The sequence below is a fragment of the Curcuma longa genome, chromosome 10 (genome assembly GCF_044706935.1).
Source record: "Curcuma longa cultivar G26 ecotype Majalengka, Jawa Barat chromosome 10, ITB_CL_G26_1.1, whole genome shotgun sequence".
NCBI classification, from domain to species: Eukaryota; Viridiplantae; Streptophyta; class Magnoliopsida; order Zingiberales; family Zingiberaceae; genus Curcuma; species Curcuma longa.
The window spans coordinates 8186412-8462005 of NC_133870.1; the positions used below are offsets into that span (position 1 = coordinate 8186412).

A 275594-nucleotide genomic window follows, 5' to 3' on the forward strand; every position below is an offset into this window, starting at 1 on the left:
AAATTAGATTAATTAATCTTAACTTAACAATCTTCTTGCTCCACAAGACTAATAAATTATAAGTTGAACTGATCACGAGCAAATGTTCTTCTACACATTATTTAATTGTGATGCATTGTACTTGCACTAAGCTTGAAAAAATAGTTTAAGATTTTTATATATAATATTATTTAAAAAAAAAAAAAAGCTTAATAAGATATTTGAACTCTCTCGTTGTCAAAGAGAAAGTCTATTCGTCTCTTACCATTGCATCATAGCCCCAAGGGCAACATTCATTCTCTCTTGAGAATAAAAGACCTAGTTTATGAGAAAAATGAAACCTAAGAAAGACTTTAAAAGGGAGAAAAGTAAATAGAATGATGATTTGGCTAGGGCTCCTTCATCAGTACTCAAACCCTAATTGGTGCGCGAGTGAACATTCGATCTTCTTAAAATTTTGTAGTAGGAGATCCTCATGCTTGTTTAATTTGATTAGGAGCTAATTAAAATGAGTTTAAATAGTACTCTTTACAAGGCACAAAGCAATTAAAGGTGGGCATTTGCCACCCTAATTAACTAATTAATTATTTTTCAAAAGCATTAGGTTCTTTTCTTCCTCCATAAGCCACTTTTAGCTTTTGGATATAATCGAAATTAGTTTAATCGACTCTTTGTCCTCACATATTAAATCAGTGGTCTCGAAAGTTCGTTAGTCGGGTCTAGTTAGATCGATGAGTTAACTAGCTAGCTCCTAAATGCCTATTTAGAAAAAAAAGAAGATAATTTCTAAATCTATCTTAAACTTCATGCCTTTATTGTAAGTTTAGCTAATTACCTTGATTTATATATAACTTTATTCTTAAAAATAAAAATAATGACTCTATATTTGTGAATCTCATATAAGTAAGGGTATCACCTAATTAGATCTTTCTTCTCCATACGATCGAAAAGGAAATCTATCGAACCTATATATATATATATTAACTATTCTTCGATCATTAATTTGAAAATTACTTAACAAGTTAAGTGAAATGATTTTGACCTAACTAGTTTTCAATGGCTCGAATCATTTAAGACTACTTTTGAAACCTATTTTAAGGGATGTATGGGAAGTTTAGTCTTAATTACTCTACATGTTGCACAATTTTCACTTCTCTCGATCGAGCTCACTTCTTCGCCATCAATCAAAATAGTAATTAGCCCATCATCGATATAGCAAAGTTTACCCTTCGGTGCAACTCAAATAGTCATATATATCAAATTAGGATTAGTTTGAACTATCGTATAGCTTTATGGTGGACTCTATAAGCTAAAAAGCCTACGATGAAGCGAGAATCTAACCAAACAAAACAATATTGGAAATGTAAAGATTTGTTTGGTGCATCGACTATCAGTTAATACGAATTAAACTAAGGGGGTGTTTGGTTTTAAGTTGTATTTTTTCAACGGAAAGTTGGGGTTGAAAATATGTAAATATTAATGTATAATTGGGGTTGAGAAAAGGTTGAGAAAATGTAAATGTAAATGGAGTGTTTGGTGAATATGAGGTTGAGTTGTATTTTAGATGTCCATTTACTTATTTATCCTTACTAAAAACTTGAAAAAAATCCTTATATATTTTTTACAAGGGTATATGTGTAATTTGAATTTTCAGGTTGGCAAAAAGGACCTCCACAGGTCCTTTTTGCCAACCCCCAATTTTCAGTTACCCCAACCTCATATGTACATTCACCATCTAAACCCAAACACCCATATGATGTCCATTGCACAAATTTCAAGAACTCAACTGAACATTTACATCTGGAGAACCTTAAACCAAACACCCCCTAAAATTAAGGATAAAGGGTAATCTAATGCATGAAGCTCTCGTTGAAATGGGATCCCGAAGAAGAGTTGAACCATACGCATTAGGTCTATTGTACATAATTTTATTCCGCAATACAAAGAGGATATTTTCATAACCATAATTTTATTGGTGAGTTGAGACTCCCCTTCTAATTTAGCTAAAAGGATGTTATAATATTATCGGTAAGATCATATCATACAGAAGAAATGTGCTTTCACCGGAACTCTAGTTTCTATGATTTATAATTTTTTATAATTCAAATATTCAACTCTTTAAATTGATATTAATTCTAAAAGTGACTAGCAAGTTCGATTTCATAAAAATTTTTCATCGATCATCAAAGATAAATCAAACATTGTAAACAGAGCATCACTTCATCGTCAATATTTCAATATTAATTATCTTTTCATTAGAAAAAAAATTAATCTGTAATAAAATTGTTATGGGTGTATATGTCGAGCCCGGTTAGTCGAATCAGACGAAAGGTGTCGGGTGCGAGTCGAGTCCTCCCCTCGAGACTGGATGAAGGGACCGAGCCGAGTCCTATGAAACCACCAGGTCGCGGCCGCCTTAATCGCCTAATCTAGCCCTCACAAAGGATACACTGTCGGGACGCTAGTGTCGAACAGTGACCAGTTCACTCGGCGCGGATACGTCTTATACTAACTCCCGTCTTCTCACAGGACTCGAGCGAGATCGCTTCAGCTCTCATTCCCGAATCAAACATACCACCAGGTGCCTTGAGTGGATCCATGCGGCTCGGCCCTTTACCGCCCACAGCATTTCCTCCTAGCACGAGCGAACCCGCTCAGCTCGGGCGTATACATTCCAGCCGAGCCGAACCGCTCATCCCAAGGTCCCGCACAGCATTAGCTTATTCCCATACGGAAAAAGACCACTCCCCCTATCGTACGGCTATGAATGTTCCTTTGACACCCCTGCGTATCATCATAACAAATCTTCGATAGATAGCGGAACATGCTCTCTTAAATGCTAATCAGCGATGGGACATTAGTGTTGGTCATACCCTGACACATTCATAACGACGATGGGACTTTCATCACATCCCTGATGTGACCCAACAGCATCAAACTATATAAAAGGTCAGTTGGTCACCGGAGAGAGGTATGAAAATCACACACTACGCTTCTCCATATCTCCATTTTCTTCCTCCACAAAACTGACTTAAGCATCGGAGTGGTCGTGGCAGGACACACCTAGCCTTCCCTCTCATCTTCTTCGTGGTGCTTGCAGGTCTTTCTCTCCAGTCTTTTCTTAGCCTCAAGAGATCCTGGTTCTGAAGAAGACGGTCGAAGTGTTTGGGTGCAGATCTCAACAGAAACAAAAATCATAATTAAGAATGGACCCATGCATACTTGATTAACTACATAAACTGTATGCACCGTAGCAGGCAGCCTTGCTTAAATTGATAGAGAAACGATTGAATGGCAAATTAAAGTTAATTAAATTGAGTTTAGTTTCTGCATGCGTTCGTGCAGGTGCAGGTGCAGGTGCAGTCGAAGAGAAGAACAGAAGAGAAGAGGGTGTGGAGTGCACGTGAGCGCGGTCTCCGAGCCTGCAAAGGCGCGGCATGCAGCAGCAGCAGGTGGGCGGCTGCCCCTGCCCCTGCCCCTGTTCCACTGCACACACTGCAGGCGATGTTCGTGCTCCGCGCCCGCATTTCCCGGGCGGCGACCCACACTGCATCCACGGTTGTCTGTTTTAAATCACATACTCAATTTACTTATATATATATATAGAATAAAAAAAATTTAATCATTCCAAATTAAAAATAATATATTTAAAAAAAATCTTTTTAACATATTTATATTCTTAAATCTAAATTTGATCATTTAAATTAAGAATCTTTAAATTTTTTCTCTATTAATTCAAACCTTCATTATTCTTAATCTACACTATTAAATTTAATTCAAAATTATAAATATATTAAAGAAATTTTTAAAGTATATTTATTTTGATTTGAGGGATTCATAATTCTTTAAGTCTATTAGTCAATTTCAAAGGAAAATTGATCTATATATACTAAAATAAAATTTAATTGAATAAAAGGAGTCTTAAGAATTCATTAGCGGTATTAATTAGTTATTAAATATCATTGTAAGTCTTATAATGAATATATGATAAATTTTATTGATTCTTTATAAATTTAAAAATTACTATTCTTAATTAAATCCACTGGTATAAATACATTAAAGAGATTTTTAAAATAATATATTAATTTTAATTTAAAATTTTTTAATTCTATCAATCAGTTTTAAATAAAATTACTTATTGTGATATTTTAGAAATATATTATGTGATTTGGGCATTATATGTATAGAAACTTGATTTGATTATGTAGTTCGGTAAAACGCCAAAACATTAAAAAAAAATTAATAAATTGTATAAACAAATCGAGTTGAATCGAAAAGTCGAGTATTTATTTATTCATTTAATATTCTCCAATTTCAACTGAGTAATGAACACCCCACCACTAATTACCTTTCCTAAATCCTTTGCGTGATTGACTTGAATAGATTCTCAGTATTTATTCATCAACCACCACAATTAGATTTTATTATTATTATTATTATTTTTAATTCAACGTGTCGATAGCTTTTGTAATTATTATTATTTTTTAAAAAAAAAAATCAACTTGTCGTATAATAATATGTGATCATCTTTTTGTCGTTTTATAGAGCAAAAAATAAAATAAAATAAAATTTGTAAACAAAAAAATTGGAATACGTAACTACATGTAAATTAAATGTATAATGAGGACAGCATGCTATATATTTACATGCACGTATAAATTAAGTCAAACGATATAATAAGAGGACTACTTAAGTGTTGGTATTAAATTTTAAATTAAAAATAAATAAATAATTAAATAAGGTACTATAAAGAAATTAATTATTGCAGAGAGCATCAAATATTTTAATTAAAAAATTAATATTTTAATAAAAAATTAAAAAATAAGCATCCCCCCATCAAAAAAAAACCTTTTGTCTCGGGGCGTGGGGTTCACGTGCGCGCACGTGATCTCCAGCTTGAACTAGAAATAAAATAAGTTACTTTTTCCCCCTCGCAATTTATAAAATCAATGAGCATTAATTATAGTTTGACCATCACCGTTTACCCTTGAAACACCCCATCCAGTATTATTATACATTATCCTTTTTAATTTTTTTTATAATTCATATATTTAATTTTTCCAACTGATTAATAAATATTTAATTTACAGTTCGAAATCTACTATAAGTATAATTATTTTTCTTATGAAAATCTGCACAGGACATTAACTTGCAGCAACAGAGAACATTGTTTTTTTTTTTTGCAATTTACAAAATTACACCTTCAATATAAGAAATATTCCAAAAGCATAAGCAAAGTCAGGCAGCAGTATCATTCGTGGAGCAAAGGATGAAAGGTATTGTATGATGTTGGAAAAAAAAGCACTTTTTCTTTGGACATTGACAGTCATTTAAATATTTTATCAATTAAAAATGCAATAAAGTAAAATATCACTGAAGCATTTTAATTGTTTATTCGACCAAATCACTGAAAGCTGTGTAGCAGATGATTTGTTTAATCAGTCGACTTATTTTGTATAAAGAATTCAAATGTGTTTCAGTGCACTTTACCTTATTGTTCATTGTGTCTGCTCCTTGATGCGGCAATGAATCATGTAAGGCTCAGCTTTTCCTTCAACCATTGATAAAATTTTGATTCATTAAGAAAAGACAAGGATTAGTTGAATTCATATGGAAGTGCAGTGTAAGATAGTATTGTGTCAATCATGAGATATATACATGCCTACTCTTGGTGAATCACATAATCCTACTTGTTTCTTTCAATCACCAAGAAGATAAGTACCCTAATGGTTGAGCAAGAGGCCAACACTTTCTTCAGCTTCTTGTTAATAGAGCAGCTCATCATTATACGATTTCAGGTTCACCTAGCCCTAGGTGATGACATATATGCATTGAAAACATTTATCTGAAATTCAAAGAGAGAAACCTCAAACGTCCCTTTATGTTGTTATCAATCTCAAGATAGATAAAAAAAGATAATGTCAGAGAAGATTTGAACCAAATATGATATCTTAAATTATGTGGATTATGTGGAACATTCTGAACATACCAAAAACAAACTCTTTCACATACTCCTCGACTCACAGATGAGCAGGAAAAGATTTTAAAGTGCAGGAGTATGGTCATGATTTCTAACTTGCATCCAGCCATTCTTAATGGTCAGACTTGAGAAAGTATAAATTTGTGCCAGAAATCTTCAGCCTTACCTATTGGTCTGTGAGGCAAAATTACCCATCTACTCTGTGAGGTGATCCATATCATGAGCACTGTCCCAACCAATCCCTGATTCTAGCTTTGCATTCTCTGGTTCATGTATGCCTGAATCAACCTCTACAGCATCTCCCAGAAGTAGGTTGTCTGTCAAGAGTTGTTCCCAGAAAGGATCGCTGATACTTGGAAGCTTCTCATCATCATTCAATATATCCATATCATCCATATCAGCATCAGAACCAAAATTTTCAGTCTCAATTTCATGCAACTCATTCATGAAATCTGGAATAGGATTCATAGGAAAGGTTCCTCCATTCTGTCCTACATAGCTATGATTAAGTTCATTAAGCGTCATGGAAGGGACTTGAGAAATTTCTGAGACACCAAGGTGAGTATCGGATGGAGTGATGATCCCCGATACATTCATTTTAGGCATGTCATTTGGAGCAACATTTGCTACACTAGAAGCTTGGATTTCAGATGGCACAGATAATGAGGGCAGTGCCCAGTACCCAGAGCTAGCAGGTAAGGAGGGATCATTTGAACTTGTAGGCATTTCAGATAGTGTAACTCCTGATGTCCTCTTTAGTGGACTTCTTCCATCAAAAGCTTCAATAGGGGATTGAAAATTGTGGATCAAGTAATTCTGCGAGTTTCCAAAGGAATCCAACCCATGGGAGGTGTCAAATTTTAGAATCTGCATCAACATTGCCTTTGCTGCTTCATTTATCAAGGGTTGGTATTTAACTATTTGGCCATCCTGAATTGTGCTTTCAACCTCCAGCTTGTCTTTCCTATTCCGCTTTTTGTTTACTCCAACAATGCGTCTATTGCAGTCATTTTGCTGCACAAACTGAGCTAGGAATCCAGGGCTCTGCATGGCCTTTGCCAAGAATGACATCATTTGTTGTTGGCGATGATCCATACCTTGGAGACGCTGGCCCATGGTGTTTAGCTGCTGATCAGTACTTTGCTGCTGCTGTCTCAGCCTAACCAGTTCCTGCATGAGCACATTCTTATCTCTCTTAAGCCTCTCGATCTCCTCCTCCAAACCAAATTTTCCCACCTCAATTGTATTCTGTGTTTGTGGCTGCTGCTGCTGGTTATGTGCATGGGTTGATTTTCTTCTGTTGATCAACTTCAACAAATGTTTTTGTCCTCTCAGGAAACCTTCATTGGCAAATTCCCATCGATCGGGATCAACTTTTTTAAAACCCTGCACCAGGTTTTGGGCATGAACTAAGAAATTCTACAAGTTAGTGGTTGAATGCATAAATATTTCAAGCAAACCCAGATAGCAACAACTCTAAACAAGAAGCCTAAGTTCCCAATAAAAACACAATTAACTATTCTACGCCAATGATATCCTAACTGCATATTTGCTAGTCATCCTACTCATAATTAATTTCAACAATTATTCTTATCTATGATTCAGAGAATAGACCTAAATGCAAATTCCAATAGAATTATTGCTCCTGTTAAAACTAACATAGTTATTCTTTCCATCAAAATTAAGTATTAGTTATTGAGACCACTCAGATTTTCTTTTTTTTTAAAGCGTGATAAAAATTTTTAGATAACAGGACATTTCAGTTTTATATAAATGACTCTAATGTCATGATCATTCGCAGTTAGGTAGTCACTAGTCAATTTCTTAAGTCCCCTCTGTCATGATCATTTAGAGGTAGCTTTCAGGATCCTATGATATTTGAAGAATGCTCTAAAGAAAAGTGTTTTACATCAGAATGTTAGGTATAACAATGTGCCAATTAGGCAGAACCTCCCATAGACAGAAGATCCCTATCGAGCTACTATATCATTTTGAAAGGTAATATAATCTCTTCGAAAAGTAAACTACTATAGCCAAGTCAAGGACAAGGGCAAAGTACAGGGCTATTATCCTAGCTATATGCAATTTTATTTGGGTTAAACATGATCGAGTTAGGGCTTGCTCTTAAGAAAAGATGAAGTTGTATTGTGAAAATCAACTTGCATGCATATAGCCTTTAACCTAACATTCTATGGGACAGAAAAACACCTATAGATCATTTGCCACTCCATTAAAGAGAAGATGCAATTCAATGAAGTTGTCACACAATTTGTCGACTCTAACAATCAATGTGTGAATTTGTTAAACCAATCTTTAAGAGGTTATAGGATCTAAGCCAAGTTAAGAAGTGTTAAGGATCTAATTTTAATAATGGCATCCTACTTGTAAATACCAAATAATAGTAAGTGTAATTTTGTGTTGATAAAAAAAAACTTGCGCTGAGAGGACTACCTAACAATTTTTTCCATTAATCTTCACACACAACACCTTCCACTCTATTTTTTAAAATTGGAAACTCAAAGGAATAGTGCTTTCAATTAAACTTTTTTTAATTACATTAAAAAATCAAGTAAATCAATTTTTATTTCACTAACTAGAGTGTTCATTGGTCTCCTTACTACACGTTTCACTCTAATTATTCAACTAAAGTCCAATCATATTGCCCTTCGGTTATTACTCTTTTTATTATAATAACTAGAGTTTTCTTTATTTTGCATCTACCCAATACAAATTCCACTCTACCTGATTCAACTTGATCTACCATAATATCTACTAGTCATCCTTATATATGTACTATTATTGTGACTTTTTTTTAAAAAAAAAAAATCTTTTCTGATAATAGTAATTTTTTCTCTCTCTCTCTCTCTCTCTGTCATTGTATTCCTAAGTGTTCATCTTAAAATTCACATCTCTAGTACATTTTCTTCAAGTGTGTGTGTTATTTACCAACCGCCCCAACACTCACAATCGATAAATTATGGTGAATTGTACCATAGCCTTGTAAGAGTTCCTCTTATTCCAACGAGCAAACGGCTACAAAACACCAGACGCTTCTCTCCTCTAAATTATCCAACATCAAATGACAAAGAGTGAAGTGGTGAAACATAGATACAGAGAATATAAAAACAGAAAAATAAAACTTTAGGGGAACTTATGTTCAACTGTTACACCTGATCAGTTTAAAATGTTGAGTGTCCATTGGCTAGTACGAGACAATTTTCAGAACCAAGCTCAAGGCAACCTTATAATTCTTGTATGTTCTTTAAGAGTTGTCTTTAACTAATCCCACTAGAACACCAAATCCATATATATCCTAGATGCCCATTTGCCCCATTAGTATTGGTCTCACCTAGAATAAACCATGTTGAAGTTCCCGTTTCGCAGTTTAGATGGTGAACCACTCAAGGCCTAAGGCCTATGTTTGTCTAATCTGACTTGAAGATGTTTATAACAGCAGTCATGGATCAGTTGATACTCACTCCGTGCCAAGCTCCAAACAAGATAAATGCGCAAGGGCTTGACCAAAGTTTCCGAGAAAATAGTGATGAGATAACAATTCCAGTCTGACTCATAGACACTTACAATAGCAGTCATGTATCAGTTGATACTCAATCCCTTGGCACAAAGGCTTTATCAAAATTTCGGAGAATATAGGAATAAGGGAACAATTTTATCTAGACATTTAGCTAGCAACCACAAGCTGATACCCCACATATACAAGACTAGAAAGCATAATTTTAGGCAAATTGATTCATAATGATAATAAATGTTTACCTTTGACAAATTCATTAAATCACATATAATAATAACAAAATTCATATAATCAAAAAGTAAATTTGGGTTCAGAAGGTCTCCAGAAATTAGGATGCATGAACTTTTCATATGAAAAGGAAATCAATGGAAGAGGCGTACATAGGTGTTGAGTTGGCGAACGAAGCTAGAGAAGTTGTTGTGCTTGAAGAACTTGGGGAGGAGGTCTCTGGCGAATTCGGTGGTATTCCACACCACAAAGCTGTTGTTGGCCGGCCCCCACGACACGACGGCGTCCGTCGCCGGGTCGTCCACCATCTCATACGTCTTGCTCAGGAACGGGGGTGGGGCGCCGACACTGAGAACCGCGTTAGCCGTCGTATCTGCGGCTTCCTTCGCAGAGGCTCCGCCCCCGTCTCCTCCAGCGCCGTCCATGCCTCCCTCGTCGAACCGCAAATTATCACAAAAGAATCGAGGCGAGATTAGGTTTTAGGCCGAGGGAATGCATCAATTCTCCGCCGACGGGAAAAGGAAGCCCTAGAGGAGAAGGAAGTAGGCGGCGGCGGAGACGGCGGAAGGGAAGTCGGAGATCGCCGCTGTCGGATTTATAAATTGATTTTTTATTAAAAATCAAATAGAAAAAAAAAATGCATTTATATTTAGTGGATCCAATTAGAAGATATTGAAATATGACTCTGATCCTATCCAAGGAACCAGATAGGCTAGATTTAGAAATCCCATCATAACCGTCGGATGGAGCAAATTCCGGTTTATCGCGGAAAAGTAACGGCCCGACCTGATCGAGATTTGTACAGAGACCGTATCAAATCCTGTCCTGGGTTGGTTGGCTACAGATGAATGACGGTGTGGTTGCTAAGCTTTACCTGCCTTTTGATTGATAGAAACAGGTGGGTCCAACAGCGCAATCTAATCTACCGAAAAACAGGTGGGACCCAGCAACACAATCTAATAGTATACTCGATGCGCCTAAATGCTAAATCTGCAGGAAACTATCGATCTAGGTACAAATCTGAAAGACAACAACGTAGGAGATAACCTAACACACTAACACATGTAAACTACAAAAAAAACCACAACCAAATTTCATGATAAAATTCGGTAATCGACATGACAAGCAATTGCATCTGCTCATGAAAAAATAGAGGCACAATGAGGTTTCTAGTTCCCACTCCCATGTAACCTTTCTGTTTTTCTCTGCTCGAATTGCTTCTCAAACAAAGTCCTGTTCGCATCGCCTTTACCCTAAGCTACTCATGCAATTCAAACTACTCCAAATTGTTATGAATGACTTGTAGCATGATAGAAGATCTCTGCGTAATCCTTTCTCGGTTTATTTAGTAGCCATAACCTGCCAGTAGCAGCGTGTAAGGAGCACATACAAAATCAAAGCAAGAGTAGCAAAGATGATGAACAGATTCCTGAACTTGTTTCAGTGTTCCATACCTGAGTTATCCATTGGGTTTCCTGCAGGCACAGGCTCAGGCTCCTTGATGTCGACGACCACTACGTCGGAAGTGAGGAAGGTCTTGGCTACGGAAGCTGCATGCTCCAAGCAACATCTCACCACCTGTTTCAGTTTAAGTACGACAGAGGCCAAGTTAACAACCAAGTCTATGATTTTGGCATAACAAGCTAGCATTTTAAGTTTCGTAGCAAGTGGTTGTGTAAAATGCAAAACAGAAATGAAAAGAGCAAACCTTGGTGGGATCAATTATCCCGGCCGCCATCAAGTCCTCATAGTTACCAGTAGCAGCATTGTAACCAAATTTGAAATTATCATTTGACAATACCTAAAGCAATTGTCCAACAATATGGTCATAGATCATAAGAACCCAGTTCAATTAACCAACCAGAAAAAAAAACACTTAGAATATATATAGACCCCACACCTTTTCAGTGACTACACTTCCATTGACACCGGCATTTTTAGCAATCAACTTTATAGGGTAACTCAAAGACTTCTTAACTATATCTGCTCCAACCTGCAAGTTGCATCATGAGGAAAGATTCAATGTAGAAACCTTAACATTATTTTTAGTAATACACATGAATAAAGCATTTTCATTCAAGTGGAATGCTAACCTTTTGCTCATCATTTTCAAGAGCCTCCTTGATGGCATCAACTTTGGATGAAAGCCTCAACAAGGCACACCCACCACCAACAACAATACCCTCCTCCACAGCAGCCTAAACATAAAAATAGAAGGCGATTGAAATACAATCTTAAACATAGTGCATATCATAGATTACAAATTTATCAGCCATTAGATTTGACCTTTGTAGCATTAAGAGCATCTTCAACTCTCAATTTCTTCTCTTTTAGTTCTGTTTCAGTCTGTGCTCCGACCTGCACAAGTTTGAGATACAAGACAAAGTAAGCCAAAATACCACACAAATATTGAAGCCTGTAGGAACAAAACAAACAAACAAATAATATACTGAAACCTCAAAAAAAAAAAAATTCAGCATACCTGAATGACAGCAACACCACCAGATAGTTTTGCTATTCTCTCGTTGAGCTTTTCCTTCTCATATTCTTGCTCCGCAACCTATGCATATATTCAATACAGCTAGTAACTTGGAATTTTTGATCTAGTAAAAAAGCATATATCCTTTCCCGACAATCCAACCTCAATCAGGTTTCTGATCTGTGCTACTCTTTTATTGACTTCCTCCTGCGTACTCCCATCACCAACTATGGTGGTTGAATCTTTCGTGAGTACAATCTTGGCAACAGTACCCAAGACCTCTTTGTCAGCTTTATCCAGGGAGAGACCAACCTCATCTCTGATCACAGTAGCTGCATGAAACAAATGCCGTAAGAATCTCTGGGAAGGATAGTGTAAATGCAAACAGAATACATCTTAACTAAGATATTATGAAGAAAGTAAATATACCAACCTCCTGTCAATATTGCAATGTCATCAAGATACTGACTTTTGCGCTCCCCGAATCCAGGAGCTTTTAGTGCGGCAATTTTCAATGCCCCTCTTAATTTATTCACAACAAGTGTTGCTAGAGCTTCTTGTTCAATATCTTCTGCAATTATAACTACTGGATACCCTCCTCTTATAGCATCTTCCAACACACTGATAAGATCTCTTGCATTTGAGATCTTCTTGTCAACAAGAAGCAACTGAAGACACAAGAAGATATGACTTAATAACATAATACAAGCTTACAGTAAGTTATACACTAACCTAAAAAGGAGCATCCAAGCCAAAAAAATGTAGTAACTTGTCATAAGATTAAAACCTTGCAATTCTCATACTCAGCAGTCATCTTTTCACTGTCTGTCACAAAGTATGGGGAAATATATCCTCGATCAAATTGCATTCCCTCAACAACATACAGATTGTTTTCAGCACTTTTCCCTTCTTCAAGAGTAACTACACCCTTCCTCCCAACCTTGTTCATTGCCTCAGCTATCATATTTCCTATTTCATTATTGTTACCAGCACTAACAGCGGCAACATCTGCGAGTTCACTGTCTTCAACCTGTATCACAAAGATTGCATAATAAAAACTGTTGATATCATTACTAACTTTAGACAATAGTTGGTTTAATTTCACATTTGGAGGCAACTGGTACAATCTGACAGAAAGACCAACCTACCTCTTTAGACATCTTCTTAAGTTCAGCAACTAGAGCTTTGGCAGTTTTTTCAATGCCACGGGTAATTTGAACAGGATTAGCTCCAGCTGCAACTACCTGCATGAGATGCACATTTCAGTGATCAGCAGGGACAATCAAACCACAAGCCACTACATGGACTATGATCAGGATGGTGTACCTTAACACCTTCAGCAATCATTCCTTGAGCAAGAACAACAGATGTAGTTGTCCCATCCCCGGCCAAATCATTAGTCTTGGCAGCCGCTTGTCTAACTAGTTTGACACCAATGTTCTCGACAGGATCCTCTAGCTCAACCTATTTTCAGTTGAAGTTATAAAGGATTCAATATCAAAATTAAACATGATAAAGATCAAACAAGGTGCAAAGCACCATCAAATTGCTTTTTCCAGATTCGACAAAAAAGGATAATTCTACCTGTGAAGGATAGCAGCTATAAAATTATGAGCAGAATAGACCCTCACAATTATTTTTAATAAGACAGTGAAATTACCTAGAAGGAGACCGAATAAGTAAAAAACAGCTCAAAGGATAGTAATGCAAAGTTAGTTGTTAGCACCTAACATATTTTTCATGTCAGCTACACAGACAATCACACTGCCAATAGACATCAATCAAAAACATTTCCATGGAATCCAAGAAGAACAAAATAAAAGTGCACCAGACGATGCTGCCAATGCAGATGTATCAATCCAATGAAAGACCAACATCCAAAATGAACTTGTATCGGGAGGTACATTATTCACACACAGCAAGCAGTATTGCATAGTATACCATCCAATATTATACCTTTCTCTTGCTGGTGTGAGACTGCATGACTTCACAATATAAAATTTGTAACCTTGTGAAGGACCATACAAGTTTAGCAAGAAAATATAGAACTACTAGAACAAACATTTAAATAGAAGACAATGAAACTTCCACAACAACATCTCCGAATAATGAATATAAACTTGTTGCTAGGCTTGTTTGCCTTCAGAATAAGTTAAAAAGAAGTGAGTAAAGAGAGGTTGTTGTGTTACAAAATACAAAAAGTTCAACTAGTGTAGGCCACTTCACCTTAACTTGCATGATCATGATACTAACACATTATACTTGTTATGAAAAGAAAAAACCAGCCACGGGGCAGTCAATCATTCATAATGTAGGGATGTAATGAGTTAAAAAATAACTATATCAGACAAAATATGGAGAATATCATGATATCATAGGCATCAGATGAAGGATTTGCCCACCTCTTTTGCTACTGTAACACCATCATTGACAATCTTAGGTGATCCATACTTGCTTTCCAAGACAACATTCCTGCCCTTTGGGCCAAGAGTAACCCCAACAAGATCTGCTAGCTTGTTTACGCCAGTCTGATGACACCATTATAATGGAGTATTGGAAACAAAAAAAAAAACATCTAGGAGTCAATGAGAAATGTTTACTATTTACATAACATACCTGTAGCTTTTTAATTGCTGATCCATCTTTATTGAAGTATAACTCCTTGGCCATAGCATTAATCTTAGAGTTGCCACTTCTCATAGAACTGAAGCTGCGCCTCCTGTTGCTGATAAGTAAACTAGGTGATATAGAAGCAAGAGAAGAAAGCTTCTGTCTAGAAGCTAACTTCTTGTCCGTTCCAAAGTTTCCTGGCGAAGCAACAGCACCAAAAGTAGACATTGCATAGAAAGTGGAAGCCATTGCCTGCTGAAGAGAAACATAACATCAAATTATCTCAAAAATAAAATGAAATAAAACAGAAAATCTAAGATTCACATCTAGCGCTTAAACGGTCATCCACAAATATATGAATTCAGGTTTACAACAACATCTAGAGGTACAAGAATGATCTGATTAACAAAGGATATCTGGTAATGTAGTAGCAACCCAACAGCAGCATATTCAAATTTCCCACAACAAACTATCAAAACGGAAGTATGATAAACCATACAACAAATGTATACATCAAAATTTAAGCAGTAGAAACAGCGCAACACTAAATAATAAATAAATAAGGTAAAGTGCAGACATACTTCCTACTGAGCCAAGTTTAAGCTTCTTGCAGGAACTGAAATGGCAAAACAAAATGATTTTTTTTTCTTTTCAACAAAGTTTTAGGTAAAGGATCTCAACCAAAAAACCAGAACATGGCTAACCAGGTCAAGCGTCAATCGGTCAAACTCTACAAGCAAACAAGGCAAAAAGGTCGTGCAAACACTAAGAGCAGACCACAAACGCATAAAAAGGAAGGGAAAATAGAAGGAAAGGGAAATCTCACCTCGAACAGGAGCTTGGAGACGAGGAACTGGTGGGATTTGAGCGGATAGGGCTAGGTCTCTCGGGAGAGTTCCTCTGCAGGCGATTCAGATAGAGATAGGAAGGTGAGGCGGATGGGGTTTTACGAGAGAAGGGCTTTCGTTTCGTTTGAGCTCGAGAAGGTTCGGAACCATCTCAGCCGTTGGATCCGGAATCGACCCCTTTAGACAGTTTGGTGGAACTATCTAGAAAGGGAAGGAAATTGAATTTCTAATATCACTTAGGGTAAAAATGTAAAAACAAATATATTTAGACTTTTTTAAAATTTAACGACGAAATATTTTTAAATAATCAAACCACACGTTTTATAATTGAATGAATATTTTTATTTTATTTTATAATTTAAAAGTTAAATTGTATTCGATTAATTTTGAAAGTAGATCACCCGCTTATATTTAAAAATTTATTAAAGAAATTTATATTATATATATTTTTTATTAAAGACTCTACGATTTTATGTCCCAATTAGAGTTGGCAAACGGATCAACTCATAGTGGAGTGGATCAACTAATCAAAAACTCATCATACGATACGATGAAATGAGATGGAAAAAATTTATATAATATATATATATATAATTAAAGACACCATTATTTTATGCTTAATTAGAAAAAAAATGATAAATCCTAGTCAGTCGACTCAATCCCTAGGGGTGGCCGGTCCGGTTCCACGGAAGTTTCCCACCGACCACCAGGGTAAATCGGAAAGTGCATACGGCGGCCAATCCAAATGCCCAGCATCCTTTGATTGCGTTCTCCATTTGGAAAAAAATTCTTGCAAATACGCCGTAGTTGGAGATCGAACTGCGGGTGCCTGGGTCACAACCCAGATATCCTACCGTTGCACCTAGAGCTGTCAAATGGGTCAACCCATGGCGGGGCGGGCTAACCCATAGCGGGCTCATCATATGATAAATCCGGGGCAGTCAGCCGCATGGCGGGTTGAAAAATCTCCAACCCAACCCAACTCAAGGCGGGCTGCGGGAGCCAACCCGCGAGCCTACTAAAAAATAAAAATATTAAAAAAATATTAAAAATTTTAAGCTTGAAGTATAATTTAAATTGATTAAGTTGAAAATTTTAAGTTTGAATTATAATTTTTAAACTTAAATTGTATTTTAAATAGATGAAACCCACCATTAAGTTTTATACTTTTTAAAATAAATAAATAAACTTTCTCAACCCGCGGATCAACCCAAGCCCACCGCGGGAAGCGCACGCCAGCGGCCAACCCAGATGCCCCAATTTCTAAAGCATCAACTTATACAGTTGCACCATTGCCCCGGGATTTTATGCCCCAACTAGAGCATCAACTTATGGTGGAGCGGATCAATCCATCAGAAATTTATCATATGGTGGAGTGGGCCGGATCGACCCACTAACTTAGCAGCTTAAGAAATTTCTATCCCAAGCCAACTGGATCTGTCAAAAAATAAAAATATATAAAAAAATATTAAAATTTTTAAATTTGAATTGTGATTTAGACATATTAAGCCTATTATTTCACTGAATTTTCTATTTTAATTTTAAATTTTAAAAAAAAAATAAAATTTCTCAACTCACAGGGCAACCCAACCCCACCACGGGTCGACCCATGCGGATCGTGGGCCTAGGCGGGTCGGCCCACTTGAATTCACTTTAAAATAGATTAAAAAAATTTCAACCCAACCTACCTAAAGTATTTGACGGAGCGGACTAATCCGATGGGTCCAATTCAAATTGACGGCTCTAACCCGAGCACTCATTAACTAAAAAAGAAAATATTACAATTTATATTTTATTATAAATATTTAGAGGAAATGTAGTTGGTGAAATATCAATCTAAGTTATAATAAAAGATGATTATGCTCACATCATCCCTCACAACTCTAAATATCAATCTAAATGATTATACAAATGGTTGATCTTAGTAGGTAGGGAAAGAAGTTCATAAAATAGAATATAGATATACTTTAAAACTTGATTGTAGACCAAGTGGGAGTTGAATTTGTGAGCTCCTATATCCTTTAAATAAGTTGTTTTATTCTCATGATATAGAACTAGAAACCATGGAGAAAAACTTTAGAAACTAAAAATATAAGATAATTAGGATCAACATTGAATACATGAAACACTCTTCTTCTTTTTAGTTCTAATAAGTTCCTATATCTTTTTCAGGTTTGCTTGTTTAAATCTTCAATGGATACAGAGAGAAATAGGAATAAACTAAACGACTCATCTTATTTTCATTTTTATAATCCCTACTGAATCAACAAAAAGAGATGGAAATAGATCTCAAAGGTCACAAAGGATGGGATAAATGTAAACAAATTATTATTTGAAGCTTTAGAACAAAGAGAAGTCAGTCTTGCTTCAAAGTATCTCACTTATTATGTTCTTTTTATATAATCATCCATCTCTATCACCTTGAACTTCAATTCCAACCCTTGTTACTTCTTTCAGTTATTCTTTTTCAGCAGCAAGAACACTTTGTTCAGTTCCCATTCGGTGTCCTAAAGCTTGTCAGAAACTTGTTGAATTGGTTTATCTTTTGGACTTCTCTGCAGTCAGTGGATGTCTACAAATACCACGTTTAATGTTTGTTTAATGCTTTTTCTCAGCACAAGCATAATGAAGACTCAGAATTTCTTGCTTTCAGGCCACTTGAGGGAACCCTTACCAGAGAAAGGAAAAGTGGATTTAGGGTTAATGAAAGCTTGAAGATAAAGAGAATGGAGCTCTCCTCTCCATAAAGACTACTTGTACCACCATTGCTGCTTGTATCAAAGACCAAGTCGACTACCTCCATGCTTGTGTTGTGCACATACTGGCAAATCTTTCTGGACTATTTCTCATTACTCTGATGACTATAAATCAACTAACACCTTCTTAAACTTCCAAAATCCATGATACTGACCATAAGAGACTGAGAGAGGTCTTTCTTTGGCAAACAGGCTCTGTGCAAGCTTGCACAGAATAACTAATATCTGTAGGTGACCTACCATCACGACCTGAAACTTGTATCATAGAATGAAATGGCAGTGGCAACGAGATTCCTTTGCTGCATCAAGCAAGAAGTGACAAGGGACTCGAGAAAGAGTGACATGGCCATGTTTTGCCCAGTGGGTGGTCCTCAGAGCTGTCTTGCAGTTGGCATTTAATGCTGGAAGAAGGTCCTTATGAAATCTCAAGGTCAGTATATATATTATGCTCCTCCCTTCCCTTTGGTCTCAGTTCGTTCTCAGGACTCACGTTGCAACCTGTAACGAGAGAAGAAGAAGAGAAAATAATAATGAGAAAAGCCTGCTGTGACAAGGAAGGCCTGAACAGGGGAGCCTGGACGAGCCAAGAAGACAAGCTGCTCTCAGACTACATTGGGGCTCATGGCCTGGGGAGATGGAGAACCTTACCTGCTAATGCTGGTAAGGGTGTTCATTTATCACAAGACGATCCTTAGAGGACATGCATGATGCTTGTGAATATATTTCGGACTCATTTGCAGGACTAAACAGATGTGCCAAGAGTTGCAGATTGAGGTGGCTGAATTATCTGAGACCAGGCATCAAGAGGGGGAACATCACTGAGGAAGAACAAGAGCTCATTGTCAGGCTTCATAACCTACTTGGTAACAGGTACAGTATGGTGTGCATGTTTTGTTTTTTTAATCTTTATGATGGTTTTTAGTTTAGAACAAGGATTTCGATTGGCATGCAGGTGGTCGTTGATAGCAGGAAGATTACCAGGGCGAACAGACAATGAGATAAAGAACTTCTGGAACACCTACATGAGGAAGAAGAAAGGCTTGGCCACCAGCAAGACAATTCCTCCGATGAGAAATAAAGTAGCACAGCCATTCAAAGAAAAAGGCAAGGAACCAGAGATCGTCGTTGCGATCCAAACCAAGAGTAGAACTCATTTTGCCAATGTAATACCTACCGATGAATCGTTTGGCAATATGACACATCCTGTTCTTCCTGATCCAGTGACCCTGTCTGAGTTCATTGTGAATGATTCAACTAGTTGTCGAGGTGCGAGAAGATTAATCTGTTCTACTCAGACTGACAGCTTGAGTGCTACTTCTTCAGCTGACTTCAATTGCACCAGAATCTCCGACAGTGAGTTGGAAGGTGGCCAGGGGTTGGATCCTCTCCTGTGTGAGGATGATGAAGACGCATGGTTTCAGTGCTATTGAATCCAAATATATAGGGCGGTCTAGTTTAGATTCAGATTCACTAAAGCGTCGAAGTATGAACTAGATTCAAAAAATATTAATCTTAAGTTTAAATTTTGCTTTAGACTTGAAGGACTGTTCGAAGTCAAGTTTTAGTATTGCACTGAAGTTTTATAATTTTGGTATTATATTGTGGTTTTATCGAATGTTAGATTGGTCATGATAAAATTTATCCAAGCGAATGAATCAATATTTTATTATTCGAATCTGTAATCAACTGAGTGAAACGGTTGATCATAATGAGTGGTTGGCAGCTAACGTTTTGATCTCAATGTGTACTATCTGAGTGAAACGACCGATCATAATGAATAATTGAGGGCTAGCATTTTGATCTTAACGAGTAAAGATAATAATTGACCATTTATTAGTCATTGATTGCTGCTTTGGGTCTGAGCTCTTATGTAAGAAGATTACTGATCACAAAAGAAAGAGCACATATAATAAGAGCAGAAGAAACAAATCCATTACATTTTGTTCTCTTGCTTTTTTTCTCTGTCGTTTCATCCACTCGATGGAGATCTTACTCATGATAATATTCAGGTATATATAAGCTTCGTTCGCCACGACCACCTAGTGCTTGGTAGTGATAGCGATTCTGCTATTGTATATTAGAAAATCGACGTCCATCATAACCTCGAAGCACAGTCGAAGGAAGACAAATCTGTTTTAAGGAAACTATGTCACGTAAACCTCGACAACTCGACTGACTCGATAACTTAACCTTGGCACTCGGCACAGGACTAACTCGACACCCAACCAAATCAACTCGGCTAAGTCAATTCGGCTCGATCATACAAAATAGCTTGATATTTTAAATAGTATAGTCATTTCAAATAGTTAATCATATCCTTCTCTATTTGACCATTAATTTGAGATTGCCTGCTCAAATCATTTTAACAAATCTACTTGTATAAATTCAAAATTTTGAAGAACACGTGAAAGATATAATTGTCCTAACAAGAGTGTCCACCTAGCTAATCTAGAAAAAACTCTTGAAGAAACGTTTAAATTTAAACATTTGACATTGTCAAACTCCTACCTGCTCTTCTATACCAATTCACAACAGCTTAGCTTAATTATATTAATTAATGTCTGACAAAGTAAAATATATGAAAGAGTCAACGCGCATTAAGTTGATTAATTTGACACTATCAGACTCCTAACTACTACTGCATATCAATTCAAAGCTTAGATTCATATCTAGCTACATTCATGAATGAATCTATATATAGATCTATAGATAGATATACTTGTCGTCTCCATAAGTCAGAAGACATAACTAGATTGGGCAACCAACCAGCCAGCAGCTTGCAGCATGGCATCGCCGTCGTCGATGATTCACAGATTGCTTCTGGCTCTCTCCGTCGTCTCCGCCGCCGTGCTTGTTTCCGGCCACTTGTCTCCTGCGTTCTACTCCGCCACGTGCCCCAACTTGCGGAGTATCGTGCGCTCCGCCATGGCTGAGGCCGTCCGGCAGAACCCGAGGAACGCTGCCTTCGTTCTCCGCCTCTTCTTCCACGACTGCTTTGTTAATGTACCATGAATTCTTCTTCTTCTTCTTCTTCTTCTTCTTCTTCTTTTTCTCGATATTGAAGGAATTGAGGATGTAACAGGGGTGCGATGCGTCGATCCTTTTGGATGGCACGGCGGCATTCGCCAGCGAGAAGTTTGCGAACGCCAACAACAACTCCGCCCATGGCTTTGAACTCATCGACGCCATCAAAGCCAGTGTGGAGGCTGAGTGCCCGGCCACCGTCTCCTGCGCCGACGTCCTCGCGCTGGCTGCACACGACGGCGTCGCCTCGGTGAGGAATTTTAGATTGAATTATGCTTCGTAGGAATTGGTTTAAGACGTAGTGGTGATCTGCATGTGTGCAGCTCGGAGGACCGACATGGACGGTGCAATTGGGTCGCCGGGACTCGCTGGCGGCGTACCAGGACGCCGCCAACGAAGAAATCCCGGCGCCGTTCGACGACCTGTCAAGGCTCATCTCCCTGTTCCGCGACAAGGGCCTCAGCCCGCGCGACATGACCGCCCTCTCCGGGGCCCACACCATCGGCCTAGCGCAGTGCTCCAGCTTCGCCGCCCACATCTACAACGACTGCAACGCCGACCCCAGCTTCGCCGCCAGCCGCAGGCGCATCTGCTCGCCCGACGGCGGCACGAACCTCGCGCCGCTCGACAGCGAGACGCCGTCCCGGTTCGACAACGCCTACTACCGGGGATTGGTGGCGAGGAGGGGGCTGCTGCACTCGGACCAGGAGCTGCTGAACGGCGGGTCGCAGGACGCGCTGGTGAGGCAGTACAGCGATGACGGAGCGGCTTTCGCCGGGGACTTCGCGGCGGCGATGGTCAAGATGGGAGCCCTCAGCCCGCGTCCGGGGACGACGGGAGAAGTCCGGTTGAAGTGCAACAAGCTCAATTAATTACGTTAAATATTTCGTCCATAATTATCATGATATTGATATTTGTTTATTATCCATAATTATACTTCAATTATTGCATATTTCTATTTAGAAATTTAAAAAATATTTAATCATTTCAATATAGTAAAGTTTTGTTAACTTTTCCTGCTCAAAAGTTTTGTGGATGATGAAGAAGTCAAAATTGTTTAAAATGACAATGATAAAGATCTTTATTCAAAATCATTGAAAATAATCTATTTTAACAGATCTAAGAAACCACAGATTTTATTATCTAAATTATGCCTTATATTTAGAATCGTAGATCGTGATTCTCCTGTTCAATATAATTTTTATGTGACTAATTTCTTTTTTCATTAGTATGAAATAAATGAAACATTCCAATTTTTTTTTTAAATCTAAAAAGGTGTCTAGTAGAAATTCCATTCTAAGATATTTTTTATAGTTCTGAAGAATCTACCTATAGGTAAACTAAGAACAAAGAGAGTGATTATTTTAAAACTAATGCATGTTGAGAGATGATCTCCTAATTCTTATAGGATAGAATAGAGATGAGTAAAAATTTAATTAAATCTAATGAATCTGATTGAATTTAAAATTTTAATTTGATTATTTTAAAATTTTAATTTTTTTAAAAAATTAATTAATTAGGTTAATTCGATTCAATTTTAAAATTAAATTAATTAAAATAAAAAATAAAATAAATTACTAAGTAAATAAATTTATAAATCTCTAACTAATTAGTAAAACTCTCATAATATTTTTAAAAAATTAGTTATTCCGATTAATTTAATTTTTTACCAAATTAATCGATATTTTATCGGTTTGATTTGTTTGATTTTTATTTAAAAATTTAATCAGTTTGATTAGTTAAAAAAATTTGATTCGATTTTGATTAATTCAATTTAATTCGATTTTAATCAAATACTTAGCCCTAAGATTAAGTTGGTTTGAGATGTTTGAAAAATCAATATATTTCATCCCAAAAATAATTATCCGTGTCATTAGTTAATTCTAATAATTAAACTCTTTGCAAATTAAGATGTTGACTTTAAATAGAAAAATAATTATTACTATAGCAAAATTTAAGAAAAAAATATAAAAAATCATTAAAAGTAAAAATCTCTAAATTTAATTGAATAAAGTTGATTTAAAATAAAAAAAATAATACTCTAATAATATATAAATAAAAATTTAAATAGTCTCAAACTCTAACTCATAAAAATAACTTTAATACAATATAAAAAATATTCATAACCTTCAAAAAAAAATTAAATGATATATATTTTTTAAAGTCTATACTAGATAAGGGTTTCATCGAGTAATCATTTATACATTTGAGTCGAGTTTTGATTTTATATATTAAAATATTATATGGAAACAACAATATCATCATTGATTTAACGGAGTCATTCATGGCACATGTCAACTTGGTCCACCACCTTCTTAAATCTCAATTGAAGCCCTCTTATTTGAGTTGACCCACCCTCTTCCTTTTCCTCCTCCACTTTGTTGAGTGCTTTTCTTGTTGTTTTTACAATTTTTTTGCTAAGCCCTTTTAGTTCTCCATTTTACAGAACGCTCCTCCTTTACCAAATTGCACATAGCCCCATTATAACTAAGATTTTACAAACTTAACCCTATCCATTTATAGTTAACCATCTTTACCCTCTATGTTATTGTGAATTTTTATTTACTCAAAATTTGATTTCATTTTATGAAAGAGAAATGATAGACTGTATGAAAATGCATGAAAAATAACACACATAAGGCATGGAAATGGGACCCAAACCTTGTGTGTGCTATGTTGAGATTTCATACTGCATTTTTATACAGTCTATCATTTCTCTTCTCGATTTATCTTTTCACGGATGGTCGTGGGACCGATCGTGTGAGACCGTTAAAGTGACAAATTTCATCTTTTGCTGAAGAAGTTAATAATTTACTTTAAACAAAAAACTATAGGTTCTCAAAGATAAAATTATATTTTGACTTACCAAATCCAATATTCATCATCTTGAAGGAGTCTATTTTTATAAAGAGCAATGATAGATTGTATGACAATACAGTATGAAATCTCAGCATAACACACACAATGTGTTATACTAAGATTTCATGCTGCATTTTCATATAGTCTATCATTGCTCAAATCGAGAAGCTGTAGTTAGTCACAGACTCAAATTCACAGATGAAATCATCTTCCATTTTGTTCCGCAACCTATTCTTCACAATTTTCATTGCAGAAAATCCAGTTCAATTTGTCAATAAATCTACTCCGTCATTACCAATTCAATTATGTATTATAAATTTTTAAAATTTATAACACTTTTATGTCATTTTGCTCTTTATTTTTTAAAAATATATTTTAAAATTTATCTCATATTAACACTTTTCTGTTAAAAATATTAAATGCATTTAATAAATTATTATTCAATTTACAGTGTTTTGTTTCTTCATAAAGTGAAATAAAAAATTAAATAAGGGTCTTAAAGTAAATTATTAACAAATATGTAATAGATTGAGGGTATATTGGTAACTTGGAATTTGAGGGGCCATGTGGTATTAAATTGCAAAGTTAAGGATATATGTGAGAAAAATGCGTTCATAATTTTTATATATAAAATGAGCAATAAATAATAAGGGCGGTGTCTGTTTCGTTCCCTTCCTTCCTCTTCTCCCAATCCAAGTCGCATCTCGGAGCATCCCCTTCCTCTCAATCTTAAACCTCTCGCCGCCCGTGCTGCGAGATCGCAAGGAAGGGATCGTGGAGGAAGCTTATTTGTCTTGCCTCTCTTGTTTGGAAGAGGACCGGGCTGGAGATCTGGGTTCGAGATGGCGGCGACGCAGCAGGCGCCGGATCGCATCGGTATGCCATGTTCTTTGACCAGATTCATGCGTTCCCGTTCGTGTTCTTCCATCAAATTAGCGTTTTTTCCCGTTTGAATCATAAAGGTGATTGTTGTAGGATTTGATTGGGTTATTACGGTTGAAGGATGGGGAAAACATGATCTTTTTGCTTTTGCTTTTCTGATCTTATTTCCTGCGTTTTTGTAAAATGAGGGTTGAGAATTCAGGTGATTGATCTTAGGTGTTTTTATTAGATCTCGTTTTGAGATAATTTTTGTCCCCGTAATTTGTATTTACTAGAGTAATTGGAGCAATGGATTTCATTCGAATCTGTTAGGGGTTGATCTACTACCGCAGTTATGGTACGATGAAGCTATGACTTGGTATATGTTTATATAATCTGAGAATCTGGTTTCTACATCTACTCTATTTTATGGCCTTATCTTATTTAGATCAAGTATACTGACAATCTTCATTTTAGATTGCATAGGTTTCAAATGTCAATTTTCGTATTGTCTCAGTACAGGATAGTGTTGGTTGGCATCTATTAAATGATTAAACAAGAGGGTGAGGAAGGAGAAGAGGAGGAGGAAAGAATAGTTATTGAGCTCTTAATCTACCTCGTTTATCTCCCACCATACCAAACGTTCTCTTCATCGCAACCTAGTTTGTCGCCATATGCTATAGCTTTGTTGTCCACGTCTGACATGGAGCCAAAGCTTCATTGCCCACCTCTCCCTCTAGTTCTTCAGATCCTGGAGCTTGTTTTATTTGCTGATGTTTTTATGGGTTCTAATGCCAGTCCCCGTGACCTCACTGAGGGAGACAAACATAATTTAAAACCATGTTACGTTGCAGTTTCACATTGCTGTGAGTAATTTAGCAAGGCAGTTTGCAGTGAGTCCTGTGAATTTTTATTATTGGATATGGGGCTTAAAGGTGAGGGAAGTGATCACATGGAATGTTGTTTAGCCTATAAGAGATGATGGGCACCTACAGCACTTGAGATATTAATAATATATGGGTTGATGGTTGTAGTGAGATAGTAAAAGATGCAGAATACCACGTCATACAGTTAGATATTATAAAAATTATTATGATAATTAGCTAATCAATTTTAAGAATTTTGTGATCCGTACTATATTCTAACAACTGCATCTTTACTTTTTTACTTGGGTATTCTAAAAAGATTTACAACTTATGGATTGTGTTGGTTATCCTGATTTCTCAGATGGAAGTGAAAAATTGCATGGAAATTTAGGAAATATGTATTAAGCAGAAAAGCAATTCTGTGGCAACATGGTCTTCAAGAAAATGATTTATTCTCAAGGATGTTAGTGTACAATATTGAGATTGTTTGGTACTATTTACTTTATCTGGGAGGGTCGATCCCCATTTTAGATAATCTGAGGGAAACAATGATGAGAGCTGTAAACCTGAAGCCTTACTACTTTGCAAAGATAGAGAATCTATATCCTTTTACCTATTGGTTTGCAGTAATTATTTGATTGTAGTCAATATCTTGAACCTTAATCCATCATACCTTTACGCACTCAATTCATTTGCTCAACTAACATTAGCTAAGTCTTAACAATGTTGTTTTTGACCAACTACAGTTATTTTCTTACCTCTATGTGGATTTTAATTTTAATTTGATCGTCAAGCTCTTGACTTCTGATTATCAAGGTTTAATTATTTAACTTATTTTAAGTCCATTTTTTAAACTAATATATTTTACCATGTCTCATTAGTTATGCCACAGTATTTTAGGCTTTTAGTTTTGTCTCTTTTTATGAAAATTTGGGAATTAGGACACTACTTACTGTTTTTTGTAATTTTCTGTATGATGCTCACTAGATAATTTGTCACGGCATTGCCAGAGTTTAATATAATTATTAGGCCTTAAATCTTCGTATTCTTCTAATTTGTCTAAACTTTAATTCTTATTTTCTCCTCTAATATGATCACATACTCTATATCAATTATCTCCATTATCAGTCTATTAACTTGCTACAAGAATTTTGACATGCATCTTCATTTAGTCACGTCTCTGAATCTTTGAATAATGCATATTGATAATTGATGCAATGAGTCACGGTTGTAACTTTGTATCATACAGTTGCATGTATGATTTTGCATTTCTGAGCAATTTATAAATGACATTTAGGCTTATTTATTTCTAACTACTATTCACACGTGTATATCACACAGTCATATAATTGTGGTAACTTTCCTTAACTTGTGGATCATCTACATACATGTACTTGCACTATTTCTTTTTGTTTGAGTTTGTGCCATATCCTGCTATGGTTGAATTAACAAGTTGCCCTGTGTTTCTGTAATAGATTCAGTAGAACCATTGACATCATCATTGACAAACACTGAGCAGAAAACAGTTGATATTGACAATTCAAGCAAGCAGGTATCTTCTCCATTAACACTTTTTTTCTTCTCATTCACAACTTATATTTACTGATATACCCCTTACACTATTAACTACAAACACCAAGCAGAAACCACTCAATGTTGATAATACAAGGAAACAAGTAACTCTTCATCAGCACCTGCTTTATCTGATGTATAATATAATCACAGAGTTTTTTTTCCTTCTATCAGCCACCATCTACTAAAAATGAGAAAGTGGCAGCCTCTGATGCTTCACATGGTCCGAGTGACATGGATCTCACAAGAGATGTCCAAGGGAATTTAAGTTCATCTGATCCAGTTCATGTGGATAATATGGTGTATCCACAACATTCATTTGCACCTCAGGCACAATCCTTTTATGGAGGTCAGATTTACTTTAACATAGCACTCTAAGTATCTTGTTAATATTCATGAAAAATTGATTACAAGCTCTACCTTTTACATGTTCACATTTGTGACATTATGTGAATGATTGTTTTCCTAGACTTCACTGTAGTTGTGCAAATGTTGCTGGTATGAACCTATGTGAGATATCCAAGATGAATACAAATTGGTGTTTGCAGTAAATAAAATTTTAGATTGAAAAACCATGATAGTCCATTTGTGTTTTTGATTTCTTTGCACCTATACTTTCTGCTAGTTAAATTCTTTGTTTACTTCCATTCTGTCAAATTCATCCAACTTCTACCGTTGCTGTTTTTTATAGAATATTTTTTTGCCCCAACTTACTCTAGGGTATTTGACTATGAATTTGAATTTGGATACAAACACAATATTTATCCCAATCTAATTTGAGATGATTTGATTATGACTTTGAAATGAGGCAGAAAGATGTTTGATCATTTTGCTGTTTTTCAGGATACGATAACTCAATTAATGATTGGGAAGGTCAATCTCAGTTTCTAAATCTTGAAAACCTGGAAGTTGGTCAAACTGTGAGTATGAATATTTATATGACAGCTTTGTCTCTGTGTTTTATTTCTGTGATAAAATCTTACGATACTTTTCTTGTAGGGCATCTATGAGAATCCTTCACTGGTCTACACCGGCTATGGTTACAGTCCTCAGATGCCATATGGCCCATATTCACCTGTCACAACACCTCTACCTTCTATTAATGGAGATGGCCATCTTTACTCCACTCAGCAATTCCAGTTCCCAGGCCCATACTACCAGCAGCCGTCTGCTACCAACATTCCATATATCTCTTCTGCGACTCCTATTCCACAAGCTGATTGGAGATTTCCAATTGATCAACAGGGTGCATTTCCTGCTGACAACACAAATTTCAATGCCCAGCTATTCAGTCCAAGGCCTGGGTATCAACTATCATATGGTTCTTTTGGTGGAGGTATATTATTGATACTTGTAATAATACTTACGTTTTTGTTTGCCCCAAAGTCTGATGGTTTGTTTTTTCTTGCGTTTTATTCAGACTGGTTGAGATCCCCGGATGTAACAAGGTCTGCAACTCCATTATTATCACCTGCAGCTTCACCACAACCTATGGGTGCTCACTCTTTTGGGCAAAGCACAGTTCCTTTTGGAATGGTAGTTTCTCATTCCTTATTTGTTATCTTATTTTATGACATGGAAACTATGTATTTACATAGTTTTGTTTGACTGCAGATTTTCAATATATGGTTTCAACATTCTTATATTTCTTATGCTATTGCTGCTTGAACTTTTTTTCAATTTGATCTAATACCTTTTATTTGTTAGGAAAGGAACAAATGAACATTTCATTTGCATGAAAGAAATTAAGCCTAGTTGAAATTTGAAAATAATTTACTATCTACAAATTTCCTTGCTGCAAAAGTTAATATTGGTTGTGGTCACTGCACTTGGTTCTTTATCTTCTTTTAATCATGGTATGATCACTAAATTGCGTGCATTAATATTGTACCACAATATGGAGGTTGCCATACACAGTTAAATTTGATCTTGATCTTAATCTATGATCTCAGCAGCACTTCATTAGGATAATTCTGTGATTTGTTTTCTTGTTTGTGCATATACACTTCACATGTTACTAATCTACCATGATTTTTGTTTTTCTATTGATTTCAGGGCTCACAGCAGCAGCGATCCTCATATGGTTTTGGATCTTCCATAGGTTCTGTTGATAGAGGATATCCTCATGCTGGTGTATATCACGGCAATACATTTGGAACGCCTTTTACGAACTCGGGAATTAAGGATTGGGGAGCAGTTACTACAGAGAAAGGTAGGAGGCAAGGAATTGGAAGTGTTCTGTTATGCAATTGTAATGGCACTCTTGATTTTCTTAATGAACAAAACCGAGGACCACGAGCAAATAGGGCAAAGAATCAGATGAATGAAAAGAATCCTTCCGTGGACAATCCAAATAACAGTTCTGCAAGGGTCGATCATATTCTTTATAATAGTCCCGACTTTATGACAGACTATAAGGATGCCAGATTTTTCATAATTAAATCGTACACTGAGGATAATGTTCATAAGAGCATCAAATATGGTGTTTGGGCAAGCACTTCCAATGGGAATCGCAAGTTAGATTCTGCATACCATGAAGCAAAGAAGAAAGAAGATCCTCACCCAGTTTTCTTATTTTTCTCAGTAACTCCTTGCGCACTCCTCTTTGCTCTATCAAATTTCAATACTAAATTTAGTGAATTTTCTTTTGGCAACTGTTTTTATATGCTTTATTTATACTCGCATATTACTAATTGCTGTTCAAAAAATTGGTAACCATAAACAGGTAAATGCAAGTGCACAATTCTGCGGGGTAGCTGAAATGATCGGACCAGTTGATTTTGAAAAAAGTGTGGATTATTGGCAGCAAGACAAGTGGAATGGCCAATTCCCTGTCAAGTGGCATATAGTGAAAGATGTTCCGAACAATATGTTTCGACATATTATTCTTGAAAATAATGATAATAAGCCTGTCACCAATAGTAGAGACACCCAAGAGGTATGTTTCTCTTTCAATCCTGCAAAATTTGATCCAAAGTATACTTGAAATCATTCAATTTTGAACTGGATTGACTGAATTTTTGTTAGCCCCTCATTTTCCCCCCTGCTATGCATGGAACTTGACCCTGAGGGTATCTGCTTCAAATTGTTCTGTGATTCTTTGAAACACTAGTGTCAAGTAAACACGACGAACGAAGAGAATTTAGTTTTTCTCTTGCACTGTAGTGATTGTTTACATAGGCGGTTCATTTTGCGCAACATTTGCTGGTCTACTAAGATTATTTTGTTACACAGGTGAAATTAGAGCAGGGACTGGAGATGCTTAACATATTTAAGAAACATGAATATGAAGTATCAATCCTTGATGATTTCGAGTTCTATGAGGAGAGGGAGAAGGCCATGCAAGAGAGGAAGGCCCTCCAGCAACAGCTATCCAACTCCGCAGGGCCTATCCCAGCGGCATTTCAGGAAGACCAAAGGAGCCCAGCCGCTGCGTTCTCCGGCAACCTTATTGAACAGATTTCAAAGAACTTTGCCCATACTATGAGATTGGAAGAAATTAGCGACCCTGACCTATCGAACGAGAAAACTAACTCCTCGAGCACTGGTGTTGCCTCCAAGCCTGATGATACGATTAAGCCAGCAACTTTGACTCCGAGTAGCTAGCAAGATATGAAAGAAGTATGAACCTCTTGCCAGCCTTAGTACAGTGTAGTAGCTCCATTGATGGGCTGCCGGATAGCTTGAGTTCTGGTATTGCAGAAGCAGTTGTACATTTTGTTGGCCACCATAACTAAAAAAAAAAGAAGGAAAAATCACATCTCTCCATTTTGTTCCTTTTCCTGTTATTTAATTTCCTCTTTTACTGGCAACTTGAGCAGATGTCAACCAGCTTCCCTAAAGTCATTCTAATGAGAGATGAATAATTTGGCCTTTTGTTTTAGTCCCAATCCCCAAATCTTAGCCTAGCACTATCTGTACCTCATTAATCACTCTGAAGAATATGAGATGTTGGAGTACAGACACTAACATTATTTATTTAAGGGATTCTTGCTGCTTCTTAAATAGTTTGTTTTTCTTTAACACATCTTGATCTTGTTGTGGTAAGCAATACTTAGTTATGTAGCAGTTTGTTTTCATCTACTTTTCATTTTCACAACTTTATTTCAAGACTATTTGGCTTCAAGTTGTCAATCATTCTCTTCCATTATGTTTCTTTTAGCTTCTCTTGTTCTTCTTATCAAGCACAGTGATGCAAATCAGAGTTTAATGAGTAATGGAATCATTGGTCGGCTTAACTATGCGATACGAAATTATTAGAACAAAATGACATTTTGTTTGAGAAGCAGCAGGTTCCAAAGTTCTCAAGGACACATTTGGAAAACTTGACATAACAAGGCAAAAGAAGAGATCAATCCCAAGAACTAGAAAGCACATCCCTTGCTCCCTTGTGATCTATCATCCTCTTGGTGGAAGGTTCCTCCTGCAGCAATGAGTAACATCAGTGAGCAAAATTGATTCCACTTGTTTCACTGCAATTTGCATTTAAAACTTAGCTTCAATGAATACAGAAAACAACAACAAGAAGAGATTTCACCATCAAGCAGAGCATCAAGATAGCAAGACTGTATAGAAATGATAAACAAAAAATATATTCATATATTTTATTTATAACTATTTTAGTTTCAGTTGTATTTATTTAAGTTATTTAACTGAGTTCTAAGGGAACCATTTGACCTAATCTAAAATAATTATAGAATTCCTCTAATTCAAGCAAAGTAGAAATTTACTTGATCTTTTGATTGCTATAAATTTATATTTGAAGGTAAATCAACAAATTAGAGAGGATTATAAACTTAAAATATCTATTTAAGTCATTTCTAGATATTTTGAAGTGTATCATTTGTGGAAATGACAAGAGATTGAAATGGTACCTACTATTTCAGTCGGAAATGAAAGCTTCAGCACCAATCCATAATTTAAAACTTACCACAACCTATCACTCTTTTAATCAGCTTCATAAACTACAAACACTTATCAAGTATAATGAGAGTGCTAGTCTTATTTCATCTTGGATGACAAGATGAGTTTTTTTTTTTTTTTGATAATTCAGGTATTTAGCTCTTGGTGACTAATATTTTTTTCAAACTCCCTCAAGTGTAATATGCTCTAGATGAGATTTGAACCCTTGTGGAGGCTGTCCAATCTCTTACCATTGCACCATAGCCTGGGGGCCTAGGATGAGTGGGTTCAAAAACTATATTTTAGTGACCTTGAGTACTTGATTCGCTTCATCACTATCAATAAAATTGAATGTCATAGAAGAGGAAAAGGTCTGTTCGATTCACTTTATCACTATCAAGAAAATTGAATGTTTTAAAGAAGAGGAAATGGTAATAGAGAGGTTTGTAACACTTCTGAAAGAGGTAAAGCTTACTTACCTGCATGGAGTCTCAAGCCACAGCTGATGCAATTTTGCTACAAGAGGAGGAATGGACATCCTCAGTACTGGATCAGCTGCCACTCTAGTTGCTGCTTCCTGCAATGCAAACAAGAAATCTGTCTGTGCTTTTGTCGACAGAAAAAGTTGCCTCAACCCATTTGCCTTGCTCAATTCAACAACCTACAAAGCAAAGCAAGAAAAAAGGAAGTTATTTTGTAGTAAAAAAGCATTCTGAAGTTATGTATCATCTTATGATAATGGGATCAGCAAATTACTTGTTGCAGCCATGGAATTGCACGTTCCAGAAATCTTTGATCAGCAAAGCTTGCAGCCACGAAAGTGAGTACATCATTGGTTATCTCCAATGACAATCTGTCTAAAACAGGGCCAGTTCTATCCATAAGCTGGACCAAAGTAAGATCATCATTGGAAAGAATGGCTTCCACGTATGCTGACTCGATATTCCCCATATTAAGAAAGCTGTTAACTCTCTTCCAAATTCCAGACATGGCTTCCAAGTTGCTAACACTATCAGCAACATTGTTTCTATCTTTTAATTGACCTTTTACAGATCTAAGGTTTCTTCCAGAGGTATTTGGTTTAAGGGTGTCTACTGGATTCCTTTGCTTGTCAAGTGCTGAATCCTTCAAAAACTGTACTTCTTTGACTGAAATGTTAGATCTACCTATGGGAGAAATGTTTTCCCCCACATCCCCATGCTTTTTGATGATAATGGTGAGTGTAGTTTGCGGTTATCCACTGAAGCCTTAGGTGTGAGTGTGGTAAGCTTAAGGGATGAAGTAATAGTTTGCTCTTGCTCGAGAAGTTTTGAGCATGCCAGGCTTGAAAGATTTTCACATTCAGCAGCAGAACGTGTCGCTCCGTCTACTACATGCTCCAATTTCTTCACCTTAGAGTGTAGTTGTAAGAGGTTATCCATTGAATTTTCAGTGAGCACCTGTAATAAATAGAAAACTTAGAGATATTGGATAAAACATACCACTGTATATCAACATCAGGTTCACAACCAAAAATCAAACAAATCTACTGCATTAAGAAAGTACCTTTAAGAGATCCAGTAAGTTTGATTGCTTAGTTTCAATTTCAAAGAGTTTTTGCTTGATGAAGGACAATTCATTTGCAGCACGTAAACAACATCCATGCATACTGTTTGAACATGAGTCTGTAACAGTGGAATCCACACTCTTCCTATCTGGGTTCCCTGTGCAATCCAGTCCAGTGTCCTCAGCAGTTGAATTGTTGTTTCCTGTAATATGTGTGGAACCATTATCGCCATGACAGTATTGGGATACTATTTCATGCTTCATCCCATGGCTCCTACTAGCTAGATCTGATACGCACGAGAATTCAGGTTTTTCATCCACATCCACAGAGCCACAATCGAAAACGGTATCATGCAACTGAGTGGAACTTACTACCCCTCTTTCAAAGGCATTTCTTGCACGAACCCTTGAAGGTACTCTACAATCATCCGTAACCAGTGACATAACACGAGTCTTAGGGACTGATATCTCAACCTGCCAATCCCTCAACTTCATGCATTGACCATTCGATGTATTACTTTTACACAGTTTCTTGACAGGTGCAGGAGCTGTCTTCTGTGTTGAGGAGGTAGAAATTCCACTTAAAACAGAAACTGGGCCAGTTTTTCTGAAGGATGAGTCTCCCCATCCATTATCACTAGTGACATCATTAATATCACCTCCAAAATTTTCTGTCATGAAAGAGAAAACTACCATTAGTAAAATACCTGAAAATAAAAAACTTTTGTTATGTGTAAGGGATAGTGGATTGTGAATCAAAAACAAAAGAAACAGGAGCAGGTAAATAACTAAGTCACTTGCTCAATGCAAGCTAAGTAAATGCACAAAATAATTACCAAATAACTTTAGCATGTAAAACGAGCAAACAGTGATCATTCTCAAGGGCTCAGAATTCTTAGTTCTAGAGGTGGATTAAGATTGAATTCTTAGTTCGAGAATTTTACATATACTACAACTGAATGAATGAAGGAAAAAGGGAGAAGATATGCTCAACTATGAATGATATAGCAATCATAGTTTAGTTTTTTCCCCTAGTAGCTAAATGCACTCTTCAAACCTTTTATGGATGATCCAACTTCTGATGGTTCAAGAGAACCACTCCCTTGTAGAACTCTCCAACATTGTATTGCATGCAAAACCGAGTCGCGCACAGGTTTGATCTGAAAAATAGCAAAGTTTTGCATCTGGAGATGAAGCTCAAAACATCTGAAATCAGTAAAGAACTAACCTTGTCGAATCTGCAGGATTCAAGGGAACGGATGCAAGAATGTCTCAACGGTGCTAAAGAAGATCCAGGGTTTACAGCAATAGCAGCCAATACTAAGGACGCAGTTTTGCGTGTTGCCCAATCATTGCTTTTGAGAGCCTCAAGAATGCTATTTACTGCTGCAGACAATGTCTGAGTTGCTAAAGCAAATCCTGCCTGGGAGCATAATATGGCAAGTTATTCTTCAGTAAGAAGAACAAAGAAACACCAGGAACCCGTAAAGTGAATGAAATCACTACATTAGTAATCTCTTATGAGAAATTTGTACCAGCAAGGAACTAAAGTTCACTTCAGATGAATCAAACTACTTCATTTGTTAAAAAGATAAAGCAGATTGTAGTCAGCATAAGAAGAAAAAACATACACTGTGATCTTTTTCCAAAAGTGAAATTCATGATATTACCCGTATAGAATTGAAATGCTTAATATCGAATCAGACAAACTACTGATCGGAGGATCCCAGGAAATTAATAGCACAAAGACAAGTACCTAAAGGAAAATGAATTTAAAAATTGCAAATGACTCTTGCTGGAATGAAGCACGATTCTGAACCTGTATGATGCTTCTGATCAACTCGATGATCGCCGGCTTGGCCATGAAATGCTGGTTCTTCAGCAATTTTATAATACGCGCAAGCATATGAGGGAAGATGGATTGAGGAGCATCACTAGCCTCATCGATAACTCTCGCCAAGCACAGGGCGGCACCCACCTGCACGTATCTGTTTTGTTCTCCCAGGGCTTCGAAGAGGGGTTTGGCCAAAGCCACAAACACAGTCTCTCCCTCACCGCCGCCGGTCCCCGCCATACTGGTAGCCAGAACCCCGCAAGTCTCGATGCAAGCGTCCCGCACAGCGGAATCCGTGTCCTTCAGCCGCCTAAGAATCGAAGATATAATTTTTCCGCAATGGGGAACGAGAAGGGTTCCGTAGGACCTAGCGAGGGTGCCCATCACCAGCACGCTCTCCCGGCGTACAGCGCTCTTCTGATCGGAGTCAGTCTCAGCGACGCACGACAGAAATGGAGCGACCATTTCGGGGCTCAAGTTCTCGGCGAGCCGCTCGAGCTCTTCGAGGCCGATCCGGTGGGTATCGCGGTCGGCGAGCTTATTAAGCGACAGCACCACCCGCTGCTTCAGCTCGAACACTGCTTGCTGCATCGGCTTGGCACCAAGCCTAGCCTTGGAGTTGGACCTTGTCGCCATTACTTCGGCTACCAATCTCAGAAGCTACGAGCTTCTAGATTTGGATTAGGATCCTGGAGAGAAACCTCAGCGCCGTGAAGCCAATGGAAGATGCGGCAAACGCAAAGGGTAGAAGAGTAGTGACATCGAAGGCATCAAATTAACTGCTTTTGTCAGAAAACATTGCTGCTAAAGGCAAAAGAGCAAGGAAGAAAAGGAACTGGAACACAAGGAGAGCGAAGCAGCATTGAATCAATGATCCTTACTCTCTCAGAAGAAGACGATGAAGAAGGAGGAGATCGATCAAAGAACAGATCAATAGAGAGTTGAGAATTCAAATTGGTCCATCTTTAGATCAGCACACGAATCCAGAGAAGACGAAAGCTTGACGAAAGGAGAGAGAGAGAGAGAGAGAGGTGGGGCGATCGAGAGAGTAGCTGGAGTTACCCATCAGTATACCTGGACTCATATTCCTGGACAAAGCGGTCCCATCAGTGAAGCCACGATATGGGCCAATTAAAGAGAGGGTCCGAAGTGCGTTAGAAAGTTGAAGTAGGAATGGGCTTTCGCCATGAACATTTTCGCGCTATCGCTTCCCGATTCGAACTCCAATTGGGGAAGCGCAAGAGGACAATCCGTATCCGTGAGGATTATCAATTGTTTACCAACACCGAACAGGCATAGTGCTATAAGTTCTGTGATTTTATTGGAAGAAATAGGTGGTCCCGTCCTCATTGAGTAACGCGTCACCTTTTGATTGAATGGCGCACAGCATTCGGTGTCGGGAGCTCATTCATATCAGCTTTCCCTACGGATCCAGCGTACGTCACGCGTGATATTATTCTCCCCAAGTCCGTACCTTCATTGTGATTTGACTAACTCTGTGGGCCAATGGCAGTCACACTGTTTACAGAGATGGGCATCAATGGGCTGGGCTCTGATCCAGGAGCCAACATGGCTGGAGCGGGTGGGGACGCAGCCCACCAAATTGAGATGCTTGTTTAATAGCTTAATTAAGATATTAGTTTAACAAAACACAACTAAACCTAATTAAGACTGACACGTGGATCTCATTACCCACCACGATAAGGCATGCGATGACGAACGGTGAGCTCTTCCAAGGATTTTGTGGGGGATTTACGGCTTGTTTGGGAGGAGGTGAGGGAAGGGGAAGGAAGGGTAAATAAGGGGAAGGGAATTTGTAACCTTGTTTGTAAAGAAGTGAGGGAAGGGGAGAGAAGGGGAAGGATGAGTAAGCTTTCCCCTTGCATGACCATAAATAAACACAATTCCTTACACTCCGATTTGGGATGTAAGGAAGGGGAAGGAAATGTGAAAACATATTTATTCCAATTTTACCCTTATATTAAAATATTAATTATTAAAATAACTTATCTATTAGATTTTTACACCGTTGCTCCTCGTCACATAACGTAGTCGTCACTCGCACTCCTCGATGTTAACCTTCGTCGTAAATTTTTACATCAATAAATTTTTATAAAAATATATATAAAAAGTAAATTTTTTTTTATAAAAAAAATTTTTATAAAAATATATAAAAAAATATTGATTTATCTTTTATCGTACCAAAATGTATAAATTCTGTATTTCACATATTTTTTATATATCTACTTATTATTTTTTAAATTTTTTATTTATTTAAGTTGTAAATATTAATTTTTGTTAATCTTATGAGCTATATATATTTTTTTACATATAGATTTATTTTAAAAAATAAAGATATTTTTATAATTTTATATATTTAGTTTATAATTTCGATTGACGAACTCATTGAACGAATAGTTATAAAGCATTAGATAAAATAAAATACCTAACAAACAATTATTTCTAAATTATTATAGATCTATTTTAACAAGTAAAGATATTTTTGTAATTTTATATATTTAACCTTCATTTCCTTCCATTTCCTCTCAAACAAGGTAGCACATGTTACGTTAATGAACCTTCCCATCCTCCCAAACAAGAAAAATATAAATACCTTCCTTCCCCTTCCTTTCCCTCCCTTCCCCTTCCGTTAATGAACCTTCCCTCACCTCATCCAAACAGAGTCTTAGGGTTTATCACCTCATCCAAGGGTTTATCCAAACCCTAGAGAGATCGATCATCCGGTAGCCATGGTTGCTTGTTCTCCCCCCTCTTCAATGATAGCAATCCCAAATGCCCACACTTCGCTGGATCGCTTCCGCTCATGGAATCTCGTCTTTGTTCCTTGTCTCCGTTCGAATTCCTCTTCTCGCTTTGTCTACTCGGCTTATGCATCCTCTCGCGGCATCAGCCGGATGCGAGGTGCGCCGGCAAGGTTTTCATTTACCGAAGGCGATAGGGGCTCATCATCGGCTGCTGACTCATCGGCCGCCGGAGAAGCACGGGAGGCCGTGGTGGAGATTCTGCGGGAATGCGGAGCTTCCGAAGAGGAGTCGGTTTACATCGCTTCCAATTCTAGGAGTTACTTGGAGATGCTCATTGGGAACGTCCAAGAACTGGACGAGCACAGCCTATGGAGTTCTTGGAATAGGGAGATTGCGGATGGGGGCGTCGATTTGAATAGTTGCCGTTTTAGGCAGAAGGTATACTATATGGCTAGAAGAAAAGGAGACAGAGGAATTCTTCCATTTCTCGAGAGCATTGGCATTAAGTTTTCATCTGCTTTGCTTATTGCTAGATATCTGTCTATGGAGAAGCTTCCTGAGCTAATCAATAAGGTTAGAGTTTCGAAGTATGATAAATTAATGACGCATGATGCAAAATTATGCTGTTATGGATACAACTCTCTCCTTTGTTCTGATGAATTATGACGATGGATCAAATCAGATCCCTCAGTGCTATAAGTTTGAGATTGTCATTACCTGGCTTTAGTACAATAGACCTGTGCATATGCTATTTTTGACTGCAGAAGTAACCATTTATGCTCGCGTATGATCAAATTATTGAATTCATGTCTCACAGGAAATAATTATGCAATACATATATTTTTCTTTAGTATAAATAGACCTGTTGTGTTGAAGTAACCATTTATGCTGTCAACAATAGATAGACATCCTTATTTTAGCTGCAATCCAGGTTCATAATTAATTCTCTTATTTAACTGAATACAATCACCTTGTTATTTTTGTGTATTTTATTTCAGGTGAATTTTGTGAAAGGAATTCTATTTCGAAGCACTAACAATGAGGCATTTATCGGAAAAAATGCAAGAAGAATGATGATGTATTTGTCAATTACTGCAGATGACGATGTTCAGCGCACTTTGTCTTTTTTTGAAAAGGTAAGTTATGGTATATGCCATCTTTTTCTGAGTTGAAGCTTTTTATTGTTCGCTTAGTTGCTTGGCGATCCTTTTAAAAAGTGCCCTAGGTGGACATCTAGGTGGCTAGGGAGTTTGCATATATTGTCTAGGCAGGTTTAAGGAAAAAAGTCAGTCTGTTTTAGGCGTAGTTTTCCCCACCAGCCCACTCGACATCCCCTGCGTGCCCTAGCCTCCCACCCAGCACAACTTTTATCTACTTTATATTGGTGGTTTGAAAAAATTTTTGGTTTTTCGGATCATCTTTTCTTCCTTCTATTCCTTGGTTGTGATTTCCCTTTGTTCTTGTCTTTTTATTTTCATATCTTGCTAAATTTTTCATCATTTAATCTTAGCACACACAATGTTTCTGTTCTTTGTGGGTTTTTTTTGGTTGCAGTGTGAAATAAGGACTGATTTCTTGTCGTTATGTGATTAGTGCCTAATTATTAATTATGACTTGTCTATTTGTAATTGTAAACTTGATTTGATTGATTCAGGATAGAGTTGTTATGTATACACTGTAATCACTCTTAATTTAATATATTTATTTTATTTTAATGTCGAGCACTTAGGCCCCCTATACCCTGTCCTATTGCCTAAGCATTAAGCAGTGATCGGATCCTGTACCATTTGGAACTGCTTTTTTAATATGTTATTTCTTACTATGATAGTCATTACAAAGATGAATGTATATCCTAAATAATACTTCATGCAGATGGAGGCAAGGCAAGGAGGTCTAAATATGTTGGGTAACAGGGATGCCTCTTTCTCATACTTGATTGAATCCTTTCCAAAGCTTCTTGTCTTTTCAGTGGATGCCCATTTTAAACCATTGCTCAGCTTCCTTGAACTAGTTGGAGTTCCAAAAGAAGGCATTTCAACTATACTGTTAACATTTCCTCCTATCTTATTGTATGACATCGAGAAAGATCTGAAGCCAAAACTTCATGGATTAGCAAAGGTTTCATCTACAAAAAATATTTTGTTTTTATGATTGACAGTTATTGAGTTTTCTATTCACAATATTTATCTTCTTATCAAGGTCAGATTTATAGACATGAGAATATGGTTGCTCTCTCATTACTTTTATTTATTTTTAGTTAGTATTTCCATAAGAGCTGGGAAGATGATTCTATCAAAGTAATAACGTCCCTAGGTGGCTTGCTTTGAACTATTTAACATATGTTTTTCTCTTGAGTAATTAAGTGAAGCTGATAAGCTTGATATAATGAAGATATATTAACATTCTACTTTATCTTATCAAATTATGTTACAAGATTCTTGAAATTTTCCAATGACATTTGTTAAGTATGTGACTGCTTGATTTGCTATAAATTAACTTATGCTGCATAAAACATGGTTGAAAGTCGTTGTTTCACTAGTTGCAACTTTCATGTAGTAGATTTAACCTTTTCAACTTAGGAGTTTACTTCTTCCTTTCTCCCTTTGGTTATTGTTTTGAATCATAATGCTCTAGCATGGAAATGGGGAAACATGGACTATCTTTTCTAATTGCACTCAGATTTTTTATGCTCTAGCATAAACATTACTAATGTTGAAGATTTTAGAATGGAAATTTTGAGATATAGAAACATATATACTAATACAACATAACTGTAAAACTTTGTACTCTTACTCTGATTTATAATGAAAGTCAGCATTTTTTTTCCATTTTCAATAAGATTCTGTCACGGATGTCTGTAAGCATATTTATATCTTTTGTTGCTTTAGGCAGGTGTGGAAGAGAAGGATATTGCAAAGATGATATTGAAATATCCTTGGATTCTTTCAAGCAGCGTTCAGAAAAATTATAAGAGGCTGCTGGCATATTTTAATGAAAAGAAGGTAGAAGTGATTCTATTTTTTTTGCTCCATATTTTAATTGATTATTGTACTCCTTTCTAAAGTAAATTAAATATCCACTCAAAGTGTTGAGCTTTCTGTTAAGGGAAAGATGGAAGGTGCAGAGGGAGGCAAGAAAACTTCAGTTATTCTATAATTGAGTCTGATTTGAATATTACTAGTGATATAATCTTGTATTGAGCTCAATGGAGGGGAAAAATTCATGTAGATGACCACAAATAGTTGGAACAACATGGCTTGATGATGAGGATCATCTAGTTACTTTCTGAATTTTCAATCCATAGCATTGCTACCTTATGCATGTATCATGACTTATTTTGTTAGACATTTTTTGTGGGCATTTGTCCATTTGTGTCGATGCTTTACCAAGGTTTTACCAAAATTCATTTGTTTCAAATGTTTCAGATTATTAACTTTGGGAACATATTGAAGTTTACATTTTTTTAACGGAACATCTTAATTAGCATATTTTTCTTGTACTACATGTTTTATTATGTTTGCTGTAGACCATGCTTTGCTTAGTGCTGATAATCTCATATCATATCAGATTCCAAAAGCCAGCTTTGACACTGCAATTAAAAGTTGGCCTCATGTATTGGGTTGTTCAACTACAAAGATGAAGTTAATGGTGGAGCAATTTGCTGAACTTGGTGTTAATAGGACGATGATGGTTCCAGTTATTACTTCCAGTCCACAGCTTCTTCTAAGGAAGCCTAAGGAATTTCTTGAGGTATACTATAGAATTGCTATTCTATGTGAGATTTAAAATTTAAATTGCTATTGGCATGTCATGTGAGGTATCAGTGAGGACACTAGTGACCAAGAGCCATTCAAGCCACCCAGTCAACTTTGACCTCTCCATCAATGATCACCCCTTAGCCAATCCCAATCCCAATCCCCTCCTGGTCAACTAAGTCTCAGCTACAGACATTTTTATACCTCCCAGTTTATTCCATGCCTTAGTTAGACCTAACTCCACCATCCTCCCCTCAATCCTGTAGGAGAGTTGTTTGAGGTCATTGGGGGCGGAGCATCATTTGGAATGAAGCAGCAAGATGTGGTAGAGAGCAATTTGGCCTTAACCTGCTTCCTGCATTGTATGTGTTATTGACATTAAAACACCATATGTCCATTCCAAACACCCATAGATTCTTAGCTGCATTTTGCAGCTACTTTTTTCAATTAAACCAGTTAATGAACAGTTTGACTGACTCCAAATCTTGATTTCCTCAACCTATTGCCAACTGTACTTATCTGCATGTCTTCTCTTTGTTAAAGTTGCAGATCATTGTCGATGCTTGATCACTGGATAATAGATAGAGACAGCAGAGATTTGTGTGTCGTTGATATTTTTAAAGAATTGTTCCAACCACAGCATCTTTCTAAGTGATTTCATTGGCCTGACTCTTTTAATCGTTTACTTCATTTTGCAGTTATTTCTTTGTACAAATTCTGGTCCATCAATTTTGGATTTTAGATTTTCTGTTGGTTTTTGCTTATTTTCTAAAATCAGGGTTTTAATTTAAAACTGAGGATGACGATCTGCCTATGACCAACAATCTGTTCTAGGTTTGCGCATTTGTAGGATCACATGTCATGATTAAAAAATAATAAATTTATTTATGATTATGCTTTTGTTTTGTTGTTTAATACTTTATACTCTCCTAGGTTGTATCTTTCTTGGAAGAATTTGGTTTTGGTAGTAAAACAATTGGTAGAATCTTATGTCGTTGTCCAGAAATATTTGCTTCCAGTATTGAAAATACACTCAGGAAGAAAGTCCAATTCCTTATGGATTTTGGTATCTCAAAAGACCGCCTTCATCGGGTTATCAGAAAATATCCAGAGATGCTTCTTTTAGACACAGATAATACATTACTTCCCAGGTATAGCGACAAATATAGCTCCATTCAGATGTTGTGTTTATTCATTCTTTTATAATTATATTTGTTCAATTCTTTTTACTCCTATTATTTTTGTTTTTGTCACATTCAAATTGTTTTACTTTGTCTGTCGCCAAGAAAAAACTGGTAGAATTATCCCAGCAGCTTGTTTTTCAAATTCTGTTTCATGAGCATGAATAAATGTCACTTTTTCATCAGTCTATATTCTGCCTGTTCTATTCCATTTTCTTTTTACGCTAGCCCTGATTTATTTAGAACAAGCCAATTGAATTGAACAAAAGTGTAGTTTTGGTTGCCCCCTATTAGCTAGCTTCATGACCTGAGTCATTTTATCAGGTGAATTTTCCTCGCTTGGCTGGAACCTTTTTGTCATTTGGTCTGAACAATTTGTTGCTAGAGCTTCCAAAATATTGATTTATCTATATAATCCTTACCTACTAGGAAGTTTTTTCATCATTGCTACATACAAATAATCCCTGCTATATCAAGTAACAACAAACTTCTTAGTCGACATTTTCTTTTGTGCTTCTCATTTCTGAACCGAACAGTCTTTAATTTTACATGGTGCAAGATTTATACAGTTGCTCATTTTGTTTTCTTGTGCATCAGATTGAGATTTCTGATGAAGGTTGGGCTGTCAAAGAAGGAGGTATGCTCCATGATATGTAGATTTTCTCCAATCTTAGGTTATAGCATTGAAGTTGTTTTAGAACCCAAGCTGGAGTTCCTCTTGTGCACCATGAAAAAGCCACTCAAGGAAATAGTTGAATATCCAAGATACTTCAGCTATTCACTGCACAAGAAGATAAGGCCCAGGTTCTCAGTGCTGAAGAGTAGAAAGCTCGATTATAGTTTGAAAGACATGCTATCTAAGAACGATGAGGACTTTGTACGTGCGTACATGGGTGTCGAAATGCCTCTTGTTGTGCCCTCGCTTCCCTCAAAAGATGCTTCATAGAAGAGGGATGTCAAATGATTTTGGAAAAATCTCCAATGCCATTGAACTATCATATATTCTTCTCAGAACAAGGCTCGTGACCCTGGCTTGACGTGTGGCCGGGCTCGAGAAACATCTTGTGGGCGACGCGAGAGCAGAGGCACGGACATGAGAATCTAGGGCGAGGAAGGAGCGCCGGGCATGAGGTCGGATGGAGGAAGGAAGGCTTGAGTAAAGTGAGAGCTGGCGACAATCATTGTAATCACGCCCGTCAACGATCCCATGTCTGTGTGTGACTCCACGCCGTGCGATGGAACAAACGCTCGATTATGTGAGAATTACCGTTAGCTTGCTCTTGTGATTGGGGGAGGTGATTTTCTTCTTCGTTGCCCTACTCCTCATGTTCGTCGACGTTGAGTTCTACAGCTACATCGCTATTTGATATAAACTTAGTTCCTCTTCTATTCGATCTAAAATTGAACGAATTTCTTGGGTTTATGACATCGATGTTGTTCCATATGCATAAAAATTTACTTCGCGTTGCATATTGTTTCTCTTGTACATGTGTAGTAAAAGTTTGATTTTATGCTCTAGTTTGTGCTAAAATAGATGACATTAATCCATAGTTCATTAGTTTGAATTTTCAGCACTAGCAAATTAACAAAATGAATTATCTATTTCAATAAAAAGATGAAATCTGTTATTGTAGCAGTTTTACATAATTGATCTCACGATCCTATATAAAAAGATAATCGGAAAGTTATATTTAGTCACGATAGAGAAGGGCATTATTTTGATAATAAGATAAATTTTTTATTCTTTTCTTCTACAACTAAAAATGGAATCCGTCGCTTTAGCGATTTTACACGATTGACTTTATAATCATCTATCAATCATGGAAAAATAGAAGGGAAAGATGAAATGGAAATCAATAAATTATTCTTTGAGTTATCAACATGCAAAAGTTTAGCGGAAGGGACACAAATTTATTGGTTTTATTCGCGGGCAATTAAGAAAAAGTCATAAATTACCATTTTTAGGTTTTAGTTATCGAAGGCTTCAATCGACCAATTACTAATTAGGGCATAATTCAGTTGTGGCGGTCGGCGATGTAGCGGGCGAGGTGGCGCAGCGGCCGCGCTCTGTTCCTGTCGAACCCCTGCAGTTCCTCCTCCGCCTTCGCCACCAGCTTCTCCGCCAGCAATCGCGCCTTATCCAGCCCCATCAGCTTCGGGTACGTCGTCTTCCCATTCGCCAAGTCCTTCCCGGCCGTCTTCCCTAGCTCCTCCGACGACCTCGTCACGTCCAGCACGTCGTCCACCACCTGGAACAGCAGCCCCACCGCCCGCCCGTACCTCCTCAGCCTCTCCACCTCTTCATCCTCCGCACCGCCAATGATCCCCCCGCACGCCACCGCGGCCTCCAGCAGACACGCCGTCTTGTGCAGGTGGATGTACTCCAGCACCTCCAGTCCGACCTCCTTGCCCTCGCTTTCGATGTCCACAACCTGCCCCGCCAGCAACCCCTCCGCCCCCGTCGCCTTTCCCAGCTCCGCCAGCGCCCGGAGGACCCGCTTCGGCGGGACCCCCGCCGTGGCATCCGCCGCATGCTCGAAAGCGAAGCAGTGCAGAGCATCGCCCGCCAGCACGGCGACGCCCTCCCCGAAGGCCACGTGGTTGGAGGGGCGCCCGCGCCGGAGGTCGTCGTTGTCGATGCAGGGGAGGTCGTCGTGGATGAGAGACATGACGTGGAGCATCTCCGCGGCGCAGGCGACGGGCATGGCGGCGGACTCGTCGCCGCCGACCAGCTCGCAGGCGGCGAGCGTCAGCACAGGGCGGACGCGCTTTCCGGGGGCCAGGAGGGAGTAGCGCATGGCGTTGTGGAGTAGCTCCGGGTGCCGGAGCGGCAGCGCGCGGTCGAGGGCCTCGTCCACGCGCCGGGCTTTCTCGGTCATGTACAGCTTCAGGTCGAACACGCCAGCCTCAGGAGCAGCGGAGGCGCATCTGACGGCCGGCAGGAGGCGGCGCGGGCGAGCGGCGAGTCCCCACGACGGAGACGAGCAAGCAGCCCTCACCTGAGCATAACCCGGGAAGCAAGCAGAAGCGTAAGCCATGAGACCGCTGCTCGATCACTTCCGATATGTTCGGGTGGAGGCGGCTGCTAACGAATATATATAATATCAAACCAAACCCCTTTCATCTCAATAAATAAAATAAAACTAAACGCCAGTGAGCGTCACGCCTGTAGCAAAAAGATATTTTATTTTTAAAAAAACAATTTCTGAAAATTCGTGGTTCGACACAATTGTAAAAAATTAAAGCACGTAGAAAACGAGATGAATAGAAAAATAAGGCAGTGTGTGTCACGCCTTTCTTGCAATACTACACATCCAAAAAATGGGTCCCAATCTGCGCGCGTTCCCCGCCGCTGTTCTGCACCGTGCATCAAATGATGAATCAAACTGACGGCTCTAGATACGCCAAAAACAAAACAGCGCAAGCACGTGGAACACGAAATGAACATAATAACTGCAATGAACTTCACGCAAGTGAGTGGGGACGCAGGCCTGTTTGGTCAACTTGAGTGGGGATCATCGATGAGCTTTACGTAATGAATTTTCATGATAGGATGAGGTATGGATCTCTATAAGATTCAACAAAGTTAGTGTTCCAGTTAAATATTATAGATGGTTAAGTCATCAGTCAAGAATATGCCACCTCAATTGTTGCTGATTCTGCCGACGAAGGAACCTGAAAAGAAGGAACTGAGCGAAGGGGTCAGTGAGACGTCGAAGATTACCGGCAGGTCATTTCGACGCTTAAGTCAGCAAAAAGCAAGAACAAAGAAGAAGATATAGTATGCGTGTGTAAAGAATTTGAGAGACTTTTTCCATATCTGTGGAGGTTTATATATTAGCAGGGGGAGCACGATCTTCGGGAAGTAATGTGTGTGATGAGCTGTTAATGAGCCATTAATACGCCATTACAGGCACGATCTATGATAATTTTCAATCATCCAACAGCTCAGCAACAAAGATTATCTGTATCTGATAGTTATGAACATAAATGTGCGAGAATTCAGGAAACCAAGTTTGGAGAACTTCATCATCGTTCTTATCTTTTTGGCTAACCATCCTTATCCTCTTGGTGGGAGTTCTAACGACTGAGCCATTGGTATCACTATCCGAGCTGACCTGAATGTTTGGCTGAGCCGACCTAAGTGCCTAGTCGAGTTGACCTGTATGAGTGATCATAGGGTCGGAATGTCGAGTATGAGCTGCCTGAGCTATAGAGGGATGTAGTTGAGATACACAATTGAGTGTCCGAGCCGTGAGAGCATGTGGCCAAGCCAAGTGTTACTGTAATTGAGCCATTCGAGGCGTTGTTGGGCTAGCTGAACTATGGTTTGACCTTTGACCCTAGACATGCTAGGTCAGATGCCACTTCGGTTCGATTATTGACCTCTTTTTGCCATGTCAAACCGGTCAAGATCCGTTATATCAATTAGTATAAAGATCAATACGGACTTTGACTCAATTATTTCAATACTCAAATAAGATCTTTAAGAACAAACAAACAAACAAAAAATAGTCATCGAAAATAGGAAAAAATATGGAATGCTTGTATATATACATAGACTCATGGGAGTATACTTCCTTTTATAACCTCTTCTGGGAGAGAGGCATGAACTCTATGTTCAAATCGTGGACTACCATATTGAGCCCATGTACTTTAATTCATACTCCTGATCGCTCTATGCACTTTGTTTATCTAGATATCTATGTTCCTCGTGATCGAGAGGACCCATGATCATATTTGAAAGTGTTTGAAATGAACTGAGATGAAGGAGACAAACATGATCGAACTGTAAGAGTCGAACGCTGTCAAGTTGAAAAAAATTAAATGTTCATGTTGAGATCGCTCAAACACTAGCACCGTGAGAAAGAAGGTTAGGGGTGTCCTTGACTTGATCACTCTTACGCTTAAGTCAACGACAGGAGGAGGAAGAAGAAAACTCAAGTTGCAGGAAAAAATAAATGCTTTTGGTATTACGTCCCTGTGTATACTTAATCTTTTGTAAAATGTAAATTCGTGCACTATCACAAACAGAAAAGCAGAGGGGAGTTTTAAAAGAATAAAGAGGCATAAGTGCATTTTAAGATGTGATGTAAAAATAGGCATAGGCTAAAGACTTATATGAGTGACGAGGAGACTTATGGACAGTTCAGAATGAGACATGATAATTAATGAATGAGTCGAACGTGTTCGATTAAGTCTAATCAACCGTGACAATCGAGTCTCCTTTTGCTTGCGCCACATATTTGGACAAATTATTTCCTTTGTCTGACGTGTCTCGATTATAATACCCATAACATTAGGTATGTCCGAGTTAAAAAAGTTGGACATGATCGAGTTGCAAGGGTCAGACATAATCAAACTAAAGAAGTCGGATATATTAGGATATGCTTTTTGAGTAAGGTTGACGAGTCAGTTTTGGTGCTGCCTTGGACCAGACTTAATTTGAGTTTGTCTTCAATCCCGTAGATTTGATTGACAGCTCAATTTGACTTTTGATTGATCTTGAAGTGCCACGTGTAGGCTATCTACCCAGCCACATCAATCTTCAATCCAGATAATGTCATATTTCCCTGAAGCCTGTAAAAATTTAATACAAACATAATAGTAAGAATTTCAAATGTGAGGCAATGATAAAATAATTTGAATTTCAAAAGAAACGAATATTTTAATGCTATGAGTTCTGTGATTTTATTGGAAGAAATAGGTGGTCCCGTCCGCATTGAGTAACGCGTCACCTTTTGATTGGATGGCGCTCAGGATTCGGTGTCGGGAGCTTATATTCAAATCAGCTTTCCCTACGGATCCAGCGTACGGCAATCACTACTGTTTACAGAGATGGGCATCAATGGGCTGGGGTCTGATCCAGGATCCAACATGGCTGGAGCGGGTGCGGACGCAGCCCGCCAAATTGAGATACTTGTTTAATAGCTTAATTAAAAAATGATAATGCTAGTAAGTCGCATTGACTCAATCTCTAGGGTGACCGATCCGATTCTACAGAAGTTTTTCATCGGCCACCAAGGTAAAAGCGCATCCCACGGAAGTTTCTGACCGACCACCAGGATAAATCATCCCAGCTAGTCGCATTGACTCAATCTATGAGGGTGACCGACCCGGTCCCACAGAAGTTTTCCCACCGGGCACCAGGGTAAATCGGGAAGCACGTCCCATGGAAGTTTCTGACCGACCACCAGGGTAAATCATCCCAGCTAATCTGACCGGCCACCAGGGTAAATCATCCTAACTAGTCGCATTGACTCAATCCCAGCTAGTCCCACCGGCATAAATCGGGAAGCGACTCAACCAATACCCAACATCCTTTGATTGCGACTTCCATTTGGAAGAAAACCAAATATATTGTAGATGGGGATCGAACCGTAAGTACCGTGGTACCATGACCGCGACACCATGGCTCCGGGGACGTTTAATAGCTTAATTAAGATATTAGTTTAACAAAACAGAACTAAACCTAATTAAGACTGACACGTGGATCACATTACCCACCACGATAAGTAATAACGGCTGGAAGCGGTTCAACGCTTGCGATGACGAACGGTGAGCTCTTCCAAGGATTTTGTGGGGATTTAGGGTTTTTCCAAACCCTAGAGAGATCGATCATCCGGTAGCCATGGTTGCTTGCTCTCTCCCCTCTTCAATGATAGCAATCCCAAATCGCCACACTTCGCTGGATTGCTTCCGCTCATGGAATCTCGTCTTTGTTCCTTGTCTCCGTTCGAATTCCTATTCTCGCTTTGTCTACTCGGCTTATGCATCCTCTCGCGGCACCAGCCGGATGCGAGGTGCGCCGGCAAGGTTTTCATTTACCGAAGGCGATAGGGGCTCATCGTCGGCTGCTGACTCATCGGCCGCCGGAGAAGCACGGGAGGCCGTGGTGGAGATTCTGCGGGAATGCGGAGCTTCCGAAGAGGAGTCGGTTTACATCGCTTCCAATTCTAGGAGTTACTTGGAGATGCTCATTGGGAACGTCCAAGAACTGGACGAGCACAGCTTATGGGGTTCTTGGAATGGGGAGATTGCGGATGGGGGCGTCGATTTGAATAGTTGCAGTTTTAGGCAGAAGGTATACTATATGGCTAGAAGAAAAGGAGACAGAGGAATTCTTCCATTTCTCGAGAGCATTGGCATTAAGTTTTCATCTGCTTTGCTTATTGCTAGATATCTGTCTATGGAGAAGCTTCCTGAGCTAATCAATAAGGTTAGAGTTTCTAAGTATGATAAATTAATGACGCATGATGCAAAATTATGCTGTTATGGATACAACTCTCTCATTTGTTCTGATGAATTATGACGATGGATCAAATCAGATCCCTTAGTGCTATAAGTTTGAGATTGTCACTACCTGGCTTTAGTACAATAGACCTGTGCATATGCTATTTTTGTCACTACCTGGCTCGTGTATGATCAAATTATTGAATTCATGTCTCACAGGAAATAATTATGCAATGCATATATTTTTCTTTAGTATAAACAGACCTGTTGTGTTGAAGTAACCATTTATGCTGTCAACAATAGATAGACATCCTTATTTTAGCTGCAATCCAGGTGCATAATTAATTCTCTTATTTAACTGAATACAATCACCTTGTTATTTTTGTGTATTTTATTTCAGGTGAATTTTGTGAAAGGAATTCTATTTCGAAGCACTAACAATGAGGCATTTATTGGAAAAAATGCAAGAAGAATGATGATGTATTTGTCAATTACTGCAGATGATGATGTTCAGCGTACTTTGTCTTTTTTTGAAAAGGTAAGTAATGGTATATGCTATCTTTTTCTGAGTTGAAGCTTTTTAATCTTCACTTAGTTGCTTGGCGATCCTTTTCAAAAATGCCCTAGGTGGACTTCTAGGTGGCTAGGGAGTTTGCATATATTGTCTAGGCAGGTCTAATGAAAAAAGTCAGTCTGTTTTAGGCGTAGTTTTCCTCATCAGCCCACTCGACACCCCCTGCGTGCCGTAGCCTCCCACCCAACACAACTTTTATCTACTTTTTTTCATTCAATATTGGTGGTTTGCAAAGTTTTTTGTTTTTTGGATCATCTTTTCTTCCTTCTATTCCTTGGTTGTGATTCCTCTTTGTGCTTGTCTTTTTATTCTCATATCTTGCTAAATTTTTCATCATTTAATCTTAGCACACACAATGTTTCTTTTCTTTGTGGGTTTTTTTTGGTTGCAGTGTGAAATAAGGACTGATTTGTTGTCATTATGTGATTAGTGCCTAATTATTAATTTTGACTTGTCTATTTGTAATTGTAAACTTGATTTGATTGATTCAGGATAGAGTTGTTATGTATACACTGTAATCCCTCTTAATTTAATATATATTTTTTATTTTGGTATTATTTTAATGTCAAGCACTTAGGCCCTCTATACCCTGCCCTATTGCCTCGGCATTAAGCAGTGAGCCGATCCTGTACCATTTGGAACTGCCTTTTTAATATGTTATTTCTTACTATGATAGCCATTACAAAGATGAATGTATATCCTAAATAATACTTCATGCAGATGGAGGCAAGGCAAGGAGGCCTGAATATGTTGGGTAACAGGGATGCCTCTTTCTCCTACTTGATTGAATCCTTTCCAAAGCTTCTTGTCTTTTCAGTGGATGCCCATTTTAAACCATTGCTCAGCTTCCTTGAACTAGTTGGAGTTCCTAAAGAAGGCATTTCAACTATACTGTTGACATTTCCTCCTATCTTATTCTATGATATCGAGAAAGATCTGAAGCCAAAACTTCATGGATTAACAAAGGTTTCATCTACAAAAAATATATTTTTTTTATGATTGACAGTTATTGAGTTTTCTATTCACTATATTTATCTTCTTATCAAGATCTGATTTATAGACATGAGAATTTGGTTGCTCTCTCATTACTTTTATTCTTTTTAGCTAGTATTTCCATAAGAGCTGGGAAGATGATTCTATCATAGTAATAATGTCCCTAGGTGGCTTGCTTTGAACTATTTAATATATGTTTTTCTCTTGTGTAATTAAGTGAAGCTGATAAGCCTGATATAATGAAGATGTATTAACATTCTACTTTATCTTATCAAATTATGTTACAAGATTCTTGAAATTTTCCAATGACATTTGTCAAGTATGTGACTGTTTGATTTGCTAAAAATTAACTTATGCTGCATAGAACATGGCTGATAGTCGTTGTTACACTAGTTGCAACTTTCATGTAGTAGATTTAACCTTGTCAATTTAGGAGTTTTCTTCTTCCTTTCTCCCTTTGGTTATTGTTTTGAATCATAATGCTCTAGCATGGAAATGGGGAAACATGGACTATCTTTTCTAATTGCACTCAGATTTTTTATGCTCTAGCATAAACATAACTAATGTTGAAGATTTTAGAATGGAAATTTTGAGATATAGAAATATATATAATAATACAACATAACTGTAAAACTTTGTACTCTTACTCTGATTTATAATGAAAGTCAGCATTTTTTTCCATTTTCAATAAGATTCTTCATGGATATCTGTAAGCATATTTATATCTTTTGTTGCTTTAGGCAGGTGCGGAAGAGAAGGATATTGCAAAGATGATATTGAAATATCCTTGGATTCTTTCAAGCAGCATTCAGAAGAATTATATGAGGCTGCTGGCATATTTTAATGAAAAGAAGGTAGAACTGATTCTATTTTTTTTTGCTCCATATTTTAATTGATTATTGTACTCCTTTCTAAAGGAAATTAAATATCCACTCATAACGTTGAGTGTTCTGTTAAGGGTAAGATGGAAGGTGCAGAGGGAGACAAGAAGACTTCAGTTATTCTCTAATTGAGTCTTATTTGAATATTACTAGTGATATAATCTTGTATAGAGCTCAATGGAGGGGAAAAATTCATGTAGATGACCACAAATAGTTGGAACAACATGGCTTGATGATGAGGATTATCTATTTACTTTCTGAATTTTCAATCCATAGCATTGCTATCTTATCTATCATGACTTATTTTGTAGACATTTTTTGTGGGCATTCGTCCATTTGTGTTGATGCTTTACAAAGGTTTTACCAAAATTCATTTGTTTCAAATGTTTCAGATTATTAACTTTGGGAACATATTGAAGTTTACATTCTTTTAACGAAACATCTTAATTAGCATACTTTTCTTGTACTACATTTTTTATTATGTTTGCTGTAGACCATGATTTTCTTAGTGCTGATAATCTCATATCATATCAGATTCCAAAAGCCAGCTTTGACACTGCAATTAAAAGTTGGCCTCATGTATTGGGTTGTTCAACTACAAAGATGAAGTTAATGGTGGAGCAATTTGCTGAACTTGGTGTTAATAGGACGATGATGGTTCCAGTTATCACTTCCAGTCCACAGCTTCTTCTCAGGAAGCCTAAGGAATTTCTTGAGGTATACTATAGAATTGCTATTCTATGTGAGATTTAAAATTTAAATTGCTATTGGCATGTCATGTGAGGTATCAGTGAGGACACTAGTGACCAAGAGCCATTCAAGCCACCCAGTCAACTTTGACCTCTCCATCAATGATCACCCCTTAGCCAATCCCCATCCCCTCCTGGTCAACTAAGTCTCAGCTACAGACATTTTTATACCTCCCAGTTTATTCCATGCCTTAGTTAGACCTAACTCCACCATCCTTCCCTCAATCCTGTAGGAGAGTTGTTTGAGGTCATTGGGGAAGGAGCATCATTTGGAATGAAGCAGCAAGATGTGGTAGAGAGCAATTTGGCCTTAACCTGCTTCCTGCATTGTATGTGTTATTGACATTAAAACACCATATGTCCATTCCAAACACCCATAGATTCTTAGCTGCATTTTGCAGCTACTTTTTTCAATTAAACCAGTTAATGAACAGTTTGACTGACTCCAAATCTTGATTTCCTCAACCTCTGCCAACTGTACCTATCTGCATGTCTTCTCTTTGTTAAAGTTGCAGATCATTGTCGATGCTTGATCACTGGATACTAGATAGAGACCGCAGAGATTTGTGTGTTATTGATATTTTTAAAGAATTGTTCCAGCCACAGCATCTTTCTAAGTGATTTCATTGGCCTGACTCTTTTAATCGTTTACTTCATTTTGCAGTTATTTCTTTGTACAAATTCTGGTCCATCAATTTTGGATTTTAGATTTTCAGTTGGTTTTGGCTTATTTTCTAAAATCATGGTTTTAATTTAAAACTGAGGATGATGATCTGCCTATAACCAACAATCTGTTGTAGGTTTGAGCATTTGTAGGAACACATGTCATGCTTAAAAAATAATAAATTTATTTATGATTATGCTTTTGTTATGTTGTTTAATACTTTATACTCTCCTAGGTTGTATCTTTCATGGAAGAATTTGGTTTTGGTAGTAAAACAATTGGTAGAATCTTATGTCGTTGTCCAGAAATATTTGCTTCCAGTATTGAAAATACACTCAGGAAGAAAGTCCAATTCCTTATGGATTTTGGTATCTCAAAAGACCGCCTTCATCGGGTTATCAGAAAATATCCAGAGATGCTTCTTTTAGACACAGATAATACATTACTTCCCAGGTATAGCGACAAATATAGCTCCATGCAGATGTTGTGTTTATTCATTCTTTTATAATTATATTTGTTCAATTCTTTTTACTCCTATTATTGTCACATTCAAATTGTTTTACTTTGTCTGTCAAGAAAGGACTGGTAGAATGATCCCAGCAGCTTGTTTTTCAAATTCTGTATCATGAGCATGAATAAATGGCACTTTTTCATCAGTCTATATTCTGCCTGTTCTATTCCATTTTCTTTTTACGCTAGCCCTGATTTATTTAGAACAAGCCAATTGAATTGAACAAAAGTGTAGTTTTGGTTTGCCCCCTATTAGCTAGCTTCATGACCTGAGTCATTTTATCAGGTGAATTTTCCTCGCTTGGCTGGAACCTTTTTTGTCATTTGGTCTGAACAATTTGTTGCTAGAGCTTCCAAAATATTGATTTATCTATATAATCCTTACCTGCTGGGAAGTTTTTTCCTCATTGCTACATACAAATAATCCCTGCTATATCAAGTAACAACAAACTTCTAAGTCGACATTTTCTTTTGTGCTTCTCATTTCTGAACCGAACAGTCTTTAATTTTACATGGTGCAAGATTTATACAGTTGCTCATTTTGTTTTCTTGTGCATCAGATTGAGATTTCTGATGAAGGTTGGGCTGTCAAAGAAGGAGGTATGCTCCATGATATGTAGATTTTCTCCAATCTTAGGTTATAGCATTGAAGTTGTTTTAGAACCCAAGCTGGAGTTCCTCTTGAGCACCATGAAAAAGCCACTCAAGGAAATAGTTGAATATCCAAGATACTTCAGCTATTCACTGCACAAGAAGATAAGGCCCAGGTTCTCAGTGCTGAAGAGTAGAAAGCTCGATTATAGTTTGAAAGACATGCTATCTAAGAACGATGAGGACTTTGTACGTGCGTACATGGGTATCGAAATGCCTCTTGTGGTGCCCTCGCTTCCGTCAAAAGATGCTTCATAGAAGAGGGATGTCAAATCATTTTGGAAAAATCTCCAATGCCATTGAATTATCATATATTCTTCTCAGAACAAGGCTCGTCTGTTCCACCAAATTCCCTGAGGACGGTCACGTTTGTGTTGGATGATACGAAATGGGTGCCACTGATGAAAAGCCACACCCGTCAATGAAATGGAACCTGCTGCCCTATGTGCCGGCTCGAAGATAGAAAAGTTTCAGATGCTTCAGTGTCCTGAGTTTGCAAGGTTATACGAATGTGACCCTGCTGCAATATGAATAATGAGGAATATGTGGCGTGGGATAAAATTTCTCAATAAGTATATACTTCTTTTACTCTTGCAAAGAAGAGAATATTCAAGTGAGAAAAAGCGTGGAGACAAATCAAACAATGATCAAGTATTGTTAGGTTTTGCCACGGGTTGGTGAGAATCTGTTTGTTTTGTAATAGAAATTTTTGTTGTCGATTAATTCTAAGCTTATCTCTTCTTGAGCTTCTTCAAGTTGTTTTTCTCTTCTCATTCCTAGTGATTATGGAATTCTTTTCCGCATTGCTTTGGCCATTAGGGGATTTTTTGTTCATAATTGTATTCATGGAACATGCACTCTATTGCCAGGGTCCTATTTTCCTTCTGCCTCATTATGAAAGGGAATCAATTTTAAAAAACATTCTCTTATTTGTTTAGTTTTGAAATTGTCTTTATAATCTATTGTGGGATAAATTGATCCATCAAAAATCTATCCTATCATGGGGTGAGCCGACCATCCAATCCGTCAAAAAATAAAATATAAAATAAATAAATATATAAATATTAAAAATTTTAAATTTAAATTGTTGATTAAACAAGTCAAGCTGCAGTTCATTATTTTTTATTTTCATTTTAAATTTTAAAAGATTTTTATTAATTTTTTGATCAATTTAAATTACAAATTCATTAAATTTTTTATTTTAAATTTTAAAAGAAAATTTTATTTTTCTGAAAATTTCAATCTTATTCATTTAAATTATTTAAGACGAGACCTTTTTGAATAGATTAATAAACCTTATATATATATATTTATAAATTTAATCTCAATTCATCATCTACTGTTCATCACCGATCGTGCGCTGCATCTATAACCGTTCAAAACTGGGAAGAGTCCTGACCCCCGTCGCTGCCGCAATCCCTTGCCACGCCATCCAGCCACTGCAGGCCGTCGGACCGGGCCCGATCGATGCGCCACTCGTCGGCGCATCGGCCGGCGTCGGATTCCGGTCGGATTATCTGGCCGACGCAATTTGGCCGGAATCACGCTTGGTAGTGGCCGCGCCGGATTTCGACATGCACGACGGTCCTTCCTCGGCTGGTCTCTGACCGCCGGAAACCGATCACGATTTGGCCGGAATTGATCGTGCCGGACCCAATCCGGCCGGTCACAATCCGACCGAAATCCGATGTGTGCGCCATCGAGTGGCGCTTCCAACGAGCCCGGGATGGTGACCGGCGATGGCCGGACGGCGACGGAACGGCGGCGATGAATGCAGGGAGGTCCGGCGGTGCGCACTATATATATATATATATATATTTGGGTTTTAATACTTGTTGATATATCTGAAGTGTATTTCTTTCGTCGGGCTTAGCGGCCTCACACGATCGGTACCCCGACCATTTGTATATATATATATATATATTTGCCTATCTAGTTTTAATACTTGTTGATATATCTGAAGTGCATTTCAAAGGAAGGTGATGAAGTTACACATTAACTTGATCATTAACACTTGTTTTTATCATTCACATTAACTTGATCATTAACTAATATATTATCAACATGCACAAGTTTAGCGAGAGGACGCAAATTTATTGGTTTTATTCGCGGGCAATTAAAACAAAAAAAGGCACAAATTACCATTTTTAGGTTTTACTCATCGAAGGCTTCGATCGACCAATTACTTATTAGGGCATAATTCAGTTGTGGCGGTCGGCGATGTAGCGGGCGAGGTGGCGCAGCGGCCGCGCTCTGTTCCCGTCGAACCCCTGCAGTTCCTCCTCCGCCTTCGCCACCAGCTTCTCCGCCAGCAATCGCGCCTTATCCAGCCCCATCAGCTTCGGGTACGTCGTCTTCCCATTCGCCAAGTCCTTCCCGGCCGTCTTCCCCAGCTCCTCCGACGACCTCGTCACGTCCAGCACGTCGTCCACCACCTGGAACAGCAGCCCCACCGCCCGCCCGTACCTCCTCAGCCTCTCCACCTCTTCATCCGCCGCACCGCCAATGATCCCCCCGCACGCCACCGCGGCCTCCAGCAGACACGCCGTCTTGTGCAGGTGGATGTACTCCAGCACCTCCAGTCCGACCTCCTTGCCCTCGCTTTCGATGTCCACGACCTGGCCCGCCTGCAACCCCTCCGACCCCGTCGCCTTTGCCAGCTCCGCCACCGCCCGGAGGACCCGCTTCGGCGGGACCCCCGCCGTGGCATCCGCGGCGTGCTCGAAAGCGAAGCAGTGCAGAGCATCGCCCGCCAGCACGGCGACGTCCTCCCCGAAGGCCACGTGGTTGGAGGGGCGCCCGCGCCGGAGGTCGTCGTTGTCGATGCAGGGGAGGTCGTCGTGGATGAGAGACATGACGTGGAGCATCTCCGCGGCGCAGGCGACGGGCATGGCGGCGGACTCGTCGCCGCCGACCAGCTCGCAGGCGGCGAGCGTCAGCACAGGGCGGACGCGCTTTCCGGGGGCCAGGAGGGAGTAGCGCATGGCGTTGAGGAGTCGCTCCGGGTGCCGGAGCGGCAGCGCGCGGTCGAGGGCCTCGTCCACGCGCCGGGCTTTCTCGGCCATGTACAGCTTCAGGTCGAACAGGTCAGCCTCAGGAGCAGAGGAGGCGCATCTGACGGCCGGCAGGAGGCGGCGCGGGCGAGCGGCGAGTCCCCATGACGGAGACGAGCAAGCAGCCCTCACCTGAGCATAACCCGGGAAGCAAACAGAAGCGTAAGCCATGAGACCGCTGCTTGATCACTTCCGATATGTTCAGGTGGAGGCGCCTGCTAACGAATATATATAATATCGCCTCCGGAACATAACTAACTTGTTACCATCCAGCAGAGTTGTAGAAGAGGGTAAGAATAAAGAATTAAATCCTAATGAAATCAAGTAATACCTTTTGACCATCTTGATTTTATCTCGTGATTAACTGTAATTTTTTTATTTACTTTTTCACAGATGATCGTGGGCTTGATCATATGGAGCCGATCAACTGTAATTTCTCAATCGCTAAGGTGACGAATTCCAACTTGTACAAAAATATATATATAATATCAAATCAAACCCCTTTCATCTCAATAAATAAAATAAAACAAAACGCCGTACTATATAATTACAAAATTAAAACAAAAAAAATACTTTATTTTTTAAAAAACAATTTCTGAAAATTCCTGATTCGACACAAATGTAAAAAATTAAAGCACGTGGAAAACGAGATGAATAGAAAAATAAGGCAGTGTGTGACACGCCTTTTCGGCAATACTATACGTATAAAAAAATGGGTCTTCCACGCCGCTGTTCTATACAGTACGTCAAATGATTAATCATTCAAACTAACAATTCCAGATACGCCAAAAACGCAAGCACGTGGTGATGAACTTCACGCACGTGAGTGGCGACGCAGGCCTGTTTCGTCAACTTGAGTGGGGATCATCGATGACCTACACGAAATGAAAATATCAACTGCAATGAGCTTCACGCACATGAGTGGGAACGTAGGGCTTCCGGAGGATATTTGGATTGGTTACAAGAGTAAAATTGTTTAAATGAACAAAGTCAAATTTCGACGAATCTAAAGTAATGCCCTTTTCTGTCGTGATCAACTGTAACTTTTCAATTTACCTCCTCATAGATGATCGACCAACCAAGATCCGATGGAGTAACAAATTTTACCTTTTGTTAAAATGAAGGGGATGCAAGTCTGTTTGCCCTCGGAACATAGTTGAATTGATTATAACGGAACAGAATTACTGAAATGGATAAGAATCGAATCTTCGACGAAACCGAAGCAATATCCTCCTCCGTCGTAACTAACTATAACTTTCCGATTTATCTCCTCACAAATGGTCGTAGAACCGACTTTATAAAATCGCTGAAGTGACGAATTTTATTCTGTCTTTTGATGAAGAAGGAATGTAAACCTGTTTGTTCAACTTAAGTGGAGATCATTGATGAGCTATTCGTAATGAATTTTCATGATGTGATGAAGTATGAACTTTACGGATCTCTATAAGATTCAACAAGTTAGAATAAAGATCAATACGAACTTTAACTCAATCATTTCGACGCTCAAATAAAACTTCTAAGAATAAAAAAAGAAAAAGGTTATCAAAAATAGAAAAAAAATATGAAATGCTTGTATGTATACCCCTTTTGGGAGGAAGGCAAGAACTCTAGTGGAGTTCATGGATAGGGGTGTAAACGAGTCAAGCTGCTCATGAGCTATTCGAGTCTCGGTTCGAAAAAAAGTTCGTTTGAGTTCGTTCGATTAAGTTAACGAGCCGAGCTCGAGCCTGATTTCGAGCTCGAAAATATTATCGAGCCGAGTTCGAGCTTAACAGTATTTGGTTCGTGAGCTCGCGAACATGTTCGTTTAAAGGCTCACAAACATATTCGTATAAAGACTCACGAAAGTGTTTGTTAAAGAGACTCACAAATATATATATATATATATATATATATATATATATATATTAACGAGCCAAGTTCGAATTAAACTCATTTTAAATGAACTATTTTCGAATCGAGTTCGAACTAAACTCGTTTAACTTTAAACGAGCCTTTTTTGAACCGAGCTCGAGCCGTTCGCGAACTATTTAATTTCATTACGAGCCGAGTTCGAACTTCAGAATTAAAGCTCGAATCGAACTCGAGCCGAACTCGAGCTTAGGAAAACGAACCGAGCTCGAGCTCGAGCCTCTTACTGTTTGGCTCGGTTCGGTTCGATTACACCCCTACTCATGTACCTTAATTCATACCCTTAGTGGCTCCACGACTGATGTCTATGTTCCCCACGAGTGAGAGGACCCATGAACACATCTGAAAGTGCTTGAAATGAGTTGAGCTGAAGGAGATAGACATGAACGAACTGTAGGAGTCGAATGTGATCAAGTTGAAAGAATTGGATATGACCGAACTAAAAGAGTCGAACAAGTTGCAAGGGTCAGACATGATCGAGCTAAATGAGTCAGATATTTTAGAGATTGATTTCTGAGCGCACATGAATTGTATTCTGAATTTATCCGATGATACATGGAATCAATATATTAAAAAAGAATCGAATTGTCTGTGAGAGGAATGAGCCGTTTGTTCAGTTTTCCATATCCTCTCTTGTAAATCAATTCCTTGGCGTTCAAGACTACAAAAATTTTTTTAATACAAACACTTTAGCGGTTCAAACGTGATGCGGCCCCAAACTGTAATTGATCACGACGAATATTTTAGAGATATTCCCTGACTTCGTCAAGATTCGAACCCTTACCTTCTTCTATAAATCTACTTTGTTCGTTAACCAACTCATATGCTTGTAAATCAATTCCTTGGCGTTCTTGAGATTAGGATGGGTGGAGCAATAACAAACATGAGAAGAATGCAATGTAGAATTCCTAATTGCGTAATGCGAAATCGACATGGATGAGCATAGAAGAAGAGAATGATGCATGCCCATATGTTACATAAGGCTCCACCCACGCCATCGAAGAGATCTTTCGAGTTTTTGGATGCATTGCATTGATACTGCAGGGCAAGCACAGGAAGCATCCATGGCGTCAACAGAAGCTTGGGCTCGGGGCTGACATGGAAGCCGCCCTTCGTCCTCGCCTCCCTCTTCAACTGGACGAGCTCCTTCTCCTGCGAGACGAATTCAGACGACGTCCCCCTTAGGTTAAACAAAAAAAAAAAAAATCAGTTTTTTAGGGTTTCGTACTCCTTGGCGTACTGCTGGGCACGGGCGAAGATTAGTTTCCAGGTCTCGCGAGCGCCCATTGTTCTTCCCGCTTCCGCTTCTTCAGCACCGATTCGGGGATCAACACCTTCGGTTCCACCGTCGCCATCTCGAAACGCCTATGCCAGAACAACAAAAAGGAGAGTCCGATCGCAATGGAGGGCGGGAGTGACTCGGCCGCCGGCTTTGATGACTCTGTTGTGGCTCGTTGAAGGTGGGATTAGGGTGTTGAAGGTGAGAAGGAAGAACCCCGCATCAGACGGTTGGTGTTGTAGCCGGCCCATAGGCAATTGGGCCGAACGTGGCGAAGCATACGTAAACCTAATCGGGGTTTTTAGAAGGCTTTTTTCGGATTTATTTTCTCGATCTGTCACCTGTCCCAATTCAAGTGCGTGAGGTTTCAGAGGAAGCGACCAGTCGGCGGCTGGAGGACCAATTGGGGATCATGATCGAGTAGGCGCATTCTTTTCGCTCTGCTGACCATGTTGCCGCTGCCATCCAATTTGGTCGCTCGACGTCTCGTAGCGTTCGCTCTGCCGTCTTTGCCATCAGCGCCGCTTCCTTCTCCGAGGTTGTCTTCACGACTTTCACTTTTCTAGCCTTCAGTTGAATCAACTGTCGTCAATTTTTATAGTGATTCAGGACAACAATTTTAACTTTGGTCTGTTATTTGAAGGAATTTACTCCGCTAATGCGAAAATCTACCAATTTGCCTAGTTTTTGGATACCTCACTTTCTGAAGGTCTAAGTTTTGATCATATTCTCACATATGGCTTTCCTTTGTGAACTTGTGAATTTGTTAATTTTATCAATAAGACAATGGTTTGAGAAACTTAGATAGGGCTTTACCTGGATTGTGTTGAACAAGATGGATGAATGTCAGTTGTTACGAATACCAAATCAGAATTCATACATTTTGCCTGGTTGGAGAAAAAGATACAGTGGATGAGCTTATTTTCAACGACTTTCTCAACATGCATGCAGGATATTTTGATCTTTTATCACATTTCACTTTTGACTATTTAATCCTTTCCCACGCTATGATTGCTCCCTTCTTTTTATTGATTAGTTCTTGTGATAACGCCAAAAAATGGTGCAAAAGTATGCTGGTATTATTAAAGGTATGTTGTTCATTACTTGCAGGGAGGCACATCTTTGGTGTGTAAAACCTGATGAGCTGAAGGATGCTTCCATATTGCAAGAGTATATGAAAATTCTCTCTCCATGTGAAAAGGAAAATGTTTTATCTATAAAAGGAGAAGTGCTGCAAAAATGTGCTCTACTTTCTCGTGTACTAGTCAGAACTACACTTTCAAGATGTATGCTTGATTTTCTTCATGTTATTTATTTATTTTAAACGTGTGAAAATGTCCATGCACAAGCCTCTTATGGGGAGATTTTAACATAAATGATATGGTAAAAAAAAAACTAGACAACGTGGTATCACTTCTTTATTTTCCAAGATTTCTTGAATAGAAGTCTAGATGATATCTAAGAAGTTGTTACTTGTAAGTTCCTCTGAACAGGTAATAGTAGATGTACTGAAGTAATAGTGGAAACCTGGTGTTGCCCTTCCACAAATTTTGTTTTGGCCTAAAATTTATAGTTGAGAGGAACTCAATTATAGAAGACGAGTTAGATTAATCTTATAAATGCAAGTGCCATGACAAATTGTTAAGCCAAAGCTAACATCATTTTTTTTCCTTTACAAGTAATAACACTAGCAAACAAATCAATATTGCAATACCTGCCTAACATCAAAAGAAATCTCTTTTATCTTTCAATCACTAGTTTTAATGGCAGTTCCATGTGGTCCAGCAGCAAAAGTGTCTCTTCATTTTATTTTGTGAGACAAAATATTGTGGTTTTTAAACTCAAATATGCTTATATGATTTCATAGAATACATGCACTCACTGACTAGTTACTGCTATTTGTAGCTTGCTTGGTTACCTAGAACTTTTCAGTTTTTCTTCTTTTAATTTTCCTCTCTCCCTTCAATGTCAATTATCAATACGTAGCTTTGTTTGTTGAAAATAGGTACAAAGTACATTTAGTTTTACTTTCAACATACAGCTTAGGGATTGTCAACTTTACTCAAGTCTGTTATGGGTCTAATCATGAATGGGGCTTAGTTTCAATCGTTTATCCTAAGCTTAACAGGAAATCACTCAATGGCATAATGCATTATCTATGACCATTTACTAGGTTTTTAATTCCAACATAGCCCCTATTCTAGTTTGGTAATCCTGTGGTTTCTGGATTTATGGATTGAAGGGTTATCTTCAGTATCATTGTAGACATTTATTAGCACAAGTTGTTGCTTGCCAATATTCTAGGCACTGAACTAATTATAACTTACAGACTCACCACTGCAAAACCAAATTGAAATATGTTCTTTTCCAATTTAAATTGTGTATCTTTTATGCGTAGTGCGTCATCATTGCTTCTGTGGTATATGTAGATTTCGAAACATAAATATGAAAGTTTACATTCACTGGAATTCTAAACAGGTTGTCTCTTTCATGTTAGAACGGATATGTTGATTGGCTATAAGTTTGTATTCTCTGTAATACTAAACAGGGATATCTCTTCCATGCTAGACTAGATACTGATTGTAGAATCAATCCAAGATCATTCAAGTTCAAGAAGAATAGATTTGGAAAGCCCGAGGTAATGGATGAGTTGACTCCTGGTCATTATTGCTAAACCTTTTTCATTGAAATTCATGTGTGATTAACTAATTGCAATTGTAAATTTCCAAACAGGTAGAATGGCAACAAAATGATGTCGGTTTTCCACCATCATTGCAATTCAATGTTTCACATACATCCTCCTTGATTGCATGTGGCATTTCAGTAAATGATCCTGTAAAATTCTGATCAAATTCTCCTACTGTGTTTCTTTATCTTGAAGCTTTGGGTATTGTGTTTGCTGGTCTTGTTAAGACAAATTGATGGTTGCTTCTGCATTACAGATTGGAATTGACGTTGAAGAAAAACAACGGAGACCAAATGCCAGTGTTCTCTCTCTAGCTAATCGTTATTTTTCTCCTCCTGAAGTTCAATATTTGAATTCTTTGGAGGGCTCTGACAATCAGAAAATTGAATTTATTAAACTCTGGACCCTTAAAGTAAGACTTCTCTTAGTTGACTTTTCATTTTCCCACTTAAGCTGCTATTTTTCAGTTTGCATGCATTGCTTTTAGAGTCAATTTTAACAACTTGTCTTGGATCCTGAAGAAGTTTTTAAGGCATGATTTCTTTAATATCTGCAAGTTGAATTATGATCCTATAAAATTTTTTAATATCTGCAAGTTGAATTATAGCACCTCCTACTGTTGTACAATATTAAAGATTTGCTGTTCATATCCAAAGCTTGTTCACGCGTGATGGATTGAATTCAACTTGACCTCTACATTTATATTCTTAATGAGGCTTTGCATCCAAAATACAAGGAACAAAATTTATATATATGAGTTTCGGATCATAGGGACCATCACCAATACATAAAATAAAATAAAATGCTAGATCTTGAAAGGCTCCCAATGTTTAAATTTTCGTTCTTTTATAAATGTGAAGCTATAATTTTATTCTAGAGTTTGCATGATAATATTGGCACAAAAACTTAGTTGCTTCTTCCTTAACTATCTTGCTTTCTTTACTGATTCAAATGAATTGCTGTTATGCTCAACTCACAGCTATCGTAGAATCTTATCATATTGACATTAGTGGATAAAGAATCTTCAATCAAGGATGTTAAAGGAGCTAACTTTTGTCAACATGTTCTCTCAGTCAAGGTAGAAAAATGTGGTCTTTGTTCTATTCTAAATGCCAATCAAAAGGAAAAAAGGTAATCTGTTTAAGACAAAGCACAAAATTAATTTGTTCTCAAAAGTTCAGGTCGTTGTACTATTCTGAATGATGTGTTTGTTTAATTAATGCTTGTAACAACTGTCATTTTGTCTTTCGGACCACAGTTTGTATGTTCCATCTATTATTATGAACTATTTGAATGGTTACTGCTCTTGTTTATGTTTGATGTCAAACCTCCAAACTGATAGAAATATCGAAGAGAAGAGCACAGTAGGAAAAAGTGCCGGACATATAACTGATGAAATTGGTTATCTTACCTGCAGGAAGCCTATGTTAAAGCCCTGGGAAGGGGATTTTCTGGTGCACCTTTTCGGAAGTTTACGATTCGGTTTGAAACAAGACGAGACCTTGTTTCCCAGAAGCTGAAAACTGGAGTACGTCCCAATTATTCTATCTGCAATCTGCTTAAAACTATGGGAGAAGCACAACAACAATAACTATCAAATCTATCGTTCTATTTATATTTAAATAAATTTTATCTTATTTTATCATTATTAATTAAGGTCTTATTTTAATGTGCGTATTTGATATAATTTCATATCAAATACGCAACTAGACTACAAAAGTATCAAACACTGAACCATTTGAGATCTCTAATATTGTTTCAGGGATTCAGAATAGTTGTGGAACCAGTTTCTGATCATGAAACCCTGACCGCGAACTGGCAGTTTGCGTTGGCTGAAATAACCGAATCACACTTTGCGGCAATTTGTATGGGAATGGATGAAAACGACACGGGTAAACGAAACACTCGAACAACATAAATTAGATTCTTTTTGTTCTTCCCTTGAAAGCTTTTTTTTTTTTCCTGCAGGTAAAGAGCATGATTTACTCAAACTAAAAGTTTGGAAGACTCTCCCTTACATTGAAGATGAATGTTTATCAGACTCAGGGGCTGTCATAAAAATTAGTGGATTGTCTTGACCGCCGTAGTTGTCGACGACGGCGCCGTCTTTGCCATCACCTCCGTTCCCCTGCCGACCTCAAGAATGTTCTTTTTCCCTCCACATCATCGTCGACACTATGACAGTGAGTCAGTGACAAGCTCCAAAAGTTCTCCAGCCACATTGCCATCCTCCTTGCCACCCTCTTCCAGGTAGTAAGGTGGGATCTCCGGCGTCCGATCGTAAGGTACCTTTGCCCGATTCAGATGAGGTCGGCGGTCGAGGGTCGGGGTCTCCAATGTTAACTCTAGCTCAAATCCTACACAAAGAAAGTATAAAAGAAGCGTCTAAAACGGAGATGATTCGAGTGGATGGACTTGTTGAACTCTATCAACCTCATAATTTGCAAGATTATCGATAACAAGAGGGTATATAGCCATTGAATTTCTCAATTTGTTTCTATCTTGGCATTCACTCGTGCTCTTGATTTAACAACTTGAACTATTAAAAACTTCTAAAATTCTACCAATCCATTCATTCACTGAATCGACGCACTAAGATTCAAGAGTAAAATTTTACATGTATTATAGTAGTTATAAAATCATAATTATTATAGTTCATAATTTATTAAAAAATATTTATGTTATAAAAGTTATAAAATCGTAATTGCTACAATGTAAATTCAATTATGTTAATCTATTATATACGTTATAACAATTATGAAATTATAATTGCTACAATTATTCATAATTTGAAATCATATGTTATAATATGAATCTAATTTTATCTAATATTCATATTGTCGTTGTTACAAATGAAAGATAATATTATTAAATAATATTTTAAAATAATTAAATAATTATACATAGTTAAACAGTGAAATAGGATATTTCTTTGATAAAAAATTAAAATATTTTTTTTATTTTTGTTCATATATATTAATATGATATTATATATATATACATAGGACCACCTCCAATCAAACAGTTGCTTTAGGCATTAAGCTGTCTGTCATGAGTGGGACATCTTCAATTTTTTCACCATATATATATATATATATATATATATATATTAAAATTCTTTTGGCTAGCAAGAAATGGACAGTTGAGGATGGTGCAATTGTACGTGTACATGTCCACCGGCATCTGAATTAATTGACTGTCGAAAGTTCTTGCACAGTTTGTTTATATTATCAGAATGTCTATAGATCTGCTACAAAGTGAAGTTAAATAATTGATTCTAATGTGATCTAAGAAACATTGCTCCAGGAAATTCAGTTTTATTTTTTATTGAATAAAAATTAAAAGGACATCTTTGTTATTAAAATCTTTTAAAAAATTGATGTTTATCTTTCATTTCGTTGTACATTTTATTTTTTAAAATTATTATTATTATTATTATTATTATTATTATTATATAATTATAATATTTTATAATTACTATAACTGCACAATTACAACAATTATGGAAATTTTATTTTTTATAATAAAATATTGATTAAAAATAAAATATCAATTATATATAATTTGTAATTATTATAATATAATATTGATCCATATTAATTATTATTGACTAACATTGATTATTGATAAAAGTGCTCATTATAATAGTTGTGTTGTTATTAATAATGCTATAATATAATATTGATCAATTTTGTTTAGAGATAAAGTGTTTATATTACAACAACTATATATACACTATAACGGTTAAAACATAATGTTATTAATATTAATTAAAATTAAAATATTTATATTGTAATAATTATGAAATCATATATGTATAATTACGTTAGAAATTAGTTGCTAATACATCAAAAGTAAAGACAGTTTAAAAAGTAACATATACGGATGACACATTTTTTTGATAATAAATAAAAAGATTTATTTGTCATTTTAATAAAAAATATGCTATTTTGATTTTTGTTCATTATTTATTATTTAGATACTATTTTTTTATAATTTAAGTATCATTATTATTGTGATCTAACTACTATTCAAAAAGTTTCTTACAAATCTATTCGGTCTTATAAAAATTTTTCATCTGTCATTAGGATAAATCAAGAAACATGATTGGGTTCTAATGGACTGCTCAACGTCATAAATTTTTCAAACTCTCCAAATATAATATATGTCATTCATGAGATTTAAACTCTCATTGCTTATGGAGTTTATTTTATCTCTTACCATCACATCATAATTTCAGAGTCATTATTTGATTGCTAAATAAAAAAAATTAGATTTGCTATCTCCACAGGCGGAGCCATATTATAAGTTACCTGGGCTATAGCCTGGAGGTTCGATGGTGCAAAAGTTTGAATTTACGGATGGGAGAAATTTTTTTTAAGAGAACGAAGAAGATAGCCTCAGGTTATCACGTCAGCATAGTCCACAGTCAAAGATCAGCCCATATAAATCGCTCGGACTAGCTCCGTCATTGTTGCTACTTCAATAGTCCCTTAGAGTTGATTGCATAGGGGTAGAGGAAGATAAATTCAGGCACACATATTTGAATGAATGATAGATTATAAATTCCTATAAAATTTAATTTTTAATTATTATATTAAAAATATCATAAGTGTTCATCGTCTACGATTTGATTTAATTCTGCGGCTATTATTTGATTGGTACATGATCGGATAAGAGAGGGAGGGAGGGCGAGGAGGAGGGACAGAGGGGGCCCGTTGGGATTGGGATATGCGTTGCATGCACATGCATGTTTTTGTTTTGTCCAAAACGCCAAAGGACACATGACACAGATCCTGTCCGGCTCTTTCCCAACAACTTTTAATCATCAACATCTCTGTGCATTGCATATTGGTGTGCATGTATCCATCGACCTCATTAAAGCATTCCATTAATGCATGCATTTGGGCTGGCCATTAATATTATATATAATCAATTCCTTTATCTCTATTATATTATTATAAATTTTCCTGATATATTAATAGGATCATAAAAAATAGAATAATATTAGGTCCGAGGAGAAAAAAAATATAATCATAAAAAATAGAATAATATTAAAAAAAATAAATCAAAGAAGAAAACTAAGACTAGAATTTCATAGTATATAAAATTTGCTTATACCATAATTATTGTCCAATAACCTTAACGAATTATTAGATCTCAAGTTTGTGAGTCGTGTGTGGGTCATGTTTAATTCTGATCTAAAGTAAGATCGTGTGTATTGAATTTGTTGAAATAGAGCCGGGCATGTAAGTTGAGCCTACGGTACTAGAGGGAGATTAGTACTCACTATGATTTCCAACAAACTTAAATTTGTGTACATTATCAAACCATGGATATATCACATTATATTCTTGTTTTTTTTTGCCATTGAAGTAGCTCAATTTAAGCCAATCAAATTTATTTAACATGCTTATATCTCTTACTCTATAAAAGGATCTAATATTTTTAACTATTAGTCTAATCAATCTATTTATCCATTTTAGCCTCCGGGGCAATGATGCGATGGTAAGTGATAGAGTGGTATACCTATGCAACGAGAGTTTGATTTCTACATTGAGCACTTTTAGACACCCCGTGGTGCTTGAACCATTCGTGATACTGGATCATCCACCATGAACCATTTGTGCTTTTCAATTTACTTTGATGGCTGGTGGAAAATTTTTGTGGAATCAGACTGATTCAACAAGTTAGATATCTAAAAAAAAAAAGATACATTGACATCATCTCAATCATATCAAACATCCAATTGCACAAGGAATAATTAATAACTATATCAAACTTCTAAGATTTGAATTAAATACAAGAGTAACTAACTAATTCCAATTAATAAAAAAACAAATACAGTCTTAACACTAGTTAGGAACACAAAAGACAAGCAATGTCAAACTAAAAGTCTGAATAATTAAAAGAATCATCATGATATATGATTAACTGCATGCAATATCTGTGTGATGTGATCAAGCTGAATTGAATATATATATAATTATGAAATTTGAATGAAATTCTGAGAGAAGTGTGATGGCCAGTTTGGACACACAGTTGCATGTTATTATATGAAGTTATCTACCATCCATAAACATTGAAAGCCACTGTCACCATTGCAGTTCCTGCTCTATCTATCTCTATATATACTCTCTCAATATGCACTTCAGTTTTGATCTGAGCTTCCAAAACAGTCTTCATCTCGATCGAGATATAGAGATATACATATATATATATATATCGCTGTAAATGGATAGGTATAGCTTGGAGGGAGGAGGGCAGGAGTGCTTGAACCTGGAGCTCGGGCTGCTGCCTTCGGCCCCCTCGCCGGCGCCGGCGTTCACCTGCACGTACTGCCGCCGGCGGTTCTTCAGCTCGCAGGCGCTGGGCGGCCACCAGAACGCCCACAAGCTGGAGCGGAGCATCGCCCGGCGGAGCCGCGAGCTGGCCGCCGCCTTCGCCGCCGTGAGGCGCGCGCGGACGGAGCCCCCGCTTCCGATGCCGCCGGCGTTCGAGAGGAGGGAGGAGGTGGGTGAGGATAGGAAGAGGCGGCAGCCGGCGGAGCAGGACATCGACTTGTCTCTCAGACTGTGACACTACTGCTAATTAATTAATTACTAATTAGTTACATGCATAATTAAGCTGCGACCATGTTGCTAATTATATTAATTACTAGAGATCAATCGACTTAAATGTATTATGTGCTCTAATAAATTCATCGTGAACTTTTAAAATTATATTATTGTATGCTTAAAATTATTACCATGTAACTTAGAAATCACTAATTCAAGTCTCAAAAAAATCTCTTATAAATTAAAGCACCCTTTCTCAAAATCAAATATTGACGAATTTCATGCATTTTTTAATGAGATTTTAACAATGTGATCAATTTAATGTATTATGTTTTAATAAGTATATATGTAGTCTAGATTACAAATGGATATGCTATACTCGAATTAAATTTTTTTTAATTATTATATTATATAAATTATTGAAAGGTAGAATTAATCATAGATCATGTATAATTAATTTTTATTCTTTCAAAAATCAAAATGTATAAATAAATTTTGACTAGATTTAGTATAAATATTCTTTCTATTAATTAGATTAGTTACCATATATGATGAGATGTTTTACTATTTTGTTAGGAAGCTGGTGCATTTTTAAATATATTTTTCTTAAAAAACTTATACGATGATTTTGTTAATATATTTTTGGACCCCTCAATTAATTCTTTAGCTAGTTATCTCTACTATAATATTGATCTACAAGGTTTTACTAGGCTAAAATTATTTTTAGACCTTTAATATATTTTTTAAATATAAAATTTTTCCTCGTCTTTTTTCATTCAGATACAAGTACTGGCACGGCTATAAAGCTAGCTGTTCAATCATTTAAACAATACAACAACAGCAAAACAACAAAAGAGCTTACAATTAATGGCACAAATTAAAAATAGAAGAAAAAAAATAGTGGATTCATTCATCTATTTATTGCGGCAGATGCTTATTTATCATATAAAATCTATCCTTGAATTCCACTATATTATCTAAAAACAAGGAAAAATATCAACAGCTAGATTTATTGAATTGAGATAGCACCATGGCAAAAGCCAACAGCAGCAGTTATCGGCAGCACAGCTCAATTGATTCAGAAACAAAATTTCCAACATTCATAAGCTGTGCAAGCGTCAATGTTGATAACAAGCCAAGAAAACTGTCGAGCTCGGAGGTCCAATGAAAAGGCAGCTCCTCGCATGTATCGTGAATCGACAGACGATACTTCGATAGGGAATACTTTTCCTTTCAGAGCTTTGAAGCGCTCACAATTTCACCTGACGCCATAAGAAATCGAGTCAATGATAATAAATGCACATTGCTAATCGGGATTAAGAGACAACAAAAGCAACTAGCATGTTCACAGATACAGTTCAAATTAGGCATTCTAACGATGGAGTGGTAATGTAGCTTGCAAACTGTTTGTGAAACTATTATAGGACAAAATACCAGATCAATTTGCCTAACATTGCCATTTATACTATTTATCAGTAAATTTTGGTTTGAACCTTCATACTTGACAATCTGTTTATCAAGGCATTAGCATGAATGTTAACACTGTTTTAGAGAGTGGTCCATGTGGCTATAGATCACGCATGTATCATTTAGCTAATGTTTATTATTGTCATATGCTAATAGAGAGAGAGAAAAATGCTTACAGAGGAAATGACAGAATCATGACATCAAAATCAATAAATAAAGTTAACCTTCGAGTCAAAGATTGAAGATGAAAGTTATATGTAGAGTCCCTCAGGCACTCCTTCCTTCTTCTTGTACATAATTTTTTCTTTGGCCTTTTTAAAGTCTGCATGAGTTACCTGTACGAAGAAAAATGTGTTCAATTATATGCCATTTGAAACAAAGTCACGAGGAAATGCAAAAAAGAGAGAAAAAAAAAACTTGAGATTTTTGAAACAGACTAAAGTTCTCAATCCACTCAAGGTTTCAGAAGTGTTGGGATGAAGAAGATGTAGGACACGAAGAATAAGATTTGATCCCAAGGAGAAGCAAATTCAGTGGAACAAATTTCCACTCTTCTTAGATGGACTCAATGACTAAAGGACACAAATAAAGCACAAATTGGAATCAGCAGACTATCTAGTTACAGCACTGCAGTAATAGGTGTTATGAACAACAGAAGTAATCAACAGAATGGAGTAAATAGAGCTACTGCCCACGAGATAACAAACATTTACATAGATAAGTAACTAACAAAAAAATGGGCTTCCTATAATATTTCCAGCAGTTGAAATGTCACCAGCAATAGATCTTAGCTGTTCAGCATTCAGCAAGTATAGGTCCTTTAATGTGTCACAGTAATCAAAATAAGAATCCGTTGATAACTGAAATCTAATACAAAAAACATGCCATTGAGAAGACTTGGCATCCTTGAGAAGAGTATAATTAACAATTTATTCTATAGCCTTTTCCCTTTTCTTTGGGATGTATAGTGTGTGGATCCATAAGGGAAAGAAAGATACATTTAGCAATTTGACACAAAAAAGTGTTAGTTACCTTCATCCTACGCTCTCTCAAAGCAAGCAGGCCAGCTTCAGTACAGATTGCCTTGATATCAGCTCCAGAAAACTCATCCTTGGTCATGACAAACTCTTCTAGGTTGACATCATCAGCCAGCGTCATTCTGGATGTATGAATCTAACCAGAATATTTAAAGCAAGAGAAAGGATTTAGGCAGAATCTATTGAGGCTAATAAAATTACGATCTACTATATACAGTCCTGCATCTATTCATGAAAAATATCAAACCTGAAAAATCCGTCGTCTTGTCTTAATGTCAGGCAGAGGGAATTCAATCTTTCTGTCAATACGGCCAGGCCGAAGCAAGGCTGGATCAAGGCTTTCAATTTTGTTGGTTGCAAGAATAACTTTAACATTCCCCCTGGAATCGAAACCATCCAATTGATTCAGCAACTCCAACATGGTTCTCTGTATTTCACGTTCACCACCTGAATGAGTATCAAATCTGGAAAGAACCATGATATTTGCTTCAATAGGATTAGTCATCATTTACAACATGGAACAAGGTGAATATCATTTCTCATTGTTTAATACCTTTTGGTGCCAACTGCATCTATCTCATCGATAAATACAATTGAAGGAGAAAGTCCATCTGCCACTCTAAACAATTCTCTCACCAGCTTAGGTCCATCACCCAAGTATTTCTGGATCAATTCACTTCCAACAACACGCAAGAAGGTTGCAGAAGTTGAATTAGCTACAGCCTGATAATAGAAAACTAAGTAATCAGAGGAAAAAGTGTTGTACATACTAGTGCAGCAGTCAGCAATCTAGTGAACAAAATAATCAAGGAAAGAAGGAATAATCCCAAAACTACAAGGAGAAAGATAACTGTAATACTACCAAATGCAGTCAATGATCACTTAGCCAAACTGCGCTCATCTACATCAGTTATAAAAAAGCATGCATTGGTGTAAACACTGAGTAACTTAGTGAGGCAACTTCATTCTAAATTAAATGGCAATTTGTGCAATACTTTGTTGAGCTTGATATCTATCTAAAATAAAAATATTTTTTCTATATGCTTAACAACTTTAGAGATCTAATATGTGAGGTAACATCCTTTATCCTTGTTACTAAGAGATAATTGAGTGTCATATCTATATCACTTGTGACTTTGTTTCATAAAGATGGATGAACATGAAATTCTTGAAAGTGAGACTTGTTTGACCATCTTGTGACCTTGTTTGATATTGATGAAGATGGATGAAAATGAAATTCTTGAAAGTAAGACTTTGTTAAATATCATTGATACATTAAACAAGGAGATATTGATGAAGATATTATTAATAGGATAAAAGGTGAATGATTAAAATGGGCGGAAGCTTCTACTTGTGACCTTTAGGCTAGAAAGAAAATTATATAATATTGTGGTCCAAGCAGCCATTCTTTATAGATCAGCGTGCAGAAGTTTAGAAGGAAAAACACAGAATGCTAACACAAATGTGTTGGATTACTAGAAAAATAAAATAAAAAGTATTACTACCTAGGAGTAGGCTGATAGCTTAAATAAATGATAAAAATGAGAAAATCGATTGAGATACTATGGACATGTTTAAAGGCAATCAACGAGTTGAATCAATTAGAATTGAAGTTGTAAAGGATGGAAGAAATCAAAGATAGCTCTAATAAATATAATGAAAGGTGATTTAATTTATCTAAATATTACTGGTGTAGAATCCTACATGGAGTTCAATGGAAGGATAAGATTCAACCTCAAATAGCTAGGACTGACACAACCTGATTATTTTTGAAACCTTATACGTTAGATGGCATGCACATAGGTATACTTACACACTAATACTATAAAGTGCTCCACTTTTTACTAATTTCACACTTGTAGTTACAAACCTGACTTCTTAAAGCACAGCGCCTAAAACTGATAACCTAACCAATAATCACAAAACTCTGAAAAGTCACAGATATATGCTTATGAACATATGCATGGTAATAATTTTTTTGATTTCCAGATGAATGTTGTTTAAAGAAGTTTATATGACTCAAAATATAATCAAATTGACAAATATCCACAAAAAGAGCAAGAGGCAAAAAAAATGTAGAAAAGTTCATGTTATGAAAATTCATATGCTAACGTCACATTTATCAAAATCAACAATGGTGAAATAAAAATGCTCTCACCTTAGCAAGTAAAGTTTTACCAGTTCCAGGCTCACCGTATAATATTACTCCCTTGGGAGGCCTAATTCCAATATCCTCATATAACTCAGGATGAGTAAGTGGAAGTTCAACAGCTTCTTTAATTTCTTGGATTTGAGCATCTAAGCCACCAATATCAGCAAAAGACTCCAAAGGAGCCTTTTCAACTTTCATAACAGAAACCGTAGGATCCACTTCATCCTGAAGTATTCCAACAACAGATAGAACCTGCAAGGATATAAAACAAGAAGTCCAATGCAAAAATAAGACAAATAAAGAAGGATTAGAAATAATGCAAGCATGAAGATAACAGAAGGAAGGATTAGATACAGAAAAGCAGATGCTAAAACAAGAAAGGGCAGGAACACATTCTAGAATGGAGTCAAATATGTTGCTTGAGAATAGAAGGTAAAAATTCTAAAGCAAAATTTTTTCTTCTTTCAAAAATAGTGAGGCAGATGTGTTCTAACAGCTTTCTTCTGCCACATTCATGGGCAGACTACATTGCATATCGCTTCTGTCAAATAGATAAGTCTAAGATAGACAAATGCTTTGGAAGCTAGGAATAGGAAAAAGATAAGAGAAAAGCAGGCAAACAAGTGCCAACAAGCTACATGAAAGACCTCTATCTCTTGTATCATTTTCTCCAGCAAGCAGACAAATAAATCATTGGTATCCTCAAACAAAATATAGGGTTGAAGGTAACATCAGCAAAACGCATGAATGAAAAATATTTGGAAATGCGGACGACGATACCAGGAGCAAGTAGGAATATATAGAACCATAGATAACTACAACCAAGATTACATTCCGGGGAGCCATAAGGCTTCTCTGTTTCTGGTCGTTCAACGCCCATAGCAATTAGAGCCACACAAAACACATAACAAACAACAGGGGAAAAACTAATTCACCTTGTTGTGCATGAGGATTGAGCAGCCCGGTTCCAACTGATCTTTGTCGACAACCGACAGTATACCAACATAGTGCTCCGGACCTGTCGAGGAAGACACGATGGCATGGTTATCGTCCATGAGCTCCTCAAGGCTCCCGACGCTCATCGGCGAACCACGGAGGTCATCAACCTTGGATCGGTCCTCCTCATTCTTCTCCTCATGGGGGCGCAGGCGCTCCTGGTTAGCGACGAACTCCTCCTCCATGAGGAGGTAGTCCATAATGCGCTCCAGCTTGAGGAGGCGAAGGCGGCACTTGGAAAGCGGGGTGACGGCGGGGAGGCGGCCGGCAGCCTCGGGTCCCTTCATCTTGCGCTGCTTCCGTCCGACCCGTGACGGCGGAGCCGCCGGCTCGAACTTCTTCCCCTTTTTGTCGCCGTCCTGCTTGCGGTCGCCGGGGAGCCCCTGCCTCCCCATGCCGCCGGGAGTACCCTGCCCCATGGATCCTAGGGTTTCGAACCGGCGAAGAGAGCGAGGCCAAGAATGCCGGGGAATTGAGAGTCCCTGCTTCGTGCCTTCGAAGTAGAACGGCACGACGAAGCGGAGCAAGCCTCTTCGATCATACACACACAGGTGACTTGAAGAACACGAAGCTACAACGGCCGCTGTGCCGGGCCCACCACGGGCCCACAAATGCAACGCAGGCACAAGAGAATGCCTTTCTTGATCTTGAACATGACAGTTTAAAACTTCTCCTTTTTATTATTCACAATAATAAAAAAAATATTATAAATGAAATATTACAGATTCACTCACAAATTTTCCATGATTTATCTTTCCTTTGTTAATGCCTAATTTTACCTATTTATAATTCATAGACAACAATTACATTGGCATATTGCCCTGCTGTCTTAGCCTCATGCTACGTGTCAGCCTGCAATTGTGTGCTTTACTCTATCATTTTGTTACATTGGCACCTTGTGCATGACCTCATCATTTTGTGACTTTGACATCACACCAAAGGTTATTCTGCACGCCTTGTGTTTTGCCCCGTCATTCTACTATTTTGGTATCACATCAAATATTAGCCTACACTTTGTGCATGATCCCATGATCCTGTTGCTTTGGCACCATGCTAAATGTTAGTTTGCACTCCTTGTGCATGACCCAAGCCTAACACTGTGAAGTTAGACTAAATAACCCATGGGATGCACCCATCGCATGTCCTTGCTCACATTTTTCTACAAGTCTACTTGGCTAAATGCTTGAACTCAGCATGTTCAATCCTCGATCTGCTTGTCATAATCTAAGTCTATCTTCTACTCGACTTAGGCTTGGATAGCACCTCGTGTGCTACGGCAAATCTTATCATTACTTGGCATGCCTTGCGCACATGCTCAATAGGCTGGATCAAAGGGTTAGTGCAACTCATCCTTATGCCCAACCATGCAGTCAAGTTAGGAGGCTAACAAACCACCCCTAACAGAAAAATTCGACATCCTTATTGAATGCTTCTACATGTATGCCTCTTGCCCCAGCATAGTCCCAATGACCCTGCTAGAAGTGTCTATGGTAACCTCTACGGTTCCTTGAGAATCAACCTCACTAATGAATTCAACAAATTTAAAGAATCAACAAGAGAAACAACATAATTCTCTTTTGGGCAACTAATGTTCTCTTCTATTAAGAAAACATATAATTTCTCTCGCTTCATATAACTCTTTACCAAGTGAGGCCCATTACATAAGAAACAACCTTGATTTTTTCAAGTTGTTTTTCCTTGGGAGACAACATTATCATTCCTATCATTCTGTTGATTGCTACTTGTATCATTCTTTTAATTGTTGGGTTGCAAAGGTGCAAACATAGTCCCACATCTAAAACACATGGGAAAGATCATGGGTTTAAAAGGATGGAAAGTATCTCCATTGGACATGAGGCCTTTTGGGGAGAGCCCAAGAACAAAACCATGAGGGCTTAGGCCCAAAGTGGACAATATCATGCTATTGTGGAGATACAGACATCCTTGGGGACCCAACAATTGGTATCAGAGCGAGGCCGCTCTTCACCGGACTAACCGCCGGATGAGCCATGATCCGGATCTAACCATGTGGGTTGAACCTTAAAAACAAAGGAAGTAGGGGCTCCCGTGTTTGAATCAAGAGGACCAGACACCGGGCAGGAAGTCCTAGTAGGTCGGGTAGACCGAGGGGCATGAAGTCCTGGTTGCAGCTGGGCAGGAAGTCCTAGTAGGTCGGGTAGACCGAGGGGCATGATGTCCTGGTTGCAGCTGGGCAGGAAGTCCTAGTAGGTCGGGTAGACCGAGGGGCATGAAGTCCTGGTTGTGGCTGGGCAGAGAGTCCTAGTAGGTCAGGTAGACCGAGGGGCATGAAGTCCTGGTTGCGGCTGGGCAGGAAGTCCTAGTAGGTCAGGGTGGACCGAGGGGCAGGAAGTCCTGGTGGGTCGAAGATTCAGACATCAAAACGGAGGCTTTCCGTTTGAGGGGGGTCTGTGGTCCTTTGTTTGAGGGGGGGATTGTTGGGTTGCAAAGGTGCAAACATAGTCCCACATCTAAAACACATGGGAAAGATCATGGGTTTAAAAGGATGGAAAGTATCTCCATTGGCATGAGGCCTTTTGGGGAGAGCCCAAGAACAAAACCATGAGGGCTTAGGCCCAAAGTGGACAATATCATGCTATTGTGGAGATACAGACATCCTTGGGGACCCAACAGATATTTTACATTCTGTCTTCAAAGTTCAATCTGTGCTCAAGGCTGCAAACCATACAGAAAGTTATACAACTTATCCTCAAATATATTCTAAATATCCAACATCAACGAACTGAATTCTTTAACATATTCCCTCATAGAACCCTTTTGTTTGAGACGATTCAACCCATCTCGTGCAATCCATGAGGCATTACCTGGAAGAAACTGATCCTTCATTTCCTTTTCAATCGAAACCAAGTGTCAATTTGATCAGCATTGGCATCCTCCACCATGCGTGTTCTCTCCACCATAACTTTGCATCACCAACAAGGTACACGCTAGAAATTATCACTTTTTCAGTTTCAAGCATCTTAACCGCCGAAAAGTACTGTTCCATATCCCACAAGTAGTTTTCAAGTTCTTTGGCATTCCGTGTGCCTCCAAAGGATTTTGATTCTGGAATCTTATCACAGGACGATCAACTTCTCTTTTTGCATTAGAAACCACTGCTCTTAACATAATAACCATTTCAAAACACAAATCATCATTGTCTTTACGAAGCTCAGCAAATTCTTGCATCAGAGATCTTCGAATATGATCAATTGTAGCCTCCAAATTGACAATCTTTGTCATCAGATTGTAATCTGCATTTCCCTCAGGGACAAAATTAATTAAGGCTTCGAGAATTGCAATCCATTCTCTGATTTCGTGGTTGCCTTCAACCATCTAACCTTACTCTGAAATTAGTTGTCACAGGGCTGCCTTTGAAATTTTTCTACGCGGTCACTAAGTCTCACACTTGATTTAACCCACAAAATGCAACAAGTAGAATATATAGGAAACTTCACAACCTTTATTATTCACAACAACAATAAAGGATTACAAGTGGAACATTACAAATTCGCTCACAAATTCCTCATGATTTGGATTCCCTTTGCCAATATCCAACCTTGCCTATTTATAATGCATAGGCAGCGATTACATTGGCGATTACATGATAGTTTTGCCAACTACTTTTAGGGGTTACATGGTAGTTTTACCAATTATTTTTCTCACATGTACAGAACTGCTTGTCTATATCACCCTATCGCCTTAGCCTTATGTCAAGTGTTAGCCTACACACTTTGTGCTTTGTCCCATCATTTTGCTGCGTTGGCACCATATCTAATGTACGCCTATATGCCTTGTGCATGACTTGTCATTCTACTACTTTGACACCATGCAAAATGTTAGCCTACACATCTTGTGCATGACTCCATGATTTTATTGCTTTGGCACTATGTCAAACGTCAGCCTGCACTTGTGCATGGCTCAAGCTGACACTATGAACTTAATCTAAAACAACCCACTTGCTACTTCATTCGTCGTGTTGCATGAGATGTGTTCTATCGCATATCCTAGCTCGTATTTTTCTACAAGTCTGTTTGTCTAAATGCTCGAACTCAACATGTTCAATCCTTGATTTGCTTATCATAATCCAAGTCTACCTTTTGCTTGACTTGAGCTTAGACATCATCTTACGTGTTGTCACAAATCTTGTCATTGCTTGACATGCCTTACGCACACCCGGCCGTGCTATCAAGTTAGAGGGCTAATAGGCTTGATCAAATGAGCAACACCCAGCCGTGCTATCAAGTTAGGGTGCGGGCTAGCGGACACTTTTACAGAAGAAAAAGTTAGGAGGCTAACACCTTGTTACTTCATTGGTTGAAATCATAATGTCGCGTAATCTACACGAAACACTGGATCCTGTAAACACCCCGACCACAACATCAGGATGAAATTATGGCCGTACGATTAAACACGGTTAGTGCCCACGCATGATCGATACCGCATCCGCGTGATCAGACGTCCCTCCTCGTCGTACGATATCCTGTCCTAGAACAGACACGGTACGCGAGTACTCGCCAATCAAATGGAGAAGCTCGATTCGGGAAGCGGCGTCGAGTTCCAATCGCTAGTGAAGGACTATCCAGCCCTAATTCGGAAGTCCTCTATGTTAAGGAGCATGCCCCATTTAATCTGCACTGGAGTTTTCTTTCGTTAAGGTTAGCGATTTAATGCTGTTCGTTACTCTTGATTAGTTTAGACATTTGACTGCTAGCATTTTAATTGATGACGATTAATTTCTGCAATTATTTTCATATCGTGTGTCAAATTTCAGTGATATTGTTGCGTTCCCTATTTTATGGGAATTGCTTATTTGCTTTTAAAAATTTGGAATTTTTATACTCTCAGCATAAATCGATCCCTTCTGATTCATCCTGTGTTTGCTCGATTGCATAGGAGAACCCATAATCAGTCTTTTGGGGGTTTAAATGTTCTGAAATTGGGCGGATAAGTTCATGATTTAGGCCACTGAAGAGTTCGATTCTGCTTTTGCCTTCTGGTTTATTTCCTAGTGGCTTTGTTATTGTTTTCTTTTCCTTGTTATTGTTTCTTTGGAAAATCTGGTTTTTTCTTTGCTTTATTTTAATGTTCTAACTCATATTTTACTTGGTCTTTCTGTAGCTGAACTATTTTAGGTCAATGAGGAGTTCAGCTCGGTCTCTTCGACAAATCCGATATCTTTACTGTTTTTACCGAAGAGATATTTCATCAAACGAAGCAGGGAAAATTGATAAAGCTTCTATTTTTGTTAACCCTAGTGCCTGTCATCCAAATGGGACCATTTATGGTAGAGAAGTCAATAACGACCTGACTTACAGTATGCAGTTCTCCAGGGCTTTATGCTCTACCCCAGAAAAGTTCTCTATCAGAGGTTTACTTTTACCGTCATTGTTTATTACTGTGCAGAAGAGCCTTATTGTTTTTACTCAGCATTTATAGTTGTATACAAATTAATGCTATATGAATATACAAAGTATGGATTTTGTTTATATTTTTTATTTTGATATACTGTCTACTTGAAATAGATTTTTCTAATGTTGGAGGAGTTGGTCCTTTGTTGGAGTATGAAAAGAGAATTGCCATGGGAGAGCTTGTTGGTGGAGACAGCTTCCAGGTTTGGGTCATTGCTCTCTTGTAGCAATGGTGCCTCTGGGTTCACAGTATCATTGGGTGATCTGAGATCTCTTTGATTGTGACCACAGATAGAATCACTTCGAGCACTACAAAGGCTTTATGAAGAGCTCGTGGAGCATGAAGATGATTGCCAATTGGATAGGTATATGTCATCAAAAAAAGCTGGGAGGTAAGTGAAATGCACAATCCATTAATGGGACATCTCGTTGAGCTTCTACTCCAATATATATTTATATATTGTTTAATTGTTTTTTAATGTGTGAGTATGATTATTGTGCAGGAGTAGGTGGCTGTGGTCTCGTCTTATGCCTCGGTCTAATTATTCACCAATCAAAGGACTGTACCTTTATGGAGGAGTAGGCACTGGAAAGACAATGCTTATGGATTTGTTCTACAATCAGCTGTTTGTCTTCTCTAAGTTCTTTGTTGTTATAATTCGGAGAATTCATTTCTTGTAACAATCTTTTTTAGTATATAACCTATCAGTTGATTATAGGATTCTACTTGTATGAGATGAAGATTACATTTTCAACCTTTACCTACTCACTATGTTGTGTGCCTAGTACGGTTCTGTGTGTATATATATATATATTATCGTTGCCATTTTTTTTAGTAGGTTGATTTTCAATCCACTTAGGAGGAACTACTATGTAGAGTGATTTACCATTTGAGAAGCTAGCATTTGTTTAAGTTATTATTTTTAAACCCTTGCCATTATTATTATTATTATTTTTGAAAAGTCAAAAGAGTGAACAGCTGTTCACTCGGTGAGGATTTTATTAGGAACTGATACAGTCGCAGCACATTCTAAAATTAGAATGGAGTCATCAACAGCAAGTTTTGCTGCTATTCTAATCTAAACCTCCAAGACCATGCAAAACAGGGCCAGAATCTAGCAAATAACAGCATATTTACACCTTCAGACATTGGCCAATCCTTTTCCTTAAGTGCCATCCTTGGCAAACATTTTACCCATTAATCTCCTTATAAATGTCCAATGGTGTGTTGGTGCTCTTATCATCCAAATGCTAGTTGCCATTGAGGTTTTCTTTCACTGCACAAAGTATTTTATTTATTTTGGGTAGCAAATGAAAAATTGTTTGCTTTTCAAACCCTTTTGTCTTTTGCTTAGGCTGTCCACTTTCTTTCACTTCTGTATCTAATTCCATCTTTATTTGTATAGGCCATCAAATTGGAGGAAGAAAAGGATGCACTTTCATGATTTTATGTTGAGTGTGCATAGAAGGCTGCAGGTGAAGTTGGGTTGATATTTATCATCGATATATTTTTATTAGGTTAATGATCATTCTAAATTTTTGTTTACTTGAACTAGTCCAATTGTATTGTTGTATGCTCATTTTGACTTGATATATGTACACATTCTGTCTTCAAAAATATAACTGTAGATGCACAAAGGTGTAGCAGATCCACTTGAAGTTGTTGCTGGTGAGATATCAGATGAGTCCATTCTGTTATGTCTTGATGAATTCATGGTATGCTTTGATTTTCAGATTAGTTGTTATTCTTTCTACTTTTGGGATTATTGTATTTGACACTTAAATAACTGTCTAAAAAAATGTTTGTAGGTAACTGATGTAGCAGATGCGTTGATACTAAACCGGCTTTTCCAACATCTTTTCAGCAATGCCATGGTCTGTGTTATTTGTTGCTTTTTGTACTTCAATTTTTTTTATATATAAAGCAGATTATTATGTGTGATTTATTCTTTGGAGACTTTGTTCACCTTTTTATTCCTTTACTGGTGCTGCACATTCTTCTTCAGGTTCTTGTCTCTTCTTCAAATCGTGCTCCTGACCAGCTTATATGAAGGTGGTCTGCAAAGGGACCTATTTTTACCTTTTATTGATATCTTGAAGGTAATGAATGGTTTACTTGAACCTGTAGCATATCTTAGTATATATTAGCTTCTAACATATCTTGTGTCACTTTGAGAAAGGAAAGATGTGTAATTCGTGAAATTAGCTCATCAACCGACTACCGGAAGCTGGGTTCTGTAAGTTTTCTGCTTTATTCATCAATAAATCCATTCATACTTTCACAATTTCACACCATTCCCTTAAATGATAAATTGCACTTCGTAAAGGTAGAGAAGGGCTACTATTTCATTGAGAAGAAACCCACTGGGCTTCTTAAAGAGATGTTTAATCAGTTAATGGGGCCTGAGAAACCTTGTCCTCAAGTTGTTGAAGTTGTCATGGGTCGAAAATTGCAGGTCCTATTTCAATTAATTGGATTCTTCAAAATTCATACCTTGTTGGAAATAAGGCCAACATTTCTGTTCTCATTTAGATCCCACTTGGAGCTAATGGATATGCGTATTTCACTTTTGAGGATCTCTGTGACAGACCTTTGGGGGCAGCAGATTACCTTGGATTGTTTAGTAAGTTATTTCTACTCTTCTGCATCAACTACATCCAATATGTATTTCTACACCATTCCATGTCAAATGAGAGCGCAAGGAATTCTTCTTTCATATCTTTTGGATCGAAGTAATGATTTTGATCTTTCTATCAAATGAAAGTTATCCAATAAATTCCTTATGAAAAGCTGTACATGTTTTCCTATATCTTGTTTTTATGGTTTCCACTATTTTTATGCAGAGCAATTTCATACACTTGCACTCGAAGGAGTTCCCAAGTTTGGGATCCACAGCAGAACTGCTGCATATAGGTTTGTCACATTGGTTGATGTGCGTCCCAAACTTCCCTGAATTCTTGTCATCGAAAATTATATAGTTATAGACAGTGTGTTCTGAAGAATAGTTATTTAGCTTGTATCTTTTGATGCCTTATTCATTCTGCCTTAATTAGAGCTATCTTAAAAAATAATTTCAATCATACAAAGCATGGATGAGGTAGATGATCAATTGTACAAGAATATAAATATGCATTTACATTGCAATTAAGTTAGTCAGTAGTGCTAATTTCAGCAGGTTTGTAATAAATTTGCAATTAAGTTCAAGGCTAAATATTTTTTTAGTTCATTAATTTGAATAATATAGCCAACACCAAATATTTGGAAATGATGGTATTTTGTTACCGATGTTTTTTAAAGAACAGAAGCAAGCAATTTCATGTATATCATGTTTCTTGTGTAAGGTTGGTTGGTTACTATCTGATGTTCCTTATGATAATGCATGATTTTTTTATAAGGGTTCAGTTCTTGCATTAAGTTAGGTTTTAAAGTTTTTCATCCTTCTTTTTCGCCGTGTTGGCCATTATATAAACTATTAAGTTGTTTAAATATTACATTTTGCATATCTCTGTTAGATTTCCTCTTAGTTTTTGCACACCTTTCCACTTGATGTATCTCTAAATGAGATTTGATGAGTAGCATGCTGGAGAGAACTACTGAGACAGGGAGATGGCAAGCAGCACTTCTTTTCGCCCCGTCTATTTTTTTGCCCAACTTAATTTCTGCAAATAACTAGAGCAGTATCTAATTTAGCGTTGACAAAGCAATGATATGTTACCAGTACTGGGACTTCTAGTCTGTATACTCATGGTAACATTGCAAATATATGGTGTTAATTAGCTATTCAAATTTCAGTCAAAATGTTTATCGCTATATCCGTTCTAGCCTTGCTAGGTACTTCGTTATTGATAGACTCTTAGCAAGATAACACTCAGCATATTGACTTATTGTTCTGATCTATTTCATTCAAATTCCAGACAAAAGCCTTAAAATTGACCACCTGTCTTAAACCTTGATGTTGGTGCTGGAAATTGATTATATGATGAACATTATGTTTGAATGCATTTTGTTTGAGGTCACAAGAAGTCTTATTCTTAATGTTTCTTGTTGCCGATGAACAATTTCTATGATGAAAACACTTTTCAGAAGATAACTCATTGAATATGCCGAACATTGCTTTTATGTTTAACAGCTCTCATAGTTGACATGCATAACCTTGGAATCTTCGTCTGTGTATGTTTAAGAAATTAATATCTGTCAAGTTTTCTTGAGCAATTAGACAAGATTCTGAAAATTCTGAAAATTTACCCTGCATCCATTTTGTAACAGGTAATGTATGAGAATAAAGCTGTATTACTATGCACTGCAGAGGCATCACCTGTGGAGTTATTTGAAAAAATTGTGACAGTCACTGATGCCCAGAAAATCTCTCCTCGATCTTCTTCACGATCACAGAGATCTGATGATATCGATCTCTGCGTTGATAATGAGCTAGGATTCACCAAAGAGCGCACCATAAGCAGGTATGACTGAGAAATTCATTGAATGTATATATTGTGTTATGTGATTGAAGAACTTCATTGGGACCTCGAGAACCTGTGTAGCTTCATCCTTCAGACTTCTCTCTACTGATTCAAACTTACGATTCTAGTGTTATTGCTTCTGTCAGATTAACAGAGATGAATAGCAAGGAGTATTTGGAACAACACTAAGCTGAACAAGGTTTCAATTTATTTAGTAGCACACAGTAGTACAACTGATCGATCGATCTTCTTGACTACATGCTTTATTACTCAGGGCTAAGAGCTGTTACTGTCACTGGGAAGCAACTGCTTCCCTAGTGAATCTTGGTGCAAAAAGGCCAATCTCGTCGCCCCTGTTGAACTTCAACCTCATCGCCTCTTCTCTAGAGACGCGGTAGGAGTTCATCAGCACCTCCACAGGCATGCCGCGGAGAGCTGATGTCTTCCCCACGACATGGCTGACCATGGCGTTGTCGTTTGTCTTGAAGGCCACCCACTCGAAGCTCTCACTCTGTGCCTTGTTCATTGCCATATAGTGCTGTGGAATCACAATCAACTGGCCCTGCCGAAGCTCGCCGTCGAAGACGGTTCTACCGCGAGGTCCGACCACCTGCATCCGACAGCTTCCGCGCACGACGTACTGGATGCTGTGCGCGTTCATGTTCCAATGAGGTGCAGTTAAAGCATCCTGCAACATCGTATGATTTCTGTTGAGAAATAGTTTGATAACTAACATGCTTTGAGTTTGTAGTGATGTCTACGCACCCGACGAAGAACTCCTCGCTCGGCGCTCATCTGGATGAATCTGAGAATGGGAAGCTTTTGGCTGTTGAGGGTGGCCATCGTTCCGGCTCGAGGGTTGTAGGAGTCAGCGAGTGTGGTGACTGCCATGTTTTGCCTAGCTTTCATGGTGCAGAAGGTCTCCTCTAGTCCATTACCTTCGCAGCGTTGGCTTTCTTGTCTCTCCTCGCTGCTTTCCTGCTGCTGCGTTTGCTCTTCTCTGGTTCGGGATGGATGCAGCAGCTGCAGTCCCTTCTCCACTCGGACGATTTCTCCCCTGTTGTCATCGAGATTCTGAATCCTCTTGACCATCTCCACGTCGACGCCTAAAGCCTGTGCGAGCAGCTCGCGGTCGAAGCCCATAAGGAGATTCTTCCCCATCCTCTGCTGCTCTCTCTGTTCTGGCTCGAAGGGCTGCTGGGCTTGTCGTTCTTTTCCGGCCAGTAGGAACTCCTGCACCGAGCAAGAGGATTATTTCAACAACTAAGTTTGTAGCTAAGCGAGCAGACTAACTCTGTGTGTGCGATCTAGCTGGTTGGCGTTGCTGCCGACGTCGGTGACGGTGACTGCTACGACGGGGACTTCGCCGTAATTATAACACCAATGAGCTACTCCGGCGGGCATGGCGATGACATCTCCCTCACGGAAATGGTGGATCCTTTGGTGCTCGTCCCTGAACCTCTGGCTTTGGCTCGTCTCCTCTCCCATTTGTTGCTCCGTCTGTCGGAACGATTGGTACGTCTCAGGGCAACCAGGCATCACCATTCCCATCATGCCCTTTCCTGCATATTGTTCGATTAATCTTCAATACATATAATCAATGCGGGTGCAGTGATCAACAGGCAGGTGATCGACGAACCTTGGAGAATGTAGACGAGGCTGGGGGCGCTAGAGAAGGACGGCAGAAGCAGGCCTCTCGGCATGATGGTCCGCCGGTGCGCAGTCACGGCGGCGCACTGTAACTGCTCATTGTTTTGGTCGAAGTACTCAGTGAAGCCGGCCTCGGAGGGAACGCGCCGGGTGGGCTCGAGGGCAGTGAGCCTCTCGACTTGGCACTGACTCCGGTAGCCAAGGCGGCGCATGCTGCTCAACGGCTGGCCCATGGACTGCCGGTCGAAGTCAAGCTGAGCCTGACAGCCATAAGACAGGAAGAGCACGAAGAGTGCAACGAGGAAGATGGTGGATCTCGCCATGACTGCGTTGCTCTCAGTGGAAGTGACTAGTTAGAGTGCGAGGAAGGTATTTATAGGACCATGAGTTCGGAGGCCTGTGCAAGGTTTGGTGAGTGGTTGCAAGGCTTATCGAAAGGCCAAGAAGCGTTGTGTGGTTTGGTAAGAAGGAGACACGGCGATCTGTTGAGAACACGAAGAACAGCCAGCAGCGAAGAACACGTGAGGATACTTTTCTTTTTCTTTTATTTTTTTTTTATTTTCACTGTGCAAATTCATTTCCAAAAAATTGTAAAAGTTTTAATAAATACGAAAAATTAGAGTCAAATTTTAGTGAAATATGAACTTCTATTATTTTTATTTTATTTTTTGAATTCCTAAGAAAGAAATTTGATATCATGCGCGACTTATCCTGTGTAACCCGTGCGCGACACCTCCGATCCACTGTCGCTGTCGCCGTTGTTGCTGTCCCATCCGGCCACCGCCGACCGCCATCTCGGGTGCGATTGACGCGTCGCTTGTCGGCGTTCCGTCTGGCGGCGGATTTCGATCGTGATTTGGTCGGAATCTGACGAATTTGATCGGAAATGTGGTCGGCAGTGGCGCACGCCAGATTTCGACCAAATCGCGTTGGTCCTTCCTCGGTCGGTCTTTGTCCACGATTTGGCCAGAATCCGACCACGATTTGGCCGGCAGTGTCGGGCGTCGGATTCCGACTAAATCGCGATCGGAATCCGGCGCCCGATACTGTCGGCCGCGTTTCCGACCGCGATTTGCCGGCAGTGTCGAGCGTCGGATTCCGATCAAATCGCGGCCGGAATCCGATGCTCGATATTGTCGGTTGCGTTTCCGATCAAATTTGTCGGATTCCGGCCACTATCCGATCAGAATCCGTCGCCAGATGGAGCGCCAGCGAGCGGCGCGTCGATCGCGCACGAGGCGGTGGTGGCGGTGGAACGGCGCGACTAGGGCGGCAGCAGCGGCGGTGGATTAGAGGTGTCACGCACGGGTCCCACAGGATAAGTCGCGCAGTATATCAGTCTCTCCTAAGAAATTCACGGTATTATAAAAGTTTTAGGTGTTACATCATTTATATCGGCCGTTACATGGCAGCGACATTTACATGCCGATACATACCGGAACAGTAACGGCCGTTTCAAAAGAGCTGATACACGCTCTTAGGCGACGAGCGCAAAACTGAAACGAGAAGAGGATTTCTCTTCGGCGACGAGCGCAGAACAGAAGCGAATCCATTTGGGGTGCAAGAGAAAGCATAGAAGGGATTTTTAGGTATTCTCTCACTCGATCCGTGTGCTTTCCTTTCGTGCGGATTTTTGTGCTTTGTGGATGCTCGCATCCAGTAAATCCGTAGATCTTAGCAGTTCCATCACAAGAATAGTGGCTTCTAATTTTTGGTTTGGAAAGTTATAAGAGGAAATCAAGAAGCTGAAAGTCAATCTGATTCTGTTTTACTGCGATTTCTCTTGGTTTCTACTTAATCTTCTATTCACGTTTCGATTGCAATGACTAATGTGTGTGTTTGCAAGTTGGTGCACATGGAGGTCTTCTGTCTGAAACTTCCCCTTTGGCGATTTTATGCATTTTGTTGAGTTTACAGTCGGTCGACGGGATTAGGTTCGTAATGGACAAGACAGAATGCTTCTCTCATTCAGTTCTATATGAATGGTCTATGTGTCAAATGTTGTGATCAAATCTGATACTCCATGGCACTACAGTGATTATGGTGTTGCTCTTGTGGTAGATTTCAGCTAATCAATTAATACCATGGCTTTCTACAGTGATAGAGGTGTTTACTGATAACTGCGACTACTTTACTGAAGCTTTTTTGATCCTCGAGTCTACAATGCTTGATTGAATATGCTAATTACCAGAGCTTTATTTAGACTCAAAGAAATTATATGTGAATCCGTGAGATAGGTTTTGTGAACTACGTTAGCAGATAAATGAGAAACACCACTGTTTAATAGGTGAAGGCTCTAAATAAAATCAAAGCACCTCACTTGGTTAAAACTTGTAAATTGATTTGTTGATCAAATTTCATCATAGACCTGGATTACATTGTTGTAGGCTAGTATTGTTATTGTGTATGATGTCAATTTTTCCTTGAGCTTAGAAATAAGAACAAGTAATTCAGTTCCTTAGCGTGGTGTTTGATATTTTCTTTGTGAAGGTGCATTTATTTTTCCCCCATGGTACATAAACCATCTCCATTAACTTTCTACTTCAAGATGATGACAAATCATTTGTAAGCTCTTAGAGATTTAGCTCGGTTTAAATATTAACTATTACTCGCTGCTGCAGTATTGATATGAACTCGAAAAGGTCAAGAAGCTTTTGTTGATATACATATGTATGTTTCATACATATTCCTTAAAATGCTTCAACTGGTCCAGTAATTTGTCTGTATATATACGAGTAAAATTACCAGTAAGTAAAATTACCAACTGGTTCAGTTGTGCTTCCCTATTCAAACATGCATAAAGAGTGCTGTTCATGCTAGCATACTCTCTAACCTCGAACTACTTCAAAACAATTTCAAGGTTAAAGGGCCTTATGGGGTTCAAGTTCATGAGTCTCATGATAAGGCCGGTGATAATTTTGAATTTCAAGTTCGACGGAGTGGTCTTCATCAATTTTGATGTACATGTTAGCCATTTCACGCACGATGATCAACATGCAAAAGAAGGTTAGCCTCCATTTTATTCTCTCTATCTGTTTCTGTCTGTGAATCGCGATGTATTGATGATATTTTCTCAACGTTTGGCAGAGCATTTGACCCCTTTGTACAACAAATTGCAGAGTTAGATGAAGCTCTTTACAACATACAGTTTGCGCAATACTTGCGCTGTTGGATGTCGGTCGTTGGCCCCGCTCGATCTCCGTCAGATGCATGCATCTCATAGAACAACATACAGATTTCTGTGTCAATTATTATTTGTTCTGAATCCTTTTGCAGGTTAGCCCATGGATACCGCATCCTTGTTCCAATAATATCAGGCAAAGTTTGAAGAGCTGAAGCTTCCCATAGCCACCGCAGTCAACATTGTACCCGACATCCTTGTTTTCTTTTCTGCAAAAAGTTGGAATTAGCGGCCCCACACGATCGGTCCCACGATCATTTGTGAGGAGGTAAAACATCCTTGTTTTCATTTCATCTCATTCAAAGATAATATTCCTCATAATGTTCCAAAGCCAGAGGTAGCCATATCGATTTTGGCTTTCTAAATCAATCCATCAAACGCAGTCTGTTCCAGTCTGATTTCAAAGACACTGTTGTAACTAAGAAACCAGCAGATGAGCCTCACACGGCAGAAGTCAACCTTTTCTCCCCAGCCTGCAAGAAATGCAGAGTCAAACATCAGTTTCTTCTCCTGAGTCGACCAACACAAGAACCCAACTTGGACTGCTAATTCTATCACAAGTAAGCTTGATTTCCCAAATTACCTCTTTCCAAGGCCTAACTTATATCTTGACTCAACAAAGGTTCTCCTTAGTTAGTTATCAAATTTGAAACATATTCATGCATCATGAAGACAAAGGTTTGGTTTCAGCTGACTATGTATATACATATATAAACGTCTCCTTTAAATTCTTACAATGTTAGGCAAAGTTTGGAAAACTGAAGCTTCCTATTCGCCACCTTGATTTTGTAACCTTGTGCCACTTAGCATTATTCCATTTACCACATCATGTAGTTGATATCTTCAATTATATAACTACTTCCTCGATCCCCAATAATTAATGACCAAACCTGCATGTTGATCATGAGTTCTTCTTCATTTCCTTGGTCAAAAGTCCATGAGTCAATGTGTGATGAGATGTATTAAGTAGTAGCCTTGAGGATCCATTCTTGAACTAAAATTTTTTCATTTAGGTTTGTTAGATTGTGTGTGCATGGTGATGGAAGAGAAGGGCTTAAAGTTTAGCTGTAAGCATGTTGTGAAATGTGCGATTTTTGTGGTTTTGTTGATGAATAATTCTCTGTTTCCGAGTAGCGTCTCTGCGTCGTCGGAGTACAGGGAGGCGCTTGCCGAGAGCCTTCTGTACTTCGAGGCTCAGCGCTCCGGCCGCCTCCCGTACCACCAGCGCGTCCAGTGGCGCGGCCACTCCGGCCTCACCGACGGCCTCGAGCAAGGAGTGAGTGCGTTTAATTTTCTTGTTAGGGTTCTGTTTGGATTGATATTTACAATTGAGGTCGACGATTGTGCAGGTGGATTTGGTGGGAGGATACTACGACGCCGGCGACAACGTCAAGTTCGGGCTGCCGATGGCGTTCACGGTGACGATGCTGTCGTGGGGGGTGGCGGAGTACGGCGAGGACATGGCGGCGGCCGGCGAGCTGCGGCACGCGATGGAGGCCATCAAGTGGGGCACCGACTATTTCGTGAAGGCCCACACGCAGCCCCACGTGCTGTGGACGCAGGTGGGGGACGGCGACACCGACCACGGCTGCTGGCAGCGGCCGGAGGACATGACGACGTCGAGGAAGGCGCACAAGGTGGACGCGGAGCGCCCGGGGTCGGAGGTCGCGGCGGAGACGGCGGCGGCCATGGCCGCCGCCTCGGTGGTCTTCAAACAAACCGACCCTCACTACTCCCACGTCCTCCTGCACCACGCTCAACAGGTAAATCAATCAACCAATCAATCGCACTTTTTTTTTTGTTCATTTCGGTTTTCAATCTTAAATCCATCTCTGCTTGTTAATTCCTTTCAGTTATTCGAGTTCGCGGACAAGTACAGGGGGAGGTACGACGAGAGCGTGGAGGCGGCGGCGGAGTACTACCCGTCGGAGAGCGGGTACGGGGACGAGCTGCTGTGGGCGGCGCTGTGGCTGCACCGGGCGACGGGGAAGGCGGAGTACTTGGACTACGCCGTCGACAACGCGCACGCCTTCAACGGCGCTGCGTGGGCCGTGGCCGAGTTCAGCTGGGACATCAAGCACGCCGGCGTTCAGATTCTTGCTTCCAAGGTCAGCATGATAATTTAGAATCTAGTGTTTGATCGAAAAGTCTTTTCCATTGGACTCGTCGATCGGTTTGTGGAAATGATGAGCTTTAGGTAGGCAAGGATTTGACTTGAGGTTTGTTCTCATGCGTAGTAATAATCACGGCGAAGCTATCACGTTTGAACTTTAAGATACGACCATAGTCCCCGGGGCAATAGTGCAGGACATTCAGATTGTCCTCTAGGGACTTACGATTTGATATCCCATTGTATGATGTATTTGTAAGAATTTTTCTAAATGGAGAATGCAATCAAAGGATGCTGGGCATCTGGATTGGCCGCCGTATACGCTTCCGATTTACCCTGGTGGTCAGTGGGAAATTTTCGTGGGATCGGACCGACCACTCCTAGGGATTGAGTCCATGAAACTGACTGAGATTTATTATTTATCATCATCTAGGTTTCCGATCGATCCCATTACGGCGTATTTGTAGAAATTTTCTTTCAAATGAGGATCACAATCAAAGAATGCTGGGTTGGTCACTATGTGCGCTTCCCGATTTATATTGGTGATCGGTGGAAAATTTCCATGATCATTTTCAGAGATTGAGTCAATATGACTAACTGAGATTATCAATTTTTTTTAAGATACCATCACCCTATTTTGTCAACGTAGTTCTCGTCGAAAGTCAATTTGGGTTTGGAATTACGTAATTTAATTTGGAGAATATTTTAGAAATAAAACGTTGACTAAGATTTTAGTTTTTTTTTTTCTTCCAGATATTGATGGAAAAAGGGAGGCGATTGGAAGAGGAGCAGGTGAAGACGTTGGAGGAGTACAGGTACAAAGCGGAGCACTACTTGTGTGCCTGCCTGAACATGAACCTCGACGACGCCGACAACGTCCGCCGCACCCCCGCCGGGCTCCTCTTCGTCCGCCCCTGGAACAACATGCAGTACGTCGCCGGCGCCGCGTTCCTCCTCACCGTGTTCGCCGACTACCTCTCGTCGGCGGGAGGATCAGGTCTCCGCTGCGGCCGCGGCCTGGCGGGGCCGCGGGAGCTGGCGGCGCTCGCGCGAGCGCAGGCGGACTACGTCCTCGGCGCGAACCCGGCGGGGATGAGCTACCTGGTGGGGCACGGGCGGGCGTTCCCGGCGATGGTGCACCACCGGGCGGCGTCGAGCGCGTCGCAGCGGGAGGCGAAGGCCTTCGTCGGGTGCGCGCAAGGGTACGACGAGTGGTACGCGCGCCGCGGCGCCAACCCGCACGTGCTGGTCGGGGCGGTGGTGGGCGGCCCCGACGAGAGGGACGCGTTCGCCGACGAGAGGGGAAACTACATGCAGACGGAGGCGTGCACTTACAACACGGCGCCGTTGGTCGGAGTCTTCGCCAGGCTGAGTCGCCTCGAAGGAGATCAAAGGGACAAGATATGACGTCCACTGTGTATAGTTTGGATTTTTGCTGTACATTTTTGAGGTTCTCGTTGTCGTTTTTTGTTTCCTTTTTTTTTTTAAACGTGTAAAACTAAAAACACGATACACAGAAGCAACAAATACAAAATGGAAAGAATGTATTTTTATTGCCTTAAATCTATTTCAAAAGTAGTCGAACACCTTGAGAATTAATAAATTATTATTATTATTATTCAGATATTTAACTCTGCATCATTAATTTAAAAAATGATCAATCCTTTTGTATACTTTAGTAAAAGATAAAATTTATCATCTCAGCCATGGTGCCACGGTAGGACATCCAGATTGTCACTCAGTCACTCGCAATTTAATCCCCAACTACGACGTATTTACATAAATTTTTTTCCAAATGGAGATCACAATCAAAGGATGCTGGGCATCTGAGTTGACTGCTGCGTGCGTTTCTCGATTTACCCTAGTGACCAATAGAAAATTTTCGTAAGATCGGACCGGTCACCCCCAGGGATTGAGTCAATACGACTAACTGAAATTATCATTTTTTTCATAAAAAAAAAGAAAAGATAAAATCTACCCTCTTAACAATTTTACATCGACTCCTATATGAAGAGATAAATTAAAAAATTATAATTGACTACTATAAAAAAAATATTATCATAATTTTATTGAAATTCCATCTTTATCTATTTTAATAAATCTATCTTATAATAATTAACCCAATAAAACATGATTGATCCAATTTGGACAAATATCCTTATTAGAAATTTTTAGATACTCGTGTCAGTGCCACTTATATCTTATCGCTTGAGCTATGCTCCGGGGGCGAGAATTAATGAATTATGTAGCATATGAAAAGACAAAAGCTTGCCCATTGCATAGAGAGATTTTTTAAGATAGAACAAACATTATTTATTTCACTGACTCAAACAGGTGAGTAGGACAGACAAGATCTTTGGCTCTAAGCAATTCTAAAAGCAACTAAAAGTTGCAAAGATGATCATCAACGTGAATAACAATTGTCAACTGGAATGAAAACTTCCAAGGGATTATTACACTATCCATCAAATCATATCATACCTTCTGCCTAAATAATGAAAGTCATTAACAAACACTTTGGTTGAAAAGAACTTGACGAACCAAGCAAGAGCCAAGCGCGATATGTACATCGATTAAAAACCATACAGATCCCATCTGCTAATCTCAGCTGTATGGTAGGGATGGTGAGGGAATATTACCAGATGTAGTAGTAGCGCCGGTGACTTCACTGACAGATCGGTCCGACGATCCATTTCCTGGCGTCTAACTGCAACTTGAGATGGATTAGGAGTCTCACAGGACCCTGCCAAACAGAAATGGGCATAATCAGGCCAACCTTGAGTTGAAGTTCAAAGTTTCACCCATTTATGGTTTTCCAAGATATTGCCTTTCAGCATTCAAAGTGTTGGAACAATTGCATCTCCTTCCAATTTTGAAAAGAATTATATGCCAGAATGTACTTAGGCATTAAAAGATCACACAGGTACATGATTTATTTGTTTATCACCTTTTATTCTTTTAATATAGTCACAATGATTTAATATGAAAATAACTGTTATCTATCGTATTCAGATTCCATACTTTGGTAACAAATCTATTACATTTCCACTTTAACAAATTGAATGAGACCTTTTTGATGTATATTATATCATACTATACAGAAATTCAACAAATTTAAACATAAATTTTGTTAAAAGTAAAAGTATCTGATAGATGACTAAAATCAGATTTAGCAATTAATTCTAACATAATAACATGTTTGCAAATTGTATAATAGTGAATGCCAACTTCTGTGGGTCAAAGATTTTGTTTAAGATCTGGTCTCGGTGAAATTCTTCATCTCACAGCACCAGACGATGAAGTAAATCAACATCTGGGCCGAAATCATGGTTGTTCGCTTACCCAATTCGATAGTTAAATGGAAATTTCAAAATAGCTACTTTGGTGAATTTCCACAAGAAGAAAAAATATTAAAAACAAGTTTCATAGCACACACCTGAGAAGAACACCTTCACCACCATCTCTTTCTGCAGCAGTCAGCCGGCAACAACAAGACCAGCCAAGTAGTGTTCCTCGCTAGAATGAAGGTTGTAATGTATCAACCCAAAATAAAGCAGGTTGCCTCATCACCAGAATTCAACTTTCAAACGATGAGTCTTTTCTCTTCCAATACTTTACATTCGGCCAATCTGTTTCATAAAACTTGCTCCAGACTTTCCGTACAAATGTAGTTCATCATCAAAAGGTGACCACATATGCTCACCAGATGCAAGTTTTCCAAAATAAAGTAGGTTGCTTCATCGCCCGAATTCCTCTTGCGAACAATGCCTCTTTAGTCTATTATTTTCTCTTCGTGTACATAACATTCAACTACTCTGTTGTAGTTCCTCATGACATGGTTGTCATAACACTTCAGCGCCATTTATGTTGATCCTATAATGGAAATGTTGAATACTCAAACAACCTTGTGATGACCAACTGACCAAACCTCAATAACCAAGGGAAGAGTCACCTGTTGTTTCTCATAATTCTTATCGTCAAACCAAGTTGACGTCAACAACTCTTTTTATAAGGTAAGGCATAAGGATGGCAAGAAATTGAATAACACTGCCAACACTTTAGAAATCAAGATGTTCCGAAATACCATGATGATGGAGAGGACCAGTAGCTGCTCAAGAACTTTTGAGATAATAATCCAAATATAGAAAATACATTATGTTTTGCTAATCCATCAGCACAGACAGCTCAACACTTCTCGCAAACATGCAATCTGCAGGATAACAAAACAACGGTCCATAGCAAAGATGAATGTTATATCACCCACTAGAAATTCTACCTGCAAATGAAAGTTGAATGTCTCAATAAGTCTCATACGATGCAGCAATATACAATGCCAAACAAACATAAAAGATTTTCTTGTAAAGATAGATGCTCTTGGCTAGTCTACTATGTTGTTGACGATGCTCTCGGCTGGTCTATTATCTTGTTGAGAAATGTCCGAAAATGGATGACACTTCACCAATCAGAAGCAAAATGGCAGAGTTGAGCTCCAACTATAACTGAAGCACCACATTGTATTTGGAGAGATTTTTCCTCCCTGTGGCACATACTTCAGTTAACTTTGCATTAGCATACCAATCAGTTCAACATTCAGATTTTATGGTCAGAAGTAGAAAGAAAAATACAGACAATTTTAATAGACTAGCACTTCAACAAATTATGTCCCCTTCCAGTGTAAGATCTTCAAAAGTCAGGCTACATAAGTTCATTTGAACATGTAAAGGATGGTAAACTCTGAAGCAAAATGCGTAACCATTGCATATACCATAAATCTGATGAATAAATCTCTTTTGACAAAAAGAATTTCCATGTGGTAACAAAATTATATGGAACATGGTGAATAGCACTTGAGAAAGGTAAATACAACAGCTATTGAAGAAATAAAAAAAAAATGTTAAACATCTTGAAAATCAAAGATAAGAAATTTCTTCATCAACTCTTCCAAGATAAAATCATAGTGGATTCATAAGATCATAAAAAAAAACCAATATTTATGTTCAGTACCATATCTACATTATTGAATAAAGAAAATTCCTTTTCCATACAAAATGCAACAAATACTACCTTATATTCTAATGGTAAGACAAGAACCCGACTTACAATTAATGACACCAGGAAAAGCATATACAGTAAATGCAAAACAAAATTACGATAACACTTGAACTTTGCCCTATAAGTGTTAACATAGTGCTAAATTTCATTTATTATATATCTGCCTGAGAATGCACTCATCCATACAAATGAAGAACACATTACCCAAAATTAAATTACCAAAAACGGTTCTTATACACTTGATACCTACACAGATATTCACACGTCTTTTTCTTGTGACAAAATGATATAAGCTCTATATTAATGAAATGCAAAAGACACAGATATCCTCAGTTAAGAAACAGTCATTGGATGAAAAGTGAAAGAAGCAAGCAAGTAGACCACTCTTCCTAGGTCCTTGAACTCATGCTACAAGAACGAGAGAGGCGAAGAGCCAAGGTTGGTATTTCACTCATAATGCCAACCTCGCCACCTGCCACAGGAGCATAATGCTTCCTGCATCCCGGGCAGCGCCCATCTGCCTCAAGAATCCGCTTGTGGCAGAACAGGCAGAGGCGGAAGCCACAATTGCAGGGTAAGAAGCTTGAGTCCGTTGGATCTAGATCCTCACAGCAGATGGGGCACGAAGGAGTAGAGAGGATGTCACGCTGTGCCCACCCAGATGCCGGGCAGCGACGTGCCATGCTAACAGGGAAACTCTTCTGCTTTGAGAGGTTGGGCAGACTCTGGGGTCGGAGAGTGTCATCTGGTCTCCAAGCCCTATTGACTGCCTGCTTAGCCTCAGGTTGTTCCAAACTCTCCTGGCTACCCTTGTTAGTGCGAAATAGTTCTGCAGGAGAATCAGGGAGAGTGGCTATAGGGTTTTGATCAGGCTGGCTGTGGTCATCTACTAACTCATCCGCTAAGGTCTCCCAATCGTCAACTCCCTCTTCTCCTCTCTCCTCGTGGTCATCTCCTTCCACTTCGGCGTCGCTGAGGCTTCTCGATGACGATGCAAAACTGCTTCCGCTACTAACGCTATTAGCAGGACATCCATTTACATTGCCCCCGTGAGTCGGAGAGCCTCCCTCACTGTCGTGTGAACTGGATCCATCACGCTCCGTCCGAATTTCCTCCTCCTCCTCCTCTTCCTTCATTCCGATATCCATCTTCTTAGACAACGCCGGGCGAGGAGGCGGCGACGACGCAGGCGATCTACTCGCAGACACCACGCAATCCTTGTTCTTCACTGCAGATCGGGAACAGAGACCTCAGACAAAATCAATTTTACAAGACAGCACAACGAATCAAAGAAAACCCTAGCAGACCGAGAGATCCGAATAACCAAACAAACACAATCACATCCCAAAATCGAGCAGGTACCTTGCGAGAGCCACTGCTCGCGCCGAGCGTCGAGTTTGCACTGCTTCAATTTCGCCGACCGGTGGGTCTAATCCGAGAATAGAACATCGTCAGGCACGCAAATTGCGATCGAATCGCATGAATCAACGAGGGATAAAAATAGGAAATCGAATTCGTACCTTCTTTCTCTTGGCGACGTCGCGTGAGACGGCAACGGCGCCTTCAGACACGAAGTCGGAGCCCATCTCCTCTACTGGAAATCAAGCAGAGAGCAACTTTCTTCCGGAGCCGGAGACGAAGCGAGCAGAGAGGATGAGGCAGCGGCAGAGAAGACAGACAGACCGCAGCGAAAAGGATAACAGGACATACTTGCGGTTTTCGCTTTCTTTCTATTTATCTTCCACCCGTAGTTTGGTCAGAGACAGTCAATTACCAAAATACCCTTAATGCCATGTTTACTATAAAGGAAAGGAAAGGAAAAAAAAATCCTCCCTTGTTTACATTTTTAGAGAAAGAGAAGAAGATAAGACTCTATATAATAGATCCGTATATTAGTAAAAATTTCATATACCGAACTATCCTTTTAAGAAAAGATAAAAGAGTAAAAATTTTATACATCTAACTATCCTTTTAAGAGAAGATAAAGGACAAATTTATCCTCATATGTGTTCCTTGTTTAATTTTTTAGAGAAAGAGAAAAAGATAGAAGAGGATAAGACTCTATATAATAGATCCTGTGTATTAGTAAAAGTTTCATACTGCGAACTATCCTTTTAAGAAAAGATAAAAAAGTAAAAATTTTATACACCGAACTTTCCTTTTAAGAGAAGATAAAGGACAAATTTATCCTCATATGTGTAAAGTTGGATCTATCGGGTGGCTCCCGAGGCATAGCTGAGTTGGTTATGATGCGAAGGCAAGAGTTCCAACAAAGTTGTTACTGCGTCGTGATCAACTGTAATTTCTCGATTTACCTCCTTATAGATGGTTATGAGGCCACTAAAGTGACGGATTCCACCTTTTACAGAAGATCTATCGCGGTGGGCCAACAGATTTCTCCCCATTGAGTTGATGGGTAAGGAATTTTCTTACTTTGAGTCCATATTTCTATAGCGGATCGGGTGGATTTGGATGAGGATTTTGGAAGGGGTAAATGTGGAAAAGCGGTTTGTTTGAGACGAGTATTAGGATGGGTTTCTTTTAGTTTCTTTTCATTTTGAGAAAAAATTGGGCCTTGCCTATTTATTTGATTTCACCCCTCAAATTTTGTAAAATACATTTTTCTTTATAGCCTTTGCAAACCTATAACAACTTTGCTTTCGCCCTATAATCTATCTCCTCTTTTACTAAAATACCTCTCATAATTCTAAAATCACCAACAAGGTCCCCTAGATTTTGACATGGCAAAGTGGTATGATTTTGTAAAAGTTAAGGGGGTGAAATGAAAAGGTCAGGAAACTTCAAGGGGCAAAATGAAGTGAACTCTTTCTTTTCTTGGGGTTTTGTTGAAGAAGATATTTTTCACTTTGCGAGGCAGCTGAGACTTGAGATGATCAGATTCAGAGCATGGTGTAAAAAATGGCACGTAGACTGTAGGAAAGAGATGTGGTTCATGTTGCTTCTGATGATGTGTTCTTTGGCAATGTAGAGCATGTTTCAGTGATCAGAATTGTACATGAGGATATGAACCAAAAAGTCCTGAATAAATGAAATGATAATTCTCTGTTCTTTTTGTTTGTTTGGAGTAGAGCCCTACAGGTCAGTGCCAATGATATGTGATTAGGGATGATATGTACAACTCTGCAGGATATGGAACCAATTGAAACAAAAAGTGTCACAGTTCAGTAGGGATCTGCTAATTGCATTTCATTTTTGTAGAGTTTTGGCAGCCAAAGTCTGAGCATGAGTTAGAAACTAAAACAGATAAGAAAGGAACATACTAAACTGTCTTCATATGGTGAAGGGCTTGGCCTAGTAGAAGCAGTTGAGATGACTAAAATCATAAATAGCCAACAGGGGGAGGGAAAAAAAATGCAAATGTTGCACTTGAACGTATAGCATTGTTTTGCCTCATCGTTTTGCTCATTCAGTTGTGCTACTTGTGTTCTTTGTTTATCTTGCAGCAAGAATGCATACTTGGAGGATAAATACCTGAACTCGGTCTTCAAAGAATGAACTTCATTTTTTGATATAACAGTAGCTCTACCACCGTCTCCTCTCAGACAAGGAAATGAGCTGAAATTGAATGAACAAAAGAATAAATCATGTGACAGTTTCAATATATCGTGAAATCCAGCAGTCAGTACAAAAAGTGTCCACAGAAGCTGGTATCTTCAAATCCACTATATCAAACTTGTAGTTATGAAATCCTAGTAATATCACAGAAATTTAAATCTCTAACAGTACTGGATCAATGGGGAAATCTAGGATAATATTAAAATATCAAAACGATTCTACTTTTATACAAACCTTGTTATGATATCTAGGCAGTAGGTACTAGAACCAAAGTAGGTTTCAATTGAACATTTTCCCTGTTGTTTCTATTCTTCAGATTTGCTAGAAATGATTAAGCACACAAATTCAAGTAGTAAAGCATTTCAATAGAACGTCAATTGATCAAATCCCAGTTTGCAGATTTCCAAGCAGTAAACTAGAGACTGATAAGAAGATTTCACTAACCTGCCGAGCAACCTGTGCCATCCTCCTGCTGTCTCTCGATGATTCCACTACCATGCTAGATTTCTGGTTCTCCACCAGAACATTATCACTTTCCAGCTTTCTTGTGGACACATTTTCCTCATTATCTTTAACCACATTTATCGGAGACATGTTTTCTTCGTTACCTTTGTGTGCTTTTTTCTTAGGCACATGCTCCTCCATAGATTTGAATTCAGCTTTAGTATCCATGGATCCCCTCTTCCGCTTCCTCTGAAAAGTGTATTTGAGTAATTTGGGACCTCCAACTACTGCATCAGGTTCAGTTGATCTGCAAGGTTCATCTTTATGATCATCCAGTGGTGCATTAGTTGTTTTTTGAATTTCTTTTGTCACAGGAGTACCAAGATCCTTTGCTACTTTACAATATGATTTCACCGACATTTCCTCTTCTGTTGTTATGCCAGTTTTACCATCATCATCAATCACCACACTTGTACTCATTATCAGTGGTTCCTTTTGACCATTTTGTTGGCAAGTGATTCTGCTTGAAGTATAGCTTCTAGCAATATGATTCTCAGAAGTAGAGTTGCATGCCTTTAGAATGGTTCCACTTTTCATTACTCCATTACCATCCGAAAGCCCCAGGTTATTCTCCCTGAAAGATGACGTGTTCAAGTTAGACTTCTGATTTTGTATTGATTCCTGGTCCTCTCCAGACACTTGAGCTGACCACTTCGGAAAAGCCATACTGCCATTTCTGTTCATATCTTTATCAATATCACTTTCTCTAACCATGGAATAACTAGACTCTAATAATCCGCAATGCTGCATGTCATGTAGGGTATCAGAATTTGTGGGCCATGCAATGAATTTTCGTTGTCTCGTACTTCTTCTCCTTAACCTTTTTATGGTGGTGGCAAACTTCTGAGGAAAGGCCCTTTCGGCCTTCTTATTCACACACGTTGTTGTGGGATTTGATTTCTGATCATGGACTAGTTTAAATGTTTGTGCCCTATGACTGCAACCATTTTGATAAAACTCTTGCATTTTGTTGTTTTGTGTCATGGATGCCAAGTCCAGATTACCACCAAAATGATTTGACCTGGCCAAATTTCTCATGGGTTCATGTCTCATCACATCTTTGGTGAAACAGCGGCTAGAATTCTTTATAATTTCATGCTCATTTGGAAAGTGCAGGTATGAATCAGAATTGTCTATGTCCTCCTGAATATTATATTTCATGCAACTTGCATTGCTACGAGGTTGTTTCCCATCTAAATATTTAGCTTCAATATCCCTCTTATGGTCCAACTCAAAATTCAGTCTCCTTATTTCAGATTTAAGGTGATTTATCATGACATTTGCTTCTCTGAGTTGAACTTCAAGTTCTTCAATCTTTCTTGCCCGAGACAAATTTTCCTTTTCTGATTCAGTGATCTGTGGAACCAACACTCTGTCAGTGAAATGCTTCAGCATGTACTTAAGTAGAGGAAATCAGTATTTAGCATATGGCAATACTAAAAGAACTAAAGGATAAAAGGACAATTTGGTGCACGAAGCTCATGGCAACAATTTTACCATTGCGCCAAGACTTCCCTTCAACAAAAGAACTAAAAGATACCAACAAAATATATTAAATTGGAACTGAAATGAGTATTGTATCTACTCTAGACAAACATTCACTAATTGGTATAATTCAGGATCTTTTCCTTGCATTTCCCTGCAAGCTACAGTTTCTGGCTCAAGATGAATGGAACTTATGTGTGAAACCTAGACAACGAAGCACGGGATGGAGCCATTAGGAGTGCTAAGCTGTTCTATTTGAATTTCAACAACCCACAATTATGATAAAACATACATCAGGGGGAAAATATATCTAAGAAACAGTATGTCAACAATTAATCGAAGTTAAAGTGGCTTTCTCTGCCCACTGCAGGGATCATTGAGGTGTATACAACTGTCCAGATTGACAAGGATAAGTAGGAAGTGCAAAGATGTATAAACTGGGCTTTTCTATATGTATATATATGTAAAAAATTTACAAAAACAATATTGCAAAGTAATCCCAGAAAAGTTCAGTGTGGCCTAAGGCCTAAACCTAGAAAAGTTAATCTAAACACATTAACTGATTCATAACAGATTGAACCTGAAGATCTCAGAACTACTAACCTAGCTCTCTATTTTTTCTTCCTAAAAAAACACTTTTTAAGCAATGTGATTGGATGGTTGGACTATAAAACCCATGATTCAATGCCTTGGCCTATTTGCTTAACAGTTCAGGTTTAAAAATTAGCCAAACTGCAGATTATACTTAAAATTCAAGTGAATATATATATATATATATATATAAATATATATATATATATATGGCACTGTATACTGGCTTGCTAGGTTATAGCAAAGATGAACTTATAGACCAACCATGCTCATATAACTGGTAAATGTATTAGTAACAATAAGTATTTAAATCTCCAATTTCATTAGTGATATTTCTGTTTGGGAGTTCATCTTTAAGAAAACAAAAGTTGACTTAATTCAGAATGTGATGGCTCGCAAACAGCCTGAAAAAAAAAAAAGGATAACAAAAACTATATTATCTTGGTTCTATTGTTGAACAAGAAGGCAATGGAATGTTTTCACTTCAATCTGTTTTCAAAAGAAAAGAAAAAGAAAGACTAGGCAGGAAAAGTTAATGCTCAAATAATTCAAACAAGAGAGGTTATATGAAATGTAGTGCATGATAGCCAAGTACATTTTAAATTACAAGGAATATCTTGTCAGATCGCGTATTGTGCAATATGCTATTGAATAATTAAAATGGAATATGTTGGTGCTAAAGAAAGGTTGCTCCATGAACATACTCTCACATCATCAAGTGTGGACATCTCGTGTGTATTTATATTAAGGGAGAACATTAGGCTTTGCACTGCTTGATCATATACTTCATCCTGTACCTCTAAACTAGAAATATTCAATGGCTTGAAAACCTCATGAAGAGAATAATTGACTAGTAGAGGTTTCCATTGTTCTCTGGTCACACAATCTAATTTATGGTTATTAAAAGAGGCTTGTTTATTTTGTATTTATATCAGTCTCCAAGACACTTCACCTTGCCATTGCATTAATAGAAAAAAGGAGAGCTAGTCTAATATGGCATGGTTCAGATTACACTCAATTACGAAGTATTTAGAAGAACTAAGGAAGCTGCTTAGACTTAATCCCCATTTTAGGACCAAAATAGAATTGTGTGATAGGCAATGGACTTTTGCTTAGGAAACTTCTGAAAGAAACTATAACAAAGCAACATAAAAGGATGTAGTTGCCACCTCCAATGATCCTTGGTACTTGAACAGGCTCCGTCAACCAATGAACCAATTTTTTAGGAAGTGGGTTTCGTCAAAAGGATAAAGATAAGCTAGACATTTAAGTTTGAATAAATGTAGCTTGAACTTTAAATTTTTGCATTTTGGCGCATCGAACTTCTAAATTCGATTCAATTGTAGCCATTAGTTGATCCATTGTTAAAGTATACTATCTTACTCAGTTGGCATATTCTTGCTACATCATTCTCAAGGCCTTAATAATACTTTACATGTATACCTCAAACCCATTATGTTGCAGAAGGAAGAATGGTTCCAGTTTCCTCCTCCAATGGCATCCATTGCAAAATCTCAGCTTTGCCCTATTATCCAAGGACTTCCCTAAGGACTCCAGTCCCCCCTCATCAGCTTTGTTAGGGCCTGACCTATACGCCACAATCACTACAATGTGAAAGTTCAGCCCTTGCCAAGGCTTGATCCTCTTCAAAAGATGGAAAAACAAGAAAAAATGCTATATATACAGAAAATTCAGTAGATATATTCTTGAAAACTCCAAAAATAAATTATTCTGTAACAAGTGCCCTTTATAACATCAATATAATTGCTAGATACCTTCCAGTATGCCATAATACTTCACTGTACCTTAACAAACTATTCTACCAATGGGGCAAGAGACTAAAGATGATGGCAATCCACAGTTGGAAAGTGATGGAGAAGAAGATTAGCCTTCTCATAGTATGCTTCTCCTCCTACTCTCTTTCACTTTATTTTCTTCTCTCTTCCTCAAGCTATGAACAAAAATAGTACCCGACCATTGATCTGATGGGAAAAGTGTGTTGATTCACTCAGTTTCTTTGGTTTCAATCTTTTTTATCTTCTAGTTTTGATTTTCATGTAGACCATACACCATATATTTGAGAACTTAAAGAGTTCCAATTGGTTCACCATCAATCCATCAAATAATTTAGTGACTAGAGTTTGTTTGGGTCATTGGCTGACTCAAATCTAAATAGCTTAGTTTCTGACTAAATTATGTAGACTTTCAGTATCATAAATTATAACCTTTCTATTCACTTAAGTAAACAACAACAGTGTAAACCATTCAACTTGTTGAGAACTTGAAAAAGAAGTTAGCATTAGGATAAGTTGTCTCAGGAAATATAGTTATGGGCATGAGGCTCTTCGGTTGCTTCAAGTAGTTGGAAGTAAAAGAAGGGTAGAAATCACGACTTGTAACAACAACATCATCATTTCTTACAATTAGAATAACAAACATTTGAGAGAAGGCACAAGAGAAAACAGCAAAACTCAGGCTTTAATGGCAAAAAATAACAAGCCAATCTTGACTGAGAAAGTGCATAACCGAATATATTGAGCATCTAGAAATGAAATTCAAACAAGAGAGATCTTGCCCAAAAACGTAACTGGAGAGCACTAAGCAGTGTGAAACAGAAAGAGATAAAGGTAGCACCTTTCCCTCCATGATCGCTTTCAAACGGAGAAGCATCGCCAACGACTCTTCCTTGACCATCGACAGGTTCTGTTGCAGCCGGAGCGTCCTCCGCTCCGAGGCCAGAATTCGAGTCGCTGACTCCTTCGTCGTGTTCAAGATAATGTCCGCGTAAGCGCTCTTCAGCGCCGTCATTCTCTGCCGGATACCCCAGCAAACACAAGAACAATAAGAAAATTCAAAATCGTTAGCAAACGATCAAACGAAACCACACAAAAACCGGCATCAAGGAGGGCAACCAACGAGGAACCAACCAAAGAAAAGATTGAGCGAAAAGGCGGTACTTTTTTCGCGATTTAGGAACAGCAAGGTCATACCTGGGCCTCGTCGGACATAGGAGGCGATTGGCGGTTGAGAGAAGCGGCGGAAAGGAAGCGAAAGGGAGAGGAGGAAGCGAGGCGGAAATGACTGCTGCGGGTTTCCGTTCGCCTCCTCTTTCCGTTTTCTTCCCTTGTCTGTTAGGACGCGGAATGGGGAGCCGCAGGCGTTATTTACGCTTTTGCCCCAGCCGTTTGCTTCGGCCTAAAATATCCTACTGCATTTCCTCAGACAGCAAACAGCTTTCTTCCCTCTCGGTCTCTATCGGCCCCACCAGGTAGACGTTGGTTCCCAGATACATGCTGGAGCAGGTGTAGGTGGCGTGAAAGCAGTGGGTGTAAAATTTGTATCCTGTTCTTAGCGGTAGAGGCGTCCATTCGGTTCCCAAAGGAGGAAGATGGACCACGAAATTTTTTGAACTTAAGTTGAAGCCGCGCGGTCCGGGCAGACCGCCATGTGGATAAATCCCGGTTTTTCTTGTCTCGCTCATCATGTGAATTACCTTAAGTTACTTTATTAGATTGACTAAAGTTATCTAGAAATTAAAAATAAATGAAACTATAATTTTTTTTATTTTTATTCATCGTCGAAGGACACTTCAACAAAAAATTTAAAAAAATAAATGAAACTATAATTTTTTATTATTTTTATTCATATCGTCGAAGGGAACTTGAATTTTTTTAAGAAAAGCAAAGAGGCTGCAAATTGATCTCCAAATCGATCGAAATGTTTGCTTTGATTCAAGCTTTGGTGTGGTTCCATCTTTCTCATTCTATGAGATTGTGCGATTTATCCTTAAGTCTTGCAAGTAAGATATGGTTAGGAGTAGGCAATATAAAACTAGAAATTAATAAATGTGAAAAACAAAAGCAATGCTTTTAAGTTAGATTTAATTGGATTTCTTGGCTCATGTACAACTACAATCAACTATATATAAATTGAGCTCATTGTCAAATTGATCACAAAGTTGGTCATACAAAATTCCCGTTTCTCATCAACCAGTCCAACAAAATTCTTTGTGGCTCGGTCAACCTAGTGAGTCATCGATGCATAATGACTTGGATTTTATTTGCATTAAATTCAACCATCTCATCTTCTATTCTCACGATTCACTGTTACAAGCATCAAAATTTCAATCTAAGCCTCCATTCTTCCACGCTGTCATGCTCGAGTAGTAACCATTTAGAAGAAATAAAATAAAGGACAAAGATCAAAAGGAGATTTTTTTTTTTTTTTTGAAATCATCGAGATGTCCTAGTTTGATTTTTTTTAATCAAAAGAACATCTTATTCCATACATAATTATCCAACTACATTTCAATATACTATTTCCATTATTATCTCTCCTATATTTCCCGTCTAAATCTTGAACCGAAAACATATTATATCAACTACGAAACTGTAATTATTATATAATTATAACAACTGCAATTTCATAATTAATACAATTGAGTTATCATACAATTATAACAATTACGATTTTTTAACAACTACACAGTTATAGTTGTAGCAATTATGAAATCATAATTGTTAAAAATATTAAATAAATTTTAAGAAATCATAATTTTTACCTTGAGTTGAATCATAAAAAGCACAATATATTAAATCAAAACTTGTTCATAAACCTACATTTGCCATAATAACTCAATCTTAGAGCTAAAAATTATCATTTAAAAGATTTTCGAAAGTACCAACAAATTTTAATACTCTTTATTTAAGATTATTATTTATTTATAACCGTTGCTGTTTCATAACTATTGTAGTTATAACAGATATGATTTTATAACTGCTACAACAGTACACCAGTCGATTCAAAATTTAAATAAAAAATATAAATATGATAAAATGTGAACAACACTGAAAGATAATTGTATTATTTTATATGGGATGAGATGTTTTGATAAAAAATCAAAATGAGACATTTCTTTGACGATTTGGGAAAAAAAACCGTCCTGATTTTTGCCCTAAAATAAATGTACGTCCTCTGGTCTGGCGAGCCTGTTCAACTTGCCTGCTCAGCCTAGTTCATTAGCCTGCTGGGTCCAACATGTTTGCCTACCAAGTATAGTTTGTTCACTCACTCAATCCGATCAGGTCAGAGAGCCAATCGATAGGACCATCACGCTCAACCTACTAGGTCCAATCGACTTGACTAGCCCCCGGCAGGATGTTCAACTGGTCTGTCGGGCCCAGCAGCCGATTTTAGTCACCCAATTGCCTTGCCGAATTGGCTTGACAGGTCCCACTCAAACCGATTGATTCATTTTACCTACCCACCCCACTCGACCGGAACAGCCTAACCAATTGGCTTGTCTCTAATATGAGTTTATCTTCCAATATATCTACTTTAGAATTATAAATTATGAAATTTTAAGTTGCAGCAATGCTAAAAGGACGTAAGAATATACATAAATGTCTGGAAATAACATGAAGACAGACTGTAAATGAATCGTAAAAGCGACGTTTGATCGACTTCAAGATTGTTCAACTCAATCTGAACAAAAGAGAGCAAACAAAAAAGTAACTGGATTTAGAAGGAGTACCTACTGCAAGGAAGCACATTGTTCAGAACTAGAAGCCAGCCTATCTAAGCAGCTTTCGGAACAGGAACAGCCTCCAGATGTGGCAATGTGACTGATCGCAGGAGCTCCAGCGAGAACACAAGCCCCAAGAAATGAGAGAGGATCGTGTTGGCAGAAGCCTATCAAATGACTCATAAGATAAGCAAGCAGAGAAGACTTTTTTAGAATATCATTGTTTAGAAACTGTATTTGTTCAGTGAATAAGCTCAAGTATAAATTTGTTACAGAGGCTTAAAGCAGGTGTTGAACTAAAGCATGTGATCTTGTCCTGTTATTGAACTCTATATGATCTAAATATTTATCCTTTTGAGTATATATGTCTACCGAAAACATAATGAGACAGCAATAGAGCCACACAAGGAAAGTAAACTCTTATCTAAATAAGGAGTCACAATCTTCTTAATGTTAGGCTTGAAGTGCTCATGAAGGCCCAAAGTCAACAAATAGCAAAATAAAATAATATCTAGCACCAAAAGCAGCCCTAGTACTGACTATTAACTTAACCTGTTGAGAGAATCAACCCTTTAAGTATATTTCCATTAGCCACAGGATAAAGTATGTAAAAAGTTAATGGTAGGCAATCCCATGAAATGTTTCCAAGAAGCGGGTTAAGGTGGTTTTTAAGATGTCCTACCTCCCCTGGAGTTTTTTATGATTAAACCGATCAGATTGAACTGCTGTCTAGACCGAACTCTAGCCTCATCTAGGTCTACAACCAACACAACACAATTAACCCAAGTTTAATGAACCTAGTTTAACAATTTTAGCCAGCGGGTATCAAATGGGAAATATACACATCATTTATGATTCATCTATATTATTGGCAAATTCTGTTCATGAAACTCAACGAGCTAGTTCACCAACTAGCACTCATGTTACAGTGCCAAAATGTATGACCCACATATGAGAAGCATTTGTTTGGCATCTAATTAGTGTATCAGTGCATGTTCTAAGAGAGAGATATGAGTTGAGTAAAAAGCTGCAAGGAAAATTCATTATTACCTGAACTAAGAAGACATCCAAGGCCAACACAGGACTTTGACCAGGAGACATCTGGTAGTAAGGAACTGCTGAAGTAGTAAGTGCTTTTGCGACCAATAACCCAACAGTTGCTTGCATGCCAAGAATTGTAGAACCCATACCCAGGAGGTTTAACACAATGCCATTTTTCAAACTTTTCACGACATCAGCTCTTGGAGGAGCCTGGAAAATAGTCTCAAGAGTAAGCTTAATAAATGAACCAAAAAGAATGTGAATTATTTGAAAATCTTCACTAGATAAAGTTCTACAACGCAAAGCGGACATGATGAAAAGCAAGACTCCTTACTGACAATTGAATGTCATGTATGTTATGGAGTTACTATCCTATTTTGCTACATCCTCTTACCATTAATACTAATGGCCTAGGTTTAAGTTATCTTGAAATTTAGTTTAAATTACATCTCAAGCAAAGTAAAAAACAAAACCTGCAACATTAATCTTTATCCCATTTGAATAATTGTGCATTTATGCTCTCAGCTAACCACTTTGTATAGGTAACATTCAAAGACCTGAATACTGAGATTTTATTTTTAAAATAAAGGCAAAGGATATATCTAATAGTCCTCAAGTTTCCAATATGTAGAAATTAGAGTACTTATTTTCATCTTTCTAAAGACTACAAGCAACAATGCAAAAGAACAAATATTGATGACAGTAATGCAACGAAGGCCAAGCAGGTATATCTCAAATCTAACCAGATAACGATCATAAAAAATCATTGATAAAAATATGGAATGAATATCGAAGAGATTTAAGCTATTTTCCCACTATATGCAGGTAAATTCCATGGAGAGAATTGGACTTTGTGAAAGGCATCACCTTTGCAGGATCGTTTGCAGTTCTTCGCAGTCTTTCTGAAAGCCTTATGTAGCCAAATGACCAAAAGACTGAAATAAATGCAGCTACAATACCACCAGCAGTGGTGTAAAATGTGACAGGTGAAGTAACCTTCCCAGTGACAACTAAGGAGAATGACAAAATAACAGCAGATACAGCAGTGCATACTAGCTGCCCCCAGAATCCTAGACTTCCCAAACGCTTAAAATATCTAGATGTGTTCTCTAATCTCTTGGAGACCTGCACAAGAATTAGCAGCAAAACAAAATATTAAATGTGATACTGTATGCAAAGTCAATTCAAAGACATTGTAAGAAATATATGTTAAGAGTAGTTTCTTCGTAAGTGGAATTAGAGTAGGGTCCTCTATTTTGAACCTTGTGAGTGTCAACCTATATCTAATATCCCCAGTTGTTGTCAACTAAGTTAAGTAGGCCAACTTAATGGGTTAGGGTTGGTGCATTCCAGGTGGACCACACACAAGTGAGGGGCATCCATGAGTAAATATATGTGTAGATCATCCTTTTCATAATAGCTCAAGCTTTTCAATAAATCATCACCCTTTCAAATTTCACATGCATAAAAGAAGTTGTAGGGAGACAGAATAAGAGTTCAAAGGATAATTGCATGAAAAAAAAAATCAAATATCAATCATCAAAATAAAATGTTTCAGAAATCCAATTGTTCCTGGTTGAACTAAACCCCATCAGTGATATACCCCTCAATATCTCCTTTCCAGTCATTCGTCAAGTTTTTCAATTGATCAGCACCTCTAATCTACCTCAGTGTATAGTTACTCATCTTCTTCAAGTAGTTTAACCCATCAAAATAACCCCAAAAGAAATTATCTCAATTTATCATCAATCAGGCATTACTCCAAAATAAAAATGGTTCTAATTATCCAGTGTCTTCAGTAATAATAGACATCATTATCAAGATACTCATATTTATCACACCAATTTCTTTAACTCATTTCTAGCAACATAATAATTTCAAAATTGGGGCCAATCCAGTCCTGCAGAGTTCTCAGTTTAACGTATGGTTACCAACACAGTTGCACTTGCACCCTAAGTCCATATTCCTCTTCATCTTGTCCAACTTTAATGTTCCTATAATCTTCTCCATACGACTTCTTATTCGCATACTAAGTTCGATCTGTTGTTTTTCATTCATGTACTATGGTTCCTCTTCATTCTTTCTCAATGCACAAGTTTTAGTTTCTCTAATCTCCATTTTGCCTGTAACAACATTACTTGTTTCAGATACTAGGATAGTTTGAAGCAAATCACCAGTTATTAATAGTAACCAACACAATGCCATAAAAGGAGACAATCCTGATGGGTCAAATCTTACAATATACATAGGTTAGAAAGAGAAGACTACTTCCTGTGATCTTTATCTTGCGACCTAAAATCCTCAACTACTAGTTTCTACTTCAAGGACGCATAAAAGCCACCTCCTCTAAGTATCCAAATATTGCACCTCGACAAATTGTATAACAAGTCTAAATATCAACGAATAAAAATCATTTGCAAATTTCTGTTTCTATCTCTTTGTTTTCCCCGAAGAATGGAGGCGATCTCGCGGTTAGAATTTTAGAATCCACTCAAAAACTTCACCTGAATTGATAAATCAAGATGAGATTACTCATCAGCAGAAAAGGAAAGCAACGGCGGACCTGCGCGAGCTTTGCCTTCTCGGATTCAGCATCGGACGAAGGTAGCCCGGCGGAGGCTCGCACCAAAATCCTGCGGTTGGGCTCGAGGAGCGGAGACGCGGGGATAGCGGGAGAAAAGAGGGCTTTGAGAAGGGGAGGAGTTGGGAGATTCAGGCGGCGATAAGAACGGAACGAGGTGGGGCTTAGGGCTCCGGGAATCGGCGGAGGCGGCGAGGCGGAGGCGGCTGCCAGCGGGAGGAGCTGGCCCGCAGTGCAGCGGAAGGGGATTTGGCACAGCGACGCTTGCATTTCTGCCGCCGCTGCTCTGTGCGCTTGATGCGATCTCGGGGAAAAGAAGGCACCGGAAGGTTCTAAATACACGGGCGGAGAATCTCAGACACTATCTTTGACACTCAAAGCACAATTAAAACGTATAAAAAAGTTAAAAGTGGTATAATACAATTATTTTAGTGTACAAATAAATCAATGATATTGTTCCGGTTGAGATCCGCTCCGGGATGTACGATTCTTTTCAGTACCACACTTGGATGAGGTCTTGAGAACAAGGAGGCACGAAGCTGGTTAAACCTGCAACCACAGCAACCGTGAGAAGGAAGGTCAGGCGTTGCCCTGACACGACCATTCCGATGCCTAAGTCAGTTCGTGAAGAGGATGAAGATGAAGCAGAAAGTGAAGAGACGGTGAAAACGGTGAGAATGCATACCTCCTTCTGCAGAAAGGCTAATCTTATATATGAGTAATAGGTGTCGCATCACATCATATGTAAAGGGGGCGTCTAATCATCAGTAGGGTTTTGTCAGTAGACATGGGATATTCTAAACATATGTCCCATCATTAACTTGCAACTGAAGGGTCATCTCATAGACATTTGTCAGAGTATTACCATCACTAGTAGAAGGGGTGCCAGAGAGGCATTACTCAGGCCGTACAATGTGTGAGGAGTGGTCTTGGATGGAGAAGAGCAACAAAAGTTGAAGGGTACCCGGACCGAAGCAGAGCCGAGTGGATGGGGGAGTCGGCATAACTTAAACCCGAATAGGTTAACTCAGCTCGGGGGTCTGCTTTCTTGCGAATCCGACTCGACCTACGACTCGACTCGGTTGATTCAGCTAGAACGTCGGAGGAGATTCGACTCGGGTTTCTACCAAGAGTCGATTCGGTTTTGCCTGAGGAGTCCGCTTCGGGGATTCAGATCAATCTTTAGGAGTCTGCATTTCTGAATATCGAACTCGTTTTACGAAGAGCATCCATTCAGCTCAAACTAGCCTCCACCAACTCGATTCAAGTATTCGAAAGCTTTCGACTCGATTCAGACTCCATAGTTCGATTAACCGAGACCCGTTCCTCACGACCATAACAGATATAATTAATTTATTTAATAAAAATTAAAATTTCAATATTTAATGTTTTTTAGTCATTTTATCATAAAAAATTACTCTTACTGGAAAGACAATATTTATTTCTTTTTTTCAGATTAAGCACAATTTTGGAACAAACGAGGATGCTCTTTAACTAAATTAAGCAAAGAAAGAAGAGGAAGAAGAAGAAGAAGGTGGTAGTTTCTCCAGCACTTGAACTGCCTCCTTCATCGCCGGCCTTCTTTGCGGCGCCGCGGCGCAGCAAGCGAACCCGAGCCTGAAGCAGCTCATCAGCGCATCCTCCCTCCCCTCCACCTCCGCCCTCATGGATGGATCCGCCATCCTTACCGCCCTGTGCCATTCCTCCGCCACCAACTCCCCGGCGTTCCACTCCTCAACCTCCACCTCCGACACCACCCTCCCCGCCAGAACCTCCAGCAGCACCGCCCCGAACGAGTACACGTCCCACTTCGGGGTGGGCTTCAGGTTCTTCAGAAACTCCGGCGCCTGGTACACCGCCAACGCGGCGAAGGAGGACGCGCACGGGCTGGCGCCGGCCACCAGCGGCGGCGAAAGCTCCAGCAAGCTTCCCTGAGATTGCAACGATCTCTTGCTGCCGAACAGCCGCGACGACGTGCCCAGCAGGTATCCGCCGCCGCCTTTGCCGGAGAGGACGCGTTCGAGGCCTAAATCGGCGATCTTTGGCTCCATGTCCGCGTCCAGAAGGATGTTTCTCGGATTCATATTGCCATGCACGCTCTTCTTCTCGTGGAGGTAGGCGAGGCCTCGCGCCAGGCCCCGCGCGATCCGGAGCCGCGATTCCCAGCTCAGGTGGAACGGCGACGAACTCTGCTTCTCTGAGAACAACCGTCGAACACGATCACGTTGGTGAATTGAGTTTGTACTATGCAAGAAGAATGCGATATCAAACTTACTGGTGCCGAATGAGACGTTGGCTAAGCTGCCGTTGGGGGCGTACTCATGGATCAGGAGCTTCTCATTGGCGCTCCAGTAGAATCCCCGGAGGCGGAGGAGGTTGGGGTGGCGGAGCTTGGCGATGCTGCGTACCTGCGCCTCGAAGTCCTTGAGCTTGTCGATGGCGCTGCTCTCGCCGATTCGCCGGACGGCCAGGGCTGTACCGTCTGCGAGCACAGCCTTGTAGACGATACTCGACCCCGAGGCGGCGAGTATGTAGGCCGAGGCTTTGAGAAGGGTCTCCAGCTCCAGCGTCTCTCCATCGACGGTGACGAGAGTCGCATCCGGTTGCTGTGGTGTTCTTCCGCTGCTGACCTTCTCCGCTCCGTTTCTTGTCTCTTCCCCGGCTTCTGTGTCAGAGGGGGTCGAGGACTCTTCGCTGTCTTCTTCTTCCTCATCGTCCTTTCCCTTTAAACAGCAGAAGAGCCAACTAAATCCTCTGGATTCGGATGACGGCGGCGGCGGCGGCTGTTGCTTATTCATGCCAAGAGCCACTACGTTTCCTTGTTGCAGCTGTTGATGTTGCTCCGCTCTGTTCTTCATTTTCATGTAGTATATGTAATAAAACATGGCGCAGAGAAATCCAATTCCGGCCACATCTCCGACGGCGATCGCAACGATTATCGCGGGCCGAAGCCCCCGATGCGCGCCGCCGGCTGTAGGAGTCCTGTCCGCAGCGTTCTTCGGCATCGCCGCGAAGGCTGGAGGACGATCCGGTGGCGTTCCCGTCGTCGAATTGGGGGGACTGGAGAGCGTGGATGGGATAGTGCAGAGGTTCTCCAGCGGCTTCCCGCAGAGTTCGGAATTCCCGGCGAACGCCTCCGGCTTCTGCGTAGTGAACACCCCCGTCTGCGGGATCTGTCCGGAGAGATCATTGAACGACAGATCCACGGTGGAGTTGGCCGGAATTCCCGACGCCAGCTCCGGCGGGATTAAGCCGGAGATATGGTTGCGCGATAAGTTCAGATACAGGAGGCTCTGCCCTCCCAGGTTCGCCGGCAAAGAACCGTTAATGAAGTTAGCACTTAAGTTCACGTACTCCGCCCGATCGCCGAACCCGCCCGGCGGGAGCTCGCCGGAGAGGTAATTATTGGCAATGGCGAGGACAGTGAGGTTGGGCAGCAGGGCGATCCGTCCAGGCACCGCACCCACCAATGCATTGTCGGAAAGATTAAGCACTCGGAGCCCGCTCAAGCGGCCAGCGGGAAGCTCGGGGATCTCGCCGGAAAAATCATTGTTGGCCAACGACAGCACGCGCAGCTCCGACGAGTTGAAGATGGACGGCGGGAGACTTCCATTAAGAGCATTGCCGGAAAGCTCGAGGTGGCGGAGGTGCCTGATGAGGCCGAGCTCCGGCGGCAAGCCACCGGCGAGCTCGGAATTGGGAAGCACCAACCCGACGACTCTCGAAGCCGCGTCGGCGTCAGCCGTTGCACTGACGCCGGCGTCCGGGAAGCCCATGCAAATGACTCCACTCCACGCGCAGGGCGTGGGGTCGTCGTAGTTCCAGTCGCCAAGTGCCTCGAGGGGGTCGACGACGGAATACTTGAACTGCAACAGCAGCACGCCATCTTCGCTGAGAGCCACTGATTCCTCGAAGAAGAGAAACAGAGAAGACAAGAACAGAGCAAGAATTCTGCTTTGGGAGCTCATGCCAGTGCGCTGAAGCAGCTCATGCTCTCACATGGCGGAAGAAAAGGAGGAAGATGATGGTGGAATTGGAATACCTGCTGCCTTTTGCTTGCTATACCTACCGCAAAGGGAGTCGCTGAACAAATGAAGGCACATGAAGCTAAAGGAAAAATTCTTGCTACTTCTATAGTTCTTCAGTTCCTCCTCCACTTCAAACAAACTAGAATTGCTGTTTCTTTTAGTCTTGATCTAAAGTTTCTACCTGCAACGCTAAAAGGAAGAAGAATAAGAGTACAAGAGAATCTTGGGGCCATGGAAGAGGACATGTAGATGAAGAGTGGGATTGACCTGCAAGACTTGCAGAAACCCCACTTAAACTACTCTGATGGTGTGGGCACTGGGCACATGAACTAAGGAAAAAAAAAAAGAGTAAAAAGAGAATGTAGTGTTTGTACCTTTTCCTTTTTCTTCACATGGCATCCTGAGCCCAAGCACTGGAATTGAAGATCTCTCTGGTGTCCATTTTCAACTACAGACTGAAGAGCATGATAACCTACCTGCATCATTTGTTGCTCAGAATTAAGATTACTGACAATGACCCTCTGCAAAGTCTAGTGACAGTGGTCAGTGCAAGGACTTGTAGCTGTCAGTTTGTTCTCTCTCACTCTCTGGGAACCCTAAAGGCAGCTTTGATTGATTGCCTGGCTTTCACAAGTTAGTCAGACAACAGCCTTGTGTGAAGGAAGTCAAGATGAAGACTTCATTTGACTTTTCTCATATTTTATTTACTTATCTTTCCATCATATTGAGCATTTCAAACCCTAGCAGTTAAAAAATATATATGAACTACCACAAACAAAATATTCTCAAATTGCTTTCATCCAACACCTAATACTTTCATCATAATTGAAAAGGATGATCTGATAGCAGTGTACCTATCAACTCCAATATCATCATCATTTGAAGTCAGTAGCCATAATTAGCTGATGTCTGTCCATCTCCATCCTATTTTTTCAGTATTAACATGACACATATCTCTTCTTCATTCAATGATACAAGTTGTTCCTATCATGAATACAGATCGCATCTAATTTATTGCTGGCTCCCCAACTGTAACTAGATAGCTGGCCTAGATTGCATCTCTGCATCCTGTTGTTTGCATTGAATGTCAGAAAAAACTAAATCATACAATTTTAGAAGTAAAATTTCAGAACCTAAATCGTATGTTAAATGGTAAACAAATAATATATAATGCATTCACTCTAGCAACTGTAAATTGTAATACAATAAAGAGAGTTTTGAAAATAGTTACTGCACCTGAGTTTATAATTTTTATAGACCATGCATGATTTATCCATGTTGACTTTGTTAATGCTATATCAAATATGAACTTGTACAATGAATTTATGAACATAAGCAGGTTTGAAACTTTATGGAAACAAATATTTATCAGTTTAGTGTTATAGGTCTTTATTAGTACTTGATCATTTTTATTACATTCACAGTAGAGCATGACCTGACTGGAGTGCAATTTTAGCTCCTTGTTTTATCATGTACTTTCAGTAAAGAGGAAGCAAAACACAGTGCAAGAAACAGAATTTGATGGACAAATTTCAATTTTTCTCATTTCCTGTGTTAGTAACAGTTTTATCACATCAACCAGTCAGCATACAGGAATATTAAATGGTGAAGGAAAAAAGCAATTGGTCAGGACTTCATAAGCACAATGATGAAGTAGCAACTCCAGTTGTTTGAACCTTTCAACTTGCTCAGGCATTGTGTTCCTTGATAGGCATTGAATTCATCAGGAAATTTCGACATCAGATTTGACTATCTGGTGTTTTGAGACTTGAGTTGACGAATTGCTCAATAGGCAAGTGGAGATGGATCACCACGTTTCCAAAAGTAAAAGATCAATGGAAGTAACTTGTAGGAGTTGGATAAAAAAAAATGTGAATATTGAAGAGGAAGAAACATTTACTGAGGTTTTTGCCCAACTTCTAAAGTAGACAATTTGATAGTATCTACACTCTTGAGTTGTTCGAGCTGTTTTTTGCCTCGACGGAGCAAATACTCAATGTAAAGGAAATTTTTTCGGTCCACAGCTTCCACATTCTTCCGAAATTCGACTGAGACAATGGATTCAATCTGCGAGCGCTCTTCTGGTGCCTTTAGACGAGCTGCTCGGAGAAACCCTCTATATAGCCCTAGTACCTGCTTTTGCAAGCCAGAGAGCTTCGGCCGAGAAGCCATATCAAAATCCTTTAAGTTGCAACAAATCACATTGCATTTGGGGAAGAGCCACCTGTCTTTCTTGAGATTTCACTCAGAAAGATAGCCTAGAAATGAAAAGATATGGGTTAGGCATTCATTATTGGCATTAATCATTAGGATTGTTGTTGTTCTGTTTACTGCATCAAATAAGGATTCATAAAATTTGTTTCCAAATGCATTGTTAAGATAATCTCAGGTAAAATCTCTAATATTTGCTACTGCCGTGGCACAAATATTGAGACTAGGAAAGATAATCCTGTATCAGTAATTAGTAAAAACTGATGGTCTACCAGCTTATTTGGAACCAAATCCTGCTCGAGTGTAATATTTCCTATGTATGATAATTTCAATTCAACAGATGCTAAGAAACTGAAAGAACCTGCTACCAAGGAACCACCAAGTTGGAAGATAAAACTCAAAATAACTTGACCAGTGAACAATGGCATTGATTACTTGCAATCATCCAAAATGATAGCTTGATGGTCGAATGGGTAGTATATTCAAAATTAATATCACATAAAGGTTTCAAACTCACAATATCATCTCAAATACCCTCCAAAACAGTGACCTTATACTATTGAACAGTCTGACCACACTGTTTGATCCTTCTTGATGGTTTGGGCTCTCTGGCCTCAACATTCAGAACTTCTTCCAATTGCCGAGGAAATAAATACCAGAATCCTATGATTATTGAACTTCTTGTGACTAAAATATTTTTATGGGCTTCCTCCACTTGATTGTCCTCCTAAATAATTTTAACGATTAAGAAGGGCATATATCAAACAGCAACAAATCCTTTCTGTTACATAAGAGACAAAACAACACACCTAATCTAGGAATGCAATGTAGTAGCAGAGGCTTGGAAGGACATCATCATTTGCTAACTAAGAATTATCATCCTTTGGGTATACTCAGTAGGATCTCAGCTCTCCTTGAACCCAAGTAGTGCTGATATATCCCAAAGTATATATGATTTACTCTGGCACTATTTCGGACTATAGGAACAATGTATACTGATCAATGCTACACTCTTCCTTTGTGATATTGTAAGCAAAAATTTTAAAGCCATAAGCTAAAGTGCTCATCTATTTGTACTCAGCAGTACTCATTTCTTCCTAAAATTTTTGAAATCATAGGTTATTTCCTTATCTCATAGGATTTGAATAATAATTTATTGGCACTGTATAGCAACTTTTTCTTTCATGATTTTTCATAAAATTATCAGACACACAATGTATAAGAGTAATTCCTTCATCTTTTCCTCTTTCAAACACATGGGGAAAAACTAAAACAACAGAATTATAATTATAATTCCGCATGATTTTATGGTTCCAAACAAGAGGTAAAATTTACCATACTGTGATCCCCTAAGCGAGTAACAAAGAGAGAGAAAATGGCAATGTGAAGTATACCCAAGAAAAAATTTGACCTTTTTCCTCTTCATTTTTTAACAAACAACTTAAAAGAACAAAAAGTGGATAAAAAAGGGCGATCTAAACTTGCAGAATAGCAGAGAAAGCATACCGCAACACTCCAAGCCGACCATGGAAAACTTAACACTCCGATTCAGATCCGTGATGAACTAATAACTATTACTAAACAAAATATCGGAATACACAATATCCCGTATGAAAGGGAAGGGAGGAAAGCGCAAACCTCGAGAGAAGGGAACGAAAGATCGCCGGTGTCGGTGGCGTTCGGCAAATCAATGGAGGCCGGCGGGACTGGCGGTGAGCGGTGCGCGATGAACCGAAGTCGTAAAAATTAATGCCCTAAAATTTTAAGTCGGGCCCGGTCCATGATCAAATCAAGTTCGGGTACGGTATCGTCTCAAAAGAACCCAAACCCGTGCGTTGGATATCGGGTATGGATTTTAGGATCCGCGAAGGATGGCCGCTGTTCTGATCGGTACACCGTTCACCGTTTCTTGCTCGATCGATCGATCATGGCGTCTTCCATCTCCTCTTCCGCTCTCCGCCTTCTTTCATCTCCCAGGATCCTCCCAAATCCCTCCGCTTTCTCCCCCAATGGCGCCTTCCTTCTCCCCTCGAGATCGCTCGTCTTCTCCTCCCCCATCTCCTTCCAAAACCTCCCCAAGATCGTCCCCCTTAGCCGGCCCCCTCCGCGCACAACAGCAGCAGCAGCAGCAGCAGCAGGAAGATCGAGAAGCTACCGCCTCCTTCGACGTCTCTCTCCTCCCTCCCAAGCTCCGCGACATCATCGCCCTCTTCCAGTCCGTCCCCGAGCCCAAGGCCAAGTACCAGCAGCTCCTCCACTACGGCTCCCGGCTGCCGCCGCTCGATCCGGCGTTCAAGATCGACGCCCACCGTGTCCGCGGTTGCGTCTCCCAGGTCTGGGTCCGCGCCCTCGCAGACCCCGACGACCCCGCCGCCGTCCGCTTTGAGGCAGATTCTGACTCCGCCCTCACCAAGGGCCTCGCCGCCCTCCTCGTCTTGGGCCTTTCCGGTTCCCCTGCCACCGTGATTGCCCGAGTGCCGCCGGACTTTGTTCAACTCCTTGGCCTCCGCCAGAGCCTGACTCCCTCCCGGAACAATGGATTCCTCAACATGTTAAATCTCATGCAGCAGAAAGCCCTCCAGCTATATATAGAAGATGCCAAGGCTACAGAATCTGATATGAGAGGTACAGGAAAAGTAGAGAAAGATTCAATTTTTCATCAAGAAAAAACCGAGGAAATCAGCGGGGAATCGCTCTCGAGGAGCAATGGCAGTGGGAGTCCATCCGTTAGTCTTGTTGCTGATCAGAAAGATAGTTCTGAAATCCATGGTGATGGCATTGGTGGGAGAAAAATGAGGATTGTGGTGAGACTGCAACAAGCTCAATGATCTTATTTATGATCTGCTGCAAGAGGAGCTGCAGCAAGGATTACATGCGCTCTCCATCGATGCCAAAACTCCTTCAGAAGCTCAATGAAGTTAAGTTTCTCATAACTCAGTTCCTTCTTCTTCTTTTTTCCACTATCGAATGAGGGACCATGATTTTGGAGCATCCATAGATTTATGAACAGGCTGAAACAAAGTTTTTCTCTTCCAATGCTTAACTAGTTAAACACATGCCTTCAGAACACAATCATGCTCAATTATGCTTGTGTTTGATTTCTCTGTTTATTGCTAGGATCTAGTTTATCCTAATCACACAATTTCGTTTTATTTGAATGCACTAGATTTTGTCAACTTTTCCAGAGTTTCCTCTGAGCTTGTGATCATTGTTGTGGAATTTCATGCCTTGGCAACAATTCAAATTTTGCTAATCCATACCCAAGTGCTCATGAACTTTCATGAGTTGCTTGTCTACAATTTTATCGTTCATGGAAGCCAAGAAAGATAACAAATAAATTTCAGTTTGAGTACTGGAGATCTCGAATGTTCAAACCAGGGCGATCTATAAGAGTTGGAATGAGTCTTTCAATCGACTCCATAGCTGAACCTCATCAGGCTTTCTGTATATCTGCAACACACATATTAACATGGACAGGTCTTCGAAAACTTCTACATGATCGATCATGCCTTGCATCCGCCGTGCAAATGCTTCGCCCATCTTCGAGCCATGAACGGGTCGAGGTAACCCCACCTCTGGATGGAGTCACTACCTCCTGTGTTGATGCTGAGATCACTCCCTGCAGACTGACCATCATTTTGGTCATTCTTCTTCTCTCTACCAACCAGCACTTGGCCTGTGCTTAGCCTTTGTTCTGCTCCTCCTTCGACATAGCTGTAACTGATAGAAAGTAACTCACAGTCGTCTGCCATGTCGACTGGAATCCTCTTCTCTTCCCCGCCTCTCAGGTCGCCCAACAATATCCATTCACCCTCAGCTCCTATCCTAAGTCGGGTCTCTCTTATCGTGCCACCGAGCAACCTAGCTAAGAACACCTCGAACTCGTGCATGGCCAACCCATTCGACATTCCAAATCCAAAACCAATATGGAATCTGTGAATTGGAATTGGGAACTGCAGATCCCTGCATATGTAGCTTTGGGTTGGGCTATCTGAAAGATGGAGGATGTATGCAAGTGAATTTTGATGTGCCCTGTCCTCCAACACTTTGAGACCCTTGCGGAGACCTTCAGAAGGTTCAGCTTCACCAAGGTAGAATATGCGATCGATGACTTGCAGCGCTGCCTGCTTCCCTTGAGGAGACATCCGGCGGAGAGGGAGTGCGCGAGTGGCGGTGGTCGAGTAGGTGACAATTGCTAATCTGTCTATCGGTCGCAGGGAGAATACCACAAGTGCAATGGATTGCTTGAGCAGTCTCAGGTGAGGACCATTTGGACTTGCGACAAGAACAATATCAGTTGCCTGTTGATAAGAGAGTTTCACAGATAGGTAAGTCCTCTTCTGCCTGCTCGGTGTAGTCGTCTGTCTCGGAAGCTCAGCTATAAAGGAGTAATCAAGTTATTAGGCAACACTAATTTCAGAAAATTTCTTCCAATGCACTATGATCTACCTGTTTGCAATAGACCAGGGATGATGGTAAGGCGAGGCGACGGTTGTTGGCTTCGGCAGTAGCTTCAAGTTCGACAGGGTCGTCATCATCGTAGCGAGTGGTACGAAGGAAGGATTGACGGTTGAAGCGGGAGGTTGCAATCGAGTCATCCAAGATGCGAAGGATGGGATCAGAGTTGTTGATGGAGGAGGGTATGGTTAACTCCCGAGGGAGCTGCGACCATTGTGCTCGACAGATTGGGCACGCCACACTGCCGTGCCGGACGTTGGATGCAATGCAGGGAAAGTGAAAGGCATGCGTGCACTGGGCAGTGAAGATCTTTTGGCTGCTCGCAAAATCTGTGTGCCCATCAACACCGCTAAGAGGCTCTAAGCAAATGGCACATAATCTCTGCAATTAAGGCACAAAAAGAAATGTGTCATTAGAGTGTTGTAGGAAGATAGTAGAAGTTGGATTGAACTCTGATCGGAAATGTGTGTGTGTGCGCGCGCGCTAGAGTTCACTAGACTTTCAGAATTTCTGGAGATGTATTTGGAAGCTATAGTACCCTTCAGGTTCAGGTTTGTGGTTCCAACAACAGGACCACACTCTTTCAAAATGCCCTCGTGATGATGTCGGAAGGAGCCTGAAGAATAAAGGGCACAACATGTTCTTGTCCAGATCTTTAAACTAGTGCTTTAGCCTTTAGTCGACTGTGAAAGACAAGTAATGATCGACGATGACTATTAGCACTGAGATGCAGGAGCTCTCCGCCATTTATCTGCACAATTTTTCAGTAGGAAGGATAAGAAAATCCATGCAACCTATTCATTTTAGTCCAATTTGCCTTCCCTTCCAGTGCGCCGCTATGCGCTGAGCTGCTTGCATCAGAGGCAACTGCCGACACAGGCGAGGGGCATTACTAACATCGGTATCGATCATCGGTCGTGCAGGATCACCGGTGAGGCATTCAAGCATCCACAAGCAGGGGTAAATTCATTCTTCTACTCTGTGTAGGCTGACAAAGCCTTAATCTTCAACTGCTCAACCATTATCCAATCTTTCATGGAAGAAGATGAAGATGCTAGAGAAAAATTATCTACTCCTGTAATAGAATACAACTAAAGGCTACTACCATCTCGGTTCTTTTCATTCCTTTTTCTTTTTCTTTCTCTTTTTCCTTCTATTCATGTTCCTTTTTATCCCTACCATAGCTTTAAAACTTGTCCCAAGAACAGTTTTCAACTTGAATGAACAAACCAAGTGGGAAATCACTGAAGAAAAGGAAAAGAAAGAGTGTAATCATGGTGAAGAAGGTGAAGTCTATGATCTGTGGTTGCGTATCTGATTCGAGTAGTTGCATAAATCAGGCAATGCTGAGCCACAATAAAATTTAAAAGGAAAAAAAGTACTAGTGCATGCTTGTATATCTGATTAATGCTTTCGAGTTATGGTGGAATTGAATAAACAAAGGCAATGGTGGACCACAACAAAAAAACTGCAGAAGAAAAAAGGAGAAAAGAACAGTGGCAGTACCTTGTCATGGGCACCTCGCAAGCCTGTTTCCCCCTGTTTTCCTTCTTCATCCTCCGGTTTTGAATCAATGGCTGAGCTTGAGATCTGAATCCATGCAGGAATATCAGACGGAGGAACCAAGATGAAGAGGGGAAAGTGATCAAAAAAAGTTTTTTTTTTTAAATTAACAGATCATTGTGTAAATTTGAAGGGGATGGCAGTTTGCAGGGTTTTTTTTTCTTGATTTGTTTTTGCTATAATGAGTAAATAAGTTATGAACTCGAGAGAGAAAATACCACAGGAAAGGAGGAAAAGAGGAAGAACAAGAATGTGGAAGGATAAGGCAACAATGCCTAAGAATTCCTGTAAAACAAACGATTTAGGTAGGCCGATTACGACAATCTGTGGAATTCGAGCGTAATTAAATTGTATTCTCAGGAAGTCAAAGATAAATGAAACGTCACGAAAGAAAGTTTGACAGGAGGAAAAGGGAAAAAAAAATAGAAGATTTTTCCACAAGCATTGCAGCACATGCCCGATTCTGACGGAAGCGAGAACAAAAAAGAGATAATCGAAATCAACGCACCCTTTTCCCGGCCCCAAATCCAAATCTTTCAGAAGGAACACCTCAAAACCTAATTTCCTAGCGGAAAGGGAAGAAGGCGTACTGTTCCGGGAGGGTTGAGATTGGATAAGGAAGCGCCGCAGGGGAAGCCTATCCTCTTCGCCGCTCTCCTCCACCTCGAAGCGCCTCCGCCCATGGACACGAAATCCGCCGCCGCCGGCGAGCAAAGATTCACACCCCCCCCCCCCCTCTACCTGACCTGGTTGCTTTACTCCGATGCTTCGTGCTGCTCTCCGCAGGAGGGAAGGAGCCCCACTGCCGCCCGACCTGCCTCCTTGTCCGTTTCCTCAGCGCTCTGGTTGGAGAGGTACAACGCCAAGAGTGAAAAGGGCTATCGCAGTTGAGCGGAGCGGGTTAAAAGTCAAGTTTTTATTATTTATTTATTTATTATTATTATTATTTATAATTCAAATATTTAATTCTTATTATCGAATTAATTCTTCTGCAAAAAGGTGGAATTCGCCACCCACGACCATTTGTGAGGAGGTAAATCGAAAAACTGTAGTTGGTCACGACGCAGGAAGGTATTGTCTGGCTTCACCAGGATTCGAATCCTTATCCTCTTCTGTAAGTCTGCTACGTCGTAACCAACTCAGCTATGCCTCGGGAGTATATTATCGAACTAATTCTGAAATTACGTAGAAGAATTCTTACTTACCAACCCCGTAAAATTTACAAATTATTAAGGGTAATATGTCACAGGTAATATTTAAATTCTTGATAATTATGGATAGAACTATCCATTTAAATTAGATCCGTTCGATTAATCTGTCCTATTAAATAATTTAAGTAGATTGAGTTAGTATTTTATTAATCTATTTTAAAGTAAGTCTAGATGGATTGGCCCGCGAGCCCATGACCCATGTGAAATAATCCGTGATGGATTTGAATTGGCTCCTAGGTTGAAAATTTTATTTTTTTCTTTTAAAATTTAAAACAAAAGTGAGAATTTTAATGAGCTTGTGGGCTTAACTCATCTAATCCGTAATCAAATTTAAAATTTTTAATATTATATATATATATATGTTATTATTATTATTGTTTGATAGACTCATAGATTTAATCTACCTACTCCACAATTTATATGTAAAATTTTCAACTATATATACATTTTTAATTTTTTAATAAGTCCGTAAATTATCCCGCCTAATCTATAAATGCACCTTGAGTTGGATTGGATTGAGTTGGATATTTTTCAATCCGTCAAGATGACAAGTTGTCTCATCCCACCCTATTATATAATAGATTTTTGATGAATTGACTCTGAGGAAGTAAATTAAATTATAATTGATCATGACGGAGAAAAATATTGTCTCTTGTCTCTTTAACTTTAATAATTCTGTTCTGTTATATAATAGATTTTTAATTGAATTTTACGAGACAATTAATACATAGATCTCCTATTTTACGTACCAAATAAATCAGAGAAATACGATGGCTGTCGACGTGGCGTCGCAAATTTATATTATATTTTTCAAGTCAAGTTTTTATTCTTGACTTTATATCTACCAAGCCAGACTGGCGGCGTGCACCTGAAGCAATGCAATTGAATTCCATACAACCATAAATAGATGAAATCTCTCTCTCTCTCCCTCTTTTTATTTTATATAATTTTAATTTTACATTGCCTTTCCGCCTTACGTCATTTATGGACTAACACACTCAAAACTTTATTTTTTATTTAAATATTTTATCATTACACCACCATCATCAAATTAAAAGATATATTTTTTTCATCATCACGAAGAACTCATTATTCTTTCTTAGAAAAATTATTCAAAATATATTTTATATTTTGATGCTATTATAATAATTATTTTAATGTTATATATAAAATAATATTATATTAAAATATTCTTTTATGAGTAATTATTCTAATACAGATATTTTTAAGTTGGAAAATATAATAAAATATAGAGTTTTAGTTGAATAATTATTGCTTCGTTAAGGTCCCCTCTCTTGATGAACGACTCTATTCATTCCATCTCTTGTCACTCTCATTGATGATTGGTAACTTGATAAACAGTGACATGACATCAAAGATTATTTATTAACATCACAGGATTAGACACACCAGCATTTATGGTCCGTTTACTTGGAGGGACGGAAAGGAAAACTGAGGAAAATTTTCCTCCGTAATTATCCATCCTCTATTTACTTTTATAAATTTTGATGAGAGGAAAGAAATGGAATACATCGGTTGATACTTTTTCCCCCAAAAACCGTCTCTCCCAAATCGGGCGGAAAGCGAGAAAGGAAAGAAAAATTACCTTTTTCTCCCAAACTTACGCGCGACGAGCACGGCGGCCGCCGCGTCGACTACTCCGCTCGCGGCGACCTCGGCGCCTCCGGCAGGTTCCACGAGGAGACGGGGATCTCGTTCGCGTCGCTCTACCCGGGCTGCATCGCCACCACCGGCCTCTTCCGCGAGCACATCCCCCTCTTCCGCCTCCTCTTCCCGCCCTTCCAGAAGTTCATCACCAAGGGCTTCGTCTCCGAGGAGGAGTCCGACAAGCGGCTGGCTCAGGTCGTGAGCGACCCGAGCCTGACCAAGTCGGGCGTCTAATGGAGCTGGAACAAGGACTCCGCCAGCTTTGAGAAGGAGCCGCCCGGCTCCTGTTCGCCGGCGATGAGGACGGCGAAGACAAGGATGACTTCGATGAAGATGGCTTCGCGGAGAAGAAGCTTCGGTGGGTATTTTAGACCATAAAAATAAATTTTATTTTCTTTCCTTTCGTTAGGTAAACGGATAAAGATGAGGATGGATTTTATCCACCTTCCCTCTCTTTTCCTTCTCCCTAGGTGTGTTTCATCCATCCGCCATCCACTCTTGCAAGTAAACATAGCATTAATTCTCTTTATCACTTCAAAGAACAAGAATTCAACATGGTATTAAATTGTTATTGAATTGGATTTAGAATTTGTATAACCCAAATGAAGAGAATATCTGATAGTTTTGAGTTTAAATTTGATAGTCAATTCGAATTAAGAGAATTTTTTTAGGTATTTAAATAAATAATACCCCTCTTTTATTAGTCAATTTCATTTTCTAACTAGTTGAATCCTTTTACATAAATTAAGTTTTGACTGGAATGGATCTTTGAATTAGTAATATTGTTTTCGAAAATCAAAGTGTCAATGCCATTTATAAGCTACATGGACTTAATGAAGTATTCAACAAGATAGTTATTACATAATTCATTCATGGGATCTCTAGGATTATCTTCAATAGATCACGTAGACAAATATCTAAAGCTAAATGATTTGATCTTACATGAATGGAACTGCACGGCACGACGAGCATCGATCATTGATGGAAATCTGAGCCCGAACTCGACTCTAGTATGTGAGGAACCATTAGTTCTGACTTGCCGTGCCGTGTTATGCTCCCTGCCCGGAACCTTTTGGAACTGCTCTCGTGCTTGGGGCTCGCCGACGGCGAGCTAACATGGAAGGTGGAGTCGGGTGTTAGAGGTTCGCGGCGAGAGGAGAAAGAGTCATCACATGAAATGCTTTTGTAGAACCCATCAGTGTCTCCATGTCCCCCGCCGATAGCCTTATCTTGGACGGGGGATTCAGAAGTTGGTGCTGGGGTTGAAGGATCAGTCTTTTCGGAGTCCAGGCAGTGATCACCGGAAGTGAGTGCAGGATTACCTGATCCAGGTAGTTCAGGTAGTGCACCACCAAGGCGCTGCTGCTCATCGATAATCTTCTTAAGATACTTTCCTTGGGCTTCTATTCTTAGCTGCAGTTGTCTTTGCACCTGTTATCAGTTTCACAAGGATGAGATTCTATAGTTGTTATGGCCATCAGGAGGTGGCAGATTAGTTCAAAGTTGTACTTGAGCTCACAAAAAATAGTTTCAAGCAATACGGTACCATAGTTACAAATATTTGGCAAAATAGGAAAAGAGAATTCAAAATTCCTCACAATACTAACCAGGATCCCAGGTCCCTATCTCAGATGGTCAGATTCAATTATCCTACTTGTTCTCCCGTGATTATACTCCTTTTGGGTTCACGAACATCCAAGGCAAGTAAGGAATGGAGGTTTATGTCACTAATGTCACCTTTTCTTAGTGTGCAAATTTAAGAAGGTGGTTTATGATCTAAAGTCCTATAAATCAAATCAAACCTTTGATGTTAGATTCTCAGCCATTTTATGGGAAAATCAACAGTGTCATTGTGATGTTGTCAGCATGTTCTTTCTTATCTCAAAGTTGCTCCAAACAAGGATTTGATTTACTAAAGAATGGTGATGAGCCATATTTAGATGTACAGTATGATCGTGCCTACATCATAGGATATTAAACCATTGGTACTATAGTAATGCTGGTGAGTACTTAAGAAAGAATGTGTTCATTCACTCTTGGAGGAGCTTGGATTAGGCATATAGGTCCTACAATTATGCAGTGATGACCAAGTTGCTATACATTGCTGTTGGATCTGGTCTTTCATGTGCAGGCTAAGCATATCGAAGTAGATTGTCATTTCATTATAGAAATCGTGATGACTAAGAAGTTCTCACCTCTTTTTCACTAGTTCTTGTCAAGTTGGTGGTTTCTTCATTAAACAATCTAGCACATTTTTCCTATTTTGAGCTCCAAGCTGGCAATGATTGATATCTATAATCTAATTTGCTCCAACTCAATGGAAATGTACGATAGTTAATTGTAATAATAATCTCACATGAGTTATTTGATATATATAGCATCAAAATTATCACATGGGTTATTCTAGACTGTATACCTTTGTGAAAACAGAAAGCATCAAAATTTGAAAGCATGAAAATAGAATTCACAATAATCACAATAAGGACTGCACTCTAATATTAGAATCATTTACTACTATCATCCTTATTAACTTGCCTCTAGTTGTTCCTGAAGTCGTTTCTGCACCTCCATCTGCAATTTCAGTGCTTCTGTTATTTGAATTCCCCTGAAAAAAAATATTTTTCAGCTTATCAAACATATTCATAGATCTTCAAATAGCAATTTTTTGCTGTAGCAATTAAACCATTGACTCAAAATTTAGGACAATGAAATCTTTTACAAGCTTAGCAGTTTAATGTTACGGAACTCAAAGGCCAAAGTCCTGGCCGCTACAACAACAGCACCTCAACTGATTGGTTCCCTTCCCAACCTACAATATGAGTATAACCCAAACACCTAACCCCATATCTTTGACCACTGATTTATTGCCATCCTTCATGAAGCTAAGGTTATAAATGATGGTCACATGATATTCTCAAATTTTTGTACACACTAGGAAAAATTATATGGTTAGAGCAATAAGCAGTAAGTACTGCTAGTTCTCTACCTGACAATTCTAATGTTACCCTGATAAGGTCTTTTGCTTGAAACTTACAAGTCGGTAACCCATAGACTCTGATAATCATTAAAGTGAACTCTATCAATTTGAACTACATAAATTTAGAATAGAATTTAGTTGCCTTATATCCATGCATATTAATATAGAGAAAAAAACTTGATCTTTATACATACGAAGTGCTTTCAAGGCCTGGAATTGAATTCCCATCATCTTTCTTTTCTGATTTTATACCTGCACAAGTGAATATATACATATATATAGTGTTTATCATTTTGTAAACAGAGAACACAGATATAACTTCCAAAACAATATGCTAAATGCTCAGTTAAATGTAGTAAAAAAGGTCACCTACCATCTTCTGAAGCCTCGGGTACATACTTTGCCAGCCTATATTTCTAGGCGTACAATAATAGACAAATTAGAAAATATATATATATATATAATAACAGTGTAGCGTGTAAAGATCTACAAAAGAATATAGCAACCGCTAAACAGGTACCTGTAGATGACTTTTCACATGGTATATTGTTAGACCTTGAACACCCATGATTCTGAGTACACCCTTAGGAGTTGCTCCTATCATGAATCCAACTTGTCATTGGCCAAATTGAAAAGCATTTCCAAAATATTAGAAAGAAATAAAACTAAACTAACTAATTCACTTGATTAAATACTAATCAGTTTTTGTATAATCATTTGGTTGCTACTGTATAGTCAGTCATAGTAATAGGTTGATCGTAGTGATAGCTGGATGATATCATAGTTAATCAATCCCCTTAATCAGATAAGATACATAGAGTTATTAATATTTTCCTTTGTTCTTGGCAAGATGTTTAACAAACATCGTGAACAATCTAACAAACATGAGAAAGTTATAACCAGTGTAACTATATTTGTTTTCACTAAACATTAATATATGGAAACTTTTTTGTTATGTTAAAGCATTTGTTTCCTAAGTTAATATATTATGTAGAAGGATTTTTTTTCCTTGATTTGCCTATTAGCCACATGTAAGCAATTCACAATACCTAAGCAAAAAGAACTTACATAAGAACATTGAGAGAAAATTGGATATTGAGAACATTGAAATAGGCCAAGTAATTTCTGAAAAGAAAATTCCAATATACCTTCAGTCTGGTAAATCAATCTCGCAGCTATTATCTTATTAAAATGTCTAGAAGGCACTTACTATCTGGACCACCAAGTTGTGCCACAGCATCCACGAAACGATCATGCAGTTCATTTGTCCACCTTAACCGCTGTCTTGAAGCTAAATTATTGGGGTTGTTCACACCAGTGATAGGCCCCATAGTATTGTTACTTGATTCTAATTGTTGGTCCTGAGAGACCCAATTGCTATTAATCCAACTCTATGCCTGAGAAAGACATTAGTTGATGCATTTGTCACTATTAATGAACCAAAAGTGGAAAAGAATAATCCTCATAGTCAAGTAGTGTAATACGGAATTCAGATATGGCAATTGTATCAATATCCCATATCTACAAAACAATTCAGAAGGACACACAATCAAGTTAGCATATTTTTTTTTTTTCTATATCATACAAAATAAGAAATTGTTACGTAAAGAGAAGTGGACAATATATGAATGCACACATGATGCTGTTCCTACTATAGTAATTGCTAGAATTACTTTAGATCCCAAATAATACCGGTGGAAATTTTATTAGTTCCACAGTTATCAGTATGATAAAAATATTGAAATTCTTTTACTCTTTTACATTGGATTGAACATGTCGTTGTCATGTAAATTCTATACAGACAATAGCTAGTACTCATTAATGTCTCAACTCTAAAGCACAAAGTTCAAACTCTTTCATATAGCCTTCCTTCTATGTTTAAATTTCTCAAAAAGAATTGATATTTTTGGAACCATAATTTTTTTTTTCTTTCCTTTTTGGAACGAGTAGGTAAACCACCACTTCAACACCATCATTAAGATGTAATGTGATAGACTTGAATGATTTTTAGTAATTCATTCGTGCTTAGCATGGGTCATTTACTAGAAAATAATATTGACACATCCTAATTTGGTTCCACATAAAGAATTGTGAGCTAATGAAGGGGATCTTAAGGCTTAGATGAATGAACTCTACTCATTGATCAGAAGCATTTTAAATTAGTGGTAGGGATGCAAAAATGTAGAGATTGACTATGTTCAAGCTCATTCATTTATCTGACCGAGCCTGTTTAAGATTGTTTGTTATAAATGTAACAAAACTCGAACCAAACTCAAACTTTTTATCGAGCTTCATAAGAGACATTATTATATTTATAATTAAGTTCAAAGAATGATCTCTAATAAGTGAAACATGTTATTTTCTCAATTGTAGTATTTTGCAAATATCATAAAAGCATAAAATTTATAGGATATGCATCATATTTGATATATTTAAATATAAAACTTATCCTTTGAGCTTCATTCTTGTCAACGTACTAAATAAGAATGTAATCAAATTTTATACAACTTAATAAATAAATTTATTATGAATTGTTTACTAGCTTTATTCGTGAACGTTAATGAATTGAGCTCACTAGTGTTCAAGTTTGTTCATTTAATTTATTTTTAATATTAGAAACATAAACAAGCTCTTATCAAGTTGAGCACTAAGTTTATTCACAAACATCCAACTCATTTACAACCCTATTAGGGGTCAAGCTTAACAAGTTTATGGTTAGTTCTCTTGGCTATGCAGGTTGTGATAGTTTGGTAGCATATTAGGTCTTATGCTAGGCATAGTGACGCGTTTGGAAAGGGAAGCCAACATGATGGTCAAGACCAGCATCAGTATATGCTACCAATTATGGATGATTTTGAACTATGAATTCTGCTTTAGATCTTCACAGAAACATGAGGGAGACTCAGCATCTTAGTTTAGTCTTACATCAAATATGGACTAAAGAAAGAGATTTATACGTTTTAGATGAGTAATCTACTTCTAACTTAGGTTTAGCATTTTGGGTTAGTTGTTAGACCTAATTTGCAAATGAATGGGTTAATACCCTTGTACAGGGACCAGATCTAACAAGTATAATCAACAAGCATTTTAACAGTTCAAAATCATTATTAGCAGTATCATAATTTGTATAAGGCAATTCAAACTCTACAAATCATAACAGAATTGTTGAAGTTTCCAACTTACCTACATCTACCATATAATTTAGTCAACTCCAGAGAACAGGAGAAGCCTTCTTTCCAATAATAACAGGCTCAACCAAAAAATTTCTGGGAACAAGCTCAAAAGGTCTACTGCAGAAGGAATACCACGTAATTACATGGTACGGAGTCCCTCACAAAGAAACAGCTTGCGTCAGGGGCCATCAAAGTGCTAACTTTCTCTTAGCAGAGAACAGTTAAAGCTCGTTACATGAACATAAAAGCCAAAGGTTGACAAGAAGCATGATAAACGACCTATTATGGAGATTACCCCAACCTAGTTATGACTATAAGCCCCTTGAAAAGTGATAAGCAGGTAAAACGTAGGCTTTATTTTTCCTGTTTCGCCAAAAGCGGTATTTCGAGCTCCAATTATCCCCAAAACTACTACCATTAGCATAACCATAGATCCGGAGACAACACGAATCTGCTACCATACAGAAGTTCAAATTCATAAAATCGATGAATTAAGCAACCTCAAATCAATTAAAATGGAAACCCTAGATATGGATCACAAATCCCCATCCAAAAGCAAGCAAGGAGGAAAGTCGTACCTGGACAGCCAGCTGCGAAAGCGATCGACACTCGAAACTGCTGGAACGAAAGGCGCACTATTGACAGCCTTCAACTGTATTACGCAAGCCAGACCAAATCTAGGCCAGATCAAGCTATCGCAAAGAAGATAATAAAAACTCCACAAAAGACTGACTCCCTTTCTTCCTCTTCTGCCTTCTACGGCTCCATGGATGCGTCGGCGATCAACAAACCGGAGGGCCCTCTCCCTCGCTCGTTCGTCGCTCTCGTCAGGTACTGCCTCAGCAGACGACTCCGGCAGGGAGCGATTGCAGCAGCAAACCGCCAAACAGGACACGTGTCGACTCTTCCGTGTTCCTGGCTTTGACTTCGAGGCGTCTCATAGGAAGGTGATTTGAAGGAGCCATACGATGCGGGAAGCCGTCAGATCGAGAGTGGACGGCGACTGATGATGAAGCCGATGAGTTTTCATCGCCACTAATAAAGAACCTTTTCCAACCTTATTACGTCATCACGAACCTTTTCCAACCTTATTACATCATCACTTGCTTGAGAACTGTCGAATGGATTTATGTATGACTGAATTAATTCATTAAAAATTCATACGATGAAATATAACAAACTTATCTATCAATTTAACAAATTAAAAATTTTTAACTCAATTCAATTTAATTACAAATTAAATTAAACAAATCTATTAAAAAATAAAAAATATTAAAAATTTAAATTATAATTTAAATTAATTTAAATTAATCAAGTTAAAATTTTTAAACTTGAATTATAATTTAAACGAATCAAACTCACTAATCTATTAAATTTTCTACTTAAATTAAAATTTTAAAAAATAAATAAATTTTCTTATTCTGCGAATCAATTTAAATCCATGGTGAGCCAACTCACACGAACTGCAAGTCTAAACGGTTCAATCCATCTAAACTCATCTTAAAATGAATTGATAAAATTTCAATTCAATACATCTAAATTACTTGGTGGGACAAACTAATATGATAAACCTAATTCAAATTAACAAATATAACTTCATCTTTTTATTGGAGAGGTTGGTCCCTTCAATAATATCAAGATTAATTAGATCCTAAGAATTAAGAATTAGATAATTAAGTTTTCAAAAATCACAAATCGAAATGTAAAAGCATGGGTAACTTCGTATTACAAAGGTGAAAATGCTGGGTGTCCCAGTGCACACTGTGCATCATTTGCCCGTGAATGTGCTCGACATTAAAACTGTTCAGCTTTCGTCAAGGTCCTGGAGCAGAAGAGGTGGGGTAATGACATCGATGAGACCAACACAGATTCACTGGCAGGTAGCAGAGAGTTCTGCTACAGACCAAATCTCTCAGACTAGCAGCATCAGTACAGAGATGTGTACAGTTATTCATTATGACTGTAGTGTACAGTTTGGCTGTGTTCAGAAGCAAAATACAATATTAAATAGCTTACATCTGTATTACACCATAACAAATGGGTGTATACCACTGTGTATTTTTTTTATGTTGTTGAAGTCCCCTAAAATTTTGGTGGGTATGTCTATAAAGACCAAAAAAAATGACAGTGCAAGTGTATCATTCACAAGAAGAATGTGTGTTAATCTATAGGCAACGGAGGGCTGGAAATTTCACCATATGTTGCGTCGAGGCTTCTGGGCAAATTGATCTCTTGTAATACACCATGCGTCGCAGAAGGTACTCACCTACAACCAATCAATTTCAGCATAGTTTTGTCGAAACAACCAGAAGAAAATACAATCTGCAAGTACACCATGAAGATCAAGTAATTTGACTAAACTTCAGTTGTTAGTTGAATAGTTATGCTTACCGTTTTTTAACTTGACTAATCTTACACACACTTTGGTTTTCATTACTTGCAGACGTTACTAAACATAGTTGTGAATGCACAATAAAGTGAACTTAATTGAAATCTAATACTCAGTTGGCTTGGCTTTGGTGAACTCTATCAGTTAAACTTGAACTGAGAGTGCAAGCATCTTATATGAGCTCGATCAAATCCAGGGGCATTCCCTAGTCTGATCAGTTCTTTGGCAGGTAGATTACATAAAAGGGAAATTGGAGAAGCAATCCTTCAAATTGCTGCCCCAGATGACAAGCAATGGAGGATTTTAAACAGTGATTTCACATTTTAAAAACTTTGGGTTATTTTCATCCATATTATTGTGTAAACTGGCACCTACTAATCATTTCCAGGTAAACTGCAAAAATAACTGAAAGCAAATCAACCATGTGATGGAAATGATAGTATCAGATCATAGTAATTTATGGTTAGAAAGAGTTTGAAACAGTTTAAAACACTAGATTGGCTTACATTGCTGAGGATCTTTGCTCCAAACCAAGCAGAATCAGCGCCATTTGGAGGGGGTATGACTTTTATTCCTTCAGAGATTTGTCGAGGAAGGAGTTTACGGAGTTCTTTGTCCAACCTCTCTGAGATTCACCACACCAAATAGAAAAACTAATAAAAGATGTTTTTTGTTCATGTGAAATAGGAAAAAATCATTTTTGTTGACCATAGCTTTTGTACTTGCAAAATAGTTTTCTGAGAAGCAAACTGAGTCTTAGTGTAGCTTTAATTAAATCAAATTATTGTAAGAAAATTCATTAAAAAGGCCGAAGATGAAACAAAGCAAAGTATAAGCCTCACAAAAACTCAAATATCAAATTAGCTTACCAGGTAGTCCCGGTAAACATGATGTTCCACCAGCCAAAACCACAGTTTTATACCATCCATCATCATTTGTTACTTCTGAAGAAAAGCAATGATCTATACACTGAGCCACAGCCTCATGCAAACCCCTTGAATGCCTGTAAACAACAAAGACCAAAAGAATATATCAATCGCACAATCATATTGTTATTTATCCTTTTTTATCATGTCCTGTAAGTGAATCATCTTCACAGATAAGATTTCAATTACAGTAAATTACTCGAACATCAGGATTTTACGCTTAAGTGCTCCAGTTTACAAGAGTTCAAATCAGATAGATTCAGGGGTTTGTCCAGTGGAGATTCTAAGACACCACTCGACCAGAATTATGTAAGCGAGGAGGGAATAGTGCAGAAAATAAGTTTTCTAGAATATGCATTATCGCTGTTGGTCGGTAGAAACAAATGTATATAAACCAGCCAATGGACAGCACTACAATACGGGAGAACTACCAGAACTATAAGCATGCATGAATAAAGAGGAATGTGTATCCAGATGAATTAAATTAACAAAACTCACACTCTTGCAATATGTGGCTGGAAAAGAACTTCTCCAGTTTGGAAACGCTCCTTTGCTAGAGTGAACAAACCCTCGGATGCAACCTCACACGATCCTTTGGTGTCTTTAAGTAGCTCTGCATCATAATCAGTGGCCACATAGCAGAGTTTCTGGCATGAAAAGGTCTCAGGTTACTACAAGGGGTATATATATGTGTGTGCGCGCGCGCATTAACTTAGGTGCTTGAAGATAAACAAGTTCAATTTGATGAAAGTTTAATTGTCCCAAACTTCACATAGAGCAACACAAGAAACTAAAGCATAATTTCTATTCTTGGGACAAACTGGAAGAAATAATTTAATAAAGCTAAGGTAGAATCTTTAGCTGGAACTGAACAAGTTAGCTTCAATATTTAATGAAACGAATGATTCAGTTGGCTTCAGTTCTAAGCACATTTTTAGACCAAACCAAAAATTTCAATTATTGCTAGTCAAACTGAATATCTGAATCTATCAAGATTTCAAACAAAAAATGAAGATTATGGATTGCAATATAGATTAACAAAACTTCACATGGAGCAACACTAGAAATTAAAGCATAATTTCTATTCTTGGGGCAAACTGGAAGAAATAATTTAATAAAGCTAAGGTAGAATCTTTAGCTGGAACTGAACAAGTTAGCTTCAATATTTAATTAAACGAATGATTCAGTTGGCTTCAGTGCTAAGCACATTTTTAGACCAAATCAAAATTTTCAATTATTGCTAGTCAAACTGAATATCTGAATCTATCAAGAATTCAAACAGAAAATGAAGATTATGGATTGCAATATAGATTAACAAAACCATTCACAATAAATAAGATCAATTTGCATGTCTTCACAAACTTCTTTTAACTCATTTTTCACCTTTGTGTAACAAGTTGAGCATCACAGATATATTCTTTAAATTCAGGGAGAGTGAGTATTCTAGGTTTGTTTAGCAAATTAAGTTGGAATTAGCCCAATAAAATATAGTTTGCAGACGTATTTACAGAAACTTTGTTGGCATGTCCAAATAAGTATAGTCCCAATTATCAAACAGAGATAGGGCAGATAGTTCGAATTTCCTTGATAGGTCGTCCAAAGAAAATAATTCATACAGATTTACAATTTGTCCATTAGATAACAGAATTCACATAGAGCAACATACCTCCTTGATAGTTCGAATAGTATATAGAGATTGGAAATTTATATTTCTCTGTTGCATTAGTTCCTTGAGAAAGGTAGTGATTTTTGAAGCACCAAATCTCAATACTTCAACGCCCAATTCATATATCACTTCACCTCTAAAAACTGTTAAACAATTAATATTTATTATAATTTGAGCTTGGGGGAGTATATATAATCCAAAAAGTCTTTTTTTTAAGAGTAGAATCACTATTTTCTGATGCAACAAATATTTCAATTGTTTGAGATAACTTTTCAATTCACTAATTTTCAATATGGTAGTAAATGCCACAAATGAATTATTATTCAAACATCTTAAATTTTCAAGCATTGTGAGGTCAGTGGAACATAAAACCTTAGTCTATAAACTAAGGCACCTGTTGAATAGGTCAATTTCCTTGAAAACCCCTCCCAGATTAAATAACAACTACTCTGAAAAGTCCCAATACAAGCTACTTTTCCAGATTTTGCAGCAGCTAGCAAGAAGCAAACATGAGAATCCAAAATTCAGCACTGCACTGCTCGATCAAGTAACAGAAGATCACCATACTCACCTTATAATCTGCCCAATCTAACTTATTTGCTAGTCCTAACTCCAAAGAAAGAAGGCCATAAATTTTTTGAAGGTTTGCCTTTGTATGCAGCTAGTATGAAAAAAAGTATGAATAGTACAGATGACACAAGTTGGACAGCAGCCTCAACTATTATTTGTACTGGCGACCACCCTTGTGCCATTGAAAAATGCATGCTTAAACAAATTATGCTAAATTTAAGATCACAAATATCCATTTACACAAGTTGAACTTCATCAAAGGCACCAATCTGCTTGAATGGAGGGGGAGAAAGAGGGAAATGACAAAGAGCAGCTGTGTACTTTGATAGAGCTATGAAGAGAAAGGAACTGAGGGATCACTTGACCTCACTTTTCCTCTAAAATACAATGAGCCTAAATATGAACTATGGACAAATTGGGAGAGAACGTGGGAAATGAAATGATCAAAGACCAATATAACATTTTTTCACCACTAAGCACTGATCACCCCAAATGTTGAACCAATGCACAGGCTTCATTAGCCACCATCAATCATCGAAGGACCATAGGTCGAGATCCAACCGCCCAACTGTAGACCTTTAGATCTCACCATGGGAGCATTGCAAATCATAGTCAAACATGGTTGGACCCTGATGGTGACTGGACCCCTGCCAGCCATGGGCAAAACACATGGGCAAAACACCATCAAACAACTAGTAGCCCAAGGATGGAATACAATGGTGGCTCACCGAGCCATCACTAGACTATGTCTAAATAAACCTTGACCACCATCATTAGCTTTCCAAATTTAGTGACCGAATCTAATGAACTAATCTAGTGAAGAAGAGGTTGGAAGAGATGGGTAGAGATGGAATTTTTCATTTTCTTTCCTTCCCTCCCCGTTTCAAGCAGATGGACCACTCCTCTCTATTCCCCTTCTCTCCACTCTCCCTTCTCTCACACATCTCTCTCCCTCCAAATATACATAGTCTTAATTCAGATTATGATACAGCATATTAAAAACAATATTTGTGATACACAACTTGCTGTAGGAATAAAATGAATCACATCAGGCCATAGGATAAGCTATTAAGATAAACTTGAAGAAATTTTCCTGGATATAACTGAAATTTGCTAGAAGTGACTCATAAACAGCAGAATAATACCATAATCTACTTGTTCAAAAATTCAGTAAATTAAAGCTATTAGTGACAATTGAAATAACTTCACTAGATCCTTAAGAACATTAAGAAATCCATAACCTACTATGTATTAATAGAAAACAAGACTTAAGAACTTAAAAACACTAATAAATGAAGATTTACCTGGGACAACTGATGTTACATTGAAACCAATGTTAACAACTATTCCAGAAGTTCTTCTTGCTGCATACAAAGCTAAAACAGCCTGAGGTTTCAGATTAAGAAAGTAGTTTAGCATTCATCTTATTGGAACAAGGACAAAAGGGGAAAAAAATAAAGGAAACAGTTTAAAATTATCAGGATTCTTCACAACTACAGAAGTTTAAAATTATCATCTAAAAGGAAACAGTTGTGCATGCATATGTTTGTGTTAATTTATTCAAAAAAATAAAGAAAAGTGATAAATCATCAATCAAAAGCAGAAATAATAATCTGGATCACTGAAAAATTGTATTGAATTCCAAGGCAATAGTCCCAAATCAAATCTCTCTAGAGAAGATCCATCAAAATCCTGAACCCTGCTTTATTGCATCTTTCTCCTATCAACCATCCACCCTCTCCCATACTCATGATTTAAAAAATAAAAAGGAAAAATACTGCAATAAAATTCCAGGTTTCATGGACAAATCTCCAACTATTTGCTTCTTAGTTCTGCAACAGAGAAGGTTAGCTATGGTGACTTAATAGATTAAGTGTTAGTGTGCAAAGGATCATCCACAGATGATTGCATGAATGCCTTTATCTGCTCCTGCTCTGTGGCTGCATTTACTCACTTACCCTTTCTTTCTTTTCCCTTTTTGATCTTGTTAGTTTATATGATGTGTGCCTACACATTTTAATACTACTTCTGTACGCACTCATGCATGCACACTTTTTATATCTGCCTATGTTCATTTGTGTCATTTAAGAAAAAAAAATACCACTTTTAAATTGCTTGCAGGTACATCAAACTCTGACATAGAATCCCCCATTTTGTTAGCTAAACCCTCAAGAATTCAGGCCAACTAGTTATTAGATTCCTCTCTCTATTTAATTTCTCTATTTTCCCAAAATCTCAGTGCCAGAATCAACTTGATGCCTGCCAACAAACTTAGAGCAGTGGCATCTCAAACAGCCATTAAAACTGATATCCTTCGAAAACAAGCTTTGACAACAACTTTGTCAGTCACAAAGGATGCTCTTGGAGATAATAGATAAAATTAAGAAGACAAAATGGAGCCAGTTCAGATGCATACTTGATCAACAGCACAGACTGCAGGAGCATTCATATCAAAAAGGACAGAGTATATTGCCTCTCTAAGTTGCCTTCTGGACATTTGAGCAGCTTCAGTATCTGGAAAAAGGAAAACACGTTACGTAACTTTGGTCTCCACCTACTTAGGAATCTCAAATATAAAAAATTGAGGAAACTATAACCACATCTAGAAACATCTTAGTTCGCAAAAAAGATTGAAAATCTTATTTTAAAAAATCAATTGGCAATAGAAGTTTCCTATCTGACTAAACCACTAGTACATGGTAATTCAATTTAGGTTGACTATAAATTAACACTAATGTGAGAAGCATGATAAAAGCCTTGTTTGCATAATGCCTGACATGGTTTCAACAATCACAGGTGTGAAGTTGTGAATCCAACATTATGCCTCTGCTGGAAACCTTTTCTCCCAGAGGAAGTTACAAGTTTTCAATCACTTGAACAATTTGGAGTAATCACACAGTAAGAGAATTAAGTTTATCAATGATTTTTTGGCAATTGTAATTAATTAGATATAATCCAGAAGAAAGTGTGGCTGCCATAAGCTGAGAAAAGTTTTGAGTTAATGTACCTGATTTTGAAACTAATACAAGTTGGATTATTTTTCTGTAGCAGATGAATAGAAGTTGCTATCTTGAGTCAACCATCGCATTTTTTGGAATTTCAAATTGAGAAAGTGATATGCAAATTGGAAACAAAATGCATGAAACAGCAGAGAACAAACTAAGAAAGTCACACCAATATGAAAAACTCCCAATGTAAGAATCAGAATGTCTTCTTTCCATTTTGTCATTGTCTATGGATGTACCTACCCTCAGTGTGGCAGATAGGAAGAGACACAATTATCGGGTGAGATGTTGACCTAACCTGCATTCTGTAATGAGAAGAATCACGTACATTTTACTCTAAACATGGTATTCAAATTAAAAAGGTAATAAGTTCATGCTTAAAAATAGTAAAGATAAATTTAACCACGAATCAGAAAAAAAACCTGCTATAAACTGTCGAGAAAAAATACCGAAACCTTGCATGCATTGGAGTTTCCAAGTTGCCAAACTCCTATGGAGAAACAGAGTCACTACATTAGGAAGCATCTTCTGGACTCAGATATATGACAGTGCATGGACAAATGAACTTCGCATTACAAAGATCACAAGTCACATTCTAAAAATTAAATTACAAATTTCACCAGGATAGTAAAAGATTTTTTTACCACAAATGTAGCACAACGCCCAGATGGAGCAGCATACTTGCTCCAGCCATATTTGCAATAACCGGATCCACCTTCATATAGGGTTCCCAGAAACCATATAATGAGAGTAAAAATTTATAAATAATGTATAAATACATTTCTTAAAAACATTTGCAATAAGCTTTCTGAAGCCACAGACTGAGAAAAATAACTTATAAATGATGGATACACACATTTCTCTACCACATTTGCAATAGCCAAATCCATCTACATACATGATACAACACTTGCAAACAAACAAATTAAATTGGGACATAAACTTTCACGATTTGAAACAGAAAAAACACTACCAAGGATAATATAAAACTCCGATTAATTTTCTTGGTAAAAACTATTATATCATGCACGAAACATACTTTGTCTCATGCAGAATCCATTTTAGAGTTCATATATTCTTAAGAAAGTGTTCCAAAAGTTCAAACAAGACTACTCGTTTAACTACTAATCACCTGAATATAACTTCTACTGGTTTTCCAAAACCAATTTAGGAGGTTTAGTACAGAAGTTAAAAGAGTTTGATATTTTTTTAGGATAAGACATGCACCTTCTGTATACAAATAAATTTTATTGTAGAATAGCATCAAAAGATTGATGATAAATGGCTTATTTATTTATTTTTCAATTTTTCAAAATTTTTTTCTGGGAAAATGAAAACAGAAAAAAGAAAAATTCACAGACCAAACATACCATCCACAACAATAGAACCTGGAACCATGGCACGACGTGCAAAGATGTTCATGAAGGACATTTGATGTGAATAAAGGGAGTACATCCTGCCACACAAAAGATTCATAGTTAAGATTAGGATTTACTCATTTACAGAAAAATATCATAGAAAAGAACACACTGCATGATAGTTTTCCACTTTTCCTTTTAGCAAAGATGAGATAACAGTGAACCTCGGATCATCAATTGTTTTAGGATGAAAGTTGAGTACTGCAGATTACATAAGCTGCAGCTGGAATTTTGGAGAAATCTACTATTTTAATTGCTAAAGAAGCAGAGAGAAAAAGGGAAAAATAGATGCAACAAGAAAGCCCACGGCCATGCCGCAAGGATCCTGCAGTGCTGCTGCTTGCAATCAAAGCCCCCATCTACTGTTCTTGAAGTTGCAAGGACAACTAAACCAACCAACATCACAGCAGGTCCAAGGTTGCTTCACACCGGGTCAGCCAAGTCTCAGAAGCAAAGCATGGATGAAGGTGTTAACATCTTCCTAACTTGGTGGCCATTGTTAGAAGAACACCAAGATTTCCAAGCATCAACATTTGGATTTGTTGTCCGCCAAAGTTCAAAATATGAGCAGCCATCACAGCTTGACCTTTTCATAGTAGAAGAAGAGGTGCGATGTTAATTTCTCACAGCTATAAGAATTCGACGAACACAAGCAGGAGAAATTGCTTATGTGAATTTTGTGTCTTCCAAGAACATCCTTTGAGTTGAGCTTCATTCTCAGCGCTAGTGAAATGACAACTTAACTCACAGGAGGGCAATTGAGAAGCATGTATTCACACTAGATCACCAAGCAACCGCCAAAGGATAGTGCAACATAGGCAAACTTAATGGAGAAGAAACCCAAAGCTGTCAACCTACAAAAAATTTGCATCCGAATATGGCCTGAGGGAATAGTCAAGGCTATGTCAATATTCCCTCTTGTCGCCATTGTCTCTTTGATGAAGATGATCGCCTCTCATCTCTTGTAGGAAATCCTCCACTAGCATCTCCGCTGCTATGTTGCCAGGATGAACCACGTGGACAAGTTAGAGACTAGACAATTAGATAGTTCTTCTATGAAGCCAAGCTATCGTATCTAGTTTACATCAATAATGCTTGTTCTAACATACAGGTCCAATTTTTTTAAATTCCCACTATCCTAATGTAATCTTGGTGGTATGGTGATCTAATAGGAAAACCCAGGTGGAGAGAAGCTGCTCCAAGGCAGTCCAAGTGGCGCTTTCAAAAGCTTGCTCAAAATTCAATTTCTGAACTACAGTTTCCCAACCAGTGCACACAAAAGGCAAATGACAGTGTTGCTACCTTTGATAAATGCAAACTGTTATTCATTGATCAAATCTGAGATGCACTTAGGACAAAGAAGAGCAGGAACTTTCTAAATTTCCTTGATAAGTAGGTGCTCTAGAGCAATAGGCCTGAAATCAAAGGTTGCACACACTCCTACAAATTTGGCGACAAGGAAATGTAGGCAAATGAATATCAAGAGTCCCGAATTCCTGGAATGGTTCAAACGAGCATTAAATTCTTTTAGGCCCGGGGCTCTTGCCTTTACCCAGGGCTCCAGCAACTGCATATATCTCTACCTTACTCAAGGGTAAAATCAACTCTTCTAAGGAGCTTGATATAAGGGGAGAAGGATTGAACTTAGTTGTATGAAACATTTCTGCAGAAAACTCATCAAGGAGCTGAAAAGATCCGCGAAGGCATAAGAAAGATAATAAGGGAGGGGGCATCCAACATATATAATAGTGGACTAACGAAACTAAGCACAAGTGGTTTTAGCTTGGACCTATGAAACAAGCATCGTGCCTCTATTTTTTATACAGGTTTGGAGGTTGAAATAGCTATCGAAATTCTTTACTAGAGACATCCAAAGAGATTACGAAAGACAAAAGAAAACCAAAGCAAATTTAAGAAACAAAAGAGAATTAAAATATGAAACGATTGCAATTACATTGGCCTCGATCTCAATTGCGTCTCAGCAAACACCACCGTCTCGAACGGCTCTTTCCCATGTTTGAGGAAGAAGATCCACAGTCTATTATCCGACACCAAAACCCTCCAAGAGCTGCACACCAGGCTCGACCTGGCCGCCTCCTTCGACCCGAGAAGCTTCAGTATCAGCACGATCACATCGGTAGGAAGCCGATCGAGATCGCCCAACGACAACGGCTGCTGATAATCGTGTGCGGAAACCGGCCACCTGCCTAGGCTAGGAGCTGTTTCCGACAAGTACGGGTCGTAACCCCACACCTTCCTCACGACCAGCGCCAGCAGGATCTCAACGACTTGGCTGACTCTCCAAGGTAAAACGTGGCGGAGGTACGAGAATGCGGGGTGATCGAGGAAAGGGGCAGGCGGAGGCGCCACCGGAGCACGGATCGAGCTCCGACGTCTCATGGCCGAGGAGAAGGAAGATGGCAAGGGGATCGAGGTTTCAGCTCGCGACGGAGCCGAATTCACTTGGGAGGAAGAAAGAAACAAAGAAGAAGCGGCAATGAAAAGGAATTTGGTCGCGACTGGAGACCCGAAGCGATCGTGGACCCACAGTCGAAAAGAAATCCCGTCCGCTCCATCGCCGGCCTGAGAGCTATGGCCGTCCGATCATGAGATATGGCTGGTGAAGTTGGAGCGGATTCAATATCGAACACGTGGTCCGCGGAGAGCCAATCGTGTCTGTACGTCATCGCCATGAGAGGTAAGTGTACGTCTGGAAGGATAATCTGTGGGGGCCGTTTTTCCTGCCAATCAAGAGAGAGTAAGAGTAGAGATCGCATGGAAAATGTGTTTTCACGCCGCCGCCCAAGGAATTTGCGATCCGCTGGCGTCTTGGGCCCTTCATCGGATGCCACGTGATCAATATTTTACCCATGATTTTATTCGAGAATAGACTTTGCGTTTTGTCAAGAAAAAGTAAATATAGCCTTGCACAAGAGGGCATAACTGAGTTGGTTACGACGCAATAAACTTTTAAATCCTGACGAAATCAGATAATATCCTTCTGCGTCGTGACCAACTGCAGTTTCTCAATTTACTTTTTCACAAATAATCGTGGGACCGACCGTGTGGAGCCGCTAAGGTGGCGGATTCCACCTTTTTTTACAAAAAAGAAGAAGTAAATATAGCCCCGGGTGATAACGACATTTGAGAAATATCTAAAGTATGGGTCGAATCTAGCGGAAAAAAATATAAATCCAACCATGGTTGGATACTTAAATTGAAAAAACATATACCCCTAAGTCATAATTGAGTATCTGATAAAGCACGACTAACTTCAGCCAAGGATGGATTATGAAAATCTGTCCTTGAAATATAACTAAATTGATTACGACAGAACAGAATTATTGAAGTGGACAAAGATCGAATGTCGACGAAGTCGAGACGATATCCTCCCTCGTCATGAACAACTGTAACGACCCGGCACGTCCGTCCATGAGAATTCTACTTATCCCGACCCCTATTTTTCTGTGGATCATAGGCCATCGATCATCGACCGTGCCGTTACCTACTAGGACTTTCCACCCCTGTCTAGTGGATTTTTACCTTTCTCAGATTCAAACTCTAAACCTGCAGGCTAAAGTACTAAAGTTCCTTAAATTCACTGAGCAAGAGTGGAAAGTCCTAGTAGATAACGGCACGGTCGATGATCGACGACCCATGACCCACAGAAAAATAGGGATCAGGATAAGTAAAATTCCCATGAACGGACGGGCCGAGTCGTTACAACAACTGTGATTTACCTCCTCACAGATGATCGTGAAACCGATTGTGTGGGACCATTAGAATGATGGATTCCACCTTTATACTAAATTGGATTATGAAAATCTAACCATCGATGGCCAACAACACAAACATCATCCAAATTTAACTTTGAGGACAGATAAAAAAAACTTAGGGAATCAAATCACTACAAGATTAAAAATGAGTCTGAAAGAAAGACACAAAGTCGATTAAATCAGTAGACAAGTACTTCAGTAAAAAATAAATCCACCGTTCTAACAGTTCCACACGATCAGTCCCACCATCTAACAGACAAGTACAAACCTACACAGCAGAGGCATCAGATAGCCACAGGTAATAGTTAAAAGTATAATCTGCTGTTCGAATGATAAGGCTTGTTCCCGACAGCTTTGATGATCTGGAAAATAACAAATCTTTTAAGTTGGAGATTTTCTTTTTTCGCATGCTTAGTATTTTAAGTTTAGGTTGGAGGAATCTTTGCTTATAACAAAATCTTTGCTTGAATATTCATCCAAGTAACTATCCTTTTAGCTGCGCAATGGAGGTAAAATGATACACTAGGAATTTACACAATGGAAATCTAAATATATATAAATCTTAGCAACGCATCAGATTCATCAATTAGGTGGTACATGAAAGGAAATGTACATAAGCAAGATGGTCCACTTCAAGAAGTGCTGAGCGCATACTCTGCTCTTATTTTCTTAAAGAAATAAATTACTTGGTAACTGCCAGACGCAAGCAATACCAAAGTGCATGAATCTTTATCTGTGCTTGAGTTGTTCAGTTAGGATCTAGAATTCCCACAAGGCACTTCTCCAATAAGAATTCCGCATTAACCCATGCATGATATTTGTCTAATATAATAGTTAAGATAAATCAACCTGCGGGGGACTGATAAATAAGTAAATGAAGAGTAGTAAGAAATGTTATTTTGGTGCTAAATAGAATGGTGATCTGGGGATAACTAATTTACCACTGATGGCTGATAAGACCTATGCTTGACACAATGGAAGGTGAAGACTGATTTGTTGCTAAGGTGGGATTACTTTAGATAACTTATTGCTAGGATCAATCTTTCTGTCAGTTAGACTAAAAGGAAATTTGATAAGATAGTGATACTCGTACTTGTTTCTTTGTTTTGGGATTAGTTAAAGTAACTTCTAGCTACAATCTTTGTGCTGGTTAGGCTAAAAGAAAATTTTGCAACATGGTCATACTTGTACTTGTTTCTTTGTTTACTTCCTAGTTAACTGATCTTGACGGCGTTGTCTAAATTCATTTAACTAAAAAGGCCAGTAGACAGGTGATAAAAACTAAGGATACTGAATAAAGCAGTACAGTCTTTGCCAGCTGCCTTCATAAGCATATCCTCACCTGTCAAAAGAAATGATAAGCTAAAACTATTACTACCTTTATAAGAAAAAGGGGTAAAAATAACATAGTTGATTGGTGTAAGTTGCATATGCCTATTAGGAGAGTACTCAGTCAACTGAACTGAGGTGAACTTGTAAACTTATTGGCCTAACTTGGACACAGTAAATCTGTAAATATCTCTAAGTCATTTTAGTTTTCAAATTTGTCCTGACAAACAGTCAGCAGTTACTCCAGAATATAGCCTCAAGAAGATCAGCATAAATCTAGATGGTGCAATTTTCATAAACTTAGTGATTGAAAATGGCAAGAAGATTGTAGAAGCTAAATATATGTGAACAATAAGTTATAATCAATAGAAATGCATCCCAAAGAAGTAAAACTTGGAGAGAATTTCTCAGAGAATCTGCAATATAATGTTAAATTACTAAAAGGATGCTCTGTGCTACCTATTTCACATAAAATTACTGAAAAATGATCTCATAACCAATCACAAGTTGCAGAATCAAGTAGTGTTGCATACCTCCAGGATGAAATTTCATGTATGGGGAAATATTGTAAACACGGCCTTTTAGAACTGTCCAAATAGAATCACCAGTTTTATGCTGCTTAACTTCATCCATAGAAATTAGCCTGCAGTTTGATCGTCCCTTGAGCCCTAAAATGATCATAATGACAAATAAATTAAAAGAAAAGAATGAAAACAATCAGACCAGAAACATATACTTATGAAAGTATATGTGCAACTTCAAAACTTCAGAACCAACATTTAAGGGAGAAAAGTAGAAAGATACATATACCATGTAGTGAACTATGAACTAAGCTATCTAGTAACTAATATGCTAGGGAGAGTTTGAGTTGCCTAAGTATATCCCCAAGCATAGTAAAGAAGGATATGACCGATTAATTTATCATGATCAAACATCTAAGAAAGCTTGCTTGAAATTGTACCAGTAGAGGAACCATTTTAAGTGAGAAATGAAAGAATTGACTCAGACAACTTCATAGATTGGTTATGCATGCATAACAAGTAGCATCTGTCAACATTAAACTACAAAGTGCAATACATAATTAGATTCACTGCAATATTATTGGTGAATTCCAATAATGTTATAAAATACAATGAGAGAAGAGCAAAGATCGATAAGATATTAGGATGATCATGATGTTCTAAAATCAATGGTGTTTATTGAATAAAGGGTGGCATGACATCCTTTGCTTGGTAAGGCATGGTGTTTGAGGGAAGGGCTCCTGTATCAAGGAAGACCTGGTCAAATCACCAAAAACACTAATATCCAAAAAGACAAAAGGAAACTAGATAGCTCTCCTCCTCCCGAGGTGGATGAGGCTTTGACATAAAGAAGAGCCAAAGGGGGGTCTCAGTCCTTTATATATCTCGCCTCAGAAACTATTTTATAAGAGTAAGCATCCATGTCAATGGTTGACGTCTGCTGATTGAAAATTGCAATCTTTTAGATTTGAATTGAGCTATATGGTGAGAAAAGAGTACTAAATGTGTCATCTATCATCAAAAATCTTCCTAGACAATTTATATAAAAATTCTTCAGTAAATCTTTACATTGTAAAAAGTTTAATGCATATCCTGAAACCAAAGTAGGAAATTCCATTAATATTACTCTCTTTATATTACTAGTCATTTATGCTATTAAGCCAGCATGATGCTTCTCTCCCTTCCATTCACCTCCAAATAGGAATGAGAATATTTTTTAATTTCTTTGGTTACTAACTGGTTGTTAAGGGGATGCAATTAATAGGCAGACACTTCCTAGACCTTAGGCAAAGAAGTAGGGAATGTATGCTCATTATGGTTACAATAAACGTGTGCTCCTTAGGGAAAGGAGTATGAGTGGTATTGAGATAATGCAAGTAAATCCTGCTTTAAGGATGTATAAGCCCTTTACTCTGACTTAAGGAAGGTACTTCGTATTCCTTATGGACAAGGAGGCCAGAGTGTCTGTATCATTAGTTCCTTGACCATAACAAACATTGAAATAACTTTAGCCTATGAACATGCCTAAAAAGTTAGCAATAAGACATGCATTATTAAGACCATTTGTTCTGGTATTTTGCTCTAGCTATGATAGGTTTTTCAATCTTTTTCCACCAAGATTTTGTATTCTCACATCCCCTCACTAGTGCTTTGTGGATAACGATATGCACAAACATAAGAAAAAATAGGGGAAAGAAATACCTGCAAGATCTGGATGTGTACGAGTAAGCTTTAACCAATCCATTTGACTGTACCCCTTTTCAAATGGAACCTTAGCTCTCGCTACAGGTTTCTTTGCTATTGGTTTCTGTTCCTGTGATGAATGCTCCAAATCTTTTGCCCCTCTAACTTGTTTCGGTATCATTAGTTTAGTCAGTTTGTCATTTGCAAATGCTGTTTTACTTGAATTATGAGATGAAGACGCATCAGATTGCTCTTGTAAAGTTGCATTGCCTCGAGAAGTATCACCTGGCACTGGATTTCTGTCTGTTCTCAAACCACGTGAAGGATTGTCTTCAAGAACAATCTTATTAATATCAGGAATTGCTTTAGGAGACTCTATGTTGTTGTCTTGAACTTCTAAACCAACCTACAAATGAGAAAAGGTAAGATGTTTAGAAATTTTTGTACAACTTTCGTTAATTCAGAAGGATTGGAAATTCAAATTCTGAACTTCTCCATTTTATGAGATAAGAAATATTAGGTTATGGGCATAGCAGTAGAATAAGCTTTGAGGTTTGCAGAGCATATTTCCCCAAACAATGAATGACTCACCTGGCAAAAGGTGAAATCAGAGGAATCGACCATCTCAAAGTTTTTTGTGCTTTTTTCCTCGTCTTACAAGAGCACTACAATTCACAAGATACCTGAGAACAAGACCCTGCACAACAACCATAAAGAAAGAATAAGAGGATCTGAGAAACAGATCAAACAAGATGAAGGAGAGAAATGCGAGAATCAACTTTGTTTTTATCTTAAGGTTAGAGCAAAGGAAAGCTGCCACAAGCATAACACCTCTTAAGTTTCTCATAGTCCCATTTGTAAATTAGGATGTCTTGGTCTACTTCTAAGAGCCAACAGCTAGCCCAACATTAATACTGCATTTGTTTCCAAAATATTTTAAGAAAGAAATTTGATTAAAACTCTAGTATCTTGTTCAGTGAAGAATTTAGAAACAAAATTTGTGATTTTGACAGAATATACTGTGGACTCACTGCATGTGCACATGTGGTATGCAAACATATGTGTTATCTGAGTGTGTATGCAATATGTTGATCAATATGCAATCCATGCTTGCAAACATTTATATGTATAAAAATGCCTAACATATGTATAATAGTGAATTAACTATGTGACAGTTTTCATAGTAAACAGCCTGAACAATTTACATGTGTTTTAGGAAAGCTGCAAATACTTGATGGCACATGCAGTTATGTGAGTCATGTAAGAGGTCTCCTTCCAAAAAACAAATGTGACTTCTTATATGGCTACTTAAACTGCTATTTAAAACACTAACAGAAATAGATTTATTTTCCAAGCTCTGAAAAACGTGAAAGTGTGTTTATTATATTAAAATTGAAGCAATTTTGCATAGTCGAGCCAAGAAATGTGAAATTTTGTTTGATTAGTGAAACATTCCATCTTTACCCAAACAGTTGGAGCATACACTACTTATTGATATTGATGTTGTAGTAAAATATCATGTGTTTTCATCATGGATTAAAAGTTCATTATGTGCCACCCAAAAGGGGATGGCATGCACCATTCTGACCATGAATCAGACTCTCATCTTCAAGAAAACCTTACCCAAGTAAGCTTCTTAGTTCCTCTGCTTCCCGTCTACTTCTTCTTTCCCCTGTTCTTTAATTGGTGCCCACCTGTACCAATTCATACTGACACTCAATACAGCGATCACCGCCAAAATGGTACTGCTTTTGGCAAGCCATTAATGTTCAGACAAAATGACATATTAAGCCTTGGCTTTAGTAAACAAAAGGAAACGGTGAAGACAGGAATCGTGCCAATCTAGATCGATGTCAAGATCTTAATATTACTATGCAGCTAGTCATTCGTAACCCTAACACTAAACAACTTCTCGAACAACAAACTAAAGAGTTAGGACGGCGTGCCTCCACTACCATTTCAAGGATGAAAATTGCGACAAAAGTTAGTAGTCAAAAAGGAGAAGAAAAGAAGTCAACACGCACGAAAATGGAGTAGCAGAAAGTTCAGGACGAAGTAAACTGAACTTGTTAATATGGTGTGCAAGGTATATGAAAATCATCTGGGCTTATCAAGAACCGCATACATCATAAGGCAAACATAATTTTGAAAATTAAAATGAGGTCGTCACATCGAAGATAAATCTTGAAGATCAGAGTGAAATCTTCTGATCCAATTTGAATCAAGAACCTGCATATCTAGCGTGCGATGGCAGGAACGGATAAAATTTTAGCGCACATATTAATCGATAAACCTAAAGACAAATTTGAAACACTCCAAATTTCCGATCGATCGAAATTATATAAAAACGCTGAATAAGTAAAAGAAAAAAATGATCAGAAAAGCCCATGAATCTGTAGCCAATATGTAAGGGCAAAGAGGAAACGGAGAAGCACCTGCGGCTTAGACGCTGCTCGCCGACGGAAGTCGAAGCACGCGGCGACTCAATATCGTCGCAGGGTGCTTCTTCGCCGATCCTCTCGGTGGTTTAGAAGAGAACATCGATCTTGACTCCGGAGTAAAGGAGCGGGTTTCGCTAGGTCAGGTTTGGTAGCGCACGTCGATCTTGACTCTACCAAAATGGCAGGAGCACCAGCGGATTCGATTACGGTTTTTTTTTAAATAGAAATAATTTTTTTTACTTCTTTTTTTAATTTTTAAAATTATTGAGTTAGTTTGATCAGAAGTGAAAATATCTTTTATATCTCCGAGGCATAACTAAGTTGATTACGACACAGAGACTTGTAAAAGAGGACAAGGGTTCGAATCCTGACGAAGCTAGGCAATACCCTCCTACGTCGTAACCAACTACAGTTTCTCGATTTACCTCCTCACAAATGATCGTGAGGTCGATGGTAGCCGCTAAAGTGACGGATCCACCTTTTTTCAAAAAAAAATATCTTTATCAATATTTTTAACTACCATTACTTTTTTTTCTGTGAGAATGCTAAAAAAAAAGGTTTTATTTTTAAAAATTAATGTAAAGATTAAATAGATAAAATAAATATTTATCTGAAATTGTCATTAACTAACACCTCACTTTGGACATTGATTTGGGTAATCAGTGTTCTGTCCAAATGGTGCATGAAATTATTGCTTCGGACTGGAGATGATCTTGCTTCTAAACTTATCCATCTATTAAAGAGTATTATTTTATACAAAATTCTAACAATAAGATAATTATAAGAATTGTATTCCATTTTAAAAGGATGTTCTATGCTTGTTCTTGCTGATTTTTGTCAAACATGGGAACAAACCTTTCAAATCTGCTGGAAAAAGAATGCTTTGATGATGTGGATTTTTCTCTTTGCAAGATTTTTGTCATTCCTCTATTAGGCACCTACTTAGTTGTATAGATACCTGTATCCACTCTAGTTAATCTTCTGTAACAGACTAGCAGACAACTGAAAGCAGCTGTAAATGTGCAGTTGTTGCTACTTGAGCTTCATCGTTTTAGGAAGCTACATATCTGAATCAAACCCAATATTCCAGAAACCTTCAGGAGTCAGTGGAGGAGCGTATTTGTAACGATGCCTTGAGACGCCATCATGATGTTCACAGCGCCTAATCTTATCATTCGGATTATTATCATCACCTGGCAGAACTGCATCATAGAACTTCTTGCATTGCATGCACTCCACTCCTTCAAGATTCTCCCGCTCGGCTTTTTTCCTAACGGGTTCATGGTATCGGAAGGCCTTGTTTGCTGGACCAGCAGAGTTACGCTGCTCGAGTGGAATAGTTTTGGTGTTCATATCTTGTGTTTCATCATCAGAATTGTGGAAATCCAAATCTTGTGGGGGAGGAGCTGCAAGGTCTTGAGCTGGTTCAGAAGGTAACTTGTTTAAGTTTCTTGCAATCTCCAAAGGAGTGTCAAGAAAGTTGTCATGTGGATCCCCTCCACGAGTTTCATGAGCCCGAGTATCCCTCCAGGATGAACTAGACTTCTTCCTGCAGGTTATTGATTCTGATTTGGAAGTGCCTACATCATTCTTTGGTAAAATGGAGTCGAGATAGGCTGGTTTAGTGTGGGAGCCATTTCTTGATCTTTTGAGGACATCAACATCTTGATGGAGTACAGGATTTTCATGAGCACCGCTCCCAGTTTTTGGTTCATCTACCTGAGAAGCGATGTCAGTGACTTCCTCCTCATCTTCTTTTTCTTCAGAATCTGTACATTTCATTAACAGTACCTTAGTATGCTATAAAAAAGAGTAGAATAGAATCACACTCTCATAGGTGAAACCAAATCTAATCCTACAGGAAACAAACAAAAATGTATCAATTTTACTCCAATTTAGCAAAAGCAACATTATCGAGAATATTAAAAGTTTGCAGATTGGTAAGGCCAATATTTCCATGATGCTGAGAAGAGAAGGTTACCTGGAAGCCTTCTCTTTTTTAGATGAGACCTCGGTGAATTGTTCACCGCATCTACCCAGTCCAAGTAACATTCATTTCCTGATTTGTGATTGAACTTCCGCACAAAAAAATTATATTGTGATTTCAAATGCTTGTATCTTGCTGTCATTGTATCAAATTGCACGAGTAAATCTTTTCCTTGAGCTTGCTCATTCAGCAGTTTCTGATTGTTCAATTCAATTTCTTCTGATAATTTTTTCTGCATTTTCTTCGCCTCAGACAATTCACTTTTTTTCTGATCAAACTGCATTTTCAGCTTAGCATACATGTCCTCGTTCCTCATTAAGCATTCAAGCCTGGTCAAAAGAACTTCCTTCTCTAGTTCTTGTCTCTCTACTGATTGTTCAGCACTCATCAACCTCGTCTTAGTTTGTTCCAGAGCACTATTCAATTGCTGGACTTCTTCTTGAAATTGTTGCCTTTCAGTTTGTAGCTCTTTTAGTTGTTGTAAGAGAGCTCGTTCTTTTTCCTTCCATTCATCTTCAGCAAGTTTTCTGGTGTCTGCTAATTTTTTCTGTAGAACCCTTGATGTCATTTGGAAGCCTGGAAATAGCTGGCTACAGAAGACAAATTCTATTTGAGAAACCCGATCTTTAACTTCTTGAATGGAGGCCACCAAAATTGTGCTGAGTCTAGATATGAACTTCAAGTCATCAAACTCACTTGAATCGTTAAACATAGGTGTCCTAACCAGGTCATCATCCATACCTGTGGCAGTTTTAGATAAATGAGAACACTAAGATATACTCAGCATACAATTACCAAACCTAGGCACAATCAATTAAATAGAAACTATGCATTCTCACACTCTTCAGCCATCCTTCAAGATTCCCAATGTTAGGGAAGGATTCCAGAACTGTGCCATAGTGAGAAAGCTTTCTACAAACATTTTTTTATCCTGTGTTAGTGAGAAAGACCAAATCTATTAATAATATCACAATCCGCTAAGTACCAGAAAATAGGACTTCAAGCAATCTTGCAAAATCAATATGACCAAGCAACAATTTAAACTATTCAAATGGGTTGAGTGAATCGTGTGAATAATCTAACAAAACCGTCTAATGGTTTTGTTTTGTATAACAAAGTGCAAAAAAAAAATATCCCTATAAAACTATCCTAGATTTCAGACTCAACATCCTATGGTCCCTTCATTATATGCCACCTTAAATGGGATGGCATGCACCATTCAGACCAGGAGTGGACTCTCAAACACAATTGAGATAATGATTAGCTCAGGAATTCACTAGAACATCTTCAAGAAAACCCTACCCAAGTAAGCTTCTCATCTTCTTCTGATTCAAGTATACTTCTTCTTTCCTCTACTCCCTATCGGGTCCAAAGTATCTGCAGCTGTCACTACGGCCACCGAGACTATCCACAATTTGCATCTAACGTCAACAAGAGGAACTATTCGACCAGGCCGAATCGATGGAATAAGATAAGATAGATCATTTGCGGGTTTTTGTGAGAGGGGTAGGTTCGTTGCCACCCTTGCCGCTGCTCAAGCAGCGTCGCTGGGATAATGAAAGCGCTCGAACCAGTCTGGAATCAACGCAGAAAGGCAGCTGCTACTTCTCGTCGCCAGGGAAGGAGAGCTGCTGCTACTGGCGAGAGAAAAGTTTTGGTTAGGGTCTGAGATGGAGTTAAATAATCTCAAACAGGGAACACATCCAACTCAACTCGATCAGCTACTTCTCAAATCTAGGTATCTGTTCGATCTTCTCCCGTAGGACCCTACGCGCATTAGAAATTCCTCGCCACCAATCAACCATAACGCAACAAATTCCAATGCCAGATCGAGAAACCCTAACAAAACCTTTCGGTGGCAGGTGCGAATCGGAGCGGCAAAAAAGGCGAGAAAACATAAAATAAACCCTAAATTTCAAGTAACAAGCAAGAACAAGTAAGAAATCGAAATGGAATACCAATTTCTACACTGACAAATCTGACTGTAGTTGGGGATGAATAGGATTGTGGGATTGTCGAACTCACCTCCGAAACGAGAAGACCGATCTGAGGATAAAGAGGGGAAGTGGAGGAGACAAGCCGTCGCTAGATCGGGCGAAGAGATTCCAGAATGAAGCAGGAGCAGGAGCGATGCGATGCCGCCTTCCTTAAATCCAAATTTCCCTCCACGTTTTGAGGGAGCCCGAGGTTTTATCGTATTTTACAAACCACCCTCCGAAATTTCTGAATTAACAGAACTGCTCTTGTGCATTTTGATTTGCCATCAACTTCCCTCTCATCAGTTGAGATTAGGGATGGAATGGATTGAAAGTGTGGGATAATAGATTCTATCTTTTTTTATAGAAAAATAAATGGGATCAAATATTATAAAAATTGTCATTTTTATTATTTATCATCATCCTATTCTTCTTCAGCAAGGTGAAATTTATCCCCATACAATCGGTCCTACGAAAATAAATCAAAAAGTTGCAGTTGATCATACGATCGATCTTTAAAGAGGTAATCGGGAAGCTGTAGCTAATCACTATACAAAATTCAACCCTTAACCACCTCAATAAGTCTGTTTCGTAATAATCAAGTCAATCGTATCCTGGGAGCATAATTATCCTATTCTTCCATTGGTTTAATGTAGAGTAATAAGATGAATATCAATCTATTTTTGTGTTTATAAAAAAACTCAAAAAAATAGCATGATTAAATTAATTAATTAATCAAGCTTAATTTAATTAGTTAATTAGCTTGTATAAAGTTTCAAAGTTTCATAGCATGATTGAGTTGGTTACTACGAGACAGACTTATTGAAGTGGAAAAGTTGAATCTCGACAAAGCTGAAGTAATACTTTTCTTATAGTGATCAACTGTAATTTTTCAATTTACTTTGTTATAAATAGTTGTAAGATTAATCGTGTAAGACTGTTGGATAGTGAATTTTATTTTTTTTATGAAGTAGTAATATAAAGTTTCAAAATTTCAAATTTTTATCCATCAGGCCTTTGTGGGCCTTCCAAATGTTCTCCCGGCCCAATCGTACGTGTGTCTGCGTCCACGTTTATTTAAGTGACCTTCCCCATTGTCCATGTGTCTCGCTGTTATTTCCTTTCTCTCGTTTTGGCTTAACCCAATTCGTCCCCAAATTCGTCCATCACTGCATCAATCTCGATTTTGATCGGCTTTCCCAATTCACTTTCGATTGGAGACTGTCGGCAGATTCGAGGTATGAGAAAGGTTTTCGACTTGCAATTGTTCGTTTTCATGATAATCTTCCTTCGTGCTTTCTTAGTATCTGATTTTTGGATCATTTGGGGCAAAATAGATCGAGTTCCTTCGAACTATTTCCTTCTCTTGCATCCAGTTTTGATTTGGGGGGTTCGATATGAGTCTCCTTGTCTCGATCGGTACCCTCGCAATCATGTCTTTCTCATGCGTCTTTTCTTCAATTGGCATGCGATTAGGGTTTCTATTGGGGTTTCCTTATCTGTGGATTCATATTCTCCCTAAGGCATGATTTCTTTTTGGGGGAGCAAAAGACAGGAGCTCTGTCTCTGCGTCCGTAGGAGAAATCCAAACCCTATGCGTAGTTGATAGTTCTATTTCCTCATTTATTTTCCTTATCGGATTCATGACTGTGGCAGATTTGACTTCATGATGCTTCTTATATAAGTCGTTTTCTAACGGAATCTTAAAGGTTGCAGCTTTTGGTTTCAAAGTTACTTGATTTTTACTGAGTACTTCAAGAGAGGGCTACCATGGATAAGGGAAAGGAGACGGATCTGTTTGTAAACGATGGGCATTTCATGGAAAGGGTCAAGCAACTCCAGAAAGAGAAAGGAACTGCAGCAGCACCCACGGATCAGCCTAAACCCACTACTTCGTCCAGCCCTTCTGTTGCTTTGAAGCCCACAATGATGGTTAGCAAAAGGCCATTGGAGGTTAAATTCAATGATACCAAGAAGGGAAACTCGCAGTCTTCTGGTGCCAAGCTTGCTTTTAGCTTGAAGCAGAAGACAAAAGTTGCAGCAGCACCAGTAAAGTTTATCACTGATGAGGATGAAGAAACTGAAGAAAGGGTATTTGGAGAAGAACAGTCTAAGCGTCAAAAGTTGGGTCAGGGTGATATTCATCATTCATCATCACAACGGGAGGATGTTGGTAATTTGTCCTTTGCATTTTATACCACTGCATTACATCACTATGCAACTTTTTTTTTTTAACTTTAGCATCAACTGCATCATCAGTTACTAGTAGCTCCTATGTGCCTAACTACATGACAAACATAAAAGAAGAATCAAAGTATTTTTTAATACAAAATTTTCTGAAATGCTGTTGCTATGATTGTATTTCTCAGACTGCATTAAGTAGCATTTATATCTCTTATGCTGACTCTTTTGTTATATAATTGATGGTTTGATCATTCTTTGGAATGATCAACTAATCTGTCATACCCCTTATATAGAAGGATCGCACCAAATTTTTGATGAACAAGTTGATTATCTAGGATTCAGTTGCGAAGTCTGTGAAACATAGTTTGTTGATGTTTGCATGTCCATAGATGATGGATTTGATCACATGTGGTCCTTCATAATGCAATTTACATACTTTTTACTTATATCTGAACAAAGAATTCAGATTTTTTTTGTCTGTAAACAGCGATGAAATGATGTAGGAAGCAGAATCTATTATCAATCCAGCATGCTCCATCTGTTCTTGTTCATCATGCAATATGTTTCTGACTTCTCAGGGTTCCCAACCAGTCTCATTTTTGTCAACCTTGCCGTGATACTTATATCTAAACAAACAATAAGGACGTTTTTGTTTGGAAACAGAGATGAAATGATGCAGGGAGAAAATTTTATCATTGATACAACATGCTCCATATGTTCTTGTTCATCATGCAATATGATTCTGACTTCTCAGGGTCCCTAACAAGTCTCATGTTTCTTAACCTAATCATGATTCTATTAGGGGTAGGTTTCATATTCTTTTTGGGCATCAAGGATTTGATTACTCGTCTTTTATCTTCCGGGAAGTGAGTTTATGTTGGTTCAGTTGTTATTCATGCATATGCTTCACCCCTGTTTAATTGTTTAGCTTCCACCTTTATAATTATCACCCCATGGATATTAGACTTAAGAAAACTTATAAATGTTAGGCAAATATCTAATCATTTATTGCTAAAGTAATTACGGGAGAAAAATTAACTAATTTTCGAATCACTTCTGTAGCATTGAATTATATCAATAATTAGAATGTTGAATCTAATGTTTCAATAATATGCAGACCTATGTGGACTAGTTGCAGTAAAATGAGTATCCTATAATACAGTTTCTATCATGCTCTCTTTATGTCTTCTATGGTTTAAAGAGATGATACTAGAAGGTAGATATGCTGTTAGTTCCGCATTTCGACTGCCATTCATGTGAAAATCGATTTGCAGAAAATAGGTGAAGCCACTCTATGACATTACCTGTATTTACATGTTTTATAAGTATTATGACTAACTGAGCTCCATTGATTGGTTCATGCATGAGTACTGCAAGAGAATCTTGAAAGTTTTTTCTCATCAATGCAGCTTGTGTCTTTAAGTATCTTCAATCTGCATTGGTGGAAAGGTTGTTGATTGAAAGAATCAAAATGTGGCAGTCCTGCTACAACAGTAATTTGCATTCACTTGTTCATGCACTGGATATTAATCAGTTCTTTAAGTGACATGCAGCACCGTCTTCTCCTAGCGATTCAGCTGTCAAGAAAGTTGCAGATAAGCTTGCAAGTTTTGTCGCAAAAAATGGAAGACAATTCGAGCATGTCACACGCCAAAGGAATCCTGGAGACACACCTTTCAAGTACATGTTCTTGGATTTTTCAATTTTAAAATGCATATGTTTGTAGTCTTAAATGTTCTCAAGGGCCAACTTGATAATCTTTACTGTTCAAATAATTGAAATGCCTTTTCAATATGTAAATAACTAGTAAACAACTAATTCATATCTAGAAATTGATACTTCATAAATACTATTGTGCTTGTTATTTTGTTTTCATATGCATGTAGATACTTCTTTATTTCTTTAATGTTGTGCTCTTTCTCTAATAAATATATGATTAGAGTAAAATGAAATTTTCTATGTGATGGTTACATATTTAATATCTTAAGCTTAAAACAATCGTGAATGTTCGCAGGTTTTTGTTTGATCCTAACTGTTCTGATTACAAATACTACGAGCATAGACTCCTTGAAGAGGAAAAGGCTCTAGCACAATTGAAGGAGTCCAAGACATCAAATTCTGGTAAATGCCATTTGTGCATAGTTTCCTCTCTTTCTTATTGGTCAATTGTAGGCAATTAAAGTGCTATTTTAGGAGAAAATAGTAATGTTAGATCCAAGGTTTTACTTCTGCAGACAACAGAAGCATCTCAACTTCCAGAACATCAACTGGTTCTCAAAAAAGCACTTTCCAACAGCATCTGAATTACCAAACACCTGCTTCAGCTTTATATGGATCTTATGAGGAGTCTAGCTCTTCTGGAAGCTTCGGTATGCTCATATAGCTAGTATAATCACAGTAATAAAAGATTACACTGATTCTATTGCTCATCAATAAGTTTGCTATATAAAGGATTGGTGTGAAATCTTTCAACCTGCCAATGGGCAAGGGTGCCAAGCTGGCATGATTTATAATAACAATTGCAAGTCTCTCTCTCTCTCTCTCTCCACACACACGCACTTGTCTCATAGGTGCTTTCTCTGAAAAATTTATTCTATCAAGTATCGAGCTGGTCATAGGTGCTTTGCCAATGGCTAAAAAGATAATTGGGTGGTTTGGCAACTTGGACCTTGCTTGTGGATCGTGTTGGTTCATTGGCCTAGATTTGCACATATGCTTTCCTCAAAATCCTATTGATCAAAACCTCTATGGATCTAGGTCTTGTACGATGAGCAATAGCCTCACTTTTACATTTTCTAGGCTAATCGTTGGCCTGCCTGTTTCTTTAGTCTATGCGCTTCTTCAATTGCGGTTTATGTACAAATTTCTCTCATGGATTTGTATCAGATTTTCCTATTTCCATTACAGATTTCTATTCTTCCACAAATATTTGTGACAAAATAGATCAATACTTCTAGTAAACAGAATGTCTGAATCTAGTTTTTTTTGCTTGTAAGAATCTGGTGGAGCTTCAGCTGCAGATCCTATTGCTAAGATGGAGTTTTACATGAAGAAAGCTGCACAAGAGGAAAGAATGAGGCAGCCAAAGCAATCTAAGGATGAAATGCCACCACCGGCGTCTCTTCAAGGTTTTTAGTCTATATTTTGTTATTTTCTCACAGGGGTAGGCATAACCCAAAATCGATGAACTAAACCAATCCAAACTGAAAAATATGGTTTATCATTTTGGTTTCAGTTTGATTACTAGGTAAAATTATTGGTTTTAGTTTGATTGTGGTTTAAACATGTACAAAGCATTAAAACAGAACAGTTAAGTTGTTTTTTAATAATGTGCATATATTAGTATAAATAAGTAAATTAGTATGCTTATTATTAAGGTTTTTTTATTTTACTTTTTTACTTCTTATGTTCTCAAGTCAACATAAACCTTAAATTTTATTTTATTTATGCTACTAATCACAATAAGAATGTTGTTTGGAAACTAGTTTTTGATTGGTTTTTGTTTAATTTATATTTATTGTTTAATTGATGGTTTCTAACGAACCGAACCAAAACTAAACTGGACCTTTGATTTGGATGTTCAAAACTGGAAAAATAAAATCAATTTGGATTCAATTTTCCTCACCCAAACAATACTGAACTGTGCCCATTCTTAATTGCTCATACATTAGTTCTCTTACCTAGGGTGTCTAGGCAAATTTAATTATGGTTACTGACAGTATTCAATTTTCAATAATACTAGGAACATTACTGGAGTTTTTTGCTTTAATGTTCTATAGAATACAATATTTAGTTTTTTATTCTTTAACCTTAGGAAACTCTAATGACTTCTTGTTGTGTGGTCCTTTAGCTCCTAAAAAGGGTCATCACATGGGCGACTTCATTCCACAAAATGAATTGGAGAAGTTTTTGTCTTCTTGTAATGATGCGGCCGCACAAAAAGCTGCTAAAGAAGCTGCAGAAAAAGCTAAAATCCAGGCTGACAATATTGGTCATAGACTTCTATCTAGAATGGGTTGGAAAGAAGGTATAGTTGATTAGTTTTGATTCCCATTTTACACTCTTGCCAACAAAAATATCGACTTGCATGTCTCTCTGCTATTGTTACATTCTACAGTCATCTAATTTTACCTTCATCTGTCTTTACACGTGATTCTTGATCTTAGGCTTTCCACATTTTAAATCAGTAGGCCTCATGTTTTAACTTGAAATGCAGGGTTTATGATTTAATTATAGGCACATATATATGAGGTGGCTGCTAATGGGCTTTTCTTGATGAAATCTTTTCACTTCTGCTGTATTTGTGTGAATTTCCCTATTTTCCCCTCAATTTTCTTGTCTTGCTACACTACAAAGTTTTATTTTTTTTGTTTCCTGATGCTTGCAGGTGAGGGTCTAGGCAGTGACAAACGTGGCCGTTCAGAACCAGTTATGGCAGGAGAAGTGAAGAAGGACAATTTAGGTGTTGGTGCTGAAAAACCTGGTGAAGTCAATCCCGAGGATGATATTTATGAGCAGTATAAGAAACGAATGATGCTTGGTTATCGTTACAGACCAAACCCACTGGTAGCATGCTCTTTTTATTTCAAGTCATGTGTTGTTGTTGCTAGCAGTTTAATGCAATGCATCTAATGCGAACTTTTTGGTGGTTTATGAATGCAGAACAATCCACGAAAACAATACTACTAGGTGAACAACAGGTGGTTAATGCTGTAAGAATTCTTTCAAGTGTTCTCTTTGATTGAAAAATTTGTACATGTTTCACTTGTTGGTGCAGAACTTACTCTGTCAGGAGTGTGCCTTCAGCTCGGACCTTAAGCACAACTGTAGCAACTTCTTCATAATTCTTTGCACTGATCTATCGTCTGAGTTCATCAAGTGTTTTTACATTAACTTGTGTCTTGTCAAGGGGAAAGAAGGATGAAACAGAAGTTTCAAGTACTGTTTCTTTTTGTTGAATGAACTTTGATATGTTCACAGCGCAATGCATCCATCTTGATGCTGGAGAATTTATCATTCTATAACATCTTATTAGTTTACTAATTCGTAGTTTTTTCGTCTATGTGTTTCTTTGTAATCAGTTAGTTAAAGATGTGTCAATCGCCCAATGCAAAATTGTTCTTTGTTTGATCAGGAAATGACAATTTGAATTATTCAATTTACCATCTCCAATCCCACACAGATTTGTGTTTCAAATCTTTGCAAAGGATCCAATGGTGCCTTTGTAAGACATGATCATGAGAATCAAGTCTTTAAGTTTCAGCATTGGGTCCGAAAGCATTCAAGACTAGTCCATTGGACCATCTACAATCTCATTGTTAGAGCTTGTCGCTCGATAAGGTCGCACCGACTCATTCATCTATGTGGCTCAAATCTTCTTCGGCTGCTCACAACTTCACCCTTCCAACATCATAACCTCCTTATTGATCCATCCTTTTATGGAATTTGTCACTCCAACGGTTTCATACCTCTTCTTTGATATAGTGATACAATGTCATATCTCATATTGTGCAAATACAAGCATTGAAATAAGAAAAGTAGTCCTTGATCTTTCACTTAGCAATATGATTCCAGATAAACTATAATAGTTCTCCAACAGAAATCTGCAGGACAAAAGAGCCAGTAGTTTAAGCTGTTGGAAATCTGACAATTTCTCTCCTTTGGTGAGTAAAAGAAAGATAAATTTCTTGCGACAACAAGAACACTGAACTTGAAGTTGATAACCAGGAAAGAACAGAGCACCATTAGGAAGGAATGCACATGAATGACAACTTGAATTCTTGTACCAAATGTGTCCTGAACAGATTTGATTCTGCCACAGTGAAGCTTGTAATAGTGAGGTGAGGCACACAATTTTCATCCTTGCTGTGCTGCAATAATTCTATATTACAAGATGTGCTCTTTCCCAAGTACAGACACAAACATTCCTAGCTTCGCATAGCATTGGCAATGGCAATGAAAAAGCTAAACGTGTATTCATATGCTTTCCTCCTCGTACTCATTTGCCAATTTTTTCAAGTTTGGAAAAACCCTGATCGAATATGGAATGTATGATCCATTTCTGAATTACTAAACTAAGTACAAGGCGATGCCGCCTTCGGCAGCGCCGTGGTGAGCCTGAAGGAGGCGGCGCCGAAGTACAAGGCGATGGAGAAAGGGTCCTTGACGCGCCAACATAAGGCCACTGCAACCATCTCCACAGCTGTCGTCCACGTCGGGAAGTGCAACGACGCCTTCAGCGAGAACCTCGGGCTGGTTTCGCCGGGGGCCGACGTCACTAGCATCCTCGAAAAGCTCATCAGCAACACCCTCGCCTTGTCGGTGGATCTCGAGGTCAAGAACGGCGCCTACTGATCGGCAATTCGTTCGATCGCTTGATAAGGTTCGTTGAATATCAGAATTTTATATGAAGATAAAAATACAGAGCTGGTTCATGTTTTTCTGCTTCAAAGTAATTTCAGTATTTTTTTGTCGCCTAATTTTTTCACATTATTGTTCCCTTAATATCGTGGACGGTCACACTATCTATCAATAAATCTACAACTCACGCACCACTGCTCTGCTCCTGCCAAGGAAAGGACCGCAAGAGAAATTAATAAACGGATTAAGTACAATGCTCAAGTTAATATCGATAGAAGAAAAAAAAAGTAAATGAAGTTACTGGAGTTGTGGAGAGGAGCTTTCATACCTATGGGTGAGTTTGTATACTTATGAGGAGGAATATCCACATTTGGGACAGACCTTTGTTGGGGTCAAGGGGTAGGTTAACGATTACTGACAGGGGGCTCATATGAGACATCTAGGGACCAAGTCTACAAACCTTGGAGGCGATAATTTTTGTTTTTCGGCTATATGCGCAAGCACAAGGGGATCTAGAGAACCAAACTGACAACCTCATAATCGTTCTAACCCCTTAAAGGTTCGCACGCTTGAGAACAATTTCTGTAGGAGACGGAGGCGGTGGGCAAGATAAGGCGTGGAAATCGAGCGGATTGAGAGGTTGCTTGGCTGAGAGATTCATAAAGGATGAGTGGTGAATAAACTAATTCATTTAAAAGCTAGGCGGCCAAGTTTGAATGATTGCGGGGTCGAGTACTGAGAGGCGGATTGATTGAGCAACTAAGAGGTCGAAAGACTGAGATGGTCGAGGTTGAGATGATCGAGTGGCCGAGAGATCGAAATGGTCGAGATTGGGATTCGAGTGGCCGAGAGAGACAAAATGACCGAGATGATCCAAATCAGGATAGCCGAATGACAGAGATGACTGAGAAGCTGCATGGGCAAGAGCTTGAGTGCTCAAGGCAGCCGAGGTTTAGGTGGCCGAGATCGAGTGAGATGATCAAGAGATTGAGATGGTCCAAATCAAGATGAAGGCGTTAGTCTACTTAAGGTTAATCATTGACTTTTTATATATACAACATATATATATATATATATATATATATATATAAACTTATGCATTCTTATAGCGTTACATTCTGTTTTTTTGCACGTAATTATACAGAATCAGATGATAAACTATGAACGCTACAGGCAACAACCAGAAACAATCAAGTCCTCTGCCATTTGGACTTCAGTCTTCCATACTTCAGCGCCAACTGCACGTAGATCCAGTCATAGATCCTGTCGATCCACCGGAAAAGAGCAACTCTTAAGTTCTGCTTCATGAAGATTGTGCCAATATAAGCCCAAAAACCAACGACAAACCCTACGATAATGCTAATGATGTGGAATATTTTTTCAATCTTATCGTCATCTTCTTCATCTCCTGCATCAGATGGAGCTTCACTGACTACATCTCTGCACTGTGGCAATGGCATTCCGCAAAGGCCTCCGTTTCCAACATATATCGAGGAGTCATTCAAGGTCGACAACTGGGTGCCAGTCGGGATTCTTCCTGACAAGTTGTTGTAAGATAAATTCAGGTGGCTGAGGAAGTGCAGCTCCGATATGCCGGAGGGAATCTCTCCGGCGAGACTGTTCCAGGACAAGTCGAATGATTCCAGTTGTGTCAGGCTGCCGATCTCTTCCGGAATCCTTCCTGTTATGTGATTCCTTGACAAGTTCAGGAAATTCAACCCTCGAAGGTCTGTGAGCTCAGTTGGGATCTCACCAGAAAGACCATTGTTTGACAGGTCGATGCTTGCTAGGTAACTGAGAACACTGAAAGTGTATTCAACAGTTATTCCTTTTCTGGTGAGCAAGATACTCTCCATATAACCATCATATGCAAAAGAGTTGCCAGTGTTCGTTCTTTCAACGATAAAAGTCAGGTTCCTCAGAGACGGCGGCACTTCGCCGGAAAGACTGTTGGATGAAAGATCCAAAACTCGAAGATCAGAATGATCTGCTATAACTGGAATGACACCAATGAGTGAATTCGAGCTCAAACGAAGAATCATCAGAAATTCATAGCTGCTTCCAACCCATGTTGGTATTTCACCAGAAAATCTATTCTGGCCCATGTCCAATGTGGTTAACATTCCACAATTTCTAAGAAAAGAGGGAAATCTCCCGGAGAGTTTGTTGTTGTTCAAGTGTAAATAGAGCAGATTGTTGGGAAATGAGTTGCTGCAATTGGGGAATTCCCCACTCAAGTTGTTATCAGACAGATCGAGAACTTCGAGGGCAGTCAGATTGCAGATGGAGGAAGGAACACTGCCATCGAGCTTGTTATGCGACAGCAACAAAAAGTAGAGGGCACTAGTACGGTTGACACTCAACGGTATAGGGCCGACAAAGGAGTTATTGGAAAGATTTATCCAGCTGATTATAGATCCCAATTGAGGTAATGGACCAGTCAAATTGTTGGAATCCAAGAAAACGGCGGCCAGCTTGAGATCCGACAACCAAACTGGAAGATTTCCCGACAGCCCGACGCTCGACAGGTAGAGAAATCTCAAGCTGGTTTGGTTCCGAATCCAGTTAGGAAACGCAGCTAGATGACAATGGCTCATATCGATGTAGAAGAGATCATTGAACGGGGGAATCCAATCACTCGACAGCATCACATTCAAGGAGTTGGAAGAGAGATTCAAACGGGACAGATTGGTGAGTCTGGAAAAGTGAGTTTCGTTGATGTCGCCTCGGAATGAGTTAGACGAAAGATCTAAATTCTGTATTTGAGAGAATTTGCCAAGATTTGTGGGGATGAGCCCGCTCAAGTTGTTGCTCTGCACATTCAAGGATGATAGAGGCGTTCCCTGAGCACAACTCGACAAACCATCGAGCAAATCTGTCAGCTCTCCGTAGATTTTGTTATGGGACAGATCTAATTCTGTCAGGTTGCACAGATCGCCCATGGTTCTTGGGATCTGCCCTGTAATGGAGTTGCCTTCCAAATGCAAAACTCTCAAGTTTGGAAGATTCCCAATCGTTTCTGGAATCTGTTCTGTGATCGAGTTGCCATCTCTGGAAAATACAACGATCTCAAGTTCTTTTGGAAGGTTCCCAATTGTCTCAGGAATCTGTCCAGAAATATGATTATCAGACAAGCGTACCTCCTGCAGCCTGACGAGCTTCCCCAAGCTCTCTGGAATCCTTCCGGTGATGTTGTTGTTCGACAGATTTAAGGAGACCAAGTGAGCGAGGTCGTTCCCCAGGCTCTCGGGAATCTGTCCGACGAGGTAACTGAAATACAGATCGAGCTCGGTGATATGGCCGGTGGCGTTGTCGCAGGCGACGCCTGTCCAGCGGCAACAGTCATCGCCGGTCCAGGAAGAGAACCCTTCGCCGGAGAGGCCGTCGGAGGACACGTTGGATATGATCGCAAGCAGAGCTCTCCGTTCGCTTTGTATGCACCTGACTGTAGCGCCGCCATCGCCGCCGCCTTGGCCGAAGCAGCAGCAGCAGCAGACGGCTCCGGTGATCAGGAGGAAGATGACGAGCTTTGAGAAACTGTAAGAAATCATTAGTTATTTGCGATTTGGAAACTGATGTGATGAGATTGGAGAGACGTATTTATTTATAGTAATGATCTTCAGGAATGCAGACCGATTCAGCAAATGCTACTTTGTCAAGCATGAGTTATCTGACTTTTTTTGGTTGGAATAGCTCTTCGAATTAAATGCACCGTGACTGTTCGGTTTGATTTCAGCGTGAAGACTGAAATGCTCAAGTCACATACTAAATGTTCAAAATGCCCTCTATGCTTCTCTGTTTGCAACTCACGTGCTTAGAAAATTTGGCATAATTTCAAGGATATATTTGTCTGTGAAGTCAATCCCTATGACGATGCAGAATAAGTATGAAAGTACAATACTAACCTCGTCTAGAAATTTTTTCAAGAAAAATAAATAATTTAATAATTTTATTAATTGATTTTTTTCAAAATTTGAATATAAAAATTTAATTAGTAATTTTGTATTAGAAAATTAAATTTTATTAAAAAATTATTTTTAAAAAATAGTATTTTTTAATTGATTTTAGCAATAGTCAAACAAGTTTATCTCTCTCTCTCTTCTCTTGTAGACCATTATATTGTTCTCTTCTCGAGAGAACACCAACTATTCTCACCATAGTACTTGATTGTTGTTATTAGTAATGCAATAAGGCCCATTTCACTATTAAGAGGAAACAAATGATCTGTTGTTTAGATAATTATACATGAGATCAAAAATACAGAATTGATTAAATTCTGTAAAAGCAACTCATCTGATGAATATTAAAGTGGAAGGTCTAGTTTAGTTTATCAATATGTGGAACTTCATTGAAAACCACAGTTATCTGATATGAATATCTTCATCAGGATTTTTACCATTCAGAGGTAGATGAGGTTTTAAAGTACTATCCGCAAGGTTATCATGGCGTGGATAAAGATGGGAGACCTGTTTACATTGAAAGGCTTGGAGAAGTTGATGCAAACAAGCTAATGCAAGTGACAACTATGGATGGATACATAAAATATCATGTGAAAGAGTTTGAAAGGTGTTTCTTAATTAGGTTTCCAGCTTGTTCATAGTTTATGTTTTCTTAGCACTTTTCCTTGTTTATCCTACTTACAGTTTTTTTCTAGTCTCTCTCATATCCCTGAAAAGTGATTTCTGGACTCTAGTGAATTGCCAGAGATTCTTGGTGGTGGCTGTACATGTGTTGAACATGGTGGATGCCTTGGATCTGATAGAGGACCATGGAAAGACCCTGGCATTTTAAAGGTTATTTTCTATTATTATTTCTGTTCATTCTTTGGCACACACGAAAAATGTAATTGCTGCACATGCATAGACACACTATCACTTTGCTGTTCTCTAATTTTTTAAATATATTATTGGACTTTTGATTTTGAGCAGATGATTCTTCATGGTGAAGCACAATGTGCTAGGCAAATTGTTAGTGTTTCAAACAGCGAGGGGAAGATTATTGCCTTTGCTAAGCCAAGATATCCACTTGTAAGAACTAAGAACTGCAAATGTATCTGTTGTCATCAGTAAGTTTTCAGTTGCTAGTGGTCTTCAGGTGTATGTTCCAGGTAAAAGGAAGTGATACATCTACTGCAAAGTCTGGTTCAGATGTCGAAGACTTGGCTTATCCAAGAAAATCAATAAACTACTTTAATAATTCATTTTATTCCTAAAAACTACAGCAAGGAAATTCCATGAATTTATTTAAGACTTGAGCTTATATAATTAGATAAAGAACTTTTATGCTAATGGGATGTAGAAAAGAGTAGGATAAGTGATGCAATACAGGAAAAAGCTCGGACCACAGCTTTGTAATATGGAACTGCAACATGATTTGACTACAGAGGAGTTGAGTTTATCAACTTGTTAAAGTGGAAGGTAGCAAGGCATGATAATTGACAGTAAAGAGTTATGGTATAATTTGCAGTAGACTAAATAAGTAATATCAGTAAACAAGGAGTGATGAGAACAATTGAGGTTTGGTTGGATTTGGTTGTTCTATTCTTAACACATCTAATTTAATCTTTCAAAATGAGAAAACCTTATTTAAGAATTAAAGCCACATCTTGGAAGCAATGTTAGTTGGACAGGGTAGTTCAGCTAAAATTGTTAACTTTACTGCAAAAAAAGAGGTGTTTTCTTCATGCTTCAATTTTCATGGTATTATTCTTTGCTTTGAATAAGAGAACCTTTTGATTACAAACTAATGTGCATTTATAAATGTTTTGTGCATATTGATAAGCACATCTGTGAATGTACATAGAGTTGAACTGTTTACTATCTGTCTCTCCATGACAAAACCCTTCAAGGGGCCAAACTTGGACCATAGTCTGTCCTAGTTTTCTTGTTGGTATCTGCAGAATATTTCTATCAAGTTATTTAGTTATCCAAGCCAATGCCGTATTATATCTAAATACAGTTAAGAAGTCCTTGAAAATCTTAGGATTGAACTTACATTCTGAGTCTGACAAGAAATATATAGTTTACCATGTTTAAGAGTGGGGTAGAAGGTCCAAGGCCTGGAGTGACAACCTTGGTATTTCCACTGTAGTAGCTCTATGCTTGCTACGTAACTTATGGTCTTCTAAGTCATTAGCAATCAAGCGTTAGCCTTTTTGTACATAATCATCTCTAAGTTCTGGCATTGGCACAAATTAATAGAACACTAAATATGCAGGCAAAAATGACAGGAAAGACAACTATGGCCTCTGGTGGTTCTTCTGAGTATGAAGACTGTTTGCCAATGGTTGACAAGGAAGTAGATGCAGTGTGGAAAAAATCAAAATTCTAGTTCAACACATTTAATTCTTCAGCTTACGGTTTGTGAACTAAAAGCTAATCTAAAAACTATTTTTTTATTCAAAATAAATTCTTTGCTTTTTGTTGATTGTTGATCTATGTTTCAGTGTTTCAGTAAAATGTATTCTTGGCTAATTAGAATAGCTCGCTTATTACAGGTAGATTTCAGTCGTTGGACATGAGGAAGACTTCTCATACAATTTCATCCCACCAAACCCACCTAATCACCTTCCCACAAGTGTTTGACGAAGGCCTCGTATTGTTGTTAGTTGTTAGTTAGATTAGATTGCGTTGAATATGGAAAAAAGTGGAGAAGCAGTAAAGTCAAACCAAATCTTGCTGAGGCTTCAAGTCAACTATTGGATTGTTCACCCAAAGTCATCTCCCTACTGCGTTGGGTGCAACCACCTCTTTAGATCCTTATCTCCACTTGGTGCGGCCGTTGCCTTCTCACCTAATATTCCCCATCCATGCCCTACCCGACTCACTAATCCACAGCTTAATTATGTGTTTAGCTATGATTAAATAAACTTTCTAGAAGTTAAATCTTTTAATCGTTCCAGAAATGAACATATTTGGCAAAATTTAGACTATTCCAAATTTAGACTAGTCGAAATCTGAATCACAAAGTTGACCGTTCTGACTTCCTGTTACTAGTCTCTGCGGAGTCAACGGCTCCCTCTGTGAAGATTTGTTTATATTTGTCGTACGCGGACGATTGTTACTGGTTGAAGAAGCTGTGCCGTGTCCGGCCTCGAGAGAGCGATTTGTCTTCGCCGTCAACCCTCGTCGAGGTCTCCACATGTGATCGAGGTTGACTTGTGCTTCCGCCGCTCCGCCGAACGCCAGTACCAAGGATCTGATAAAGTCAACTCTCGCTTTCTATATAAAGCCCTTTGTTCTCTTCTCTGTCGAGATCCGGTAGAACTCCACCGAATTCCGTATTCGATTCCGATGGCCATGGGAGAGTGGCGTCGGGGGCCGATCATCGGCCGCGGCTCCACCGCCACTGTCTCCGCCGCGGTAGCCTCCCCTTCCGGCCTCGTCTTCGCCGTCAAGTCCGCTGAACTCTGCTTCTCTGCCCCCCTGCAACGAGAGCAGGCGATTCTCTCATCTCTCCGCCACCACCCCAACGTCGTCTCCTGCCTTGGCTTCGACGTCGCCGCCGGCGTCTACAACCTCTTCCTCGAGTACGCCCCTCTCGGCTCGCTCTCCGACCGCATATCGGCGCGCGGCGGTGGCCTCGAGGAGCCGGAGATTCGCTCCTACTCCGGGGACCTTCTCCGCGGCCTCGCTCACCTCCACTCTGCTGGCGTCGCGCACTGCGACGTCAAAACCCGAAACGTCCTGCTCTGGCCCGAAGGCGGAGCGAAGCTGGCGGACTTCGGGTGCTCGCGGAGGATCTCTGGGGCGGCGCCGTCGTCGGTGGCAGGGACGCCGATGTACATGGCGCCTGAGGCCGCGCGCGGCGAGGAGCAGGGAGCGCCGGCAGACGTGTGGGCGTTCGGGTGCACCGTGGTCGAGATGGCCACGGGGCGGCCGCCGTGGCCCGACATCGCCGACCCGGTCGCCGCCCTGCACCGCGCCGGGTTCACGGGGCACGTCCCCGAGTGCCCCGGATGGTTGTCGCCGGAGGCCAGGGACTTCGTGGCGAAGTGTTTGAAGAGGGACGCGCGGGAGCGGTGGACGGCGGAGCAGCTCCTGCAGCACCCGTTCGTGTCCAAGACGACCTGCTCGCCGTCAAACACCTCCCCTCCGGCCGACCAAGTTTGGGTCTCCCCGAAGAGCACCCTGGAGCAGGGAATGTGGGACTCCGAAGAAGAAGAGAAGAGCACCACTCCGACAGCCCGGGGGAGAGGCTCCGGAGACTCGCCGGCGGCGTCTCTCAGGCGATCAATTGGGAAACCGATGGCAATTGGATCACAGTGAGGTCCAACGAGAATGAATCTGCTTCAGAACAACACTCTTTTGATTCAATTCAATCGGATGTTCCAGACAACAGAGACGATCCATTCGCTGGAGAATCTATGAATCAAAATGTAGAACAGATCACACATTCCCCTCTTGACACTAGTAGTAAAAACACAATCTTTTTCTCAAATTTGCTGCGCTTCAATTATGTTCTTCATTCTCTCAAAAAACAGAAAAATGTAATGATATTCCTCCGAGAGATCAAAAGAGGGACGCCACTTCCAAGAAGTAACCAGCTATTTCGTTGATGAGAATCATGAGATGGAGCATAAATCTAGGCGATTAGCTTAAGATGGAAGGATACAGATAAAAAGAAGAAGAAAGCGTGTGTTGTTGGTGATTGATTAATTAGGAGGACCACAGGCGTAAATTGCAGTTGCCTGCAGTGGACAGTTGGAGATGCGTCGTCAGATGCTCTGCCTTTGCTTGCGGTGGCTTTTGACGGCGCAGCTGCATGTCCTGTCCAGCTTCCACCTACTGCGCTCCAGCGCTATCCACCGTGCTCAACTCACGATCGGTTCGGTTCGAATCGGATTGAGCCGGATCGGCCGGTTCGACCGATATGGTTAGCTCGAGAATCCAAAGGAAGGAAAACCAGATGCCACGTCTGGTTTGGATAGATAAGCCAGTGTTTACTGTCGAGGAAAACAGAAAGGGCGAGGAGGGATGGGAAACAGTGTTTGCTGCTATAGCAGCCACGAGCTCCGGTCTAGTCACGTGATATAGTCAAGTTATACTGCAAGTCAAATCAAGTCAAGCCGAGAACAAGTCAATCCTAAGGCTACGTTTGGAAACGGGGACAGACAGAAATACAGAGACAATTTTGATTTTTTTATCTCCGTCCCCGTTTGGAAATGAGAGACAGATACAAAAAATCAAATTGTGTCTCTGTCTCTGTCGCCAACTGAGCCTTTTTTTTTGTCCATTTGAAAATCGGAGACAGGCGACTTACGCGGAGACAGAAGAAGAAAAATTCCATTTTACCCCCAAAACTGACTCGTCACCTTCGCAGGTCCCTAGCTCTCTGCGGAAGCTTTGGCCGCGTCCTCCGCCACGGTCATCTCGCTCCAGGGTCCCGGTGCAGCAGAAAGCTTCGGCTGCAACAAGGAGAGACCGTCGGCTCGAGAGAGGAAGAAGAACAGTGGCCGGCGAGATCGCGCACAGGCATGGGTAGCGGTCGGTGAGATCCCGGTTGAACAGGGGAGCTCAGTGCCGCGCCGCGCAGAGAGCCCTGGTTTCGCTCTGTTCTGTCACGCCGGCGCGTGCTCGGGAGGGAGAAGCATCGGCGTCAAGGTTTGGAGGCGGAGGTTGGAGAAGATGAACAGGAGACCTTAGGGAAAAATCGTGATCAACCTTATATGAGAACAGATGACTCGATCTTTGCTCCGTTTCCGGATAAGATCCTTGGAATCCTATCCGGTTGGAGAAGATGAACAGGAGACCTCAGCGTCGGCGCTTGCCTGCGGGAGAGAGGCATCCCAGCGTGGTCCTCGAGCGCTGCGGGAGGACGAATAGACGAAGGAGAGAAGGGTAACTTAGTCTTTTAAGTTAGAGATTCTGTTTTTGTATTTTGTGTAACCAAACACGAGATAGATACAATTTATATTCTGTCACTGTCTCTACTGTCTTTTGTATTTTTGTATTTTTGTCACTGTCTCTCGTGTCCCTCGTTTCCAAACGCAGCCTAATAGAAGACCTTAAATTAATGTTGTCTGAGTCGCATTCAAATATATATGGTATGTCTAAATTAAAACGATGATTAAATTCAACAATTATTAAAACATCCATTACAAAGGGATATGATCTTTAAAGTATCGATCACTAAAGAGAAAAGTGTCTCTCATTTTATTTTACTTTCGGAATTAAAGTCATCCTTTCACTTTATATTTAAACGTAACCAATTGCTGCACCATGCAAAATAATTCATTTTGTATTCTATTCTCTACTATTTACTTTTTCATTTTTCTCTGACGTCTGACTAGAACATCAAAGAGTTTTGTTCAGGTTTTTCTTAACCTCCCTTCTAACCTTATTCATAAGTTTGTTCATATCTTTGTTGAAGGATTTTCTTACTGTTCGACGTTCTAAAAGTTGATTAAAAAAGTCGATCCACTGAAGTCCGATCTATCAAAGTCTGACTGGAAGGAAGTTGATATACTAAAGCTCGACTTGAAAAAAATTAATCTGTTAAAGCACAACCTGAAATCTGAAGTAAATTGGTCTATTAAAACATGACTTAACATGTATCCAACTGATTGAAATTATTCGATCAGATTACTTTTGTGAGAACGGGTACTGAGAAGTAAATTTTATTATTCAATTTTAATGTTATAAGAAGTATATTTTATATTTATTTGGGTGGAAAGAAATTAATTCGGGAATTAATGAACATAAACAGCATTAATTTGGGCGAATGGTTTGTTTAAAAAATAAAAAAAAAGAGATATCTCTTATTACTATTTGGTTTTTTTTTTTGCATATTTCTCTTTGATTTTTAATATTATAAAAAATTATAGATAGAAATTAGCTAAGAAAGCTATATCGAAATCATTAATAGTAAATCAAAACCAACACATATTAAATAACTGAAAATAAGATTATCAATCAGAAACGCATTCATTAAAAAAAATTCTTTAAAAATAGAACAGTGCAATCATTTTAAAAAATAATTGAATAAATGATTTTGTTCAATGTGCAATATTTCTAAAGAATTCAACGCATGAAGGAAGATTCTAAACTGAAATTAAAGCAGAGAAGAGAGGGAGGAGACAACTATCGCCGGCTGGTTGAGGTCCCTTCTTCTTCGGCGAGCACAGTGAAGTCTATGGCATTGCTATTGCTCTTCTCGCCTTCACATGTCGCTGCTTTTCTGACTGGGGGCTCGGCGCTGGGCGTTTCCGGTGGTGGCTGCTTTTGTGGCCGCCGAGGGCTTGGTACGAAGAGAATCCTTTTCCGCATTCTGAACACTCGTAGCGGCGCTTATCATCCGTCGAAGGCGTCGGAGGGGGAAGCGGCTCCTTCTGCCGCTGGTGTTTCAGCGCCAGGGACAAAAGCAGAGACTGCTCTTTCTCCGGCAGCATCGGCCCATGGAACGAGATCGGATACGGCTGAGGCGACGATCGGGGAGGAAGCACCGGATGTTGCCTTAGAGCTGGCAGAGGTGGAACCCCGCCGTGAAGGACGAGCGGGGACCGCGACAGCATGAGGAGGCCGAGGATACAGTCCTCCTCCTCTTCAGTGAGGACAGGAGACGACGGCGGATCAGGCGAAGAGAGATGGCGCTCCGTTCGCAGGCGCTTTGTGGCCCACGAGAGTGGCAGTGAGCAATGGAGGAATCTGGCGGCCATAGGAATCTTCTCTGTCTCTCTGTTTCTTGTGGAGGAAGCGAGAGGAGGAAGACGATGATCGACGAAGGATTTCGAATGAAGAGAAGCAGAGTGTTTAACTATTTATACATGAAAAAATGAGAGAATTAACGGGGAGCGGATCCATTAGAGCGGCAATCGAATGATTCATTACTGTCACCAGCCCGCCATTTTCTTAAATATTCAAGATTATGAATCAATTTGTTAGGGTTTATGTGTGATTGATCAAGGGTTTACTGGTGTTTTACAAAATTTAAACATCTCGTTTTGTCTCAATAAAAAACTTCCATAAAGGACTGAGTTCGATCATTACTACCCTGAGTTTTTTCTAGATCTATATGCCTACAGTGGAATTTCGATCCCTTCCTTAATAATATTTATTTGTAATCATATCTATGGTGAGTGATTTAAAGACTTTTGCATATGATGCAAACAAAAGAATTAGGTAGCCCTTGGGATTACGATTAAATGCTTTCACAGTTAATCAGATATTTATGGATTTAAGATTTATATCCTATAGATGTTATCGAATATCTACTATAATGTGTAAAAATTACCAATAGCGGTTATAACCTGTTTAGTGTGAGCTTAAAATTTAGGATTGCGACAACTATATAATAACTTCTACAACTATTTTAAAATGATTTTGATGAAGTTTAAATAATTTTAACCAAGTTGATTAATAATATATTATATAATTGTTACAACGTGTTTAGGATGAGGTGGTTTTCCCCGTGGGTTTAGAAATTATACTCATGACATAGAAACTATTGAATAACTACTACAACGTGTAAAAGTTATCAGTAGCTGCTACAGATTGTATTTAACGTGATATCGTGATAAGGATTTAGGATTGTAGTAACTATATATATAATAACTTCAACAACTATTTTAAAGTGATTTTTGATGAAATTTAAATAATTTCAATCAAGTTAATTAATAATATTTTAATATAATATTATTCAAACACTCTAATCTCTAAATCCTAAACGCGTTTTAATATACTGGGTAGCTTCTACATATTTTAGTAGTTATTTGGTAGCTTCTATACAGTGTAAACATTAAATCCTAATCTCATCATAAATACATTATAGCAGCTAGTGAGTAGTTTTTATACATTATAGCAGTTACTTAGTAGTCTTTACATGTTGTAAATCTTAAACTCTAAATTTTAAACTTACTTTAAACACATTGTAGCAACTACTTGGTAATTCTACATGATATAAATATTAAATCCTAAACTCACTGTATACACATTGTAACAACTATTTGATAACTTTTACATATTGTAACAGCTACCGGTAGCTGCTACAACAACATTGAGTCAAGGAGTATTTTTACAATAAAATTATTAAAAGAACATCTAGTTGACTTTAATTGGGAATGGAATGTTCATTTCATAATTTTACAAATGATAGACATCAATTTAATTTTATTTATTTATATATTTTAATTAAATAAATATTACTGTTATAATTATACAATAAACTAATGCGTATAATATATATATATATATATATATATATATATATATATATATATATATATATATATATATATATATATATATATATATATTTTTAATCTTTAGATATATATATTCAGAAAAATAATATAGAACTTTAGGTTATTATATTTTCTTATTTTTTTATAAAAAATGTATACTAAAAATTCATTATTTTTTAAATATATAAAATAAAAATTATTAACTATTTCAACATGTATTATAATGAAACACAACCCCATTCAATTAATCATTTTCTCTTTTTCTTTTCTAACTCTTTAGTTTATGTTGTTGTTTTGATTCTAACCATCTACTTTAGCAAAGGTAGAATCTACCACCTCAACAATCCCATATAGTTAATTTTATAATTATCTGTGAGGAAGTAAATCAAAAAATTACAATTGACCACGATGGAGAGAAAATTATCTTGACTTTACACCCTTAACCACTTCAAGAAAAAAAAAATCTAGCATCAACAAGAATGAATGGAGAAATTAAAAATAAATGAAATCTAGCATCAACAAGAATGACAGGAGCAACTAAAGTAATCTAGCATCTCATTTATACAATAGTTATTTTATTTTCTGAATGATAATTTAATTTAAATAATCGAGTAAAATAAATAATGCAAATTTTCTAATACTTATTATATTTTAAATAAATATTATTTAATTATGATTAACATGTAAAAATTAACAACTAACTTTTATAATTATAAAAATTAATTATTAATTTTTATATGATATAATGCTCAAATAATATAAAATATTTTAGACCGTTTAAGTCAAATAGAATGTCTATTTGATTTTAATTAGGAATGAAAGTATTTCAAATAGCTTAAGTCAAATGCAATGCTAATTCATTTGATTTTTATTAGAAATGAGACGTTGACTTTAATTTAAAAGTATGCATGATCGTTATTTTTGCCCTATTCTATTTTTATTTCAATTTTTTTTTACTGGATGCTCTTTTTCTGCAAAAAAAAAAAAAAATTAATTTTAAAGCGATATAATTTAAAATTCAATTCTCATATAAAATTCATCTACGTACGATGATTCAGTTGGGACGTCACACAGAAGAATGCATGACGTTAAAAAAATAAATAAAGTGACTTAATTTATTATTTTCTTTTTTATTCAATTTAACGATATAATTACAAAGCATTGATGTATGGGGTTTAAAATAATCTCGAAATTTTTTAAACTTATCAAAAATATCTCTAATTTATGTAGTAATTATGTCTAGTAAAATTATTTAACTTAATTAAATTTATAATAAAGTAAGTATTTTTTATATAATTTTTGTTTGCTAGTTTAATTAAAATTACTTAGTCGAAATCATTTTAATATTTATTTCAAAAGTATTTAATATTTTTAAATACCTTACCATTTTTCTAAGTTTATATGCTTATTTTCTATTTAAAAAATATCATACCGTCAAATTTTTTTAAATGAAAAAAAATTGTTTTCTTAAGAAAATAAATTTTAGAAATAACTTATTCTAATTTCTGAACGAATTTCATAAGTAATAGGTTTTAGGGTTTTGGAGGTTCTGCAAGTTCCAGATGGCGGCAAATAGCATGCCGCCGGCAGCGGAGATGGAGAAGGGAGAGGAAGCGCTTGAACGTCTTAGGTCAGCTGATCCGCCGTTCTTCCTTATGCAATCACCGGAGCTTGCTCGGGACGCTCGAATCGCCTCCTGCTTTCTCTTCTCATCCCTCGTCCCCTTCTGCCCTAATCCTCCTATTGATCGCTTGCTCGCTGGGGATGGTTTCGATGCAGAGCAAATATGGTATCAAATTGACCTTCTCTCGCGTCCTTTGCTCTCCACTCTCCGCCGGGAGTACAAACGACTCGAACAAGAGCACCATTCACGCACAGGCGTAAGCTCTATAGATGCTGGCGGAGATGGGGAAGAGATGATGATGGATAAGGACGAAATTGCCGTGGATGACGAAGGCGATGAGGATGGAGATGAAAGCGAGGGAAGTGAGGAAAAAGGGTCGCAAGAAGACGAGGAAGAAGGTGAAGAGGACGACGACGACGTAGATGGCGATGAGGAGGAAGAGGAAGAAGGTGAAGACGACGATGGCGACGAGGAAGAAGCAGGTGAAACAAAAGGGAACGTGGTTGAAGATAAATTTTTGAAGATCCAGGACTTGGAGAACTATTTGGAGAATGCTGAAGAGAAAGAGTACGGGCACCTCGTGAAGAAAGGAAGCGGACGCAAGGAGAAGGATGATGACACCGATGAGGAGGAAGATGATATCGATGTAAGTTATTTTTCCAGATCATTAGTTTATAGTCATGAATTTTGGTTGTTATTTCTTGCTTTTAGAATACATTTTGCAATTATGAAAATAACATTTTGTTAAACATACGAGTCGTTGCTATTCTGCAAGTTGCTTTGCCATTTGTACTATGATGGTCTCAAAAGATTCTTTATTTTGATATTAGCACATTCATGTCTGTGGAAGTTCCTATCTTACAATAATTTAATCACAAGTACAAACTTCTAGTTCAGAATGCATCTGAGGATTCTTAATGCAGTTCCCTTTGCCTTCTATGTTGGAGCATAATATATGAGAGAACCATGTGGTCCATACACTTTGTTAGACAAAGTATTGCTGTTTGGTCAATTTTTGAAGTACTGAATGAGTTTTATCTAGATAATTTCTCATTCTCCTTGAGAGTTTGAGTTACAAAGTACTGAATGCAGTTCCCTTTGCATTCTTAACATGATGCTAGCTGTTGTACCTGAGAGATGCTTGAGAAAATTTTCCTTAGTTCCTTATTCTTAGTTCTTGCTCGTAGATCAGAAAAAATGTCAATACGTTTGCAATTATCTTTTCATGTTATTTAATTATTTGAAAAACATTAATTCTTCCCTTTTTGCTTCTTTCTCATTTATATGGGTTAGGCTCAAAAGCATAACCAAAGCTTGTTTTATAGATAAATATTTTTTTTTCTTTCTAAATTTGCATGTCAAGAACAGTAAGAATATCTAACTGCTGTATTCCTTTTCATGCTTTATGTTTATCTGAACTTTCAGCTTGAAGATTTTGATAGTGACACGGATGAAGATGCAGAACAAGGTGCAAATGCCAGGTTTGTGTACTGGAATGATTTACATTTTTAAAATTTAAATTTGGAAACATCTGTGTCTGTCTGTTTTCTTCTCTTCTAGGCATAGATGCCTAACGGTTATAAAACTTGAGAGAAACCAAAGAAATTCTCTTAAAAATTAGGAACAGAAGCAAGATGGGACATGGAAAATGAAACTAACTGTCAAGTCATTGTCCTTCATGTGTCCATATTTTAAATATTTTTGTTGTATGGTTTGCTTGTATGCCATCAGTACTAGCCTTCTAATTTTTTGATATTGAAGACTATATATGTGATGTGAGGATATTAGGACTGACAGGTGCTAAAATGAATAATTGAGGAAGTGAACATGCATGTTTGAAAGTTTGAAATCTAAGTCCTAGGCAGATTAAATTGGATATTTAGATCTTCCCAAGTCCTTAACCTGCATATGTGTACTAGCACTATACTAGTTATTTCAATTTCTCATTTAATTTTTATTTTTTTTACAAAATTAGCATTAATTGTTATTTTATTACTTTTTCTCATCAATGAAATGCTTTCCAGATATGAGGACTTTTTTGGGGGCAATAAGAAAAAACAACTAAAAAAGGGTGGTAATGTTGGAAAGAGGAAACACTCTTCCACTGAACTTGACTATGTTGATCATTTTGAGAACACTGATGAAGATCTTGAGAAGAATGATAGCGAGGTCACAAAGCCTAGACATTGTGCTTAATTTCTCTGATTCAACTATTAGAATGAGTTTGACATATTATTAGGCATCTGTGTTTATTTTTGCAATTTCCTTTGATACAACAGCAAAAGGTACTCTCAACTCATGAAAAGGAGCTTCAAAAGATGCGTTCAAAAATAGAGCAAATGGAGAAAGCAAACTTGGATCCTAAATCCTGGACCATGGAGGGAGAGGTACACATTTTTATTTATATTTATATAGAATGATCTATATAAAAGAACCAAGAGTTGTTTTTTTTGTAGTTTTTGATTTTGCATTTACAAGAAAGAAAATAATTTTATTTCAGCAGCATTTCGTAGAATTATATTGAAGAATAGACATTGGGTTTAACAATTTACTTCTTGTAATAGGCTACTGCTGCTAAAAGGCCTAAGAATAGTGCTCTGGAAGTGGACCTTGATTTTGAGCACAATGTAAGACCTGCTCCAGTAATCACAGAGGAAGTTACTGCTTCCCTTGAAGATATAATCAAAAAAAGGATCATCGAGGTAGTTTCATTGCGTTACAATATTAACAGCATTAGATATTTGTTTTCCACCAATTTGCATAGTCATTCATAAAAAGGAACAGAATGGAAGTATTATCACTCGTCTTTAATGATCGACTAACTCTCTTCACTCTTCAGTCCTTACTAAAATGATTGAGATATCCTAAAGTGAGTTAAATTTGGAGTGAGCATTGATTATACATGTTTCAGCTTGATGAAGAATGCTCTTTGCAAGTGTACAATAGTGCAAGCAGAGCAATTAAATGTGCTAGTTGTTGTACGAGTTTTATTGAAAATGTCTGTTAATACATATAGTTTGTCAGGAGTCGGAGATATGAGGTTTATTCACTGAAATCACTCATTTTACAATTTAACAACATTTAGGAAGTACATTTCTCGGTGCCATAACATTATGTTTAGACAATCTTATGGAATTAATTTCTATTTTTTATTTAATTAACAGAAGCGTTAAGTAATTATCTCTACAACCTTTTATTCTTGGACTTTCATTTGCAAATATATTTATCCTCTGTCGATGTTAATTTTTTTAGTAGATGAACTATCCAATCTGGCTAACCAGCCATTGTGCATACCTAGTCTGAGCATTCAGCTTTATTTTTTAAATTAATATTAAAAGGTTCAGTTTAAGTCTAGTCAATCAGTGTCAGTCGCAGGATTGTGTATAGTATTTTTGTGCCATCATCAGACAATCTAATTCAAGTATATGATTGTTTCCAGGGTCATTTTGATGACGTTGAAAGAGCACCTATCTTGCCATCTAAACCCCCCAAGGAGACCAAAGAGCTGGTGATTTTCTTGTTCTGTCTCTAAATTTGGCAACATTTACGATATAAATTGAACACTTCTAAGTGGGCACAATGTTATAATGGTGTTTTTAACAGGATGAAAATAAGAGTAAGAAGGGTCTTGCTGAGATATATGAGGTTTGCTGCTTCATTCATGCAAATCATTTTTATTAATTAGCTAATGTGTGATACATAGACTATGCTCAAATGCTCACTTCTCTCTCTATTTTTTTGTAACTTAGGAAGAATATGCACAGAAGACGGGTCTAGCTCCGGCTCTTCTTTCTGCTTCTGATAAACTTAAGACTGAGGTATTTTACTTGTCCACGTATTAGTTCGCCTGCTATGTTATTTGACAAGCAATCAATTATGGCTATGCTCTTTTATTGTGATGGAAGCACCATTGTGATTATTTTTGCTAATTGACTATGGGGTGGATCTTGTTTACCATAGCACCATTGGGATGAGAATGAGAATTTGTATGTTTTAGGTGTCAGTTAATAAGTCTTCATCGACCCATTTTCTTTAAGCTCCTTACAACTGTGGTACATTCACCATTGAGCAATTATATAGAAACCTCTCCAGCTCTTTGGGTTTTCCCTCCTTTCTCCCTCTTTTTCAGAAGTCCTGATGGAAGGTTATATTATCGACAGATGTCTTTCTCACTGATAGATATAATGAATTTACTTTATAGCCAAAAAAAAAACCTGACATTGGGATACCTTCAATCTGAATTTGTGAATGATACAGATCCACTAGATCTACTGTATTGATCTGCAATAACATATCTAGCTGCTTGTGTAGCTTCTCAGCTTTTCTCATACCATACTTTATCTTTTATGCCCGCAGGCAACAATGCTATTCAAAAGGATTTCTTTGAAGTTGGATGCACTGTCTCACTTCCATTTTGCTCCAAAGCCGGTTAGCAATAAAGCTTAACAAGTGTTTAATTCCTTTAGTATTTATTTCTTGATTGACGATAAGTTATGATGTAGGTTATTGAGGACATGTCTATACAAGTCAATGTACCTGCTTTAGCAATGGAAGAGGTAAAAATATCTTTCGGAGGGGTTTTTTTAGTTTATGGTAAAAAGTTTTGAGTCATTGAAGTACAATGGTTTTGCAGGTTGCTCCAGTGGCCGTCTCAGATGCAGCTATGCTTGCTCCTGAGGAGATTTTTCATGGAAAAGGGAACATCAAAGAAGAGGCAGAGTTAACAAAAGAAGAGAGGAAAAGGAGACGGGCCAACCAGAAAAGAAGATTTAGAAGATTGAAAGGTATCCTTTATTGCTTATATTTATGGTTCTGTTTGTTTTCATGCTTGTCTACAATCTGTGCAAAATGGTCGAAAAAAGTAGCGGCAAACTTCTTATTCAAGTGTCATCCCTTGGTGGGCTTGTTGCAAGTGAGAGTGAGTGTGCATAATTTGATTGCTGGTGACAGACATGATCAATCACTTAGAATGACATAGTTCTGCACGTATATGCAACTAGCATAGGCAAATGAAACCATCTGAATGTTTTATCACGCAACGAACACAAAAATGTCTTAACGCATCACCCAACGAGCTAAATATAAGTTGATCTGCAAAGCTTGAATAGTTCCATCCAAAAAGAACTAGTAATGGAAAAAAGGTTAGGTAAGAATGTTCTCTTCAGTTTGTGGCACAACCCTTTCAAGATTCTATAGTCAATTCTTCATTTATCTCTCTTCTTTGGGAAGATGTTCCTCAATAGATTGAATGGAAATTGAACTATATTGTTGTATTTGTCTGCATTTTGACAGCTGAAACATTTAAGAGAGCAGCACAAAAAGCTGGTCAAAGTGCAGTGCCCGGTGCTACTAATGGTAACTGATATGCTTACACTGACTAATCAAACAGCATAGTCCTTTAGCGTCGAGCTCCTTCCTGATATATTCCTTGGGATAAAAATTGCAGACAAACCAGATTCATGAAAACTAATTGGTAGTGATATTTGGAGTTTGACTCTTTGAACCACTCATTCCCTATCAAATGGAGCATGCGGGATTCCTTAGCCGTTCAAAGAAAGAGATTCCGGGGCTGGCCAATCCTTTTGCATGGAAAGAGGAAGGCATCATATTGTTTGTTACTCGAATACAACCCACTTGTTTTCATATGGTTTATGTGACTGTTTTCTGTGGCCTAAATGTGCTACTGGAACTATTTTTCTCCAATTATCTCCCTCATAGTTTGATCATCATGCGAAATGGATGAAATATCAAACATTCGACCCCATTACAAATGATCCATGGTGTTGAAATATCCTTCAATTAAGCCTAACAGAAGGCGCTTGAAGAGTTATAGAATGAACGAGGGATTACACCCAATAAAGTTCTTTTATTAATTAGCTGGTTCATTGCTCAAGAATCAAGACTACGATACAAACTAAAGAGCTAGAAAAGAAAAGAGAAAATCATTGATTGACTGGGGTTGTGTCTCATTATAATACATGTTGAAATATTTAATAATTTTTTTTTATATATATATATATATATTTAACAAATAATCAATTTTTAGTAAACAATTTTTTTTATAAAAAATTATAATAACTTAAAGTTCTATATTATTTTTGAAAAGGTATTAGGATCTTATCTATTAATATAATTACCGAATATATATATATATATATATATATATACGCATTAGTTTATTTTATAATTATAACAGTAATAGTTATTTAATTTAAAATATATATATATATATATATAAAATTAAATGGATGTATTAGATGGACGTTAATTCATTTCCAATTAAAGTTCAAATATATATTTTTTTAATAATTTTATCGTGAAAATACTCTTTGACTCAGTATTGTTATAACAACTTCCAGTAATTGCTATAATATATAGAAACTACTGAGTAATTATTACAATGAATTTATAGTGAGTTTAAGATTTAATATTTATACCATATAGAAGTTACCAAGTAATTGCTACAATGTGTTTAGGGTAAATTTAAGATTTAAAATTTAGGATTTATAATGTGTAAAAATTACTAAGTAACTACTATAACATATAAAAACTATTTACTAGTTGTTATAATGTGTTTATGATAAGGTTAGGATTTAATGCTTACACGGTGCAGAAGCTACCCAATAGTTGTTAAAATGTGTAGAAGCTATTCAGTAGTTATTAAAATATGTTTTGGATGAATTTAAAATTTAGGATTTAGAGATTAGAGTGTCTGAATAATATTATATCAAAATATTATTATTAATCAACTTGATCGAAATTATTTAAACTTTATAAAAATTACTTTAAAATAGTTGTTGAAGTTATTTATATATATAGTTGTTATAATTCTAAACCCTAAGCTCACCTTAAATATGTTGTAGCAGCTACTGGTAACTTTTACACATTGTAGTAGCTATTCGGTAGCTTCTACAGAGTATAAATTCTAAACTCATCCTAAATACGTTGTAGCAGTTATATAATATATTATTAATCAACTTGCTTAAAATTATTTAACTTCATCAAAATCATTTTGAAATAGTTGTAGAGGTTATTATATAGTTGTCACAATCCTAAACTCTAAGCTCACAGTAAATACATTATAATAGTTATTTGTAGTTTCTACATATTATAGTAGCTATTCGATAATCTTTATAGGATATAAATCTTAAACTCACCTTGAATAAGTTTCAGTAGTTATTTGATAGCTTCTATACATTACAACAACTACTAGTAACTTCCACAACAAGAGCTACCTAAATTCATAAATATCTGATTAATTGTGGAAGCGTTTTACATAATCCCAAAGGCTATCTAAATCGAAAAATTTGTATGTATCATATGCAAATGTCTTTAAATCACTCACTATGGTTACGAATAAAAATAAGGAAGGGATCGAAATTCCACTTTAGGCATATGATCTAGAAAAAAACTCAGGGTAGTAATGATCGAACTCAGTCCTTTATGGAAGTTTTTTATTTAGACAAAATGAGATGTTTAAATTTTGTAAAACACCAGTAAACCCTTGATTAATCACACATAAACCGTAACAAATTGATTCATAATTTTGAAAATTTAAGAAAATGGCGGGCTGGTGACAGTAATGGATCATTCGATTGCCGCTCGAATGGATCCGTTCTCGGTTTAATTCTCTCATTCTTCATGTATAAATAGTTAAACACTCTGCTTCTCTTCATTCGAAATCCTTCGTCGATCATAGTCTTCCTTCTCTCGTTTCCTCCACAAGAAACAGAGAGACAGAGAAGATTCCGATGGCCGCCAGATTTCTCCATTGCTCACTGCCACTCTCGTGGGCCACAAAGCGCACGCGAACGGAGCGCCATCTCTCTTCGCCTTATCCGCCGTCTCCTATCCTCACTCAAGAAGAGGAGGACTGTATCCTCGACCTCCTCCTGCTGTCGCGGTCCCCGATCGTCCTTCACGGCGGGGTTCCGCCTCTGCCAGCTCCAAGGCAGCATCCGGTGCTTCCTCCCCGATCGTCGCCTCAGCCGTATCCGATCTCGTTCCCTGGGCTGATGCTGCCGGAGCAAGAGCAGTCTCTGCTTTTGTCCCCGGCGCTGAAACACCAGCGGCAGAAGGAGCCGCTTCCCCCTCCGACGCCTTCGACGGATGATAAGCGCCGCTACGAGTGTTCAGAATGCGGAAAAGGATTCTCTTCGTACCAAGCCCTCGGCGGCCACAAAAGCAGCCACCACCGGAAACGCCCAGCGCCGAGCCCCCAGCCAGAAAAGCAGCGACACGTGAAGGCGAGAAGAGCAATAGCAATGCCATAGACTTCACTGACGGAGTGCTCGCCGAAGAAGAAGGGACCTCAACCAGCCGGTGATCGTTGGCCGCCCATGAATCTCCTTCTTCTCCTCTCTGCTTTGATTTCAGTTTAGAATAACGAGTTTCATTCATTAATTTCTTGCTACCACAAAACTAATTTTGGTAGTTTCTGTTAATCTTCCTTCAATGAGTTGAATTCTTTAGAAATATTGCACATTGAACAAAATCATCTATTCATTTATTTTTTAAAGTGATTGATTTCACGAATGAATGCGTTTCTGATTGATTAAAATGTATTGGTTTTGATTTTCTATTAATGATTTCGACATAGCTTTCTTTTAATGCGTAGAATATACAAATAAATAAATAAATATTAATAAGAGATGATTTTTTTCTTTTTTAAAACAAAACATTCGCCCAAATTAGTGCTGTTTATGTTCATTAATTCCCGAACATTTGACAAATAAAATTTATTTCTCACTACCCGTTCTGACAAAAGTAATCTGATCGAATAATTTCAATTGATTGGATACATGTTAAGTCATATTTTGATAGACCAACTCACTCCATATCAGAGTCGAATTTTAGTAGATCTACCTTTCAGGTTGATTTTCGAAACATCAAACAGTAAAAAATCTTTCAACAAAAATATGATAAGACTTGTAAAGGAGGTTAAGATAAACTTGAACAAAACTCTTCCATGTTCAAGTCATTAACAATCACATCCTTTTGTGATAGATAGTTTAATAATAATTGAGTCTAATCATGCCTAAGGTGGCGGATCTATCTTTTTACAGAAGAGTCTAATCACAATTTTAATTTGGACTTACTATATATATTTGAATGCGATGAAATTGATTTGACTTGCATTATAGCTTGACCATATCACATGACTAGACCTGAGCTCGTGGCTGCCATGACAGTAAACACTATTTCCCATCCCTCCTCATCCCTTTCTGTTTCCCTTCCTTTGGATTCTCGAGCTAACCATATCGATCTAATCAGCTGATCTGGCTCGATTTGATTCAAACCCGAACCGAACCGAACCGATTGTAAGTTGAGCACGGTGGATAGCGCTGGAGCACAGTAGGTGGAAGCTGGACAGGGCATGCAGCTGCGCCGTCAAAAGCCACCGCAAGCCTGCAAAGGCAGATTTTTAATACATAAATTACTATATAAATTAGAGATAATTTTACTATAACATAATTAATTACTACATAAATTAGAGATATTTTTAATAAGTTTACAAAATTCGGAGATTATTTTAAACCCTATACATCAATGCTTTGTAATTATATCGATAAATTAAATAAAAAAGAAAATAATTTTATTTATCTAAAATACTTTTAAATTATTTAATCATTAAATCGTATAAAAATTTATTAATTTTTATAGTTATAAACGTTAATCATTAATTTTTACACATCAATCCGGATCAAATGATATTTATTTTAAAAATATTATTTAAATTAAATTATCACTTAAAAAATAAAATTACTATTATAGAAATGAGATGCTACCTTTTATATATTGTAAAAACTAACAAGAACGATTAGAGATTATAAAATCATTTCGAACAGTTAAGTCAAATGAGTGCTCATTGGACTTTAACTAGAAATGCTCATCAGACGAATATAAAAAGGATGGTTGGCAATTTGTTTTTAAGATATATTCGAGTGTCGTTTAAAAATAAATCATTTTTTTAATTCTATCCTAAATTTTCTATATTACTTTTGTTGCTCACGTCAGGCATCTCTCCGCCGCAGGTGTCATTTATGACGGCCGTTATCTTTGCGAGGGTCCAAACGGAACGCGCCGGTTTCTTTCCTCTTCGGAACCGATTTCTCTCTTCTCTCCGTTCTGTTATAGGTCTTCGACTCGGTCCTCTTTATAACGGTAAATGACGCCTTCGGCCTTTGGATTCGTGGCATAATAAATAAGCCCGGGCCACCTTACCGCCCTCACCGCGATTTGTGACGGAGTGGAGATCGCCGCCGCTCCCGATTCGAAATCCTCAAATCTCGATTCTCCTCTTCTTGGTTCGGCGATGGAATGAGATCCGAGAAGTAAACTCGAGTGCTTATTGAAATCTTCTTTTGGATTCATTTCTTCGATCGACCCGCATCATTTTGATCGGGGACGGGAGGGAAAGTGGATTTAGGACAGTAACGGGGAAGAGAAGATTAGGGCTTGATCTCTGGAGGTGGCGGAGGGAGGATGAACGGCAAGGCGTGGGAGAGGGTTCGGACGGCGCGGCTTGGCGGGTCAAGCGCTTCAAGGAGTCCGGAGGCCGCACAACTCCCGCAGGTATCTTCCCAGACTGTGCGGCTCGGCCGCGTGCAGCCCCAGGCCCCCAGCCATCGAACCATCTTCTGCAACGACCGGGAGGCCAACCTCCAAGCTAGATTCAAGGTTAGTAGTGTTGTTGTGCTATTGCCACTTCTGCTTTTGACAAACACATCATTTTCGAGTTTTCATCTTTTCGTGGGGAAAAGGAACGTATTACTAGAGAATATAATCGCTGCAATGATATTTGTGATGCGTAGTAATGATTTTATTATCTTATCTTGGATAGTGGAAGTCAAGATGCTTGAGGTATTGTTATCTGAACTGAATGACTCTGATTCAGTTAGAACTTAGATCTGTGATGACACTATATCTATGGTGTTTCAATACACCTATCTCAATTCATTCTTAAGTATCTGTTAGTTAGCATCTTCATTGGTGTACAGGAAGAAGCTACATGAAAAACAATTCCAAACATGTATAAATGGGTTCAAGCGTGCACCATCTAGTGACTGTTTAACGTTGTGGTTTCTACATCTGAGAAGAAAATAAGAGACCTTTCTTTTTGATGATTGTGGTATTGTCATATTTTAATCGTTGTATTCATGTCTCTAGATCTTTGCTACAAATCATGGGATATTAGCAAAGCATGATTGCCTAAATTGGTATCCATATTACTTTCAAGATCAAATCAAAGTTGGTATTGGTATCAGTATCAGGATCAAATTGTTAAAAAAAATTGTGTACCCCTGTCATTGATCGGGATTGATGGAATCAAAATCAGTAAAAAAAATGAAGAAACAAACAGATAAAACAAAATTATTTCATATATGAGATTTCAAAAGATGTTAAAAAATTATAAGACGGATGAAATCATGGATTGGGGTGTTGACCCGTGCTACCAGAAACGGACAGTTTTGATTGTTCTGGCATGGGCCCGACATGGATACCCATTCGACATTGACATTGACAACGAATGTGGCCTTGTGGCAGCTTCGCAGAGGCTTCCGCGAGGTCGAGAGATCGTTGTGACCTCGTGGCTACTTCACAGAGTCCTTGCCTTGCCACAGACATGCGACCTTTTTTTTTCTTCTGTTTGATTTTTTTTTTTAAATTTTATAGGATATTTATAGGGTTTAGAGTTTAGGATTTAGACCAGTTAATTTTTTCCCACTTTTATTTTATTTTATTTTTCAATTAATTCTTTTTCGTCCGATAATATCTTTTTGATTCTTTTTTTCCCTTCACTTGCTTACAAAATAAACAATAAAAACTAAAATAAACAATAAAAACTAAGGATTGTTACATTGACTAATGAAAAAAATCTCTTTAAGGTTGAAAGTGTAGACGAATTATTAGACAAATATCTATCAATCAAATACTAATAAAAATATTTTTTAATTAATATATTTTATATTTTAAAAAGCACCCAAACTTTATCAGCAAGGCACAATATGGTATCGATACCCTATCATTCCGATTATGAATCGAAACTCCGGCATGACTTGAAATTTTAAACCTTGGATGAAATTATGTATCTTTGAATAATCAAATTGTTAATTATAATAATATCTAATTGAAGGAGAGCCTTGGCGTAACAGTAAAGTTGTTTCCATGCGACCTTGAGGTCACGAGTTCAAGTAGCGAAAATAGTCTCTTACAAAATGCAAGGTAAAACTGTGTACAATAGACCTAATGTGGTTCGACCCTTTTTCGGGACCTGCATTGTTGGGAGTTTCGTGCACTGGGCCTTTTTTTAAAAATAATAGTAACACAATTAATATATTCAGATTAATGATACATAATATATTGTCATAATATTAAGACCAATATTAATAATTCTAAACTATTCTTACTTCTGGAAATCCTTATGCAGATACAGGGTTAACTCCTTTAGTAGCAAGGCTCAAGCAATAGTGATGGGAAAATCTCACTAATTTGTCGAGTGCCTGTTATATACTTAATCAAGCAACTTTGTACCTCAGACCTTAACAACACATGCTATTGTATATGGTAGTTAGTTTTCTTTTGCAACATTCATTTGTGTTCATATGAATATGGATTCCTTCTTTCAATGCTTATTTTTTCTAGCTTAACCTGTAGATCTTAGTAATTTCATATTCTATGTAAAATTTGTCTTGAATTGATTCCTTATTTGACAGTTGTTACAAGATATGCTGGCATTTTTATCTTATTACTTTTCTAAGACTCTGATCTACTTAGTGGCTAAATTATTATTTCAGGTTAATTCTGTATCAACAACAAAATACAATATTTTGACATTTCTACCCAAGGGGTTATTTGAACAGGTATTTCATTCACAAATGTGTTGTTTGGAGAATATTTGTTTATTTTGTACAGATATTTTAAGTCTTTAGTTTCATATATTGTTATTCAATCCTAAAACAATTTTGCCATAAAACTAACAGTTCAGGCGGGTTGCTAATCTGTATTTTCTCATGATTTCAATCTTATCTACTACACCAATCAGGTAATTTTTTTGGGGACAACCTTTACAATTTTTAATATATTTGTTCTTCAAATATGCTTTTCTGTACCCACCACACTAAGTTGCTTGTCATTTTTGCAGTCCAGTTTCTCCTATAACCAATGTGGTGCCTCTTAGTCTAGTTCTTTTGGTCTCCCTTATTAAGGAGGCTTTTGAAGATTGGGTTAGCAAAACTTTACCCTTATTTTTTTATTTCTTATCTTTGCGTTGAGCAAGCTTTGAGTTTTTATTTGTTCTCTCAATCAACTCGCTCTTTAATACAGAAGCGTTTCCAAAATGATATTACAATCAATAGTACTCCAGTTGATGTGTTACAAGGTGAAAATTGGGAAACTGTTACCTGGAGTAAGTTGCAAGTTGGCGACATTGTTAGGGTAGGATATAAAATTTTGATACACCTCTTTCCAACAATCTATTGTTTTTTGTGGTTGCTATTAATTCTTGGATTCATATTAGTTGAAGAGCAGTCACTTTAGATATTTAGCATTGTGGATATTTATTTTATTTGAAGAAAATATTTTTTTGCATGAATATTTCCAAAATTTATTGCATTGCCTCTAAGACCTCGACATGGAATCTTTTGTTTCTTTATTTCTTTTCTGAACTTTTTAGATTCTGATAATAGAGGAAGCCCATAGAAAGTTTACTTCTTTCAACTTTTTAAGCTTGAAATTTTGTGCACCTGTTGGCTTATGGGAACCCTTATGAAATATTATGTAAATTAGTATTTGATATGCATGAAAATGATGTGGGGCAGGTGGAGTGCTTAAGGTTGACGTGTGAGACAGTTTTGCAAGTGTTGAGGATGTGGCATGCTTAGGAAACACAGGAAAATGACAAATTCACTCTTTAAACTGTAGTTATAATGTTTAACTTTTGTTTTTATCACTTGATACTAACTAACTTCAACAATTTCAGATTACATAGTTCTCTAACTTGATGTTTTCTAACCTGTGTTTGATTTCATGTTTTGAACAAGTGGGCCGAACACAAAATTTTCAATTTCCACAGCAAACAAAAGTATGATGATGGAATTTGTCTTACATTCCATATAACCAAATTGTGTCTTATTTTTGGGTGATCCAATGCCCAGATTAGTGCTCTTGAATTTAGTGTCAAATTTATTTTGCTTGTTTCCAGACATTTAAAGCAAAATGAGAGTTTTATTTGGCTATTTCAATGTCAAAAAATTGCCAAGTAGCTCTTATTGATGAATTTGGACTTGCAGATTTAAAGTTTTACTTCCAAACATTTTTTTTGTCATGTATGCATTTTCTCACATTGATATTTTCTTCTGAAGATAGCAATATGGCTGTGCATCACTTATTACTTCTGTACATTTTGACCACATTTGTGATCTGTCCTCAATGTTTTTTAGAACTTCAGTTATGGTCTGTGCATATGCTGAATGATGCTCAATGTCGAGCAGGTCAAGCAAGATGAATTTTTTCCTGCTGATTTGTTGTTCCTAGCTAGTACGAATCCTGATGGAGTCTGCTACATTGAGGTTTTTTTTTTAAACTTTAAGGACCTGAATTGTTGACATGTGTGCATGGAAGATTTGTTCAAGAACTTGAATGTCAGAATTTATGAATCCTGATTCTTTTTATAGTTGATAGTTTACATGTCCGATTTGTTGTTTTAGACTGCAAATCTGGATGGGGAAACCAATTTGAAGATAAGAAAAGCTTTAGAAAGAACATGGGATTACATGTTTCCTGAGAAAGCTGTTGAGTTTAAAGGTTTGGTTGATTTTTGATGATCAAGTTCAATAATTGCTTTTTATCAGTGTTCTTATTCCATTGAAAAATGAGCATGTAACTGATTCACAAGGACCTTACTAACCAGATGACACCTTGGGATTTTTTTGACTTCTTCTCTTTTGTCTTATGGATGCAAATGCAACAGGAAATAGACATACATATTCTATCATTATTATGTATTCTCTGGTAGCAGCTTGACCTTTAAGATTGTTTCTGAAGCTATTAAGATGGTCTCTTGGATATCTTAAAGTGATTTACTTGTATAGTTCTATGTTACAATTGAGTATTTTCTTTTGATATATTTGTCACTGAATTCAATTTTTTATTTTTTCAAAATTTTGTTGGTTTGATACTTGTTTCCTGACTTTTTTTATGTTCTTTTAAAATACATGACTAATTGCATGAGCCACCTGATCCCTAATACTTATTTTCCTATTAGTTTCTGTAGGTCTGTCTGTATAGGATTGTGTGTACCTCATGCTGCATAGAGATCTTCATACTAAGGTCCTTTTTTAAGAACACTCTTATATCATCATCATAGTAATTGCACAAATGAGGTTTTCCTAAAATATAGACCTTATTTGTTAGTAATTGCACAAATGAGGTTATGCTTTAGACTACCCACCCTCTATATTTTGTTAGAATTTAGATTTGTTTGCTTTTAATACACCAACTACATTGGTTAGTTTAGAAGTTTAGCCTCTTCTAAATTGCTGTGACTACACAACTAAACTATGACCAATTTTTTTGGTATTGTGACTATGAACCATTTCTCTTTTGTTGGAGCTTCTCCACTTACAACTGTTTGCTAGCTTGATTGACTAATGAAGATTGTCTGTTGTTCTGCATGCAAAGTTTTCATGATATCCAACTAATGCCCCTATCCAACATTCTTTATACATGCACAGGGGAAATACAATGTGAACAACCAAACAATTCACTGTACACCTTTACCGGAAACCTTGTTGTTGAAAATCAGATTCTACCCCTCTCTCCGAATCAAATTCTACTTAGAGTAAGAATGAAGATTTATATTCCCACTTTTATTATTTTTGCAATATATGTTGTTTCACTAACAAATACAAACTGCAATCACACTTTTGCCATTTTAAAGAAGCTTCTAGTATATTCTAGATTCAGTCTCTCACTCACTATTCCATACATATTTGCTTATTGTTTTGTAATATTTTTGCCATTCAGAAGTTAGACTAATAGGATAAAGGTGTCCTGTTAGCCATTAGCTTTGGCCAATGTGGTACAAGGACAATATTGTTTTTTCAACAAGGCAAGAAAAAAAATACTATTGTTTACTAAAGATATTTATATATGTAACCTCTAATTCAAAAGACCCAAATTATATGAGAAGGGAAAACATAAAAGCAAGGTAAAACACGTAAAATCTTTTTCCCATCCCACAAAGGATGCTCCAAAACCCAGGGCTTACCCCAAAAAAAAACAAAAAACAAAACACATACGAAATAGGTATGAATAAGGACAAAAATAGACAATTTGCTCTTTTGTACTTCCATCTCTCTTTGTGCATCCTAAACAACAGGTTTGCCACTCTTGAAAATATTAGTTCCCTCCTTAATACCTATTGTCATTTCCTAGTGAGTCCCTACGACCAATGGTATGGCATGAAATCCATCACGGTTGCACGATAATCTCTTCAGCATTTGCTAAGCTAGAGACGATCATACAAATTATAAGAAATATTTTAATATTAACTACCACATCATATGATAAAGACTCTACAAGTAAAAGCCAAATAACATGGGAATGTCTCTATATCAAGTTATTATACGATTAGAAACAAATGTAAAGTGAAACATGAGTATTAAAATAGATATATATCTTCCATTGAGAAGCAAAATTGAATAAGAAGAACCAAGGACACCTTAAATCTTGCAAAATCATGTGAAATGTTCGTAGAGCATTTCTTCTAACAAAAATCAACTTTTAGATCTACAAACCTTCTTCTTCTTATGGTTTTAGAGTTGCAAGAAAAGGGGAGCTAATGGGTAGAACTAAGTAGGTTGTACAACATGGTTAAAATGAATATAGGCAAACTGTAATTGCAAAATGATAAACTAGATATATGCACTGCAGTTCACACCATAAATAAACAATCATACTATAATTTATCATCCAATTGCTAGATGATAGACTGCAAGCAAATGAGTATGGTTGGACCCACCCATCGGTACCCTTGTATTTCTTATACTGTGATAGAGAATTAGTGCATGCCCTATATGAGTGACTACCACAGCTAGCTCAAGCTCATTCTCATTGACATGACCAACCTACGTTGAGGAGGGAAAAATTGGTATACTTATTATGTTCCAAATCATCTTATAGGCCAAAGGCTTTATCCACAAAAGGGTCATTATTCACAAGTATCCCATACTGAGCAAGTGATCACTTGCAAGTGATTTTTAGCTAGTATTATGTAATGCTATGCCTTTGGTTCAACATATCCTAACCAAGGTATAAATTCAAATATGCCGTCCTTAATGTGTAGTACCAACACTAACAATGTAAGCTAAATTATATTATAGCTTAGAGAAACAATAATCCTACATTACTGCATATACAAGCCATATGGAATAATATCAGCATAACAGATCACCATATAAAACAGCATGTATGTGCTGCATTCTTAATTCACATATATAACAGTTAATCTGATGCATGGAGAAAAGACTCTGCTAGAAGCTAATATGATAGCACAAGCAAATGCACGCAGAGGAATTAACAAGGTAACTCTAGATTCTCCATAAGAATTTCTACACCGGGCTTAACTCTATGCTCACTCAATCACATTCAACCCAGTCTAACCTCGCATCTTAACTTCCAAGGTACATCTACAAGACTAATAATTTTCATTGCCTCACTTCAACTCCAAATCACCATCTTGGACTCTCAAATTCCACATCAACCATCACTCAATAGTCTAATTTCGACCTTTTTAACTCAAACAATAAACCCCCAAGATTAACCCTCCGTACATCATCATCGTTTTCACTGACCTTTTTCATTGAATAGCCCTCAACTCAAAAACTTGCAAGAAATAGAAGGGTGCTATAACAATTGTTTAAGTATACACACTTAACAAATTTGGTTTTACCCATTGAACATCATTGCTTATTGACAACCCTAGATTTGCTATGTGTCACGAATAGGGTTGCAAATTGATTTAAATTATTGAAAACCCACGATGAATTCAAGCAAACGAAGTATAGGGGCTTCGAGTTGTATTTTTCCAAGGACTAGTAGAAAATCGTTTAAATTGAGCTTATCGTGTCGTTCTTTTTGGGTTTTCTATGAAAATGGGGTTTTGGGGTTTAAAAATGAAATGAAAATGAAAATGCAATAATCTAATTAAATGCAATTTGAAATCAAGTTGAAACAACTCCTAATCTAGCCTAACAACAACCCTAAATGCAATAATCTAAAACCTATAAGAAATCCCTAACTGTTTAAACCCAAAACCTAAACCTAAATTTAATCTAAATGGATTTCTTTTTAAAGGATGAAAGCAATATGAAACAAATCAATTCAAATCCATTAAAACTTGATAGCTAAATCCTGAATTGCAATAAACACTCAAGTTGATAATCTGATACATCCAGAAACAATTGGCACGGAACAGTGCCAAGACAAAATCGGATTGCAAGAAAGCTTGAACTCATGCAAAACAAACTCTAATGTAAATCAAAATCCAAACACAAGCTAATCCTTAACTAGTTAAACTGAATTGACAAAGTTTAATCAGAAACACAAATTCAGAAATGGGATTGAACAGAAACAAATGCGGTAAACATAAATGCAGAAACAAAAATCAGAAACTCATCCAATCTCTCTTCTTCCGATTGCTTCTCCTTAGCTTGGTGTCAAACAAGCTCTCGGATCCAATTGGAGTCTTCCACGCCGGTCTCCTGTGTGTTTTCTTGCTGCCCAAACCCGGAAAGTCTTCGGAAAAACCCTCTTCGGACGAAAATCAGGCTGTGCAGACCCCTTTTTAGCTGGCAAACGGGATTTCCTATTTCAACCTTGCTCCGATTGAGTTGCTGGTAATTCCGGGATGCTCCGCGCTCCTAGGAGAACCCCTCAAAGGATTGCGGCGCTGGATTTCGTTGTGGATGGCCAGAACGAGCTGAAACAGGGAATTGGCCGCCGGAAGAACCCCCGCCGTCAAGCCAAATCCAGCTGCCGGAATATACCCATTCGGCCGGCGTTCGACTCCTCACGGAACAAGGATTGCAATGGAAGAAGATTTGGTGGACGGGGCTGGCCTGGTTGGTACGTCGGTGAGCAGGGGAATCGGCGTCGGGCGCGGGTTTGGGACGAAGGTGAACAGTGCGCAGCCACTGTTCACCCGATTAAAGCTATGGTTTTATACCTTTGATTAATCATGTGATCCTGAAGGGGAGCCTTAGCGCAACGGTAAAGTTGCTGCCATGTGACCTAGAGGTCACGGGTTAATGGAAACAGCCTCTTGCCAAAGGCAAGGTAATTAATCCTTTCAACCCCGCATGGCGGGATCATGCACCGGGCTGCCCCTTTTTTTTTTTTTATTAATCATGTGATCCTGGCGGTCCGTTTCTGATCTGATGGTCTGAGCTTGATCTAGGTTTTAGGGCAGCTTAGGGTTTGTGAAAAATTCAGGGATTTTGATCGGGCTCGATCTAGGTCATGTCCTCCATGTTGGCTTGATCAATTTGACAAATTTGACTCGATTTGACCGCGGTTGAGTTCGAGTTGGGTCCGATTTGAGCCTTAAAATCAATTAAAACCAAATTAATGCAAAAATTCACCATTAAATCATGAAAATTATATCAAGCCTCAAAACATGCAATATAGGACAAATACGAACGAATCGATTCATTTCATAATTTATTTTCATGTAAAAGCTCAAAAATAAATCGATTAAAAATTAATAAAACCCTAACTCATCACTTATCAAATCAGTTTGTCTGATTTTCTTGCTCCACTCTTGAGTACACTGTACAAAACCAACCTTCCAAATCTTTTGATTACCTCTTCTTCAAATTTTACTCGATTCAAACTAAAGAAAAAGGAGCCTACTTATACAAGACGTGATTCATCATATTAATGTCAAATATATTGTTGTAGGTGGACGAAGAGTGTCTCCTCATTGCAATAGATTGTCCTCACACACTCGTGGGTTACTAAAAATGAAAATAGCAAGGAAATACCAATTCTACAATCACACTGCACATGAAACCCCAAAATTATAGCAAGATGCAATAATGCACCTGCCTACAGACACCAGAAAACAGGAAGGGGACTTGGAAAGAGTGCTGCTGCTTGATCATTGCACAAACGGAGGTGAGGAGAGAAAGGGTTGCTATTGTCAGGAAGGGATGAGGAGATGACTGCTGGGTGAAAAAGGAGGCTAGGGGGTGACTTCTGCTCACACAGGAAAAGAGGAAGAAAAAGAGAGGGTGGGATTGTTTTGCAGTTTTGCGTGGCGTGGTTGTGAGTGAAGGAGGGTATGGAAGGCAATTCATGTCATAAGGAATAGAGATGGGGTGATAAATATAACACATAATTTTACCAACATACCAATCCTAACCTGTTAAACTGATTTCGTTTGATGCTTGTTCAACCAAAACTCACACAATTCAACTCCAAGGCTAGTCCAATTTGAACCCAAATCAATCTCCGTCTAATGCAACCATCAACTGGTTAAACTAACTCCAAGTTGAACTCAAGTTGATTCAAACACCATAAAATCAGCATAAATATTCACCAATTCAATCTTGAATACTAATTACCCACAACTAACTCTCTAATCCCTTACTAACTGATATTCAAGGAACAACCACCTATATAGTTGTCCACCAAGCCAAATTATTTCTACTAGATAAACACCACCAGCACACACTGTGTATATCACTCTTAACATTCTGTGAATAAGAATTTTCCCTCCATGCTATTCTGTATATCAAGAACCTACAAGACAGTGCAACTGTTCACCAATCCACCTCCCAACTTTATGGCCTGCACATGCTCAGCTACCAAATTTCATGCACCAACTGTGGATTTTTAGTTTATTGGAATTTTGCAGCATGTGGAACAGGATATTTAGTTTAGTGGACTTTAGTTTACTGGACTTTCTTCATTTTCATCATAGTGTTTATAAACCTCTATAGGGCTGCAGCCTTCGAAACACAGAATACATTGTTGGAGCTGTTATTTTTACTGGTCATGAAACAAAGGTATGTTGTTAAAGATCCCTGATCTACATGTTGGTTGTTTTAATTCTTCAAACAACTTTGATATAGTTATGCTCTCTGATAATCATATGACAGGTTATGATGAACTCTATGAGTGTCCCTTCTAAACGAAGTACATTGGAGAGAAAACTCGATAAACTTATACTTACTCTTTTTGGTGTTTTGTTTTTCATGTGTTTGATTGGAGCCATTGGAAGGTAAACTTAAGTTTCTTTATGAATCTCTATTCCATTTTTACTATATTTCTTATAAAATGAGCAACCTGTGAGTTCCAACTATTGGAATCAGTTACATTGATCTTATTCCATCATTGCACTATATGATATGTTAGGGCTCAATCTATGCTCAAGAAGTTCTTGACATACTTTATATGATATATCAGGGCTTTATTTTGGTGTCATGCTATCAGATACTTTAATCATAATTTTTTGAATTATAAAAACAACAGTTAGATCATGTGCTTTGTGTTGGTTAATGTATGAAAGCTCATGAACATTGTTGTGCACCTAACACCATCTAAAAGAGATGCCATTTGTTTTATAAAAAATTGTATTGCCTCCTCTGAATTTGAGCTTCTTTATCCAAATGCTCTATGGCGTCTCGTAATCATTAATATTACCCTTGGAATTTTCAAACAATTGCCATTTCACCCCCTAATCATTCACACCACCTAATGGGTTAATGATATGACGGGTATGCCATTTATTCACCATGTTGCTTTTTCGTCAAGTAAAGTAACAATGTTAGTAGTTAGGGTTGGAATTACAAGAATTTGAAAATGCTGGGGGTATTTTGATGATTTTAAAACTTTGGAGGGCTTTTGAAAAAGAGTAAATTCTTGGCGGTGAAATGAAAATTTCCCTTTGTTTTATCAAACATTCTCAAGTGATTACCATCATGTTGCAGAAGTAATTATGTTCAAGTAGCTTTGTGTTTGTTAATGTATGAAAGCTTGTGAACATTGGTATAGTATACCTAAGACCATGGAAAAGAGATGCCATTTGTTTTAGGGAAATTTTTATTTCTTCCTCTTAAGTTTAGCTTTTTTATCAAATTACTCTATGGAGTTTTGAAATTATCGAAATATTACCCTTGGGATTTTGAAACTTTTGTCATTTTAACCCTTAATCATTAATACCAGCTACTGGACTAATGGTGTTATGGGTGTGCCACTTATGTGCCATATTGCTTTTCTATCATGTAATGGTGTTAGTGGTTAGGGGTAAAGAGGCAAGAGTTTGAAAGCACAAAAGGGGGGGGGGCATTTTGTCAATTTTAAAACTTTGGAGAGCTTTTGAAAAAGAGAGTAAACCCTGGTAAGTGAAATGAAACTTTCCCTTTGTTTTACCAAACATTCTAAGTGACATCCTTCATGCTGCAGAAGTAATTATGTTCAAGGAATTTTCTCTGTAAAGATATAGTCAAGGAAATGATGGAAAAATTATACAAATTTGAAGACTATGTACCCAGATATGATCTTGAGTTGGTACTTTCATAATGCATGTTAAACTTGAGGTACCACTATGTTCCATATGCAATCAACTGGCGTGCAAAAATAACTCATAACTGTAATGCTTTGGCTGATTTGATAATTTTTAAGTTCACATGTGAAATGCTATCGTGCAATTGTGTATTTAGAGAAGAAACATAACAACATTTCATGCAACTTACTCATCACATATGTTGATTTGCATGTGTATTTTTTCGACCAAATTTTCTTGTTAAGAATAAGAAAAAATTGCAATATGCAAAAATGTAGTATTTAAAATCATTGTATTTCTTGATTCTAAAATAGATGTCTTTGGAGTATCTATACATTCTAAAACAGAAAAAAATTATTCCCTCCCTTCAAAAAAAAAAAAATTAAACCCCCCCCCCCCCCCCCCCCCCCCCCCCCCCCTCTCCCCAAACTTACATTATTTTATATTCACAAGAGTAATTAATTATATTGCAAAAGCTGAAAAAAAAACCTTGACAATTCTCTTGTTTATGCACACATATCCAGTTAGTTCTAAATTTTCAGACTGTTCATGTCATGCACACATATTCAATTATTTGTTTCTGTTACCACGGTAATTGTTTGGTATGTTTACAGTGGAATCTTCATCAATAGCAAATACTACTACCTTGAACTTTTTGGAGGTGTGGAACAACAGTTTAATCCCAGCAATAGATTTGTGGTAAACTGTGAAAAATTTAAACAGTGAAAATTCTAAACAGTTATTTGTCCTGGACTGAATATGCATTTTGTCCTTCTGTAGGTCACAATTCTGACCATGTTCACACTGATAACATTGTATTCGACTATCATACCCATTTCTCTTTATGTTTCCATTGAGGTGAGAGTTATTTCAAATTCACAATGTCTTTCATTTAATATAACTAGAACTTTATGTGATTGTTTTACTTTCAGATGATCAAGTTCATTCAATGTGCTCAGTTTATCAACAAAGATTTGCATATGTATCATGCTGACACTAACACCCCTGCATTAGCACGGACATCAAATTTGAATGAGGAACTTGGCCAGGTAACAATATCTAGTTATTTTGTTCATCCTACCAACATATTTTCATTATTCTAATATCTATTTGTCTATGAGTTTAGATAAGATTCAGCTATAGTAGATATAATTTTAGACGATTATTCAGTTACATAGTGATATGCTCATTGCGCCCAAATTCTCATGCATTATTTGAGTGCTGTTACTTATCCATGTGAATGCTACAATTTTTTTAGTCTTATTTGTTTCCAGGTGAATTCAAACATGTTATAAAATTGGCTTTATTATGAAAATGAATATGGTTTGACTAACCATGTTCAAGATCACTGATCCAGAATGGAGTCAGACAATTCCTATACTGAAACATAGAACAAGTGCCAGGATTCTAGTCCTTTCATTGAATTACCTTAGGTTGGAAGGTTTTGATTTATGATGGATTTGGTGGATTAAAAATAACAAAAGAAGAGAAATGAGAGCAGGATATTAGAAGCACTCATTTGTAATTAAAGGATTTTAAATCTGGAAATTGTGGATGGTTTGGTAGATAAATTTGTACTGTTAGGAAATATCACTTATTTTTCTTCTTGAGAGTAGAGGAGTTAGAGGATTGGGATCTTCAAAGCTGAAGATTGAGTAGACCTAATAGGAGTGAAGGAACAAGACAAGCAGAATCTAGTAACAACAATGATAGACCAGCATATAAGGTGTGAAGTCCTAACTCTTGTGGGTTGGCTAAATTATATATATAGATCTTATTCATCCATTGAACTCTATGTAAATCTTATTACATCAAGTTGGTTGAGGTTCTTTGGTCTCCCTCTATTTCTCATGCCTTCAACCCTATTTGATCCCACTTCTCTACAGAAACTACCATCTGTCTTTAAACATGCCTGCATCTTAACCACCTTTTTTATTTTGTTTTGTAGGTAGGATCTTGATCTTAACAACTTTGGCAAAACTGAACCACCATCTTCTTAAACTCTTGACTATCACAACAACAATCACCCAAATGCCTCCTTTTTAGCCTAAACAATATACTATCACATCAACTGATCAACAATCACTCAAATCCTTCAATTAACTACCTTCATAAAACATCCCTTAACAACACAAGAAAACACCGGTGAGGATATCACAACATCTTAGAATTATCCTCTTCATCTGTAGGATTTACCATACGCTATTGAAGTGAAATTTAAAACCATGCTCGTAATAACCTATAATGAAACCTCAGAATAAAAAAAATCCTTTCTCATATGTCATAACTGACCTTGAACACCAGACCAAACTCAGATATATGGTTTATTAATGAGTTAAACTGCATACCTGTTTCAAAATATTTAACATTAATATCATATATATATATATAGGAAAACATGAGAATATCTAATACAAAATATTGAAAAAATTAGAACTCAATAGGGTCAAGTTAGCTCAACACAAACTGGACAGACGAGTTGACTGTGCCGTTTTAGTTTTTTTAAAAAAAATTTCTTGTGCATTCCAGTTCATGGAGGTGATGGGATTGCCTGTACTTCGTTTCCTTGCTACTATACGGATGGACTTTTGCTATTTATCCATTCAATCAGCTCTTGTGTTTTTCTTGTTACTAAATGTGAGAACTTCTTGGTGTAGGTGGAGTACATATTCTCTGACAAAACAGGAACATTAACTAGAAATCTAATGGAGTTTTTCAAGTGTTCAATTGGTGGAGTGTCATATGGAGTAGGTATTACTGAAATTGAAAGAGGGCAAGCACAACGGGAAGGGAGAATATTGAATGAGGTATATGTATCCCTTTTTTGGAAGGATAGTAATCAACAATTATTCACTTTGGATAACCTGATATTACTTATTTCCTTTGTTATTGGCTGTAGATTCAAAAGTCAGACACAGCTGTTTATGAAAAAGGTTTCAACTTCAATGATGATAGGATCATGCGTGGTGCTTGGAGGAACGAGCGTGATCCTGAGATATGCAAGGTTAATCTAGTGATCTTCACTGAAATATTCTTTGACATTTGATGGTAGAGAAGCCCTTCTGAGAGTTCATTCAGATGTGTCCTCTATCTTCTTCATATATGGTAAAGTAGCTAATCATGAGTTACTTAAGTCCATCTCCCACTAGACATAACATTAGGTAGTTCCCTTTATAATGGTTTAATAAATACCATATACTAATTATCAAGAAAACCTTTTTCTTGATGTATTGTTATGATTAATTAGTATAACTATCCTGCAGAAGCCATATTGATTGCTTCTATCTTTGCCTAGACTGCATGTCCACCTCATTTCCTGTTGTTCGTCTTGTTGCCTATATCTAACTCTACATGCACGGGCCACATTGCCAAGTCTGGTGCTTCTGAGCAATCAACACTTGTGCCCTCTTGTTTCTCTTTTCTATTCACCCTCTTTTTGTGGTGGTTGGCAACTCTTGAAGAGGGGATGGTTAATTCATCCAATTCCCACCACCTCTCGTCTGATTCTAAGAGGGCTTCAATCCTCCCTAATGAGGCCTAGACAAACTTTACATGTCAGATTGATTTCATGTAACAAATTTGACCAAAATTGTTTCATGATTATTTTTCATTTGGTCATTGAAAGAATGGATGGATTCCAATAGTCTTTTAAGTGCATCTATCTATTCAGATTTAAAATTTAAGAAGAAAATGACTACATGGCCATTTTTGAGTCATTTACTTACTCTAAAAACATTATTGCACTTCAATAGTTATGTATCTATTCAAATTCAAAATTTGAGGATTAAGTGGGCATGTAAAACTATTATAATTTTTATTTTTAAAAAATTAATTTTCTCCTACAGTTATAGAATTTATATCACTTTACTCTCTATTACTTCTTATTTTTTTTAAATTCCATTTTTTGATATATTGTTTAAAGTTTATAAGTTGTGCACAATTTTTAACCAAAATTGTTACAATTTTTGTATTTATATTTCACTTTTTTTTATACATTTTAATTTGCTTCTAAATTTCTCACAATTTATATCACTTTGCTCTCTTTTATGTTATAGTTTTCTTGTATTCTTTTGACTTTATAACACATGCAATACTATTGATCAAAACTTCTAGATAAGCTTGCTTAGGAATGCAAGTTTGGTCGCATGAGTGCCAGTCTGGTTTTTTGGGCAAATGGGTGATGGCCTGGATGAGGGTTATGACAGGGAACACTTTGAGTGAGGCACCTTTTGACATTTTGGAAAGAGGGGTACCCCTTTGACTGATTGGAAAAAAGATGCTCATTTGATATTTGCCCTTATTTAATTTGCATTTTGTTTCTTGGAACTGGGAATGAGATAGACAAAAGAATAAAAACCTAATAAAATAGGATAGAAATTCATCAGTGAGATAATTAAGAGAGAATTCTGGAGAGCATATGCATCTTTATATCAATTTTTGTGGTTTTTTATATATAGATACTTTGAAATTAGGCCAAAGTGGTTGGTTTGTCATATTTTCATGACTGTTGGTTCTTTAGCTATATCCTTGGTAATTTTTGGTGTAGTTTTATGGTTATAAGTAAGGTCTTAAAGTCTTCATTACTTACAATTCAATGGCTCTTTTTTTGATTGATGACTCTACTTTGATTGAGGCTCATTTTACTGAGGAATTTATTTGAACACTGATATATTTGGTTTCTTGGGAGTCTTTCATCCGAGCGACATAAAATTTAAGAAATTTAGGAGATACTATTTGAACTTTGTATTTTTTTCCTTTATTGGAAATAGCCTATCCATCAGACTTATTTGCGATACAATAGTATTTTGAAATAAATCATTTGGCTTCTTGGAGTCTTTCATCCTAGCCACATAAAATGTAAACAATGTAGGAGATACTATTTGAGCTTTGGTTTTCCTTTATTGGATTTAGCCTATCTATCAGGCTTAGTTGCAATACAATAGTATTTTGAAATAAATCCTATTTCATATGTAGGAATTTTTCAGATGTCTGGCGTTATGCCATACTGTTCTCCCAGAAGGTGATGAGTCTCCTGAAAAAATTGTTTATCAAGCTGCATCACCAGATGAGGCTGCTCTTGTAACTGCTGCTAAGCACTTTGGTTTTTTCTTTTACAGGTAACACTGGTGTTTTTATTCCTTTGTAAATTGCGTGCTATCTGTTCGATGAAGATGAGATCCTTCTAGCTGACCTCAACTACTTGGGACTAAAATGTTGGTTAATGACTAAAATGTTTTTTTTAATATAAGTCATATGTTATTTCTTCTCTGATATTTCAAATATATCCCAAATACCCTTTTACATGCATATTGATGGAGGTTCTAACTTTTAAATTTTGATATAATTTCTATAAAAGAATCTTTAGTTGATCGGCATTTATAAACATCTACACATCAATATTGATAAGATCATCTACGTTTGGAACTCAGTTTGAGTTGGTCATGGATTGTGGACAATTGAATCAAACTATGCATCATTTATATTGATGACAAGATGACCTTAATGGATAAATACCAAAGAATCAAAGATTTCATCTTGTTGGAAAGTGTCATCTCTAACCATGAGCATTTGTAACTCATGTCAAAAAGTTCAATTGCAATTTGTTTTTGGTTTATGCAGGCGCACACCCACTACAGTCATGCTACGTGAATCACATGTTGAAAGGATGGGAAATATACAGGATGTATCTTATGAAATCTTAAATGTCCTAGAATTTAATAGGTTAGCATATTCTTGTTACAGATGATTTTTCTTCAAAGATGATTGAGTCTTGTGTGACTTTAATTTGCTCGTTTGCTTTATGATAGTACAAGGAAGCGCCAATCGGTAGTGTGCCGCTATCCAAATGGGAGGCTTGTTCTTTATTGTAAGGTAAGATTTTGAATTTTGGTACTTCTAGGTTATCGTATTGTAAGCTGAAGTCTTGTGCATCTGGAATCATTTGAACTATCCACAGGGTGCCGATACTGTTATATTTGAAAGATTGATTGATGCCTCTCAAGATATTAAAAGATTAACCAGGGAGCACTTGGAACAGTTTGGTTCATCAGGTCTACGGACACTTTGCCTTGCTTATAGAGAATTGGCAATTGATACATATGAAAAATGGAATGAGAAATTTGTTCAAGCAAAATCTTCTCTAAGAGACAGAGAGAAGAAACTTGATGAGGTATCTAGTGATATTACTCTCTTTGTGTATTTGTGCATGTTATATAAAACCTGGTTGCATTTTCCTTTCGACATATTACTTCTGACTTTTATTTAGTGATAACATACATCACCCAATTATTTGATTATCCTAGTTATAAAACTGAAAGGGACTTGCTAAACAGTCTTGTATTTCAGGGGTAGAAGTGTATGTCTAGAATCAAGGATTAAAATCTTGGAGTAATTTTCTTGTAAAACATTTGTTGGGTACATTTTGTCAACTTGACTAGTCTACTTTGTGGATGTTACAACATCTCTGGTGTGGTATACATTGATTGCTAATCTAGGGACAAACTGATACTCATAGTAATAAACAAGAACTACCGGACCATTGGAATTTGATTTTTTTGTTGAGCTTGGAATTATTGACATGATTTGTTGTTGGTTGGTGGCAGAGTTTTTGATCATTTACCTTATATAATTTATTTCAGTTTCTTTGGGATGTCACAATCACAAAACTATTATATTTAATACAATCTCTTCCTCCTCTCCTGCTTTTATCTTGTTTGCATTTCTTTCTTTTAAAATTGTTTGAATATGCTATTGGTACACTTTTAATGCATAAATCCTTGTCTAAAATAAGAGTTAGTGTTTGAATATCTTTTGGTTCATGTAACACCTGTAAAGGGCTTTTATAACATATTTCTTTAGTCTAACTTTTCTAACAGACCAATTGACATTGCCATTTAAATTAAATGGGAGTTTGCCATATGTTCCAAAATGCTTGAGCTCAACTATGTAGGCCCTTAGATACTATTGAATATCAAGTACATCACATTCAATTTCTGCTTACCCCCAAACTCTCTCTGTTTGCTTTTAAACTATAAACATGTGAAGTAACATCAAATGCTATCAATGGGCTAGTATGAGCTGAGTATCTGCATTGGATCACTTCTCTTTCTTGTTTTTTAAGGGGAAGGTAGATGAGTGCAAGAAGAGATGGAAGAAAAAACATACACAAACTGCAGAAATCAATCTGAATTCTTAGCTTCAACTGGAGGAGAACCATCCATCTTTATAAATCACTTCAGAAGTACATATTCTAGTTGTAGAAAAATGTGCACGTAAAGGCCTAAGATATCTAAGGGTGAATGAGAGAACTTAAAGTTCACATGGTGATTCCAAAGCTTTTATGGATACTTATTATAACTCTTCAATTTGTATCCATATTCTTAAGGATGAGTCAATTATTCATAGTCTTCAAATGTTTCCAAGGTTTAGGAACTTTTTGTTGTATTTAAATTTGATTTATTTCAAGGTTTAGAAAATTACTTAGCATTTATCTTTTCACTTAGTCCTTAGCTCTATAAAAGGATGAGTCTTGTACTTGCTTTGACATCATTTCAGAATAGAAATTGGTTTTTGCTTAAACTACTTCCTCTCTCTTCTTTCAAACACGATTATGAATTGATGCAGTTTCGCATAATTCTGAATGGTCAATTTCAATAGGCCTCATTACATACCTCCCTCAGTTGAACAATCAAAAGCCTGTGGTACTCTGATGATGTCAAATTGATTAGTCTGAGTTTAACTGAAAGTTTCTAGGTCAACATGCAGATGTTTATATTTAAATTGCATTGCTGACTTAGTAAATTATCCTGTGCTGGTATCCTATTAATCTTGTTATCATCTAATTTTCTAAACTCATATGCATCTCTTTTCTTGACTATGCTTGGCTGGTATTTGACATCAATACTTGACATGTTCATCAAGTTTGCACAATTGGAAGTCAATTTCTTTACCATATTTTATAAAGTCTTGCACCTAAACCATAAACCCTAAACCCTTCTAAGTTTTGCTCAAGTAATTTTGCAACCCATTTTTTATTTTTCAACACTTCAACTGATTTATGGTATTGTTCATCAATGTTTACATCTAAGTTTATTTATTGTAGGTGGCAGAGATGATAGAAAAGGATCTTATTCTGATAGGATGCACTGCTATTGAGGACAAGCTTCAGGAAGGTGTTCCAGATTGCATTGAAACTTTATCCAGAGCTGGAATAAAGATTTGGGTTCTGACTGGGGATAAATTGGAAACTGCAATAAACATAGCATATGGTATGACAAACATTTGTCTTCCATGCCTCTAGTCACATGAAATTGAGACCATCCACAATATCATTGAAAAATTCCTTGCTATATTCTCTAGTTGAAAGATTAAGTCCTTTCTGTATGGTTTGCAGCATGCAACCTGATCAATAATGACATGAAACAACTCATTATTACTTCAGAAACTGATGCAATTAGAGAGGTTGAGGAGAAGGTAAGATGATCTGATAATGATTCTTATATGCAAAACTTGAAGTAGCATGCTATAATTCTATAAATAAGATTTTATTAGTTGCTGCTAGTCTGTGCAAGACATGGTTCCTTGGACATGTATAGGTTTACATGATTGCTGGATTCAATGTTTTAGTCAAAGTTTTTTTTATAGTTCAAATGGTCTGGCTGTCTTAGTAACTTTCAAATAAAATTTGTTTTTCATGACATTTGGATTTTCAGTTTCTATTTTTGAATACTTATTTTACAGTGATGTGGATAATAATCTGTTATTAGGCTGGTAGCACTGTTGCACATTCCTAAAAATGAAATTTTGTTTTATTACTACAACTGGCTCTACCCACCCCCTTGAACAATTTAATTGCCTCCTTTGCTGTTGCAATTGGTGGGCCATTGCAAACATGAACATTGCACCATTGCTATTATGACCATTATTACCAGCATTGTATGCTTCCATTTTGAACATCACCATGATTATACCACTACCATAATCGCCACCTTCACTACACCACTCTACCATTTCTATAGCCACCAATACCATTACCACTAGCAGTAGTATAGAGCATGGATTGAAATCTCGAGCCGTATCGCACGATATCGGCAAAAATTTTCCTTCTGCCGACAGACCGGCACCAGCACAGGCATTTCGATCGGGAGGAGCCTCAAAGGCGTCGCCAAGCTCGGGCGACGCCTCCGAAGGCGTCGCGCGGCCTCGGCAATGCCTCCATAGGCGTCGCGCGGCCTCGGTGACCCACCGAAGGCGTCGCCCGAGCCCAACGACGCCATCGGAGGCGTCACGTGGGCTTGGTGACACCTCCGCACGCGGGTCGCATGCGCCCTGGTTGCACAGCGGTTTTTGTTTTATTTTTTTTAAAACTTAGGTTTAATAATCAATTCCTAGCTATAGTTGGGGATAATTTAAATAGACTTTATTAAAACCCATAAAATTATCTTATTATTTTTAAAAAATATTTTATTTTTTATTTTTAAATATTTAGATTGAATTTTTTATTTTGGTTAATATATTTTATATTTTAAAAATATCGAAACTATACCGGTACGGTACGATACGGTACTGAAACTTTATCATTCCAGTTGGGGATCGAAACCTCGGCACAACTCGATATTTTAAACCTTGGTATAAAGTTTAGACCATAAGTAACCATATCAATGCTAGTAATCATGACTAACGCTACCACCAATATTAGCATTACTTTTGCATCCCCTTCCAAGGTATCACCAGGAATGTTGCTTTTACATGCATTTGCCTCACAAATGTTCCATTACAGCCCACTAACTAATTTCAACGGGACATTTTAAAATCAAATTCAAAAAAGATAAATATTGCTTTCTTTCTCAGTTTTTTTCCAGATTAACGATCCTCTCTTATCATTGCTAAGAAATTTGCCAGGGTGATCCTGTGGAGATTTCACAGGTTATTAGAGATTCAGTGAGTCATGATCTCAAACGATGTCTTGAAGAGGCTAAGCAGGGCGTTCACATAGCTGTACAAAAATCGGTGCTAGTAATTGATGGTAAATGTCTAATGTATGCACTGGACCCAAATTTACGTGTCAATCTGCTCAGGCTAAGCTTGAATTGTAGTTCAGTAGTCTGCTGCCGTGTTTCTCCACTTCAAAAGGCACAGGTAACTTTCTAGGTGTTTTACTCTATTGATATTAAACATTTTTCCTAGACATTATCCTTTGGTAACATATAACAAGGTGATTCTTACAATATTCATGAAATGATTTGTAAAGAATTTCATAGCTAGACTTATAGTATTTATAAAATGATTTGTAAAGAATTTTTTAGCTAGACTTATTTGTATCTGTGATACATTTTTAGATTACTTCACATGTAACTTTCTGAAAAAATGATTACCCATTTGGCCCATGTTTAAGTGTTCGGTGTTGTCTTTGCAATTTTACTCGTGAGTAGAAATAAGTTTTGACATATATTGAATCTTTCAATGTCTTGGGCCTCTTGGCTTAATTTCTTATGGTTTCTATTGAACATGTTCCTTATCCATTTAATCAAATCTTTCCTGTAATTACCATATCAGTTTTTTTTAAAATATATATATATATATATATATATATATATATATATATATATATATATATATGTATTGTTTATTTTCTAAGAATAATTCATCCTTCAACATTTATTCCATTTCTTTGAGTTCTTCTTACATGATTTGTAGTAGGACCGAATTGTTTCCTTGTTGTTTAATGATTCCACTCCATTAGTTTGATGTACTTCTGGTATCAGTGTATTTTGGAATTCTATATAGTACGACAGTCTCTTGAATTTTTTTAAAAAATTTTAAATAATCTCTCAAACTGAATAATTTGAAATTTTTACCCCATATTTAAGTTAGTTCAGAAATGTAGTGTTATATTCATCTTGTCAGGTCACTAGCTTGGTCAAGAAAGGAGCTCGCAAAATAACTCTTAGTATAGGTGATGGGGCAAATGATGTTAGTATGATTCAGTCTGCTCACGTTGGCGTTGGCATAAGTGGTTTGGAAGGAATGCAAGCTGTAATGGCTAGTGACTTTGCCATTGCTCAGTTTCGCTTCCTTAAAGATCTCCTGCTGGTGCATGGAAGATGGTCATATATCAGATTATCCAAGGTAACTTTGTTTTGCTTGTTCAACCTATGCACCTAAGCCTATTTGATCACCGACAGAAGTGGTTTACTAAGTTCTAAATGCAGGTTATTACTTATTTTTTCTACAAGAATCTTACATTCACGTTGACTCAATTTTGGTTCACCTTTCATACTGGCTTCTCTGGCCAGAGATTTTATGATGATTGGTTTCAGTCATTATACAATGTCATTTTTACGGCTCTTCCTGTAATCATTCTTGGGCTCTTTGACAAGGTACTTATCTTAGTTTTCTTCTACACGTAGAATGTTCTTTCTATTAGGGTTGCAGTTCTAATCGTGGATACTAACTCTGCAGGATGTCAGTGCTTCTCTCGCAAAGAAGTATCCCCAGCTCTACCAGGAAGGAATTAGAAATACATATTTCAAGTGGGGAGTTGTGGCTGTATGGGCTTTTTTTGCTTTCTACCAGTCTCTAATCTTCTATTGTTTCACAACTACTGCAAGTGAGAATGGTCATAATTCTTCAGGAAAGATATTTGGTCTTTGGGATGTCAGTACAATGGCCTTCACTTGTGCTGTCATAACTGTCAACTTGCGTCTTCTTATGGCATGCAATTCAGTTACAAGATGGCACGGTCTTAGTATTTTAGGAAGCATTTTGGCCTGGTTTATTTTTATCTTTATATACTCTGGAGTAATGACCCCCAATGATAGACAAGTAAGTTCTTTTGCTTTTTTTTTGCGTTTTTATTCACTTACCATTCTTATTACTGTACTATTGCTGCAGGAAAATATATATTTTGTAATATATGTGCTGATGAGCACATTCTATTTCTACCTTACTCTTCTCCTTGTCCCCATTGTTGCACTTTTTGGCGACTTCTTATACCTGGGGTAAGTTTTTCATTAACTGCTGGTGAATGGCAATATCAATTTCTTGTTTACATTGCTACAATCTGAGTCAATTATATATCATTCAATATAAAACATTAATATTTTCTAATTAGAAGTCCTCTTCCCTTAATAAAACGGTCGAACTCCATTCGTAGTTTGTTTACCTTTTACATGTTAATGCTTAGTAATATTTCCAGTTTTTCTTCCCTTTTCGATAGCGTCAACGAATTAGTAATGTTTCCAGTTTCACTAATCTTTATAACACTTGAATTCTCTCTCCGAGTTCATGTTCTGTTATTGTGTTTATGATTTTATGAATTTAACGATCTCTCTCTGTTCTCAGGTTACAAAGATGGTTTTCCCCCTACAACTATCAGATTGTTCAAGAGATTCACAGAGACGAGGTAGAAAGCGTCAGCAGGACGGAGTTCCTTGAAATTGGGAACCATCTGACAGCAGAGGAAGCCCGGAGTTATGCAATCGCCCAGCTACCGAGAGAAAAATCGAAGCACACTGGTTTTGCTTTCGACTCGCCAGGTTACGAGTCATTTTTCGCTTCGCAGGCTGGCGTTTATGTACCGCAAAAGGCATGGGATGTAGCCCGTCGAGCCAGTATCAGGTCATCAAAAAGAACATCTCAAAATTAATTATTCTTTAGCATTGTACATTTTATTCCCCATTATTTCACTTTTTTTTTTTGCTTTCTCTTCGTTTTTGTTACCATCATTTATTACGTCAGGAATAACATGGCATCCCGTAGATTGATGATTATTGAGGCTGAAGGATGCACATTCTTCATGAGTTTTGCCACCTGTAATTTATTGTCCAAGTTTGTTTCGATGTTTTTGTGGTTTTGAAAATTTCTATTAGAAAATAAGTTTGTGGTAAATTACCTTGTGTATGTTTTTTAAAATTTTTTTTGGTTAGGGAGGAAATAAAAATAGTCAGCAGGAGAACTTTTACTTAAATAAATGGGTAAAAATAAAAGGATGCTCTTTTATTTCAAAATTATTAAAGGAATATTTTTTTTAATTTTTTTTAATTAAAAGAACTCTCATCTTATCAATTTTTTTTGTAAAATAATATAAATACTCTTTGATATATTGAGATAAAATGGTATTGTAATAATTATGGATTTTTTAATTATTATAAATTATTTATAATTATAGTAGTTATGAAATTTTAATTGTTATAAATATTTAATTATAGTAGTGATAAAGTTATTTGTAGTTGTTATAATTATGATTTTATAATTGTTATAAAGTAATAATTATAATTTATTTAACTGCTACAATAATTAGTTGAATTGTGTTGAAAGATAATAGTATTAAATAGTATAAAATCGTACCGGAAGACATTTGATTTGATGTTATGTCTTTTTTATTTTTCTCTAAATAAATTTTGTTTTCAGTCTACAATAGTTACAGGAATAATAAAAAATTTAAGAGAGGAAGAACTCAACTCCTATCTTATGTCCCCTCCTGAATAAATACATCGAGTATTTAAAGGTAGTTGAAAAGTTTTTTTTTTTTTTTTTTTTTATATGTGGGTATCCGCGAGTAAAGAAAAAAATTGCAAATATTATTTAAATGTGAATTCTTAACGATTTCTGAGATCGTTCGAAATTCATCTCCATTCAAATGTGAATGCTTAATGAGTCTTTACCCAATTTTTTCTCAATAGAAAGAGAGAGGAAAAAAATAACTTTTTTAGGATCGAATATGTAATCCTACTTTGTAAAAGAGAGATATCAACGTGCAGCATGCTTGTTAATTAATCGATTGATTAGTTAATTTCAGGTTTCATGGAGGAATCAGGAATGTTAATGATTGTGTTCTTCAGAGTGGAGTGTTTTCTCTCTCTCTAATGACTTTCTGATGAGTTTCTTATTATTATTGTTATTGTTATTATTTAATTTTTTTTTTTCAGAAAACAGTTCCTTTGTACTTTTCTTTTGAGCAGATTGGATGAGCATCGTGATCAAGTGTATAACCTTTGCATATTACACATGCAAGAACTGTACGACTAAACCTTCTCCAGATTTACCTTTTACAAATGGAGGGACATCTCATAACACAGAAGCTTGTCTCACAATGCTCACACTGCAAGGACACAAAGCTCTTCAATACACATCAAGGTCTACTTCTCTTATCCAAAAACAGATTGGATTGGCCGGTTCATTCGTTCGAACCGGTTCAACCGTGAACACCACGTACCAGGCTCCCTTCGAGTAGGTGCACACGAATCCTAAAATGGAGCACACATGAATCCTAAAGTGGATCTAGCTCTTTCAATTCAAGGACCTTAGTTAACTATTTGATGACCTTAACCTCAATGGAGTTGTAGGTTCAAAGAGGTCCACTTCCTTTACGATTCGTGCCGCGTGATCGACACCGAAGGTAACACAACACAATCTTGGACACCTTTTGGTTCCTTTCTCAGTCATGCACACACACACACACACACAAGCTTTTCTGCCTTGTGTTTGCTTGATGATTAAGCTTGGAATCACAACTTGGCGTGTGCTTCCCCATTTGCTCAAGGTTCTTCAGCAACCCCTCATCACACCACCATCTTTCCTTTTCCCCAGTGGCAAGCAAAAGCACAATCTTCCCCTACAGAATAAAGTAGCTATTTAGTCCACAGCTTAGTCAGACCCTAATCAAATCGAATTCCAACAATATCTCAAACACCGACTAGTACTAGTACGAATAGAGCCTTCGCGCGAAACCACTAACAGTTTTCTCGCGAACAACGGTCATGACTAAATCAAGTCGAGCTGAGATTCACTTATGTTATCACAAAGAGTACATTTGACTTAGCTTAATTAGCACCTATTCACAGTGCCAATTAATTAAGAGCACCTTAGTTGACTTAGACTATGTAGTTAGATTGTTAAGCCTTGAGCCAGTTAATTACTCATTATATATAAATATATAAAATGTGAAAGCCCTTACTGAAAGTGGACTCCAAGTCATGGTCTGAAGGGATTCCTCTTCTTCTTCTTCACCTATAAAAGCAACCATCAAAAATATTAACATGTCGTCTTCATGTCTCTTCTTCTTCTTCTCTGAGTCGATCGGCAACTGATTTAACTTGTCGTAGTTGAGGGGAGTGTTGTCTGGTTCGAAGCGATCAGACTGAAGACAGCTTGTAGATACGAATCAGTTTCGGACCAGGCTTCATTCCCCCCAACTCATGATCATGTAAATCTTCCAAGGAGAAGCTCTCAACCAAGTAAGTGAATTCAATCTGCATGTTAGTGTTTCAGTATATATGCACTAGACAAGTTGTGAATTGCCATATCGGGTTTCGAGTACTATGAATCTCTTCGTCGATTACTTTCGGATCAATACATATTGGAAAGGAAACAAATTCGAGTCGGTTAACATAGATATGCATCAGCTTCTTTTCAGAAGGATAGAAAGATGGTGCATGGTTGGAGCTTTCACTTTCTTATCAGATAAGGGAGTTCAAAAATTAGGCTCTTGACAGTATCTTCACTTCAAAGGTTCTTTGCACTGCCATTATTGCACTGTCCTAACAACTTGAGCTTATTCTTTATCTTTTTTGCATGTTTTATGATCAGATGAAGAAAACAAATTTAACTTTGTATATAAAGAAATGATCTAAAATCCTAGTTAATTTAATCTATTTACTGTTTTTATTTGTGAGGTCCTGTTTGTTTATATCAGATTCATTTTGGTTCATGTTGATTAGCTTATGCTATCATTTGTCTTCACTGATGAAGATTACAACTTAATGTAGGTTGTGATATTGGTTAGTATAACTTTACCGAGTTACAGATGAAGGGCGACGAACAAAATGCTCCTTCCAGAATTGCTAAAACAAAGATTGGCTAATCCTAAGGAACATCCTCAACATCTTAAGCTGTCAAAACCTTCAGAAAGTTGTTCTTTTATCTGGTACTCAAGAACACTTTGTCCAGTGAGTCAGAAAATGATCTGATTGCCTGCTTAAGAATACAAATTGTTAGATCATCAACAAGTCACCTACAAAAACTCTTAATGTCCTAGCTACTTCATCAGTTACATCAACCTTTTACAACCGATTACCGTCATAAACATATAGTACCATGCGATAAGTGTTTATACTTTTGCATGTTTGAAACTATCAGCAGAAATATCTATAAGCAATGAACCATCTTAATGTTATAAGGATGTTACTAGGACAAGCAAAGAATAACTAACCAGAGAAGATTTCTATAGTGGGGGAATGCAAACCTGAAAAGGAGACTTGCAACAACAATTTACCTCAACAATGGATGAAATGAATAGTTAAAGAATTAAATCAATGCAAATCAAAATTACCTTTTCTTTTTTCAAGATTAGTTGCATAGCATATTTCTACACAAATACAAATTGCATGTGAGAACAAAAAAGCCCCAAAAGGAGAGATTGATTTGGATAAATATAGTTTTTTTGCTTTGTGCTCCTCCCAGAGAGGCTACAAACAACCTGTCTGGTGAATCCTTGAATTTTGCACAGAAAATAGCAACCTTTTTTCTGGATTCATAAAGGTCTCAGGCTGGTTGCTTAGTAGAAGATTCACCGACTGCCTAGATTCTGTTAAACATTCTCTGAAACTGCAATCTTTCTTTAAGTCACTCAGATCTGTGCTCTGAAACATTTCATCAGCGAGTAATTCCAACCTTCTCAGATCATTCAGACCTCAATCACCATGTCTACGGAACATTGTATTCCCCTAGCCAAAGCAAGCGCTTTAGAGGATACATTGGAGTTTCAAGCAGAAATAAACTCAAAATGTAAACTTCACCAAATTTTTGCATGCCTCAGGGACCGAATCCAAGTCAATAGATTGATAAGCACAAAGAAACCCTAGGAAAAGATAACACCCAAGGTACCTCCTTTTTCCCCCTTAGAATCGCCGCTGGAGGAGGAGGAGGAGGAAGAGGAATCTGGCGAGCTAGGGCTTCACAGGAAATGGAACACTGGAGTGTCTCCTTACTATCAACGCCCTCCCTCTGCTGATCTTTTGTGGATTCAGGGATAACCTTGTGTTGCTGTCTTCTGCCGCTGCCGTTGCAGCTCTAACAGCAACATTTGCAGCGAGAATCTCGAGCGCAGCTTCTTGTTCTACCTCTCGCATCGCCGCAACACACGAGTCGCCGAGAGCAAGAACAAAGAGATGAACCTGAATCCGCCGGCGTTTACTACGACTAAAAATTAAAAATATTAATTTTTATTACTTGAAAAAAAACAGTTAAATGAAATGTTGCCGATTTATTATCCATTTTTTTATTAATTATATTATTTATTTATTTATTTACATAGGCATCAGTAGCTTAACTTTGGGCACAGGATCCAATCAAATACTTACTACAGAAGAATTCAGTATCGTTCTCATACTCCGACGCGTGGGACGATTTGATTGGCTGCTTACAATTTTAATTGGAAATGCCTAGTACCCGAGATCCCGATAATTCTTCTTCGGTTCGCCTCGCCCGATAATTTTGAATTGGACTTTCGCTTTCGGCTGCGACGGCGGCTTCTCGTCATCGGCGACCACCGATCGCCTCTCCACCGCCTCCAAGGCCTCACTAGTCGAACTCAGGCCACTCGCAGACCTGTCTTCGCCCTCCAGAAAGAAGAAAGAGGGCTTAGCGTCGGCGATGCTACGGTGGATCGGTTGCGCCTCCGATGCGGCTTCTCAAGCGTTCGATCCGTCTGTCTCGGCCGTGAGATCCTGGTCGGCTTCGCACGACGAGAGGCTGAGGAGGAAGGAGATGAAGAAGGAGGCGAGGCGGAATCACAGTGGTGGTAAAATCTCGTATGCGTTTTCCACCTACCCTTGCTTTGTGTTGTTCTAGTTTTTGGTTTTAAGATCGGATCTTTTTGTTACATTAAGGAAATTTTTGGTTTTTGTTGCCCTTTTTGTCTATCTGGACCGCCACCTCTTGATTTCTTCGATCTGATGAATGCCCTAATTAATGCTCTTGGGCGATTTCCGCAGCAGAGTCCATCTTGTTGTACGAGGGAAAACCACCAGGATACGCTCTCTGATGCACCTTTAGATCTTGCACATTAGGAACATCTTCACTGTTTGCCAGGATATCATCCTACTCTGTATCGATCGGCTTGAGGAGGTAATGCGTTAAAATCATTGATTTTGTTCTTTCTCATGGCAAGCAATTGCTAATTGCCATGCTCTTGCTTACTATCAGTCATAATCTTATTCAAACGTCTCTCTATGTTGCTCGAACATCATCTAGATTGTGAAACCTTATTACGTTTCTCCATGTTTCTCCTCGAGAAACCTAAGGATCCAAGAGTTGGGAGATGCTTGAAATAAAGCTGATCCAATTTGGTAAACAAAGTTTTTTCTTCTAGTTTGATAGGCTTCTTGATTCCATCGCAGTACATTTTTCATCTTCCTTGGTTGAATAACAGAAACACACAAAGAAATACAACAATAATTTGAGTCAACTTTCCTTTACAACGTGGGAAATACCCATAGCCATTTGAAAAGAGGTAAATCATGATACAGATTGATGTGGCGGGTCTTGAATGGTCTTATGTGGCAAAGTAGGTCAAAAGTCAATCTGACATGGCAAGTCAAGGTCCATGATCAAACCTCCACTTGACCGGTCGCGCTGCAATGTCATCTAGTTATATCCCCGTTAAACCAAATCGTCTTTTGCTCCACACAGCTCAGTCAGCTCGGCCACCCTGCTTCATTCTCGGTCGCTCAGTCAGCTCAGTCATTCTGCTCCATCCTTGATCACTCAGTTAGCTCGACCATTCTGCTCCATCCTCGATCACTCGGTCAGTTCGACCTTCCTGTTTCATCCTCAGTTAGTCAGTTGCTCAATCAGCTCGGCCATTCGGCTCCATTATCAGTTACTCGGTCAGCTCGGCCCTCCATCTCAATCTCTCAGCCTCAGCCAACCCAAACACCCTACCTGATTTTGACTCGGGTTCGGCCCCCTTCAGCACTAGAGGACAATCAAGCGTGCAAACACTGTCAAAGGGTCAGGGCGATTACTAGGTTGTCAGGTCTGGTTCCCTAAATCCTTTTTTGCCTCTAGCTATGGCTAAAAGGTAAGAATAATCCACACGGCTGAATGATGAAGTGGTTACGAGGTTGATAGACTTGGTTCCCTAGATGCTATCCTATCGGCGCACTTGTTAACAGTTCACAGGATCTGCCTCCTCAGATGCAACACCTGCCTGTCTCGGGTCAGTCATAATGTTCCCTTGGGTGAGTATATAAGCTCTCCCCCGTAGGTATGGAAAAGGCTCTCCTAACTCTGGCTACTTCACTTCTCATTCATACTTTCCTTCTTCTATCTTTTTGCTGACTTGAGCGTCGGAGTGATTTGTCGAGAATCCCCGGTGCCTTATTAATCCGCTTGTTCAATTCGCTTCTTTCTCAGATTCTTCTCACTGGCGAGATCTACATCGATTGAGGTGGTAGTTTCTTGACTGATGGCTTGACCATCTGAAGCATCCGGTCGGAACACAGGTGATCATCGGTATCATCTGAGTTGCATTAAACGATGGCTTCTTCAGAAAAATGCTTGCCCAATCTGCAAGAATGCTACTTGTATAACCTAGCCGTGCAGATTGATGTCTATGCAATGCTTTGCTTCATCACTTCTCTACAATCTTTCAAAACTCCAATAGGTAGTGTTCATCTTGTTCTTTCCATTTTCCATTTTTGGCATTTCAAGCTTTGGTACTTTGTATCTACCGTCGAATATGATACCTGGAAACAGCCTCTTGCCAAAGGCAAGATAAAGCTGCGTACAATGGATCCTTTCTCCGGACCCCGCACGGCGGGAGTTTCGTGCACCGGGCTGCCCCTTTCTTTTAAATTTTGATTCTGGTAATCATTCAACTTTAGGAGGCAACAACTCCCTTGTGGGCAGCACTCTTGATAACGCGAGTAATCTTCATGCCTGGTGAAGTTCAAATACGATAGAAGTATTTTGCTTCTGGCATGGATATCGAAGTCTTGTATGACTTGTTCTCGCAGAGTACACCGGTCAACACGACAGTATCGTCAAAGCAATAAATTCAACTGGAGAGCAACAACTAAAGAGCCAACCACGCAACTGCTTCCATCCCTCGCAAAAACCACGAAATCCGGTCGCAAATTCTGATCCAAATCGCGAGCTAGCCGTCTCGCAATTCCAAAAGTCAACCAGTCTCTGTCCCTTTGAAAGTCAAACTCAGGCCTGCATTATTATTAGAAGGTGGAAGAAGATAGATCCTAGCAGAGGAGGAGATCATGTGGCTGCTCAAGAACCTCTCCATCCTTACCCTCTTCTTCTTCTTCTTCCCTTCTCTGCAACAAGCTTCTCCCACGCCTCGCTACGACGACTGCGCTCCGCAGCTATGCGGCAACCAGTCGGTCCAGTACCCCTTCTGGCTCTCCGGCCACCAGCCGAGTTTCTGCGGCGGCGACCCTGTTTCTTCCTTCGGACTCACCTGCGACAACAGTTCCGGGGAGCTCTTCTCAACCTTTTTCGGCTTCAACTTCCACGTCCAACAGATCTTCTACTCCAACCAGTCCGTCCACTTCGCTCTGACCGCCGCCGATGACTTCTGCAGGCTCTTCATCACCACCAACGCCACCGACGCGCACCCCTTCACCCTCAGCGTATCCAACAGGCGAATCTTAATCCTCCTCAACTGCTCCGACCCGGATAATCGGTACCAAAACATGTCTTGCCCCCGGTTCACTCCCCCGGTCTTGTTCGCCGGCGAGTACGTCGCCAACGGCCCGCAACCAAACTGTAGCTTCTCGTTGGCGCCGGTGATGGGATACTTTGACATAAGCCGCAGAAGTAACTTCACCGCCTTGTTGACGGCCGGATGGTTGATGAATTGGACTGCTCGGAGCTGCCAGGCGTGCAACGAAACCGGCGGCCGGTGCGGGTACGATAACCGCACCGACTCGGCGATGCCGGGGTTCATCTGCATCTGCCGTCACGGAGTCCGCCGTGGAAGCTGCAAAAGTGAGTATCTGAGATCGGACTAACAACCTTACAATTTCCAATTTCCTTCACTTTGTTCAAAGCGATTTTGATATTATGTGAGACTGCCTCGTGCGTGACTTGCGATCCACTGTTCATCACGCGATTGTGAGTCAGATTTGACCATCCAAATGTGAAAATACACAGTGTTCCGTCTGCCCGACCCCCGTTGCTTCCAACCGTCCTCGCCTCGCCGTCCGATTACCGCTGGCCGCCGGACTGGGCCCAATTGACGCGCCACTCGCTGGCGCGTTGGTCGGCATCGAATTCTGGCCGGATTGTGGCGGAATCCGGCGCAATTTGGCCGAAACGCGACCGGTAGTGGCACGCAGCATTTCCGACCAAATCGCCACCGGAGACCGGCCGAGGAAGGACCGCCGTCGCACGCCGGTCCTTCCATGACGATGGTCCTTCCCTGGCTAGTCTCCGACCGCGATTTGGTCGGAATCCGACCGCGATTTGATCGGAAACGTTACGTGCCACTGCCGGCCGTGTTTCGGCCAAATTGCGTCGAATTCCGACCACAATCCGACCGAAATCCGACGCCGGCCGACGCGCCGGCGAGTGGCATGTCGATCGGGCCCAGTCCGGCTGCCGGCGGTGATCGGACGGTGCGGTGAGGGCGGCTGGAAGCGGCGGGAGTCAGTTGTGTCGCACAGAATATCAATTCTCTTGTTCAAAGTGGTTTACTTGTCAAAGATATATATTGTTGAACTGTTCAATTTCGATGGCCGCCGTGAGTCTCCCTCACCTCTAAGTCAACGCATTCAGTCGATTTTCCTAACTGCTTTGTTGTTCTTGATGCCGCAGGAGGAAAGTGGTTGACTAGGAAAATAGTAGCAGGTAAGGCAAGAATCTTGCTTTAACCTTCAAAATCTTCAGACTGACGATACTTCTCTTCATTCATACAGTTGCTGCTGCATCAGCTGGTTTTGTTGCCCTCGCATGCGCTATCATCTTCCTCTTCTGGAGATGGCTGAAAAACAGAAGAAGCTCGAGATCCTCCAAACTTTTCGATCGAAATGCTTCTTCGTGGAAGGATCCTAACGTGCAGGATCACTTTCAGACCCATGTGTTCTCCTACGATGAGCTCGAGGAGGCCACTGATCGCTTTGACTCATCGAGAGAGCTCGGGGATGGAGGTTTTGGCACTGTGTACAAAGGTTTCTTGATCCGTTATCTGAGTTCTGATTCAGCACGATCTTCGGCTAAATCTTGTCTGGTTCTTGTTGCTATTTAGGGAAGCTCCGGGATGGTCGGACCGTCGCCGTCAAATGCCTATACGGGAAAAACTGTAGGAAAGTCGAGCAGTTCATGAACGAGGTTAAGATCCTCTCCCTTCTTCACCACCAGAACCTTGTCAGCCTATACGGCTCTACTTCGCACCACAGCCCTGAGCTCCTCCTCGTCTATGAGTTCATACCGAATGGCACAGTCGCCGACCACCTCCACGGTAGTCGCGCCACCGAGCGAATTCTCACCTGGCCGTTGCGGCTACGAATAGCCATTGAGACGGCGGATGCTCTTGCGTATCTTCACGCCGTAGATCCTCCGATCATCCACCGCGACGTCAAGACCACCAACATTTTGTTAGACAATAGCTTCCATGTTAAAATTGCAGACTTTGGGCTTTCCCGCCTCTTTCCAACGGACGCAACACACGTCTCGACGGCCCCGCAAGGCACGCCGGGGTACGTCGACCCCGAGTACCACCGGTGCTACCAACTCTCAGGGAAGAGCGATGTCTATAGCTTCGGCGTGGTGCTAATTGAGCTCATATCTTCGAAACCGGCCATCGACTTCCAAAGAGAAAGGAGTGACATAAATTTAGCTAACATGGCAATCACCAAGATTCAAAATCACGAGTTGGTCGACTTGGTTGACACGGAGCTTTGGCACCCAAACGATGAGGTGACTAGAATGAGGATCACCATGGTCGCGGAATTGGCATTCAGGTGTTTGCAGGCGGACGGGGACCTGAGGCCGTGCATCAAGGAAGTCCTCGATGAACTGATCGTGATCGAAAACGCGACCTCCTCCGACTCCGGTAAGAAGGCAGAGGATGCTGCTCTGGGGCAAGATGAAGCTAGTCTGATGCAGAACATTGCGATGTGCTCGCCTGATACTGTTGCCGGCCAGTGGGTGAGTCAATCTACTGCATCTAACTCCAGCCACTGAAACAAGCTCTGTGCTTCTCAATTTTACATCATAAACAACAGACAGTCTCTTGTGCATGTAAATTATTCAGCTTCAACAATACAATTTTCTATACAAATTTACTGACTTTATCAATAGTTATAGCTAGAAATCTGAAAAAAAGTTCATAGTTTCTTAAAATTTGGTTCTTGATTTGTTCATGAATGAAAACAACTCTCCCCCATATTTTCCTTATTGAAAGTGATAGTAATGGAGACATACATAGTGAAACAGAAAGAATGGTGTGTGATTCCTTTGGGGTACTAAATGAGAATTAATATAGTTGATTAGCAAGAACTTGCTCACATTATTGAATAGTTATAAGGCTCTAAAATAACAAATTCATTATTGTTCCTATCCTTAATTATATTGTTTGTCGGTATACCGATTGTCGTATTATACGACAATCTAAATTGATTTGTTCTCTAATATTTACTAATAATACCGACTTCCTAATATCGGTATAAGTAATAGACCACACTAGACATGTTTATATTCAAAAACATGATTAATTGTTTGTTTATCATATTGAAGAATATATGGCATATCAAGATTATAGGTATAGTACTTCCTAGCAATGCACATAATAAATTTAACTTTTGTTTATAGATAAGCTATAGAAGTTTTTCAATAGTTAGCTAAATGCATATGAACTTGAAAATTAAATTAATAAATGTTACTTTCAATAAATTAATATCATTTGGATAAAAAAAAGTTTTTCAATAGTTGTTTTACAATAGTTATGGTTTCATTAAGTAAAACACTCAATTGAATTGACATATTTGAACCTAAAATTTATTTTAAAAATAATTAGGTGAGATTTTTATTATTATTATTTTGTTAAATAAGAAGGTAACACCAAAGGATTCCAATTAGAAGGGACCAAGTTTGGCAACTAGGAATTAATGCATTCTATTCCATATTTTGAGGAAACAATTTTATAATTTATATTTATTAATATTAATTAGTCAAATAGTAAGTAATTCAATGTATCTCTCGGCCTCAATTAGCATTTGATTATATGAATATATCAGCCTCTATTTTTCATGCATTCAAGTTCAATTTCACCATCTACAAATCTACCTGATTTTCATGTTCTTCCCTCTTTGTGGAGCAAGACATGGATGATCATCTACCTTTAGCCTCGAACAACTTAGCTCTTAAAGAGGAGGAGAGTGTTGTAAAACAAGAGAAGGGATGGAAGAAAAGAACAAGGGGATTCAATATATCATCCAGCGAGAGAGTTCTTCGATCAAGGAGCAAACAAAAAGATGAGCATGGAGAAGAAGACGAGAAGAAAAAGAAGACAGAGTTGAGAGTGTCACTCACCAAGAAAGAGATCACTGAGGATTGGATATCTCTCACGGGTTCTAAGCCAACCCATTGGCCAAATCATCGACGAAAAGCCAATGAGAAAACGAGACTAAATGTATACATTTATTTTACTTTTTCCCTTCCCTTTTTATGTATTCTTAGTATAAGTAGTATGTTGATTCATGATTTTCTCATAATTTAAAACAGCGGCTCTTCCCTGGATTTTCCTTATCGAAATCAATATCGATCGAGACATATGCCGCGAAGGAGGAAGACTGATGCGCAATTCATCAGTGGGTAGCAAGCAACATCGCCGATATGCCTAAACTACATATTCAAAGAACATACTCAACTTGTTGAATGCATTCTAAGTATTATGATTGTATCCCTTTTATGATTGATATGTTCTTCTCTTTTAGACCTCCCTTATATTAGTGGTCTTAATTTGTCATCCTTGATAGACCTCACAAGTCTTTTAGTCATAATCAAGAACTCTTCTTTTGGTAATCGACATTTACTTTGTACACCTATTCGGTATCGCCAATGCGGCAACAAGGCATGATCCTCTCTATTCCTCCCCTCGACTAGATCCCTCTCGGCTATCTATCTCACCGATGTTCTAATCGAAGATCATCTCGATCTCTTAGTACTTTACCAACAATTGACATAACCACTTCCATGGCTACAACTACATATATGTATATATGATATTTTATATCTAGATTTAAAACTAAATGTATATGTATAAATAATTTTACCATTATAAGATTAATGAAAAAATAAAAATTATTAATATTTTTTAAAATGAATTATCTTGTCCATCAGCTATAAAGTTTCTGCATGGACCGATCGAACTGTAACTAATGATGAAAGCACGTGCCCAATTAATGAATCCTGCTAATTTGTTCCTCTATTTTTTTTTTACTTTTTGTAAAAAGATAATTCATTTAATTTGAGACAAATATAACTCTCTGTCTTCCCATCCACTTCCTCAGTCCAAATCCTTCTTCTTCTTCTTCTTCCTCCTCCTCCTCCTCCTCCTCGATTCCCGGCCGACAGGCGGCGATGAGACCGTGGCGATGGACCCCCTGCATCGCGCTTCTTCTGCTAACCTTCACCTCGCTCTGCCGCTGCGCCCACCACGGCGAGGAAGCAGCCGTTGCCACCGCCGGCGCCGTGTCGATTCGGCTAGCTCCGCCGTACTCCTCTCGGCGCCGGACTGCTTACCAGTATCCCCTCACCAGACGGCGGCCGGCCTCGACCCGCGGCGCCTCCGCCGCGGCTGGCCTGGCAGACAGCAAGCGGAGGATCCCGAGCTGCCCGGATCCATTGCATAACAAGTGATGATATATCGAAGCTGTCGAAGGATTAACTCATTACGCAGCGTTGTAATTTTATATCGTTAGACTCGTTCTTCTTGCTGATTAGTGGTCTTAATTAATTAGCTATATCACTCTAAATCTTTGAAAATTGAATTGAATTGAAGTTTTTTTTTCTATGGTCAAGCAACGTAACCTCCACTAGGGGTGCAAACGTACCCTCCACTAGGGGTGCAAACGAATCGAATCGATTCGCAAGTTTTTCGAGCCAGTTCGAATAATATTTGATTCATATTTGAAATTATCGAATTCGAACAAAACTCAAACATGTTCGATAATTTTTCAAACCGAATTCGAATATATAATATTATTCGCGAGCCATCTCGAATTAAGACATTTCGAATTAAAATTTAATTTTGCTCGAATTAAAGTTTGAATAATTCGAATCGAATTCGAATAATTTAAAGCATTTCGAACTAAAATTTGATTATGCTTGAATTAAGGTTCGAATAATTCGAATTGAACTCGAACTCGAATCATATTTCGAATCAAACTTGAACCAAAATTATTGATATTTTCAAACTTCGAATCAAATTCGAACATCATATATATATATATTTCAAGCTCGAATTCGAATATAAATATTTTTATACTATTCGATTCGATTCATTTGCACTCTTACCCTCATTAGGGATGGCAACGGGTTAAATTGGCGGGAGAAGCCTTCTCCATCCTCGTCTCCGAAACCCAAACTCATATACCATCCCCGTCCCCATCCCCGTCAGGTATCATAATTTAAATATCATCCCCGTCCCCGTCGGATTTCGGGTATCTTGCAGTTTCGGAGATCCCCACAGATTTCGAAGGTGGTTTTCCCCGCTGGTATTTCCATAATGGGTATCCCATACACCATCCCCATTCCCGTCATGACATATTTAAAAAGTATTTTTTAAAATTTATTACTTTTTTATTAATTAAAAAAAATATATTATTTGTTTTAGAAATAATGAAACTATAGTATTCAAACAAGTAATTATCAATATGATTTATTTTTTCATTTGATATTAGGATATAATCAAATTAATGAATCTCAATGAATGAAATTATCAAAGTCGGGTTCGGGGATGGGGACGAACATTTAAAACAAGAATTTTTGGAATACCATCCCCGACCCATTCCCGCTTTCCGAGATTCGGGGATTCCCCATCCCCATCTCCGCTTTCTCGAATTCGGAAATTCCCCGATCAAAATGGGATCGGGGAACGGATTCCTCATCGGGTTATAATTGTCATCCCTATTAACCCTCCACTTTTACTGAAGTGATTAGAATTAATCTAAATTCGCTTTCCATTTATTTCCCTTTTAACGGTCTCATGCAGACTTTTTATTTACTTTCTTTCTATAAAAAAGTAGAATTTATCGTCTAACAATCTTACACGATCGATCTCATGACCATATATAATTATTTACTTCCCAGGTCATCATCAAGTAGTTTTTAATTTAATGTTATTCTCCATAATTATGTATAGCCAATATCTAACTTGCATATGCAGAACCATACTAATTAATTAATTAATAACACAAGTAATTTAGCTTAATCACTCAACTCAACACTGCCCAGACAACTAGTGTTAGTGGTGGCAACAAAACACTAGTGCTCCACGCAACCCAATATTAACAAATTCCACAAGGTGATGGTGACTAAGGAAGACTCCATTTGATTAAGTGCATGCATCTGTCACATAACTATAATAATTAAAGAATAATATAGAATATTACAGACCAAATAACTATAAAACTACTCCATAATCCATTGTTAAACATTATTAAACCCTCATAAGCGCACCATTAATATTGCCAAAGCCCTTCTAAAGGGCCGAGTGTCTGTTGCACTTAGTGTCGTTTTGAATGGACGGTGACTAAAGATCGAGGAGTAGATCTCCGCCGTCCAGTGGCAGCTCCCGAAGCGGGAGGCCGTCGAAGCCGATGAAGTCATCGCCGAGCTCGCCGACCAGAAATGGTGCCTCGCCGTCGAGCCCGATGAGGTCCTCCCCGGCGAAGAGTTCTGCGATGGACCTCTCCTCGTCGGCCTTCGGCGTCCACCACTTCGCGGCAGGCGGGAGGACCGAGGAAGGGGATAGGACGCAGACGCATGAGGACGCGGAGTCCTCCGCAGCGGCGGCACCGGGCTTGGAGGGCCGGAGGCGACGCTTCTCCTCCTCGAGACGGGCCGCGGCGGCTCGGTAAGCGGCGGCGGCCTCCTCCGACGTGGAGAAGGTGCCGAGCCAGAGGCGCGCGTGGCGGATCGGATCGCGGATCTCCGCCGCCCACTTCCCCCACCGCCGCTGGCGGACGCCCTTGTGCTTGCAGGAGGGAGCGGCGGCCGAAGCCTCAGCCGCCGCCGCGTGTTTCTCCCTCTTCCCTTCCTGATCCGCTAGGGTTTTCAGGGGTTTAGCGATCGGTCGCACATCGATCTCGCGGACCACCTGCTTGTTCCTCCTCCTCAAATCAGAACCCTCGTCGTCGCTGTCTGTGGCGTCGGGATCCATGAATAAAACCCGGATCTTCTTCCCCGAGCTCGATCTGACCGCCGCCAAATCATCCAACTTCCGTCCAATCTTCTTCTTCACCGCCACGATCAACGGTTTCATCAAGCCCAAGCTGTCTAATTTCCTCATCTTCTTCCTCCTTCGCATCCTGTACCGGCTCCAAAGCTGCTGAATCCGAGCCCCCACCATCCCCACCCCAATTCCAACACAAATCTCGGAAGCAAACCGCAAAAATTCCCCCAAAAACACCAAAAAAGGGCAGCACAGCAACCGTCAAGGTAGGGTTCCTCCTCGAAACAAGAGCAAGAAAAAGAAACACCGAAGAAACCCGAAAGACTTCGATCCAAAACCAGATCTGAAACCCAAATCCAATCTCCCAATCAATCAACAGATGATGCAAACAAATTTTTTTTTAAAAAAAAAACACTAACCGCATCGAATCTGCGCTCGATACCATGAATCCGGGGGCTGATCCAGAGGACGAAGAGAGGCAGACCTCGACCCGACGAATCCGACGGTGCGATGAGGCAGAAGCAACAGCTGCAGACATAAATCGGAAGGATCCCGAGGATGTTGGGAGTTTGGGGAGTACAAAAGAGGAGAGGAAGTAGCGTTGGTTTATAGAAGTGGGACGAGATCATGAATCTACGGCTGTGATTCTTCCTCATCTCCCGTTGGATCTTTTCTTCTCTTGTAACAAATAATATCCAAGTGTTGGAGTGTTGCTCTATGGTTGTCATTGTCTAATTTGATATTCTTGGTGCAATGGAAGATCAATTCGCCAAGGACTTTTGTATAATTAATAGTGATTGAGAAAATCAAAAGTAAACATTTCAAACTTTTGGCGAGGTCGAATTGTTTTCGTTGTCGATCGTTGGTAGATCGTGGTAGTTTAAACGTATCGTAGATCGGATGTCATGGATCCCCTCAAGGCACCGAGATGAAAAGCTCTCTAATGATCCACCATGTAGCAATCAATGGTTATTTTCAAACTATACATCATAATCATATTGGCTTTTGTATAATCCCACTATAATCTTCAAATGAGAAATTATGGCTTTTGTATTTTGTGCCAATTTAATTGGCTAATCTCTCTAAGTGGAGTCTGTTCTAGCTCATTAATTTTACCTTAAGGAAGTAATTTACTCAATTAACACGCGAAATAACGGCCGGTACTTGAAAGTTTATGGAAAAGATAACGGAGGTAGGATATTTTGTAACCGTTTCTATCGCCAGAGTTTCAAGAATATACAAAAAAGGAAAAAGAAATATCAGACGGCCCAGACGTCATCTCGCCCGTAATCAAACGGCGCAAAGTGATCAAAATCCACTCCCTCGCCGTCCCCGAAACTGACGAAGCCGAACCCTAACCCGTCGTCGTAACCGTACCCAAATCCGCCCATCTCGTCGTCGCCGAACCACATCGCCGCCACCGCCGCGGCGGCCTCCGCCTCTTCCCCCAGCGGTCGCTCCTCCGAAGCCGCCGGCGGAATCCCGAGCTCGTCGTCCGAGGCCTCAAGTAGGTATCCCAGATCCGCCGCTGCCGCCGTAGGCGGCGGCGGCGGCGGTGGCAGTGGCGGGGAAGAGGAGGTCGCGAGTGCAATCTCCCGCTCGAGGCTCTTCATCACGGTGGCGAGGTCGTCGCAGGGCCCTCCAGCATCCGCTCCGCTGTCGTCGTCGAGGATGCCAAGGAGCACGTCGGCGGCGTGGAATCGCTTGGTCGCCGGCGAATTGACCTCCTCCTCCTCCTCCTCGCGTGTCCGCTTGAGATCCATCGATTCCTGAAGGAAAAGACGCGACTGAAATTATGTGTGAGCTCGGTTTGGGACTCGGGGCGCAAGGAGGGGTATTTATAGGGCGAGGTCTGAATTTTAAACCGAGTGGTGGGTGGGCCGGCGAGTCGAGGGTTTCGACCGGCGATCGCAACGCCCGCCCACCGAGTCTCCTCACGAGTCAAACGCGTGCGAGTCCGACAGCGAGTTATTGTGCGTATGTATGCGGACGCCGATGGTTTGGCCGCCTACGTCGCGAGCAAGTAAACGACTCCGCCGGCTCCCGCGTCGTCACGCGAGGCGTGCCTGCCCCTTTACGCGGCGCCAATTGAGACGCGACTTGCGCCCAGACGGAAACTAATTTCAAGAAATTCAAATAAATTTAAAGATTTTCGGCGTGACTTTGATGGATTTTATCTAGAACGAGTTGAAGAGAAATAAATAAATAGATTTAATAAATTAATTAAAACAACGTTTCAATTCTTGCTTCCACAAAAAAAATAACAAAATAAAAAATGGATATGATTTAAATGAGAAGGGAACCCTAGGCGTAATTTTTGACTTATTGAAAAAGCATCAAAAGCTTTCACATCGACTAACGGTCAAGATACCTTTCCTCAAATCTAGAGAATTACAATAACTCCTAGAAACGAGGAACAAGAGCAGGGTGGAGGGTCAAATAAAGAGTCGTTTATTTGTTTTCTTTTAATTAATGTTTTTTTTAATTTAGGAAAGTGCTTTTGCAAAAAGCTTCTCGAATGTTTTTTTATAAAAAAATCAAAATAGCACCCTCATATTTTTTAAATTTAATTAAAATCATTCATTCCAACCTAGTAAGAATGATCATAATATTATTATTAAAATATTATATCATCTAAATCTTAAATCCTAAACTCTATATCATCTAATTAAGGGTTACTATAACATTGTAGCAACCAATGTTATAGCAGCCATTTAATATATACTATGATAATTTTAATTATGTTAAAGTGATTTAGATTAAATTTAATTAATTTTAATTAAGTATATATATATATATATAAGTGTTTTATATATTTTTGATGAGTTAAATCGATTTTTTTTAATATTGTAATGGTTATTTATCATTGATGTGGTAGAAATTTATTACTTGTAAGTGTCATGCAGGAGTTAAAATCATAATGAGCTGTCAATGGGGCGCTAAGTAAAACCTAAAAGTAAGGGGTTTAAACCTGCTCTGTGAACCTAGGTCTATTCAAATTAGATCATGACTATGCCCTAGTCTCGAGCATCGACCTCAACTTCATCTCGGTCTTGGGCATAGGCCTCGGATACGCTTTAGTCTCAGGCGTCGACTTCTATTCAATCTCGGATCTCGATCTTGATCTCTCCTCGATCTCATGCGTTGACTTCATCTCAATCTCGGACATCAACCTCTACTTGATCTCGACCTCGACCTCTACTCGATTTCATGTATCGACCTCCCCCTCAAGACTCAAGTTCTGACATCGATCTTTATTCGATCTTATGCGCCGACCTCATTTCAACTTTGGATCTCTCTTCGTCTGCTTTAAGGTTGAGCTTATAAGGTTGATTCACCCACAAGACTATAAAACCTTAAGACTATTTCTCTCATAAAGCAAAAAAAAGTATTCAGAAGACATGTACAATGAGAGCGTGTATATCAGGACACACTATAAACGATAACACTTATCTTGGAATAAATCATAAATGATGCTTATGTTTCGGAGAACGGAGACATTGATAACTCTATAATTTTTTGCTCATATCCATGAATACAGATAGACAGGGACGGATCCAGGAAAAGGAGGTGGGCTAAGCTTTGGGTGTGGAAGGGGTGGGCTAAGTAAAAAAATTTTTACAAAAAGAACCAATGTGTAATAATCTAATAGTGAAAACTTTTTTACAATTTTTTTTTACAATAGATAAAAAAATCTTTGAGTGGACTAGAGCGTAGGATAGCCCTTGAGAAGATTCGTCCCTACAGATAGACATAGATAAAATTTTAATTTTCCCAAACTCTTAATCTTGTATCTCTCGTAAAACTCTAACTTGAACGTTAAAGTGGTTTGTCAGAATCTATTTTTGATGTCATTCTAATTCTCTTTTAAAATATTTTTCAAATCTCTTTATCTTTTCCGACGACTATTTTCAAAGAATGTGCATGTCAACTTATTCATTGGCAGACAGATAGACTATATTTGACGAAACAAGCACTATTATAAAAGTATTAAAATAAGGATATTTTTAATAAAATAATATAATAATGTATCTTTTTAAAAATATTCTTTTCATAATTCTGATAATTAGATGCATTTTTTTTAAAAAAAAATTCCCACCATTTCATATATTGAACGTGAAGGATTTCTTTTTATTTAGCGTGATCTATCGTATCACATTCAATGTTCATGTTGAATGAGGATTTGCGATGTGACTCTAGCTCACGATTTTTGGTGGTTGGGCGTTGACCTTTCTTGGATTAGAAGAATCCAACAAAATCCGGCATCACGAGTCTCCGTTCCAACCATGACAATTCTTTTCGGTGGCCGGCCACCCTCCCTCGACGTTGACTCGTTCTTCATCGTTGACTTTTCTTCCATCTTTGCAAAATAGTGTCTCTGCTGTGCCAGCCACGATATACTGTAAAGGAATTAAATAAATAAATCAATATAAACACCAAAAAAAACAAAATTGAATTTGAAAAACAACACTTTGTTGACTACGAGATGGATACTTCGAATTCATTTTTAACCATGTGATCTCCATGGAAGTTTCTAGGCCACGACATTCTACAATCCTTCAGCTGGAAACTTCTTCATATTGGAGAAATTTGAATTAACTTAATATATATTTTTCGAGCAGGTCAAATAATCCAAACTTCTTTTGAATTAACTTCTTTTAGTGTAGTCACGGAAAGCCTCAAGACTGCTTTAAGAAGACCAATGTGATGAAAGCTTTTTCTGAAGGGAAATGCAGATGAAAGTAAGTACCATGAATGAATATAGATCATCAAAAAATATACATAAGTTTTACCTCATATGGGTGAATTCTATAAGAGAGCAGATCAAGTAGGGTTTGCTGCTTGTTCTGGCTTTGGTGCCTGCATAAATCCAAAATGGCATTTTGAAACCATATTTAAATCAGTAACCTAACAATTCATACTTGTCATTTGAATGTTTAACAGCTTCATAAAACTGCCAGTTGTAATTGCACTAAGCATCATTTGGAAAGGGGCTTCTAACAAATGGGAGTTTGCATTTCCAAGTTGTTGAATACAGACAATGGCAATATTCACCACTTTTGTTGGAAAGATGCATTGATCAGTCAGTGATCTTTACCTCCATAGTATCCTCCTCATCTTCCCAGGATTCTTCAATATTCTCATCTTCCATATCTTCGTCGTCCCACTGGTTGTTTGGCTGAATGGTAACTAATCCTGGAGCTGCTGGTTCAAAATCTTCTTCATCTGAGAAAAGCAAATGAAAAACAAAATATGCAAAGCCATATTAGCGGACACAATCAATGAGAGATTTAAAGAGAGAGATTTAACTATAAGAAATGATTCATGACTAATGCATGCTCAGTACTGATTAGGTTAAATTGCATACAGATTTAGCAAGAATTTCATAAAAATTTACCAAGATATCCCTTGAAATCTGTTTCATCCTTCTTAACAAAAAGGCAGATTAGGTTCTATTTTTATATCCTGTTGATAGAGACAAGGGGCTTCCACTTCTACATCTGTTTGATGGAGGCAACTGGCAAGCATGTACGAGTTTCAATGACAAATAATCATAAATGTTGATGAAGCATAGCCACGAGTAATGTTTGCAGATCATTTTTCTAACATACAATGGACAAGGAAAATAATATAACACTGAAATGCAAATATTTTATCTACACTGATCATTTAAAGGTTAAGGACAGATGGTTTGGACAACCAATTCAAATGAAAACTGAACTGATATCCTAGCTTTGCCAATTAGCTAATTACTCACAAGAGTAAAGCAACAACAATAGTGATTGGTCACTGACATTCAGATCCTCAAGAACATTTACCAATGGAACATAGGTAGCCATCCAACATGAGATGTGATACAATGTCCAAATACATAAACTGATAAAGAAAACCTTTTTTCAAACTTTGAGTATCGCACATGTAAGATTAGTTTACTTTGAAGGGGAAGCAAAATTTTCCAATGTTGAAAAAGGCAATATCACTGGTCAGAGAAGTTTTTGAACAACTTAAATTGATGCAGTGAAAAATGGCTGAGGTCATATGCATAATACATTTTTCCGCCTCACCAATGCCATTTTTGCATAACTTCATTACAGTGTCAGACAACTTGCTATCTTCAACATGATCATCATTAGTTCTGGATTTCAAAGTGCACATTTCTAAATCCACTGAACTCATAAATTTAATGCAATTCTAGACATTTTTTGAGACACAAAACTTCAATAGTTCTAGTATGGGTCTATACTTAAAATCTATAGTTACACCGGAAATATGTACGCAATATGTGATTGCCTAGCTATGCAGCCAGATATGCTGACACATATAGTTCATGTTAGAGAAATTAAAAATAATTAATATTGATAAAATGCTTAGCATAAGTCTAGATAAAGTATAATAATCAATCTATGATACATATGTGGACAACTAAAACTTCTAAACAAAAACAAAACGCCAACAGTTTGTCACCAGTTCATTGCATACTGGTAAATTTGATTCAACATATTTGCTTAGTTATTGTGTTGCTGGAGCCTGAACATATGTGATGCTCTGCACGACAGCTAGTTAAGATTTAAGAAACAAACATAAACGTAACTCATTAACTATTGGTGAATTAAATATATGATGTTGTGTAGGGCCAGTTGCTAAAGAGGAAACTGAAGAGACCAATGAGTTGCTATATTTACAATTTGTTAAGAAACGCATAAGTGTTCTTTCCTGAACCTCAAATCAATTATCGTAAGAAAAACTAAGATAGTAAATTCGCATCTAATCAGTTATGCATTCGAAGATAACCTTTGCAAACATCGTTCAAAATTCATTCGGTGAAATAAACAAAGAAAGAACAATCCTTTTCTCGACCAACAACAACTTAAATCAATCGATTGAAACTAGTTCACATCAATTCGACAGTTGGAAAACGACTAACCCCAACCAGCCATGAGTTTGCAGCTGGAAAATTTTTTGCCGGCGACAGACAGACCACCATCAGAATAACCGAAATCCTGCAGCGAACGAGGCACGAAAATTTTTTCTCAGCTTCGGTATGATCCGTAGGAAGGAAAACGAAATGATTATACCTCCAAGAAGTAAAACGGCCAAAGATTCCCCCCAAACGAGCATCCGTCAGAGAAGGCGGGATCGGTCCTCGAAGGATTTGGAGCAGAGGAAGGAGAAATCTGGAGCAAGGAAGGGCAAAGGCGGCGAGATCCCGATGCTATGCGACGGTGACGGCGACGACTGAGAATTGAGAAGAAGTGAAGTGTAGCGAAACGGAACGGAGGAGCCGTTTGACCCGAGTCACCTCCCTTGGATACTGCATGGCTGACGTGGACACCACAGAGGCTTGCCACTTCAGCCTTTGGATCGGAATCCGGGATATCCCAGGACAGAGATTCCATCCGTTGTCGGCTGGGCCCTCCTCCCATCCTCGATTTGATGGCCCCACCTACCACCTGGAGAAAATCTGACCCTCCACACGCCGTCTCAGCGCTTGTCTTGATGCCACAAAATCTAGTCTAGATTTGATCCTTCGCGCTTCCCCTTCCGTGGCAGTGGACCTTCCCTTGTCAGCAGCAGTCAACTTCTCAGGAAATTGAAAGTCAACCTTTCCTCCCAAGCAACTCGATTTCCATTGCGGTTCCTCCACCTTCCAAAATTCCACCTTGACTTCACAGCAGCAACTGACACTCGCCGGAGACTCACAGTAACCCAATTGTTACCTTCCGTTGGCTGGCATCGACTCGGCGACGCCGTGAGATCTCTCCCTTCGCATTCGACTTTCTTCGTGCTCCTCGCTAGAGCGCCGGCTCTCGCACTTCGTCGCCATTCACGCTGACTGAGCTTTCTTGCAAATTGAGGAGATAAACAGGCTTGCAAGGCCGGCGTTCCAGCCGCCTCAGTCCACGACACGCGTGTCGAGTTCACAAAGGATCAAGGTGCGTGTACGCTACCTTCCTTCCGACAGCGGATCCAACGTGCCCCGTCGCCTCCAGAAGAAACCCTAATTTTGCACCAGTAGCCAACGACTACGTTCCCCACCACCTTCCTTCACTCTTCAATGGCAAGCCCGTAATAAATCTCATAGCCAGTGGCCTTTTCATATACCCGCGTCCATATCGCCAGTACGTCAGGCGAACACCACATCTTCCCTTCTCTCTCTCTCTCCAGCCCCACAACGCCTAGCTCACCATCCCACGAAACCCTAACCCTAACCCACTGCATCCTCCGATTCAGACCGCGGATGGCACAGCGGAAGTGATCGCATCTCCTTCCACCGGACGTTGGAGCTTCCGGCCGCAGAGCGATGTCTCTGGGCGGCGCCGTCGATCGGAGGGATGGGTCCCCGTCGAGCAATGGGAACGGGAACGGACCGGCGAAGGTCCAGCCGGCGCCGTCCAGGCCGACCTACGGGGACCGGCGTCTGAGGCTGAACCCGAACACGGAGCACAAGCCCGAGCCGTACGACGACGTTCAGTCGGAGTTCGACCCGGCGATCTTCAGCTCCCTGGAGCGGCACCTCCCGCCCAGCATGCTCGAGGTGCCGCGGGATGGCAAGGTGCAGTTCATGAAGGAGATCCTCGCGCGATACTTGCCTGAGGGGGAGCGAATTAGGGTGAACTACTCTTCTTTGTTCCTGTTTCTCCTCCTTCGAGCTGAAGTAGAGGTTCTATCAAATTGAGGATCTATGGTTGTTTCTTCAAAGTGTCTTTTTTTTTACCGAAATAACGGAAATGCCCTTCCCTGCCTTCCTGCAAGACGCAATATTAAAATAGAAAACTCGTCTGCAGCGATTTGTTTGGTTGGTACACAAACATTCGTTGTTAGCTCACCTTCGCTCGATGAGATTTTTCCCTCTAAAGCGTTTAGTACGACGTGTATCTGCTTCAATTTCGATGATTATAGTTTCCTGTAAACTTGGTGCTGCATCGATTGGCTATCTCATTTGATCGCCCGAGTGAAGCCTCTTTTAGAATGATTGTGTTTAACTGCATATATTATCATCATTAGAAAAACACATTCTTTTGCGTATTTATCTTCAGTTGTTTGACACATTCTACTGAACTGGAAAAAATTTTGCTTGACGAAAGTAGGTTTCAAATTTTTAATGATTAATTCATTTCAATACGTGAATATGCTTTATGACAAAATTGATTTTTTATTCCTGTCACTGCTGCCAGAGCTGAGAAATTAATGATAATTAGCAAAAGAAGCTGGTCTACGAATACAGGAAGCTCTATCCCAGTACATTTATCTATTACTAGTTTACTAGGTAGCAATCTTGTTTCTAGTTTACTAGGTAGCAACTCTGTTTCTACTTTACTAGGTTGCAAATATCTATTGATGTTTTCATATGGGAAAACAAGAAACTACAATAACCTATTTTTTAATATTTGAAAAAATAAGAATCTTGATGCCAGTAAATTGAATATTAAGTAAGAAAAGTTTATTGCTATTTAATGTTTGAGATCATGAAGACATTCTTTTTTTAGAATGTCAAAGGGACTTTTTAATGCTTGATGAGCTTTGGCTCTTGTCAGCAATTTTACTTGATCTAAAGAACCCAAAAATAATGGATGGTTTATTTGGCTATTTCTTGTTGTTTATTTTAGTCTATCTGTATTATCTTTTCTCATTTACTTCTATTAATCTAGAGTGATTACTTGATTTATCAGGTTCAGAGACACAAAGAGTACAGACAGAAATTAATGTCAGCTTATCAGGTTTGCTATTTCAATATTTTGAACTCTTTACTCTTCAGTTTCTGTGATTTATGCATATGATTTTGAAAATTTGTCTTTCTCATATGTTTAGTTCTTTGACTATGCTTCTGATTATTTTTTTGGAGTAACTCCTTTATGCTTATTAGCCTCAGCACGATGTTATGGAGACACGATGTTAAGCAATAGATGATTTGTTTTCAGACTGGTTTGACTGTTTGTAGGCATTTTATGTTACTTCTTTGAAGTAGTTCAGTGCATCCTGCTTATAGAGTTTGGAGTGTTTGTGCACTAACAGAGCACAAATTTAGCTTTGGCAAGCAACATTTAGTATGTAATACAATCTCCCAAGGCTTTGAGGGTCGGTGTTATTCATTTGTAGATATCAATATTCCTTTCTACAACTAATTTTATGTTATAAAAATCTTCAACTTTAAGCACTATCTGAAGTTGATAATCTGCTTCTTTTTCTCTTTATTTGGCAGGAGTACTCAAATTGCCTAACCTTTGTTTTCCTACTTGTTGCAATGATGCATAGGTGGGAGTGGGCACATGGGGATTGATTCGTATATTCAAATATGAGAAGTTCCATATACTTCTGTCTTGTTTAGTAAACCTGTTTTTGTTCAAAAAATTATACTGTCAAGTTTATTTATTAGTATTTACCCCCTTTTTTATATGTTATAACATGTATGTTCTCTGCAACTATGGTTAGGTTTAATGCTTCATTGAGTTATTTGATTGATGCCCTTTGGATGAAGATTCTTCTAGTTTCTTGTTTAATCTTAAAATATTTACACGATTTAACTTGTATTAATGAATTGCTTCTTTCATAGGCGTTCTAGCTTCTAATAAATTATGATATCATGCATGCAATTTTTAACTCTGTTCCTGTTGCTTAAGCAGCCTTTGCATAAAGAACTATACAATCTGCATCCGTCAGCCTTTTTTATGCCATCATTTGTTAAAGCTATCAATGATAACACAGAGGAGAGCTTCAGAAATATACTTTCTGAACCATCACCTGGAATATATACATTTTCCATGCTACAGCCAAGTTTCTGTGAAATGTTGTTAGATGAGGTACTACTCAAACCTGCAATAATTTTGCAGCACACAATTATTCGTGACATAACATAATTTGGTGATTTCTTAGGTGGATAATTTTGAAAAATGGGTCAACACTATCAAGTTCAAAATAATGCGACCAAATACAATGAATAAGTACGGTGCTGTGCTTGATGACTTTGGCCTGGAAGCCATGCTTAACAAGCTTATGGAAGAATTCATTTCCCCAATGGCTAGAGGTGATAAACATGTCTTCTTTGCATGACAAGATACTGTAACTTTGTTATGCTCCATGACTTTGTTTCATCGATATCTCTCAGAACCTATTCTCTTCAATTGCAGTATTCTTCCCTGAGGTCGGCGGATCAACTCTCGATTCGCATCATGGCTTTGTGGTTGAGTATGGAAAGGACAAGGATGTTGAACTAGGTAGCTTTGTTACATTTTTCCTATATGATTTGATATGCAGGAGATGGAATATCTAGTATGTTTACTTAATTGGAAACCACATCTGGTAGATTTGATCAACACCTTAATGTTGTTTTGATTGACTTTATAGTTTTGTTTTGTGCTTGAGCGCCTGTTGTCATTCATGCAGAAATTGTTTGGACCAAATTTAGGGCCTGTTAGCTCACCAAAACAGCTACCTATTTGAGTCAAACCACAATGGTTTACTACTTCTTTAAAAGTTTAATTAGTTTGGGTAGTTTGTGCTTGCTTAAACCCAGACCCATGCCATATTGTGTTTTAAAACCATAGGAAGGGATGTTATGATACATTTTTTTATGATGATAATGTTTTAAATAATTCATTAAATCAAAGAGCATTTAGAAATTTGTAAAGTTCAATATGATTGCATGGTGAAAATATATCAGATATCTATTAAAATTCTCATAAATGGATTATTTTCAAAACAATATAAAAATGAATATAGCACGCATCATAAATTTGAGTTATTTCATGTAATATTTTGATTGGATACAAGCTGCTTACGAAAGGATTCATTCCAACTTGTTTTCTCTAAGTTTCTTCTCTTGTGTTTGTTTCTTCAACACTCCCCTCACATGTGGGTAGGCAAATTGGATTAAAGTATTATGGTATTTGAGGAAACTAGTGCTAAAATTATCTCAATATTATGGTATTTTAGGATGATTTAGTACTGGAGCAATTTTCTGCAGCTGTACGTATGAATCCTTATGTACTATCTCTGCACTCTAACTAGTATACTTTTATGTAATTGGTTTTTCTGTTTCTTCCAGACCTGCCTTCCATTATAACCATTTTTTTTGTACTTTTACTGATTGGATAGTAAACAAATTACATGGGGAGGCCCTTGTAGCAAATTTTCTTTTTTGTCTTTCTGAAAGTATTAAAAACTCCCATTAATGGTAGGTTTTAATATGAGCGCACTGGTAGGCATTATTGCTTGATTTTGATTTTAGGCCATGAACTTACAGAGTGGATGCTTCTATCAACATCATAGTTTATAAATGTCATACATTGCATGACTGTTTCCTTGCAGCCTCACAGCAAATGTGGAAATACCTTTTACTTCCTTATCATATTGTTGAGTAGTCTTAGATCTTATGGATTGGTTGTTTTACAGTTTGATCTTTATTTTAGCATGTGTAAATTGAATAAATTCATTTATTTTTCTTTTAAGTCATTGTAGTTTTCGTGATCCAGGTTTCCATGTGGATGACTCAGAGGTCACTCTAAATGTGTGTTTAGGCAAAGATTTTTCTGGTGGCGAATTGTTTTTCCGGGGAGTTCGATGTGATAAGCATGTGAACACAGAGACACAAACAGAGGTCTGTCATCACATGGGTGGTATTTTTGCACATATCTGTTTGTAGAAGTGTATGTATTCCAGAGCATTTCATTATTCTATGTTGACCTGGAATTTGAAACATATATAGTCTTCGGTAGTTATAACTTACTGGAGTATATCTTGATTTTTGTTCCATTGTTCATATTATTTTGCCAATAAGTTATTGCAGAAACTAGTCAACAAATCTCAAGATATTTATTATTTTTCATGCATTTATAATTCAGTTCTTTCTCTGAAAAATTGGAAATTTGCCTTTTCAGTAATGACTGCCACAACTAAAAATGGTGGAAATGCATTGATTGAATTAATGAAAGCAATTCAATAGAACGATAAGGCTGCATGAAGTGGTTTTAAATCGATTTCAATATTAATGATGATTCATAACCATGTGTTGGTTTGTGATGTTTATGGCACATACAGACACATTGCTTTACTAATTTGTTTATACATCAATGTTGGTATAAAATTTATAGCTCGACGACAAGTAAACTCCTTTTTCATAAAAGAATATGGGAAAGTTGGTTGGCTGAAATCCTTGGTGTTTTATTGTGCTTTATTTTAATAATGATTTTATTTGTAGTTGCTTTAAGTAGTTGAGTTGATGTTTTTATCTTTAAAACTTGATAGTCTGCCCAAATTCTCCTTGCTTTTATTGTAGGAAATCTTTGACTACTCTCATGTCCCTGGCCAAGCTGTACTTCATCGTGGACGTCACCGACACGGGGCTCTTCCCACAACTTCTGGACATAGAATCAACATGCTTTTGTGGTGTAGAAGGTACATTACATTCATATTTTTATTCTCAAGATGCATGGTGATTTGATGGTAAATTGCATATGAATAGCTTTATTATTCACTGTTCGTAAATTGAGGCACTGAGACTATGCCACAATGAAGGATGAAGCTATTGGATTACAGAGTTGTTCTAGTTTCTATCAGTGTTCTTTTGGGTTGCCATTCTCTTGTTGTCACATCATCTAACCATTGATTCAGATTACAGTGAAAGAAGTATCTATATCATCTTAAATGTGTAAGTGTATCGTCAAGAACTAACATTAGAATAGAATCAAGTCATCTGAACAAATACTCCTTGTCAACCATACTGGCGAGCTATGATGTTGCTTGGTTTGAATTAGATAAAAATGTTAGAGACAATTCGTCGGAATCCACTTAAAGAGATTAAACTACAATCATGGCAAGTGATTACTGATACAGTTTTCTGCAATTTTGCTCTTCCTATTCAAAACGCAATGTGTGCAAAACAACAACCCTCTATGATCTGTTTTACAGTTCAGTCTTCAGAGAGATGAGGAAGTTCCAAAAGGATTTCTCTAGCTGGTGCGGTGAATGTCAGTGCGAGAAGAAAGAAAGGCAGCACCAGTCGGTGGTCGCTGCCAAGATGGTATGCATCTCATTTCAGAAAATTAGATCATCTTTGCTCGATCTTTTGCATTAACTATCCTGTTTGTTCATTGACAGACGTTTCTTAAGGGCTATGGTGGAGCCAACATTTGAGGTGCTTTGGTTATGTATTCTAGTAAGGGTCGTTGTAAAGTAGCCTGATTGTCGCCTAAATCGACCTTGGATTCTCTAAGAAAGTCAACGTTGTTCTTGAGCTTGTCTGTATTTAGAGGTTATTTGTATATACCAGTATTTATCCATAACAACTTCAGACCATCAAGCAGCTGAGACCAGCCTCGGCCTCTCTTCGGCGGCCACGCTCCCGTTCGCCGGGCTGTTGAACTCGACGGACCTGGACGGATCCGTGGGGCGCCGGCGCTGGCAGAACGTCAGCAGCCTCTTCACCGACTGCAGGTACTTGCGCGTCGTCTCGTTGTTCATGATGTGGGCGACGCTGCTCGCGCAGATCTTCTCGCGGGCGGAACGCTCGTGGATGCCGACCATGGTCACGCCGATGGGCCACGGCGCGTTGCCGATCGCCAGCTTGATGTACTCGTCCGTGGCGGCTAAGTAGTCTCGCCGCCGGCAGCACTGCGCCACCCTGACCAAGGCCCGACGGATGTCTCCCGGAAGAGCCTGGAGAGGAAAACACCATCAGTACAATGAGCTTCAGTTTGAGCTTCTCTGAACAATTACACACGGAAAGAAACAGGTACCTTCTTCCTGCACAGCTTGAACATTGGATTCAAGTACCGATCGCATTGGTTGAACGTAGCTACTGCGGATTTCCCTTTGGCGGTGCGCTTCTCGGCGTCGGGCATCTCGGCCACCTCCTGGCCCCAATCGCCCAGCAGCCTCTTGAAGAAAACCAGAATCTTGTCCTCATCGCACAGATCCTCAAAATTTCCCTTCGCCCTAATCGAATCCGTGTCGGTGTCCTCATCGACGGCGAGGTTTTTCTCCGCGGTCCCGGTGCCGCCTTCTCTCTTGGCCGCGGCCGTTCCAGCCTTCTGCCCGCGGCGGAGATCATGCATGTCCCTGAGGAAGTCGTTTGTCTGCCCATCGGCCAACTCCTCCGCGGCCTCGATGGGGCCTGACTCGATCACCGTCTGGAGGCGGCGGAGCCGGTCGGCGTCGTCCTCCCCGAAGAGGGTAGCGGGATGCTTCAGGATCCGAAGGCGGCGAATCACCTCGTCGCGCGGGAGATTGGGCGGCGCCGCGCCGCCGCTGCCGAGCCATCGTCGACGGCGCCGCGGGGAAGAGGATCGTCGGACATCTTAGAGTGAGACGAGGAGGGGGGTGGGGAAGAAGCGGCAGCATTGAGGGATTTGAGCTGGCAGTGGAGTTTCTCCTGTTGGCGGAGCCTTTGGGTCTCCTTTTGCTCGATCTCGGAGCGGCGGAGGAGCTTCCGGCCGCCGAAGTCATCTTCCAGAGCCTTGCGCTTCCGCAGGAGCTCGCGCTTAAGCAGGTCCATGGCGTCGGCGAGTTGTTTCTTGCGCTCTTCTTCCGCCGGAATCGAAGACGAAGTCGGAGAACGGTGATCGACTTATTTAAAAGAAGCGGAACAGAAACAGTTACTTTATAAATTTTTTACCATATTCAATGATTGTGATGATACTAAATATGGTATATTGTTTACTAGATTTTCTGGAGGAATTTTAACAGATTTGTCGATATCTTAATTTAATTTAATTTTTTTTATAATTAGATATTTAATTATTTTTTAAAATTGATAGAATTTTAGAAATATGATGAAAATTTCAAGTGTAATTAACAAATTTGTTCTCCAGATATTAATTGTGTAGTTGGACCGGAACAATGAGTTAAACCGGAGTTAGGACTTTGGACCGAAACAAAAAGGTTAACCGGGTCCAGAAGCGAGTCGAGCCGGTCCGAGCACACAGAAACCCTAGGCCTCGCCTCCGTCTCCGCTATAAAAATCTCTCCTTTCTCTCGCTGCTTCTCCTAACGCAGCCTCGCTTCTTACCCGCCGCTCTCCCTTGTTCTCTCATCCCTCATGGCGGAGCGTGGTGCTGGAGATCGTGGCGGCTTTGGTCGTGGATTCGGGCGCGGCCGGGGTGATCGTGGTCGCGGCGATCGCGGCCGCGGGAGACGCGGAGGGCGGCGTGACGAGGAGGAGAAATGGGTGCCGGTCACCAAGCTCGGCCGCCTCGTCAAGGAGGGGAAAATAACCAGCCTCGAGCAGATTTACCTCCACTCGCTCCCCGTCAAGGAGCACCAGATCGTCGACACCCTCCTCGGCGGCCGCCTCAAGGACGAGGTTATGAAGATCATGCCCGTGCAGAAGCAGACTCGCGCCGGACAGCGCACCCGCTTCAAGGCCTTCGTTGTCGTCGGCGACAGCGACGGACACGTCGGTCTCGGCGTCAAGTGCGCCAAGGAGGTCGCTACTGCCATTCGTGGAGCCATCATTTTGGCCAAGCTCTCAGTCGTCCCCGTCAGGAGGGGATTCTGGGGGAACAAGATCGGGAAGCCCCACACTGTGCCCTGCAAGGTTACTGGAAAGTGCGGCTCTGTCACCGTCCGCCTGGTTCCGGCACCGAGAGGGGCAGGGATCGTGGCTGCCCGTGTGCCGAAGAAGGTTCTCCAGTTTGCTGGAATCGAGGACGTGTACACCTCATCCCGCGGTTCGACCAAGACTCTTGGAAACTTTGTGAAGGTCAGTGTTTCCTGCGATTTGTTAATTTTTTCAGTTCACGTGAGCAATTGTGGTGGAGTTGGGCGTAATACCTTTCACTTACCTTTTTGTGCATTCATAACGGCGTTTAGCATGAATATATGATTATCTTCTTCCGTTATTCCACCATATAAATTTGTCTCTTTTGAACTTTTTTTGGAACCGCTTCATTTCACTAATCATGCTATTGATTAACGTTGTAGTGATTATAGGTATGTTGCCGCCAAATAGTATATTGATGACGGCTGCGTCCAGATAATTGTTTATAGAATTAGAGGAGAGGTAGTTCAACAAAGTGGTGAGCTTGAAGGAGAGGAGAAACCTTAGTTGTTCCTTGTGGTTACATAGGATGTTGTGAGCAGTTAAAGTTTTCTAGGTTATCCTTTGGTCCAAGTTAATTAATAGACAACATGAATTGGATAATTTTAATGTGATAGATTGCTTTATTCATTTTTGGATTTTAGTTTTTTCCCTCTTATTATATGGTGTTGATGTCTATCATTATTTTGCCTTTCATCCTAATGTTTAATTTTTCATATCTGCCTGCCCTTTATTTTGATGACATTAAAATATTTTTCTTGATTGTTTGTAATCTGAATGAAAGTTTAACTTTTCTGTAAGACTAACCACCATTATACAATCTCTTAGAGAGAAGGATTCAATCAAAGACTTGTTATCATAAACTAAGATTTCTAAATCCTATGAAATGAAAAATTTTTGATTGGCACACTTCCATCACAATTGTTCTACTGGTTTTATGGACTAGAACTTGTATCTATTTTTTTCCAAGTTGGATACTTGAATATTGAGGGTTCTAATTTGAAAAATCCTTTTCACATGTTAGATTATTTTGATTGAATTTAGGGTTTTCTATCAATTCCCTCAGTTGACTTTTTGTTTTTGTGTAAGATGCTTGGTTAAATCTAGGATTTTGTATGAATTTCTCATCTTAATTTTCTTCTTGCGCTTGCCCAAATCAACTAGACTGCTAGGATGCTGTTGATTTTAATGGCAACAACAGATTATCATAATGTGGAACCACCTGTGTGTCTGATGGTTTTGCCTTCTTGTTGGATTGGTCTCCCCTCTTTTTGCTTGTTATTGGGTTATAAACAATAATCTGATTACGAACATGTTTAAAATTCCTTAACAGAAATTGCTGGTCGATCTGGCTTTCTAAGTGTATCTTTTTCATTTCATACTTTTGCTTTGGGTTATACTTTTGTGGCGATACATGGAATATCTTTCACACATCAACAACAGAGCTACATTTGCTTGCATTTCATACATCTTATTTCTTGCAGGCTACCTTTGATTGCCTCATGAAAACCTATGGGTTCTTGACGCCTGACTTGTGGTTGGACACTCGCTTCAGCAAATCTCCCTTCCAGGAATACACTGACTTGCTTGCTAAGCCTACCAAGGCAATTCTCATCGAAAGCACCGAGAGGATCGAAGCTTAGGACTTTACGGAGTCAATTCTCTCTCCCACCAGCCACCTTACTTTTGCACAAGTATGCTGAAATAGGACTTAAAGTACTTGGTTTTTGTTTCTGTTATCTGCTGAAATTTATGTTTTGCTTTAGTCTTTCTTCTTGCTGTGACAATTTCGCCGTTATGTTATGTGCTACTTCTTAACAATAATTCTTTAGTAGCTTTATAATTTCCTGCTGTTTATTGATTTGGAAATAAGCTGTACAAGCATATCAGTAAACCCTAGTTAGTTCTTGTGTCAAGCACATAGTCTAGGAATGACCTTCCCAATCCCTTTCCATTTGAAATTATTGCATGCACTAGTCACAGCCTCTCCACCTTCACCCACCAGGTCAATGTTCTGCAGCACAATGTGGCGACACCCGACATTGTTGCTGCAGTTAAATGTCATGGCTTCTCGCGAAGCGCTGGTTCCCTTGATGTTCTTGTAAAGTACATGGCTCACTTCCACTGCTGAATCCTGTGCTCAAAATAGAAGAGGTTAGTAGATGCTCTGAAAACCAAATGGATATTGCTTGTGTAGGTTACTCCACCTGTTCATGACAAGGAAGTTTGGAATCACAGTAGTTTTGGTTGATAATTATGGGATTCTCGACGTTGTGCATAGCGATGTTTTGGAATATGATGTTCTTCGCGTAGCCTCGCCCGCCCTATTTGTCAAGGGAAACTTGATGAGAATGTATAGTCTTAATGTTTTCTGTCGATCGAGATTGGCTTACTTGCCATGTCTTGATCCTGATACCATTTGTTGTGTTCTTCAATATGACATTGTTCACAGACACATTGGACACACTTTCCTTTGTGTGTTTAGCTCCCAAGCTGCCAATGCTGCTCAACACAATAATTAAGTTTAAATTAGATTAAATTCTGAAAAAAGTGTATAGATAGATAGATCCTCTAAGAGACCTGATTCCATGACCCGGACCGCATACGATGGTTTTGGCGACTATTCGCCGCGAACCGTTCACAATGGATATGCAATCGTCTCCTGCAGATCACACAACTCGAACAAAATAAGATGACAATTAGGCTTCCTTTTAGAGATTGATGGAATTACCTGTTCCGATGATGGTGTCTCTTATGATGATGTTGCTACTCTCGCCGATATGAATCCCGTCTGTGTTTGGACTTGATTCGGGTGCGAAGATCGACAGATTTGAAGCTTTGACATTCTTGCTTTTTTGAATGTTTAGATGGATTTGTTGGCTATCTTTCACCTTGAGATCCTTCAGCACCAAGTTCTTGCATGAATGGAAGAACAATGCCTATCCAATTTCCAAACACACATGCCAAAACTTAGATACTAGTCGATATAAACAGTTGTATGCTCGTTGGTAGTGTTCTTCTGCTTACCGAGGGCGCACTGACACAAGGCTGGATATCAAACAAGAATTAGTCAGTAACTTTGCCTCCTAAACCGAGTTCGAAAAAAGCAGTATTGAGATGAGGTTTCGGTTAGTCGATTACCAAGGACTCATTCGTTTTGCAAGACTTTTGCCACCATTTCTCGCCATTCCCATTGATCGTCCCTCCACCTCGAACCACTAGGTTTTTCAGGCGGTCGAACAATATCCAATATCCCATATTGTGGGTACTCCAATGAGAGGGCTCCGGAGAAGCTTCAAGCGTTCCCTCGATCTAGTCATGCACCGCAATCGATAAGCAAAACATAAATACGAATCGGTATCAGTTTAGCAAGGTTACCTTCACTGTGATATGGTTTTTGCAAGGACCACAGAATCTAATAGGCCTCAATCTGTATTTGTGATTAGGCACCAAAAGCACAGAGGCTGCTTTGGAAGAACATGCTTTGTTCCATGCCTCTTCGAATGCCTTTTGTTTTCCAAACAAACAAAAACAGCAACCAAAACTTCATCTTCATCTTTTTTAACAAAATAAGATTCATGAACTCAAGAATTCAAATTCACCTGGTTGTCATATGATCCATCATCTCCTCTGGCACCAAATTCCTCAACACTGAAAACTACTCGATCGGCTAAGTGAGCATGTGCTGCATGCTTTCGGAAGAAGAAGATGGAGAAGAAGAAGAAGAAGAAAGAAGATCGAAGTTTGCAGAGCCATCAGGGAATGGAAATGGAAGATGCAGAGAGAGGAATGAGATGGTGCACAAAAAACATGCATATCTTGATGAACTTATAATAATGAAATCTACAAAAAAAAAAAAATTAGGTGAGGAACAGAGAGGGATTGAATTTCACTCAATCCATTTGTTTGGCATCCTTCATCATCAACAGCATGGAGCTGAGAAGATTCAGGGAGATGAGGAAATGATGATGACTGAAAATTTTCAGAACAGTTTATTGATTTATTTTCCTTAACATTTAAAGAAGAACATCAAATGAGAGATTTTAGTTTGTATACGATGGATAAGCAAGCGACATAATAATGCCAAACTCTTAATCAAAAACACATAATAGAAACACAATTGCTTGCTTGTTGCCATTAATTAGGGATTTTGAGGTCACAAGTTTTCCCTTCCATTCTTCCCCATGCCAAAATTACTTGAAAGAGTTAGAGTAGGATGGATTTAGGTAGAAAAAGATGATAAACTAGATATGCATATCAATCTTTGATTAAGGAAGGAGATGGTGTGATGGAGTTTATTAATATTTAGGAAGGAAACATAAAATTTCCAATTGAGGCATTTCTTGTGTGATGGATCGAATAATTTTAGGGCATGTCTTGAGGGAATCAATCATATAGTTAGCAAAGTAACATAATATGTCATGGTTTGGTCCATTCTAAGATTCCAAATGCCTCATAGTCAATGACATAAAAATAATAAATTCTTTTTATAAATCAATGATATGATATTTTAGATGATAATTAATCAAAAGCAATGATTTCAATTAGATTTTATAAGTTATTGTCAAAATCTAGAGAACTAACAATTGAGCCAAAAAAAACACAAAAATCCTACACTTTAGGCCCCCCAATGACCATATATCGAATCTATCCCGTTGGTTGTTACTTACTGTTTTTTTTTTTGGATCAATATCAGTAATACAGTTCATCCAACGATAAACCTAACGTGAATAAGATATCTCAAGATCGACCCATTCGCATCAAAAACTAAAATTTCTAGAAGAACATGAACAAAAAAAAACACATTTTAATAGCGAAGACGCTTTCGACTACTCTACCGGCCACCCATGGACTCCAGTGCTGCTCAAGTCATCCATGGCGATGGATAACTTCGAAGAGGAATCGATGGCCGCGAGATTAAGGACGTGGACGGCCATGATGCTTGAATTGCAAGTCGCATTAATATTAGCTGTTGGAGACGATCCAGCGCCAGAGCATAAATATTAATACCATATAATACAAAATATTTCAAAAAATAAATTTTATTTTGACATTTATTAGTATATTAAGAATAATTCATAAGCGAATTAAAATATATCAAATATTATATATATTTAATCAATTTTAATTAAATTGATAAAGATATTTTGATAAATCTAAATATTACTTTTAGAAATTATATTTATTTTATAAATTTTTATGAAATGCACGGTAGACGATGTTATTGTAAAATGTGATTATAAATTCGGAGAAATAATTCATTTACTAGATTAAAGAAAATGCAATAAAAAAAAACATTCATACAAACACACGCAAGAATAATGATGATAAAGACTGTTTATTGCTTCTACCTATAGTTTATGAGAAATCGAAGGAAATCAAAGTTAATATATGTCATACAGACAGATCAATGATTATCCAAAAACTGAAAACTAGATTTAAGAGTAAGTCCAATAAACTTTATGAATGCCCAATCCAAATTTAACTGCCAGAAAACAAAATTAAGCATAACATTTGAAAGCATTTAACCATTAGGCTGTTGCAATCAGACTGGGCGAATCAATTATAGCTCTGACGGTGAAAAGAATGAGCAGAAGGATGATCACCAAGTCACTGCTTGCCTTTTTATATGGTATCAAAATCCTACAGCAACGACTGGATGTCGATCTCCATGAAAGAACACGGATCAGGGATACCGAATTTCTTCAAAACCTGCAAATATCATGTCCCAATTGCATTGATAGAATGTATGTTTATAGGTGTATGCATATAAATTAACCACAATAAATTGGAAAGAAATTGATTTATAAACAATAGCAAGCCAATCTAGTGATTGCAAAGACAATCAATCATAAGTACATGTATAATATAGACACTAATACAGCTGATAACATTCGGTTATTAGTGTCACCTTCTCAGACATATGGTATCCCCAACCCAAAGCAAAGGATGTCTGCTTTTTTTTATGAAGCAACTAGTTTTCATAAACATATCGCGAAATGTAAACAATAAATATTTACTATTTATTGGCTATGAATTCCAATGTGTTCCTCAGGTACTAAAATATAGATGAGCAGCAAAACCAAAATTCAAAAGAGAGGAGAAATACACTGTCATTTCAGCGCACATGTCATCGTCGTGTTTGAAAATTTTCGAAGGGCTTTTTATCTTAATTTTCTCTTTGGGAATCTTTTTCACAAGTGCTAGGGCACTGATAGCATCGGTAAAGGTTGTCTTTAAACAAGTGAAGCTTACGAAATCAGATCTTTAATCTAGGGGCTTTGGTAATATAGGAATACATTAAATGAATTGCATGCAACATAATTCTGATACTGCAATCTAAGCTAAGTATGGCTTTGAGAACACAAATCATACAAAATTAGGAACAGATTAAAATTAGAGGAATAATTTAGTATGTGAAACCAGGTAAATGAAATTGCTAATTTAAATATTACATATATAGAAGTTAAAATGGTATAAAGTTTTGCATGCAGCATTCTATATAGTACCTCGGGATGAACAATTCCAAAGTTCCCAATTTGTTTCCCGTTAAATATGATGCCGCATTGTCTATTAGGAAAATATTCCGGCTCCTGCATTGACAAGGTAAAGTGGATGAGTAGGAATCAATCCAAGTTGTGACTAGAAATGAAAATACAGGGCCCTTACATCTGAAGGCTTAAGATAATTATCAGGGACTTTAATGTGAGGTGCTCTTACAACTTTCATTATTCTTTCCACCAATCCCAAAATTTCCTGCACAATGAATTTACCACGATTGGGATGTCTTCTTTTTCAAAGAAACTATCACCTAAACTAGGAAATCTAACTTAATAAGGTCACTGAAGAAACCAACGGACAAACTAATGGAAAAGCCAACAAAAATTTAGCCGAAAATAAAAGAGGAATGCAACATATAGAGGAGGATTTGACAATGTGTACTGTGGTTTCAGAAAAAACATACCTCAAATCCTGAGGAAACATTACAATATAATGCCGCAAGTCGACGATTGTTTGATGCACCAACATCCCGATCACCATCCAACACAACAACATCACCAACTTCAAATATCTAATTACAGGGATTATGTGAAAAGGCTGGAAGTATATTTCAGACCAAAAGATGCCAAGTTCAATCAAACATAAAACATAGATATAATTTTTTCCTCCCAAATGTTCTGGAGCAAGCAAACTAAATGTTTGCAAAGAATAAAATAACTTTTCCTCTTTAAGAAGTGATAACGGCAAGATTCTGGACAAAAAGGTTGTTTGAGCAATGCCACAAACTAAAATACGCCCCACAAAATCTGAACTCAAAAAACTGAAAAGTAGTTAGATTTAGGATGGGATCAGTTGAAAATTTTCCATTATGAAACTGAAGAAATCTAGCCAATTTTACTAGACAGAATCAAGCCAGCTAATCATGTCTAAATCAGCCATCATGAATCAACAAACGGAATTCATCTACATTATCATGGTTCTGGCATCTTTATTCTAATATGCTCTTTTTCAGATGCAAATGAAAATTCTAAATGATCAGGCATTTATAGGTTATAAAAACTACAATGAGCACCAAAATTATACCCGTAGGATTTCAGTTTTTTTTATCAGCAATTAGTTATCAATATCATCAATTTACTGTTTAAACAACATAGAAATTCCTGGATTTACAAGTCAATAGAGAATACTCAAGATAGAACAAGAGAGAAACCTGTTTAGCAATCCAAAATATTATGTACCTTTATAGGTCTGGGGTGGTCAATATTGTGCTTTAGGGTTTTCAATAAGCATGACATCAGACTGGTTCTAACCACCTGTCACAAAGTTCCATACAAACATGAAATTCAGTTCTCAAAGCAGAACATAAAAAGTAATAGCTTAAAACATATGAAGGTAAACCATAGGCAAACAACTTTTTGACATAAAGAGAGAGAAAGGAGGGGAAGAGGTGTCAAATGAACATAATATCCATGAACAAGCACTCCACAAGTGGCTCAATAAGAGCTCATTTAAATTTGTTTGGAACAAGTAATAAAAATAAATAAAGACGCTTGAAAATGCTTGAGAACATGACCTTAATTGGTAACCATATGAAATGATAGTGTAAGACATCAATCATGTGAATAAATGTGTATTGTTGTTCCATCGGTTAACACCTAATCTAGAACAAAAACGTACTCCTTTAAGCTGATTAGTAATATCACTTTAGATGGAACAAATTCTGCAAACAACCAATCATTTTCCTTATATTTTTCCTGTTGATAAAATTAGCATTGGTACATTGATGGTATCAAATAACATAAGCCTAAAATCAAGGACTAGAATTTAGGGAAAGTTAACAACAGAGAGAAATTCTTGAAAATACATTAAATAATAAAGAACTCAAGTCTCAAGTCTTATATGGCTACGTCACAAACTCACAATATATGATTAGCTAAATCAAACAACTATATATAGTTTTCTTATATTTGAGACAAAAATCAAACCATTTGATATGTGATTAGTTAAGATGGATGAAAATGAAGTTCCATGTAGAATATTAGATAACTTGAATGTATTATTCAACAAGGGGCTGTTGATGAAGATATAATTAATAAGATCAAGAGCGGAAAATCTAACCAAAGAGGAGATTTTGGAGTCTTGTGTGTTGTCATGTACACCTTAGGCTAAGAGGAAGTTAGATAGGATTGTGGGGTACATCCTGCCACACTTCATGGATGATTATGTTGGGAAATTCAAAAACAACTCAAAAAAAATATCAATATAGCAAAGTGCTAAGATGGACGCATGGAGTTACCAGAAAGGATAATATAAAAGCTAACTCAGAACAATTGTTTAGCTCCAATATATGACAAAATGAGAAAAAAAATAGATTATCATGTTCAAAGACAATTAATAGAATATATAATAAGACAAATTTTATGAAATACAGTTGAAGTGAGGAGTAGAAAAAAAATAATGGAAATCTTAGTTATTTGATAAAAAAAGATTTAGTTGATGTCAATATTACTAGTGATATAGGTTTGCCTGGAAGAGTTCAATAGAGGAGTAAGATCTATGAAGTCAACATCAAATAGTTGAACCCTTGGGTTCAACATTGCTTGGTCATGATAGAAGAGTTTGAATCTAATGAACAAACTAAAAGATGAATATTCAGGAATAAAACACAAGCTAGTCAAAAGTATAAATGAAACCTCAAAGTCAGCAGAACGAGGATTTGCTATGATAACAGCTTTATCTCCATCATCCTTTCGCCTTAGCATTGAAAAATTCTCTTCATGTGAGCATAAAACCCATGTTAAGACTTCCATGTAACCTGCCCTTGCAACCTACAGAAGATGGAATTTTTATGAAATACTAGGTGTTATGAAAGTAAAGCCTCCCAAGCAAGAGGCCTAGAGCAACAAACTTCGCAATTTCCTAAAATTCAATGTCCAACAAGTAAAACTAGTCAACACAGAATAAATGAAGGAATAGCTACTGGCACAGGAATAAAAAAAAATACAATGATTAAATGAAGTAGATCGTATGAAAGACCATTTGGGCACTATTGACTCTAAGGACAACAAAATAGTGACTGAGAAAACAGATGCAGTTAGTCAGTTAAAGGCAAAATACAGAGATTCATATTTTATATCTTTAGTTGTATTATAGAAGAAAAGCTCCATCACAAAAACCTCATCCTAGTTGAGGCCCAGCTAATTTTTTCCACAGATCATAACAGTTTTTGCTTTTCTAGGATCATACTGTTCAGGAAATATTATGTTGAGTTATTAGTTATTACTTTTCTCAAATCAACATAAATACTTATTTGATCTTTTTTCAGTACGTAATTAATATTATTTAATTTATGTTGCTTATCAATATAATAAATAAATAAATAAATTCCAGATGACATTACAAATTAATACCATCTAGATAAAAATAATTTATACATAAAAATAAAATTATTGTAGTATTTTTCACTTTATGTTTTTTAATGTAATAATACTTATTTGCATGTTGGCTAGTTTATTTAAAACCTAGACGCTCACAATGGAATAACATAGAGTTGAGGAAAATTTTCTAAAAACACATGAAATTACAATGCAAAATGCAAGCATTCCTCATTGATAAGCAAGAAAGAGAACAATAAATATCTTTTCGATTGTTATGAATAGATGTCTGCTTATCAAATAAATCAGTTTTGTTATTTGTATTAACGAACACTAGCCAAAATGTAATTCATGAAACCAGAAGCAAAATACATGCATGCTATATGTCGTCTCAAATTTGACAGTAACTATAAACAGGCAATCAAACCTGTAGGTGGTTGCAAGAGAGGAAGAGGCCGGGCCTGATATGAATTTTCATAAGCAAGCCTGAAGGTGGTTGCAAGAGAGGAACAGGCCAGGCCCGTTATGCATTTCAATAAGCAACCTTGAACAACTCAGTAAAACTAATGACCAAGCTAGACTCTTAAGCTCAGCTCAGCTTGGCTCATTCACAGCCCTCAAACCAATGACGAGGGTTAGTGTGGCCTTCCAGAGTTCCATGGAGGCAAAGATAAGGGGGAAATCGATCAAGATATAGGTCGGTATAGAGTGCCAGTATTCAAAAATCATGTGCATATTAGTCTTCTTATATCTTGAATTCCCTCATCCACCCTCATCTGCACAAAATTGGGTGAACAGAATACTGGCCAAATCCTATTTTGCAGAAACCACTCCAGTGCCCGTCCATTTTTTGGATTGAGTAAACGAAGGAAAGAATCCATTTGAGAGCCCAATCCCTCCGCTTCCATCCAAATAAATGCTTTCAATATTAAGTTGTATACCACATAGCACAAAAAGGATTTGTATTGCCAACGAATACAATTCATACGCCCTTCATGTAAATCTGTGAAGCATACAACATGATTTTAAAAGGCAGTCTTCAACATCCTCCTGCTTCACCTACAGGTTGTGTGGTCTGTTGATTCAAAAGGCAGGCTGGGCAAGCCGCCTATGCAGCCTATCTGGCAGCCCAATTCAGTTGCACCCAGCTTGGTTCACTTGGAAAATGACAAACAGTTTGATCAGAGGGATGAGTTCAAGTTACAGATACTATTAAACCTAAATTGCAAAGTATCTCCCTAAGTTGAGTGTATGACACTAATTATCTTTTTCATATTTTGACATTGTAGTATGATGGCACTAATTATGAATTTGCTATGTGTTTTTTGCAATGTCAGTTTCTGATTAAGAAATGTATATTGTATTATGATCTTTGTTCAATTAACTGCAATATAAAATAAGATAATTTTTTTTATTGTCGTTATATATTTAGTGATTTATAGTATGTGTTCTTGCTACGTGATATATAATTAAGAATATAAGCTTGAGTGCCTAAACAGATTTTAATAATGTCTTACCAACTGCCTACCGCATAGAACCACTTTTTAATACCTTAGCAAGCAATAACAAAAACCATGGAAGTCTATCTCATACAACGAGGTTTTAATTGTAGACAGCCACTTTTGGCATCGCATGTTGAGCATGACGACAGAGAAATATTTGACCAATAATTGAATGTAAATAAAGAAGAGAAAACAATTAGTTCAGCTACAATCCAATAAGAGCTAGATTCCAATAGAAATAAAGGTCACAAACAGCATCAAAAGTAAATTAGTTATCCAAGCATTCAAGAGAACAAACAAAACAATTATATGCGACCTTTCTACCTCAGCTCTGACTTTATCAGAAAAGCGGTTCAAAGGTTGTCTCCCTCCAGTAGTCATGCATTTAGGCTTTGATTTTGGGATGTTGTTGTATCCATATGCGATAGCTACATCCTTTAAGAACAAGAAAACAAAATTTGTGAATTCAAAGTAAAAGAAAATTCAGATATATTTTGCCCGCAAACTATTTAATGGATGATAAAGTAATAAGAGATTGGTTATGAACCCCACTTCCATCACATCACGGGCATGCAGAATGTCACTACGAGTGGGAGGTACAGAAACAACAATATTAAAATCTCCAGTGGCCAATGATGAATGAGCTGCTTCCAGTTGCATTTTGTTTAATAAGGCAACAACCTGTCAAATTTAAACATTCACACTTGTGCATCTTTAGAAAGATCTCAAGTACAAGAACATGCAAGCAGAAGGATAACATGTCATAACTACTAGGAAACCTCACATCTTTATGTTTAATTTAAAAATCTTCTCATAGGAGTTCGTTTACAGCAGATAATAGTAGGAAAAAAGAAGGATTAAGGCAACTAATCTAAGTGCCCAAATAACAAGAAACTGAAAGAAAAGATTCACTGAGCATAAATCCTGAAAAATAATACAAAATGCCTGACTAATGCATCGCAATTGGAGAATTTGTTATATAGCTTAGAATACAGGAAAATAAAACTTCAAATATCGCAAATTACTGCCAGCCACTAATTTTTAGTATACAACCAAATAATGTTATTTAAAGTTTAAACAATTTTACAATTTTAGACAAATATCGAAAGCCAAAAAAGTTAAAATAGACAACTTAGATGTGAGGATATATGTTGCATGCATCTTTTCCTTGGAATGGAACTTGAACTACTGAGTTTAAAGGAATATCAGTATCACTTACAAATTTAAATCCATGGCTAAACTCCTGGCAAATCAATAGATACAAATAGAAAATAACCAAATAAATGTTCTTGCTTGAATTAGAAAACATTAAATCAACTGTCTGCAGGGAAAGAGCATGCACTGGCGTCTTAAAAGACATGAAATGTTACTGGTCTTATTCATAATAACAGTGATAAACTAGTTCTAGTCTGCAAGACCTAATCATGGTATCAACTCAGAAAGCATTTGCATATACAAGATTAAATTGCTTCAAGTCCTCAACAAAATGACTAACCAACACTAGAAAACATTTAGCTCAAGCAGAATCAATATCAATACCTCAGAAACATCAAGAGAGATGCCAATTGGATCAATTATCTCAGATAAAGGAACCTCCATCCTAGTAACTGAAAGATCAGGACAGATCATAGATTTCCCATCAGAATAAACTACCTCAACTGGTTCCACCTCAAATTTCTTTTCACAATATTCCGAGAACATAGTCACCTGTACAAGTAAAGGAAGTGACACCCATTAGAACACAATGAGTAAAAAGCATGAGCTAGCATTTAGTAGGATCCAAAGCATTTGTTTGCCTACCATTGTATTCAAAACAATCTTAGCTTTTGTCAAATCAGTGGCAGTACATTCAATGAACACATTTCTTGTCCTTAGGTTGATTGCTGAATGCGCACCATTAATAATTGGTGGAAGTGAGAGAACAGTTCTGCAGAAAACAAGATGCATCGATAAGAAAGTTGTCAGCTGATTCTAGAAGAAAGAGAATACCAAAATTTATTATTTTTGTCATTCTAGAATTCTACACCACCAAAGGAACATAAAGGATAGTACAGAAGTATAAAGTGCGTTGGGGAATAATCCTAATCAATCATTTGACAAATTAGCCAAGTAATTGTCAGGTTGTAAAAGAATAATGTGGGCACCAAAATGAATGTCTTTACCTATTGCTGTCATAGATCACTGGGTACACAGGAGAGTCCTCAATTATGTGCAAGAACTTCTTAAGCTTCATATCTGACTGCGAAATTGTATAGAATGGTGATAGTGAAAACAATAAAGTTCGTGGATTTAGAAATTTACATATTCAAAAAACAGAGCATACAAACGAAGTAAATTGCTAACATATAAGATAACAACAGAAACAAGATAATCTATTTCAAAACAATTAGGAAGTAGCTACATTAATCAACTACTGAGGTAGAAAAGGAGCTTCTAAAAGCAGCAAGAAGTTTTGCATCAATCAATATATTGAACTTGAAGAAATGATCAAGAGAAACTTACTTTGTAATATTCCAACAGGTCATCAGCCCTGAAATTTTTCACCTAAAATTTGGCAAAGAAAATAAGAGTTAAATAAAAAAAATATGTGGCACAATAATTTAACACAACAAATTGCTATGGAAAGCAGACTCCATGCTACTAAAAAAAATGTTAAACTATTGATTGCAAAGTTCTCCAATCTATAAAGTTATCTGATTCTTACTATTAGTCACAAATCAGCTTATTCCCTGTAATCAAGATCAATTCTGAGTTTCTGACTTGATCTTCATGAAGTAGGATTAAGTTGGAAATGATTGGTTTCGGGTAGCTTGGAGATAGTACAGTTATGAAAAGCTTAGGGAGAGTGGAAGATCATTCAAGCTAGTTATAACCTAAGTGTCAAAAACCAAAGAGGCAAAGAAAGTGTGGATCAGCTAAGAGAGAATAATTTGACCAAAGAAATCAAGCCTAAGAGGCAGATTAGAACAAATAGAGAAACAACACAGACTAGAACCAGAGTCAGGACTCTATTATGTTGCCAAACATTTTTCTTTGCATATCAATAATACACTAAAAGAAGAAAAATAGACATATCCAAGAAAATATTTACAAACATCATCCTGATAGCTTAAAAAGCTGGTATAACAGCTTTTGCACAGTGCTATAAAACTTCTCTTTGACAGCAAGAGCAAATGCTGTGGATAATCGTGATTTTATAACCATATATATCCTAAAAAAATTAGGCTGAAAATATTCATAGGATTATGATTCCATAACTTATGAGATATGACAACGTAGCTAATTTTCATAAAAATTTATTTGGAATTTTTTTAGAAAAGTATAGATTTTTATTAGAGAAGTATGGTATTTTATAAAAAAAATAAGTCGTATTATCAATTTATAAATATTGGGCAAGTTTTGAGTTACTACAATTTTCAATTTCCAACATCCTATCAGAGACATCATTTTTCTTTTAGAACGTCCCTTTCTTACTTCTCAAACTCCTGTCCTTTTTCCTCTCTACCACCATCATATCAGCTACACCTAAATATTAATCAAGCTACTTTTTCTTCATTTCATTGATTTCTCTATTTCAAGCTTCCACCTCTCATCATACTAATCAAGCCACTTTTTTTCAATTTTTAGTTTATTTATTGTTTTCTTCTCTTCTTTCTGTTGCCGCAAAAGTATCTACCTCTTCTTTCTTTCTTTCTGTAGCTTCTTCTCTTTTACCATAACGCACGTTGCAACCTCTTCTTCGTCACAAATTGCAGATCCTTTGCCTGCACCACTGCCAGAGTCATCCTCACACAGGTCGGCAGCTACCCGAGAGGCGACATCGGGTACAGCGCCCATGGCAGCAGCTCCTCGCTGCCAAGGTCTAGGAGTCACCCCCTTTCCCTACAAATTCAGCAACTCCACCTTGCAGATCTAGCTTCGCTTCAGCCTCGCCTTGCTGAGACACCACAGCACCCTCCAGTGTCACATGCAACACTGAGTTCTGCCATCTCTTGCAACAGCAATCGCACAGCCGAGATCTGCCCCGAACTCAAGGAGGACCACTCTTCTCCCGCGACAAGGAGCTCCACCTCTACTATGGTTTCTGCCATATTAGGTTTTAATTCATTAGTTGCAATTTTTAATGCCCCTTTCATTGATACAATAGATGATTTGGGTTTTAATTCCTCTAATAAAATAGATGATTTTTCAAATATTAGTTCAAGAAACCTCATCTCTCACTCGTTCTTCGAATATATCAATTGCTTCACCTTCAATCTCCTTCTTAAGCTTACCCTAGCCTAGAGTCTTTATTAGTAATATAGGGATTTTATTAGAAAAGTTTATTATGAAGAATAAGTCATATCATCAATCTATAAAAAGGGGTTAGAATCTGATGTATTGGAAGAGTGAGTTAATAAAATTTTTAATGTCCATCAAGAATAATAGTGAAAATAAAATGATGTGCTTAAATGTCAAACTGGTACTAATGGAATCACACAGAAATCTGACACTTACTTCCAAGTAACTCTATTTTAACAGCATTTGCTACTACACTGTCCCCCTAAATGTTGGTGCACAAATGATGCAAATGAAAAGAGCAACAAAAAGCTTTTGTATAGCAAGGCCAGGTAGGATTACGTGTGTAACATTTTGCAGCATCCCTAAGATGTTTGCTAATGTTTATATGATGAAAATCTGATGAAGTTGGGACTTGTAACACAAGTGGATACTCATACCACCATATATTAGATTTGAAAATTGGGTTAATTGATGCCTAAAGCATTTGGCATTCACAAAGTTCAATGTGAAATAGTGGTACTTTAAGTTAATTAATTTCTAACAATTTGCAAATGTAGCACATCAGAGAAATGTTTAAGCATAAAAAAATGAAGAACCTAAGTTGATCTTGCAAAAACAAATCGAGCAACATATTTAGCATCACAGCTATGAAGTGGAGGACAATAAAAAAACATTGAAGAAGTACCTGCTTTAAAGGCACAAAATTAATCTCTTGAGGAGGTAATGCCTGAAAAATGAAAAAGAGAACGAAAAAATTGTAAGAATACTGGAAATACTCATTATGATAGAAGAACAATAGCAGAGCACTAAAAGCTCCATTGACTAATTTTGTGTGAACAATAAAGAAAGGACACGTTATTAACGATGGCATGTTAAGCAATACAAGGAAGCACTGCCTACTACCTAGAATCTGAATGGAAAAGCATTCGCTATAATCATGTAACAGTGCAATATAATATACGAAGTAAACTTTGAAAATGTATAATATCACTAAGGAATTCAATATCTTCAGCATAATTTGTGTTGGTTCTGTCCGTTATCTAGTAATAATGCTGGATGGATTCATTCAAGATTATTAACAGCAGCAGAAAAAGGTCCAAAATTAGAAAGGATTGACACTGACTTATCATAAAGCAAGGTGCACATATTACCTCATAGGAAAAAGGACCCTGTATTGTATCCAAATCATGTGTCCCAATAGCAACTAAGGTTCTTCGCCTGGTGTTGGAAGAAGGATAAGTGTTGGCAATGATTCAGAAGCAAGAACTAGGCAGGAGAAATCAGGCAAGATTTGAAACATATAACATACCTACATATATTTTGGTGTAGTTTATCTTGCAGCTCAATGAAGCTGTTGTATCTTACTTCATCAAAGGTTATTCCTCTTAGAATGGCACAAACAACAAAAGGCCGGATCAATGAGGTCTATTAAATAAGAGAACAGTGTTACAAACTTTGTTCTACTCACACAAAATAAAGAAAAAGGATATGAGGATAAAATTTTTGACAAGCCAATATTTTTGGTGCAACAACTAAGACAAGAAAACCTGAGAAGCTAGTCTCAATGATTTTAATCACCTCGGGTTTGACATGCATTTTGAGTATTGATTTAGATGATACATCAGAGACTGTGTACAAAGGGTTTGCTTCCTTTTCAATGAAAATTCTGAGAGCTCGAGCAATTCCTTCAAGACAGAGCAAATCATATCTGCAGTTGAATTACCACATAGGGAAAGTAAGGTATAAAACCAACATTACAACCATCATCAAATGAACTACAAAAGTATACTGCATTCTTATTCCTTATTGAAAATGCATGTATGTGGATAACAGATAAAGGCTAGAAACTCTAGCCTAAATACTATGCATAATGTGATCCAATTAGAAAACAGAAATCGTCACTGGATGATGAAGTTCTATACTCACCATGTATCAATAAAATGCAGCAACAGTAAAAAGACAACAATGTTAATCATCTCTGCATGTCAAATAGATTCTGAATAAAATAAACAACTAATGCAACGATTTCGCTTTGTACCTCAATAACACAAGTTGACTAGACAGAATCTTAATTAAGATTTAGAGAACTACTAGAAAGATTCGAATTTTACCTATTGGCTGCGACCTCGATCTTATAAATGACTTCCTCGTCCTCGTCACCAGCTTCTGCTCCTTCTTCATCAAGATGTTTCTCTTTCCGGATAATCGCTTTCTCCGTAGTCTTCACAGAAAGGGGACAGATAAAAAGACTCGATTAAAATAAAGTCGACGAATACTATGAAACAGTAAAATAAAATCAAATCTTCGATAACTCACTACGTCATCAAGCTCGATGCCAAATTTGAAGCATAGTTCCTCGAACTCCTCCTGCGCTGCGATCGTCACAAACAAAACATAAGCAGCAACACAGGCGACGAGAAAGCAGGAGACAAGGAGAATCGAATGGGAGTTACTATATGTTTCGCCGAGGGCAGCAAAAAGGCGGTCCCTCCCGACGCTCACCGTCGGCATCGGCTGCAGAGCAACAATAAAAACGGCTGTCTAAGGGTTCCGTAAACTACCAAGACAAATCGAACGCTCTCGCCACCGCTCGGCGACGGCGACGAACTCGCCGGCGAGAGATGGGAAGCGGTAGATGCGGCTTAATGGGTTAGGGTTTAGAAAGCGTTAGCGAACACGATGACCATTGACTTCTCGTTAGCTCATTTAATTTTCCCACGTCATTTTAATTTTCCACGTCATTTATCAATTTATTTTAATTTTTCAAAATTCGAAGTGTTCTATCTTGTTATTTGTTTCTTAAATTATTTTCCAGTTTAAAAGAAAAATGTTCAACGTATTCTCATCCAAATTGAAATAAGTTGACCATGTAACTTTTTGCCCCATAAACAAAGTCGAGTCATATCGAAGTTTCTTTAAGATCCGATTGATATCGGGTGATGGATCGATTTCTTATGGACTTTGGATAGTAATATTCTTTTTCATTGTGATCAATTATAATTTTTTAATTTACCTTTTCATATGTAAAGATGACCATGTGAAACTGTTGGAATGACGAATTTACTTTTTTATAGAAAAATTAGATAGGTCATCGCAACTAAATCGAGCGAGGGTCAAGTCATCTCTTATTAGGTCAGCAATTGATCGGGTCTGTGCCAGTCAAGTTGCCTCTTGATGGGATAAACCAAGAATCGTCCATTGTTGATCTAAAACAAGTAAACAACTGTTCCATATAATTGCTATAATAAATTAATTTTTTTAATTATAAATAAAAACATGTATTAATTTTTTAAAAATATAGAATAAAAATATTTAATATTCAATACATTCAAAAAGAAACATACTATTAAAAATGATATTTTCATTTGTTTAAAAAAAAATTTATTATTTATTATATTATTATTAATTTTTTCAAATAACTCTCAAAACCATATAATCTATTAAAAATTCTTCTTCTATTTTGTTATAACTCTTCTTCCCAATAAAAAAAATTATTTTTTAAATTTCATAATTATTTAATTATTTCTAATTTAAAAACATTATTTTTAAAATTTCATAATTATTTAATTGTAATTATTTCTAATTTAAAAATCACAATACAAAATCAATAATAATTATAACATCAATAATTCTTGCAACTGAATTATTTTTTCAAAATTCTTAACAAACAATTTTTAGCTTAAAAATTCAATATGAAAAAAATTATAAATATTATCGTTCGATATTATCACAGTTAAATATTTTACATAATTTTAAAATTATCTAATTTTACTTTAAAATAGCACAATTTCAAAACGACCAATCTAATGGATATAATTCTCATTCAAAAAAAAATAAAGATAGCACAGTCTCATTGACTCAATCCCAAGATAGGATCAAGTTTCGGAAAACTTCCCACCGACCATTATAGGTAAATCGGGAAGCGCATACAACCAATCCAATGCCCAGCATCAATTTGATTATGTTCCCCATTTAAAATGGAATTCTTATAAATACGTGTAGCTGGGGATCGAACCCGGATCCCTGGATCACAACTCGGATGTCCTACCGTTACTATTGTTGTGGATGTAATTCTCATTCAAGATAGCGCGCAAAGATAGCATGTAAATTGATTAATCAAGTTAGGATCAAGTTTCAAAACTTTTAAAATCATAATTAAATTGAGCGAGCAAAATTTCTAATAATCGACAACCTGAGCAACCAAACCAAGGAAGTAGAATCGAATTGAAAAATTCTTTGCAAAATAGAGTTGGATCAGAATAAAATGATCACACGGTAGTTTTACCCAAATTATTACTAGAAACTCGAAGGGAGACGGCAGTCATGACCAAGATTGGTTGGAAATCTTCTTAGAAATTGAATATACACAATCTACGACTTAAACTTTAGAAAATTGCTGACTAAATTGTAAAAATGGAAGAATAACAACTCGTGCACAACCTGCACGAATTAGGATTCGTTTTTTACACATTGTGATCAATTACAGTTTCTCGATTTATCTCATCACAAATGATCGTAGGACTGATCGTATGGAACTGTTAAAATGGTGAATTCCATCTTTACGTAGAATATGATTCGTTTTTCATCATTTATTGCTCAAATATTTCGATCATCAAAATAAATTGAGAAGCAATAAATTCAATGTTAAAATTTTTTCACTGCCTAAGTGAAATTTAAACCATCTGTCACTATCCCACCGTGGTCCCGTGGACAAACCAACAAATCAATTGAACTTTGACTGGAATGAATAATTGAAACCGTACGGTGAAACAACTGCCAGTCAACCTTCCTCTGCTCCAAACAAATCACAGGACGGCCATAAACTTTCCTTTCGAGTTAACTCAACAAGCACACACAGCTTATTCCCGAGCTTCTCTGAGAAAGCTTCTATTTTTCCTCCTGTGCATTTGTTCTTCCGCTACGTACGTGCAAAGAGATGCTGCAGCTGTTTCTGGCGGTTGCGTTTGCGGCGGTGCCGCTGACGCTGTCCCTGCCGCCGGTGAGGAACCTTAGCTCATTCATGGAGGTCGTCGAGCTGCTGGTCCAGGAGGCCGCCGGGTTCTCGCTGCAGTGGTACCTAGCTTTCCGGCGCGGCGCGCGGAGGATCGTGGCGCTCGTCGCTTTTGCCTTGGGGTAGTTTTGCTCGGCATTTTAACAAGCGAATGGTGGTCGTCTTGTAGATCGAGCTTCTTGCTCTGTGTGAAGAAAAATTGGAGGTCTGTGAGTGATTAAGATTGAATTTTACGGTCTGGTTTTTATGGTGAATAATGATCGTATCGCTTGCTTCAAAGAATCCGGATGTGTGTTTGTTTAGACTGAAGATTTAGGCAGAAAACACTTATTTTTTAGAAAATATTAAAATAATATCTTAATACTCAAAATACTCTTTATTAAAAAAAAGCAATTCATCATCTCAACCATCGACTCCACGATAAAGAGATAAATTGATAAATAATAATAATAATAATAATAACAAATAAAAAGCAAACTCAAAAAAGACAAATGACAAGTCAACGGAGGACAACCAAGTCAAACCATAGGGACACTTCACAGTCTTTTCCTTTAGTTATCACGTAGTCACGCAATCTGCAGGCGAGCGGGATTGGCGGCGATCGCCGACGAGCGCGGCCGAGGCTGAGGAACAGGTGGTTGAAGGAGTATGGAAGCAGCGGCACAGCGGCCACCGTCATTGTCGAGGCCGAGGAAGAACGGGTCGGCAAGGAGCTCAGAGGCAGAAGGGCGAGCCGGAGGTTTAGCAAGGCACCGCTCGATGAAGACCCTGACTTGGGGATCTTTGACCTTGTTCAAGGATTGTGGCCGCACGCCGGCCGTCACTTTCCGAAAGATCTTGGCGACGCTGTCGCACTCGCTGTAGGGGATCTCGCGCGTCACCATCTCCAGAACGCACATCCCGAAGGAGTAGATGTCCACCAGCTCGGTGTACTCCTCCTCGTACAGCTCCGGCGCCATGAACTCCGGCGTGCCTAGGATCGAGTGCGCCGTGTGGCTCTTCCCAACGATCGCCGCGAGGCCGAGATCACCTATCTTCACCTGTGAGCGAACGGAGATAAGCGTTATTGTGGAAAAGATTACAAACAGAAACACCAGGAATATCGATCAAAATTGAGGATATTAGAAGTGGATATGATATTTGGGTCAGAGGATCGAACCTGGCCAGTGTTGCCATTGATGAACACGTTGGAGCAGTTGAGGTCTCGGTGGATAATGCACGGTTCGTGGTTGTGAAGGTACTCGAGGCCTTTCAGTATCTGGAGCGACCACTTCTTGACGGCTTTGATCGAGACATGGCGGTGCAGCTTCCTATAATCGCGGAGGTTGCCGGAGGTGCAGAACTCGGTGATGAAATTGAGCGTGTTGCTCTCGCCGTCCGTCCACGCTTTGTGCAAAGAGATGATGTTCTCGTGCCGCAGAGATCGCAGTAGCCGCACCTCGGCAAAAAGCCGGTCCATCATCGGCAGATCTTCGGTGAATCTCCGCAGACGCACCTGGTTCCAAGCCACTTCGATTCCCTCCTCTTGATCGAAGCCACGGTACACCTGCTTCACGGAGCCTGAGCCAAGCAAGTCGTCGTATCGCCCGAATCGCCCGGTGGGATCGATCTCCACGAACGGCTCTGCATCCTTGTCCGCCGGATCAGCTCGAACCAACGGCATCCTCGAACAAAAAATTGCACTGAAACGTGAAAAAATCGCTCTCAAATCTCCGGAAAACCCTAAATCCAACAACGCCATAAACCTAGCACAAATCGGTACCTGAAAGGCTGAAAGTAACGGGATCGCGATCAAAACTCAGGGATCAGATGAAGACGAAAACGAAGCAGATCACGAGGAAGTAGGAGGTTCTCGATTCCTTGAGATACAGATTCGTCGAGGCCATATAAATCGCGATCAGCAGCCTGCAAAAATCCCTAAAACCCAATTAGCAAGATCAAAGCTACACATTCAGGATCCAAACCCTAGAGCGCGATCCACGCGCTGAATTCAACCGGCAAGAAAAGAAGGAGATTCCCATGCTTACCTATCAGAACAGAATCCAGCGCGTAGCGACGGAGAATGATCGGAGCGGCGGCGGAGGGATTGAAGGGGGAGGCGAGCGCACACACGTAAATGAAGAGTAACACAGGGCGGTCGGTGGCGGAACGAGACGAGGCCAAACTATGGCGGAGGCATATATTTATAGGGCACGGGTCAAGGCGCCAAATTGACCAAGTTTTCTTCCGAAATATTCTAAACGGTTTTAAAATTAGTTTATTTCGCGCATAAATTAGGATAATTCAATTATATTGTTTTAATGTTTTATTGGTAATACTAAATAATCTGCATTAAAATTAAACAGAATTTTAAACGGAATGCCCACAAAACAAACTCAAAATCCCAACATTATTTTTAAAATTAAAATTAAATAAAACTAATTTAATAATATATTCCTTATCTTTTTTGAGATAGTAAAGAGTCGATTAAATTTAGAACAGAAATATAAATATTATGTCTTTAAAGTTGAGTTAAATATTAAGATTTTAATTAATATCCTTTAGATTTGTAGATTTATTATTAATTGTTTTTTAATTCCCTTCTAATTTAATTTGGGTTTGCTATCGGATTCCCTAGTTGGATCCGAATATTTGATCCGACAGGAGGTCGTTTTCTGGTCGTCGTTCGGCGTCTCACTCACTGTTATCGCTAGGGTTTCGACGGCGCCTGAGCTTGGGTTTGTTTAGTGCATCAGCGGGATGGCGTCCTCCGCCTTCATGCAGATTTCCATGGCCATTTCTTCGAGATCGTCCGATTTCTTAGGCAGCCATTCTTTCACCGACAACAACAGGTTCAGGTGCATTGATCTGTCCATTGATAGCAAGGTTGCAATTACCTTTTTTCGTGTTTGATTTATGGCATTGTCGTAGGTCCCGTAAAGTGTCTCTTCATGGCAGAAAACTTGGAGTGTGCAGGTGTGTGTCAGCTCAGTCTGCGGAAGAGACTGGTAACATATGTTTTTTTTTTTTTCTGTTTGTTCATATACTCTGCGGCCCTTCTTGGCTTCGGATCTTTATTTGACTTTTTGCCTGGTTGACAAATAGATCGTCCCTCAGCCTTGCTGGCTGTATTCTCGACGGCTGAAGAGTCGGTTTGAATATCATGTCCACTGTCAGTTTTTTGTTGCTAGTAATGGGTTGCCGTTCACTCCTCTTTAGCTCTGTAATCTTGAGCAATTCTCGCCTCCACACTTGTGTTTTATGGTACAAATATTTTAACTGTTAATAATGATTATTTTTTTTAGCTGAACCAAAATGTATCTGAAATTTTGTAGAATTCGAATATATAGAGAAGGCAAGAAACAGAGGCCAATGGATCCGTTCAATTTGGATGGATAGAAGATGCATACAATATAGATGTCAGGAAAAATATGTTGCAACTTTAAATATCCTATTAAGTTGAGCTTTCTAAACAAGGAAACCAAATCCTTACCTCCAGACAACTTGAAGTAGGAATTTACATAATTCAACTGACCCCAATTTCTTTTCTTAACCTTATTAATCACATTTCATTCATCCTAAAAGATTAGTTAGAAATTTACAAAGGAACAGAAAGTTGGTCTGGCTTGTTCTTGTAAACTAACCTCTTGGAGAGGTTCATAGATATATTTTGTCTTGGCAACCTAGATTATTGCACTATTTATACCAATTCTTGCTTAACAAAACCAAGATTTGTAGTTGGTGGTAAATATGCAACCTGGTCACCTGGTTCTTCCAAATTTCCACTGTTTTATCTCCCATTTTGTTTTTTATTCCTGTTACAAGATTGTAATAAGATAGTTATTGTTCAGTTTTCTGTAGTCATATGTTAAGCTTAACTACACTAAATTGGGAAGACATTGAATCATATTTCTTAGACAATATTTTTGCAGATTTTGTTTAATATTTTTCTAGATTCTTGATGGTTAATTTAGAATTCTCAAACTTTTCTTTTGTATTTCTAATTTATTTCTCCATCTTCGAACATGTATCTAATTAGATATATGAGTTAATTTTTTAAAAATTTATTACTTTATAAACTCTTTGCTTCTGCATATACATGCTATATATATATATATATATATATATATCCTCCTTGATAGTCTGTTTTCTCTACTAAGACAGGTTTACTAAGACAAGATGCAAGATTACTTGTAAAACATTCGGATAATGATTATTTACACATTCAGCAAACTAAAAACATAAACATTGTTATGAAGCTTACAAGACGAAGGTTACAAGAAATTCAAATATGGCTAAACTTCAAGCAGGTTATCTGTTCCCAGAGGTTAGTTTCCCTTTTAATGTCTTTTTAAAGAGCTGTTCTTGCTCTCAAACACTCATTGTTCTTATTTTTAATTATCTAGCATGGAGTTTCAACCACTACAAATCTTTCCACATAGTTTTCCGATTTAGTTAGCCATGATTTTACTCTCAGTAGTTAGTCTGTTTGCATTGCCATTGACTTTTATGCGAGGTCAATAGCCATTTAGGTTCAACCTCTTACCACTCAACTCAATCAAAGTTGGCTTACGTTTGTAAAATCTAAGCATAGGATAAATGTGATTTTTATTTTCTTTCTATGTTAAAATTTATAATGCCGAGTCAAAATTGTGGGAACACCAAAGCATAGCCAGAGACCCAAAGTTATGGAAATTCTAAGTTTATATCCATGTCAAGATTGTAGTACTTTTGAGGATCTTGAAAGTATATTTGATTTTCATATGTTGTTACTAGATTCAACCAAAAAATGCAGGATATAATATCTATTACTTACCACATCTTTGGGCATAGCCATCTATTCTGTTTTCTGGATGGCAATGTGACATATGACAGCTGTGTTTGATGTTCTGGTTGAACAAATGTTGCTAAAATTTGGTTATGTGCATAACATTGTCACATTTATAACCTTTA

General features: G+C 38.2%; 38 protein-coding genes and 4 pseudogenes across 49 annotated transcripts; 18 read left to right on the forward strand and 24 right to left on the reverse strand.

Moving 5' to 3' along the window:
- Positions 1-5921: 5921 nt before the first annotated feature.
- On the reverse strand, positions 5922-10313 carry LOC141836733 (heat stress transcription factor A-1-like). The gene is made up of 2 exons (XM_074724253.1): positions 9872-10313; positions 5922-7345 (listed from the first exon to the last, which is right to left on the reverse strand). Exons 1-2 carry the CDS (start codon positions 10142-10144, stop codon positions 6155-6157), a joined length of 1464 nt encoding a protein of 487 aa, XP_074580354.1. The 5' UTR covers positions 10145-10313; the 3' UTR covers positions 5922-6154.
- Positions 10314-10789: 476 nt separating this feature from the next.
- On the reverse strand, positions 10790-15752 carry LOC141836732 (ruBisCO large subunit-binding protein subunit beta, chloroplastic-like). Of its 2 annotated transcripts, none has more exons than XM_074724251.1 (15): positions 15635-15752; positions 14815-15063; positions 14601-14726; positions 13525-13662; positions 13347-13442; positions 12986-13228; positions 12632-12866; positions 12361-12530; positions 12202-12279; positions 12006-12077; positions 11813-11917; positions 11620-11712; positions 11428-11520; positions 11174-11297; positions 10790-11078 (listed from the first exon to the last, which is right to left on the reverse strand). In XM_074724251.1, the coding sequence occupies exons 2-15, from the start codon at positions 15055-15057 to the stop codon at positions 11065-11067; spliced, it is 1830 nt and encodes a 609-aa protein (XP_074580352.1). In that variant the 5' UTR covers positions 15058-15063; positions 15635-15752; the 3' UTR covers positions 10790-11064. The 2 variants fall into 2 exon arrangements, with proteins under 2 accessions (XP_074580352.1, XP_074580353.1); XM_074724252.1 differs by having other exon boundaries at positions 14815-15060; positions 15635-15738.
- On the forward strand, positions 15747-19842 carry LOC141835590 (uncharacterized; annotated as a pseudogene).
- A 1354-nt stretch (positions 19843-21196) lies between these two features.
- On the forward strand, positions 21197-22312 carry LOC141836163 (peroxidase P7-like). The gene is made up of 3 exons (XM_074723586.1): positions 21197-21415; positions 21495-21686; positions 21760-22312. Exons 1-3 carry the CDS (start codon positions 21197-21199, stop codon positions 22306-22308), a joined length of 960 nt encoding a protein of 319 aa, XP_074579687.1. The 3' UTR covers positions 22309-22312.
- Positions 22313-24972: 2660 nt separating this feature from the next.
- Positions 24973-31592, forward strand: LOC141836310 (YTH domain-containing protein ECT4-like). Of its 2 annotated transcripts, XM_074723772.1 has the most exons (9): positions 24973-25171; positions 27498-27574; positions 27769-27943; positions 28438-28514; positions 28594-28930; positions 29015-29130; positions 29650-30177; positions 30320-30532; positions 30829-31592. In XM_074723772.1, the coding sequence occupies exons 1-9, from the start codon at positions 25138-25140 to the stop codon at positions 31198-31200; spliced, it is 1929 nt and encodes a 642-aa protein (XP_074579873.1). In that variant the 5' UTR covers positions 24973-25137; the 3' UTR covers positions 31201-31592. The 2 variants fall into 2 exon arrangements, with proteins under 2 accessions (XP_074579873.1, XP_074579872.1); XM_074723771.1 differs by having other exon boundaries at positions 28594-29130.
- A 400-nt stretch (positions 31593-31992) lies between these two features.
- LOC141835681 (TORTIFOLIA1-like protein 2) lies at positions 31993-36511 on the reverse strand. Its single transcript, XM_074723049.1, is given in 8 exon segments — positions 31993-32017; positions 32976-33157; positions 33253-33680; positions 33683-33935; positions 34042-34712; positions 35099-35201; positions 35270-35464; positions 35861-36511. Coding segments are annotated over 8 exon segments (2508 nt in total).
- Positions 36512-38625: 2114 nt separating this feature from the next.
- Positions 38626-44941, forward strand: LOC141836552 (uncharacterized). Its single transcript, XM_074724064.1, has 7 exons — positions 38626-39213; positions 39639-39776; positions 40513-40758; positions 41529-41642; positions 42208-42390; positions 43329-43546; positions 44174-44941. Exons 1-7 carry the CDS (start codon positions 38626-38628, stop codon positions 44520-44522), a joined length of 1836 nt encoding a protein of 611 aa, XP_074580165.1. The 3' UTR covers positions 44523-44941.
- A 537-nt stretch (positions 44942-45478) lies between these two features.
- LOC141835970 (geranylgeranyl pyrophosphate synthase 7, chloroplastic-like) lies at positions 45479-46622 on the reverse strand. The gene has a single exon (XM_074723381.1). The coding sequence runs from the start codon at positions 46612-46614 to the stop codon at positions 45592-45594; it is 1023 nt and encodes a 340-aa protein (XP_074579482.1). The 5' UTR covers positions 46615-46622; the 3' UTR covers positions 45479-45591.
- A 3520-nt stretch (positions 46623-50142) lies between these two features.
- On the forward strand, positions 50143-56248 carry LOC141836387 (uncharacterized). The gene is made up of 7 exons (XM_074723868.1): positions 50143-50795; positions 51210-51347; positions 52104-52349; positions 53117-53230; positions 53792-53974; positions 54906-55123; positions 55741-56248. Exons 1-7 carry the CDS (start codon positions 50208-50210, stop codon positions 56087-56089), a joined length of 1836 nt encoding a protein of 611 aa, XP_074579969.1. The 5' UTR covers positions 50143-50207; the 3' UTR covers positions 56090-56248.
- Positions 56249-57836: 1588 nt separating this feature from the next.
- On the reverse strand, positions 57837-59084 carry LOC141835931 (geranylgeranyl pyrophosphate synthase 7, chloroplastic-like). Its single transcript, XM_074723337.1, has one exon. The coding sequence runs from the start codon at positions 59053-59055 to the stop codon at positions 58033-58035; it is 1023 nt and encodes a 340-aa protein (XP_074579438.1). The 5' UTR covers positions 59056-59084; the 3' UTR covers positions 57837-58032.
- Positions 59085-62458: 3374 nt separating this feature from the next.
- Positions 62459-67221, forward strand: LOC141836500 (uncharacterized). The gene is made up of 8 exons (XM_074724007.1): positions 62459-62612; positions 63185-63360; positions 64648-64712; positions 64808-64909; positions 65017-65172; positions 66178-66288; positions 66523-66652; positions 66729-67221. Exons 1-8 carry the CDS (start codon positions 62524-62526, stop codon positions 66836-66838), a joined length of 939 nt encoding a protein of 312 aa, XP_074580108.1. The 5' UTR covers positions 62459-62523; the 3' UTR covers positions 66839-67221.
- Positions 67222-70994: 3773 nt separating this feature from the next.
- Positions 70995-71339, forward strand: LOC141835591 (zinc finger protein 2-like). Its single transcript, XM_074722980.1, has one exon. It carries the CDS (start codon positions 70995-70997, stop codon positions 71337-71339), a length of 345 nt encoding a protein of 114 aa, XP_074579081.1.
- A 977-nt stretch (positions 71340-72316) lies between these two features.
- On the reverse strand, positions 72317-77388 carry LOC141835891 (26S proteasome regulatory subunit 4 homolog). Its single transcript, XM_074723282.1, has 7 exons — positions 76909-77388; positions 75980-76225; positions 74375-74544; positions 74069-74285; positions 73817-73957; positions 73009-73119; positions 72317-72579 (listed from the first exon to the last, which is right to left on the reverse strand). The coding sequence occupies exons 1-6, from the start codon at positions 77386-77388 to the stop codon at positions 73036-73038; spliced, it is 1338 nt and encodes a 445-aa protein (XP_074579383.1). The 3' UTR covers positions 72317-72579; positions 73009-73035.
- A 4174-nt stretch (positions 77389-81562) lies between these two features.
- LOC141835680 (uncharacterized) lies at positions 81563-89145 on the forward strand. The gene is given in 17 exon segments (XM_074723048.1): positions 81563-81645; positions 82109-82358; positions 82513-82601; positions 82690-82790; positions 82902-83024; positions 83805-83874; positions 84028-84114; positions 84208-84273; positions 84405-84437; positions 84439-84498; positions 84579-84635; positions 84726-84854; positions 84932-85022; positions 85243-85331; positions 86666-86859; positions 87006-87531; positions 87611-89145. Coding segments are annotated over 15 exon segments (1464 nt in total). The 5' UTR covers positions 81563-81645; positions 82109-82126; the 3' UTR covers positions 87049-87531; positions 87611-89145.
- LOC141835592 (cocosin 1-like) lies at positions 87046-89087 on the reverse strand. Its single transcript, XM_074722981.1, is given in 6 exon segments — positions 87046-87547; positions 87625-88092; positions 88153-88421; positions 88499-88875; positions 88877-88943; positions 88946-89087. Coding segments are annotated over 6 exon segments (1719 nt in total). The 3' UTR covers positions 87046-87151.
- Positions 89146-92675: 3530 nt separating the features above from the next.
- Positions 92676-95271, forward strand: LOC141835679 (endoglucanase 5-like). Its single transcript, XM_074723047.1, has 4 exons — positions 92676-92966; positions 93040-93453; positions 93544-93798; positions 94554-95271. Exons 1-4 carry the CDS (start codon positions 92724-92726, stop codon positions 95205-95207), a joined length of 1566 nt encoding a protein of 521 aa, XP_074579148.1. The 5' UTR covers positions 92676-92723; the 3' UTR covers positions 95208-95271.
- A 3764-nt stretch (positions 95272-99035) lies between these two features.
- LOC141836259 (uncharacterized) lies at positions 99036-100542 on the reverse strand. Its single transcript, XM_074723699.1, has 3 exons — positions 100373-100542; positions 100215-100281; positions 99036-100080 (listed from the first exon to the last, which is right to left on the reverse strand). Exons 1-3 carry the CDS (start codon positions 100436-100438, stop codon positions 99242-99244), a joined length of 972 nt encoding a protein of 323 aa, XP_074579800.1. The 5' UTR covers positions 100439-100542; the 3' UTR covers positions 99036-99241.
- Positions 100543-102038: 1496 nt separating this feature from the next.
- LOC141836564 (uncharacterized) lies at positions 102039-108105 on the reverse strand. Its single transcript, XM_074724073.1, has 4 exons — positions 107999-108105; positions 107643-107819; positions 102873-104288; positions 102039-102428 (listed from the first exon to the last, which is right to left on the reverse strand). Exons 1-4 carry the CDS (start codon positions 108014-108016, stop codon positions 102396-102398), a joined length of 1644 nt encoding a protein of 547 aa, XP_074580174.1. The 5' UTR covers positions 108017-108105; the 3' UTR covers positions 102039-102395.
- A 2332-nt stretch (positions 108106-110437) lies between these two features.
- On the reverse strand, positions 110438-114469 carry LOC141836386 (protein TIC 21, chloroplastic-like). Its single transcript, XM_074723866.1, has 4 exons — positions 114137-114469; positions 112441-112698; positions 111583-111783; positions 110438-110699 (listed from the first exon to the last, which is right to left on the reverse strand). Exons 1-4 carry the CDS (start codon positions 114422-114424, stop codon positions 110586-110588), a joined length of 861 nt encoding a protein of 286 aa, XP_074579967.1. The 5' UTR covers positions 114425-114469; the 3' UTR covers positions 110438-110585.
- A 1141-nt stretch (positions 114470-115610) lies between these two features.
- LOC141835800 (putative LRR receptor-like serine/threonine-protein kinase At4g37250) lies at positions 115611-119995 on the reverse strand. 3 transcript variants are annotated; one of them, XM_074723173.1, is made up of 5 exons: positions 119859-119995; positions 119037-119250; positions 118557-118658; positions 116430-118363; positions 115611-116351 (listed from the first exon to the last, which is right to left on the reverse strand). In XM_074723173.1, exons 4-5 carry the CDS (start codon positions 118120-118122, stop codon positions 115654-115656), a joined length of 2391 nt encoding a protein of 796 aa, XP_074579274.1. In that variant the 5' UTR covers positions 118123-118363; positions 118557-118658; positions 119037-119250; positions 119859-119995; the 3' UTR covers positions 115611-115653. The 3 variants fall into 3 exon arrangements, with proteins under 3 accessions (XP_074579274.1, XP_074579273.1, XP_074579272.1); XM_074723172.1 differs by having other exon boundaries at positions 118557-118922; XM_074723171.1 differs by having other exon boundaries at positions 116430-118371; positions 118557-119250.
- A 42-nt stretch (positions 119996-120037) lies between these two features.
- Positions 120038-122106, reverse strand: LOC141835803 (succinate dehydrogenase assembly factor 1, mitochondrial). Its single transcript, XM_074723175.1, has 2 exons — positions 122032-122106; positions 120038-120440 (listed from the first exon to the last, which is right to left on the reverse strand). Exon 2 carries the CDS (start codon positions 120352-120354, stop codon positions 120079-120081), a length of 276 nt encoding a protein of 91 aa, XP_074579276.1. The 5' UTR covers positions 120355-120440; positions 122032-122106; the 3' UTR covers positions 120038-120078.
- A 126-nt stretch (positions 122107-122232) lies between these two features.
- LOC141835802 (sufE-like protein 1, chloroplastic/mitochondrial) lies at positions 122233-123398 on the forward strand (annotated as a pseudogene).
- A 223-nt stretch (positions 123399-123621) lies between these two features.
- On the reverse strand, positions 123622-127155 carry LOC141835801 (putative E3 ubiquitin-protein ligase EDA40; annotated as a pseudogene).
- Positions 127156-130084: 2929 nt separating this feature from the next.
- Positions 130085-136350, reverse strand: LOC141836494 (myb family transcription factor PHL7-like). 2 transcript variants are annotated; one of them, XM_074723999.1, is made up of 7 exons: positions 136022-136350; positions 133481-133667; positions 132791-132867; positions 132644-132686; positions 132465-132522; positions 131829-131898; positions 130085-130724 (listed from the first exon to the last, which is right to left on the reverse strand). In XM_074723999.1, the coding sequence occupies exons 2-7, from the start codon at positions 133599-133601 to the stop codon at positions 130269-130271; spliced, it is 825 nt and encodes a 274-aa protein (XP_074580100.1). In that variant the 5' UTR covers positions 133602-133667; positions 136022-136350; the 3' UTR covers positions 130085-130268. The 2 variants fall into 2 exon arrangements, with proteins under 2 accessions (XP_074580100.1, XP_074580101.1); XM_074724000.1 differs by lacking the exon at positions 136022-136350 and adding an exon at positions 135454-135931.
- Positions 136351-137357: 1007 nt separating this feature from the next.
- On the reverse strand, positions 137358-147874 carry LOC141835925 (actin-related protein 8-like). The gene is made up of 12 exons (XM_074723329.1): positions 147372-147874; positions 145370-145455; positions 144644-144714; positions 144422-144489; positions 144243-144304; positions 143411-143508; positions 142299-142380; positions 140425-140567; positions 139257-139405; positions 138702-138835; positions 138339-138457; positions 137358-137709 (listed from the first exon to the last, which is right to left on the reverse strand). The coding sequence occupies exons 1-12, from the start codon at positions 147815-147817 to the stop codon at positions 137635-137637; spliced, it is 1533 nt and encodes a 510-aa protein (XP_074579430.1). The 5' UTR covers positions 147818-147874; the 3' UTR covers positions 137358-137634.
- Positions 147875-149703: 1829 nt separating this feature from the next.
- Positions 149704-155325, reverse strand: LOC141836216 (cytochrome b5 domain-containing protein RLF). 3 transcript variants are annotated; one of them, XM_074723656.1, is made up of 7 exons: positions 155162-155325; positions 154350-154420; positions 153318-153423; positions 152745-153132; positions 151056-151190; positions 150485-150535; positions 149704-150015 (listed from the first exon to the last, which is right to left on the reverse strand). In XM_074723656.1, the coding sequence occupies exons 3-7, from the start codon at positions 153348-153350 to the stop codon at positions 149942-149944; spliced, it is 681 nt and encodes a 226-aa protein (XP_074579757.1). In that variant the 5' UTR covers positions 153351-153423; positions 154350-154420; positions 155162-155325; the 3' UTR covers positions 149704-149941. The 3 variants fall into 3 exon arrangements, with proteins under 3 accessions (XP_074579757.1, XP_074579756.1, XP_074579758.1); XM_074723655.1 differs by lacking the exon at positions 154350-154420 and having other exon boundaries at positions 155162-155324; XM_074723657.1 differs by lacking the exons at positions 154350-154420; positions 155162-155325 and adding an exon at positions 153558-153642.
- An 815-nt stretch (positions 155326-156140) lies between these two features.
- On the reverse strand, positions 156141-157893 carry LOC141835686 (protein gamma response 1). Its single transcript, XM_074723055.1, has 3 exons — positions 157149-157893; positions 156238-156936; positions 156141-156151 (listed from the first exon to the last, which is right to left on the reverse strand). The coding sequence occupies exons 1-3, from the start codon at positions 157891-157893 to the stop codon at positions 156141-156143; spliced, it is 1455 nt and encodes a 484-aa protein (XP_074579156.1).
- Positions 157894-160251: 2358 nt separating this feature from the next.
- LOC141836156 (SURP and G-patch domain-containing protein 1-like protein) lies at positions 160252-166357 on the forward strand. 4 transcript variants are annotated; one of them, XM_074723577.1, is made up of 10 exons: positions 160252-160368; positions 160840-161303; positions 162868-162994; positions 163329-163435; positions 163534-163683; positions 164311-164442; positions 165165-165341; positions 165702-165880; positions 165977-166014; positions 166092-166357. In XM_074723577.1, the coding sequence occupies exons 2-9, from the start codon at positions 160901-160903 to the stop codon at positions 166001-166003; spliced, it is 1302 nt and encodes a 433-aa protein (XP_074579678.1). In that variant the 5' UTR covers positions 160252-160368; positions 160840-160900; the 3' UTR covers positions 166004-166014; positions 166092-166357. The 4 variants fall into 4 exon arrangements, with proteins under 4 accessions (XP_074579678.1, XP_074579677.1, XP_074579679.1 ...); XM_074723576.1 differs by having other exon boundaries at positions 160847-161303; XM_074723578.1 differs by having other exon boundaries at positions 160847-161303; positions 165977-166003.
- A 2418-nt stretch (positions 166358-168775) lies between these two features.
- Positions 168776-171230, reverse strand: LOC141836221 (receptor-like protein EIX2). The gene is made up of 2 exons (XM_074723664.1): positions 170786-171230; positions 168776-170704 (listed from the first exon to the last, which is right to left on the reverse strand). Exons 1-2 carry the CDS (start codon positions 171223-171225, stop codon positions 168865-168867), a joined length of 2280 nt encoding a protein of 759 aa, XP_074579765.1. The 5' UTR covers positions 171226-171230; the 3' UTR covers positions 168776-168864.
- A 3368-nt stretch (positions 171231-174598) lies between these two features.
- On the forward strand, positions 174599-176215 carry LOC141836222 (mitogen-activated protein kinase kinase kinase 18-like; annotated as a pseudogene).
- A 6202-nt stretch (positions 176216-182417) lies between these two features.
- LOC141836126 (M phase phosphoprotein 10) lies at positions 182418-188232 on the forward strand. The gene is made up of 13 exons (XM_074723538.1): positions 182418-183124; positions 183904-183959; positions 184503-184647; positions 184758-184865; positions 185043-185180; positions 185918-185986; positions 186082-186123; positions 186228-186296; positions 186835-186906; positions 186981-187034; positions 187112-187262; positions 187771-187833; positions 187925-188232. Exons 1-13 carry the CDS (start codon positions 182432-182434, stop codon positions 187939-187941), a joined length of 1677 nt encoding a protein of 558 aa, XP_074579639.1. The 5' UTR covers positions 182418-182431; the 3' UTR covers positions 187942-188232.
- A 4731-nt stretch (positions 188233-192963) lies between these two features.
- On the forward strand, positions 192964-217724 carry LOC141835767 (phospholipid-transporting ATPase 3-like). The gene is made up of 27 exons (XM_074723140.1): positions 192964-193158; positions 195276-195341; positions 195462-195523; positions 195623-195704; positions 195805-195915; positions 196971-197048; positions 197187-197283; positions 198213-198319; positions 203484-203549; positions 203643-203764; positions 205663-205747; positions 205829-205906; positions 205981-206097; positions 207706-207855; positions 207948-208052; positions 210023-210165; positions 210668-210769; positions 210856-210919; positions 211005-211217; positions 213150-213315; positions 213441-213520; positions 214949-215185; positions 215954-216175; positions 216259-216426; positions 216509-216871; positions 216941-217047; positions 217391-217724. The coding sequence occupies exons 1-27, from the start codon at positions 192964-192966 to the stop codon at positions 217692-217694; spliced, it is 3690 nt and encodes a 1229-aa protein (XP_074579241.1). The 3' UTR covers positions 217695-217724.
- Positions 217725-225294: 7570 nt separating this feature from the next.
- LOC141835937 (LEAF RUST 10 DISEASE-RESISTANCE LOCUS RECEPTOR-LIKE PROTEIN KINASE-like 1.2) lies at positions 225295-228466 on the forward strand. The gene is made up of 4 exons (XM_074723342.1): positions 225295-226051; positions 226880-226912; positions 226981-227232; positions 227310-228466. Exons 1-4 carry the CDS (start codon positions 225322-225324, stop codon positions 228245-228247), a joined length of 1953 nt encoding a protein of 650 aa, XP_074579443.1. The 5' UTR covers positions 225295-225321; the 3' UTR covers positions 228248-228466.
- A 4148-nt stretch (positions 228467-232614) lies between these two features.
- On the reverse strand, positions 232615-234090 carry LOC141835938 (uncharacterized). Its single transcript, XM_074723344.1, has 2 exons — positions 233879-234090; positions 232615-233802 (listed from the first exon to the last, which is right to left on the reverse strand). Exon 2 carries the CDS (start codon positions 233634-233636, stop codon positions 232818-232820), a length of 819 nt encoding a protein of 272 aa, XP_074579445.1. The 5' UTR covers positions 233637-233802; positions 233879-234090; the 3' UTR covers positions 232615-232817.
- Positions 234091-234623: 533 nt separating this feature from the next.
- LOC141836554 (uncharacterized) lies at positions 234624-235282 on the reverse strand. Its single transcript, XM_074724065.1, has one exon. It carries the CDS (start codon positions 235220-235222, stop codon positions 234719-234721), a length of 504 nt encoding a protein of 167 aa, XP_074580166.1. The 5' UTR covers positions 235223-235282; the 3' UTR covers positions 234624-234718.
- Positions 235283-241594: 6312 nt separating this feature from the next.
- On the forward strand, positions 241595-247764 carry LOC141835883 (2-oxoglutarate and iron-dependent oxygenase domain-containing protein CP2-like). The gene is made up of 9 exons (XM_074723275.1): positions 241595-242070; positions 243131-243178; positions 244082-244258; positions 244332-244482; positions 244586-244672; positions 245930-246054; positions 246733-246851; positions 247365-247476; positions 247554-247764. Exons 1-9 carry the CDS (start codon positions 241762-241764, stop codon positions 247587-247589), a joined length of 1164 nt encoding a protein of 387 aa, XP_074579376.1. The 5' UTR covers positions 241595-241761; the 3' UTR covers positions 247590-247764.
- On the reverse strand, positions 247713-248949 carry LOC141835884 (uncharacterized). The gene is given in 3 exon segments (XM_074723276.1): positions 247713-248111; positions 248192-248685; positions 248688-248949. Coding segments are annotated over 3 exon segments (1116 nt in total). The 3' UTR covers positions 247713-247751.
- Positions 248950-249430: 481 nt separating this feature from the next.
- On the forward strand, positions 249431-251836 carry LOC141835487 (uncharacterized). The gene is made up of 2 exons (XM_074722907.1): positions 249431-250155; positions 251478-251836. The coding sequence occupies exons 1-2, from the start codon at positions 249493-249495 to the stop codon at positions 251634-251636; spliced, it is 822 nt and encodes a 273-aa protein (XP_074579008.1). The 5' UTR covers positions 249431-249492; the 3' UTR covers positions 251637-251836.
- A 69-nt stretch (positions 251837-251905) lies between these two features.
- On the reverse strand, positions 251906-254930 carry LOC141835593 (polygalacturonase-like). Its single transcript, XM_074722982.1, has 10 exons — positions 254832-254930; positions 253596-253685; positions 253372-253500; positions 253135-253305; positions 253021-253041; positions 252725-252932; positions 252574-252655; positions 252387-252495; positions 252201-252317; positions 251906-252127 (listed from the first exon to the last, which is right to left on the reverse strand). Exons 1-10 carry the CDS (start codon positions 254928-254930, stop codon positions 251906-251908), a joined length of 1248 nt encoding a protein of 415 aa, XP_074579083.1.
- A 477-nt stretch (positions 254931-255407) lies between these two features.
- LOC141835923 (phenylalanine--tRNA ligase beta subunit, cytoplasmic-like) lies at positions 255408-268309 on the reverse strand. Of its 2 annotated transcripts, XM_074723327.1 has the most exons (19): positions 268105-268309; positions 267968-268023; positions 267763-267872; positions 267230-267359; positions 266961-267076; positions 266803-266869; positions 266337-266378; positions 263873-263914; positions 263533-263609; positions 263171-263297; positions 262910-263077; positions 261923-262051; positions 261695-261805; positions 259188-259322; positions 257733-257807; positions 256958-257065; positions 256663-256749; positions 256503-256586; positions 255408-255705 (listed from the first exon to the last, which is right to left on the reverse strand). In XM_074723327.1, exons 1-19 carry the CDS (start codon positions 268160-268162, stop codon positions 255637-255639), a joined length of 1791 nt encoding a protein of 596 aa, XP_074579428.1. In that variant the 5' UTR covers positions 268163-268309; the 3' UTR covers positions 255408-255636. The 2 variants fall into 2 exon arrangements, with proteins under 2 accessions (XP_074579428.1, XP_074579429.1); XM_074723328.1 differs by lacking the exons at positions 266803-266869; positions 266961-267076 and having other exon boundaries at positions 268105-268308.
- Positions 268310-271228: 2919 nt separating this feature from the next.
- Positions 271229-272325, reverse strand: LOC141836715 (putative serine/threonine-protein kinase WNK11). Its single transcript, XM_074724230.1, has 2 exons — positions 271822-272325; positions 271229-271702 (listed from the first exon to the last, which is right to left on the reverse strand). Exons 1-2 carry the CDS (start codon positions 272323-272325, stop codon positions 271229-271231), a joined length of 978 nt encoding a protein of 325 aa, XP_074580331.1.
- A 1043-nt stretch (positions 272326-273368) lies between these two features.
- On the forward strand, positions 273369-275083 carry LOC141835594 (LL-diaminopimelate aminotransferase, chloroplastic-like). Its single transcript, XM_074722983.1, has 4 exons — positions 273369-273499; positions 273573-273649; positions 274901-274968; positions 275048-275083. The coding sequence occupies exons 1-4, from the start codon at positions 273402-273404 to the stop codon at positions 275081-275083; spliced, it is 279 nt and encodes a 92-aa protein (XP_074579084.1). The 5' UTR covers positions 273369-273401.
- The last annotated feature ends 511 nt before the right edge of the window (positions 275084-275594 follow it).

Excerpts from the sequence above, each read along its gene's own strand:
- LOC141835938 (XM_074723344.1), bottom strand. The coding sequence starts at position 233,636 with ATGGTGGGGGCTCGGATTCAGCAGCTTTGGAGCCGGTACAGGATGCGA.
- LOC141835800 (XM_074723173.1), bottom strand. The coding sequence starts at position 118,122 with ATGAGCTCCCAAAGCAGAATTCTTGCTCTGTTCTTGTCTTCTCTGTTT. Across the intron at positions 116,352-116,429 it reads CAACGTCTCATTCGGCACCA|AGAAGCAGAGTTCGTCGCCG; the intron begins GTAAGTTTGATA and ends GGTTGTTCTCAG.
- LOC141836500 (XM_074724007.1), top strand. The coding sequence starts at position 62,524 with ATGTTGCCGCTGCCATCCAATTTGGTCGCTCGACGTCTCGTAGCGTTC. Across the intron at positions 64,713-64,807 it reads ATAGATTTGGAAAGCCCGAG|GTAGAATGGCAACAAAATGA; the intron begins GTAATGGATGAG and ends ATTTCCAAACAG. Across the intron at positions 66,653-66,728 it reads AATGGATGAAAACGACACGG|GTAAAGAGCATGATTTACTC; the intron begins GTAAACGAAACA and ends TTTTTCCTGCAG.
- LOC141836156 (XM_074723577.1), top strand. The coding sequence starts at position 160,901 with ATGGATAAGGGAAAGGAGACGGATCTGTTTGTAAACGATGGGCATTTC. Across the intron at positions 163,684-164,310 it reads TAGCTCTTCTGGAAGCTTCG|AATCTGGTGGAGCTTCAGCT; the intron begins GTATGCTCATAT and ends TTTGCTTGTAAG. Across the intron at positions 165,342-165,701 it reads TAGAATGGGTTGGAAAGAAG|GTGAGGGTCTAGGCAGTGAC; the intron begins GTATAGTTGATT and ends TGATGCTTGCAG.
- LOC141836554 (XM_074724065.1), bottom strand. The coding sequence starts at position 235,222 with ATGGATCTCAAGCGGACACGCGAGGAGGAGGAGGAGGAGGTCAATTCG.
- LOC141836564 (XM_074724073.1), bottom strand. Across the intron at positions 104,289-107,642 it reads AAGCGATCATGGAGGGAAAG|ATCACTGAATCAGAAAAGGA; the intron begins GTGCTACCTTTA and ends TTGGTTCCACAG. Across the intron at positions 102,429-102,872 it reads TGGCACAGGTTGCTCGGCAG|CTCATTTCCTTGTCTGAGAG; the intron begins GTTAGTGAAATC and ends ATTCAATTTCAG.
- LOC141835931 (XM_074723337.1), bottom strand. The coding sequence starts at position 59,055 with ATGGCTTACGCTTCTGTTTGCTTCCCGGGTTATGCTCAGGTGAGGGCT.
- LOC141835891 (XM_074723282.1), bottom strand. The coding sequence starts at position 77,388 with ATGGGGCAGGGTACTCCCGGCGGCATGGGGAGGCAGGGGCTCCCCGGC. Across the intron at positions 74,545-75,979 it reads GTAAAACTTTACTTGCTAAG|GCTGTAGCTAATTCAACTTC; the intron begins GTGAGAGCATTT and ends TTCTATTATCAG. Across the intron at positions 73,958-74,068 it reads CAAGACGACGGATTTTTCAG|ATTCATACATCCAGAATGAC; the intron begins GTTTGATATTTT and ends TATTCTGGTTAG.
- LOC141835591 (XM_074722980.1), top strand. The coding sequence starts at position 70,995 with ATGGATAGGTATAGCTTGGAGGGAGGAGGGCAGGAGTGCTTGAACCTG.
- LOC141836310 (XM_074723771.1), top strand. The coding sequence starts at position 25,138 with ATGGCGGCGACGCAGCAGGCGCCGGATCGCATCG. Across the intron at positions 28,515-28,593 it reads ACCTGGAAGTTGGTCAAACT|GGCATCTATGAGAATCCTTC; the intron begins GTGAGTATGAAT and ends CTTTTCTTGTAG. Across the intron at positions 30,533-30,828 it reads ATAGTAGAGACACCCAAGAG|GTGAAATTAGAGCAGGGACT; the intron begins GTATGTTTCTCT and ends TTTGTTACACAG.
- LOC141835937 (XM_074723342.1), top strand. The coding sequence starts at position 225,322 with ATGTGGCTGCTCAAGAACCTCTCCATCCTTACCCTCTTCTTCTTCTTC. Across the intron at positions 226,052-226,879 it reads CCGCCGTGGAAGCTGCAAAA|GAGGAAAGTGGTTGACTAGG; the intron begins GTGAGTATCTGA and ends TTGATGCCGCAG. Across the intron at positions 226,913-226,980 it reads GACTAGGAAAATAGTAGCAG|TTGCTGCTGCATCAGCTGGT; the intron begins GTAAGGCAAGAA and ends TCATTCATACAG.
- LOC141835925 (XM_074723329.1), bottom strand. The coding sequence starts at position 147,817 with ATGAGACGTCGGAGCTCGATCCGTGCTCCGGTGGCGCCTCCGCCTGCC. Across the intron at positions 144,715-145,369 it reads AGGTTCTATTGTTGTGGATG|GTGGATCCGGTTATTGCAAA; the intron begins GTATGTTTGGTC and ends CCCTATATGAAG. Across the intron at positions 140,568-142,298 it reads TGTAACATCAGTTGTCCCAG|TTTTTAGAGGTGAAGTGATA; the intron begins GTAAATCTTCAT and ends ATTGTTTAACAG.
- LOC141835686 (XM_074723055.1), bottom strand. The coding sequence starts at position 157,893 with ATGGATGATGACCTGGTTAGGACACCTATGTTTAACGATTCAAGTGAG. Across the intron at positions 156,937-157,148 it reads AAAAAAGAGAAGGCTTCCAG|ATTCTGAAGAAAAAGAAGAT; the intron begins GTAACCTTCTCT and ends TGAAATGTACAG.
- LOC141835970 (XM_074723381.1), bottom strand. The coding sequence starts at position 46,614 with ATGGCTTACGCTTCTGCTTGCTTCCCGGGTTATGCTCAGGTGAGGGCT.
- LOC141836494 (XM_074723999.1), bottom strand. The coding sequence starts at position 133,601 with ATGGGGCCTATCACTGGTGTGAACAACCCCAATAATTTAGCTTCAAGA. Across the intron at positions 132,868-133,480 it reads ACAACTTGGTGGTCCAGATA|GAGCAACTCCTAAGGGTGTA; the intron begins GTAAGTGCCTTC and ends GATTCATGATAG. Across the intron at positions 132,523-132,643 it reads ACCCGAGGCTTCAGAAGATG|GTATAAAATCAGAAAAGAAA; the intron begins GTAGGTGACCTT and ends TCACTTGTGCAG.
- LOC141836216 (XM_074723656.1), bottom strand. The coding sequence starts at position 153,350 with ATGGTCGATTCCTCTGATTTCACCTTTTGCCAG. Across the intron at positions 153,133-153,317 it reads CTGATTTCACCTTTTGCCAG|GTTGGTTTAGAAGTTCAAGA; the intron begins GTGAGTCATTCA and ends TCTCATTTGTAG. Across the intron at positions 151,191-152,744 it reads TACACATCCAGATCTTGCAG|GGCTCAAGGGACGATCAAAC; the intron begins GTATTTCTTTCC and ends TGATCATTTTAG.
- LOC141836552 (XM_074724064.1), top strand. The coding sequence starts at position 38,626 with ATGGTTGCTTGTTCTCCCCCCTCTTCAATGATAGCAATCCCAAATGCC. Across the intron at positions 39,214-39,638 it reads TTCCTGAGCTAATCAATAAG|GTGAATTTTGTGAAAGGAAT; the intron begins GTTAGAGTTTCG and ends ATTTTATTTCAG. Across the intron at positions 43,547-44,173 it reads GATAATACATTACTTCCCAG|ATTGAGATTTCTGATGAAGG; the intron begins GTATAGCGACAA and ends CTTGTGCATCAG.
- LOC141835767 (XM_074723140.1), top strand. The coding sequence starts at position 192,964 with ATGAACGGCAAGGCGTGGGAGAGGGTTCGGACGGCGCGGCTTGGCGGG. Across the intron at positions 195,342-195,461 it reads CCAAGGGGTTATTTGAACAG|TTCAGGCGGGTTGCTAATCT; the intron begins GTATTTCATTCA and ends TAAAACTAACAG. Across the intron at positions 211,218-213,149 it reads GAGAGAAGAAACTTGATGAG|GTGGCAGAGATGATAGAAAA; the intron begins GTATCTAGTGAT and ends TATTTATTGTAG.
- LOC141835594 (XM_074722983.1), top strand. The coding sequence starts at position 273,402 with ATGGCGTCCTCCGCCTTCATGCAGATTTCCATGGCCATTTCTTCGAGA. Across the intron at positions 273,650-274,900 it reads TCAGTCTGCGGAAGAGACTG|CTTACAAGACGAAGGTTACA; the intron begins GTAACATATGTT and ends ATTGTTATGAAG. Across the intron at positions 274,969-275,047 it reads CAGGTTATCTGTTCCCAGAG|CATGGAGTTTCAACCACTAC; the intron begins GTTAGTTTCCCT and ends TTAATTATCTAG.
- LOC141836715 (XM_074724230.1), bottom strand. The coding sequence starts at position 272,325 with ATGCCGTTGGTTCGAGCTGATCCGGCGGACAAGGATGCAGAGCCGTTC. Across the intron at positions 271,703-271,821 it reads TCAATGGCAACACTGGCCAG|GTGAAGATAGGTGATCTCGG; the intron begins GTTCGATCCTCT and ends GTTCGCTCACAG.
- LOC141836126 (XM_074723538.1), top strand. The coding sequence starts at position 182,432 with ATGCCGCCGGCAGCGGAGATGGAGAAGGGAGAGGAAGCGCTTGAACGT. Across the intron at positions 184,648-184,757 it reads TTGAGAAGAATGATAGCGAG|CAAAAGGTACTCTCAACTCA; the intron begins GTCACAAAGCCT and ends TTGATACAACAG. Across the intron at positions 187,035-187,111 it reads CTGCTTTAGCAATGGAAGAG|GTTGCTCCAGTGGCCGTCTC; the intron begins GTAAAAATATCT and ends ATGGTTTTGCAG.
- LOC141835923 (XM_074723327.1), bottom strand. The coding sequence starts at position 268,162 with ATGCCGACGGTGAGCGTCGGGAGGGACCGCCTTTTTGCTGCCCTCGGC. Across the intron at positions 263,078-263,170 it reads AGATTGTTTTGAATACAATG|GTGACTATGTTCTCGGAATA; the intron begins GTAGGCAAACAA and ends TTACTTGTACAG. Across the intron at positions 259,323-261,694 it reads CTGATAAAGTCAGAGCTGAG|GTTGCAAGGGCAGGTTACAT; the intron begins GTAGAAAGGTCG and ends CATCTTCTGTAG.
- LOC141835487 (XM_074722907.1), top strand. The coding sequence starts at position 249,493 with ATGGCGGAGCGTGGTGCTGGAGATCGTGGCGGCTTTGGTCGTGGATTC. Across the intron at positions 250,156-251,477 it reads CTCTTGGAAACTTTGTGAAG|GCTACCTTTGATTGCCTCAT; the intron begins GTCAGTGTTTCC and ends TATTTCTTGCAG.
- LOC141836163 (XM_074723586.1), top strand. The coding sequence starts at position 21,197 with ATGGCATCGCCGTCGTCGATGATTCACAGATTGCTTCTGGCTCTCTCC. Across the intron at positions 21,416-21,494 it reads TCCACGACTGCTTTGTTAAT|GGGTGCGATGCGTCGATCCT; the intron begins GTACCATGAATT and ends AGGATGTAACAG. Across the intron at positions 21,687-21,759 it reads CACACGACGGCGTCGCCTCG|CTCGGAGGACCGACATGGAC; the intron begins GTGAGGAATTTT and ends GCATGTGTGCAG.
- LOC141836732 (XM_074724251.1), bottom strand. The coding sequence starts at position 15,057 with ATGGCTTCCACTTTCTATGCAATGTCTACTTTTGGTGCTGTTGCTTCG. Across the intron at positions 12,280-12,360 it reads AGATCAGAAACCTGATTGAG|GTTGCGGAGCAAGAATATGA; the intron begins GTTGGATTGTCG and ends ATATATGCATAG. Across the intron at positions 12,078-12,201 it reads GTGGTGTTGCTGTCATTCAG|GTCGGAGCACAGACTGAAAC; the intron begins GTATGCTGAATT and ends AAACTTGTGCAG.
- LOC141836386 (XM_074723866.1), bottom strand. The coding sequence starts at position 114,424 with ATGCAAGCGTCGCTGTGCCAAATCCCCTTCCGCTGCACTGCGGGCCAG. Across the intron at positions 111,784-112,440 it reads CTGCAAACGATCCTGCAAAG|GCTCCTCCAAGAGCTGATGT; the intron begins GTGATGCCTTTC and ends ACTATTTTCCAG. Across the intron at positions 110,700-111,582 it reads TGGATGTCTTCTTAGTTCAG|GCTTCTGCCAACACGATCCT; the intron begins GTAATAATGAAT and ends GTCATTTGATAG.
- LOC141836733 (XM_074724253.1), bottom strand. The coding sequence starts at position 10,144 with ATGGACGGCGCTGGAGGAGACGGGGGCGGAGCCTCTGCGAAGGAAGCC. Across the intron at positions 7,346-9,871 it reads TTCGCCAACTCAACACCTAT|GGTTTTAAAAAAGTTGATCC; the intron begins GTACGCCTCTTC and ends AACCTGGTGCAG.
- LOC141835679 (XM_074723047.1), top strand. The coding sequence starts at position 92,724 with ATGGTGATGGAAGAGAAGGGCTTAAAGTTTAGCTGTAAGCATGTTGTG. Across the intron at positions 93,454-93,543 it reads TCCTGCACCACGCTCAACAG|TTATTCGAGTTCGCGGACAA; the intron begins GTAAATCAATCA and ends AATTCCTTTCAG. Across the intron at positions 93,799-94,553 it reads TTCAGATTCTTGCTTCCAAG|ATATTGATGGAAAAAGGGAG; the intron begins GTCAGCATGATA and ends TTTTTCTTCCAG.
- LOC141836221 (XM_074723664.1), bottom strand. The coding sequence starts at position 171,225 with ATGATTTCTTACAGTTTCTCAAAGCTCGTCATCTTCCTCCTGATCACC. Across the intron at positions 170,705-170,785 it reads TCTGATAATCATATTTCTGG|ACAGATTCCAGAAACGATTG; the intron begins ACAGATTCCTGA and ends CTCGATCACAGA.
- LOC141836259 (XM_074723699.1), bottom strand. The coding sequence starts at position 100,438 with ATGGGCTCCGACTTCGTGTCTGAAGGCGCCGTTGCCGTCTCACGCGAC. Across the intron at positions 100,282-100,372 it reads ACGTCGCCAAGAGAAAGAAG|ACCCACCGGTCGGCGAAATT; the intron begins GTACGAATTCGA and ends TTCTCGGATTAG. Across the intron at positions 100,081-100,214 it reads CGAGCAGTGGCTCTCGCAAG|TGAAGAACAAGGATTGCGTG; the intron begins GTACCTGCTCGA and ends CCCGATCTGCAG.
- LOC141835883 (XM_074723275.1), top strand. The coding sequence starts at position 241,762 with ATGTCTCTGGGCGGCGCCGTCGATCGGAGGGATGGGTCCCCGTCGAGC. Across the intron at positions 244,259-244,331 it reads GTGAAATGTTGTTAGATGAG|GTGGATAATTTTGAAAAATG; the intron begins GTACTACTCAAA and ends GTGATTTCTTAG. Across the intron at positions 244,483-244,585 it reads CATTTCCCCAATGGCTAGAG|TATTCTTCCCTGAGGTCGGC; the intron begins GTGATAAACATG and ends CTTCAATTGCAG.
- LOC141835593 (XM_074722982.1), bottom strand. The coding sequence starts at position 254,930 with ATGGCCGTCCACGTCCTTAATCTCGCGGCCATCGATTCCTCTTCGAAG. Across the intron at positions 253,501-253,595 it reads ATGGATCATATGACAACCAG|GCATTCGAAGAGGCATGGAA; the intron begins GTGAATTTGAAT and ends GGAAAACAAAAG. Across the intron at positions 252,656-252,724 it reads AGACACCATCATCGGAACAG|GAGACGATTGCATATCCATT; the intron begins GTAATTCCATCA and ends TGTGATCTGCAG.
- LOC141836387 (XM_074723868.1), top strand. The coding sequence starts at position 50,208 with ATGGTTGCTTGCTCTCTCCCCTCTTCAATGATAGCAATCCCAAATCGC. Across the intron at positions 52,350-53,116 it reads AACTTCATGGATTAACAAAG|GCAGGTGCGGAAGAGAAGGA; the intron begins GTTTCATCTACA and ends TTGTTGCTTTAG. Across the intron at positions 55,124-55,740 it reads GATAATACATTACTTCCCAG|ATTGAGATTTCTGATGAAGG; the intron begins GTATAGCGACAA and ends CTTGTGCATCAG.
- LOC141835803 (XM_074723175.1), bottom strand. The coding sequence starts at position 120,354 with ATGGCTTCTCGGCCGAAGCTCTCTGGCTTGCAAAAGCAGGTACTAGGG.